Genomic DNA, 243,793 nt, shown 5'->3' on the forward strand with positions numbered 1-243,793 from the left:
GATGATAGACATTTATCAGGACATCTAAACTGGATACCACATTACATGCCAGCTTTGCTCCAGACTGATGGTTGCTGAAAAAACTATTTTAATAAAAAATTAATGATTTTTAAATGATTGTTTTTCACAAAATGTGGGAGAAACATTTCTTTATGAATTTAATGACATTTAAATTAAAGGCAAACATCTTTTTTCTTTAAAAAGTGTGGACATGTTTTAGTAACCACAGCTTTGAGCAGTGTTGAACGGGTACCTGCTGTGATTGGTAGATGAAAAATGATATGAAAACATAATTTAAAGTAAAATGAAGCTGCAATAGATAGAGCCCTAAACTATGATTATATTCCTATTCTTATACAGCACTGATGAAGCAGTGGGTCAAACTGATGCAGTTTGTAGAAATTGATGTTGCCTTCAAAAAAATCACTGCTCACAACAGTTCAACAGTTAACAAACACAATGAGTTGAGATCAGATAAACAAGATGTAAGATGCTAATTAGCGGGCTTTAACAGCACTGCTATGGCGAGAAGAAATTTAACATACTTTTCTGAAGCTCTGTTTAAAGTTGTCTGATAGGAAACCATAGAGAAACGGATTGGCACATGAGTTGGCATAAGACAAGATGACAGCAAAGAAGTAGATGCCAGCAGTGGCACTGGACTCTGGGATGATGACCACCAGATTGACCATATTGATGATGAAGAACGGCAGCCAGCAGAGCACAAACACCACCACAATCACCACCACCATTCGGGTCACTTTGCGCTCTGAGCGTCGGCGTTTAGAGAACCCAACCCGTGCCCCAGAGGACTTCACCTGCAAAATAACAATAAAAAGATTTGAATTATAATGACAAGGATGGAAATTGTGCCTTTCTGTTGACTGAGAAAAGAATATCAATTTAAAAATTTGCTTTTTAATCAGCTTCATGAAATATCTACCTTGATGACAATAAGAAGGTAACAGAGGCAAATGATGAGCAGTGGTCCAAAGAAACCCACTGTGGCAGTGTAGAGAATGAAGGCTGTTGACCACACATCCTTCGGCTCTGGCCAGATCATGTTGCAGGAGTTAAATGTATCCTAAAGAAAAATGAATATTGAACAAATAAAGTAAATTCAGAATTGAATCGGAATCTGTCAGACAGTCAACAACAAAATCTGGAAGTTAATCCACTGCTTTCCATCACATCCCTTAATTTTAAATGTCAACCATCATCTTCATCTTCTACTTCTTCTTGTTCATCCTCCTCCTCCTTTAGGGGTCACTACAGCAAATCACCTGCCCACATTTCACCCTATTCCTCTCACATCCTCTTCTGTTACGCCAACCCTCTGCATGTCCTCCTTCACTATATCCATGAATCTTGTCTGTGGTCTTCCTCTTTTCTTCCTGCCTGGCAGCTACCTGTTTAACATCCTTTGTCCGATATATCCACTATCCCTCCTTTGCACATACCAAGCAATTTCAGCTTTGCCTGTCTTTGAGCTTAATAATGTCTGCTCATTTAAATTGTTGTTGCAGAAACACTTTTCTTTTTCATATACTTTACACAAGTGCATCTTTGCAAATACACTTGTATTCATGTCTGTGGAATAAACAGCTTCCATGTCAGCTGGCATTTTGTTAGTGTTTTATTTCCCATTGTATCATCAAATGAAGGCACTTTTGACTGCCCGTTTCCAGCACTTAGACCTAGCATCACACTTTCGGTGTGGTGGTACCACTTGACTAGCATTTGACTTGGCTGTCTTGACTCACCGGATACTTTACCAGACCATAAACAAATGTTCTTTGTGCCTTCAGTCAATATTGATTTATGATTTTGAAGTAGGAAAAGATTCTCTCAGAAGGGAGGTTAAGTTGACACGTGGCTCTTTAGCTTGCATGGAACCAAATGTGCATTAGCCAGCTTCTCATGGCAGATAACACATGTAGGCTGTTGACACCACTGATTCAGCTGAAGCAGTAAGACATCTTACATTTGAGATATTATGTGGTGGTTTGGACCATACTGGAAAGGAATTAGTTTTCTTATTTGTTGACCTCCATGCTTTCAGGGCATACTTAGACTGTAATGCTTCTCATTATCTGGTAATCCATGCAAGGTGCACCGACAGACAAGTTTCTTCAAAGAATTTTTAGGATATTATATTTACCTCTCAGTGAGTGTACAGAAAAGATTGACATGATAATATAACAACTCATTCAACTTGAAGTGCAGTTGTATATTACATAATCATAACATATGGTTTTGAAAAAATATGATGGACTTGTCTCATGGTGCACTGGTCGCACTATTTGGGAACCACTTGATTTGAGTACCTCCATCAAATTCCTTCTTTTTTTGTTTGTTTTGTTATACTGCAATTAGAATCATTGCTAAAGCGAAATGCATTGCACTGCATTATGTGAATGAATATTTCACAGAATGAGGAATTATGTTTTAGCTTAGCTTAACACAAATACAGAAATACCAGGGAGGGAGCTAGAACGCCAAGAAGTCTCCAAAAGAACAGTCGAACATAATATTAAGTCAAATGTTTTTTTCCTTTAGCAAACAGTCGTGAAGGTCAAACACACTTTAAAAAAAAAATAAAAATAGTACCATTAACAGTGCTGAAAGTTCAGTGTTTTTAACACAAATTATTCCAGAGATTTCCCTCTTGTGACATTTAGCTTGGATTTTTTGTAACTATTATTATTTCTTTTTCCTATTATTATTATTTACAGTTTTTGTTTTACTGTTAACATTTGTCGTTTATAGTTGTTCCTTCTTTAAAAAAATACCTTTGTTCAAAGATTGTAGAGGAACGTAGTTATTAATCTGTAACAACTACCAATATGGCCATTAAATAAGTGCTTAATTCTCGCTTTAGGAGCGGTCATATTACCATGCTTCGGTGTCCTATCTGAAGTTTTCACTGGCACAGGACTGAATTGTATACCTGCACATCAGAGAAGATGACCACTGGCAGGACCACCACAAAGGAAACGGCCCACACAGCTGCGCTCACTACCTTCGCTATGCGGGGGTGTCTCCACTTGGTGCTGCGGATTGGATGAACCACAGCCAGGTAACGGTCGATGGACATTACTGTGAGACAGAAGATAGACGTAAACTGGTTCATGGAGTCTGCAGTCATGACCACGCGGCACAGGAAAGAGCCAAAGGGCCAATAGGAGAGTACATTCTGTGTGGTAAGAAAGGGGAGCCCGACGATGTACAGCTCATCAGCCACAGCCAGGTTCAGGATGTAGATATTGGTGACTGTTTTCATTTTGGCATAGCGCAGCACCACATAGATCGCCAAAGTATTGCCGGTCAGACCCACCACGAAGACTGTGAGGGATATGACTGCGGTCATCAGAGTGCTGCTGCCCTGAAAGGGGACACTCTGAGTGGAAATGTTGGAGGAGATGTTGAAAAGGCGAGGATAAGAGAAGAGGACAGGTGAGGATGTAGAGGAGTTGAGCTCGGATGAAAAGGGATACCAGAGGTTTTGGTCTTGTTGCTCCATTGTTCACAGTCCATATGGTGGCTTGATTCCAGTGATTTAGAAGAAACTCTTTCCTCCTTCTTCTTTTCCCATGCTTTCGAGACAGAAGCCGGAGCAGCCCCCACGCTTTAAAATGTGAAGTAAAGCGATGAAAAGGTGATTTTGAACTATAAAAAAGCAACAATCCAGTTTGCCTCAATCAACAGTCCGTGCACAAGAAAGACCAATAATCACTACATTAAACTCCTCCGATAATTCTAAAGCTTTGTGTGCGCACCGTGCGCCCTGAGCGAACTCCAGTGAGGCAGGTGTGCTTCCATTCCACATCCAAGCATATCATACACGTAGCTTCACAGTAGTGTAGTCGTATGAGGAATTAGACTGCAAGCAGTTGAGTCACAGATGATGATGTGCTGTATTTGTCAGCTCTATCTTTGCTTCTTTTCTTTTTTTTTTTTAAATAGATCTGACTGTTAACGTCTCTTTTGATCTGACTTTGGAACCACTCACAAGTCATCCGGCGTGTTGTGCGTCAAGCTGGGAATGGTGCCACCGCTTTTACGCACGGCACATCTTCTTGACTACACGCTCTATAATTATGAATGTGTCATTAATGAATGTGTGTGCTAAGGTTGAATATCTTGAGCCTTTGTTTAAAGGCTCGATGCGTTTAGAGGAGAACATTTTTAAATCGCGCAGAGTAAAGATTTATGCAGAGATCAAGAGAAGAACGGGCTTACTATGTCTAGAAGAGGAAAAGTCAGAGTCCTTCTGTAATCAGATTCAAATAATCAGTCCCCCGAACAAAGTCACGTTTGTTTTCCGATTCCCGAGTATTTGTCCAGTATTGATTGAAAGTTGTTTTCTAGCTCTCTTCGCTGTTCGCTGTCTGAGGTGCTGAGCAGAATGTACTGGCAAGCAGCTCCTTTTTCTTCAACTTTCTGCCCACACAGCTCTGCTGCTTCCTTGCTAGGATTTATAAAGAAAGAGAGAGAGAGAGACAGAGTGTGTGTGTGTGTGTGTGTGTGTGTGTGTGTGTGTGTGTGTGTGTGTGTGTGTGTGTGTGTGTGTGTGTAATATAATATAATATAATATAATATAATACTCACACTCACATATATGTATACATATATGCTTTTTATTTTTATTTTATTTATTTATTTGTTTTCCCCTTGTTGTATATTGTTTTCTCTTCTTACCTCTGCACCTTTGTGGTCCAGCTACCCAATTTCGCTGTGCAAGAAACTGCACAATGACAATAAAAAACTCTAAGTCTCTAAGTCTAAGTATCTAATATAATATAATATTTTGAGTTGAGGATGGTAAATGCAGGTCGTTTGTTTAGTTGCTAAAATGGATGAAAGTACTTCTTACACCACAGTTCAACATGTATGATCCTCCTGCACAGTGTGGAAGACTGTTGTCATTAAGTTACTCTTCATTGGTATTAATTTAGATCCTTGTTTATTCATTTATTATGAATCAACACACAAATAGGAACTAGTGAACTGCACTTTATCTTTGGAACAGCTTTTGCTGTCATTATTTCAGTCTAGAACACTATCCTGGTCTTTTGGGCATAAAATGAGTGATGAAAAGTTTTGTTTAATTTTGTTGGTCCAACATTGTCAACAGCCAAATGTCAAATCAAACTGAGGGGTACACACTTATAGCAGCCTGTTTGACAATGACCATCTGTTAGACGGCAGCTGAACCACATTCAGCTCACCGCAGTCCTCATTATGAGAAATGTACCACAGAGATGGTTAAAAAAAATGTTCCGTTTCAAAATCACTCAATTACACAACACAACAAAATTACAGATGTAATGTTCATGCAATGAAACAAAAAAACCAAAACAATTATATCTATTCATGATGAAAGTTTGAGTATAAGTTTAACAATCTCTAAACCTGAGAAAAGAAACATGCTCTGAGGTTTCCCCTCAGATTCAGCTGTGGAGAAACAGCAGATACTTGTCTGCAGATGACAGCAGGGTTCACAGACCACAGTGGGTATTTTCTTATAGTCCCCAGTGTTATTGATGCTCTGTAAATGGGTATCGGTGCCTTTCTGGGTGGTTTCAGTCAGTGTTGCAGAATCTTCCAGCTATCCACACCTCACACCAAATATGATGCTTCCAATTAGCACACACCTCTTAAGTTTCTTGTAAAAATAAATAAATGAAGTCTGTTGTATTAATCACATGTCAAATATAAAGAGTCTCTGCTCTCTGTAGTCCTTTTAAGGATGATTGCACCACAAAGAGACCAAAAACCTATCCACTGACTGCATTTGTTTTTGCCTTCTCTTCTTCTAACATACAGAGAGGTCAAAGGGTACACATTTTATGCAAGATTTTAAGTAACATGTCTTTTTGTTTTGTTTTCTTTTTTGCCTGTCCCGTTTGGTTCTTTAGCCGTCAGAATTGTTGACTGAACGCCAACAAAGATACCCAACGGATTTACTTTAACAAGTGGATCATCATGACCTTGCGGTATTGGTCCATTTGATTTACCTTTGTTGTTATTATTTATTTTATTTTATTTTATTTTATTTTATTTTCAGTTGTTGCAAACGGGACAGACATGGCTAGGGGATAGGAAAGGGAAAACAGAGGAAGGAAAAGAAAAACAGAGGGGAAGAGGGACAGTGAGAAAGGACACTTAAAAAAAAAAAAGACCTCCCGGATCACCTGTTGAGAGAAAAAAAAGCGAAAACAAGGAAAAAAGAGAGCAGCATAATAAGCACAACACCATCGCATTAATCTAGCTAAGTGTAAATAACAGTAAATACTAAATATTGAGTGTTGTTGTGCAGCACACAGGACCGACAGCGCACAATGTGCTTTGAGGTAGCAGCCAAGAAAGGTGTGGTTTGTGTCTATGAACAGTGAACTCCAGTGAACACCTGGGTGGATGAGCGCGCTTGTATTAAAGGTTTCTCCATGTAACGATCTGCTAGAGGGTGTAGGGAGCCATAGCCCTGTTCCCCAGGGCATGAAGCAGGCATGGAGGAGATGTCTGAGTAACGTGTTCGATGATAAGCTTTTGACTTCAAAACGTTGTGTTGAATATTAATTATTATTATAATTAATTATTATTAATCTTTTAGATGTCAGCACGACATAGTGCTGAGTGCAATTTAAAAACACACTGAAAGTGAAGCAGTAGATTGCCCACAAGGAAAATCTTGGTATCCCTCAGAAAGCTTCTAGGGTATAAGTGTGATTTTAAAAAATAATGAATGAAATCAGAATTTAGAGATTTCAGAAAATTGGAGATGTTCTCTTTCTCACAATTTCCTGAACATTTCACACTCAGCATGAACCTAGAAGTACCTGAAAGCTCTATAAGCATACAAGTAAATGCACATTAGAGACTGCTTTAGACTATTGTTACACAGTGAAAACGAAATGAAAAATGAAAACTACTCAATGGTACATCAGACAGTATTAACCTCTTAAGCCCCAAGGGGGTTTCTGAGCTTCCTGCTCGAAAATGTAATGCCCAAATTAAATTGATTATTTCTCTGCAATTACAAACTCTGTCCTTACAATCTTGGTATCAAAATAAAGCTAACACTTGGGAAATTTAATCAGAGGTGTAAATATTAAAGCAGATATTACTGTGTCAAAGTTACTGAGACTGGAACAGAGAAAAAGTAAGTAGATTTTATTCTCGCCTAATTTTTTTTTGTAATTTTTAGCATATAACCCTTTTAAAAAAATGCCTCAGATCACATTTGGTTCCAGAAATCCAGTAACCAACATATAAGCATCATCTGTGCAAAGATTTATGTTTCTAAAGTGAAACAGTGAAAAACTACAGCCCTGTCAATATATGAATATCCAGGCGTTGTACAAAAATGTCCAATTCTGGCACACAATTGGACACCATGCCAGTTTATTTTTTTAGGTATTAAAGAGCAGAAAGTAATAAATTTTATTAAAAGGCCTAAAAATGGTTTTAAAAAAAAATATTTTGGAAGAATTAACCACACATTTACATGGTAATGGCCCTTTAATGCCGTGCGCATAGAGCGCTTCATTGGCCTCTGGCCCTTTAAATTCCGAGGGGCTGTAACTTTGGTGTCTTTTGGTCAATTTGCATGATTGACACCTCTTTTTAATCGTTTTAGCCAATAGATTCAAAGTAACGATGCCACGTTCACGTCACTTCAACCAATCAGACATTGTAATGCCAAAACCCACGTGGGCCCAAATTTACTGCATGTGGCGTCTGTCCAGTCACGTGTCTGTAGGTGGGTCAAAAATGGAGGTTGTTGACGAAAAATGGCTCTGATGCAGCTAGGTAGGCATGGTAACTACCAGCAATCACATGGCTACCGGCTACCGGCAAAAATAACGGAGGAAATCGGGACGGTAAGCCAATTTCTGTCTTAGCGCATTTGCGCCGCTGTGTGTTTTTGTGGTCTTCTTTTGCGGCTCATTCAGTGAATTTTGGTCTGATCGTGGTGAAACTTGGTGTGTGCAGTCAGTGATACCTCTGGGAGCTAACCAGCCTATCTTTAACCGGTTACATGAAGTCTGAAGAATTTCTGGTTCGGTTTTGTTTGTTTAGCGGACTTTTGTGCATTTACGTAACTGCTCGTTTAATCGCGGCTTGTTTTCGGTGTGTTTGGTGGTTGTAGAAATAGTTTATATGACATTTTAGCTGAGATTCAGAGGTTTCTGTGGATACCACACATGTCTGGACTTATATTTCACCCCGTGTTATAACCGATTAAACGTGATCTCCTCCTTTTTGCCCCCGATACCGGGGGCGTGGGGCTTAAGTGGTTAAAGGTTATTAACAGTTCTACGGGAGTCACTATAGAATAGCATTAATAGGCATAATCACACCTGTACAAAATAGATTTTCCTCGGATTAGAAAAGATGAGATTTAAGATTTTCTGGAGCAGGCTGACTGAGCATAATAGTTTGAAAGCTCCACTAATGAATCTAGCTGCATGTAGAAGGTTAAGAATTATTCACTTCTGACAGCTAACAAAGCACAGATTTGTAGTGCTAAAATGACATGATTTCCTTTCATTTCTAATACACAGACATTAAAATAGACAGTACTGTGCAGTCCTGTACTGTTTTTTGCTATTTTGTTAGGACAATGGGAAATAGGTGAACTACAATATATAAGGCAAGAACAGAGTTTGTACAGTTTTAACGAACTTGAAAATAGTCAGATGCTTTCCAGATGGTACTGTATGGCTAATTGAGATTTGATGGTACTTTTCTGAGCTCCTCTGAACATACTGATGACAATCTGGAACAAAAATGTCAAGTTTGGAGCTGTTTTCACTGATTTTCAGTGCAGTTCTTGTGTAATTTGGTAATCCACAGCTTTTTCTCCCTGTTCCTCTCCTTAGAAAAGACTTATTGACAGTCACACTCCCACTGAGACCATTTCTGATGATGCTTTGGTGAACAGCAACTGGATTAACTGAAGGGTCAGATGCATCTCTCGGGTCCATTGTTAAGTTGGATGTTTTTTTTCTCTTCAGTTTTTAATGACATTACATACCTGTCATCTGCAACAGATAGTTTTAGGTTTGTCATCTCTTCGTTTGTCATCAATTGACTAGTTTCCTCAGAATTTTTAGGTACACACTGTTCATCATGTGAAGCTTTCAGCATTTTGAAGCATTTTCAGAAATAGGAACAGCGTTTGTATTTTGGGGACAAACTGTTGGCAACAAAGTCCCAAAAGATACAATTTAAAATTATTATTTTGCTAAGTTGTCTGCTATTTGTAGATACAACACTGGTTCATCCCTTGGGTTTGGTGTCTTTATTTATATTTAGATGGCTGATCAGTCACTGTGATGTGACAACAAAAAACAGAAAACAAGACATTCTTCTGAAAATGGTTGGGTATAAAAACTGGACTGAAAATGAGTGAAAAAGCAGGTAATGTCCAACAAAAAACTTTAGAAGACCTCCAGAAAGCCTGGAGAACAATTGCTTTAAACCACTTTAAGAAAATTACAAGAAAATCTGGCTCATTGGAAACGAAATATAAGAACTAAGGAGCAGCTCAAGACTTTGCACAGTACTGTATTTTAAACATGAAGTTACAGTCAGCTGTCAAGTTCATCTTAATTAAACATAAATAGTGGAAACCTAGCCTCTGTCTAAAGCACATGCAGTCCAGCTATCAAAACATTAGCTCATTGATTAATATATATGATGTATATTATTCAGCACAAAGGTAAGAGTAAAAGTGACAAGTTGTGATTTGATGGATTAGACCTTGCTAGTCCTTTCCTGGCTTGAGAGAGCTGAATAAGTTCTTACCCTTCAATGAGATTTTTAAAACATTTCAAGGTTTTGTGTAGAAAAAAATGGGACTCACAACTAATATGAATTATTTCCTGCCCGCAGACCCGCAGTACAATTTTACATCAGAATTTTCATAAATCTGTTTGGAGGTATTTTACATTTATTATGAAAAAGAAGCTGCATTCACATCATCAACATGTTTGAACTCTGGCATCTTTTATAGGTCAGTATAAAGCTGCTTGCTTTGTTTGCATTGTCTTTTTCTCTGTGCAGATTCTCCATTTTATTTTATCCCTCTCACATGCACGTTGCCCATAGGACATTAATGTCCTTTGACAGGCTGGTAAGGTCAGCCCTCGGGCTGTGTGAAAGCTTCACTCCAGGGGATTGTTGTGGAGAAGGACAGATATTCTCCCCTCTTTCCCTAGATACATTTATTAACTAAAAACTGCTACAGAATCTTTATGAGGTAGTCGGGGATAAGAAGCTCCTTATGTTCCCTGCAGAGAAGGAAAGAATACATAGAAAAAGAGGTAACAAAGTTAGAGAGTACTGGAAGCCACAGACAAACATTATCAGTCAGTCAGACATATAAAGCTTGTGGTATGTATGGCTAACAGCTTGTGTGTTAAATCATTTTCAGGTGACTGACATTTACAGATACACAGACAAAACAGAATGACAAAGCTTTTTCAGTTTATTTATACAGAGGCAGCTCTAACATCTTCTACATTACAGTTCTTTATAATGTTACACAATTAATGAAGTGATAATAATTCACTGACTCATACAAATTACTATGAACTTTAGAGTTATGATCTGTGACAATATAGCATCTAGATACAATGTATCTAGATGCTATAATTTCTAATGTCATTTGAAGAAGTGTCCAGGAAATGGTTGCATGGCTCCTTTGGAAATCTTTCTTGGTGAGCCATCTTACAAAGCTCACACCACACTCACGCTGCATCTTCAAAAAGGGCTTTGAAGTGCCTTGGGTGCAACCAGACAGCAACAGTGTTGCTGTTGCAGTGTTCTTTTTGCACATTTTTCTTGTATCATGTTAAAGGCATCTTTTGAAACTGCAACTCATTTCTACCCAATGGATACTCAGAAGACTTGCAGCCATGTTTCAGAAGCTGAAGGAGTCTAAATATAGAAAAAGAAATAAATAATTGTTTGTGTGCTTTATTTCTTTGGCCATGAACCTCAAAGCATTCTCAAAGGACTCCACAGTCTCATGCAACCACACAGAAAAACTCTTAGGGTCTCAAACAGTGACATTCAGAGTTTTATTGTGTAGTAGGACAGACTGCAGCACATTATTATATCAACAATAATATAGAGAGCATGTTCAAGCTAAAGTCTGAGCACTTATTGCTGCAATATTTTTGTGTTTACTTTAAGTAGAAATGCTGTAAGGGTGCCAGTTTGTCCATGAGCCTTACAATGGACACCGTAGAACAGACTCAAAAAACTTGCAGTTGTAAGAAATATTTTTGAGTCCTTGAAACATCTGTGTAGGTTCTCAGTCATCCAGGTCATATTACTCCAAGGAGCTTGGAAAGAAAAGCAATTGGAGTCCCTGAAACCAAAATATTGTGTAATCCACGGGCTTATTTTATTTATTTATTTATTTCCTATGTATTTTTAAGCAGCCATATTGTTCACTGTGACACAGACCAGTAGCCTCTTTTTCTCTTGACTTTAACTAACTTCTCTCACACGCATGAATGGTTCATCCAACTCTCACCTGTCTGCCATATCACGCTTGTTTTTTTCCAGGAGCAGGTGTAATGTGATAAAAGGGCCAGAACACATTAGACTGGGTGTTTTGATAGGCAATATCCCCGGTTTGATGACAGCCCACTTTTTGATATGTAATTACCTGTATGTCTCCACTGTGCTGCTTAATAAGAATAATTTATTCTTGATGGCAAAATGTCACAAATAAATTATTCTTAAAATGACTGAAAAAAACTACAAAATAGTTTCTTGTTTGCAAATAAACTTGTAGTCAGCCACACGTGTAATAAAAATCCTTTACCGTTTAGATAAGCCTGAATACACAAAAATGTCATGCAGCCCTTCTTCCATCTGATAACACCTCACTTAAAGATTTGTCTTCACACATGAAGAGGTTTGGTCGTCATGTTTACCATCAGTGATAAGGCTCATCAGGAAAATTAATCCTTTTCAGTGTGATGATCATGTGCTATATTTTTAACTTATCGTTCAGTAACACACTACAAGGTCTCCTTGGTTTTTCAGGTTTCCCTACACACAGTACTGTGCAAAAGCATTGAGCCACACCTTATGACCATATTTTGTTTTTAAGCCAGTCTCTCCTGCAAAATGTGGTCTTAAGCAAACATTTTTCAGGCTGTCAAAGTTTTTCTTTACATATTGGCTGCTTTTTCACTCATTTTCAGTCCAGTTGTTCAGAGGAATGCTTCATTATTTGTTAAACCACTTAACACTAACCAGTGAATCATTCAAGCATAAAAGAGGTACACAAGGGATGAACCAGTGTTATTACTACACATAACCGAAAACAATGGGCCAATTTTAAGTGGTATCTTTAGGCACTTTGTTACTAGCAACCTGTCACAAAAACATAAAATTTGTTCCCATTCCTTTTGTTGAATTGAAACAAAAGTGCCAAACATAAAACAGCTTGACAGGCATAAAACTGTATTTTTGGATGGACAAGGTTATTCTTAAAGATCTTTTATCCTAAAACTTGGCATATCTCAGCACGGTGTGCAGTGAAGCTTTCTTTCCAAGCTCCTGTTTTATGGCAGATCTGAAAGTTATATCGTTAACAAACAGACATGCACAGACATGCATCTGACCCTTCAGTTAATCCAATTGCTGTTCACCAAAGCATCATCAGAAATGGTGTCAGTGGGAATGTGACTGTCAATAAGTCTTTTCTAAGGAGAGGAACAGGGAGAAAAAGCTGTGGATTACCAAATTACACAAGAACTGCACTGAAAATCAGTGAAAACAGCTCCAAACGTGAAATGCTTGTTCCAGATTGTCATCAGTATGTTCAGAGGAGCTCAGAAAAGTACCATTAAATCTCAGTTAGCCATACAGTACCATCTGGAAAGCATCTGATTGGGAACAGCTTAATTTTTCAGCATGACAATGATCCCAAACACAATACCAATGTAGCAGAAGCATACCTGGATATAAAAACTCACAATGGACCACGATCAGTCCTGGAATGTCCTTCGAGAAGTCTGGAGAACTATTCCCGAAGGCGACTCAAAGAAATTACAAGAAAATTTGTCTAAGAGAGTTCAGACTGTGCTGCAGAATAAAGGTGGTCGCACTATTTTCAAGTTCATTATGATTGTACAAACTCTGTTCTTGCCTTATATATTGTAGTTCACCTATTTCCCATTGTCCTAACAAAATAGCAAAAAACAGTACAGGACTGCACAGTACTGTCTATTTTAATGTCTGTGTATTAGAAATGAAAGGAAATCATTCATTTTAGCACTACAAATCTGTGCTTTGTTAGCTGTCAGAAGTGAATAATTCTTAACCTTCTACATGCAGCTAGATTCATTAGTGGAGCTTTCAAACTATTATGCTCAGTCAGCCTGCTCCAGAAAATCTTAAATCTCATCCTTTCTAATCCGAGGAAAATCTATTTTGTACTGGTGTTACCTGTGTCTGTTAATAACCTTTAATACTGTCTGATGTACCACTGAGTAGTTTTAATTTTCCATTTCGTCTTGATGCTCTCGAAAACGAATACATTTGAAGATGGTGCAGTGTGGACAGCGAAAACGGAGACTTTCGAAAACAATGAGGCATTTTAGTCATGTGATGCAGTCATGTGACCAATTAAACAAAGATAGCGAAGGGCATTATACAGCAGTTGTTTTGTTTGCTCTCAATTTTGACAGCCCTATTAAAGATTAATATCAGTTTGTACATGCTCCAGATAGCTTTTCTTCAAATTCTTTAATTCTCACTCGCTTTTGCAACTTTGTACTTTTGTGTTACTCGTAGCAACAACTCCACCTTGTAATGTTCGAACTTTTATTTTGAAATCACCGGAAGTACCGATGTACGCCGGGTGTGTGTTCAGGTACTAGCTTAGCAGATGAGGGTTGTGTGGATGCGTTGTTATATATATATACGAAATAAAGGAATCTGTATGACAACTCCGAAGCGATTTCTTCATAAGCAGTGGAGACACAACATGGTGTCAGAGTGAGTAACTCCTCAGCGGACCCACTCGAAAAAAAAAAAGAAAGAAAGAAGAAAATGGAAGCCTACGGTGTACCAGCCCCGAGAATGGACTGGGACTCGTCCAACCTACCCGTCGCCTGGCACCGCTTCAAACAGCATGTGGAGCTAATGTTTTCTGGACCACTCAAAGACAAGTCAGAGGAACAAAAGTGCAGCTTCCTACTTTTGTGGATCGGAGACAAAGGACGAGATATAAGTAATACGTGGAACCTAACAGAAGACGAAGCTAAGATGCTACAAATGTATTACAACGGCTTCACAACGTACCTCACGCCGAAAGCTAACCCTATATTCGCCATATACAAATTCCACGAAAAAACACAAGACAGCGGTGAGTCCTTTGAGCACTTTGTCACAGAGCTAAAACTCCTTGTTAAAGACTGTGATTATGATAAGAGTGAAGAAATGGTCAGAGACAGAATAGTTTTTGGAACCAACTCTCCTCACGTCAGAGAGAAGCTACTTAGCCAAGGGTGGACTCTTACGCTAGAGAAAGCTATAGACATAGCCCGTTCCTATGAGCTACCACAGTCACAGCTAAAAGCTATGACTAACGACAACCATGAAGTACATGCCATACGTCGCAAAGGCGCAAAACCACAAAACTCACCGCAAACCAGCAAAGCAAGTGAAAGTTCCAGACACCAAAACAAAGCCTGCACGGCATGTGGGAGGAATCACGACAAACGAACTGATTGCCCAGCCAAAGGAAAGCAGTGTCTGAAATGCAAAAAATTCAATCACTTTGCAAAAGTATGCAGATCCAAGAGCAACGTGGAAAGAAAAACAGGACACAGAGAGGTGCACATTGTACAAGAGGCTAATGATTTAGAGCCAGAGCTGTTCATAGACACCATAGCCGCAGAGGATAATGGAGACAGTCCGTTTGCAGACATACTACTGGGACCAAATAAGATAAAACTCACCTTCAAGTTGGACACCGGAGCACAAGCGAACATCATACCAGCCAACACTTTCCAAATGCTACAAACTCCACTCAGGGAGGACAAGGACAAACTGTTTGGCTATGGGGGCCACCCACTCAAAGTCAACGGACACTGTGAGTTGATTAGCAGATACAAAGACCGAAAATCAGAACAAACATTTCATGTTGTTGACTGCAACGGCCCACCAATATTAGGCTTCAGAGCATGCAAAGCCCTCGGACTCATTAAGGTTGTGTACGCAGTAACGGAGAGCATGGAAGCAGGGCAGCCCAACAAAGCACCAAATATTACGAGCGAATATTCTGACCTTTTCAAAGGCATCGGGGAATTCCAAGGTGAGTGCAGTTTCACCGTGGACCTGACTGTCGCACCAGTTGTGTGCCCACCAAGAAGAGTGCCTTTTGCCCTCAGAGATCGGGTCAAATCAGAGCTGGACAATATGGAAAGAGACAAGATTATCCAAAAAGTCACAGAGCCCACCAAATGGGTCAACGCTCTTGTAATCTGTGAGAACCCGAAAAGACCCAAACTCCGGCTGTGCCTGGACCCAAGACCTCTAAACAAAGCCATAATGAGACCACACTATCCACTCCCCACTCTTGAGGATGTGACACACAAGCTTACAGGTGCAAAATTTTTCAGCATCCTCGACGCACGTTCCGGCTATTGGGCCATCAAGCTAAGTGAAGAGTCATCCCTTTTAACTACCTTCAATACAATCTTTGGCAGATACCGTTTCCTCAGACTCCCCTTTGGCATTGTGTCTGCTCAAGATGAGTTCCAGAGGAGGATTGACGAGACGTATGAAGGCCTGGAAGGAGTGGCAGGAATCGTGGACCACATCATTGTGTTCGGAAAAACAAAAGAGGAACACGACAAAAACCTCAAAGCCATGCTCAACCGCACCAGAGAGAGAGGTTTAAAACTCAATCCAGAAAAGTGCCGCATCTGTGTTACAGAGGTGAGCTTTTTCGGACACAAGCTCACAACCAACGGGCTGAAACCAGACCCACTCAAGGTAAAAGCTATAAAAAACATGAAACCTCCAGAAAACGCTGCAGAGCTGGAAACAATCCTCGGCATGGTGAATTATCTCGCCAGATTCGCCCCAAACCTGGCAGAAATGAGCGCACCACTCAGACTGCTGCTGCGCCATGACACGCTGTTCAAATGGGAAGAAGAACACGCGTGTGCTTTCCAGCAAATCAAAGACACCCTCACTGCTGAACCAGGGCCAGTGCTTGCATATTTCAACCCTCAAAAGGAAGTAACACTACAAGTAGACGCATCGAAAAATGGACTGGGTGCAACAATCATGCAAGAAGGAAGGCCGGTCACATACGCTTCAAAGCTGCTTAACAAAACAGAGCAAAACTACGCCCAAATAGAGAAAGAACTCTATGCCGTCCTCTATGGCTGTAAAAGATTTCATGACTACATTTACGGACGTCGTATTACAGTGGAGTCGGATCACAAGCCACTGGAAAGTATATTACGTAAACCGCTAGCCTTAGCACCGCCTCGGCTACAACGTATGCTGCTTGCTCTTCAGAAGTACAGCATAACACTTGTCCACAGGCCGGGAAAAGAGATCCCAGTAGCAGACATGCTATCGAGAAAGTCAATAGATGACAGTGACAGCTCACTAAGTAAAGGAAATGGAAACACAAGTACACACAATCATCCAGACAGCACCAGTGAGCACAGAGAAACTGGAATGTATCAAAACTGCCACAGCCCAAGACGAGCAACTCTCTACCCTCAAACGCATCATCCGGTCAGGCTGGCCAGAGACACGCAAAAAGTGCCCAGAACTTGTCAGTGAGTACTGGAACCATCGCGATGAAATCACTGAGGCAGATGTACTTCTCCTGAAAGGTGAAAGAATAATAATTCCGCACTCACTGAGAAAAGACATGCTGCAACGAATACACACGGGACATTTTGGAGTCGAAAAGAGCAAACACAGGGCACGAGACATAATGTTCTCGCCAGGCATGAGCAAACAGATTGAACAGACAGTTATGAAATGTGACATTTGCCAAACGCATCTCAGCTCGAACCAAAAAGAGCCCATGCTGTCTCAAGAAATCCCAGAGAACCCATGGCAAACTGTCGGGACCGATTTGTTCTCATGGAACTCTGAAAACTACATTGTCATTTGTGACTACTTAAGCAGATACTTTGAGCTCGAGCGCCTGCCAAACATCACCAGGACAGCTGTGATTCAAAAGATGAAAGCCACATTCTCCAGACACGGCATTCCAAAGAAAGTCATAAGCGACAACGGACCATGTTACAGCTCACAAGAGTTCAGACGTTTCACGGAGTACTGGGGATTCCAGCATATTACATCAAGCCCACGTTACCCCCAGAGCAACGGCTTAGCTGAAAAGACTGTCCAAACTGCAAAACGTATTCTGACAAAAGCAAAACAGGACAAGATGGATCCCTACTTGAGCTTGCTGGAGTACAGGAACACACCTGTTGATGGCCTTAAATCCCCAGCCCAAATCCTCATGAGCCGTAGATTGCGCTCCATTTTGCCCTCAACAACTACACAGCTCCGCCCTCAGGTCACCCCACAAAGCCTTGTGCGAGAAAGACGGGAGGAATGTCAACTCCGTCAGAAAAGACATTATGACACATCCGCCCGACTCCTGCCGACACCGCGGACTGGAGCACCAATACGCTACCAGCAAGAAGATGGGACATGGCAGTCAGCTACTGTTGTCAAACCAGCAGAGACCCCACGTAGCTATCACATCAAAACAGGTGATGGTCAACTCCTGAGACGCAATCGCCGACACCTCATCAGCGCCCAGGACACCTCGCCACACACTCCCACACAAACTGACATTTATGACGACACCCAAACCACTCAAGACATTGTTCCAGAGACCAGGTCTCCCCACCAATCTCCAACCACAATGACTGAACCGTGCCCTCGCACCAGATTCGGCCGTGCCATGAAGCCAAGGCAGGTCCTTGATTTGTAAAATGTATAAAACACATATATAGCATAGCATATTGAAACCTAGAAGCATACTGTTTACACCTTGTTATTATAGTCTCATTACCAGAGAAGTGTTTTGTTTGTTAAAGGGAGATGTAATGTTCGAACTTTTATTTTGAAATCACCGGAAGTACAGATGTATGCCGGGTGTGTGTTCAGGTACTAGCTTAGCAGATGAGGGTTGTGTGGATGCGTTGTTATATATATATACGAAATAAAGGAATCTGTATGACAACTCCGAAGCGATTTCTTCATAAGCAGTGGAGACACAACACACCTCATTGTTAATCCATTTAAAAAACACGGTGCTTTTCCTCAACATTTTGCCGCAACATTTCAAAGAGCCGGAAAGTAAATAAGCGGCAGACAGAAATGAGGCAGGCCGAATCTTCTTGCGTTTCACGCATGCGCAGTACTGGAACGTAAGCGTTTTCGGCCGTTTCAATGTGGATGGACAACTCTGTGAAAACGACTGAAAACGCCAGTGTTTTCAGATGAAAACGCGGTTTTCAAATCTATCCGGGCTAGTGTGGACGTAGCCTTAGAAACACTACATTTGCATAATGATGGCACAACACAGAAGAGCCACCTCGTCAGGCCAGGACTCCACAGTCTATTTACACCTACAGGACAGTGGACACTCTTTCAATGATGAGGATGTACACATCCTGGACAGGGAGGAACGCTGGTTTGAGCGCGGAGTCAAGGAGGCCATTTACGTGAAAAGGAAAAGACCATCTCTGAATCGAGGAGGGGCCCTAAGGGTACATCTTTCGTCATCTTACAATGCTGTGATTGCAGCCATTCCCCAACTCTCTGTGAATGGTACTCATGGCCATTGATCAGTGGGTTTTGATGAATGAGCTTTGATCAGTGGTTGTTGATCAATGGTCATGAAAATTTGCATAATTATGATGAAGGAACTGACCTCCCAGCCAATGTTCCCTCTAATTTTTCATGTGTCTGAGCGAACACACAAACTCCCTGAGAGGTCCCTTGGACCACTGTGAGCAACAGCAGACGTGTGCACTGTGGTCACGCCAGCATCGAATCCATCCAAGTTACATGGTTTATTAAAATAATCAAATTACAGCATTTACATTTATGTTAGACTACTTTTAATTAACTGCTTTAGCTCACTTACAATGAAAATTTAAAAAATCTTGTTCATGACCTGTGTAGTATGTTAACACTATTGGAAGTAAAAATAACTTGAACTCCAATTTTGAAAACACAACTTTATTTCTTTTTTTTTCTTTTTTTTTATAAAGCTCTGACTTGTATTATGAGTATGAGTCTGTGGTCTGGGAGAGAGTCCTGTAACTCTCTGTCTGCAAAATACAGCATATAATGACCAATGCTGGGCAATTAATTATATAGTTACGTCTTCAAAAAAGTAACTGAGTTATGCAAACAACAAAGTTTTTTGCAGCTGTTTACCTAAAAATGCAGCCAAGGCATTTTTTTAAATAAACATTTCAAACTATTTACAGAACAATCAGGTGTTCTGCATCAGATTTGATGCCACACAAATTATTTGTGCCACTCCAAAAAATAATTTCTGTCCACTATGAGATAAAGGAGAACAACAGCCTGATACCTGCAGGCCTGACAACAGGAGATGTATCACTCCTGTAACACCTGTAACATTCAGCAGTCGCCTCACTGTTCTGACACACAGAACAAAACTATTGACTACACTACACACTAACTACACAAGATTTGCGCTAAACGTCACAAATCTCTCACGTCTCAAAACACCGCTGTCACTCCTAAAACTTCACCTCTTCCTAAACAACTAAATGCCATGTTGCCATATCATTTTTTGATTGGTCGACATGGTACATTTTTCCACCATTAGGAAAGGGTGGGGGTTTTTTGGTTTTGGTTTTGCTCACAGGCGGAGAGTGCTGTCGAGCGTTTTCCTTATAAAACGCCGTTTTTACCGTTTCTTCCTGCAGTAAATATAAACAACGATAGTATTCAGGAAGAAAACCAAACATTGCATATAGTTTTTTATCGTAACTCTGGTTTTACGTGGCCTATCAACACAATTTAAAAACTGGTATAAAGTCCACACTTTCTCCGTCAATTGTTCCGTCTGTCCTGCTCACATCTCCAATGGTTGTACACGTTGTCATTAACGTGGCTTCACTCCACATCAGCCACGCCGCTTTGCTAGCTAAAACACCGGTGTCGGCACATAAGGACGCTGTCATAGCCTGTCAACGACGTTGATTAGCTGCGTATATACGAATGTGAATCGCATTATTGGCTGGACTATGGGATAAGGTGGCATCATTGTAATCCCATATGGGAGCAGCCAGACACTTACTGACTAACACTGCAAAACAGAATTGTTAAAGTATTAATTTTAATTTCAATTCAGGTTAGAGGTTTTTTTTTTTTGGGGGGGGGGGGGGGGGGGGTGCACAACGCAGATTTTCTGTGCGCAGAGACCGTGCCAGCAGTGCACAATTGCGCACGCGCGCAGCTTAGAGGGAACATTGCTCCCAGCCCATTGTTCCTTCAGTGGTGATAGTTTCAGTGATTATGCAAATATGATGTTTATGAGACTGGGGAAACCTGCAGTCAGCTGAGACTGAAGAAGTCACTTGGATGAGTGACGAAACGTTTCTCCCACTGAAAACACTACGTCCAGATGAACAGAATCAACTTTTGGGCATTTTTCATTTCGTTTTCACTGTGTAACAATAGTCTAAAGCAGTCTCTAATGTGCATTTACTTGTATGCTTATAGAGCTTTTAGGTACTTCTAGGTTCATGCTGAGTGTGAAATGCTCAGGAAATTATGAGAAAGAGAACATCTCCAATTTTCTGAAATCTCTGAATTCTGATTTCATTCATTATTTTTTAAAATCACACTTATACCCTAGAAGCTTTCTGAGGGATACCAAAATTGTCCTTGTGGGCAATCTACTGCTTCACTTTCAGTGTGTTTTTAAATTGCACTCAGCACTATGTCGTGCTGACATCTAAAAGATTAATAATAATTAATTATAATAATAATTAATATTCAACCCAACGTTTTGAAGTCAAAAGCTTATCATCAAACATGTTACTTAAAATCTTGCATAAAACGTGTACCCTTTGACCTCTCTGTGTGTTAGAAGAAGAGAAGGCAAAAACAAATGTAGTCAGTGGATAGGTTTTTGGTCTCTTTGTGGTGCAATCATCCTTAAAAGGACTACAGAGAGCAGAGGTTCCTTATATTTGACATGTGATTACAACAGACTTAAAATCAAGATCAATCTTAAGAGATTTGTGTTAATTGGAAGCATCATATTTGTTGTGAGGTGTGCATAGCTGGAAGATTCCGCAGCAGCTGACTGAAATCACCCAGATAGAAAGAAGAAGCCATGTAAAGAAGCCATTCCTAATGAAGGCAAAAGGAGGGAAGTTTGATGGAATTATAAACACAGAAAAGCACCATCAGATTTTGATCCAACATACAGAACCATCTGGAAAGGATCTTTTTGCCAAGACTTCATTTTTTACTAAGACAATAATCCCAAACACACTGCCAATGCAGTAAATGCATACCTGGATAGAAAAACACAGAACAGATTACTATTAGTCATGGATTGGCCTCCTCAGAGCCTGGACCTCAAAATTATCTATATTTGAGGTCCAGTCTATATTTCCATATGTGTTATATTATATATATTTCTCATATTCAATTCAATTTATTTATATTACTGTAAGTATTTCCCAAAATGCTTCTTGAACTCAGTCTTTTTCTGACCACTTGGGGGCAGTGGAAATTAGTTGTCAGCTTAAAGTTACTGTATAACATATTTAGCAACATTATCTTTTATTTAGAGTCTGGTTAATCGGAAGCTAATCGAAGTGTAGATGGTACAGGAAAAACTATACTTACGTGGTTTAAATCAGGATTAGGTGACCAAGTAGTTGGACCCAAACACTGCCAGCAAAAAGCCTTTCACAACATGTCAGATCCATACAGATCGCCTCATTATAAACATGTGGGTTCAGATGGTTATAATAAACCAGTTCTTATCAGTTGCCTTGAAATGCAAGAAAGATGAAATATGAACCACTGAGTCTTTTTAATTTGCTTGTTTTATATATGCTGCATCTAAAGTTGCATTATATATCAAATTATAGACATTTTGAAATCATGTGACCCATTAGGCTGGGTATGTTCGTGCAAAACAAGAATAAAAATACATAATCAGCTGGTACTATTACTAGAGTATTTAATTTCAATCTTTACATTCCTGGAGTTCAACGGGCTTTAAACGCACCCTTGAAACAGGAGAATTTCGGCATTGAACCAGCAACCCTGTAATTCAAGTCAAACATATTCAGCCACCTGAGCTACAGCTGCTCACTGGCACATGTGCTGACATTTTCACATTTAAGTATTGGCAGCCCACCACCAAGTTTCCTTAGCGCTTAGTCAAAGAGAACTGACAATTAGTTCATTGGATAGCAAAACCAGGGACGCGAGGAGGAAGCAGCTGATTCCTTGACAGAACAAAGAAGTGTGTCCTCATTAAAGCACACCACACTGTGGAGAACTGTACAGGGAGAGTCAGAGCTGGGTGTTAATTACTGTGGTGAAGGAGACAGTGTCTCGTGCTTCTTTCTGTTCTCTCACTTTCCTTGTCCTTCAGGTTCAATGTTTCTTCAAAAAAATAAATAAATAAGAAAAAAGTAAGACCAAAGAAATTGTGATATAATGGACTTTTCTTTTCCCTTTCTAATATGTCTTGATCAGACTGAACAGATTTCCTTTTTGACCTTGGACATCTATCATTTTGTGTCCTTTAAATACAGGAGCAGTGAAATTCCTTCAACAATTTCCCACAATTAAACTATATATCCAGTATGACATTAAAACATGCTCCTTTAGATTATTGGATGCCCTATGTGGCACTACAACCTCTCTGAGTTCTTGCCAAGTGAGTATTTATTTAAGTCTTGTTTGTCAATGCTGGACTGGAGTGGTGCGTGTTCACTGTTTTGATTGGGTCCAAAGTGGCCTTGCAGCTTGAGATTGAAGGTAAGGTACTTTCCTGTGGCAATAAAGTCTGTCAGAGAGCACTACTGCCTGTTATTTGACCTTGGTACACAATAACACCTATACATTATTACAAGCTGAATGAATTCATTTTTCTATATGTTCATTATTTTGCTTTGTAGAAGTGGTTTTCATCACTCTCACAAGAAAAAAACAAAACAAAAATGTCCTGGAAGAATGTTTGAGCGTACAAAAGTCCTGGAAGATTTTTTTTCCATCAGTTCATTGCTCAAATAATATTTTTTGTTAATATGTACTGAAATTGCTGACTATTTCCGCCCACGTGGTTTGACGACTTACAATTCTGACTGGCACCTCAGATAAAAGTCTTTTACAAACCCTGGGCTGTAACTCAGCTTTTCCTCTGCACGTGTTCCAAGTTGCTGGTTGGTGGGGTGGAGCTCATCAGTGTCAAGTGGGAACGCCTCAGCCCTGTGTACACAGACTTTAAAGCTTTTGCTGCCACTTCATTCTGCCTCTCTGCCATCAAATAGTCTGCTAACATGCTGTCAACTTAGTTTCTCTACTACTGTTTCCTCACTCATAGAAGTCATGCACACTCTACACCACTGATCGTAATGATTTCCACATCTGTTTAGCTTAAAGCTTAAATTACACATAAAGCACATCACAACAGAAATCTCTAAGACAATCGCATCCTTGCATAAAGCTAAGGAATTTGTAAATCGGGATTCTCATTATATACAGTACTGCTCACTCATAGTGATGTTGAAGTATGGGGAAATGTGTATTAAACAATTACTAAAGCAGTAATTTTGTTACAAGAAAAAACTAATAGTATAGTATGTAGAGCAAATTATTATGATGCAACAAACATATTATGTATTCTGCTGAATATATTAAAATCTCCCAAATAAAAAGATTTCAAATGATGCAGCTTATGGATCAAGTAAAACACTATTAATTACCTCCAGGTGTCCAGGATTTGTTCCAGCTGAGAAAACTGATTTATTAATTAAGATGACTATTTCTTTTTCAAAGATATAAGGTAAGTGTATCCAGTGTATCCACTATTTTGTCATGGTCTTACAAGCCAGGCTGAGATAGTGCAATAAGTATACAGTGCACTTAAATCTTAAGAAATAAAATACCCCCAGGACAAGTGTGGACAATGTAAAATTCCTGTTGCTGATGCAAAGCAGCAGTTGGCTCTTGGTCAATCCTAAATTTGATTGGCTTGGATTTTTATCAGATGCATTTATTAAATGACTTTACTAACTAAACAATTAAGGTCATGTCTATCCAGACCTGACCTTTGAACCTTTGAATATAAAATATTATGATTTACTCTGCATTTTTCAGAAAGTTAGTTTTAACATGAGTTCCTGAGTTACAGCTGAATTGTGCAGTCACGCTTACCTTTGACCACTAGACCCTATTTAGTTCATCATTAAGTCCAAGTGGATTGTCATTAACTTACACAAAAATTGGAAAGAGATAAGATCACAGGATCTTTCACCACAATATGTAATTTTTTATTCTTGAGTTTCTTTCCCTCAAAACATTAAAGAGATATTGCCTTGCAATTACAGTAATCCAAAGGGTTTTAGGGGTTTGACCTAAAATATTGTTTACTTTCTATTACACTGAAAAAAGGGCCATGTTGGATTTACTTAATTCAATAGTGGACATTGGTTGCACACAACTGCTTTGCTTTGGCAGAAACTTAAACAACTGAGTTAAATCAACACAACTTATTCATATTCAATAAACCTGTGCATTTTGTGTTGATAAAACGCGATTGAAACATGTTTAGATGAAATAAGGTGAGCTTTTGGAATATTTTAATCCTTCGCAATTTTGTCATTTTATCTCAACAGTATTCAATAACTTTTAGCCCAGTACTACTTGGTCACTTAAATACTACATGTTGTGTTCATATTACATAATGTTCAACAAAGTTTAGAGTATGGTTAACATAAGAATTGAATAGATCTATTGAACGACTACCATGCTCCTATCTTTATCCTGGTTGCAGGGGGGGCTGGGGCATAACCCAGAAGTGATAGGGTAAGAGGCAGGGTACACCCTGGACAGCTCACCATTCTATCACATAGAGACAAACAACCATTTGCACTCATATTCACAGGCAATTTAGAATCACCAATTAACCTAACCCTAATTCTAACAACTGCGTGACTTTTAACTGTGGGAGGAAACCAGAATACCCAGAGAGAAACCAGTGCAAACTAGGTGATGATTTAATTACGTTCAAGACAGAAACATGAAATTTTTGTGTTAAAATTACAAGGTAGACTTTTTTAACGTAACAACCACCCAATTTACTCGACTTGACTGAGATGGAAGCCTTCCTCAAACCACGATCCAAAGCATGTGACACTGAAATCCCGTGCGGTTTCGCAAGATTTAACATTGCTATATTATTGACTTACTTCACTCGAACATGATATGAACAATTTAATCTACCCTCTCTGCATATCATATAGTTTCTACACTATATGGTTACACTTAACTTTAAAGCATGAGGCAATTGTGTTAAATACACGCAAGACGGCTACATAAATTCAAGAGATGGCCAATCCCTTTTTTCAGTGTACATGTGCCTGTTATATATATATATATATATATTTGTGTATATATATATCTATATAGATATATATAGATATATATATATAGATATATATAAGTAGAATAGATAATAGTGTAGTGTTGTTCATTTGAAAAAAAAATCATTTATTGATACAGCAGGATTGGATACAAACTGAAACAATTTTAAACAACTTTTGTTTTTTGCCTTTTTCTGCCAGGTGTATCATCATGTCTCCAGTGAGTAATTATTAGTGTAAGTTGTCAGGAGAATTTAGGTAACTTTGTTAGGAATAAATGTAAATAAACCATTTAATATGTAGAATGAAATACATATTAAAAGTCACTCCTTCTCAAATCAAGTCATACATGTATTTATATTACATGTAATGAACATACAGTTGCTCAAATCTATTTTGCATCTATATCTCTTAAAAGACAAAGAAGACAAGCAACTTTTCATTGTTTTTTAGAGGGGGTTTGATGTCTTATATGAAATTTTGTCTTCATACCGCCTCTACTTTTCTATCACTTTCTTCTATCTTTTTTGTCAGCTTCCTCTACTTTGGGCTTTAAGAAAAACCTCTTCTGTTTCTCACTGTTATGTGCTTCCATCTCCATCACCATCTCCAGACCTCTCTCACTCTCTCCTTCTGTAACTCCCTACTTCCCCTCTCTTCCTGCAGACCTACAAAAACACAGACAGAGGCCTCAGTAAGTGCTGTTTTCCTGGCCAGGCTGGAGGACCCTCCCCATAACCAAACAGGAGCCAAGCTTATTTTACCTTCACACAGCCCAGACTGGACCAGTACGGGCCAGACAAACACAAAATACTTCATTTGATACATTTGGACCATCTGCTTCTGCGGGCTGTCTCCATGAGCCAATATAGTCAGCAGAGAGTGCAGATCAAGACCAACTATGTGGGTCCAAGGATTAAAATAGACAATGAATATTGTCATTATATTTTGTACAGAGTTTCTTGACGGCTAATTGGGAATTTGGCAGCCACTGAGGATTTTCTGTTTTCCTTTAGCTTCAGCATGGCATCGCTTTTGTGGAAATGTTTGAAAAACTAATTGGCTTGTTTCTGTGTGTTATTTAAAAAAATGCCACATATATCTATATCTCCCTCATTAGAAACTGTAATAATTTCTTCCATTCATTTTCTGTCTTGACATCAGATCAAGCTGGCAAAACTAGATAACACTAGTTCTAGTTTTCTAGAAAATAACTGAAATCTCTATTTGTAGATGTGTACAAGTTTACAGGAAAACAATGCTTAATTTTCTATTGTATAAAAGGGAGAAACTAAGAAACTGCCAGATAATTTGGAGATATTCATATCTAATAAATACAGAAAAACACTGTCTTTGTTTTGTCTGCTGCCAAGGATAAAATCCAGAAAAACTAAAAAGATATTTGGAGAGGGATAATAATATGAAATAGAGTAGATCTTAAATTTTTCAGGGATATCAAAAGTCAACAAGCACGCCAGCCAATGATGTTCAATACACTCTTCTATAATTAACTCACATTAAATCAATAAAAAAGAAACTCAGATGTTCTAAAGTAATGGCAACAAACTACAGTAAGAAACCGAATCTTCATTACGTATACATCAAAACCATTACATTACTGTTGAGTTCCTATGAGCTTAAAGCAGTCTGGCTGTTCTCCTCTGACCTCTGGCATCAACAAGACATTTTCACCCAAAGAGCTGGATATTTTGTGTTTATCAGACTTTTCTCTGTAAATCCCTCAAGTTGGTTGTGCTGGAAAATCCCAGTAGATCAGCAGTTTCTGAAATGCTCAGACCAGTCCGTCTGGCACCAACAACCATGCCACGTTCAACATCACTTAAATCCCTTTTTTCCCCATTCTGATGCTTACTTTGAACCTCAGCAGGTCATGCATAAATGCACTGAGCTGCTGTGAGATGACTGGGTGATTAGATACTGTGGTTAACAAGTTAAACACATATACCTAACAAAGTGGCTGGTGAATGTATAATAAGATATGCAGAACCGCTTACATTTAACCAAGGTTTATCAGCTTCAACATAATACCAATCCCTGGGTTTTATTCTTTTTTTTTGGGGGGGGGGGGGGGGGGGGGGGGGGGGGTTGTTTCTTATGTTCATTAACTGAAACATTATAAAAAATCTTTGTTTTGTTTTATTTTTTCCCAGGAAGTGCCTCGGTGGATCAGAAATTTCAGGTGGGGGGTTTCCTTGTTGCTTTGAAATAGTATTTTCAAGAAAGCTGTGAATCCCTCTGAGACTTGAACTGCAAACATATTTCATCAAGTTGAATTTGACATTGAAAGACTTGTTCTTTGTGTTCTAGCCCTGTACTCTTGTTTCTCTTTGTTTCAAAATATAAAATTGTCTGAAAAGCTTTTTTGTATTGCTCTCGTTCCAGCAAAGCCTAACTTGAGCTATGCCTGGGGATCAAGAACCTAGAGCCATGGCCTCAAGATAAAAATGATTCTCTGACGAGGAGGTATCTAAAGCGCTCTTAAACATCTGTCAGCAAAAAATAAGAAATAACAGTTCTTCTAAGGTTAAATGTTCAAGTCCACAAGACACAAACTGATTTAAAATTCTGATCTAAAATTTTTGGATATTGTGAAAATATTTGTTTTAAATGCAAGCTTTTATTACCTACTTCTTTGTAATGTTTTTAGAATAGAATAGCTCTTTATTTTCAATGCACATGTACAACAAAATCATTATTTTAATGTTCTATGTAAAGCTGTCATGCTTTGAAAGAATAGGACCTTTTAGGATCTTTCATTTATGCCAATATGCGTGCACTGTGAGGATATGAGTCAGACATTTTACTATTTAATGAAAAACAACTCATTTTGAATTTGATGGCAGAAAGACGTCTCAAAAGTTGGGATGTGTGCAACCAAAGACTGGAAATATAAGTGGTGCCAGAAAGAAACAGCTCAAGGAACATTTTGCATCTAATTTGGTTAATAAGCAACAGGTCAGTATCATGGTTCGATATAAAAAGACCATCTTAGAGAGGCAGAGTTTATCAGAGGTAAAGATGGGCAGAGGTTTGTCAACCTGCAAATTAATTGTGTCTATACACATCATTGTGGAATGACTTCAGAAGATTGTTCTCTGCCTTACAAGGGAAGACACGGGCACGATTCTGTCATACAAATCAATCCACGGGCTCGGGGACACTCCCAGAAATAACTGTCTGTAAACACAGTTCACTGTGCCATCCTCAAATATAAAAAGAAGAAGCCATATGTGAACATCTGCCATCTTCTCTTGGCCAAAGATTATTGGACTGAGACAATGTGGAAAACTGTTCTGTGGGCAGTCAAATCAAATTTTGAAATTCTTTCTGGATGTTGCTTTTCCTAAAGAGGAGAGGGATCCTCTGCCTTGTTCAACGGACCAAATTCAAAGGCCTACATCTCAGATGGTATGAGGGTGCATTAATCCCTATAGAAATGCATCATTAATGCTCAAAAGTATATACAGGATCAAAGCAGCATATGCTCATAAGCAGATGATGTCCTTTTTCAGAGAAGGCCTTTCATATTTCAGATAAAAAATGCTACACCTGGCTTAGTAACAGAGAAGTCTGGATGCTGAACTGGCCTGCATATAGATCACAAATTTCACCAACTGGATAAAATATGAGTTTAGAAAATCTGCACATCATTTTACACTGAGTCCCAACTTTTTGCACCTTTTGGGGTCGTACATACTCTGAAAAGTCACTACTCAGGTTTAGAAGTCAGCATCACATCACCCCATTCCTGACCTCTTTCCACCAGCTCCATGTCTTTGATTTTGAGATTCTGCTAATCACCTTCAAGGAATGCTTGGATCTGGCTTCAAGGTAAATAGAAAAACTGTTGACCCCCACATGAACCACCACCCTTAAATCCTCAGGATTGACTCCAGAGGAGATAAGGCTCTCAAAATCAGTGAATTCCTTCCAAAATCACTTCTGAAATCTTTTTTTTTTTATGTGATGCAGAGCATTTATTGCTTTTGTCCTCTTGTTTATTGTTACTGTACTGTTATTATCGCTTTTATTCTTTTCGGTATTTGTTATTTACCAATTTGTGCTTTGCTTTGTACATTCCTTTTTCTTTTTTAAAAACTCTGTCTCAACTTTCCCTTATCTTGTTTTCTTTGGCTTTAATATTTGGCTTTTTGTTTGAATTTACCTTCTGATTATTTTCCTTTGTACTTATCTGCCAAAGTGCATTGCAAACTATGTTTTGAAAGGCGTATGTATAGATTTGTACACATAACTCTTTATTTTTTAACTTCCCCTAAAATATTGAGTGCAGGCTGTCTTTCACTCACGCATATTTTTGTCTCTCAAATATAAGCTCTACAGTGAAGAACTGCCAAAGACTCATGAGAATAAGAAAGTATGCAAGTTATTGTGGAGCTCTTCTTTGTACGGAGCACCAGATGCCTGCAGGAAGGATGTGTGCGCTCTGGCCAAATACCCGAGAAACACTTCTAACACGTGCCATGCACTGCTTCAGGAAATACTGCAGGGAGAGTGTGAGAGACGAGAAATATGAAAAATAGAAAGTGATACATTTGTCATTTTACAATGGAATACCAGCAGAGCAGATTCATTCTTAAACTTCAGCAAGATGATAAATTTCAATCTCTGTGAGTGAAGAAGGCTTTGCAACAGTCATATCGCTACCTCAAGGTGAAAGAATACTCAGTGACTGCTTCATGGTTAACACTTTTCATCTGAACAAAATCACTTATTTCATCATGTGATTTTTCCTTTTATCTTTTCAGCAACTGTTTTTGTGCCCGCCTTCATCACAAGAACCATGAATATGTCTTCATTTCACTCCTTCTTGACTCATAGTAACAAAAAAGTCATGCTGTTTTAAGCTGTTTATTATTTATGATTTCAGCTTACGGGGTTTTTATGGCTCAAGTTCAATTACTGGCTGTTATCTCGACTTTGTTTTCATTCAAAGTACAATGTCATAAAGACAGAATTTAAATTGGAAATTGTTTAAACCTTACGTGTAATAAAATAACAGTACAAATGCAACAGATGTTTAAACTGAATGATTTGAATATTTGCATTAAAAAAATATTCAACCTCACTTTGAAGCTGATACCAGCAACGTGTTTCCTGGGAGATGGGCACGTTTACCAGTGTTTTACATCATCTGTTCTTTTAATAAGACGAGGTTGTGGTGTAGTGTAAGCAAGTGTTTTCCCATTTTTGTTCTATATAGGACTAATCTTCCTTTCAAAAAGCAGCAGATTTTCTCAATGTGCCCTGAACCTAGTCCTCAATGCTGCTGTAAAGCAGGTCGACTGTAATTTTGCACAGTGTTTCTGAAATAAATAAGGCTGTCATTGAAAAAAATGCCATCTGCATATCATGTTATGTTATGTTGCTTCTGAGCCTGCCTTATTTGGCAATAATCGGGCCTCCACAGAGGGGCAAGTTACCCATGCCAGGTGCACTAATGCACCCCCATACCAACTTACAGCAATTAAATAAATAACAGGACAATTTCTCACTTGGCCTCAGTCCTTCACATATATATCGCAGGCCCACAACAGCTTTCAGAAACATTTCTGAGCTGATATATTGATTGTGTCTGTTTATGAGTGTAAGGTGATTCAGTATTTCTTTAGGGCCTTGTCCTTTGCATGCACTTTTGTTCTGATACTTTTGATCTGTCAATGATATCATGTACTACAGGTGATGAAAACCGTTTTCAGCTTGTCCATGCAGTCTTTCACAGAGTGTAAACTGCTTCCGTGTTCACTTCTGAAGGACTCTCTAGAACAGGGCTGGACTGGGACAAAAAATCGGCCCAGGTATTTGAAGTAGAGACCGGCCCACCAGGTATTATAGGAAAAACCATAAAAAACTTTAAATGAAAACAAACGCTGTTCTGACAGTGATGTACACTGTCTTGTTGGTATATATGTATGATTTCTATACAGTTTACATCAGATGACCACTTAAGGACATCTCCTGGTTTCATCTTCACGTTTCCCCCTCACCAGATATCCAAAACGATATCATGACCAGCAGCTTTACGGCTGTGGCTCCAGCAAACATCAGCTGATACTAGAAAGTAATATTAAAATAATTCTAACAACAGCTTATCAAGCTTAAACGTGCTGCTGTTGTTTAGCGCGACATCCGCTGGTTTCCTCTTTCTGGGCGATAAATAAACAAGAGAGACGGGGCGAGACAGAAATCCGATCAGCTGATCATTGATCAGTTTCATGATTGAAGTGGCAACAGGGGAGAGAAGAAGAGAAGAAGAGGCAGCTGCGCAGCGTAAAGACAGAATAAGTCCAGCTTTGTGTCTTTTTTTCATTCTAGCTGAAGTAGGGGACAAATCGTTTCCTTTTCACCTCAGTACGAGTGTATTGTAAGCCCAGAGTCGATCACGACCAATTGGCCAATCCACCACCTTTCATTGTTTATACCGTTACAAAAGCAAACATAAAAACGAAAAATAACTATCGGCCCACCGGCCAAATGCCCGGTATGCCCGATGGCCAGTCCAGCTGTGCTCTAGAAGGTTCTTTTTTATACCCCTGACTTTTCATTTCTTTCTTTCTTTATTCATTAATTTACCTCTGTCTCAAATGTTTTAAAATGGCTTGATTGCATCAAAAACCGATCACAGAATCAATAACATTTCCTACTCTCAGCGTTTCCTACGCTTTCTTTCTACTAATTTTAACCAAATGTAAGCTTTAAAGTGGCTGCATTCTGCTTTTCTTTACCTTTTGCACAGCATCTCAACTTTTTTGCCAATGAAGGAAGCTGTGTTGCCAGTTGGGCAAGTGAAGAAGCAGTCGACTTTTTACTTTATCAGTAAAAACAAAAAAAGGATACCCATTAATCTTTTACCCAGGCCCTCTAACCAGGAGTAACCCTCAACAGAGAAAAATTACCAGAAATTTGAGGCCTGGTTACATATGAACTTCAAAACTGTGTTTATTTCAATCGATTATTTTGGCAACTTGAAAAAAACTGTATATGCCATTTTCTAGCTGTTTTATTCTGTAACTTTCACTTTAAATGTTTTCATTTTTTAAAGGGGTAATCAGTCTAACATTGTATTCATTCAACTGAGAAGGAAAAGTAGGCTATTCGCCAGGTCACAGTGGCGGCTCGGGGAACTGCATGATATGGAAAAAGGGGGAGGGAGGAAGTTCTCCAAAACTTTTTTCTCCTCAAAGAATTCTGGAAAAGCTCCGTTACATTTTCAGGGGAAGGGGATACGAGGAGAAGAAAAACAACGCTGGGAAAACAAAGACAGATAACGGTGTGAAAAAGTTAATGACTTCTTCTGTTTTTGTCTCTTTATATGAAAGCCGTGGAAAAAGGACGCGCGTGTTTTTGCTTTTGTTCCTTCCCAGACTGTGAGGACTTACACCATCAGAGGCGATGAGATGTGAGTGAGCTATGCCTTGTGGAAATGGACAGACTTTATCCAAGCGAAAACATGGCGTCTGCCTCCCGAGGTTTAGTTTCTTTTCCAGTCTGCTTGTGGCGCTCTGCTGCTTGGAAGTATGGGGCTCCGCGGCGCAGGCGGACGGCGGCAAGAGCTGCAGTCCCTGTCCCGTTAACTGCAGCTGTGCACTGGGGCCCCAGCAGTCCTGCGTCGTCAACTGCTCCAACATCGGGTTGGAAAGGGCCCCTGCGGCGGAAGAGATCCCGCTGGCCACCAATGTGTTGTAAGTAAAGAAACCAAAACAGGCTGCACAGGATATGAATGCACAGTGGAGAGTTTTTCACCCAATTTGACCAAAACTGGTCAAACTGGAAAACAAGCGTAACACATGTAAAAATTTAATTCATCTGGGGTTCTTGTCTATCAGCCCGCTTGTTATATCCCCATATGCGTGTACCCCATTATTCCAAACAGCTAATATGACGTGATTTTTTGATTTATTGTTTATGCTGCTGTTCTGTACTAATTAAAGGGGTCAAATATTTAATCAATTAGATCAGCTGATTGGAAAATAGTCAGACTTAATCGTGAGAGCCGCTTGTGAATCAAACGAGTAAAAAAGCTTTTAAAATGTGAGCGTTTGTGTCTCTTCTGCTTCTTAAACTCAGTAGAAATTTGTCATTTCTTTTGTTTTGGGCTGTTGGTGGAAAAAATCCTGTTAACTACCGCTTTTGGCTTTAAGTTTCTGTTCTTTGTTTGTTTTCCCCCTTGGTACGTCATGACAATATTTATGGTATTAGCATTTGTAATTATCCAAGTAATCGATACAGTAATTAGCAGATTAAACATGAATAAATTGTGGCGTCCTGAACGTATAAGCGCGCTGACAGATGTGGAGATTTCATTAAGTTGGCTTTGATGGTCTGCAGGGTGCACCAGTGTAGTAAAAACACAAACAAACCCAAAACTGACTGAAAAATAAATACTATGTGGAGGCAATCAGACAATAATGAGAATAATAATAATAATTAATATAATTTTTGTTTACTTTTTATGTCAAAAGAAGGACTGACTGCTGGTGACTGTGTGTGTGTTTGTGTGTGTGCGCGTGCGCGCGCATCTTTTTTTTCCCCGTTTGTTGGTATTAATAAGTTGGTGACCAGAAACCAAAGGTGGAGCAGATCAGACTTCAGCCTCTGGTGTAGCTGCAGCAGAACATTCTGTTCTGTGCGATGGAAGCCATATGTTATTCATTATTTATTTTTACTGAAACTACCTTTCTTTACAGTATTTAACTTAAGACTTTACTATAAATACCAGGCACATAATCAGTGCACACTGTATTGGGCAGGTCTTGCTTTAGGGCACAAAATGAGCGCTATAATTTTGTTTACCCAGAGTTTTATAAGTAAATAAAACTCTGCAGGTACACTGGTTGTATTTGTTGTATAGAGGGCTTCTACTTTCAATTGGATCCCCTATTATAACCTGACCTTTAGTGGTAGTGTTTGCATAAAAGAAGAAAAGTGGCTTGTTTAGAGACAGATAAATTAGAGACAGACTCTGCTGCACTGTCTGTCTGTGATTTATCTGAATGTTAATGTCTCATGTTGGAATTTGTTGGAGCGTTAATTGCATCAAAATAGATAAACCTCCTTAACCCTACTGTACCAGCGGAAGTCATACGTAAAGGCGGCTGGCTGTGAACTTAACTGTCCTTACTAATTTAGCTACTTGTGTCCTACTCAATAGGCAGACACATGTGGTTGATAGCAAATATTTTACTCAAAATTAAATCTGATTTCACAGAAGGCTGAGACATTCAGCTGGAGAACTTGGTAGTGTTCATTGCAGCGATTTCTGAATAATGGCCTTTGGTCTGTCTGAGGCAGAGAGATGACAGTTCAGGTCTGGATTGTTAGCCCTCTTAAAATCATCTTTGTCCTTTTAACATCTTTTAGTAGATGCAGAGAAGAGTCAGTAAGGCTACTGTGAATCTTTACAGCATGCAGAGCAGGTCTTATAGGTCTTTTTTATATTAGAAATAAATAGCTTTTCTATTTAAGAGACTATTACCAGACTTAAAAATGTAGCCTTGGAGCAAATAACCACCACAAAAATGAATAGGAGGTGAATGATTTGTCTGTCTTAAAGCGGTGTAAGGCTAGTTTATTGTCACTGTTGTATGTGAATTTGGTACCTTGGAGGAGCTGACTACATATTTGAGCTTGAATAGATGTGAACTCACAGTAAATGACTGTCCTTTAGTCATCCACAAGGAGCGATGCTGTAAATGATTAATAGATAACGGAGCAAGCGTGTTTTATTTATTTATTTTACTCTTTAGTAATATTGTCCTTAGTCCTCTTTGCATAACTGTGCATCCACTTTTCTGTCGGTGCACATTTATTAACATTATTTAGCTGTGGGAAAACTGGATAGGACCCAGTGTAATGCTGTAGTGTCTCACCATGAAATTTAATTTAACTGTGGCTGGCTTTAGAGAGCATTCACAACTTCTCTGCTTTGTGAGAGAGAGATGCAGGAAAAGTCTCTGTGATCAAGCTATAGGCGTAGTGATGCTACCGTGAACACATGCTGTGGGTCTAAATGGATTTTGTGCCTTTTCCCTGTTTAATTTCTACTTTTCTTTCAGTAAAAATACCACATTTCCATTTGAAGAAATTGCTAGGAAAGAGCTTTTTTGCCACCAATTCTTTTCCCATTGCCTTCTCCAGTCCTTTCTAATGTGCCACATTACTGCAAAATAACTGAATCAAGAATACGTCAGCTACACCGAGACTTTAATAAAACTAATTTCACATCCATTAAACACCAGCTCCTCTCCATTCTGTCTATGCCCCTATCTGGCCCCAAATCTAAATGTTCTAGACACACCCTTGGTGGAAAAAAGAAAAAAAACATCCAGTGGCTGTGAAATATTTTAACATACTGCAGAGTGCAGTTGGAGAAAAGCATTCCCGTTACACATGAGTCCATCTGCTCCAACCCACACACATAATAAAATCTCTTAACACTTCATACGGAGAGTTTTGCAGTTCTGGGACATACTTGTAAAATGAAACTCACTTTTTTTTAAGTGCTGTTGTTTTGTTTGAATATTCTTGGGACGCACATCATCACATTGCTGTACGAGTCCCGGGACATAAGGCAGAGAAAGTGAACTAGAAATGTTTTCAGTACTGTAAGTTTTTGTGTGTGTGTGTGTGTGTGTGTGTGTGTGTGTGTGTGTTGTTTATGTAAATAGCTTGATCAGACAGTAATATAAACTTGCCTTTGTTAAAAAAACTAACAAAAAAAACAGCAGTAGTTTTTAATAGTGTTTATAAAAATAAATAGTGTTACAGACACACGAGAGAAGACTAACGTTTGGCTCTTTTGACCACACTGTGTGGGTATGCAATACTTTTTGACATCGTTAGGTCGTACTTGCACTCCAGTGAGCACAAAATACTTTCCGTTAACTTTGCTTTTCAGTTTCAGCTGCAATAAATGCTGTGCACTGATGTTTGTAGCTATAGCTGTAGGCTCCACGCACTGGCATTGTCATTGAAGAACGGTACCACAGAGTACACCAAACAAAGAATGTAGTTATTATTCGGGCCATGTAACATGTAAAATAGCTCTTCAGTTCTTCAGCATCGTTACAGACTGTGTTTTAGGCAGTAGCATAGTTTGTTTGAAATTTAAACACACTTGTGGTCATGCATACCTTCTCCTATCTATTCTGCCAAGGAGGATTTTGTGGTGTTGCCATGACAGCAAGATGCACGTACACACACAGACCCACTGCAGGCAGGCCGATATGTTTTTGAAACTACTTTATTTTCTGGTTGTGTTGGCTGTGTATGGGTCTTGGGGCTTCGAGACAGCTTTTGAACAGGTGAGACTATAAAATCAAAAATTCTCTCACTGTCTCCTGCATTGCCTTTCTGCCCTCATCTCCACATCCAAAGGTGGTTATAAGTCTTACAACACACACACACTGAGTGACTTTAACAAAGTGGGAAAGATTGAATGTACTGACCATATGCAGGGGAGATTTTGTTGTGTTACCATGGCAAAAGTAACTGATGACATCACTCACAGAAGTGCAGACATTCCAGGCAGTTATAAATAAGAGAATGAGGAAAGAACCAGGGAGAGAAGAGGAGCCAGCTCCCATCCTTCCTTTCACTGTGTATGCCTGCCCATGCCTTTAGCAAAAAAAAAAAAAAATCCTCAGAATAAAGGTTGCTTAAGTCAAAGAAATGTATGATGGGTGCCAAATCCTTAACGGTTCTTAAATTGGCGAATGAAATTATCAGTGCTCACAATTAACGATACCTTGCTTTTAATGTTTCATAGCAGCAGAAAGAAACAAGTGTGTAGCTTGTCTCAGCCTTCATGCACTCAGTACTTTTCAACCAGGGGTGCCAGAAATGTCTTGGTTTATCATTAACTTAGTGGAGTGGCGGCAGGCTGGAGAAGAAAGTCATGCATCTGAATGTTAATGTTTTGGCAGTGAAGATTTTTTAGGGTGTTTTCTCAATTGTAAGTTTGCAATGTGCTCAGGTATGTTATATAGCTATGCACAGATTTATTTTTTATTATGGTAATCTAACCCTAGGTCTGTTTGGAAGAGGTGGACTTATACTCAGCAGAAATCAGAAATGAAAGCTTGTTGTGAACAAACAAAACAAAACATAATTTAACATAAAAAAGACTTCTTGGTACCATCTGACTCCTCAAAAATATCCTTGTCGATCTTTTATCTCACATCTGAATAACATGAGTTTTGCAAATGGGAAAGATTGTGTGGAGAGTCATATGTGCACCCAAAACAAAACAGCATTAGGAAAGTCTGCATAGTAAAAGTAGTTGTAAAAACTGTATCAGTGTGATTTAGTGAATAGGCTAGCATTTTTATGTACCTTTTCCAGAGTTATTGACCTCTCAAAGTGCTTTTACAGTACATACTTACCCACCCACACACATGCACACTTTATTGCATCAGGACAATTGAAGTTCCTTTTACTCCAAGGACACTTTGACATGCAAGATTGAAGAGCTCAAGATCAAACCACTAAGCTTTTGATTATTAAACGGCCCGCTCTTCTCCTAAGGCGACATTTTACTCTATACGACTTCAGTTCAAGTCACCTCAGTTGTTGATCAATGAAGCACCAATTCCCAGGAGCAGTCACCTCAAGGCGCTTTATATCGCAAAGTAAATACAATAATACAAATGTCCTGTGGATGATAATGAAAGTACTTGAGGAGGGAATGTTACTGCATGGACTGATTGCAACTAATCAAGAAACACCTTAAAACGTTAGTTTGTAGTACTGCAAGCCTTTTTTCTCTCACAAGTTCCCACCAAAATACACTGCTCTGTCATACTCAAAGGCTTATTTATACACATGTGGGCATCGTTCACATAGTTGACTGCAATTTATCCAGCAAAACGTCGGCCAGATGTGTTGTGTTCACAGAGAAAAAAGCCTGAAAAAGAATGCACACATGCAGACTAGGAAGTAACAGCGTAACACAAAGAACACAATACAGTTTTTACCTAAATAGTCACAATTTTCTTCTTTTGAGAAGATATAAGTTGTTCTTAATTTTTAAATACTTTTCAGTTATAAATAAATTCTATATTTTATTACACTACTCATAAATCAAGTTAATTGAGATATCTATTTTAACAGCAGTCTCACACCACAAACTGTTTCCTGAAAGAGTTCATTTTAATCTTCAAAATCCCTCTAAACAAGTAAATGAGATGTTCCGTCACATCAGTCACACCGATCATGGTTGTTAATATGCAGAGAGGGTTTGATAGAAATAACTATGCTAAAAAAAAAGGGAAAAAATGGCACTAGTGTTCTTTAAAGTTATACTGCACTCAGGATTTACAATGTTCCCAAGAAATATTTAAATACTAAAAAGCATTAAAGATGGTGGTGTTTATCGTAAAGAAACAATAGCAATAATATTCTAGAAAAATACATTTGTTGGTCTTAAATTATTAAAAAACAGAACAGATGTACAGTTAAAAACGGGCAAGAGAGAAAGTTCTTGTAAACACACTTGTGGCTTAATATGTAGTTTGTTATTAAATTGGACACCATCTGGGCATGGAATAATTTCTGCAATAGCTGTGGTAAAGCTTTCCTTTTCCCAAGCCTTCAGTGTATTCACGTAACCGTATCTGTGATCCTTCACAAGGATCAAAATGATTATTTCACTATCTTCTTAAGAGAATATTGTTTCAGTAGGTTGCTGGCATGCTTGGATCTTTATCCAGCACACTTTCTCCTTCTGTTAAAATTTTTTTTGGGTGATTTCTTTAAGTTGCATCCAGAATTGTGATTGCATCAGTGCATCCTTGCTCACCTATAAATTAAGAAAAGAAAAAAAAGCCAGAGTTTGATGTTCATACCTCTAGTCTTCCTGGAGTTCTCACACTTGCATTCTTCACACAAACTTCTATCACGCTTATCTAGACTTGAATGCACTCGAGTCATAATGACTCACTCTGAAGCTGCTTTTATTCCTTGCTACCAATTTTTCATCTTATTCATCGTTTCTGTCACATTACTCCCTCTCTGCACGTACAGTACACTCAGTGATTCTGTTTTGAATGGTAACTTAGTTGAATCTGGTAATTCCTATTTCCCAGAGTGATACGTGCTGCTGTGTCTCAAATCCAGTCTGTCTGGGTCTTCTTCTGCTCTTTATTTTCACAGCCCTCCTGTTTGTTTGTTTTTTAAACTGGCACACTTTTTTTTTTGCCAATCTAACAAATAGTGCAGAGAAAAGCTGTATGTGTGACCTTTTCTCTAAGGTCCTTTCACTTGTTTTTGCACTTTTGCAGTTGCTTCTAAATAGTGGAGTGGTGTTAGTAAATTACCTTCAATTTCACACTGGTGCCCTTAGCAGAGTGAGCACAGGTATAATTTGTACAGTTGTCTTATTTGGTTTGACTAGTTTATCAGAACTTGTCAAAGTATGCTTTTGTAACCATTTAGGAGCATGCATATTTTCACAGACCTCAGTCACACAGGCCTAGAGGAAAACGGTTACTCCCCAATTGGTTGATGAGTAGTTATGAAGGTTGCTGCCTGTTGCTTGGTGACAAAAGTTGCAAAGTGGGTGCTGTACCAGAAATCTCTTTGTTATTGCTTTGGTCACTAGCAGATTGCTGCAGTTGCCCATAGTTTACAGGGAGCATGTCAGCCTATCTGCAAAAACTCCTAAATAGTCTGTAAACAGTAGTGAAACTTAAAGAAGTGCAAAGCAAACTGAAAACAGTAAAATTTGTGCCTTTTGAAAAACCATAATTAAAAAGGCACAGCTTTTATTTTGAAGGCAAACATTTTCTGTTTATGGTTTGCATAGTAAACATTTAAAAAGCTAAACAAATGGAGTCTGTCATGTAAGCGTAGTTTGCATCTTCTGTGCATGACCATGGGAATCTGTTAGTGACCAGAGCAATTGTAAGGAGGTTTTCAGTCCAGTACTCTACACCTTTTTCATCTAGTAAGTGTGAGTATGTGTGTGTGTATGTATGTGTGTGTGTATGTGTGTATATATATATATATATATATATATATATATATATATATATATATATATATATATATATATATATATATATATATATATATATATATATATATATATATATATATATATATATATATATAAGTTAGGACTTGTGTAGCTTTGACTGTCTCAGAAAATGCAGAAATAAATGCACGTTTGATTTGTACAGATGGACAGAGGACAGTGTTCATGTAGAGCAAATGTTATTTATTTTTGATTTGCAGCATAATTAATACCAATCAATTAATACTTATCAAATCAGCAGGGGCATTCAAGATGTGTAAAATGCAGAAAAATGAAAATGTCTTGCTGCACAAAAGACACACACCTAGCTACTCTCAGCAACAATTGCACACAGAACAGAGACTGCATGTTAGAGATTACTGGGGGAAAGGGCAAAAAATGCATTAAGTGTTCCAATTCTCTAAAATACCCTTGATAATCAAAGCATGACTTCTTAATTAAAGTAATTTATCATAACATGCTGTATGCTCATGGTATGGCTAATGCATGTCTTATGAAGTCATGCTTCAAGTTTTTTTTTTACATTAGGGCTGCATTAGGGATTCATTCACTATTTTTCCAATCAGAGGAGACGGATGGATTCACTTTGGAAAAACCTTTCAGTTACAAAGACTGACTCATGTATTTTTTAAGAGAAGCACACTCTACCTCAGCAATATAGTATCTAACATCTGCATTGAATTTTAATGTGAAAATTGAAGGATGGAAAATGAATATAAAACGACTAAAGGGGTATGTGTATAGATTATATCTTTAATTTATAAACTAGGTGCCTTTTTTGAGTTACATTTCTAGAGTGAAAAATGCAGGTGTTGATCACATAGGAAACACGTATCTTTTACCCCAGTTAAAAATTAGACTTTTCTCCCTCCTGTTACCCCATTTAAAAAAAAGACAGCAGTAATTGGATTTTGTTCCCCGCTTTTAGATATAAACAGCCAAAACACGAGTGTTTACGTGTGTAGCTCGTGCATAATGATCGCTGTTGCTTGTGCATGTCTTTGTGTGTTTATGAGAGAATTGCAGAAACACATCCTGTTTGTGTAGCCTATGCTGCAGAGAGTCAAAGACTTCAAGACATCCCAGAATAACACGCTGCAATCCATGGGCTAAATGTTAATAAGGGCCTATGAGGCTGAAAATTGAAAAGTGAATTGTTAGCCTCTAAACTTGGGATTACAAACCTGCCAGAACTGTAATGAAATGCTAATCAGCACAGTGGTTCATTTACATTCAATCCAAGGACATGATTAAAATTCATAACAAGCCAATTTGCATTTTTTAGTTAAGAAATAGGAGTTGTCCTTGGAGTTGTTGTTTTTTTCAATGCAACCTCGTCAAAATTACTGAAGGAAAATGAAACTAAAACAGAGACATAAGAAAAATAAACCAAATGCACTGTGTCATTTGTGAGCACAGTGGATCCTCTGTTGATTTCACGCCAGTGAACCTGAAACTGACTCAACAAGCAGAGAGCACAGTAACAGAGACCAATCAGAAGATAAAAGATGAAGGGCTGCCAGATGATGGTGTGGAGGACTCAGCTGAAGTAGTCATCATCTTCACCACAGATTGTGCTGGCAGCCAGCCTCTGTTGTCAGGGCTGCTGAAGCTCTGCTTGTCTCTATGGTTTTGGAGGTGACAGACTTCATTTTTTGTGTTCTCTTTTGTTGCCACCATTCCTTTTTCACTTGTTGCATCAGTTTATGTGGTGCTTCCAGATTTTACAAACAAGATAAATTAAACAAAAATGCTGGTCTCTACAACTCCCTGTACGCACTTTGATAGCCTTACGCTATCAGTACATGAGAACTAAGCCCAGTGCTTGAAATATGTACACTCAGACATATGATCAAAATCTAAGTGCAACCTGCATGATGCATTAAAACTGCAACTAGGTAGGGAAAGTTTTATTATGGAACAAGAAAAATCTGATTCCCCTGTTTTAGATTAATTAGAGATTGTATATAAGACATGAATTTAGCTTCTGGGTCTGAAAAATGAAACCATTATGGAAGTGCCTAAATGTTTTGTAATAGCCAGAAATAGGTGACTACTCTGATCACAATAAGAAGTCTGATTTCCTCTACTCTGTGACCTCACTTAACACTTTTCTGATGAGTATGCATGGTTTTAGTAGTCTCATGTCTCATTAAATACAGTAGGATGTTTAATTTATGAATTATGGTTCCTATTAGAGTCAAGAGGAATGATAAAGCAGGGTCAATATACCTTGTGATTGGCAAGTTGTGGGCTTATGTCAGCATACAGTGTTCCTTTTTAGTCAAATCAACCCCTCACTCATCATCAGTTTCAAAACACCAACATAACAGACAACACGTTCAGCTCGTGGCTTAAAAATGCAAATTCATTAACCAGTCTGTGACATGATAGCGGCTGCATCCATCTTTTATATACAGTCTGTGGGTTACCTTTGCTTGGCACAGTTACAACAAACCAGCACATGTGTTTGTGTCATTTGCAGACAGGAATATAACTGAAAACACGTAGATTGTGGTCAAGTAAATGCTCTGCTTAGGTATATATACCACCACTAAAGATTGAGATTTGTCACCTCCAGTGTGCACTGGTGCAGTTTGTGCAGTTTGTGGATCGTTTTGGAGGTTTCATGGATTTGTTTATGAGTCACACATCTTCTTCACTTTAATGCTACAAATTCAACTTTAGTAGAATTGTATAAAAAAATCCACCATCTGAAAATATGCATGGAAAAATGCCTTATAGGTCAGCAACAAAACATTTTCAGCATCACAGCTTATATAACACAGACACCACACGTTTCTTAGAGTGAAGGGGACAAGCAGAAGTTCATTATGCTTTTATGTCTAGTTGTTGGGACCAGTTATTAGAAATGATGAATTGATGTTGCATGGTGCTGCATTTGAAAAATTATTTCACTGCATCATTAAATATGGATAAATATGAGATTAATATCATAATATGATTGAGGCTGACGTTGATGATGGAGAAATAATTGCTCATGATTACTCGATTAATCACACTTGTCACACATTACCTTTATTTGGCAGAAGCATTTGTTCAAAATGACTCTGTTGTGTGGCTGCTTTATGGAAATATAACAGGATGAGAAGTAGTAGAAGCAGTATGTGTTTGCATTTGTTGCAAAGTTTTCAGAGATCTTTACCAACTGTGTTTCAAAGCACAATCATCTCCAAACATCTTGTAAGATTTTGTATTTAAAAATCAACTGATGCAGAGGCCTGTTTTGGAGTGTAACTCGGTATTTTTTGTTAGCAACAATTCAAAGATGTCCCCCCCAAACTCATGACATTAAGGCAGCTGTAAAAGTTACAGTTTTGAAGAGGACAGCTCTAAGGATGCACTTGATAAATATATGTTTGATTGTGCCTACAACATGCAGAAGATGGAATTTTGGTTGTTACTGGAAATCTAAGAAAAAAATGTACTGTAACACGCAAAATCTCTGTCTGTGCTTTGTTTGTTTCTTTGACCAGGAACTCATCTCAGACCATCAGAAGTTCACTTTACTGAGTGAATGGGTTAAATGCAGAGAGGAATTTCCCCACGGGGATCAATAAACTATACATCATTATTATTATTATTATTATTATTATTATTATTATTATTATTGTTAAGTTGAGCAACCAAGCTTGGTACACCGGTAGATCTTATGTCCCTGAAGGTTCTTATCTATATCAGATTATACAATGTACTCTGTTGCATAGCAACCACCTGTGGTTACCTAGAACTTTTGCACCTATAACACATTTAAAAACAGTGTATCATTTTTAAGTTACTACAATAACCCCTAATATCATGCATAATTCAATTTCAAAAAAATTGAATTATGCATGATATGTTATGATGCCATCACTTTTTGTCAGGCAAACCTTGTAAGACTCTAAAATTACCTGTTTAAGCCTTAATGCACCCACTCCTTATAAAAGGATTATTTCATTTATGTGTATTGATTTATATCCACAAAAGTTAAAATGTGGTTGCCTAGCAACCACCTTGTAACGTACTAAAAGTCAATTTTTAGCTCATAAATAACATCAACCACCACAATTTCTTAGCTTTTCTCAGTGAGAATAAGTATACCAACTGGACAGACATGGCACACAATGCAGTAATAAATATGAGATGTCCAGCTAAAAATGTCCAGCTAATTTTGTTTAGAATCATCTGAGTTTTAACCATCAGGTTAATGAAATGTTGCAATTATGTTTTCAAGGAACTGTTTGAGAGTTACGGGTTAGTTGGGTTTATGTCTAAAGTTTGGATTAAGCTAGGGTATTTCTCACAGACGTTAAAAAAAATTAGTATACAAAGACAGCTAAACAAACAACAAACAGCCAACACACAGAGTGGAGCAGTCAGTAGTGGTAGAGAGCAACTTTTAGCCACAGTAAGAGAACAGCTCATCAAATTGAGTACTGCACTTGCACACAGCAGTACACCTGCCAAGCTTGAAGTGGACCGGATGAATGGTTGTAGAGACAGACAAAGAACAGTCAGACTCACAAACAGAGGTTTTTCAGCCTTTTGCAAGATGATGCATAATTTTCAGTGGTTCACTGGAAGCATTGATTGTTTTGTTTTTTTCCTTTTTATTGTCTCACCACAGTTGTATTAGATGCTCGAGAGACCCATTTTTGTTTTAAACCCACATTTAATGACTTGTAATATGTGGCACTGACTCACTTTCATTTACCAGGAAAAGAACAATTAGTTTTGTTTTTCCTGCATGGATTGGTAGTATGTCAAAGAGTTTGTTTGTATGTCAGTGTATCATTCTTTGAATAAGAGTGTTAAACTGCTGCACACAGCTGCCCTTAACTTGCCAGCTGGACACCAGACAACCCAGGCAGCAGCAGCTGGAAAAATGGACAGAATGTTCTAAAGAGGAAAGGCGAGCCAGTCTGTGAAGTAGAATGTCAGGCTTTTTAGACCAAACGTCCTCAGCCCCATTTTCCTGTTAATTTCATGCTCCCTTTTTTCTTGCAGTAGGGAAAGTACCCGACTACTCCGATCTCCCCCACCTCCTCACCCCTTGTCGCAGGCATGAGGTTCTGGCTGGCAGCTCTCAAACGAAGCAGCCCACAGTGGGGTGATTGTTCTCCACACCTGGCCCGTGTCACTCACTGCTACTACCTCCAACTTCCCCTTGGCTTCCACTTCACACCTGTCCTTTTCTCCAGCTCCATCGTTTTTTACTGCTTTCTCAGCTTTTGTCCTGTCCCCTTCCCATCTGACTCGTGCAGACTTCAGGAATAAACAAAGAAGCAGAATCAAAAAGGGGGGAGAAATCGGGGGGGGGCAGAGGAAAGGGAGGCTGAGGTGAGATGAAAGCAACCACAGAGGAGTCTATGTTTAGTGGGTTAGTGGAGCGTTGGCCTTCAATCATAGTAACTTGGACCACATTACCACCACAAGCCTGCAGAAACCAGTTTGTCTATGATCTGACTTAAACCCAGTTTTTATCACTATGCTTTAAAGACTTTTTTTTGTTCTCAATTCTCCACAGATGGAACAAAGACAGATTCAAACAGATTTCAGTTTTCTTTAGTAGAAAAAGAAAACCATCCCTTTCTGTTTCACTTCAGATCTTTCCTTTCTTGTATTCATATTGTCTGCAGAGCACATGCCCACTCCTCCTGTGTCATTCCCTCTGCCCAAGCACAGTGTAGTCTATGAGGGCTGTGTGTGTGTGTTTTTGTGTGCGCTCTCATCCTCCAACTCAGAATAAGTGGCACCAGACAGGCCTTATAAGGAGTTGTTAGATCACTGGCCACACCGTTAGTAAAACAGAACCATATGTGTGCTGTGTGTGTGTGTGTGTGTGCTTGTGCACAGGCCTATACCTAAAGTGTATGTGTGTGTTTGCGTATGTGTAAGTAAAACCATGTGTGTCCAGAGGTAGCTGAGAACGGGAGTCTGTTGCTAATAGACATGGTGAAGGTCACATTATATGGTCATGTTAAACACACATACAGACTGTCTCTATTTAACCTGCTCTTGTCTATGCGGTCTTACGCGTAAGGTGTGAAAGACAGTTTTCATATGTCGTACACACAGATTTTTACACACACATTCCTGCTGTGGCATGGATGTCGACCACATTACATAAGGTGAACCGTCAGTCTAATATGTGAATGATCAGCTAGTGGGCGGAGCTTATTTCTGCTGTCCTGTTCATCCTCTGATGGGTTTAGCAGAGGAGAGTGCTCTCTCTCTCTCTCTCTCTGTCTCCATCTTTCTTACACAGCTTGTCTGGAATGTACAGATGTTTCCTTTTGGGAACGGCGTCCTGGTCTGTTCACACACACACACACACACACACACACACACAGAGAAAAGAGTGTGAGAGAGTGGAGCGCAGTCCCGCACATATCAATTCAGATTTCCCTTGCGGCACATCGTCTTGTTTTTTATTTGTATTTACTGAATTCGTAGCAGCTGGGAATAGAAATATCGATCAGCACCCTGATTCAGCCTTTTGAGTTTTAATTTACAGCTTTCCTGCAGTCCAGCACCTTCTTCTTTTATCCCTATAGGCTACAGTGCTTTCTGTTCCCTTACAGCCTCTGGCTTTTTGTCTCCTGCTCCTTGGTCTTTTTCTCTCCCAATTGTCTCGCTGTTCTCACGTGCAGCTGTGGCTTTGCTTTGAAGGAATGCAAAGGAGACTGAAGCCACTTCACTGAGCCCATCTCCACTGCTTAACCAACCCAATTTTCTCATTTCCTTAGTAATTTATCCGATGGTTTCTCACTAATTTGAGCTCCAGTATAGAGAGTGTGGCATGCAGGGGTTTAGTTATAGAATGTATTGCTAGCAGTGTGTATTTAATGTATAGTAAATGTGAATTTGTACTATTATCATTGCAGTTTAATCAATAAATCATGCTTAGGATTTTAGAGAATCAGTGTTAAATAAGAAAAAATAAACAAATATTTTAGGTTACGTCTTTCAGTTGTGTTTTTTTTCCTTTAGAGCGCTATAACACATTTTAGCTGTAAAATGGGCTACTAATATTTTTTGATTGTAATTCATTAGTTGTTTATGTTATTAACCGGTATATTAGTTTCAGATTAACAAACACATTACTGGTTAGATTCTAGTGTGCATTTGTACCAGGGACTTACAAGGAAATCATAAAATAGTTAATACAGGAGAAAACTTTTGGCAAATTTGTATCTGTGCAATTATGAAATAGATGTCTTGATTTAGGAAATTTCACATTGCTACACTCAACTAGGCTTGCTGGCTCTGAAATTTTGGCTCCTCGTCAGCACTTGTTCCATTTTTTTCAGCAATAAAGGAGAAAAAATGTGTGAAAATGTGTGAGTGGTTTGCCTAATTTGTGGAAGGGGAGACCTGACAGACACAAAAAGATAATAAAGATAAAACCAGCATCACACACGCTGCTTTGAAGTGGTCTAAATTGCAATTCCTTCCTTATCAGTTACAATCTATAAATCTAAGAATGTAAGAGAGGTATGGTTTTAGCTTAAAAACAGGCTTTTATTTCACATTGCCGTATTTAAAACTTAATCCAATTAATTATGAAACTCCCAGATCTAACAGTCTCACATCAATAAGCATGTTCTCATTCTTACAGAAGGCCTAAAACCAGATCACTTTTCATATATTGTTTGATAATTGAAAACCTCTCTTGGCCCAAGGCATGATTCGGGCCTTGACTTGGGTTTAAAGAGGCACTCCAGTCATTGCACACATGCTTATTTTATTGATCATGCTTTCTGAAGTCAAATAAGTTGACCCCGCTGATGTCAACATCTTTGGCATCTGGGCTTCTGTCCGGACACCAGCGTTACAAAATAAGTACATGGAATTAGAAAAGAACACCATTTGTAAGGCAAGCGGGGAGATTTGGCAGATATTATTTTAGGGGCTCAGCGAGACCATTGAGCCATTGAAATATTTTGAATGACGACTTCGATGAGAAGTGATGACAAGGCCTGAGGGAGGAGCATTTGTCTTTAAAAAAGGGGAAAACATTTGCCAGTGGGAGGAGGCGTCACCTTAGATTAAGCAATAGTCTGATAAAGCATTTATGATTTTGAGTCATTAGTTGCTGATTAGATAATGAGGCCACAGAGAAAAAAAATATACTGGCATTAGGCAGACTTTATTCACCGTTTAAGATTGGCTTTTTTGCTTTGCATCAAGAATTATTCTGTTGCGTTTGTGTTGGTGGTGGGTATGCCCACCCGTTTTATACATCAAATCAAGGAGGACATCTGGCATGTGTGCTAGCTGAGACACAGTTTGGTGTGCAGACTCCTCCTACTCGTACTTACGTAAAACATAATGGTAATGGTGTGCAGCCAATCATAGGTCACTCATTGTGTGGTGGCTTACTGCAGAGCTAATGTTGGTTAGCTGGACTGTGGATTTGAGTCATCATTTACTGAAAGTAGCTGATTACTCAGTCACTTAGAAATTAACCCTTTTATGCAGCAGATATAATCTAAAAATACATGTAGGCATGAATTAATCTATAAAATGTGACATAAATATTTTGGGCTTTAGTTTCCTTTTTCCGTTAATTCCTTTATTTATTTGTTTTCTTATTAAATATCCATATTTTATTAACCAGTTTTCATATTTAATCTTCTTCTTTACTCATTTTTCTTTGACAGTTTCAGTTCTTCATACTGGACTTGGTCTCCACCTCTAGATAAGACTGGCCGCATGCACAGCGAAGGCGTTTTTCTTCTTTCTGATCGTTAGGCTTTTTCTAAATATATCCAAGTAGTTTTCTACCTTAAGTTATGACAAAAACCCAAGGTTTATCCTCTAAAGAACCTGTGTTCTGGAGCATCTTGTGTTATTCTTTAGTACCTCCAAATGTTTCTGGTTGTATTTATCTCCATCAGTGTATGTATGACCTAAGCATTTCCCTTCCTTTCCTTTTCTATTATTGCATTTCATTTCCAAGTCCTTGAGCAATCACATTGCATTGTAAATAGTTCTGTGTGTAGGCGTGTGCATTTAGTCAGCTTGCCCCCATTTTAAATATGGATATATTTGTTCCCACAGAGATCTGTCCAAGAACCACATCTCCTCCCTTGATACCAGTCTGCTACATCATCTCACTGGCCTCCAAGAACTGTAAGTAAACACTGCATTATGTGATTGTGTGTTTGTGTAATTCAACTTAAATCTAGTTAATCTTTTTATATAACTGCATCTCTGATACATGTTATAATTTATCAGGCTAAATAAATGTCAATTTTTCAGACATCTTCAAGGGAACAGGATCAATGTTCTCCCCGGAGGACTGTTCTGCTGCGGCCTGCTGTCAGTCCTGTGAGTAGAAAGTCCAGGAAAGATGTTGACCTGGCAAACGCAATGTTAAGAAGAGAGAAGTATGAGGAAGATGAAAAGAGAGCAGTAAAGACAAAAGCTTGGTTTAGTCTGGATTAAAGTAGGCAGAAATCCCAGGAGTAAGCTAAACGAGAGCAAGTTCACCAAAAGAAGTGTATACAGCGCGCGCACACACACATACACACACACATACACACACACACACACACACACACACAGTAATCACAGGACGATTAACTTCAATTACAGCTTACTGCTCCAGGCTCCCACTACCTCCCTCTCTCCATCTGTCGGTCTCCCCCTTCCTCCATCCATTACCTTACTTCTTCCACCCATTGAATGGGCGTTTAAGCACATGTTTGTGTGTATGTGTGTGTGTGATGAGAGAGGACTGATGGTTTCCATCAGTTCCTTCCAAAACCACCACACAACGGCTCCATTATGTAGCCTTCTGGATAGAGTACGGAGGGAGGGAGCGAAAAGGAGATCATGAGTAGAGAAGGAAACGAGAAGAAGGGAGAGAGGAGAAGAGGAGGAAGAGCGCATTTCCATGCAGACAAATGGAAATGAGACAAAGTAAAATAGCAAAAGTCAGTGTTCAGCACTTTTAGTTATTAATTTCTTTAATTAATTTAATGTAACGATGTAGGAGAAACAGGGTTTACAAACTCATTCATTATATGACCTTTTTGTTGGATTTTTAGTCAGGTCAAGTGATCGTTCAGTCTAGTCATTTTTAGTCAGATTTTTAGTCACATAAATCTTGCCAAAATGATAGTAATTGGTTTACATTAGTGAAAACGTGAAGGAAAAAGTCTTTTCTGGGTTTTTTTTCTTGTTTTAAGATATTGACATTTGATTTGTCTCTTTGTTTCCATCAGTGATTTGAGCAACAACCAAATCACCACCATTGAAGAAAGGATATGTGACGACCTATGTAATCTAACTCAGATGTAAGTAATTACACTTACTGTATACTGTAAGCTTTATGTCTGTGAATATTTGTCTGTCACACCTGATGGCACATTATGAAATAAGCAGGTGTCCCCTGTGCAGGGGACACGTACACTGTACATGAAACAAAGCTGGATGGAAGGTTTTGATTACATTATTAATTAAACTTCAACATATTAATCACATTAAACACAACACATTAAAAGAAAAGTTTTCTTCTTGTGCAGAGTCTTTGTAAATAGACTAATCAATAACAGGCTAATTTAAATGAGAGGCACATGTTACGTAACCTTTCTCCTCTTTCTGCTGTCCTCTTCTTTTCCTGCATTCATTTTTGCGCCATCTTTTCAGTTCCTTCTCCTTTTTGTCTCTTCAGTGTTTTTTTTTTTCTTTTCTGCCAGTATTGTTATTTTTATTCTTCTTCATTAATTCCCTTTCTCATGTGTCTTTAAAAAATACCCTTATTCTGTAGAAACTGAAGCATAAAAACACAGGTTGAATACCATTAAGCATGTGTTTCATGATCCTTTTATTATGCTCATTGTCGTGGCTTAAAGGAGCACAGTTACACAGTAACAGTTACACAGTTACAGTTACGCTTTGTCTCCCTCACAAAGACAGAGTGTCTCTTTAGGTAGAGAAAGTTTACCTGTGACCATCCAGCTCCTGCAAATATGTCATAATTACATGTTTTACTGTAAATCCCCCTTACTTATACACAGTGTATAAAAAATGCAAACAAAATAAATATATATGAATAATTATTATAAAATCTATTATAATGATAATAACAGTTCAAGTTTATCTCTTATAATTCTACCTGTGGGGTCATTGCCCACTTGAGCGCCATTTTCTGTTAAATCTCAATGAAATCATAAAATAGTTCACAAAAAACAAAAAGAATACAAAATGTATGGTTCTACCTGCACATGCTCACATGTAGTAATATCTAGTATGTGGATATAAATCCGTAAATATAATATAGAATACAAGAATTGTCTCTAATAGATCAACACTAAAGAAAAGCTGAGCTCCAGCTGTCCAGTTATTACTGGGCCGACATCTGATCTCAGCATTGGTTCTGTAAATTTATAGGTGTAACTATGTTAAATATGTCTTTGAAACTAGCATTAAGTCATATAAGAGATTAAAATATGATGTTTACTGAAAAGGAAATCAGTGGCTAAGTGTTGCTAAATAATCAAACTGAAATGTCACTTTTATTGGTTACTTGATAAAACCCTTGCTGTGATTAAAAAAAAAAGATAAAGAGATGGCTGATGATTCCTAAATTACAGAGTCCATAAGACATTCACATCAGGCAATAATTAGCAGTAAGGTGGTGCTATGATTTGAGCTGCTGAATACACACACACACACCACTCATACACATTATAAGCTAGCCTTTTTAAGGAGATGGCATATCATCTGTAGGTTTGCTGTTTCTCAACAATGAGGTTGAGAAAGGCTTTCAACAGACACAGACACACAAATATAAATGAGAGAGTTCTTAATTTATTAGAGAGAGGCTACTTGTTGGTTATGCACATATTAATGCAGCTTTAATGGTTTATAAATGTGTCATCCCCGCATGATGACAGTTTAGCAGTGGCAACCTTGTGACTGTTGAGATGTTTAACAGTTAATGATTCGGTCTCCTTGTCTGTCTCCGTCTCTTCTCCAGTGATCTAAGCAGTAACCCCTTTGAGTGTGACTGTAAGCTGTTCCGATTTGTCAGCTGTCTCCAGCAAAAAGGGGTGCAAGTTCGACGCTCAAATGAATTGCGCTGCAGCCACCCCCTTGACCTCCAAGATCAGCCTTTACTCAATGTCAGACTGCCCACCTGTGATATGAAAACAAATACAGGTAAATATACTCATCATCTTGTGAAGTTAAAAGAAAACATGCACATTATAGAATTCACCAGAAATCATTTCCTGCTCTTTTCAGTGCTTATACATCATACAATAAATAGTTCATGGACTTATATTTGAAAAGTAACTCGATGAACTGAAGATAAAACAAAGGTGAAATACTTAGTCCGTTTGGTTTTCTACCTCAGACAAAACAACAAACATTATTGTGTAGTATTTTGCAGACTTTATGCAGATTTATGATAAAACATCTCTGCCTTTATTTATGATAAAGGCAGAGCGTGCTCTCATATGTCTGGAAAGGCTTTGAGATTTAAACCTGTGTTGTCCACTTCAGGTCTGTATGCTGCGTGCCTTGAGGATAGCAACAGTGGAGGACTGGGACGAAGTGAACTTGTTATCTTCTCCTACTCCACATTCCGAAACTTGACACGGGAACAGTGTCACAGTGTGTGTTTCAATGAATCGCATCGGTATGGGGGCTTAGGAGAGAAGCACGAATGCCTCTGCAGCAAAAACTCGGACCCCAACTATATCAGCACGTCTCAGTGTTCTGCTGCCTGTACGAACCCCGATGTGATGAAGGTTTGTGTAAAGATTATTGCTCTGTCAGACTCGGTTTATAACCTCTGGTGCTCCGTTATGTACATTTTTATATTTTCTTTGTAAGTCAGCCGTCACTTGATTAAAAAGAAAGTTTTGGAGATCCAGTTTCCTTTTCTTTGCTGTTTCCTCATTTGATTATACAACATTCAGGATTTCCTGTAAAATTTCAATAGCTAAACAACAACTTCCCTCTGTGGTTTGAATGACTTCCCTATATCCTGAAGAGTGCTGTGCAGAGGAAATCTGGAATAGAAGTTAGTTAAAGCTCCAAATAACAATGTAATAATGGTTTATTTAAATTGGAACAGTTTATATATAATGTTCAGATTTTATTCAGAACTATGAAATAATAGGAAAACCACAGTTATCTTAACAATTAATGGGAAAAATTGTTTATTATTTTATTTAAATGCATATGTATTAACACCAAAACCAGCTCTTCTTCATATGGGTTCCTTTAATTCACAGAAATGTGGGTGGGCTCTGGCTCGCGAAGTCTTTGTGGTGGAGTTCTCGGTCTCGCTGACTCCTCTCCAGCCGCAAAGCGTTCACAACCACGTCACTTTCACCGCCAACTCCTCTGTCACACCTGTGACGCTGTCCTGGGACTTTGGTGACCTTTCACCCCGTGCCAACACCACAGGAACCGTTAGCACCACATCAGCTCACAAATATGGACTTCCAGGATCTTATACAGTCAGTCTGACGGCCTTGGCGGGACATAAGAAGGTGAGAGAAAAAAGAACAGGATTTTAAACCTTCTGTTTATCCAGGCTGAATTTTTTTATGTATGTTCAAAGAGTTTTTTTTAAGAAAGAAACTTTGTGTGTGTTTGGATTTTAAAATGTTACTTGTGTGTGTTCAGGTGTCTGCACGTGGGGAGGTGACTATAACGCTTCCTCCCAAACTAGAGCTGCATTGTCCACCTCTTGTTGTGGCCAATAGGAGTCTGAAACTCAAACTTGTCAGCTGGGGCTCAGTTGGCTTGAATGTAGACTGGAAGATTACGAAAGATGATGTCCAAGTTGCCAAAGGTAAAGTATACCAACACACAATCTCAGTTATTGAAATTTCACACACTTCGAGCTCCTCGTGATCATCAACATCCAATTAGTTTTTTCTCCCCTGCTGATTAAATCTGAACATTAGCTTAATGCTTCTCTGTGGGGGTTATCTGGAAAACTGGAAGGATAAATGTTTACAGGAGTTACCATCATCTGGTTGGAAGATTAAATTGTTTAATCTGCTAATATTTTGTAATTAGAAATTTGGCAGTAATAAAAGATCAACATTGCACGATCAAAATTATTACCAGAAAGCATTTCTTTTTGGGCACTTGGGAACAGCAAAAACCAGTTATGCACAGTTATGAATGAAGCGCTGACACTGTAGCTGAGCATTTGTATGGTACATCTGTGAGGAAATGGACACATCCAGCCAACAGGTCTAACAGTAGCACTTGTTCTGTATATTTGTAGCCATCTGATGGGAATCAGCTGTGGCAGGACCTACTAAGTTTTACAGCTAGTTGTTAACTTTGTCTTTGGATTTTGCCTTTTTGCACTGAGCATGTTAGTATTAAATGTATATATATGTATGTGTTTTTGTGTGTGCCAAAACAGCTGTATAAAATTGGTTATATTTGTCAGTTTAAACTTTGTAGCTTTGTGTCTGCACTCTACAATCTGAGCTCAAAGTTTTCTCATTCAAGTGATTGTTCAGTCTAGTCTTAGTTATGCACTTGTTATTCGCTCACCTTCCTTTTTCACACATGCACAGACATACCAACTTTTATATAAACTATAAACTTTATACACTCTACTGGACAAAAGTCTTGAGAAAGATCTCTTTTCTTATATTTTGTTTCCAAGGAGCCAGACATTCCTGTGCTTTAAAATGGTCATCAGAAATAGTTCTCCGGGATTTTTTAAAAGTCTAAAAGTCAACTTTTTCTTTGTAAATTTTCTGCTTTTTCACTCATTTTCATTCCAGGCACTTTGTTACCAGCAGCCTGTCACAAGAACAAATAATTTGTCCCCATTTCTTTGCTTGAAGTTATGAAAAATGCCAAAAATAACACAGTTTGGCAGACATAGGGTTGTATTTTTGCATCACCCAAAACCTCTTCATTTCTGTAAGGTGTGCAGTGTGGCCTTAAAAAATGAGAGGGAATTTGACAAATGGAGGCCAAAAGCAAGGCCAAAAAAATGTCCACTGTAGATTAACAGTATCTGAAAGTCACGCCCTTAAGAATTTATGAATTATGACAACATACTGACAAAGTATTTTGTCAGATATTGATCCAAAATCTTTGCTTAACTTTTGAGGCTGAATTCTGATTGGCTGGTTTAATTTTTCTGCATGATAATGATCCCAAACACACTGCATATTCAGTAATCGTATACCTGGATAGAAAAACATAATAAGGAACCCATTTCAATAAATTGCTGCACCTATCTCCCATTTCCTAGCAAATTATAAAGAAAAGCGCGGTAACGCAGGACTTTTGCACAGTACTGTCTCTCTCCTCCATTTTCCACCATTGTTATACTCGTTCTCTTCTTCTAAGACACTCCCTTACAATTTCTCACAATGTAATATTTAACTGTTATTTGCTCATTTCACTGGTTTGTTTCTTTGAGATATTATGGGAAAGAATTTTTACAAAGTGCCAAAGAGTCTATGAAACTAATGTGATTTACTGAAGGACAAATTCATTATGATAGGAAAGAAATGCCAGTACTCCTTTTTCTACTGTCTCAGCCAAGGAGTGTTTGTGTTTGCACATTAGAGATGTGAGTCAGGCCCCGCGTCTTTCATCTGTCTCCCCCTTCGTCCTTTACTTTGCACCCATATATCAACATCTCTTGTCTCTACATTTTTTGCCTGTTTGTCTGAGGCTTTTAGAAACTCTTCAGGTTGTTTTTTTTTTCACTATGAAGTCTCTAAACAAATTTTTTTACAGATTTTTGTAGCTCTTTTTATATCGTAAATAACGAAGACTTTGACTGAGAGACATATTCTGCATGTTCTACAACAAATATTAGAGGCCAGTAAAAAATAAAATAAATAAACACATTCCTAATGAGAAATATTATTTGATCACACTGATTTGCAATCATATGCAACTGACTAACTTTACTAACTTAACTGTTATTTTGTACTTCAGCATGTTTTAAGTTGGTTTCTTTAAGTTATGAAATAGTAGCTGCACTTTTTTTATTTCCAGAAAGAATACCTTCAGAGTATTTGTTAAACAACATTCATGTTTCTGTTCCCTTCCAGCCTCTCCTTTCTGTCCAGTAGATGCGACGCATGATCACGAGTCCTCGAGCTGTTTCCAGATCCTTCCAGGAGAGCTGAGCTGGACTGATGCTCGAAAACAGTGTTTGAACCGCGGTGGGGATCTGGCAATAGTCAGGAGTGACAAGCTGCGTAACCTGCTGGCAACCAAATTCACACAGTGAGTGTTTTCTCTTTCTATGGGCTGCAGAAATGCAAGTTTCACAAACTGAAACAGGAAAATAATTTCAGTTAATCTTTTTCCTCAAGAACTAATGCATCTGTGCATTTTTACCAAGGGAACCCTAAGAGCAGGTGTAGCAGTACAGCCTGGTCACATAAGAATTTGTTTTGTGAGCAGCAATAAATTTTTCTTCCTGTAGGGACTGTGATCAGCTGACCTGTGCAGCTACTCCAATACTCCCTGCTCTTTGTGGATTTAGCTAACTGAATACACATGAAGGTAAAAGGAGACTATAGACACTTTAGAGCTATTATAAAAGGTAGAATTTACAGTATACCTAAATTTGTTTTTAGATGTTTCACAGAAACATTATTTATCAGAACATCACCACTATCTGATTTAAAGACCTTAAAATAAAAGAGGATATTACATTTAAGATTTAAGTTTCCAGTCTACAAAATATTTGTGTAGGTTGTCATTCATCCAGGTCATGGTAATCTAAGGAGCTTGGAAAGAAAAGCAACTGGACTTCTTTAGGTTTCTTGAAGACGTTTCACCTCTCATCTTCAGCTCAGTCTATAAAATGTCACTCTCTGAGCAGTCCTTACTGTTGAAGATAATCTCCTCTTCTTCCACCTTCCTTTCCTTCTCTTTCATACATCTGTCTCCATCTATCAGTCTCAGACCTTATCAATTTTCCCACCATGGGAAATACGCATTTAGCTCACAGAGTTTTGTGACAGACTGCAATAAATTGTTGAGCTGTTTGAAAAGCTCCATTTTAAATTAAAGCTTCAATTTTAAAAAACAATACTAAATCTTTGCTTGTCCCTCTTCTGTAGCCAGCTTAAGTTCAGCGACTGAAACTTCATGTCTGCACCACGAACACATCACAGGAATGGGAAGGAAAAAGGGATGTGTTAAAGGTGTAAACGGCTCTTATTTCTGAGCAAGTATCTAAATCGTGTCACTGGAGGGACCGCCAGCTCACACAGTTCGTCTTCCCTATTTCGGTGACAAACTCAAACAAAGCTATGTTCCAGTCTGTTTGCTGAAACGACAGCCAAAAAGTATCAAAACAGACAAAAATACTGAAAACAGATGTTAAACTTTCGATCACTGACACTCACAGAATTACATGGTTTGGAAAAGGGTGCATGCAAAATGTGTTTGTCTTTTTTCTCCCCTCCTCTGTGTGTGTGTGTGTGTTTGTGTTTGTGTGTGAACTTATCCTTATTTGACTGAATGTGACCCCTGTCTCATTTTTTTTGTCTCATTCACATTGATAGGATACACTTTTTTGCTGCATGTACGTTTGTACATGTATATGAACAAAGCTCTGGATTTGGCTTTGCTTTGGTTTTGTAAAAGTATTCTGCTCTCGCACTGGTCTGAAGGCTTTCGGTGTTTTGTGTTTAAGTGTAAGAAGGTCACAAAAACACATCTGTAAAAGCACAGCTGCATTGTAACGTTAACACCGTAGGAATCTGAGTTTTTGTGTGTGTACATTTGTGTGCTAATTTGAGTGTAGGACTCGTATACCAAAGGGGATGAGAAGAAAAAAACTTGCTGCAGATGGAGCTTATCCCCGCCATCCTCTTCTGCTCATGTGTTCCTCCACCCCTCTCTTATATAAGGAACTTTCTTTCTTTCTTTTTTTAGAATCTGTCTTTGTTTTTTGCGACAAAGACGTTTTCTTGTTCTTTTTCTGCCTTTGTGTAACCGCTGGTCACTCGTTCTGATGTCATTATCAAAGGTGTTTTGAAAAATCCCAAAAAGTGGGGGGAAAAAAAGAAAAGGAAAGAAAGGGAAATTACTTTTATCCAGGTGATTTTTGGAAAATATCAGAAAATGGCTTAAACCTGCTTCAAACAAAATGCCTAAAATGTTTGATTTGTTTCCCCCTGTCCTTAGATCATGGTGAGTATCACGCTGACTTTTCTTTTAGAGGGAAGGCCATTTTGTTTTCAGTTAACTGTGCGTGGGAGGAAGGAAAATCAAAGTGAGGAGCGGCGAGGTCCATTAATGGACACATTGAGCCAAAATCCAATTTATCTAACATAGTATCTCCGTATTATCCCACCAGGGTTCAATCAAAACCACTTTTCAGTCTCTGTGCCCTGCAAACATTGATTATTGAGAGCACAATTGGCAGACTTCATTCTCACTTATTAAGAGTCAAACTCATTTACTTCTGAATGTTTTGTAAAGAGGTTTGTGTCGGGTTTTGTTCTTTGTCAGGCATCATCAAAGAAAATAAACTTTTCTGTTTTTTCCTGCATTTCATTTTTTCTCATCTTTGTTATGTGTGTCTTCCTGTGTGCATTCTGAAAAGATGGTGCGAGGTTCAAGTCACGTAGCTAAATGTCAATCATTCAGTGTTAATCTGTGCATTACCTATTTGTTTCTGCACCAGGGAGCGAGGTGTGTGGCTGGGCCTGAGTGATATAGACACCCCTGGCAAGCTGCACTGGGTGAACGGATCAGAGATGCAGGAGGGAGAGGAGATATTTCATCCTCGTTTGACGAGCTCTCGTGGCAATGTGTGCGTCTTCCTTGAAGCACGCGGTCAGACCAGTCCATACCAATGCAATGCCAAGCGGCCGTATATGTGCCAGTACACTGCCGAAGGTAAGCTCACTGACATGCTGTCTCATAATCCAAATATAAAGCAGTTCACATAACTAGATTAGAGAAATGAAATGAAAACTGAGGAACAGATTTAATGCAATTTTACCCACTGCGCCTAGAATTGTATGCAAATTAAGGTTAGCCAGACATCTCCTATTTAAATGATTTATTACCTCAGTAGAATAAAGTTACCATTTGTGTCTGGGCACTAAACTCAAGTGTCACTTATAGAAAGTGAAGAGCATTTAATACCCAACTCCCTCCTACCTACCTAAACACCCAGACAGCTTATTTTTTTAGGGGTCCATGTGGGCCCACAGTGGGCCAATGCCCATATGTGCCCTATGGTGCATTACTGCCTCTAACTGATATGGAGGTTGGAGCATACTGTCGATCAAAAATGTTGCTTATTCACAAGGTGTTTAAGAAGGGGTTACCAGAGCAGTGGCACACATTTGATTTGCAAGATATTCATTGTATTGTTTCCCTGACACAACCACAAAAGAAATATGTATCTCCTTCAAGGCTGGTTTACACGTTTACTTGGTATGCAAATGTGTAAACCACCAAAGTGTGGAGCTATCAACTCAAAAAAATTATCCCTCAAATTTTGTCAAATAATTTACTTGGTCTTTGGTTGCCCATAGTAACCCCAGGGGCCCACCTAGCTGTTCTATGGGCAGCACGCAGTGGGCTACCCTCCTTAGCTTCCCTCTTGGAGGCCCAAAGGGAGAAAGTGCAGTGGGCCCCTAGTTCCACATAGGAGCCCCAAGCGGCAAAACTGTTGTGGGCCCTGTGTGGGCACATCCACTTGGGGCCCACATGGGATAAGTATGGGTTTGCCCTGCCCGCACAGGTCCAAGTTCACCCACAGCTACCCACTATGGGCACACATGGACATGTTTGCTTGGTATGCCAATTTTCATTATGGTTATTTGTTAACGTCGAAGGTTTTTAGAGGGGTTTTTTTTTTTTGCGTAAACTACCAGACCCCTGCATTATGCACAGGAGATGGAGAACATGCAAGCAAACATACAGACATACACTATGGTGAATTATTATTATTATTTTATTTATTTTTTTAAGTAAGCAAAGTACCTGGAAATCTCAAAAAAATTGCCTGTTGAAATCTGTTACTTCCTCTATCCTCTGTGCTTTTTTTGTCACCTTGAATGCATCCTTCTTCTGCCTCTCCAGTCCGTGTTCCAGATGCCGGGATCTACATGGTTGGCATGGCTGTGTTTCCTTCCCATAATCCTTTCCACAGTGCTTCACCCACACTCCACTCTGTTTCACAACCTCCCAACGGTGTCATTGAGGTAAGGAGATATCTCAGCTTAATATCTTTCCTTTTTTTATGCGTCAGACTCATTCCAGAGTCTATTTCATTAAGCTGTTTCTGCTTTATTTCTCAGATGCTGTTGTTCCCTGCACTGAGCTTTGTTCAGGCAGGTCGTCTGTCCTCCCTGGAATTTGTCACTCAGAACCTCAGCTCACAAGTCAACGTCCGATTTCAGATATACAGACCTCGCTGTCATTATCACGGCACACACCTGCTGCTCCCCAGTGAGTCACACGAACAGAAACTCACTAATATACACTCGACAGGTGTTTAGAAACATATAAGCCACCTGAGCCCACACCTCTAGTCAAACACACTGACCAGCCTTGTCTTAAATTGTTAGGTAGGTGAATGTGAAAATAAAAATTTTCATGGAGACAGAAAATATAGTAAAACATGAAGGGAAGGAAATCAAACAAACAAGGTCACCTCAGTTTTGAGCACTTCCTGTCCTCGTTTACAATCAGCAGACTCACAGTGACGTGTGCATAGGTCCACTGAGACATAACTGCAGAGATGTAGAATAGAAAGACATGAGAATCAAAGAATCTGAGAGAGAGGCAGCTGGTTAAAGACATGTGAGCATGTTTTCCAAAAGCACTTTGATTTCAAGCCTGTGAGGCAGGGAACGAGATGGAGGAGATAATAGGATAATGTAGCTTGGTATTAATCACACTGATGGCAAATTTAGTCTACCCCAGACGTACATGCACACACATCTTTCACTTTCCTGTTCCACAAGTGCACAATTTTTGACTTGCTTTAACGAGATTTTCTTGTTTGATTTAATATCTCTCATTCAGTAATTCTTTGCTTTAATCTACATTTTTGCACCTTCATACTTATATGAGCAGCTAATGAAAAATCGTTATTGTTATGTAACTACCCATCTGCGTATTCAATAGCAATGAAGTTGAACAACACTGCTGCATGTACAAATTTCATTTTTAAGAAATAACACAAAGCTTCTTGTCTTAGGTTGCGGAGGCCCAGCATGTGCCCCGGTAGCTCTTTGTGTCTCAACTGACACCAAGAGCAGTGATCCATCCTCTTGCCCCCGACTACAGCAGTGGTGTCCCTTCCAGGGTCGGTGCCTGCCCCTCTCTAATCCCTGCCCACCATCTTCCTGTCCTAACTGCACCCTTGTTCAGCACCTGACAGCTGGGACATTTAGGCCCCGATACATCCTACAGTACGAGGTGGTTTTCGCTCTGCCGGCAGGATCAGCTTTACATGTGCTGGTGAGAGGATTCGCTTTTGCTTCTAATATCAGTGACTTCATTTGAGGATGTATACAATCAAAATAGATAAACAGTTAAATGATTGCTGCTGTTGTGCAATGCCTGTTAGGTCACTACTAAAACTGTGTTCAGTAAAGACACATATTTAAAGACAAATTGGTATCTAATTTTTATCTGCCTTTAACTTAAACCTTTCTGGTCCCTGTTTCTCACAGTTAAAAGACCGATTGGAGGACATTTTGGTTTCACGTGGTGATGTGATCGCTCTGCAGCATGATGCCGGTCCATCCTCCCTGCTTCACTGCCAGTCTTCCCCACAGTCACCATGGCGACAACCTGTTTTAGGTCTTAAACGATTGGAGTGGTTCTGGATCAATAACACCAGACTCCCAGCAGACAGTTCACCTGACCATGACCCTGACCTTCTGCCTGACCCGGAGCTCGACATAGAGACACTGGTGAAGACTGGCGAAGCAGGCTGGCTGGAGGAAGTGGTTTGCCCTGTCAGAGTGCTCTATATGGCACAGAGTACGACTCAGCTGCAGGGATCGCAGCTGTCTGCTGGGCTTCCTCAACCTGGAAACTACAGCCTGCTGGTAAGCCATCAACACAGCATGCATGTGAGAGATTTCTACACACAGGTGGAGGCCACTAAAGAAGATGGAACCTGTAGTGAGGAGTTTGAAGTGTTAGAATTAGTATTTTTTTTCCTATAACACCAATGTTGCAAGATACTTAAGTTTTAAACATTTAAGGAAGTTTTTGGCTGTTATCTTTTAGCAGATTTATTAGAGTGGTTAACCTATTTTTCATGTTTGTATTTAATAGTAATAATTTAAATAAAATGCATTTACATTTCAGGTGACTTCTGTTGAACCGTCGTACTCAGTCTCTGCATCGTGCGCATTGCGGGTGGTGGCTCCATTGGGCCTGACAATCCTCCATCCCCCTGTGCAGAATGGCACCCTCTACATTCAGTCCGATGACACCCGGCTTCTACTCCGTGTGCAGTCTCGCGACCCAACAACGGTATCTTGGCGTGGCAGTAATCATAGTGCCACTTTCAAGTCTGAATGTCCCCTGGATTTTTTGTCCAATCCAGCACTCTGTCAGCTGGGGCCAAACTCAGGATCTGGGGGTGTGGTTGCAGAGCCCAGCCAGTTTGCAGTGCTGGATCTGAGTCTGAAAATGGAGGAACACAAGGATCCAGTGCAGGTGGAGCTGGAAGCCCACAATAATGTAATAGAGGCCAGCCTGAAAGTGATTGTTCACCTGGAAAAGCCACTGAGAGGATTGGTGGTGCAGCCACATCCTGCACGCAGGGTACTGATGGAGTCAGTTGTGGTGAGTTATTTTGCTTATAGGTTTATTTGAATGGCAGTTTTATGAAGAGATCATAATTCGTGTTTATACCCTGCATTATGCTCTGTGTCTATTGTAGAGCTACACAGCATCAGTGCTTGAAGGCTCCAACCCCACATTTAAATGGACAGTGGATGACAAGCCCTACTTCACTTATTACAACACTGTCCTCAATGTCATCTACCAGAATGCTGCTATCTACAAACTTACAGTAAGTTTCTGTCTCATCTATTAAGTCAAACTGTTGTCACACCTGGGCTTAAATATGGACACATTATGCCCATTTTTAAAAAATAAATTAATATGTAAAACATCTGTTTTTGATACCACTTGCATCAGATAGGCTGTGTTCGCGCATGCACCTCTGTCATAAAGGTCTAGAAAAATTCAGAGGTGTAGTGTGTTGCAGTGAATGTGTGAAAATAGCTACAGAGAACGAAGACAGTCATCTTTTCGAATTTGGAGCCAATAAATGTCTGGGAAATGAATTTTAAACTGAGAAATGAACTGTGTGATTTGTTATCAGAATAACATAGCGGTTGTCGTTGTAACAGCTTATTATGCAGATGTGACACAAGCCTAATGTCATACTGACTATGCGCTATCTTCCCAGGTGACAGCCATGAACCATGTCAGCACGCTCACAGACCATTTCAACGTAACCGTAGACCGGCTCCAGCCCATGGTCAACCTCACAGTCAGGGGAGTGCCAAATGTGGTCCCCCAGGGCTCCACTCAGACTCTTACTGCCTCGGTGGTCATGGATATGTCAGTTTCTGCCACTTTCCGGTATGAACACCAGGGTGGATAGATGGACAGCGTTATGTACAGTGATCCCAAAACTGCCCATTTCTATCTCTATTACTTTTATTATATTTTTAAGGCTGAGTGAAAAACTGTTTGTTTGTTTTCTCTATTTCTCTTATGCTTTGCTCTTCTTTTCTGTTTTTCTCTTCTTGTGTGCCATAATAGCACTGCAGCAGTCAAGTCAAAGAGAAGCCTTGGATTTATAACTGTGCGGTTAGGGAAGATTGCTGACAAGAATTTTCCCCTCTGTGCGGCTGTTTCCCCTCTACTTTTTTTTTCTTCATTTTTTTTCTTCCACTCTTTGTATCCCACCAACTTTGGAGTACTCTCTCACTTAGTTTCTCTGCACTCTCACCATTTTTGGTTCTGAGAGGCCTCCTCAGTTCCAGTTTCCACTTCGCCTCATCCAAACCCTCTATTGCATCGTCAGAAAAGATTCCCACTTTCCATCTCTCCAGTTAGTGCGCCTGTGTTTGTGTGCATGTATTGGTATTACTCGTGTTATGTCTTTATAACCTTGTTTACACATTCACTTTGTTGGTACCGTAAACGACATAAAGAATGTTGCTTTTTTTTATTTGTAGATTTCTGATAATGTTTTTGCATTGTGTCATGTTGCAGATGGTCTTTTGGTGATGGAGGATATAAGGAATTTGAATACAAGCCTCCCTACTCTTCCTCCCTCTTTTGTCAAGACTCACCTAATCAAGTCCTCCTAAGCAACAATATTACCTATAATTACTCTCAGCCAGGTAACAATAACAGCTTTGAAATAAAAAAGCCTATTTTTGTGTGTTTTGTTTTTTTAAGCCTGAAAGTAGATAATAGCTTACAAGTTATGATAATCAGGTTGATATAAGTTGAAGCCTCTCTCCCCTTCAGGGCTGTCTCTTTATGCATATTGGACATTTCACAGCTGTTTTGAATACATCAAAAGAAGCATGTTCCTGATTATGCACCTGGACTGTTACACTGCTAGTTCTTCCACTGAAGACTGTTTTTTAATTCTCAACATCAAAGTCCAATCTGTTTTACACCAAAGTTATCAGACTGACTGGCAAAGTTTAGGTGCATGGTGAAATTTCAGACCTAAATGCAAGAGGTCAGATTGGGACCTCTGAGCCAGCTCAGTGGAGCAAAATCCAAAAATATAACTGAAGAGCTGGAAGAGGTGCAGAAGTTAAATTTAAGCTAAATTTAAATCATGCATGTTTTTTATTTGTTTGTGGACAGAGTCACAGAACTTTATGATCCAAACATGTACAGAAAATATCTTTTTTCATGATTTTCCCATTCCCACCTCTTTTTTTTTTTTTCAGGAATATACACCGCACTGGTGTCAGTTTCCAATCGTTATGAGAACGTCACTAAGAGCATCAACATGAGCGTCTACAGCATCCTCACTCATGTCAATATACAGACGGAGCCAGCACTTCTCCTCGCTGGCAAATCAGCTTTTTTTGAGGCTCACCCTTTGCCCACACCGTATGGAATTCACTATGAGTGGCACTTTGGAGATGGCTCTGTCACTCAAATAGGTCGCCGTGTGCCGCACACCTTTACAGAGTCGGGCAACTTCACTGTTTGTGTTTCAGTAAACAACACCATCAGCTCTAATAGTGCTTGTGCTGAGATGTTTGTCTATAAGGAGATTGAAGATCTAACAGCTAAAAGCACTTCTCCCACAGAGCTTCACAGTCCTACAAAGGTGTGGGCACACCTTCGTTCGGGTAACAACATCACATGGACATTCGCAATGGGTGATGGAAAAATTTATACTCAATCTGAGCCTAACGTGTCACATACCTATACGAAAGATGGTAACTATACAGTAAATGTGACTGCTATGAATGCTGTAAGCTCTGGATGGACAATCCTTCCAGTTCAGGTGTTTGTCTTCCAAGTTATAAGAATGGAGCCCTCCGGATGTGTCCGAGAACAGACCACTGTCAACTTTCAAGCCTGGGTGTCTGGTAACGCATCAGCTCACCTTTACGAATGGAGCTTTGGGGACGGAAGTCCCAATGAGACACACCGTGGCAACCCCAGAGTCTCTCACACTTATTTGGCAAGTGGGAATTACCACCTATCCTTGCTCCTTTCCACTGGTGTCAACAAGACCACCCAGGCCAATTTCTTTACCTGGGTATGTGTGCAGCCAGCTTTGATCAACATCAGCCTTACCACTGAGAAATCCCATTACGCTGTGGGAGAAGAAATACAATTCTGGGTTAGAGCTGAACCTCAATTTAACTACAGTTATCAGTGGGACTTTGGTAGAGAGGAAGACCCTGTGCTCATTCATGGTTCAGGGAGTATGGTGACAGCATTTAAGAACCCAGGTCTCTACATGGTGACGGTAAATGTTTTCAATAACATCTCCAGCATTAATGCTAGTGCTGTCATTGAGGTTCTGATGCCCATTGGACCAATTGTCATTCAGCATAATGGCACAAAGTGTAATAATTTGACACTTGGAGCACCATACTCTTTTTTCAGTTCTTCATTGGCCTCCAATGTCACTTACACCTGGAACTTTGGAGATGGAAATCAGCTTACAGGACAGAATATCCTTCATACCTACAACATCTCTGGAAAATACACTATCACGTTGAAAGCAGCCAACACAGTTAGCCAGAATGATACTACTTTAACAGTTATTGTGATTGCACCAATCAGTGGGTTGAGAGTCAATGCAAGCTTGGTAAAAGTCCCTCTCAACACCCGAGTCACCTTTGAAGCCCAAATGGAGGAGGGCGATCGGTCAAGTGCGCGGTACTCTTGGATACTGTGTGACCACTGTACCTCAATCCCAGGGATCTACACCATGTATTACACCTTTCATTCAGTTGGGACTTTCAACATCATTGTGACAGCAGAGAATGATGTAGGAACAGCACAAGCAAATATCTTCCTGTTTGTCCAAAGTGAGTTGGAGGGGCTGCAGATTTTGGCAGAGGAGACTGGCGGAGAGGGAGGCACCAGATTGGATGGTTGTTGCTTCCCTACAAACCGCGGTCTCCAACTTCAAGCTGGATTAAAGGAAGGCACCAACATGACCTTTACTTGGAACATCATCAGAGAGCAAGACCCTGACAGCTCATTCAACAAAACTGGGAAAACAGTTCAACTGAATTTTCCCAAGCCTGGTCCTTGTATCATCTTACTCTGGGCAGCCAACATTCTGGGCCAGCTGTCTGTCAACAGAACCATCCGCTTCCTAGAACCAGCTGGAGATGTGCACCTTCAGATCAGCAAAAACCCAGTGGCAGTCAATGTTTTAGTAAATCTGACAGTACTGACTACAGAAGGCTCAGACCTACGGTATCGTTGGTCTGTAGATGGGCATGCTCTGCAGTGGAATATGCCCTGGAAGACCCACACCTTCAACACTATTGGGGAAAAACAAGTAACTGTGGAGGTCTTTAATGAAGTTAGCTCAAAGACTGTGTCAAAGCATGTCAGTGTCCAGGAAGTAATTTCTGGCCTAAACTTCTCAGTCACTAATGGGACTCAGGACAGTTACATAGCAACGGGTGACATCATCTTTCTACAGGGGAAGGTAGTGACAGGAACCAATGTGACATGGACATGGCTGCTGGATGGAAAAACAGAAACGGGAAAGAAAACGTCTGTAATTTTTCAGGAGCCAAAGATAGCAAATGTTACTTTGAATGCCACCAATGGTGTCAGCTCGCAAGTGTTTTCAAAGGAATTCTTTGTTCAGGAAAGGATTTATAAGTTGGACTTTAAGGCAAGTAAGACGCTTGTAGCAGTGAATGAAAAGGTGGACTTCAATATTTCCATGGCAGCAGGTTCGGACGTTGAACTGATTCTCAGCATCAGCGGCGATGCAACTGTTTACGCTAAGCCTAATACGATCTACAGCCACGTATTCAGCAGGGTGGGAACATACAATGCGAACCTCACTGCTCACAACCAGGTAACGTAAAGGAAAAAGGTAGATAAGGTACATTGTAAGAACAAGTCAGTTTTACTCAAGATATGAGATAAAACATATATTAAAAACAGATACTACATAAAATACTGTCACTTGAAATTCAGTCTCCATCATCACCTTTCTTAGTGTCCCACTTGTGTTCATCTAGGAAGTACATCACATAGGTTCTCGACATAGTGCCCTTTATAGAATCAGTGACAGCATTTTTCTGTTTTCTCATGTTTATCAGGAAATTTTTTGCGCTTCACTATAAGGGGCAAAGTAGAATAATCAAAATGACTTATGCTAACTGGACTGTAGAAACATATATCATACCAGCATTATGTTAAACCTAATGCCATGTATTGATTTCATGCAGAAATTAGAATAAATTATTTATAGTGCTGTCAGCGTTAATTTAGTTAAAATGACGTTAACGCCATAACTGCATTAACGGGCAAATCTCCCTTAGCAAGTTAGCGCGGATCACCCCACGCACAGGGCCATCCACGCTAACTCGCTAATGGAGATGCAGTTATGGCATTTTAACGAGATTAACGCTGACGCCACTAAATATTTATTAAATATGTTAATCAAATCAGCACAATTCCCACATTTGTTTGCCTTGTCTATATGTCCAGGTCAGTTCTAAGAGAATCAATCTCCATGTTGAGGTGATGGAGCTGGTACATGGGCTCTCCATTGAAGGAATCTCAGATGCAATCGCAGTTGGTGAAAATAAAATGTTTGTGGCCAAAATATTGGCGGGCAGTTCTGTTAGTTATGTGTGGAATTTTGATCTGCTCCATCACAAGTCATCACTTCTCGGCAAAGAGGTAAACTCGGTTGTATATTAAAAATTTCATTATATCAACATAAATATCACAGTATAACAGACAGTGGTTTGCTGTATCTCACTGAATCACATCATTCCAGGCACACTACACTCCAGAAGAACCAGGTAATTTGACCATTCGCTTGAAGGTTTTCAACAATCTGCAAAGTCAGGAAGTCACCAAGTGGATATTGGTACAGAATGTGCTGAAGTCTGCAGATCTGAACGCTGTGCCACGGAATACTCTCATTAATAAGACGGTGAAACTTAGAGCCTACATCCTCCCAGTATCTAATCCTGTAGTGTGCTTGTGGCACTTTGGCGATGGCTCTGCTCCCGTTCGCACAAACACCACAACTGTGGGCTATGAGTACAGACACAAAGGACACTATCTGGTGCAAGTACGTTTCATCTGTATCTGTTAGGTTTATTTCTTTTAAAAAAATGCTGTATCTTCTAAGTACTGTCATTTTATGAGCTTGTTTCTGTTCCTTGGTAGGTAAACTGCAGTAACATGGTGAGCTGGGTGTTGGCGCAGGTGGAAGTAAACATCAGTGTGTTAGAGTGTGAGGAGCCAGAAGTCCATGTGGTTCAAGCTCCACGCTTGTCCATCTGGCGCTCCCAACCCGCTTTGGTAGAGGCCAATGTGGATCTGAAAGGCTGCATACGCTACGGAGCTCAGTACCTCTGGCAGATATTCTCAGGATCCTCTTGCGATAGTGAAATCATGAAAGACCAATCAGTGACTCCCGGGGCTACGATTCGTCTGCCGGTGGAGGTGGACATGCGGCGGCTGCAGCTGTCGTTGCCTAAGATGGCTTTGGCAGCAGGGAACTACACATTAGTGTTTTCTCTGTCGTATGAAGGTGTGCCTCTGAGGAAGGCTGCCTGTCTGCATTTAAGTATCGTCTCCACTAGGTCAGTAGAAAAAATAGTAACCAAGCATTCATATAAGTTTTTTCTGTGATGTCGATCCTTTTTTCATTATTTACCTTTCAGCATGTAACATGTTTTCCAAACATATTATTATAATAGATTCTGGCTGTTAGCACAGTTGCCCCATGTACCTGCTGTGCAAATCTGTTGTTCTGAACTGTGAATCATGCAAAGCTACTCTGGTAGAGTCCAAGAATAAATAATTACAACAGTCTATCTCAAATCAAATTTAATAACCAAATTTAAGGAAATGACTCCATTAATATTTCCTTGAATGTCTTTGTGACATTCACTGAAAACGAGTCTGTTTCCTCCCTTCACAGCATGATTGGAGAGAGGTGCTGTTGGTGTTCTGCTCACGTCGTTTCTAATGCGTTATTGATCCTACACGTTCAAATATGTGAATTTCTTTCCAATTTATCCTTGAAAAGTGCAGCGATATGGTCCCTGGACATAAAATAAAAATGTTTTTGGAGGGTTTTTTTTTTACCCTCTTAAATTTCCCATTTTCTTCTTTCGTTCTTCTGTCTTCTAAATCAAATATGGGGATCTATTCACTGTGTTGGAGATAGGTTGGGGATAGTAGCTGGTATAAAGGAGTTTAGATGCTGTTGATGGTAGAACAGACTAAGCTGATATTTAAATGAAATAATTTGCACATCCCAGAGGAGGTTAAGAACAGAAGGGTGAGAGATGGATGGCAGAGTGATATAAAAAAAAGGACTTGGGACTAGAGGCTTGGAGAGCAGAGGACATTGACTATTTCACAAGAGTACTGATATTGAAATTTTAAGATGTGACTTAAACATCACAGGAAGTGACAAAGAAATGAGAACAGCAGGAAAACCTGTGACTAAGAAGAAGTAAGCTAACAGTGCAGAAATGTAAACCTAAACTGCGAAAGAAAAACTTACAGTAGAAAAAAGTACGTGCTTTACATGTAGTTCCGCACAATAGCTCTAACTCTACTGTGTCAATGAAATGCAGAATCAGTTCAGTTCTGCATAAGAGATTACAAGGAATTTCTTGCTTAATTTGAACCCTTTTTCTTTTTAGGCTGGTGCCGATTATAGAAGGAGGCACCTACAGGGTGTGGTCAAGAACACAAGACCTGCAGCTCAGTGCAGAAAAGTCGTATGACCCCAACATGGACCAAAGCAGACAATCACTACTCCACTACCACTGGGAATGTCAAAACACCTCAAAGGTAAGGACAGGGAGTAAATAGGTTGCTTTGGCCTGTTGTTGGTCATTCTGTTGATATCAATTGACATGTCGTGGAGCAACCTTATTGTAGCAGATAAGGTATTAGTGTCATGCATTACAGTTGTGTCTAAAACACAATTGTCTTTGCTCTGCTGGTCAGACAACAGTGTCCCGTCATGTCTCTTGGGTTTCATTGTTTTGTTTTGCCTTTTTTTTTTTTTTGGTCTAATAAGTAAGAGTATTACATTTTCAAAACAAACTTTGCTCTCAGAAATTTTTATTGCAGTTTTTAAGAGTGAATTCATAAAACAGGGGTTGGAGGACAGATTCGATTGTGTAAAAGAGGCTAGGGGGGGAAAAAAGAATTACATAACAGTCCCAAACACTGCAACTGCCTTCAGGATTGGTGTGAAAAAGAGAAATTTGCTTAATACAGTTTGTGTGCGTTGTGTTAAATTGAGTTGAGTGTATGCTGATGTGTGTGTCCATTTAGTGTTTTTCACACTTAGTGCTTTCTTGGCTGGGCGGGAACACGTTCTGCCGGAGCAGCAAAAAAACCCGCAATATAAGACCCAGTGGGATGGGAGTGTCCAGAAGAGTTTGTGTGCATAGTTGTATTTCCATTTTCATGAGGACCAGTTTTAGTGGAGAACTTTTGAATGAGACAATTGAAGGTGAGGATATTTGGGCCAGGCCAGACTTGATTTCAGGTTAGAAGCAGGTTGAAGTTGTCATTATGACAAATGTTAGAGAAGTACAGGGCCAACAAGGTGATCGCAAAGATAGTTGTGCAGAGATGTACGGGTGTCCATCTTTGCACATAGGCATTTAAAGGGTTATGTAAGTGTTTAGAGATAAACTCTGCATTCCACAGCTGGTGCTTTGCTCCCCACCCTGACAATTACACAGTCCACATAAACACATACACACACTCACACACAGTTGTGCAGTACTATTGATTAAAAAAAGACACTCAGTTCAAAGACTGAAAGAGGAATTAACAAGATCCCAGGTCTTGAAGTGTTCAACACAACATTCCTGACCTTGAATACAAACACAATTGAACATGATGACAGAGGTGGTTAATAAAAGATGAAATAACTGACAAATCATCTTATAAACTACATTTTACAGGGCAGTGGATCTTTGCTTTGTTTCTTAAATACAGCGCACAAAATCAAATATAACGTCTGTGACCATTTTTACTTGGCTATTTACTTGGTGACTATTTAAGTTGTGTTACAAAATTTACCATACAACTACAGTTGTGAAAATTAGGAGTTTGTGCTGCTTACATGATGGGAAATAAACTTGGCGCACACACAGTATTACAGTCATCAAAAAGATGTTGTGTTTTCAGCTGTGGAGGAGAACTTGTGTGGGTCTACTAAACACTAAACTTGAACTGCTCTACTGCTCTTCTATAGGAATACATTTGTATCGTTGTTATCCACACTTTGTCTTTATATTGGCAAGCGATGAGTGGTATACAACGAATGAAGTGCAACACAGGCCATTCTGCTTCAGGCTCTGTGCACGCTTACATAAAAACTAGGGGTGGGTTTTGATAATCAATTTATCGATTAAAATCGATTCTGGCTTGGATAACGTGATATCGATTCATTAAAATCCTGAATCGATTTTTTAATATTAATTTATTTTGCCCGAAACGCCAGAATCTCAGGTTAAACCTCACAAAATTTCAAGAACCACCAAACAGCTAAAACAGTAAATGAGAGCAGGTACACAGATTCTGCACAAAGACGTGAACACACAGTGCGGACCCGCCGACGGATCAGAATCAGTGAGATGTCGCCTTTCTCCCCCGACGGCACGGACACGGTCGGGGCTGAAAGCCGATAGCTCACTGATTCTGATCCGTCGGCCGGTCCGCGCTTTGTGTTTACGCCCTTTTTGCGCTGATTCTAAAGCTGTTAGTTTCATCTCTCTCCAAATATTATTGACCGAACCAGCAGCAAAAGAAGATCCAAACTACGCTTCACAAAAACATCATGAATTCCCTCTGACTTTTACTGTTTTGCTTCCACCACACTTCATGCGCAGCTCTCTCTCTCTCTCTCTCTCTCTCTCTCTCTCTCTGTATACTTCAAGAACAGTTTCCCGTCTAAAAATCTGTGTTCTTCATTATTCGCCTGCTTGTTACGCACAAGTCTACCGTTGTTTACAGCGCTGTCGGCCGCTGTTTTTTTTTTTTCCTTTTACTTACTTCCGAAAAGAAAGCCTCATTTCTGCCGTTCAATAGGCTTCTGAACAAATGTAAACTTTTTAAAATTCTGCAAAATGCAAAACGCTTAGCCGTGTCTGTAATAAAACTGCTGTTTTATTAGAGGTATTGTTCATAAGTTGATTAATGGTTTTCTTTCGTTTTTGATGTACTGCAGAACATTTTTATAAAATCCCAGGCCAGAAAAATCACCTTCATGTTTTTCTGTGTTTTATCTTCAGCTACTTTGACACAAAGGCATCTGCTGTGATGCTTACACCTTTGATAAAGTCTTGCGAGTGTCAGCTTCCGTTTTATAGATACAAAAATATGTAAATGTACTGATCTGAATTATAATATTTCTGACTGTCTGAGGCTAAATTTCCCAGATTTAAATCGAATTGAATCGAATCGATTCGGGACCTTGTGAATCGGAATCGAATCGATTCTAGAAATCAGTGACGATACCCAGCCCTAATAAAAACGGATGTTTTTCAGGTCATGCGATTGTTCGGGCACACAAAATGATCTTTATGAGCGCTGCCTGCTCCAATCAGAGATGTTATCAGATAATGATGACGATAAAATGGCGAGAAGGTGTAAAGAATATAAAAAATAACCATAAAGTAAAATCCAACACTGTTGCAAATAAGATTCACGTCAGTTATTTCCATGCTGACTATGCTCACAGTGCTGCTATTTACGTGTGTTTCTAAAGTATGGGTGCGCATCAAACTCTGAAACGTTTAACTGGATGCATTTAAAAATTAAATGTAACTCCCCCCCCCCCCCCCCCCCCCCCCAATAAAAGAGATGTGGAAATTGCTTTAGTGTGTCAATAGATCAAAGTAAAAATTTTATGATAGAACAGGTGTTCTTAGTGTGTGATCTATGATCTTGGAGCTTCAGTTGCCGCAGTGTAAAAGAGATTTTGTACTTAGAATTCAAACATTTTCTCCATCACCAAATTAATGCAGGCACATTCCTGTGACAATGCAGTGCTTCATTTAGTGGTTTTAGTAAGGTGTGGCTAAACAACTTGCACATATAAAATGTATTAACTCAGGAGAGAATTTATACTGCATGTAAAACCTGCTGTAAATAAAAGAATCATTGAAAATATGATGCTTCCCGAAGGTTTTAAACTGAAACTCTGAACCTGCTACTGACCATGTTATATGTTCACCATAAGTTACTGTGTTGATTTATTCATGTAAAAACACAGAGACTTTCATGACGCAGAAAACGCTTTTTAGTACACATCTCTGGCCTGAAGTTGTTCTTATCCTCGTTCTGTTTACGGTTACCTATTTACTTTTCCCCCATGTTTGTCTCTAGATAAAATAATGAAATATTTTTAAACTCTTATCAAATATGTTTTTTAGCCTACTCTGGGACTTAAAAGTTGGATAAGCAATTTTATACATATCAAATATATGAAAGTGCAAGATTAGCTTGTACTTTAAAAAACAGAGGGACTCATCTTAATGTTAACAGGAAGTGTATTTATTGAGTATTTAATTGATTTTATCCTTGTGGTAATGGCCTGTGGTTTTTAGCTCAGCTGCAGGAGAACAGGTTGGGCAGAATGGTACGGGAGCAGTGCCAGGTGACTGACTCACCTGTTGCAAGCTGGCTAATCAACCTCTCCTTTTATGCAGTAGCATGCTGAGACCAGATGACACACATGCTGAGACTCATAGCTGATGGTGGGCTTTTCTCCAAACTTAGGAGAAGATATTCCTTTAGCTTTGCTTAGAGTTGAGTGTGCCTCACCATGCCAGGCAAGCTCCAGTGGAGTACACAGGGTTTTAGTTTATGCAGTATGTGTGAACACTCGCCAATAAAAGTCTGTTTGCTGCTCTACCCGATCTCTGTCTGTGCCTGTGCTGATGAGAACCCACGGGCAGCAGAAACCTCTGATACAGCCTCTTTTAGTACTACTGAAAAATCCAAGCCTCAGCCTTAAACTTCTTAACACTCTCCACCAATTAATAATTGACCACATTGGTGTGTTTCTTACCCTTATCCCAGCCATTATTATTGTAACTTGCTTTTCACATGTATCTATCAGAGCTCTAGTCACCAATTGGTGCACAACACAGCAACAAGGCTGCTAAAAAAAAAACAAGGCAGCACTCTCATATCACACGTATTCTCTCTTCCCGTCACTGGCTTCTAATGAGCTTAAGAATCCACTTTAACATCCCATTATTAACAACTGACAACATGGACAGGCCCCTGCTTATTTATTAGAGCTACTGAGACCTCAACTGCAACTAAATTTTCAGATCATCTGGTCGAGATCTCTTAATAGTTCCTTGCGCCATGTTCTGCTACAACCCCAAAAGTGATCAGACTTTTGTTGCTGTAGCACCCAAACTTTGGAACAGCCTTCTGATGCTGTCGGGTCGGCGATTTATTTGAAACAAGTACTGGAAACTTATTTTTGTAGGTCGGCTTTCCCTTAATCTCTCCCCAATTATTTTGGGCCATAGTTTACAAATGCAAGTGTGTTTGTTGGAATGAATTTGAGACTGTGTGGAACAGGATTTTGTACAACTTGACAGACAACATAAATAAAAAACTGCTACAAATTCTCTTTTCAGGGTCCAGAGCACTGCTCCACCCTGAACTTCGGCCTGGGCTCCAGCGGCCCTGTGCTGGGCATCTCTGGCTCAGAGCTGGAGGCTGAGGTTGAATACACTTTCAAACTGACCATAAGCAAAGACGGCCTGGCACCAGAGTCCACCACACAGACTGTAAGTCTCCTTTTATATACATATTATATACACATTAATAGCATCAGAAGAATCAATCTCGTCATTATTTTGATTCAGTAAAAGGACTAGATGTTACATTCCCTGATAATGCATTGCTTTAAATGGAGAGGATCTTGAGGGATGGCTGTTATGAGGAAAGGCAGCCCAGATACTTTACCAGCGGCACACATCTTTGTGTACCTTAACTTTTGGTCTTTTGTCCTAGCTAATCTGCCATTTTTTCTTCTTTGGTTAGGTTTAGGGATTAGAGATCTGATCTAGATTATCATATTAAAATTTGGGACACATCGTCAGTAGTGGACCTTTGATTCATCGGGTGTTTCGTCCATTATCACTAAACACCCTCATCCAAGGAGGCCCTGCCAGGGTTGATCAGGCCCCGGAGTGTGTCACTGGTTTATGTTAAATTTTTATTTCTTTTCTTCTTTCTTCTGTTTAGTTTTCTACAGTTTATTTTCTATCTATTCACTGCAACTGAGAAATAATACTTATCTCTTTAGCATTTATGGAGCCTCACTTCTTCAAAGGGATAGAAAAGATGATAGAGAGAAGTAAGATAGGAGAGAGCAGAGAGGAGAGCCGGAAGGAGGGCACCCGATCTGGCTTCCCACACCTCTCTGCCGGATCTGGCTGTACACAGATGTTTCTCAGTCTTTATATTTTCAGCTTTCTCAGTTTCTTTCTATTTATACTTAAGAATAATGCTTCTTCTAAAGAAATTTTTCACATCCTTTGGTTAATTGATCACCAGTGAAAGATATTAATTAGTTTTATTAGATAAATCATTTATTTTATTCCATATGTACTGTTGAAGTGGTTGATTCACATATTAGACATGGCCAAAGCTTGCAGGTAATCCCTATAATCCTTATAATACTTCTGAATATTCTGAATTTATTCTACTCACTGTGTGCCTGAGATGGCCTAATATGGTCACCTCAGGTGGCCGTCCACCTGAGAGATATACAAAGGAAGTTCAACAAAGTGAGGTCTTCTCTGCATGAGATGGCTCAACAATATCTAAAACCCTAGTTAAAGATGATGAGTATCAAAACAGCAGTTATCAACAGCTGTGTTAATCCAGGATTTCTGCTTCCAATTCTGTGCACACTCATATAAATGTGGGGTTTCACGGGTCACACAAAATGATCCCTATGAGTGTTGCCTACTCAGAGACATTATCAGATAATGGTAAAGTAGTGATAAAAATCTATAAATAACATAAAGATTTAGCAATAAAATACAACAGTGTTGCAAATTAAACAAGAGATTAATGCTCAGAAAATCATTAATCTTTTAGAGATTTAGTGTATAGAACGGTAAACTAAACATTTTAATTACAGTTAATTGTTTTAATGCTGAATAAGATCTTGGCTCTTTATTTTAACAGCTTATTTAAATTGATGACAGCAGATGGGAGCTCTGAGATTTTTACTGGATACGTTTAAACATTAACATTTACACACGTTCTGCATTATCAAATGGATACATGCATGTTTCAGTGGCATTGGCATACACCGCTTCCACAGCTGTAACTTTACAAGTGGGCTTGATTTGTGATGTTAGTAAGGTACAGCTTAACAAGTTGCACATATAATATGCACTCGCCCAGCAGAGACTCTATGTTGCATTTAAAACATGTTGTAAACAAGAAGCAATTAGAGAGTGCAAACATTCGCCAAGACAGCTCAGTGTCTGGCCAATATTTACTTTAAAGTGTATTTTATTTTATATATTCATTATATTATGTTCATTTTCTTTACTTTGTTCTTTTTAAACATACTTTAAGATGTTTGTAGTGCAGTTAAAACAAGTGCAAGCGGCAGGCTTTTGTTATTTACAATGCTGAAACCCATTTTAATATACTTGACATAATTTTGAATATGGGATTTTATTTTTTATTAATGTGGATATAAATAGTTTCTTTGAAGATACAAAACATTTTGGGGTCAGCTTGAAAGAAAGGCACTTCAAAGGCTGGATGCAAACTATAATGTGATGTTTAGAATCCACATATACCTGCATTATTTCCTAAATGTTTCCAATACAAACAAAGGCAGTAGCATTTTAAGTACAATTTTAAAGATAAAAGACATTTTATATAAGTTTGAAGTGCGAGGTCCAACGAGGTCCAACGTAATATGGTATTAAGAATTCCTATATATCACTCCCCATATGCCTATATGTTATTAATACAAACAATGGAAGTGTGAAATATAGTTTTAATAGTAAATAGTTCTTCATTATTATCACTTTCACCTTGAGATCAGTCTGTTTACCTTGAATGAGAGGTCAGATGGGACATGATATTTTAAATCTTTATATAGTACTTTCTTAAAATCTTTTGAGCTATTGTGTTTACAGACAGTAAGAATGACACAGCTGCAAACACACCTCAAAAACACAATCTTCTCGGTGGATATAATAAAAGAAACAACAAAACGCTACTAGCCAATTTTAAACTCTGAACATTAACTGTTTCCAGTTTATGTGCTTGGCACAAGTTACCACAGTGATTTAGCCAGATAAAAATAGGGCTACTTTTAGGACATTTAAGCTCAACATTTCTCTGTAAGAAAGTCATCTCACTTTGTCGTACAGCCCTCTGCTTTTCTACTTTGGGGCAGCCAATCAGAAGAAAAGGTTTAAAGAGAGGGGAAAGGGAGCTTAAAGTGTGAGGCAGAGCAAGAAGAAAAGAAATGTGAACAAAAAAGCTATTGTGATCCAGCCATAACATGGCATGACACAAATGTTTCCTATTGTAATAATGAACCATGGCAAATATTTTGAGGGTTCCAGTGCAGGCTGCAGATTTGTGGTCCAAGACTTCTTGTTCTGTGTGCTGATCACTGTTTAGAAATGCAAGTAAATAAAAAAGGATTAAACATGAATTTTTCTTTAAATAATAGTTCAATAATAATTGGGGGAAACAGTATTGCTTTTTTTCCTTAAAGATTGTGCATATTCATATACGTACATCTGATTTAAGTCAAATGTGCACATATATAACGTTTTCTTTTCAGGTGGTTAAACGTTCTCTTTTCAGATCTTGGTGACTGCATCTCTGCATGTCTGTTTTTGTAACAGGTGCTTGTCCAAAGCGGCCACATTCCCATTGTGTATCTTGAGTGTGTGTCCTGTAAGGCCCAGTCGATTTACGAGGTCAGCCAGAACTCGTATGTCTACCTCCGAGGAACCTGCACCAACTGCAAGGGCGTTCTTCGTGTGGTAAAAACTCACACAAACACTGACATCAAGCTTTAAGGGCAGAATCTGGCTAAAAATGTCTTTCTATGTCTCAGCAAAATGAGGTCACTGCACCATAGAAGCAACAGTGAAGTCAACGTTTCCACGTCCCTTTCTTCTCTTTCTTCTTCTGCTGCCCCACCTCTCTACTTAATTCAGACTTTCCCTGGGATTCGTGATGCAGGCAGTAGTGTGTGGGCGTGAGAATGAGGTCATCCCTTAAGCTGAGCCAGAGAGAATATGTTGTGTTGAACTTACATAAGGAAACAATTTGAAAGACAAAACAATCATTGAGTTTCTGGAGTTCGAACTGCACCTACCAGCTGACATTGCTCAGCTGCAGTATAACCAAACATTATCACTCAGCTTAACTCAACTACCTCAAAGCATTGAGACTGGACTGACTAATCAACACAAGCGCAAACACACTGACCTACACCACCAAACTATCGTATACACCAACCTGTAAATGCTCTTTTGCACAATATTATTACTGGATTTTTTGCACTAATTTCTTCACTTCCTAGTCTTCCTTAGATAGTTAGTTAGTTTTTGTTAATTTATGTTGTAATTTATGTTAGGTCAGTCTGTCTTGTCTCTGCTAGCCAGCTAACTAGGCCTCTTAGTTAGCTAGTTCAGCGTTTTCTGTTAACTTATGTTGTAAATTATGTTGCATGTAGCACCTTGGTCCTGGAGGAACGTTGTTTTCGTTTCACTGTGAACTAATTGTACATGGTTGAAGTGACAATAAAGCCAACTTGACATGCATGAACTTGACTTGAACTTGACTTGACCAATGTCACTTTGTTAGGATTACACTATACTTTCCATACTGACTGGAGTATATTTGAATTTGGGACTCTCTACACATATCTGAGTCAATATATGTAGTCATTACATACTAATGTCTTTAGTAAAGGGAAAGATATCCATCAGCTTGAAAAGAAAAAACTTTAGCAAGCTTTGTCTCACTTACACATCATCAGTTTTAACGTTTAATCATTTATACAGTATGATTAAAGTATAAGTAACTTTAAGTTACAGTATAAGTAACTTAGGAGACAGACAAGATTAACTTGTCTGTCTCCTAAGAAAACTGTCAGGTTTGTCATGCATGTGTGAACATGGATATGGACGCTTTAGAAATATTGCACACATAAATTGTAGGAAAAAAGTTTCTCAAGAGGAACTAAATTATTAATAAGGAAAAAGCTAAAATTATAGGTCAAAGGTTACCGCCTCTTTTGAGCACTTTAAGAATACTTATTTTATTATCATGATGATTTAAAAGCTATCCATCTTTAAAGGGCATAGTTTGACATTTTAAGGAATACACTTATTGCTGAGAGTTACATCAGAATGCCTCCCTCATGTCTAGTAACACTACCCTAGATGTAACCAGTCCAACAAAGCGTGTCCCTGTAAACTTTTATCGGAGTACAGTGGTCCCTCGCTATAACGCGGTTCACCTTTTGCGGTCTCGCTGTTTCCTGGATTTTTTTGTGCAATTTTGCGTGTTTTTTTGTTTTTGGATTGTTGTTTTTTACACCGCATTGTTTTCTGCATTCTGATTGGCTGTAGACCATTGTCAATCAGTCTTGTGCCGTGTCTCCTGTACAGTATAGAATGCGTTCAGCTTATCAAATTATCTAAATCTTCTATTGCTAGCAGTGTGACTCTGCAGTGCTGTACTCTATGTTTGTAAGTTTTCTCCAACAAACACAAAAATGTCAGTGAAACATTTTGCACTGTCAACTGCACCTACGAGTGCCTTTGGTTTCATTCTATAATACTGGACTTATTTTTCTACAAAGGTTTGAACTTTGAGAGTCTTTAAACAAGAGAGAAAAGTGTGAAAATGTTCATGCCTATCTGAGAAAAGTGTATAAAGTTTGTAGTGAGGGGTTTTACAGCCATAAAACATCTATAATAATTGTAAAAAAATAAAGTTGGCTACTTCACAGATTTCACCTATCGCGGGTTATTTTTAGAACGTAACTCCCGCGATAAATGAGGGAACACTGTACTCCAAACTTCTCAGTTTTAGCCTGCACTAAACCTCCTGGTATTTTCACACCAAACGATATTGTCACAAAAACATAATTCATCAAAGCATTATGTCTGGATACAGTATCTAAAATAAATGTGGACATTCTAGTCTATAAAGTTTCCACTCGCTGAGCAGTTCCTACCTTTGAAAATGATCTCTTATCTCAGTCTCCTGTCCACTCTTTCTTACATATTTCTCCATCTCTGTTACATTTTTTTTCCTCTCGCAGATTTACATTTAGCTCCTCAGTTTTGAGAAGAACTACACCGAAACAGTTTGTTTGTGTGGTGGTTGAGCTGTTTGAAAAGTTGTTTTGAAATGACCTGCCCCTTGAAAATGTTCATCTGATTATCCGGCCAACTGTCAAACTGTTTTATAATGGTGTGCCTTTTATTCCCAACTCATCTTTTCAACTGGAACTCAAGCAGGAAAAAGCACACTGGTGTCACTGATATCACTGATGTCAGTAATATCAAGAACAGAGAGTTACAGGCTGTTTTCCTTCTCTGTCTTAGCGCTGGAGTGCCATGACGCTAAAGAATGAGACTCTGGTCCTAGACTCCTCCTCCACCACGACAGGAAGCGACGGTATGAATCTGGTGCTACGGCAGGGGGTCCTGCGGCATAATGATTCCTATGTCTTCACCCTGCATGTGACCGACAGCAGCTTAAATGGCGAGGGCGCTGCTTCTATCACACTGCATCACAACAAGGCCCCAGCTGGTGGGGAATGTCACCTGAGAGCTGGAGGGGAGGCAGGAGTGGTCTACGCGGATCTTGATGGTGAAGGCAGGAGGATACGCACACTGCTGGACCGCGTACACTTCAACTGCTCTGGTAGGAAGAAGGAAATGTGACTCAAGTCTTTTTAATTATCATATCCTTTTATAGTGATTATTGTCTTTTGACCCTGCATTAATTTTACCCCTTTAGGTTACAGTGATCTGGGGGACTCTGAAACTACATTGCTGTACAGTCTGCTAGTGACACGCTGCAAAGAAGAATACTGTGAGGACTTTTGCGTGTACAAAGGAAGCAGTCCAGAGCACTCGGCCTTCCTGCCTCCAGGTTTCAGCATAGCCCAACATCATGTATACGTGTACATCACAGTGGAGGACCACCAGGGAGCTGCCATCATGCCACTTAACAAGTAACTCTACTTTACTCGGTTTAGTTCACTTATGATGAGACTTCAGTCTTAATCTTTTTGAGTCACTTTTAGCTACCATGGTGTTATATTACTGAAATGTTTCAAGGAATCACTACAATCCCCAAAGTATTTGCTCAGTTGTTGAGTTTCATGGCATCTAGAAGCAACATTGCTGTTATTGTTGCTCTTCTTGTTCACCAGTGACTGCTGTTCCACATGCATATAGTGAAGTTTCAGATTTTATATTCAGTTGTTTTTTTTCCTGTTTGTGTCCAGGACCATTGAGGTTGTACTGCCAGATCCACCTCCTGAATACAGCAGTCTTCCCCACTGGCTTTCTGATCTGACAGACAGCAAACTCAAAAAGCTGCTGGAGCAGGGAGATTCCCAGAGGGTCAGAGAGTTATCATTGGCTCTTATTACAGTCCTAAATGAGGTAAGAGAGGCCTAGCCATAAAACAGCGATTAATGCAATCATTTGTCAAGTCACACAACAGCTGATAACACATGAGGAGTAATTGTATCCGCATTTACTTTCTTCCAGTATGAGCAGACCAGTCAGTCGTCACGCGTATCCCGAGATGAGCGCAATTATAGAGTCAGAGTCCGCAGCAACATCACAAGAGCTCTGACTGCTCTGGATCTGACAACTGTGAGCGATATCCAGCAGACCTCCGCTGCTCTTGCACAGTGCACGGTGAGCAGGATGAGAGAAAACGGGGTCATTTTTAAAGGAAATTATTAAGGCTGCAACAGAAGAGGAGAGCCAAGAATACAAACAAATCAGTTACGAGTGAATGTGCATGCGTCTTTTTTCCAGGCGGTAAGTCGAGAGTTCATCTGTGAGGAGTGTCAGAACAGCACTCTGAACAAGCTGGAGTCCATGCTGGACATTCTGCAGACAGACACCAAGCAGGGCGTCGTCACTCCGACTGAAATAGCTGACAACATCCTGAACATCATGGGTAAGAACGAAACTGCTGTGTGTCTGTAAATGCATTTTTAGGACAGTGTTGCTCATTTCTACATGAGGCTCTAACTGCAACACTAATTAGGAACTTCTACCCAGTCAAATATTTTTGTGTATTTTTTGCTAAGTTGAGGATATTGCTTTGTAACTGCTCTTACTTATGACTAAATAACATAGCTGATCTATAAAGGAATTAAAAATTGGTTTATTTATTGGTCTAAAAGCTTGGGCTTTTAGACAAGTGCATTTGTGTAAATTCAGCCAAACTAGAGCCGTGTAAGGCTCACTAATACAACGCTTCCAAATTCTAGTAAGTGGTGTTGTTGAGTAGATTACATAACTGAATGAATCTGCTCTCAAAGATCTATTTATGATTTAATGTTTTCTTAAATAAATGAGCAGTCACCAATACTGCGTGCACCAACAGTTCAAGAACACACTAGTTAAGTTTTGTCTTTTTTTTTTTTTTTTGAAATTTGCCTTTATCTGATGTCATATTTTCTCCTTTTTTTACAAGGTGATCTGATCCATCAAGTCAGTCAGTCAGCTTCCTACTCGTACCTCCAGGCTGCTTATTTGGATTCCTCCTCACCCCCGTCCATCTCAACCCCTTCTTCCTCTGGTGAAGAGTATGGAAACGCCGTGTTAGACACACTGGAGCCACACCCTCTGCGTGTGGCAGCAAAGGCTTACAGTCTGTCCTCGGTGCTCATGTTGATCCTCATGCACGGCCGCGTACTCAATGAGGAGCCACTCGTTCTGAGGGGAGCTGAGATAGCTGCTACGGGAAAACTGGCAGACCCCCAGAGTCTCCTCTGCTACCATGGCAACAACAGTCCAGGTTTGTTTGTGCATTTAGTGTCTCAGGTTGGAATTTTTCACTATAAACTGCAGAAAGTTGGACATTATAAACTGTAACTGTGAAGAATCATGTGCATGATGACAGTGTTTAATTTCCTCTCTCTTCATATTACCAGAGTGCCAGCTGTTCTCCATCCCCCGAGCTTTCAATAAAAGTCTGGGCAGAGCTGCTGCTGGAAAAAGCATCATGCAGCTACTTTTTCAGGTTTGTTCATGTTATTGTCAACCAGACACTCGAGTAGAATAAAACTGAAACCAAGCAGCTTTCTGAGGTCCGAGCTTTTGGCCCTACAGGGATTACTTGTACATACACTGACATCATTCTTTGAACATCAGAAAACACTTAAAAGAGCAGAAACTTCTAAGTCAAGTACAAAATTCTTCTTTTGAACCTTCTCCTAAGATGGCTGTCAAAGGACTTGGCAGCATGAAAGCTGTTTGTGCCGAAGTCTGTCATTAGCACATTCACTGAAAGAGTTTGCCTGAACTGTGTCCTTCTTTTTGTTTTGTTTTTTCAAATTCTGTTTTCAGATAAAAGATCCTCATGTTTATTTTTACTGACTTTATTAACTTTTTCTATCCAGGTGGAGTCCAACCCGTTCCCCTTCAACTATGTGGCCAACTACACCATCTCTACCGAGGTGGCATCCATGGAGTTTCGCACTGAAAATGGAACCCAGATCCCAATCTCTGGTCTTGATGATAGTCTGGCCATCACAGTTGCCATTAACAATAGTAGCATTGGAGAAGTGGGTTCTGAAGGTTCTGGTACTGGAGGAGTACCCACAGTGGGGGCCGTTAACATCAGCCACTGTGACTCTGTCATCGTTAGGGTCAGCGCAGGAAACGGCAACAGACAAGCAGGGCTGTTTGTGCAGCTCAACTTCACCATCCAAGGTGAGCACTCACATTTATCACAAACATTAATAGGTAGAACTGAGCAAATTAATTTCTTTAATACAAAAATATGCTTGATCTCTTTGTTTTGTTCTTTTGGTTCCTCCCCTTATTTGATGCCACAGCAGATCATCTGCCTCCACCTCACCCTGTCCCTAGCATCCTCCTCTGTCACATCAATCCTCTGCATGTCCTCCTTCACTATAACCATGAATCTTTTCTGTGGTCTTCCTCCTTTCCTCCTGATTTGTCCAATACATTGACTATCCTCCTTTGTGCATGTTCAGACCGTGTCAGCCTTGCCTCTCTGACTTTGTCTCCACACTGCTCAGTCTGAGCTGCTTGATGATTAAGCTAATAATCATTTGGAGGTGTTTTAAATGTATATTAATCATCCAAGTAACTGGAATTTATCAATTTTTCTTTAGGAATGAATGAAAAAAGGGATTTAGTGTTGTTTTTAGCATCTATTATAGTTCAAATTAAAAGATACATATGTTATTATATTGCCAGAAATATATAATTGTGACTCTGTGCAGTACTTAACTGCAGCATATGAATGCCTCGGTATGGATTCTGAATGGGCTTGCGAACATACAGCTATGGCAATTGCCAGACAATAACATTATGTACTTTATATAGTATAGATGAAATAACAGGGCGAGTGAACTTGAGTTCATTTTGTATATTGTAAAGCTGTCTGGTCTTGTCATTTGGTGACTAAGTCTGTACTTCTAAATGTAAATTGTGTCTTTGTTTGCTTCTTTACTGACTGTGTATTTTTGTGTTGGCGTTACTGTCATTATTTTCATTCCTTTTCTAGATGTAAAAGAAAAGTATAAAAGAGAAAAGAATGACAAAGAGGAGCCATTCATCACCGCCTACCTCCATTCCCACGAACAACCCAATGAGTTCAACTGCACAGACAGAAAACGTATCACTCTCAATATGACCAGAGGGCAAGATCTTGACCACAGGGACTACACCTTCTTCCTGTCACCAGAGTAAGAACTCTGTTCATTTGCGCCGTTATAATACAGTGCGCATTAAATATGCAGTAACTTTGCTATGGCTGGCATCTCTTGTTCTTATCTCCTGTTTATCTCCAAAAATGTCACTGTTGCTAAATAGGACCTACGACACCACTCTGGACTACTTTATCAACGTGAGTACGCCCTGCAGCTCTGACTCTCTGCCCGTGGATGTTCGTCTGGAGGTCGGGGTGTTTGCTTCTCTGTGTCAGTACTTCAGTGAGAGTGAAAAGCAGTGGCGGACAGATGGCATGGTGCCATTAGCAGAGACCAACGCCAGCAGAGCGGTTTGTCGTACCAAGCACCTCACATCCTTCGCCGCAGGCCTGTTTGTGCCAACCAATGCCATCAGCTTTAAAGTGCCAGTCAGTATCTCACTAAATACCAGTCACTATTTGTGGATGTGCACTAAATAAACAAAACCACTCAAACCGTTTCCCCCCTCCTTCAGGAGCGTTCAGGGGCACCAAGCCTGGTCGTGCTGTTGGTGTGTCTATTGGGCTTAATATGCTATGTTGTAGCAGCGGCTATCTTACACAAGTTGGACCAGCTGGATCTACGGCGGGCTGGTGTGGTTCCACTCTGTGGCCGAGATGGACTCTTTAAGTATGAGGTCCAGGTAAAAACTGGCTGGAACCAAGGGGCAGGTGAGATAAAACAACGTAACAGGTAGATGTCGTTTTGACGTCATTTTTGAAACTTTGCCCATGTTCAATATGAGCGTCGTGTCACTGTAACAGTGTATGTATGACAGAAAATAAGGCAAATCCTAACAGTTCAACTTCAAATTTTAAACTCAATAAGATCAATTCCTACATCAAGAAACTGCCTATCTCTTCCATCTAGGCACCACGGCTCACGTGGGAATCAGTTTATATGGGCGTGAAAGCCGTAGCGGACATCGCCATCTCGACAGCAGAGGGGCTTTTGCCCGCAATGCACTCGACATCTTTCATATTGCGACGGACACCAGCTTGGGCAATGTCTGGAAAATCCGTATTTGGCATGACAATAAAGGTAAAGACACACACAACAGAAGGAGCCCAAGCAGAGTCTGTATATTAATGTTTATCCATCATTTAACCATTATTTGCTGCCCCTTCTTCAGGTCTGTCTCCAGCATGGAAGCTACAGTATGTCTTGGTAAAAGACTTGCAGACAGGAAGCAGCTACTATTTTCTGGTGGAAGACTGGCTGTCAGTGGACAACGAGAGAACTCATGGACAGGTGGAGATGGAGGTGGAGGCTTCAGGTAAGGAACTGCGATTAGGTGGCGTGTAATTAAATAATTAAAGACTGAGTGTAGTAAAACAACTGCTTGATGGATAATGTTAGCTTGTTCACTCCAGTGTATCGCTTTCTATTTTTTCCTCTCAGAGGAGGCTGTGCTTCTTCAGCTGCCTCGCCTCCTGCGGTATGAGCTGCAGAGGGCACTGTGTGAGAGTCACCTGTGGGTTTCGCTGTGGGAGAGGCCCACCCGGAGCCCGTTCACCCGCCTGCAGAGAGCCACGTGCTGTGCTTTGTTAATCCAGCTCTTCCTGTTGGCCAACACTCTGTGGTACAGCATTGTGGTGGACAAGCGATACGGGTACATGAATGGGTGTGACGGGGTTTTTTGTCTTGTCTGTCTCTCTTTGTAAATTCCCACCATGCAACTTCTAATGAATGCAATCATGTTCTTCAGCCCGAGGGCTGTGTCAAGGTCTTCATCATTAAACGGCGAGACAGTGGCAGCAGGTGTGGTCACCTGTCTGATCGTCTACCCTCTCTACTTGCTTGTTTTCACGCTGTTCAGAATGAGCCGCAGCAAGGTAACCCAAACCTTACCAGATGTGATATATGATCAAGCTTTCTTGTCTTTCAAAGGCCCTGGATAAAGCAGAATATTTCCTCTGTCATTGTGTATCTGTAAACAATAGTGTGTGACCGTGGAGCAGGTGCCACAACAAGTGGACCAGGAGTCAGTGGAGATCGATGACTTCCTGGACAACTCCATGGCAGGAAGTTCCTTCCTCTTTTTTAATGGCGAGGTAAAGTCTGTCATGAAAACACGGGGTTTAAAAGTCAGATTTGGGAAAGATTATACTTTCACCTTTTCAGGTCATTAATGTTTGTCTCTGCCTCTCTCCATCCACCATCTCTGTTTCCTCAGACCAACTCAGAGGAGACCAACGTGGACTTGCCCACTCCATCAACTAAAAGGTAAGCATATTTATTTCAGGTAACGACCTATTTGTTGGAAAACGGATGTAGTGGAATAGCAAGCTGTGAGAATCAATTAATAAAGTGGAAATGGCTCATCTTATTGTGATCTACAAGAGATGGGAAAGTTTAAAAAATAGTTTTTTAAAGTTTTTTAAAATAACTATCTTTTGAATGTGAAGTGAGCGAAACATTTTCTTCACCAAACAACTCTAAATTCGAAAGCAACAATTTTATCAGAATAATGACAACAACATTATTCTTCTCTGACAAACTTGTTTTGTTGGAATGACCTTCAGAGCAAATGAATTATTTGCTGAAGTTAGTCTGAGTCACAAACATTTCTCATTGTGCATTTTAGTGAGGAGAGCTGGGACATGGTAGAGGAGGAGACAGAGGAGAGGGACTGGCCAGAGCTGCTGAGTGACACTTCGGTGGTTGGAGGCGCTGGGCACGGGGCAGGAATGCCCAGGCTGAAGAGGGGTCAGGGCAGCAGGCACCTCGGTGTTGACATGGCCTTTAACCCTGATGATGAAGAAGGCGCCGAGCAACGCAACAAATATTTCACCTCTTCAGGTAACTGAAGCAAACAGGCTGCAGTATTAAATCAAACGTTCTGTGAGCAAAAGTGGGATATTTGTGAAAACACTTCAGAAACACTGAATTTAGTTTTCTTAAAAAGGCCATAAATGGACAACAGATGGTTAGAAGTTGTATGCAGTGTCTCATAATGGCCTAAGCTAAATGTAATGAAAGCAGATTTTCACTTGATGAATGTTGTGGAATTAAATGTACAGCAATATCTGCAGAGAATTGAAAGAAAGACAAACAATAAGGCTATAAAAGCAAATATTGCATTAAAAACTATAGTAGTAATGTCAGATTCATCTTTTTTGTTTTTCATTTCTTTTTAGGAAAATAAACTACACACAAAATGCACAATAAATAATCATTCAGTTATTTATTTTCATATAGTCTAACTGTTTTTGGACAGTAAGGTATTTTGGTGGTTTGTCTTTGTATCACACCACAGTGGATTTTATGCCAAAAAATTAAGATGTGATTGAACTGCGGACTTTCAGTTTGAATTCAAGGAATTTAGGAAAAGTAATGCAATAGGTTTTTTTTAAGAAATTAGAACATAATTTTAAAACACAAGGAGTGTTTTTGATTGTTGAATTAAAGCACTTTAGTTGACATCAAGAATCAGTGGACAACACCAAATGCTGTACAGTGGTTCCTCATTTATCGCGGGAGTTACGCTCTAAAAATAACCCGTGATAGGTGAAATTAAAGTAGCCAACTTAATTTTTTACAATTATTACAGATGTTTTAAGGCTGTAAAATCCCTCACTACACACTTTAGACAGTTTTCTCAGACAGGCATGAACATTTTCACACTTTTCTCTCTTGTTTAAAAACTCTCAAAGTTCAAACCTTCATAGAAAAATAAGTCCAGTATTATAGAATGAAAACAAAGATCAAACCCTGTTTTCAGGTCCAGAACATGGGAATAGAGCAGCTGCCAGAGAATGCAACATTAATGAATCAATGGTACAGAAGTAGAGGAAGCAAGAAGAATGAGTTCAGTAAAGTTTGACTTATCTGACTGTTTTGTTTCTCTTAATGCGCTTTATGGTCCGAAAAATACGGTAACTTCTACCTTCCTTTAGCATGTCCAGAAGTCCAACTTTTTGTGTGATGGTTAGCATCTTCCTCTGCCTTTTGGGTGCTACAACAGGTGCCTTTGATGGTGCAAAATGTTTCGTCGACATTGTTGTTTGTTGGGGAGAAAACTTACAAACATACAGTGCAGCACTTCAGAAGTCACACTGCTAAGGATGGAAGATTTATGTAAATTTGACAAGCTGAACACATTCTGTACTGTACAGGTGACACGGCACGGAGGAGATTAATTGACAATGGTCTACAGCCAAACAGGATGCAGAACACAATGCGCTGTTAAAAAAACAACAACCCCAAAACATGCAAAATTCCACAAAAAAAAATCTGCGAAACAGCGAGGCCACGAAAAGTGAACCGCGTTATAGTGAGGGACTGTACTTCCTCCACTGTGATGCTCTGCTGGGGTTTTACTGCAGCCACCTAGACAAAATTAGAGAAGCAAGGCTAAGATTTGGACATGTACAGAGGAGGGACAGTGGATATACTAGAAAAATGTGTGTGTATGATGTATGAATATGGAGCTGCCAAACAAGGGGAAAAGAGGCCTCAGGAGAAGCATATGAAGAGGTTTGGTGCAACAAAGGAGGATCATACAGACCCTAAAGGAAGTAGAAACATTACATTTAAACATTACACTGAAAAACTACAAAATACCAATTCAATGCTTTGAATCAGCTTCAGATATTGATATTCTGCTTGATTTGTCATGAAATGACAAGAAAACAGGCCGTGAAACTGCTTCTTTTTGACTCTTTAAAAATGGGGTTCAGTTTGTAAAAATTGCTGTAATTCCTGAATAGTTCATGCAGATTTTCTTTAAAGCCCCTTGAATTAAAGATTAAAGTCACTTCAATCACAAATTGATTGTTTGGTTTAAAATGCTCTGAGGTAGTGCAGAGAGGCAGAATTACACAAATTGTGTCTGTAATCATAGAGCGCATCTTCAGTAGTGGTTTTCTGTCATAGCTGAGTAGTTGGATCGGTTATGACCATGTTAATAACTGAGAAAAGTTAACACGTTACATTTCAGAAACCCCAGAAAGACATGGCAGCGAGTTCATTTAGTGAATTAATTTTATGAATGTATATGATAATCTAGTTTCACACTGTCTTCTTATAGATGAAGATCTGATCAAGCACATACTGGCAGACGGACAGAACTTCTTTCCTCAGGCAGATGAAAGCGAGATGGCTGACCTGTAAGTTATATTCTGGACAAGGAATTCCCCAGAATCATTTGAGACCTGTGTAGATTCGCTCGATTTTGTGTTGCCACTGTTTGTGTTGCAGGTCGAGCATTTTTGAAGATAAGACTGAAGTGATTCTCCTGACAAAGCTGAATGACCCTCTTCTTCTGGAATCTGTGAGGCGGGACCCACCAAAGACAGCCTTCACCTCAAACACAGGTGTGTGTGCAGGCAGTTTGAATTATCTAGTAAAATTCAAATTCGAGGCCCGTACTGATTAAACTTTGAAGAATTACAATTAAGAATGCACTAAAGAGTCTCATCACATTTTAAAGATTCATAGTTTATTCAGAAAATTATTCTCAAAAATAAATATTTTATTTGTGAAACACTGACTTGTAAAATAGAAATTAAGAGAAGGCAGACTTATAATAAATAGTACTACAGCCCAGGGGAAAAATATGCAGATTTGATTTTTACATTTTGATTTGAACTGTCCCTTTAAAAGACCATCCAGATGTTATTTGTCCCCGTAGATTTTCTATTTTTAAAGTGTCCTGCTGTCTCTTTGTTTAGATTAGTGAGAGAGGACACATAAATCACCTATCCAAGGGTTTTAGAAGGCTTATAACTCTCATTAGGTAAAGCAAAGTTTGGTGATTACTCTTAAAAAGAAAAAAGGCTGTTACTTTCACAGAGTAATCAGTCTTGTACTGCCAGATGTGTGACTGAGCCTTTATAGTTGTGCTTTGATGTGAAACCAGCATATGTGCATTGTGCTTTCATTTTGCAGTCTGAATGTTTAATAAGTGACACATGTCCTTGGTTGCGATAGAAAAGGTAAATTGAAAGGCACATTTTTACAGCTCCAAACTTACAACGTCATTTGTTCTTCCTCTGGAAACTTGATATATTTACTAATAACGTTATTAATCGAAAAGACTTTGAAGTCCTTGAAGACTCAAAGTCTCCAAGAACTCTGCTTTCTTTTGCAAAGTGCGAAATAACCTTCAAAGAGTCTAAAAGGATCATTAAAATGCTAAAAAAAAATTCAGTTAAATAGTTTTACGCGTAAATACTCCCTGAAGTCTCTTTATTTCTAAGTTTTCAGTGCCTGATGATTTGTATTTGTTTTGTCTTTGGCACCCTATTCTTCTTTTCACAGTTGTAACAGATGTGTGTCGTCCAAGACGGTTTCCACCTTGGTGTGGACGTGCTGCCATGTGGGGCAGCTGGGCAGGAATCGCTCTGGCCAATGGTGTTTCAGTTTGGGCTGGCTATGGGTTCAGTCAGAATGTTGCCATGATGTGGTTAATCTCCTGCTTTGCTAGTTTCTTCTGCTCATTTCTACTGTTGGAGCCAATTAAGGTAAAGACACGTGGTTTTGCAAAGATTTCATAGTGTGTCTTTTGTCCTGTCTCAGCTCCCTTACCCCCAACACAGCCTCTCCCTGGTTTTTCCAGAGGTTTCTTCCTGTTAAAAGGGAGTTTTTTCTTCCCATTGTTGACAAGTGCATGCCAAGTCACTGGAGTTGTTTGATTGTTGGGGTTTTCTTTAACTTACAATATAAACCTCCTGTTGTCATTTGGGCCTATATCAATTGAATTAAAGTGAAGTGACAAGATACAGTGCCCCCAAATGAAGACAGCAGCTCATACACTGTATAAAAGACAGATGTAGTCACCATGACATCAGTCGTTATTTTGAAGAGTCCTTTGTGAAATCTCATTTTTAGTGTTTTGCTCACTGCTGTCTTGGTTTTTTTCTTGATCCAGAAGTGCTTTATTTGGACGTGTTAGTCAAAGCACTCATGTCCTTAACTTTAAAACATCTTTAAATACTCTAAACATTTTTTCTTGCTTCAGTAATGTTGGGGATTTTAACATGGACGTCTATGGGGATTGATTCGCTTTTAGAGCCACTTTGGCTGCTTTATTCAGACCCTTGAGGCTGTTTCATATATTTGCTGTGAATCTAAAAAGGCATACATTCACCACACCATCTTTAGAAGCTGATAATGTTATGTTGTTACAGTACCATTAAGTGTCAAAAACACACTTAAAGCAGGTTTAGAGAATGTATAATTGCACCACTTTGGACCCTTAAAACGTTTGAGATGAGTTCAGAAAGGACAAGTTGATTGTTCCCACAAGATTTTTCTATATTTTCAATGTCTCAGACACTCATTTTCACTAAATTGCCATCTGGCCGTGGTTGTGTTAATAGTAGGTTGTCCAATTTTCCTTAGAGTGGATCGATTTGGACCACACGTTTGACTTTCGGTTGAGTAAATGCAACATCAAAATTCTGGACTTTGAAATTGGTTGCCTAGCATAACAAGTTATCTGCCCTCTGCCCCACAGGTGCTGTGTGAAGCAGTTTACTATGCACTGTGTGTGCGCCGGCTGCGTCCTGAGGACCAGGATGTGCTGGTGGAGTTCCCCAGGGTGGAGAGAGTGGTCCAGCGGGTACCGAGGGTGAGACCTCCACAGGGCTTTGCTCTGTCTCAGGCCCGACACCAGGCCCGCAAGGTCCACATGCTGCACACGATGCTGAAGGTCAGTGAAGAAGAGAATATAGTGGGTTAGAGAGAGATGATGCTGGAGTCTCCTTTCAATATTTAAATCTTAAAATGGTGCTCAATAACAGAATTCTTTTCTCTTATTTTCAGAATTTTCTGGTATATATGTTTTTCCTGTTGGTCGTTGTGCTTCTCAACTATTCCGACTCAGCCAAAGACACTCACAGTCTCAGGCTGCGCACTCAGCTGCAGCGAGCCCTACACACACCCGAGTACCACAACATCAGCAGGTATGAATGTACATGAACAGAGCTGGAATATTTTCGTGGTTTAATGTTTCCGAAACATTGTTGCTGCTCTCATTTGTAAAGGCTGACTTGCTCATAAGACTTTCAGAAACTGTGAGAAGTCTTAGGAAGGATTTTATGGCAGCAGATGATTTTCTCTCAGGATTTCACCTTTCACCTATTTCTTTAAAATAAAAGAGATCAGTTGTGAAATTCTATCACAAACTACCTGTGCTCAGCTCTAGAGTGTCTTCTATTATAGTGTTAAGTCTTACTGAGTGGGCACGACCATCCTGTGTGTTCCTCTTCAGCCTGTTTGACAGCAGTCCACGTGTGACAAATAACCTTCCTTTGTGTTTTTTTTTTTTTTTTTAGCCGAGAAGATGTTCTAGCGTGGCTGCATGACTCCATGTTGCCACGGCTCCTGGATGAGTCTGCCCTCTTGAGAGACACAGGAAGCGTGTTACTCGGCACGCTGAGGCTCCGACAAATCCGTGACGCACAGGGTGAGATTTCTTTGTGGCCACTATCTTTACCTTTACTGAGATGTGAACTTGTTTGGAGCTACATCAGAGCTCTTTGACAGAGCATATCTCAGACTTATTGAATTATCTATTTTTTGCTGAAGTACATTTCTTTGCTTCTTTGTGTAGCTTTCTTCAGTAGTACTACTGAGTCAGATACATAATATGTTTAATATTTCAGGATCCTGACTGTTATCCGAATTGCATTTTATGTTTGCATTCTTTTTTCTGGGTAAACTGATTAAATAAATGCAGATGGACGTCATTGTAATCTTTTCAAAACTTTTCCATTAGCAGATTCTCTTAGGTCAGAAAACACATCATCTTTCTGGGGAAAGAACTTGGTCATATCTCCAAGTAAAGAAGAGGATAATAGTACAGTTTTTGGTGCCATGGATTCAGATTGGTAAGGAAATTATTGAAAACCTGCTTGTGTCTGTGTGGCTATTAAAAGTTATTAACTATTGTTAATTTGCAGGTCATTGGTAACCTGTTTAGCGTTAGAGGTAGACTAAGAGAAAACAGAAGATATTACTTTTCAGATAAAGTATCATACATGCATTTTGGACTTGCAGATTTCTTTTATGAGCTTTTCCATTTGGCTATGCCAAATAGGCAAAAATCCATAAAAGGTGTAGATATGAACTCAAAATCTAATTCTAAATGGGTTGACGACAAGCTGGTGGATGTTAATGTTCTGTTTAGTTTTGTTTTTAACATCTGGCTTTCTTTGATGTCCCCTGTTCACTTTTTTCTCTTTTGTAATTTCTCCCACACGTTTTCCTAGGGTGTGGCGTTTGGATCGGATGGGGGTGTATAACAGCAGAGATGTGGTTCACCAGCTGAACAGAAGCCTGGAAGAAGCCTCCTCCTACTTAAAGCAGCTGCAACAGCTGCACTGGCTCGACTCTAGGTAGTGATCATGTGAAGACATGACTACAGCAGTAGGACATGTAAAGTTTGAGTTACAGCAAAATAATTAAAACACATTTTCCTTTGTATTGTTCAAGACAACACAGTGTTTTGCATTTTTTAAACATGTACTCACACCAGTGGCTGTGGACTGAGCTGAGCCAGTTTGACCTGCAAAGTCCAGTTGGTTCAGTCCAGTAAACAGTTAAACATGCCATATTCTGGCCCACGTGGAGTTCAGTTGGATGTTGGCATGCTGCACATCTGATGTGTATGCTAACCTTGCCCAAGAACAAAAACAAATGCTTTCTGGTCCTGCGAAGTGTGAGATCATCTGGCCAGTGAGGGAGTGAGGATATGACCTGAAAGAGGTCATGCTTATTGATTTCATTGACCAGGTTGTTCCAAAATTTAGGGGCAATTTGCGAGGGAGTAGAAACTGGGTACATGTTATTGTGCTAATAATTTCACAATGTTTGGAATCAAACACAGCTGTGGCCTTGGCTTTAAAAATCTTGAGCAGAGGTTTACTGTCAGTTCATGAGCTGTTTTCTCAATTTGCCCCGGAGCCTGCAGTAATTAAAGCACTGCACAATCAATTAACGTATGGCAGTAAAACATGAAACATCAAATTAAGACAGAAAAAAATCCAGTGCTGAATGCACTGAGAATGTTGGCTAACATTTAACAACTGTTTCTAAGAATGATAACTCGTGGTATAAACAACTCTTTAATCCCAGCACATTTTGTGTTAGGGTACAGATATACACAGGGGAGAGCGCCAGTAAAATTGGATCAAATCATTTTTGTTTGTACCCTTTATTTCTCATTTGAAATAAAACTTCCTGCCATAAATAAAATACAAGAGCAGTCTGCATACCTCCTCCAAGGCTGAAAATCCCTTCAACATGCATGATTTCAGGCCCTGGTTCTGGTCTGCTTTGATATATTGATGATATTTTCTCAAAGACATTAAAATGTCCCTAAGTACTCACCCTTGGAAAACAAATCGTTCCAAAGAAAATTATGGTCCCAGATCAATTCCAGAAGTTAATCACTTCTAAGTTGGGCCAAGACCCACATCTGGAAGAATTTTTATGTAAATCTGTCAATAATTGTTAGTGTCATTCTTCTAACAAACAAACTAAACCTATAACATAATCAGCTCAAGTATCAAAGTATCAAAACAGATACCTGACCAAAACTATGTGAAATATTTTGATTCCTGGTTAGAGCCCGATATATCAGTGGGGCCAGTAAATCAGAAATTTAAATTACCAAATATTGGTATCAGCTTAAATGTGGGCTCCTGATCTTCTCATGTGCACTAACTGTGTGTTTTGTTGTTTTCATGTTCATAGGACTCGTGCCGTGTTTGTGGAATTCTCTCTCTATAACGTAAACACAAACCTGCTGGCCGTCTTTTCCTTCCTGTTTGAGTTCCCAGTCTCTGAGCGTGCCCAGTCCAGCTTCGACCTCATTGTCATCACATTGTGGCCAATCACAGGGCTGGACCTGCAGCTTCTTCTAATGGTAAACATTCCCATAACCATGAATCCTTGAACTACAGCTGTTTCATTTTCCCTTTAGTATCATATTTAAAATGGCAAATTGTGGTTCCAGATCATCCTCCTCGCCTTGGTGTTGTATTTCCTCGTTCGGGGCGTATTGGGCTTCCTCAGAGAAGGCTATAGGTACCTGCTGTCAGCCTGGAGACTCCTGGGTATCTGTAAACTGTCTCTAGCAGCATCTGTATTCGGAATACACCTGTGCCGCTGCATAATAGCTAAACAGCAATGGACATCATACCTGAAGCACCCTCGGGATACCTTCACAGATTTCTACCCCCTGGCCAGACAGACTCAGATGTACACCGTCATGTCTGCCTTGCTGTTGTTCATACTGGTACTCAAGGTAAGAAAGAAAGAAAGAGGAATCCAGGGTAATTTTACAGAAATATGTTGCATGTTGTTTATGACATTTTTGCTTGTATAACGATCTGGGAATGCCGTGAAGAGGAAAAAAAGATAAACATTATTCACGATTTAGAAAACAATTGAAATGATTTTTACTTCTTATTATTGACAACAAATCCAATCTAAGACCAAAAAGCAGCAATGAAATGAATCTAATATCAAGAATTGTCTGTGGAAGCAATTATCACTACCGCTGTAGCACTCCTTTGTTATCTCTGAAATAATTAAAAACAGCATCAGTGTGTCGTTAAGTTGCTCTGGCTGACAGAGTCATTCTCACAGACACAATGCTGCTGTTGTAAATCTTCACTAATCAACTAAATCTGTGTTAATTCACAGCTAAAATAGTCCCAAACAAGCACACTGTTGATTATTAAAGATGAAGTGATGTTTGCTGAAAGCTGCAGAGCTCAGTTATTTAGGGAAAATAAAGAGCGTATATATTTAACATTTGCGACGTCTTCATTACCAATCGAGGAGGTGATCTGAGCTAAACTGGTAAACTACTGTTACAGAGATCAACGTCATTGTAGGTAAAGGTTTTTTTTAAATGAGAAAAAATAAATAAATTTCTGCTCATAAATCTAACCAAAATAAAATAACCTATAATGGAAATACAGGAATTGTCTTAGTGTGTTTTAACCTCTGACAGTTTGTTCAGATTTATCAGCACAGGTAACTTAAAGCCTGTTTTATACTCATTCGACAGTAGTGACATCACTGTCACCGGGGCGCACCACGATTTGGTGTCATTTTGGTTTCAGCTCTTGTTTTTGTGACGTGGTTTGCCAGAGTAAAGACATTTCACTGACGGGTCAGCAGACATTTTCAGATTATCGAAAGTTTCTGAGAGACTGCAGAGAAGACGGTGTTCCCTCAAGTAGCAGTGGCGAGGCTATAGTGACATCACAACCAATGTGACGACCATACACTAGGCTTATGAGAAGAACTGATGCTTAGGTTTGAGACTGTGATTTCTACATGACTTGCAAGTTTGCCTTCATACAGTGGTTTTTTTTGCATTGTGATGCCTACTCTGAGCATCTCAAGTCTTACCTCTAACAAATGAACCCAGTATTATCCATTTTCTGCCGCTTATTCTTATCAGGGTTGGAGGGGGGTGGAGCCTATCCCAGTGTCATAGGGCATATGGGCCTGGGACTGGCAAGAGTCATAGGGCAAGAGTTGGAGTACAGCCTGGATAAAAAATGTATCTAACTCAATTTTTCAATTGTTTTGTGTCAACGATAGTTTAAATAATCTTTAAATGTATAATACAGATCAAAGTGTGTGACAGATAAGATGCCTCACAAAGCGAAATAAGAAGGAACAAAAAGCATAACTAACAATATGCAATAATAAGCATATTCTTTTGCCCTTTTTATTTTTAAAGAGGCAAAACATGAATGAACAAAATTGTTAAAGTAAACAACTAAATGGAAGTAAGCAGAAGTAGTTAAGCTTAATTGCAAGTTTTTGTTGTTGCTTTGTGATGGCTGTTTAAATCCATTAATTAGGTTGTTTTTGATTGGCAGTGATCAATCCAGCGGGCCACATTCATAAACACAACATGTACACAAAACTGTGCTTAAACCACAAATCAAAGTTTTACATAAACCCAGAATCTGTATTTTCTTACAGTACAAATGTAGAACTACCTCTGACCGTGTGTACGCACTAAAAATGAGGCTGGCTTAGAAAATGTAAACATATCTTTTAAAAGAAATGCGTATTATTTTCAGTTTTCCAGACTAAAAGAAACAAAAAGAGTGCTTATAGAACTGCATAAGTAAACAAAAAGCTTTTAAATTAAATGTAAAGAACACAAAATATTGTCTGATAAACTGTAGGCTGAAGCCTGAGCTCAATATGGAAACACTTCTTACATAACATATTTTATTAGGAAGCTCTTTTTCTCCATATTTTATTAATTTGCTGGTACTTTTGCATGTGCACTTATTTTGTGAGAAAGGTACGACTGTTTCTACACACATATTATTATATTACAAACTCAAAATGGCTCCAAATTTGTTTGTGATGGAGAAACATTTGTGTCCTTTGGCTAAATTAGATTTAATTACAAGATAACTTTTTTTTCCAAACACATATTTTTGCTTTCTGTTTCCCCGCTCTCCCTCACTCTGTGTCCTTGCTCATGCAGGCGTCCCACCAGTTGCGGTTTCTCCGTGAGTGGGCCGTATTTGGCAGAGCTCTGCGGCGCTCAGTCTGGGAGCTGCTGGGAGTTGCTCTGGCGTTACTGCTGTTGGTGCTGGCTTACTCACACACCGGACACCTGGTCAGTTTTTTCTCTTCTCTGTTCATTCTGTTTTCCTCTGGCTCAGCTTCTCTCCCGCACACACATGTGCACACACCAAATAAACTGTAAATTCAGTCCACATTGTCTCAGCACATAACCTTGTCAAAGTGTGTCCGCCCACGAGGTTGTTCAGTTTACTTGTTTTTGGTCTGTTCACTTTCACTGTCATGGCTACAGTTCACTTTCTTTAGAGAATTTCAAATAAACCTGCTCTTTTGCACAGATTGCATAATACAGCTTTGCTTTTATTGTTACAGCATGAAAGCATCCGTGCTTCCTTGCTGCCAAACAGCTTTACTGAACGAGAACATTATGACAATAGCATTTATTCAATATTTTAATCATTTATTCAAACCAGCACGGAATAAATAATGACCTGCAGAATGTCTCTGTTGTGTAAATGGCACCGCTTCATCCAAGAGACTTTTAACTGTTCTTTATTTAGACATTATGTTCCCTTCAATTCTCTTTTTTTAGAGAGCCCTTCAGAACTGGAGTATAATTGTGTTTCATGACATTTCCAGATGATAGAAGAGTAAGATGATTAATAATATTTAAGAAAAGAGCCAAAAACTGCCAAACTATTAAGCTCTTTTGTGGATGAGCGACAGCACAGCTATACAAATTAACATTTACACTCTTGCCAAACAAACTTGCAACTACTGATGAAGTCTGTCAACATCAGGTAAATGCTTTGTACTTCACAGTTTAACAGTCTCTGGCCACATTCCTACTAGGTGTGGCAGTAGTTTTACATCAACCAGCAATCACTGCTTTGGCAGATGAGAAGAGGGCCACAGCAATACAAATAGACTAAGACAGTTCACAACAAGCCATCCAAGAGTATTTGTGTAATTACTCATGCTGCTAGAAGCATAGACTGTATATAAAAGATCGATTAGCTTAAGGGTCTGAAAAGTGAAGCCACTGCAGAAGTACCGTATGCCTACATTCTTCTTAATGAAGTCTGTGTTAAAATAACCGTTTGGCTCAAAAATGTGGTTGGATGCCATGGCATGACCATAGTTATTGAAAAGGTGTGCAGTTATCTTGCACTCTTGTTGCTTTTGAAAGAGTGACTGTGGGTACAGACCAGATCTGCGACCACTCACAGTTGGGTTCACAGGGCCTTTGGTGTGTCAAGACTGTTAAAACAGCAGTAAGATGGAGTCGGTTTGCTATCAGTTTGTGTTTGATTGAGGTCATAATAATTACATGGAATCTGTTTGTGATGATGTGGCAGTTCACTGAATAGTACAAATCTGCCCCCCAAAAAAATCACTGGCTGCCTTCTTCCACCCCTGGAGGCCATTGCCAGCTCCTCCTGCCCAGGGACATCACAGGTGACCCCTTGCATCCCATCCGCTGCCCCCCGGTTGGTGCCTGAGGTCAATCAGGTGCCAGACCTCCAGACTCACAACTAGCTTCTTCCCCTGGGCCATTCGGACACACACGCACACACACACCCTACCAATCTGAGCCATAGTCCGAGTAACCCTCATCACTCAGACACAGCCTCTATTCACATCAAGTCGTTTGCACTACTTCTAAGCACTTTGCAACCCCTCCTCTATTATGTGCCTTGCTCTTGTTTTGTATATATTTCTCCTGTTTGTTATTTGTTCCTGCCATCTTACTATTTCAGTTTTATTCTTGCACAACTAGTGTGGAGCACCCACAATTTCATTGTACATGTGACAATAAAGGGCTATTCTATTCTATTGTCATCTTAAATTCATATTGAATATTTACATTCAGAATCAGCCAGAACCTCATAGATTTGAAATAAAAAAATTTATATAGGGATATAACCGGAATACAACCAACTGGTAACCAGTTGGTTTGAGTTCCCTATTCCAAAAAGATGCATTGCCTACCAGTCACCATGTGCCCATCACATGTAAATGATCAATAGTTTTTCCTCATACTGCATCAGTAATGTTTACATTTCTTATTATTTTTCAAATATTGTCTTAGAATTGATAAAAAGGAAACTTTTTTTTTTCCATTCCAGCTCTTCCACTCTGTGTTGGACGGCTACAGCAATGTGATCTCAGCCAGTCTGTCCTTACTGGGTTCCGGTTGGTGTGGCTTGTTGTCATGGCGTCCTGCCTGGATAATTACTGGTCCCAGCACTTTCTCTGCACTGCTGTTCCACATAAGCTTTGCTATATTTCGCCTGGTGTTGCTGTGGTTGGTCACTTCTGTTTTACTGAGGAACTACCGGCGTGCACGGGCAGAACTATACCGCCCAGCAGTGGATCTCCAAGACTACGAGATGGTCGAACTGTTCCTCAGAAGACTCAAAATGTGGATGGGACTCAGTCGGGCCAAAGAGGTACAAATTCTAATTCATATCTACAGCTGTTAAGGACAATTCTTGTTGATTTATTTATGGATTAACTTTTTCATATATACTATTGGAACAAAACAAAATCTGAATGCTTTACCCAAAATCGTATCCTGTTTTTTTTCTCCTTAGTTTCGCCACAAAGTGCGTTTCGAAGGTATGGAGCTCCCACCGTCCCGTTCATCCTCCACCAGCGACTGCAAGTCCCTGTGCTTGCCTCCTCTGGACAGTCCAGACTCCCCACCTACCCCAGACAGTGTTGATGCTGGCTCTGAGGCCTCGTGGCGTCCAGCGTCTTCCAGCCCCTGCAGCCTCACAGAAGCCCCGGGTATCGGCCTGGGACTTGGCTTGGGGCTTGGATTGGGCCTTGGCCCAGGAGTGGTGGTGGGAGGTAACAGCTGGAGAGAGAGAGCAGAGACGGAAGCTTCTCTGAGGAGACTCCTCCCCACCCTGGATGCTCTGCTGCAACAGCTTGACCGTGTCACTGTGACGACAGAGGATCTGTACCACATTGAGTGTAAACTGGAGCGAGCCCAGAGGAAAAGGAGGCGTAGAGGGAGGGAGAGAGACGATGGAGTTCAGGGATGTAGGAGCGAAGGGGGACAGAGAGGGGAAGGGGAAGCCTGGAAAGAACAAAAGCGTGGCAAGGAAAAGAACAAAGGGAGCAGGAAGGGGAAAAAGGTAGATAAAAGTGAACTTCCAAAAGAATGTGGGAGCAGTGCTGCCATCCCCAAAAAGACTCCTGTAGCTACACCCGTTCCCTTTTTGAAGCCCCGACCGTCCTCTGCTTCTACAAACCCCCCTGTTCCCCAGTTGTCTGCCAAACCTTCAATCAGTGTGCCTCCACCCACACCAGTCACAGATAAGTCCTCCGATTCTTCCTCTCTCCCCCTGTCATCAGCAAACACATCATCTTCCCATGTCCCGCCACCAAAAACACCTACAGCTCTTCCATCCACCCGTGCACCCACCCCTTCCCTGCCATCTACGCCCATTACACGCAACTGGGATCTTCCTGCAGAGAGAGAGACCGTCCCTTCCTCAAGCCTGTTCAACCACCCAGCTCACACAACCACGATCCCTACACGCAAACGGAAACGCAAACCCCCATCCCTCAAAAACAAAGTGCACCCAACTTAGATAAATACGAGCAGATCAGATGAAAAGAAGTGAAAGGTGGAGAAAAAGGATGTGCACTTAAAATGATGGGTTAAGGACGAGAGGAGGCGCTCATGGGCAGCAGGTTTTGTCTTCAGATGCCACTCTCTAAACCCAAGGAAAGGACAGAAACTAATAGATGTGAAAGTACAAGGATGAGCTACAGGAAAGAATCAAGAAGGATCAAACAAGGAGTTTGGGGTACTGAAAGACAAAAAGAGCAATAAAATAAGACTTTGCAGGTTTATAAGCAGTGATCCGTCTCAATCCCGACTCAGTTCTCAAGGTGCAGGTCACCAGATGCTAGCTGAGCTGGTTAAGGGGACATAAAGTCAGCAGTGAAACCAAGAAGTTCTTTTCATTGTTTTCCCCGGACCAAAACTGCCCCCTGATCCCATGTGACCCTGGAGGTTACCTGGGGTCGTTGACAGGAGCGCAGAAAAGTGCTCACCATAAGACTCAATGAACTGAAAGCATTCTATGCAGTCAGACTTTTGTGTATCTCAGAAAGAACGTGTGATTTCTCAATTATGTTATCTGTCTACATACTGTTACGTTTTCTATTTTTGGTCACCATGGGTACCTGTGGCCTGTCCCAAATTTGCATGCAGGCGCACACAGATATACGCACATGCAGGTGTACACATGTGTAGAAATAACACTGTAGACAACATATCAGCAAATAGGAACGTGTGGTACACTTCAGCCCACTGGGTTACAGGTGAAAACACACACACACACACACACACACACACGCACGCATGCACGCACACACACACAGACAGACATAATGCTGTTGGGATTCCAGCAGCCAGTTATTCAGGGCGCAAATATATCCGTCCTCTCCGGAGATGATTGGAGAGACTGAAGATAAGAGAGATGAAGTCAGAGGAGCCAATGACAAGGAGGTGTAGCAAGTGAAAAGCAAGGTTAGTGTGAAGAAAATGATACTGAACAGATAAGTCTAATTGTAGACAAGGAAACAGACAATACTGAGTATTTACACAAGTTCTCCCATTATAAAGCTATAATGACTCCCAGTCTGATTATCTTTCCTAATTGTTTATTTTTTGTTGTGTTTTGTTCCATATGGAAGCAATTTAAAAGCACTTTTGTTCTGAAGTATTGGTTTTTTTTTTAATGAGGTGTGGTTTAAATAATAAGCTTGGTATCCAAACCAATAGAGAAAGCTTCACTCATACTGTATCTTAATTATAAACATTGCCAAAGCTTTTGTATCATTTATGCATCCTGAGATTTTAACCACACCAGTTAAATAATTCATTCATTCTTGTACTTGCACTTTATTCTTTAATGGAGCTGATATCAAACCCCATATTTAACTCTCGTGTGTCAAGTCATGCCTTTACAGCAACATTATAGAAACGTCCTAGTAAGTATTATCAAAGTAATCAAGCAGTAGCTTGCAGTTGTTTGTACTTTTGTTTGCTCTTTGTGGTGATGATGTTTTTGCCTTATTTTGTTCAACATGCGCACTTCTTGTGTCCAGCGGGCAGATCTCAGGGAACCCACCCTTTTCTTAAAACCTGTAAGGAAGTCCAGGAAAAACAAAAACTGATATGTAGTAGTTAAAATATGCAACTATGGTCAACATGACCCCTGCTCCCTCCCTCCCTTTTCTCAGCAAGGCTCTAGAAGTTGTACATCATCGAATTTGCCTTGGATTAAATTAAAATAGAAAACGTTAAAAAGGTACTTATGGCCATGTCAGTTTAATTTAGCCTACATCTTTTCCCCTCTGTTTTCATACAAAACACCACGGTTAAAGAGCATAAAGCAAACTTACAGGTGCTCTTAAAAAGAAATTAAAAAGGGAACTTTTCTTCTTCTGTGTGTGTACATTTCTGTATATATTAGCGCTTTGTGATGTATATTTTTGCTTTTCATGATCAGTCATTTTTGTGCTGCAGCAACGTACACATAGGTCGAGCACTGGTGTTGCAAACTTCAGAGTTTTATGTTCCACTGGTGTAATCGAAGTACTACAGCCAAAGCTTTTAATCAGTTTACTCTTTGACGGCGAATAGAAAACCCCAAACAGCACAGCAGTCGGCAGTTCCCACCTCCACCAGCATTATATTCCTGCTCTGCGTGTAACAGTTTAGTGCCAAAGCTCACCGTTGTGTGCTGTTGTAAAATGCATTTTGTTTAAAGCAGCGTTAAAGATTTGTCTATATGCTCTCGTTTGTATTTTGCAGTTGTCGCACTTCTCATGCTTTTGCACTTGACAAAGTCAAATAAAGAATTTGACAGCTGAACTTCTTGCAAAATGAATTTTTTTTAAAAAAATGTCAAATGCTAGCTTAAGTACTTGGTTTCCAACCTGTAGCTAGTGCAGTACGTTCAGATTTGCTGAAAAATTTGCCGCAATGTTTGGTACTTGTCGATGCCAATCCTATAATCAGTGTAGGTTGAAAAGTTGAAGAAGAGAAAAAAACAGTTTCTTATTTACAAATCCAGGAGTTACATAAACAACAGTAACAGTTTGTCGTGTTCATAGTGTCTAGTGTCTAAAATTCACTCCGTCCCTGGCCTTCACTAACTCCTGGGAAAGTTTTCTGGAACAAATTTCTCCCTTTGTCTTTTGTGTACAAAGGATTTTTCTGTTCTCACTGAAAACAGCTCCCCGCTGTTGCTGAAAACAACTCCCTTAGAGAAGTGAGACTGACCCAAAGCAGTAAAACAGCTGGACAGTCATCTAAACAATGGGCAGAAACTCACTACAGAGTACTCCAACGCTAAGGGGGGACAGCTGATTCATGAGTAAACTCTTTTACATTACTATTAGGTATATTGTTAGAAAAATAATTATACCTGCTTTGACTCAGACTTACGAATGCTCAAAGGTGCACTTGGGCTTTCATTCCTTCTTTGTGGATCAAAAATGAGCACAATGCCACGTTTTAAGTTTTTAGTTTGTTTTATTCACTTCATATACTTTTGTCTCGTCTTTTGTTTAATTTCTTGTCGAGAAATTAAACAAAATCTGTGAAATCGTCTACAGTGGACACCAGTCTTTTTCGTTGTCCAGTGGCTTCCACATTTGTTGGAGCACTGCTCTGTGACAAAGGTTTGCTCTGCCCTTGGGTCAGTGAAATCCCGGGAGTTGAGCGAGACTGGATGGCTTCTTGAGCCTAGGTTATAGCAATAAGGTAAAACAGGTTGAAATGAGAGAAATTAAGTGCAAGTAGTGGTGATGAGGAAGACTTTGTATGTTGGTCTTACCCTGGTCCTGATCCTCTTGATGTGTCGTAACCTTGCTAACCACTTAGAGGCGTATGCGTCAGAGGGGTTAGCTCTGTACTGATGCACCAAAGAGGCCATCTGAGGAGAGAGAGAAGAGTCGAGAATGTGTGTCACCTCTGCAAAGTGTGTTTGACTAGATGTAAGAAGATAAAAGACTTACATTTGCATGCAGAGCCATCTGCCTGACTAACAGGGGAAGGTTTCGATCTGAAACAATTTTTGCCACCGTTGTGTCTACTAATCCCTCGAGGTCTGAAAGAGGGTATAAAGAAGAACTCATTAAAGTTAAACAAAACTGACAAAAATGAAGAACAGGATCAGAAAAAGAAATGATTAGCTCACCTTTGCGGCACTGGAGGGTAACGAGGTTACATTCATAATCCAGTGGTTTTATAATGACTTCGACAAAATTAAACTGACCCTAAAGGAAGGGAAATGGGCATTAAAAGACAGAATATCAACAGCAAATTTCAGATTCTTTTACTGTGCTCGTGTGTGTGTCTACCTTGATTGTGCCCAGTTTGTACTCCTCTCCAGAGTCATTGTACACCACCATGACAAAATCATTGCCAATGTGTCGCTTTTTGTTGCAGCAACCCTTGTCGCTCTCCCTGTTTGGCATCAGTGTGGCTATGTGAAAGATAGCTGCAAGGACATAATTTCATTTATAATATGCAAATTACAGACTGGCTGTAGAGAAAAAAATAAATAAATACTGTATGTGTGTTTTTCCTGACACACACACACACACACACACTAACCCTGCATGATGTCGTCATGCCAGCAGTAGGTGAACTCTCCATCATCTCCATACTGGTCAAGCCCTCCAAGGAAAATCTGGTCTGGATCGCAGTCTTTCAGATGGATTAATTTGCCAAGACCTGTGAGGAAAGAGGCGTAGCGGTTCGAACCGTACTCGTTCGACAAGATGGCGACTTCATTGTTAACCTAAAGAAAGTGAAGAGGATCAAGACATTGAGCCAGAAAATATAGAAATTATACGGCAGTGATAAGCAAAACTACAGTCAGCACATCCTCACCTGACCAGCTCCTACAAACACCACCCCAATTTTATGGGTGTCATAAGGGGGCATTTGGTCCAGAACCTTTACTGCACGGTCAATCACCTACGACAGAAAACACACAATGTAAACCACGCCGTATGATCCAGAAGAAGGTGTAGGAGAGAATTCAGGTTACCTGAGTTTTGGGCAGCAGAAGTGGCTTGTTGGCTTCATTCCCAAAGAAAGGAGAGTGGTAGAGCTGCAGAAACACAAAGCTAGAAGATATAAGAAGAAAGAAAGTCAGTTTAGACACATGGATATGTAAATTCAAGGCAATCTACCTTCATTGAACCTCATATGTTACTGGTCAACAAAACCTGGACTACAAACACAATTTAAGGAACCAAATAAAAGCAACACAGATGTTTGAATAGAAATGTCTAGATATCTCTTGGCATGGAAACAAGATATTTGGTACCAGAAGCTGTTTATATGGATTATGTATTACATTACAATTATAAGCACCACCCCAGTTCCAAAAAAGTTGGGATGCTGTGTAAAATGCAAATAACATGACTCAGTAACATGACTGCATGTAAAAAGAGCCTCACAAAAGTAAAGATGAGGTTCAACAATCAAAAACAAGAAAAGAAAAAAAAAAAGAAAAAAAAAAGTGTGACGAGGTTGCAGAACAATTTCAAAATAATGTTCCTCGGCATAAAATACCAAAGACTTTGTGCACAGAGGTTTCTCCAGATTTTCTGAATTTGTGATATTATATGCTGCAGATAACAAGATATCCAAAGGACAAGGCATGAAGGCCACATTGGATGCCCGTGATCTTCAGGCCCTACAGGTGGCACTGAAATAAAAACAGGTGTGATTCTGTCATGGAAATCATTGCATGGGCCCAGGAACACTTCCAGAAATCACTGTGAATACAGTGCCTTCCACAAAGAAGAAACCACATGTGTACATGGTCCAAAAACACCACAATCTTTTCTGGGCCAAAGCTTATTTAAAATGGGTTGAGGCAAAGGGGAAAACTGTTCTGTGGTCAGACAAATGGAAATTTGAAATTCTTTTTGGAAAACGTGGACAAGGCATCATCCAGACTAAAGAGAAGGACCATCCGGCTTGTTAGCAGCACTCACTTCAAAAACCTTAATATCTGATTAGGGTATTGATGGTGCATTAATGTGTATGTAATTAGGAGTGTGAACATCTGGAAAGGGACCGTCAATGCTGAAAGGTATACACACAGGTTTCAGCCTTTTTCCAGAGAAGGCCTTGAATATTTTAGCTAGACAATGAGAAACCCCATACTGAATCAATTAAAAAGCATGGCTTCATAGTACAAGAGTCCAGATGCTGAACTGGCCTGCAGTCCAGATCTTTTGCCAACTGAAAACATTTTGGTGCATCAAAAAAGAGCAGCTAAAATCCTCAGAAAAGAATGGGACAGCATTCCTCTCCCCAAAGTCTAGATCCCTGACCTTTACAGACTTTTGTTAAAAAAACAAAAACAAAGGGGGGGGGGGGGTGCTGTACAGTGATAAACATGGCCTTCTCCAAACTTTGAGGCCTGTTGTTGCCATAAAATTCGAAATGACCGTTTAAACATTTGACATGCTTTCTGTTCCAAATAAAATATGGGTTAATGAGATTTTCAAATCCTTAAATTTTTTTGTATTTATATTTTAAACAGTGTCCCAAATTATTTGGAACTGGGGTTGGAAATACACCTCTATGCATGGTCTCTGTTCTTAGAAGGTATTCATAACTATTTCCAAATGCTGCATTGCACAGTTTCTGTCCACGTTCTGATGTTTCATCACCTTAAAATTTTTTTTATTTAAAAACACAGTTGCAGGACATAATTAAAATTTACTCACTAACAGGGTGACACTTTTGATCTTGCAAGTCAAAATGAGCTTACTGACTTTACTTGATACATTGCATCATTAATTTGGCAGAAACACATCACAGAAGCTGCAGCAGTTTCTTGTATAAATCGTGCAATACCTGGGGCTCAGTCCAGAGATTTTCTCAGTGTTGCTGGGACCAGGTCGACTGTGGTAAGCGTCCCTCTCCGTCCGCCTCTCCCTCCTGGAGGAGGGGGCTGAGACTGAGATTGTGTGACCTCTGGGCCGGTGGCCTCCACTGGGGGAGATGGGTGCAGATTGTACTGGTGCTGGTGGAAAAGACAACCTCATTCCCGCTCCTCCACTCTGAGATGACGATACAGCTTGGCCTTCACCTGCTGGGCTTGGACCTCCCGCTACATTAGTGTCCACTCCAGTGTTTCCCTCTACCTTTTCTTTCACAAACTGGGGCTGCTGGGGTTGAGGCATGCCGTCTGAGGGTGCTCTAGGCCGTGACGTGTCAACCATTGCACTTTCTGACTCCATAGCAGCCTTGGCAAAAGCTTCAGGTAATGTCTGGAGCTCAGGAGAGGAGCTGGACTTGTTGAGTCCATGACCCTGGGACTGAGTGTGTGTCTGGAAGGGAAGGTCAGGCCCCTGGCTTCCTGGAGTGGATGGTCCAAAAGGGGGCTGATCGATTGGAATTGCTCCCTCACTTACTTCTTCCAGGGTTGACTTTTCATCATCCTGACTTGAGGTGGAGGAGGACTGAAAGTGGGAACAAAAGCTGTTTATTTAAAGTACTGCAATGAAAGTATGCAAGTTTTAACCACAGACCCCACTGTGACATCACCCACCAGTTTAACTCCTGATTAGCATTTACAGAGAGGGAGGGTGTGAGCTAAATAGCCATGTCAATCACAAATTAGCCATACCCTAACTCATCTCTTTTTTGTCATCTTTTTGACATTAAATGAGACACAAAATTCCTCCCTGAAATAATCTGGAAAATGAAGGTCATGCTGTTTTGAATCATTAAACACTGAAGTCCTTTCTGAGGTCACAGAAGTGAGCAGTAGGATGACACAATCAGACTTCCTTTTGCAACAAGAACCTGCAAGCTGTTTCCATCTTTTATATACAGTCTATGGTTTTAACATGCTGCCAAAGCACAGCATGGGTTGTTAAAGGCGCTGCTAAGTGAGTCATCAGAACTGCACTCCACTTGGCTGCCACCCATTACAGCAGTGGCAAGGGAAAGCCACTTTAAAAAAAAAAAGCTGACAGTTTATAATCAAATAGCACAGGTGACGCAAATGATGGAATAAACAGCCTGTAGGTGCAGGCACTGACAGTAAAGCCACAACAAGTGTTTTAATGAATGTGCACATGGTGATTTGTTTAATGCTGCACAAGACATCATTAAGTCTGCGTGTGTGGTTTGGTGAACATGGTCCTACCCTGCTGAGTGTTTCAGGGGGAGTCTTTGTAAACTTATCAGCAGCTATGAAGATTGGATCAGACAACATTGGCTCAAACTCTGCACTCCCCAACCATTCAGGCGGCGTGTTTGCTGTAGCAATTCCTGATCCCTCCTCCAGCACCACGACAGAGTCTACAGGAGGATACAGCCACAACCATGTGGGTTATAAGTCAATGGAGGTATATGAAAGCAATGCACGCACACAGACACACAAATCAGTCTTGTCCACTGTTAGTCACACAATCAGAGACACACAAATATGCAGGTGGTAAGACTAAAGATTTTATCAGCTGTCAGTAGTAATCATGACAACAACACCTCACAAACATTCTAAAATCTCAATTCAGGTTAAACACACAATAATTCAAATAAGTCATTGTAACAGAATCATATACATCTACACTGATGACCAATCTCAGGCAAAAAAAAAGAAACAAAGCCATGTGCAAGATCATGACCTACAGTGACATCAACATAAAATCACTGAGATCAGAGGCAGATTTATCAGTGCGGCAGGCAGCATCACTAGTTCATTTACTCATTTTCTATCAAGTTGCATGCATCGTTTTGGTTGCTGGTTATCTCATCCCAAACGCACTGCAGCTACTGCAACAGCAGCCCAGACCAGTCGTGCATCTCCCAAACAACACATTCAAAGAAGAAGAGAAACACAATCACAAACAGGCACATTTGATTTTTTTAAGATCCCCCAAACTGCAGCTCAGAAAAAGTCTTCATCACCCTACTGGTTAACCAGTAAAGCAAGGAAGTGCATCATGTTGCTTAGATGAGGTCTGGGCTTTTCTGTTGACAACATCAGAGGGTCAGAGGTTAAAGGTCAAAACCTGGGAGTATATTTCAGAAACAGAAGGGTTAGAAAACTTATTCGGGAAGAAAAAAATATAATGAAGAAGATGTCCAAAAAAACCCCAAAAAAACCCCAAAAGAAACCAAAAACTGAATCACGATTCATCTTTAGGTGTCATTTGGCTGACTGATTCCAGCGCAGACATGTTATCATTAGCAGTAAGAGAAACCCCCGCCCCGTGTTAATAGAAGACTAACGGTAAAGCAGAAATGCTGAGTATCTATACTTGCACAATCTTTAAGGAAGCAACAGCAGTTCTTTCGCATAACACAATGTGATTGGTGTGCTTGAGAATCCATGGAAAATGATGGTCCTTCCCATTATTTCTTAAAATTAAAAGGAGACCTTTTGGAAAACATGGGAATTTTCTTGTCTAAACTTAGATGAGAAAACCAATTTCACTCTCATATCTGTTAAATGCGAAAACTACTGCCAAAAGCTTTATACCGCAGCATTTTCTTTTAAAAATGGAAGACTTTATTAGTTGTCTCACAACTTTACAGAAATGACTTTCAGAAGAAAAAAAAAAACTGTACAACTGTCAATTGTTAAATATGAAAGCAACAACTCAAAGTTGCTCAACAACACAGGTGTTGTGTGACAAAAGCCTATGTCCTAGGAATCCCCAAAAGACTGGATTTTCCTGAAGATAGCAAAAGAAAACTGTCACCAGTTGAGGGCATCTTTCAATTTCATTTTTACATAGAGACAGGCTAAATAAATAAATAAATAAATAAATAAATAAATAAATGGGAGAGAAGAACACCAAGTTCTGAAAATGGTACAGTGAATTTATTTCAGCTAGTGGTTGTATTTTTTATAGAAAGTAGTTGTAGGGGGAAATATTTCTGGGTTGGAAAATGGTCCAAAAGTACTCTAGTTACTGTGTTAGCATGAGTAATGCTTTGCATTTGGTAAACACAAGGCTCTGTGTTTAACAGGCATGTTATAGTTTCCGCGAGTGCACTCTAAGGTTGTGAGACAAATTCATCACTGGTGTGAGGCTCTGCGTGGATATTCTGCCAGTAATTTTGTAACTGTTCAGACTCATCTGGACTAGGGCTGGGCTATATCATACCGTTCACGGTAATACCGGTGTAATTTTGGGCAACAATAGGAAAATGAAATATCGCGATAGAATATGGGTAAAACGCGCATGCGCAGTGCCTATGTTTACATACGCACATGGCGACGACGCAGAATGAGAAGAGCGAAAGTGGATCGTTAAATGAAACGGATGAACCCGAATTGGTTTGTAAAAATGCTGCAACTTCAGTGGTGTGGAACTGGTTTAGCTTTCGTCCGTCAGATACACAACAAAGCACTATTTTTGGTAGAGCATGCTAGCGGGCCGTCGTTATTACCGTGTTGTTTGGAAAATACGGCACACTTAAAATCAATCCTTTGATTTTTCTGAAAATCGACAGTGCCCCTTATAATCCCGTGTGCCTTATGTATGAATTCTGGTTGTGTTTACTGACCTCGAAACGATTTTATGTGGTACACGGCGCTCGAAAATCTGTCAAATGTTTTAGTACGACTTTGCTAAGCTACGAACCCGCACCGCTTGATGGATTGTCGGAGCATTACGGCTATCGTAGGCAGGTGCCTCGCAGAGTGATACGTACTGTGCTTCAACATATAACACAGGTATTGTGTGTTTATAACCTCTTTTTAAGTTTTGTGGATATTATACATGGTTATGCTGAGGATATGTCGGCCAATTTCCACTGGAAATGCCTTTTGGTTAAACTGTCAGCAAGGAATTTGCATTTGCACTGTTAAATTTTTATATAACTTTAATGCAGATAAAAAACAGCTGCTTGTTTAAGTGAAAATACATTGATGGGGTTTTTTGCACTAATAAAGTTGTGGAGTTGTAAAGTATTTTGTCTAGTGTCAATTATATCGTCAGTTATATCGTTATCGCAAATTTTCAAATGTATATCGTGATAAATATTTTTGGTCATATCGCCCTGCTCTAATCTGGACACACAAAACTACAATGGACTAACTACACACACTCTTACAGGGGACTGTAAGCTGATGAATATAATAACAGTGACTATTCGTTTGTGGTGTCTGCTGCAGTCTCCGTCTGCTGCAGAGTACAATTGCTGCTTAAATTGCTCTGACACTACAAAAAGAGCAAAAACTATGCAGCCATCCTGCAAGTATGGATGCTCAATTGCATCCATAAGGTCCGCATCATCAGGGCGTATAATCACAGCCCAATTCAACTGAATAAAGAAAATTCTGACACTTAATTTCCATAAAGCCACAAAAAAATTGTTTTACATTTCAGCTTTTGTAATGATCTAATATCTTCACTCTGCATAGCTCCAATGCTTCTGGTCTTAAAAGCAGGATTAACAGCATTCCCTTCTTTTTGCTAACAGTCGCCTCACTAGAAACAATAGACAGATATGAGATTGGTATGAAGCTTCTCATCTAACTCAAATGAATTAGGGAATATAATTAAAGAAAGATTCCTAATCTGTGCTTGCAGACTGCTGTGTTGTGCAAGTGAGAAGAAATATACTGCACCAGGAGTTTTTTTGGAGGGGGTTTTTTTGGAGGGGGGGGGGGGGGGGGGGGGGTGTAGATGTGGGGTCACACACGTGGTGGACGGTACCTGCCCAGGAAATGCTCCTGTGCAACCTGCCAGGGGCTGGTGGGCCTGGGGGGGCAGTGCCCATACCCAGAGAGCAGAGAGAGCCACCCACTGCAGGCGAAGTGCCAGAGGACAGGTCAGTGGCACATGAAGCCACATAACACACCGCAGCCAATCACAAACCAGCATGGGTGATGAGGATGAAGAAACATGTAAAGAAACCAATCAGAACAACGGAGGAAATCTTAAGTGCAGTTAAAAATAAAATGAAAAGAAGGATGAAAGAAAGAAAGGGGGGGGGGGGGGGGGGGGGGGGGGGCTGATGTCCTGAAGAAACTTGAAATGGATCCCCAAAACAAATAAAATGACTAAAATAACGCCACACTGAAACAGAGGCACCTGCAAAAAAAAGAACATGTGATTTAAGGCAGTGATATCTGACAACCAATAACCTGAGTGAATCCAAGCTGGGCTACTGAACACCTTCAGGCTCAAATCCAACACTTACAGGCAATTTAGCATTCCATTAAAAGGGTATCAAGGACAAGCAGTCACGCAGATAGAGGGGATGCATTCAAGCGTAACATTACATCATACTGTAGCTTCCTAATCTGGATATGCTGTTTTTAATTTCATCGATAACAGCAGGATCCAAATTTTTCGGGACCAATAACGCATCAGCACTTATACAACCTCTTATTCAACACGAGAAAAACGTCACAAACTTTCTGATATTTCTTGCTTTCTATGCCAGACAAACCATTTCTCACCTGTGTTGGAGCGCTGAATCAGGTTTGCCTTTCCTCCAACACTGCTGTGTGTTTGGGTTAGGGGCTCAGAGACAGGAGCTGGAGCAGGGACAGCTGTGCTAGCAGGAGCACTGGCTGTCTGAGTGGGAGGTTCCTTCACTCCCTCCATTGCCATCAGAACACTGGAGAGCTCTTGCAGCGGCATGTTGCCAAGCTCAGATGAGAAAGGGCTAGGTGGGTTCTCCAAACACATTAGCCAGCTTGTGTTACCTGTGATGACAGTATTAGAGCCCAGCACAGAAAGCAAGTGTGTCAGGGAGCACATAACACAAACAGCAGAAAATTAAGTATCTTTAAAATGAATGCCAATCATTTACCAAAGTGCACTGAAAGGTATGTGGATGATTCTTTTTTTTTTTTGTTCCCCAACAGTCACCTTCTGGCAATACTCGCATAATAACGAAACACAGAAAGTTTTTACAATAACTGTAGAGGGGATATTCTTAATGGTGACATACCTGACGGTCTGCGTATGAAGATCTCTGCCCAGCCTTGTGTGAGCATTGGGGCAAACTCAGCCAAGGTGGGGTTGTCTTTCAGAGTAGGAGGCGCAGATGGAGTGGCAGAGGTGGAAGAGGATGGACCTAAACTATCCAGAGCAGGACCAGAGGAGGGAGAGAGTGGAGCAGTCAACTCACCCTCAGAGGGAGACACCAGAGGACTGAGACTCTGAGCTGGACCGGCACGTAGAGCATGACCACCTGTAAGTCAAAGTCAGATTTCTTTATTGTAAAGTCAGACAATCAGAGAAAGCACAACATCATTATTATTTCCCAAAAACATATTTGTTTTTTTATTTCTACCTGACATGGAGCGAACTCGTATGCGTGCAGCTCTGTTGTGCTGCTGGCTTGACTGTGACTCCAATTTGGCTGGAGCCTCTTTGGTCATTCGGGTGTGTAGTGATGGGTCTGACCTGCGGGAACAGGAGAGCAACATTATTGCTAACAATCCAAAGTGGTTGCAGGCATGCTAGCTGCTCTGTGACACTGTTGATCACCAACTTAGTTTATCATTTTGGAATTTGTTAATTTTGTAATTGTTAAATATTTAAGTTGACACTTTAAAGTCAACAGTTTTGCTATTTTTCTTAATTGTAGGTTGCAAAAATGTTTTGTTTCTTTATTAGACATTTTGTCTTTAAGAATTAAGCTAAAATGATTGCAATTTATCCTAAAGGGGTGGGGTCTAGATCAATATTTCATGGCTATTCATCCACTAAATGTCAAAATATTTTACTCAGAAGGATAAATGTCAAACCCATGGTGGCACTACAGGGTAAATGCCATGTGGTAGGTGGTTTATTGTGTTTATTTCCAGCTCCATCGTTTCATTCTTAGACTTCTTGGACTAATAGAGTAGCTTTGTATGATTCCCATTTCAAAACAATCCTTATTCATCTTCTTCTGGGCCTCTAGGCAGCTAATCAGTTCAACCTCTGGGGTTGGTCACTCTCCTTTTAAATGGCTTTCCTTCTGAAACAAATCGTCTCAGCAACAGGTGCGTGGGGCTTCTATGCTGACAGTTTTGTGCTAGCCATTTAATGTTCAATGTTATTGACATTACACAGAGCCAAGAGTAGGAAAAAATCTGTGTTTAGAGCAGCATAATGCTCTCATAATTAACTTTTGGCTCACCGGGAAGAAAAAAAAAAAAAAAAAGGGAAGAAAGTTAAAGAGGAGCACCTCTTTGATTAAGTAAGGGGTGATAGATAGAGTGAGGTCTGGCAGTTGAAAGCAGACAAATTCCTTTTAGTATGTGTGCAAGCATGCATCACCTGGTCATTTCCCCTCCTCCTCCTCCCAGGCGATCAGCCATGTCCAGGCCCAGCAGCGCTTGTGTTCTGACCCCTCCGCTGGTTGTTATGGTGACCAACTTGTTGCCCACCAACCAGGTCATACTGCGGCCTCCTGCTAACAGGAACTCTGCGATGGGAGACCTAAGAGAACAGAGGCCAAAATCATCACTCTTGCTGCTTATTCCAACTCTTTTTACAAAATATGAGCATTAAAAAAATAAATAAATAAATTCTTCCAACCTCTTGGGAAGTGCAGAGAAGTTGGAAAACACATATCGGGCCATCATGTCAAGACAAGTCTCTGTGAGCTCTAGGTGGACAGTTTTCAGCCCCTCATCGGCCTGAGTTACTGCATTTTCATCGGCAGAGCCCAGACTGCATGTGGTGGTTGAGGTGTGCATCCTAAAAGGTGAAAACAAAGAGACAAATAAAGAACAGCAAAAGGTGGAGAAGAGCGAGATGAAGGTACAAGCTCCTCGCATATTTAATATGTAAAGTGCACAGAAACATGCAGGTTCTGATTTATTGGTGCAGAGAAAACTGCAAGAAGAATCACACAATCACCCGTGCTCATGTCCGTGCCTAGATCACATTCAACACAAGCACACATGGAAACGTGCATTCATTTGTATACAGTTGGGTTCATAAGTATTTGGAAAGGATTACAAATTTTGCATTTTTGCCTCTGTATACCATCACATCGGTACTAAAAGAAAGCAATCAAGATGTTACTCTAGTATCTCAAAATATTGCACCGTTTAGGAACTACAGCCATTGGCTCAGAAGTAAACTTTGGTATCTATTGCTGGGAACTCAGTATGTGGCAAGTTTAGTGATTTTAATGCATTCCCAAGCCTTCTACCCAAAGGTTAACAATAAAACATAAGCGTCAAGCCTTACCATAGCCCTAACCAAATCCTAACTTCAACCCTTAAGTTTCAATTAATTATAAGGCCTTACAACATAAAAAACCCAGAGATAACTATTGTTATGCTAGGTAAATACAACTGAGTTATTCCACACTCTCCACTCTTTAACAAGATTATGTGGACATATGAAACTAAAGACAGAGGCAGAATTTATTGATCCAAAGCATTTCACATCATTTATCAAACACCGTGAAGAAATTTTTGATAGTGCAAGCATGTAAATATCCCAGTGGAACAGGGTCACTAGTGTTTATACAGTTTTAACCGTTGATAATAGTAGCAGAAATACGTCTGATGTGCAGAGTTACATAGTTAGTTATAGTATAGAGAGTATGCAAAAAAACAGTTGATTGAAAGAAAGCTGAAAGTCTACACGTCTATCACCTCCTGACAGCTTCACTGCAAGTTGACTGTATTGATAGCGTAAAGAGGCAAAATTGTGTACACTCACTGTCTAAATATTTACGGACCCAACTTCTTATGCTCAACCACCATATGATGATTACATTTTCTCTAAGTGCACACGCAGAGACACATGCTGGGACAAGTAATACATGGCTTTGCATGCTCTGATACCACACTGATTCTCCTTCTAAATGTAAGAAAAGCTCTCTCTGCGAGGGTAAAAGGATCTGTAATATTTTGATGCAGAAAAACCAGCAGGTAGAAGCTACGTGTGACTCGATGTTTAACGTATGTTAATGTTTCCACTGAAGTCAAATCTTTCAATTAGCATTCACTGTGCAGCAGCTTTTTGTATTCACAAGAAGCATTTCTCCATGCTCTACACAAGAATCAGTTTGGAAGCAAATTTACAGATGTGAACATCAGCTCAAGGGAGATAATGGACGTGTTTTAAAAGCTTGCTGCTTAGAAGTAAACATGCTCAAAATAAGCAATTTACAGCAACACTCCAGCCCATCTGAGATGTTACTTCTCATCACAGCGGGGAGTATTAAAGACATGCAGACTGTTTTTCAAAGCCAAATCATAAAGAAATGCAAAAATGAAAGAAAACATCAAATATTAAAACAAGAAAGTAGTGACGCAAAGGATTAAAAAAAGAGAGCAAGAGGTCCTTAGTTTTTTGTTTTGTTTTGTTTTTGTTTAAGGCCTCCATTCTTCTTACCTACAGGTCAAATATAAATACTCTATAAAGGTTAGGGAAGGTCTGGGCTGGCAGGAATACAACTATATTTTCAGAATTTCAAAGATTTACGTATAAATAATGTTTTCACTTTAAATGTTTTGAGCATGAAAATATAGGCACACATAGCGGCACTATACTGGTGCGTAGATCTTTTGTATGAGGCTCAAAGAAATCTCTCAAGTCCCAGAATGTGTATCAGCAACTATTCAATCACATTTCATAACTACTATTCTTCTACTGACAATGACTTATTTTTCATTTCAGTGTTTAATGGACACATACTCCAAAAACATGACCATGACAGACTCACGACTGAAACAGTTCGGGTTTTGCTGCTTTGTCATACCATCACATGCTATTGCATTATCCAATTTAAAGTAAAGAAAAACAAATGTAAGCTTATCTAATCCCATACAGTTTTTCCAATGAAAATGTCGCCTTGAAGACTGAAAGCTTTGAATGCGGTCACGTTATGCTAGATGGAGTAAGTGTCCACATGGAGGTGAATTTTAAACCCAGTTCACAAAAAAAAAAAAAATCAGCTCTGAGAGCAAAAGCAGATTATCAGCCAGTCAACAGTTAAAGCAGGTTAAAGAGAGCAACATTGCAGTTGTTTAGTCCCACTAATTTTGAGTTTGTCTTTGAACATTAAACAGTACTTTTAAGCATATTAAGTACTGAGCTGGTGCTGCCATCTGGTGGCAATACTAGTATGACCTATGACAATCAATTGGCATGGGCACCCTCATCTAACAACTGCAATGTTGCAGTGTACTTCTTCCAGATGCCTAAGAAAGTCAGCCAAGGACAGATAAGCATATGACGATTAGTGAGGAAGAGTGTTTGTGTGGATGTGCGTGTGGTGATGTGAATGATGTGTTGATCAAACTGTTAAAAGTTCATCTCAACCCAGCTAGTTCTGAAATCCCACACTAGGAGATTGCCATGGTCATAGCAGTACAGTGGATGTTTCAGTGGAACAAAACAAAACAAGCAAGCAAACAAAAGCTGTTGTGTTGCTGTTGCCACAGTCACTGGTCGAAGAAGCAGATGTGCTCCCACACCAAACAGAGGGAGCCAAAGTAGGGGGTTGCAGTTTTTTTACAGTGAAGTTTATAAAGATCCCACCACTGTGAATAGACATGCTTTGCACCAGTCCCTTCTGCCATTCACTTGTTGTTAGGCCAATCAAAATCAGTCAGCAATACACCCAGCACATAAAAGACACATACAAATAAAATCAAAGCAAAATGTAAAAAAAAAAAAAAGAAAAAAAAAAGAAAAATCTGTGTTAGAGCAAAGTGAAAAACATCAATAATGTGAAAAGATGCTTTCCCATACCTTCAACAAACACTGCATGCAAAAGCAAATCAGACAAAACAACAACATTTAAACCAGCACAAATATAAACACAGCCCAAAACAAACCAAAAAGGTCGACACATAAACCTTCCTCCAGCATGCACCACCCACTTCAGGTGCCCCTGGCAACAAATCTCCCCAACAACACCCCCCCCTCCCCAAAGACAGACAATGACCCTAGACCCCATCAATCCCATGAAGAAAGCAGTAAGTGTTTGGGTTGTTATTGGTTTTTGTTTTGTTACCCAGAAGGCTCTTGTCTAACCTGCGGACCGCATGTTCGGAGACGCTGATGCTGCGGGAGCGGAAAGCGTCCATGGCTGAAAGGTCCCTCAGCTCTTTAACTGGAGAGCTGCTGCTATTGGCTACCGCTGCTGCTGCCTTTGCCACTTTTGCTGCCCGCAAGCTGAGTGGTGAGGAGTGTCCATGGCAAAGGGCGAGGGGGATTGGGCCCAAGATGGAGTAACGGTGGCGTTGGGGCAGTGAGAGGACGGGGGTCATCGTGAGGGTGGTGGTTTGGGAGTGTGGAGGAAGTGTGGTGTAAAAGTATACCAGGAGACAGCAGGAATCATCACCAGAGAACCAGAGCAACATGAGCAGGTGGATCAGGAGCGCACGCCACACATGGAAAGGGGCAGGGTACAAAGGAGAGGGCCACAAAGGTCAAAGGGCAGCGTCACATGAGGAGGGAGGGATCAGGAGCAATGTAGAAAGGATCCAGGATGACACAACCACCCCCAAAACCACAACCACACCAAACACAGGGGGCAGTGGAGAGGGGGAAGGGTCAAATAAAGGAAAAACAAAACATGGTGAAAATTAACAGCAGTGAACATTATGAATCAGATTACAGGAGAGTGGAGAAAGAAAAAAAGAGGGTTAAAAAAAATAAAAGGATACACGCCAACTAAACAGAAAACAGAGAAGCTACAGCAGAGGGGAAAACAGCGTCTGCTATTCAGAAAAGAAAATACACAGAAAGTATTCAGGAGAGCAACAAAATAAACATTACTTCACACAGCAGGTTTGTAGAGAAGCCAAGGACTAGTACAGAAGTATAACCGTAGGGATGAACTCAGCACAGGCTTTATGATAGAAGTTAAAACACAACTGAAACATAAAGCTGGATGAAACCAGAGGGTTGAAGCACAGCAGCCTCAGACAATACTAGTTTAGTATCATCACCAAATAATGTATGCATTTTTTATGTATGCAAGGGTAATTGTTTAGACACAGTGGAACGTTTGCCAAGAACATTTTAAGAATTAAATTAATAAATTTAAACTTGACATTCTGACCATCATCCTGGTGGAAACTGAGCTGAGGAACTCCAACCTCATTATGGGCAATGAGCAGCACAAGAACTGTGATACCAGAATATGGAAAACTGAAACCATTATGGAAGAATTAATGTTAGCAGAAGCATTTTGGATTACTGTGGAGAGCTGCAACAGGGATTTGCTGTTTTATTTTGTTTTGTTTTTTAATTACCAAGTTAAAAATACTGGAAGGGCTTCATAAAAATGTAAAACAATTTGTTAACCCAAATCTAAGAAAAGATGGAAAATTAATAAAAATGCCACAATAAACGTGAGCGTAAAAGTAGAGATCACATTAGGAAAAGAGGAAGATGAATATTATAGTGTCTCTGAAATTCACTGGGTAAATTCTGGTTTAACTGGGATTTCTACACCAAGTACATGTATTTTTTTGTGTATTAAAATGACAACATTGGTGTCTCTATTTTGTTAAGACGTCGTCCACAATCAAACACCTGATTAATCAGAAAAAGATTAAATAATTACAATTTTGTAATACGCAATTTTAGTTGCTGACTCAAAGAGACAACCACTGGTGTGCCTGAATATTTACCTAGTTGGATATTCACTATTTGAGCTGGATTTTGATTTTTGAAGTGCACATTTCAAATTTTTTTTTTTTTTTTTAATAAATCAGAGTGTGCAATCACACTTCAGTCTCTCCCTCTGATGCCGCCTTAGCAACCTTTCATAGCTTTCTAACAGCATATTTATTTATTGCACTTAGAAAAACATCTATAGACAGAATTGTCTCGCCTGCAAATGTCTTGCTCTCCTGCTACTGCCTCCACACTCTCTCCTCCTGCTTTGTTCAGCGTGTGAGAAAACAGCAAGCTACAGCACTCATACCAAACAAAATAATAGACCTATCACTTCTAACTTTCTCACAAAGGAGAGCTGCAGACAAAGTGTAGTTAAGACACAGAGTAGTCAAGTTTGAGCTTCAGTTCTGCGATGACTCCTTGCAGAATCTACACAGCAGTTGCACTTGTACTTGTGTGCATGTGTGATCTGAATTGCTCTACCCTCACAAGCGAAACTGAGCTGATTAGTTTGGACTTGGCGATAATTACTGAACAAAAGTTACTTTTAAGGAAACTCGGGAAAGAGAACATTTTAGTAGCAACTGACTTGGGGATTATGACAGCTTTGGAAATAAGAAAAAATAACTTATGCCTACATTGACAGAATACTGGCTATTACATTAGCATAGTGAGCAAAGTAAAAACTATCACAGCCTAATGCATTTTGTTAATGGTTTACCATCTTTACATGGTAAAACACTTTACAAGCCGAATGACAACAATCTGTGTCTTTGTAGTTACATTTCTTGGTGGGTACTACAGCATAGCGTATGCGGTGGCACAATTTAAAGCAATATTATTAATTAATGCAAATATACCCCTGTTAAGTACCCTTCTCTCTGTGTTACAGTCTAGAGTGTTTTAAAAAGTTACTTTGTACATGTTTTTAAATGTACACTGTTTAACTAATCCAGGTGTGGACAACCAAACATTCACACTTTGTACGAATGAGAATGGCACCTTGCTGAGAAAAGCTTCTTTATCCCTCTGTGTGAAAGATGGTGTGTATTTCTCTTTGTGTACATGTTCTGTGGTCACAAACAGCAGTCAGACGGCACATTGTGACAGGGGGAGGGACACCCTGTACCTCTTACTCATGCTATTACTAGGGATGTACTTTTGTGAGATACAGGTGGTGAAAGCAGTACACAAACACCCGAATAATGATATATAATAATCCACAACAAATATAAACTAAATAAAGGCATAACATTATACAGGTGTTTATGCCATTTTGTCCACCCTCTGTATGTCAAATGAGGTGACTCTTGGAAAAATACAAAATAAAAATAAGTGGTGGTATAAGAACACATTTTAAAAAATAAAAAAGCATAAACAGATAAAATGAACTAATGATCACCATGGCAACCTGAGAGGTGTCACTGCAACCATCACGCCACAGTACGAATCATGCTGAGTCCCCTGTTACCTTGGCTACCCCCAACCCTTTACCACAACAGCAGCCACGTGGGCAGCGTGCGGTGCTGCTGGTTTGTACATTACTGCTGGCGACTGACAGTGAAAGTACAGTTTACCTCTTGGGTCTCTCATTGAGGCTGGTGCTTCGGGCACGAAACGGACTCTGCTCGTGACTGTCATCGAATGGCAGAAGGGCGTTGGAACGCAAACCCTGAAGGAACACAAAGATATGAACCAGATATGCAAAACAAAAATGGCGATCCAGATTTACAGATGATTACCAGTTGTGCCCCCTCTACTACAAGTTTCTCAAACTTCACAAACATCCAGATGCACCTAACTGGACATGTTTCTCCTGAACAGTACAAAAGTTCAATGAAACATCTCTCTGCAGACATTTGAGGTTAAAAGTGTGTTGTGCAGTTACTTAAGCCACCATTGCCAGAGCAAATAAATCCAAGTGCATTAAGAAGCTGAGACCTCAACTTTTTGCAAAAGAGAAGGGAACAACTATGTGCAATGCAATTCAACACTATCAGAATGCAATGAATAAAAAGCATAAATTAATAAGTAGAACTGACAAATCCAGTGGAAATATCCAAGGACAATTTAAAAGAATGTTTCAGAAATATGCTAATTTGCCTTTTTGTCAAGAGTTCAATTCTCTGTCCAATATAAAGCTGCAGTCTGAAGCTGTTAGCTCAGCATAAACACAAAGAGCTGGTCTGTTCTAATCTGAGGGTTATATCTCTGTTGTTTTCCATCTCTTTCTGGAGAAAATACACCAGGGTCACTTTAACATTTTCTCATCTGAGTTTTTATGCTAAGCATAAAAAACAAGTGGAAATGAGGGAGGTGAAAACATTCCAAGCCCACTACTGACAAGAAAGCAATCAAACAAACGTGTTATCTGATAATTACTGGACAACAAGTTATTCTCAAGAACTGAAGGAAGTCCAGAGAGCCTTGTTTCAGATTGCATAAGAGTTTGTAAAAGTTGTTGCCTTTTAATTAAAACTATCGTTAAAAGTCTCTGAAAGGAAGACACTTTCTTTTATAAATGTGTGAGCAAGGACAAGGTCCTTTTCAGCAACATTGATTTCAGTGTAGGAGCTACGCATCTGTACTCTCTCTTAGTACTGCATTATTTCTTTTCCTTATATTGTTCATGTGTATGGGCAGGTCTGTAACAGTAAATTCAGCTTTAGGTTTGAAGGCTCTTTTTTGTCATTCACTGTGGTGTACCTTTGTGATATATTGAACAAAGTCCTTGCGGAAGGGTAGTCTGCAGCGTATGAACCACATGGCAATCACATGGTGGGCCAGGGACACAATGTACTGGTTGAACCTGATGGGATTTGAAGAAATACTCAGATCAGAGTGAGTCTCTGCATCAGGGACTACAAAATGTCACATGTGCTAGGACTTACTTTGAGGGGTTAGTGTAAGGTAGTGAGATGGCAAACACGCTGACATACTGCTCAGCTACAAAGTTGGCATACAGATGGGGAAGGCGCACGAGGGCTGTGAAACACAGTCAAAAAAAACAGTCTAAGAAATTAAGACTTTGGCCTTCAACAATGTAAAAGAATACAGGAAAAGAGAAAAGTACTCACTGGAGAGAAACTCGAGCATAGGAGATGCCATGGCAACAGTAGCAGAGATGTGAGTGAGCTTGACGATAAGAGCAGGAAGAAGCTTGATCATGATATCAGGCATCTCCACCGTGCACATTGTAAGGGCCACCACACACTGCTTGGCACAGCGGTAAATGAGCCCAGTCTCGAGGCACTGAACCAGTTCTCTCTGCATGGATCAATGAAAGGATGAATGTAATTCCACTTGTATGTTTCCATATACACTCACCAGTCACTACATTTGGTACACCTTGAGGGTGGTACTGGGTTGGACTCTACTTCACATTCAGAACTGCTTTAATGTGTGGCATATATTCAACAAGGTGCTGGAAAGATTTTGGTTGTTAACATGACAAAATGACAGAAATGCTGCAGATTCGTTGCCTGCACATCCATCACTGTTCTACCACCACCACCAAAAGTGCTTTATTGGATTGAGGTCCAGTAACTGAGAACCCCATCTGACACCATTGACAGAGTACAGGATGGATCCATGCTTTCATGTTCTTTATGCAAAAGTCTCACCCTACCATTCAAATGTGTCAGCAAAAATCAAGACTCATCAGACCAGGTGACATTTGTCAGTCTTCTGTTGTCCGATCTTGATGAACCTGTGCGAATTGTAGGTTCAGTTTCCTGTTATTAGCTAAGTATTGACATCTGTTGCTGTAGACGGCTGTTTCAAGTTTCAACATGCTTTGTAAAACATGGATGTAAGAACTGATATTTAAGTTACTGTTGCCTTCCTATCAAAGCAGTCTCACCATTTTTCTCTGACTTCTTATTTGGACCATTCTCTGTTGATCAGCACTAGCAACAACACCATGTTCAGAGACATTTAAATCGACTGTCTTCCCCACTGTGATGCTCATTTTGAATTTCAGCTGTCATCTTGACCAGGACTACAAGCCTAAGCGCATTGAGTTGCTGCCATGTGAGTGGCTGATTAGACATTTACATTCGCAAGCAGTTGAATGGGTGTCACTAACACTCCATGGACTCCACGTACACACCAGGGAGACTTTGTCCATATTGTGTACGTGCGTGAATTGTGTTTAAATATGAGTAATAATAGTAATAGAATGCAAATGTACAACATAGTCAGGCTGCACATTTAATTTGCCAGTTCTGTAATGCAAAGTGTCTGGTATATGATTAAGCTAATCTGATCATTCACAGCAAGAAAGTGGGTTTCATGTCCTGCCTCTTCCAGTACTCTCAACAAAACCATGTTATTTCTATCTAAAGCAGAGTACATCCTGTTGTTTGCTGCATGTGAAGACAAGCAACCTGGTTCCAACCTACTTTTCTCAACATAGCCTAAAGTTGTTTTGTAGATGCTAGCATAAAACTTCTCATAGAATCCTGTGAGAAATAGCACAGAAGGTGTTTGATTTCTGCAGACTAGTTTTTGTACCTGTCTTGACTGCTCCAAGTAGTTGTGGTAGGAGGTAATTGCTGTAAGAACGGGAATCACTGCCAGCTGAACATCTGTGCGAGAAAACCCCTCTGGAGTCTTTTTCAATCGCTCTGAGATGAGACGATCTGTCACCTACACATGCAGAAGAGATCAATAACGATTGAATTCACTCACAACATAATATCCAGTGTATGGATCTGTATTTATGTGCATAAAGTCAGGCTACCATGCAGCAGAGTGTAGAACACAGCTGATCTAAGTTGCATGGTGATGTGAGCAGCAACACTTTGTACTGCAGCATCCATGGCAGCTTGTCAAGAACCAGCTTCAGCACCTTCCAATCCGTCTCCTGTAAGAGAGATATAAATCATATCCGAAACCTTTACAGATAAAAGGGAAGTCACTGCAGTTACCTGTCACTGCTTCTGCATTCTAACAGCTGCAATGCCCATGATTTAATTCTGATTTGAATTTAATACTGTCTGCCAATCAGAAAATAAACCTGGCTTAAAAAGAGGAGCTAAATGGGCTTGTTCCAGAAAAACCAAGGGGGTGCATCTAGCCCCAGTGTAAGATATGTAAGGATTACTCTGAACTTAAAATGTATAGCAACTCTAGTTGAGTCTAAGAATAAAGATACAAAACTAGGCATGAGGCCAACTGTTTAACCACAGAACGTATATATGCACTGTGCAATGCTGTTTGATACAATAATTATTGTGTGTACCATCTTGAGGCACTGCAGGAGGACACTGAAGGCAGGCGAATAGGGAAGGTAGGCTGAGCGTGTTGAGGCTGCTGAAGTGGGAGGAGCAGCAGGAGGAGCAGGGCTGCCAGCAGGAGGAGAGGTTGAACCTGCTGGCTTCTTTTCACCAACACGTTTCTCTGGTTCCCTGAAAAACAACAAGAACAAAAACAAGTGACACAATGTTAGAGAGCTGTCAGTAAGCTTAATACCTTTAGTAAAGGAAATGTTTGTGTTCTCACCCTATATCACAGTAGCAATAAGGGCTGAATCTCATGACACCATCTTTGTTTGGGACCCCAAGACGGTGAAGAGAGTCTGCACGCATCATGAGGAAGAAGTCAAACACCTGAGAAAAAAAAGGAGGAGTCAACAAAGACATGATGTAATAAGAGGTAAAAACATTTGAGTAGTGACAGATCACCTACCTGTAGTCTAATAGTGGAGGCGATAGTTGAACAGTACTTATTCTTGTAATGAAGCTGCAGGTGGCTGATAAGCAACTCATAAACACGACTCGCATGGCTGGCTGGCAGACTGTAAAGTTTGCTCTGTGAGAATAAAACGGATAACATGTTATCACCAGGTAAAATATAAAAAATGTTTAGTTTATTTTATAAACCTTGATAATCTTAGTTTTGCTAGCTTAATGAAAGGCAGCATTTCATATCAATTTAACACACTATACACACTGTATTTTACTTTTTTTTTTTTTTTTTTGCATCTCCTGAACCTTAGCATGTACCTAACAGTTGGCTAAGTATCATGAAATGCAAGCACATGACACCACACTGGCAAAAATTACAACATTACAACATTATAAAACAGTAATTACAGACACAACATAATTACAGAATTTGCAGAGTGGTCACCAAGAAGGCTGAAATCTATCGTCATCAACAGTTTAATGATTAGAGCTTAATTATGGGATTAATAACTGCCGGGCAGCGTTAACATGATGCAACACTTGCTTCATTCTAGAAGCAAGTCTTGAGTCTGAGCGATTATGTTGAAGATTTTATAAACTTCACACATTGTTCCAAGGATCAATTTTTATTGTAAATCAACTTTGTTTAAGAAAATAAAACATTTGTATTAGTCCGTAGATAAATCATGTTTATCTGTCCAGGTATATACATCAATTTACATTCGATTTATATTAATAAAATTGGATGACACCTGAGAAGCTGGCAGGCAGGTCTGTTAAGCTTGCAACATTAAGCATTAGTTTAGTCATTCCATCACTAAAAGTTTTAGCTGCTGACTCATTTCATTAAGGGGATTTTTTTTAAGTTACGTAAGCAGCAGCTAGCACTAGTTGGGGGAAAAAAGTTTTCCTTTAATACATTTTTAGGCCGGAGAGGGCAGTCAGTGTTCTGATAGGTATGTGTCAGATAACCAGGTCAGAGTACAGTAACTGCAGCATGACAGCAATGCAAAGATGCAGTGAGGCAACATAACAAAAAACTGCTTTTGGGTCTGGTTAATTTGGTTTGGACAAATTAATTGTCCAATTGTTTGTTTGTGAATTACATTTTTTTTTCTTGTTATATTCTCAGCCTTTTGTGCCATGAAGAGATCTTTGACCCCTTAATGGTAAAATATCGTCAAATAAAATGACATTTGCAGTCTGACAGCAGTCAACAAAGCCAATTTTAGTCCATTTTAATGTGTATTGAACTGTTCTGGGGGGAGGGGGATTTCTCCATTGATTGATGTCATTTGATGCCCTACATTGTGATAAGTCACTGTGGAAGAAACTATGTCTTAATATTCTATTTTAACTCACCCACAACTCTTCACATCTACTATTTTTATGTACCTGCAGGATTTCAAGCAGGCCCAGAATAGCAGTCCTGACGTCCTCCATAGGAGACTCTGCTGTGGGGTCTCTCTCAGGAACCTCTAGGGGCCCTGAACACACCAGAGAGCGGCTAGACACCTAAAAAATAATTATAAAATGGAGAGAAGTAATGACATTGTGACAGAAATGGGGCGGTTTTGTGTGACTGCATGTACTCTTTTTGTACCCGTTCAATGATGTCCAGCAGGCTGGTGAAGTGGTGCGTGTTGCAGCCCTCAGCGAGGTCCACTAATAGCTGAGTAGCCTGTTTTCTAACTGCCAAATCCCGGTCTTCAGCAATCCCATTGAGCTGGGGAATCACCACCATTTCAATCAACTCATCCTGGAGAAAAAATAGAAAATAAGCAAAGAACACAAAAAGGAAAGGTATGATTTTTTGAAACGGAGCTTGTACAAATGTGTTAAACATTTATACAAGCTCCGTTTCAAAAATAAATTGCATGTAAATAAATTTTGGGAGGCTCAGAAGTATGTCAGCATCTGAGTGGTGCTTGCAACTATCGAAATATCTTCTTCAGTAAAAACTGGAACTATGGCAAGAGAAATGCACCAGAAGCTTTTCAGTCTGGACAGCGGACTGGAATTACACAGGATTCTGATGTGAGCGTGTATGAGAGAGCACAGACCTCATAGAGCTGCCGGTTGGTACTGAGAACGAAGGACAGGATATGAAGCACTTTGATTCTTATCACACTGCGAGTCTCGTTCCTTTCACAGAGCGAAAGGGTGAGATAACAGAAAGGGACAGCGGAGATTAAGATACTTCAGAGATGGAACAAGAACGAGATCGAACATCACAAGGATAATACTATAACCTCCCTGACATATATATGTGTTTGAGTGTGTGTGTCCTACCTGAAAAATTTCTCCATGAGCCGGTGAAGGCTCTGAATCCAGCCTTCTTTAGCAGGCTGGATAGACTGAGCCCTGTAGGAGATAAGTGTCAGCACTGATGCATCCTGCAAAAGATAAGATTCAGATTAGGGAAAGAAAAGAAAAAAAGCAGTGCAGTGTAAGAGATCTAAATTACAACAAAAGTTGGAGGAGGACAGAAGATATTCAAAGCACTAACTGGTCTTTTATCAGCACATTTCTCCACCAGGCTGAAAAACTTCTCAGTGGAGCCGTGGTAACCATTTTGTTCATAAAGCTCTTCCACGGTGGTCAACAGTTCATAAACAATGGCCTTTAGTTCCGCACTGCCTATTGTCTGTGAAAACAAGAGGCACACCACTTGGTCAAGCTAGAACCATTACTTTTTATTATGTATTTTATAAAAATTAAAAACTACAGCTCCGCATATTTAATTTGGCAGATCTCCTTCCTAAAACAATCCCAAATGGGATTTGGGTCTCCAGCTGGAATCAAACAAAAACACCTTACCTAACAAAGGTGTTAACAACTACACTATGAAGCATGGTCAATCACAAGTGAACAATATATTCAAGTACCTGAATCTGTTGTAACAGTCGCTCTATGATGCTGAGTAGGATGTCCCATGTGACCACCTGTAGCTCTTTACCGTACTTTTTGATGAGTCTTGTTATTGAAAGAACAATTTCATAGGAGACCACCTCATTGGCACATGACATGGCCTGAGGGACAGAAATAAAAGTCACTTATTCAGCACAGTCATCATATCAAGTGCAGTCATTTTACCCCCATATAATTTTTCAACCTCAGGTTTGATCTAAACACATGGCAACAACTTACAGTTTGACTACATCCTGCGTGAAAGAAAATATCTGTATGACTTTGAACACAAAAGTGAAAATCTATGCCACGGGTTTGGAAGTCAGACAGTCTGTTCTTTTCACCCTATTGTGCAGATTTCCAGCTCCATATTTTTGATGCAAAGCAAAGCTATTCTATATTAGAGCATCTTTGTGTCAAAATAATCCTCATTTATCTTACAATGGACCTTTTTGCAGCTCCTCTTTCATCCGCTGTCTAAAACAAGCAATTTTAGGCCTCATTCAATCCAGAAGCACAAAAAAGTTTCATAATTCTTTCATTTTTTTAATGAATTGTTAACAATAATAAAGCCACAAAGTGGAATATTGTCCTGAATTTAAAACCACTTCTTTAAGCCAATTTTCTACTTACTGGCTTCTCCTTGCAATCAAAAACATTTGAACACCATGTGAGTGGGGTTGCTGTGCTCACAGACAGAGCCCTGTGCTTGAAATGACCACAACAACGACTAGAGATGGGAATCGAGAACAAGTTCTTGTACACAACAAGTTCCGAGTAGTCCAGTTCCCTGGAACTGTTAGTCTGCTTGCTTATCGAGCCTGCTTATCGGTTCCACTTGCACTACAATCAGCAAATTTGTTTCCGGGTCGGAGGTGGAAGATGGTGGCACAGTCTACAGCATGGATATGAACATTAGTTTTATTGCACAAAATGACGAGGGCATGATAGTAAAGTGGAAACTGCATCCAAGACAGAAACTGCTGTATTACGCTGGTAGCACAATTTTGGCTCATTGCAAGCATCTACAGAGACCGCAGCATGCTAACACTAAGCTAGCCAAACAGCATGCTAACACCAAGTTAGATACCTAATTAGTAAGAGAAAGATCAAATGTGAGTCCTTATTAGGAAAGGGATTTGTGTTGGTGTATGGGGCTGAAGCCTCAGGTTTATATAGTTAAATAGTAATTATGAGAGTGTGTTTCAGCTATTTTACAGAGTAACATGAAAGTAATATAGGAGTATAATGAATTGCCTTCTCTTTGGAGTAATTAAGTACCATACTGCATTACAAAAAAGTGTTCTGTGAAATATATTTCTTTTTAGTAATGATCCAACCTTGATCACAACAAAAATGGGAAATACCTCCAACATGAGCATGCATTTGACTCACAGCATGCAATTAATTTGCATGAATGTAATGTCTTTGATACGCTGCACAGCAATGGTGGTGACTCTCAAAGTGGGCCCAGTGAGAACCCAATGAGCATCGATAAGAGAAGTGAACTGATAAATGATATCGATAATAGAATCATAATGACTAAATTCTTATAAATTCCCATCCTTTTTAAGGAAATTTGCTCTGAATGACACTGCACAGATTTAAGACCAGGGGAGCAGAAAATAAGTAAAAGTATAATAAGTCCTTATGAAACATTAAGAACTCCAGTGTGCAAGAGAGGTTTACCACCATAAAATCCTATCAGTTAAATTTTTGATTATGAGATGTGGACTTGACCCTCAGTATTATAATCTCATTGCAAAACTGCATGTATATTTATGTGAGTTACCTTGTAGAAAGATGGCAGAACAAGCGTCGGTGTATTTTTGAGTGCTGGCAGTCTGTGTGCGCCCCAAAGCGCCATTCCAACAAAGAAAACTGCTCCTCTTAACAACGGCGCATCCTCCATATACACCCTGGTGGAGGGACAGATCAAAGAAGAACTGCACCATACCTCCAAAGTTATATATGCTCATTCACACAAAGTCAGAAACATTGTATATTTAATCAATGATACCTTTCCTCCATAATGCGACACATGGTGTAAATTGCACTATGGCCGAGGTGAGTCCCCAAAACCTTTCTCATTAACTGAAGAACCAGAGAGCAAAACAAAGTGTAGGGACAACAAACGACACAGAGGAGGACACAGTTATGAATTATGTCCCTTCAAATCAAAGACTTCAAACAAGAGGCAGAATTGTATATATGCAGGTGTGTTCTTCCCTCACCTTCCAACAGGACTCGCAAAACTCTTTGACGTTGACCGTACGGCAGAGTGTGATTATGAAGACGGTTAAAGAGTCGGAGGGCAGGCAGTTGTAACACACAACTGCATCGAGCACTTGCAGAGCCACCTGGAAAAATACAAAGGTTGGAAATACTGGTGACCACCAGTGCTACAAAACAGTCTGAGGTTCACAAATCAAAAAATATGGTAGGGTTTGTCTAACTGAAGCTAATAATTGTGATTCACTCAAAAACATTTACTTTAATACATCAGATTAAAACCATCCCTAGCTTTGGAGTACAGAGTTTTCACATATAAATATATGGACACTGGACAGTTATTCAATAATTCAATTTTTCTTAAACCTGCAGGTTCGTGAAGGGCATGTTATGTATTTGCTAAACAAAAACCGCACCTTCTTTTGAAGAGGAATCATAAGCATGCCGTACAAAGGCCATTACACACTGAGGGTGCTGCGGAAAAAAAAAAACTGTTGCAAAGTTTTTGTGTTTTTTGTGAAAAAAACTGCAAAAAAAAACTGCAAAAAAAAAAAAAAAAAACTGATGAAAAAATAAATAAAGTGAAATTAGCATCAATGTTGATCCTAATGTTTCTAAACCAGAAAAAGAAGAAACTGAGCAGCAGCAGGGAAATTTGAATGTTTTGCTCCAGAGATTAAAACAGTATCACGACCACTTTTCTACATATATCAGGATGTCAGTGGGGCAGTTTGAGCTTTGTTGACACACTTGGAAACACGTCTGAGGAGGCAGAGAAATAATTTCAGGAGCAAATTGATCTTGAGTAGCATCTAACTGTGTCTCTTAGGTAAAACAGTACTCTTTCACCATTTCCATGCTACAAGTGTCCATCTTGCCAAATGCAGTGGTTTAAGCGGTCAGATGTGTTTATTTGCAACTGGGAAAAAAAAAGTCCCAAAAATATTTTTAACATGCAAAATGTTTGCTCGAATTTTCACCATCCAGTGTGTAAAAGCCTTTAACTGTAAAGTAAATTGAAATACCAACCTCAATATCAGTCGAAGACGTCGTTCTGTTGCACAGCAGGCAAATTTTCCTGCAGAGAGCACAGAAGAACGAGTAGGAAAAAGAGACACTGAGAACAATTGCTGAGTAAGAGAGAATCATTGTGTGTGTGTGTGTGTGTGTGTGTGTGTGTGTGTGTGTGTGTGTGTGTGTGTGTGTGTGTGTGTGTGTGTGTGGATTTCTCTGACTCACTGGACCATGATGGAAACATTTTGGTCCAAGTAGCAGCTATTGAATTTCACCAGATTAACAAGAACATGGAGAAAGTCAGATGTAAGGCCTATATCCATCCACAGGAGGACAAAGCGTGCTGAGAGAGGAAAGCAAATAACATAGAAAGAAAAACAATGCATGTGAAAAGTATTAATGCAGGTTAATACACTATGGCAAATAAAACTATTCACAGTATTTCTATGAACACAACAGTTAAAAATACTACTAAAAAAGTAGCTCAAATAAGGCTGAATATATGATGTCACATTTCTCAGATAATACTGGGGTCAAACTATCTTGGATGTGGGTATTTGTCCTGTGGAAGGTTTCCCTACCACCTTCTGGAAAAAAAAAATCCTGAAAGAAACAGTTCAGGGTATTGTGTGCGGGAAAAAAAAGAGCTACTTATTAGAATTAAAAAAAAAAACCCACTGTCATCATTGTGCCCGAAATGAAAAACAAGTGATTAAAAAAGAAAGCAAACTGTTGTATTACATAATATCAACAGAGTCAATGCACAAAAAGGGAACAGTGAACACGAGTTGAACCTAATCAGCTGAGGTGTGACACAGCCAGCAATTTATCAGCGATTAATAGTGGTTACTTCAAAGCTGAAGTTATGCTCTTTTCAGAATTTCTTATATTTATTTTCCTGTTTGTTTGTTTTTTTAAATGCACAATCCAAACACAAATATTGCAACTGATAAAGAAAGAGGATTAGTCTTGTTTTACCTATGTCCTCTTCCAGGTATGTGATATCCTTTCCATTCTCTGTTAAAGCCTTAAACACCTCCAGTCTGTCAGAAAGGTCTTCATTGCACGGTTGGTAGTCTCTGATTACCTTGAAAAAGTAGGCTCTTAGAGGGCCGAGTCGCTCACCCTTCACACAAACAGTGGGCAAGACTTTTTAAAAAAAACAAAAAACATACAGAAGCTTTTTGCATTTGTCTGCGTGTATGTTGTGTGTTTATACCTGCCCCTGTATAATGGCCCTGAGCAGCTGCAGGACAGCATGTCTGGCCTCTGGTGGCTGCTCTGGAGTCAGCATGTCTTCCACATTTTTCCATACAGCCTCCACTGCATGCTGAACAACATATACACTCAGATTTTAACAAATAAAGAAGACTGCGTACTGTTCACCAAACAACAACAAAAATGGACCGCAGCCAGCAGACTCACCTCCTCAAACTTTTTCATTTTGGCAAGCTCACAGATGTGGTTCATAGTGCGAACACGGTTGCTCAGACCGCAATCTGGGTGGAGCTCCTGAAACACACCAAAGCAAAAAATACGTCAAATAGTGGAAGATGTGCTGGGAAAGGAACAAGAGACATTCAGTGAACATGCACAGACAATCAGTCGCTTCTGCAGACCTTGATGATGTCAGCCGTAATGATAAACTCAGAGGGTTTAGTGTCGCTCTGTTTGTTCGGAGGACGCTGTGTACCGAGCCCAAAGATCCCCTTCACCTTGTCCTTGAGACTCTCCTTGCTTGGTTGTTTATTCATGGCCCAGCCTGGAAGGGTGATGCACAACACAGGCGAGGGACTGGCAGCTGCCTGTCACAGAACCAGACACAAAGCGAGTCACACCTTTTTTTCCCCCCTTTAAGCTTATTAGTTAATCATTTCCTGTGGATTCTAAATGTGGATTCATATGTCATTCAATTCAATTCAATTTTATTTATATAGCGCCAAATCACAACAACAGTCGCCTCAAGGCGCTTAAATTCACTGCTGATAACATAAATGCCGCCCCCCCAACTAATATTATTATGGAAATGTGTAAACCTTGCTTCAATGGATTTAATGTATTGCCAGGTATTTGAAAATATGAGAAATTACAGTTGGAGTAGACAATATGCGTGGGACAAAAAAAAAAAAAAAAAAGCATTATTGCAATCCTGTGCAAACTTAAGTACACCATTACTGCTCCTACAGCAATTAAGAGGGCAATCAGCAGCCAGGTGCTGGTAATCATATGTATTGATTAATGGGTAAGCACCTCTATAAAAGTAGTTTGGGCAATTTGCTAATCTGGCACATTCAGGTCTGTTTTAACACAACGCCACCATCTTCCCAGCATATTCATCCCAAGGTTAGATCATGTAACACTCAGAGAAACCAAAGAAACCCAAAAGCCATATCTCAGACTCTATAAGCCTCAGTAAGTATGTCAAATGCTAAAGTTCATGAGAGGTGGATAGCTGGTAGAAAAGTAAGCCTCTTCTCTCTAAAAAGAACATGGCAGCACAGTTTAGCTTTGCAACGTAGCATCAGTACAAATCATAGCATTTCTTGAACAGATGAGACCAAAGTGGAGCTGTTTGGCCATAATGTACACCCATGCACATGTTGGAAAAAAAACAAACAAAACAAACATAGCATATTAGTACTTAACACCACCTGTCAGCACAGTGGTGGACAGCTGATGATTTGGGCTTGTTTTGCAGCTATGAGACCTGGACACCTGTCACTCTTTGGTGTACAGAGAAGTTCATGGCTCAAAGTATTCTAGAGGCAATCTTGAGGCCATCTAACTGACAGCAGAAGCTTGGCCCAAATTGGGTCATGCAAAAAGACAATGAGCCCAAATACACCTGTAAATCTACCAAACAAAAAATGGCTGAAAAAGAAAAGAATTAAAGTGCTGCAAGTCCAGACCTCAGCCCAGTTGAAATGCTGTAGAAGGACTTTAAGAGTGGTTTTACTAGCTACTGAAAAATTATGTATACTTACTACTCACATGAGTCTGTAGAGTCGTGTGATAACCCTTTCATGTGACTGTATATACATTGAGAATTAGTACAGATTTACACATGGCACTGTCCATCTGTCCTATCAACTTTGTGCCGGCTAACTGTTCTACAGTCCTCTGATGAAGACCTAAAAAATAAGCTTAAACATTTCAGTTATTCCCTATTAATAACTTCTTTTTGCTTCCTCGCCACAAAAATGGTAACACCAAAAATACATATAACAAATAGTTATTTTAAAAATCAGCACTGGGCCATAACTTCATAACCAGTAGATTACCAACAGTATCCTGTCAGCATATTGTTATGTTGTCTAAGCTGGAGCTGGGCTCTGGAAACTGTTCAGACCAGAGATAATGAGGTGTATTAAGTCAGGTCATATTTCAAGTGAAAAAGTCCATCTTGGAAAGTAAAATGAAGGTTAACACATGGGTTAAACAGCAGATTTTCACCTGTTAGCATAAGGTTAAACACACGTGAGGTCAAAAGGCCAAAAAGACTTATTTTTAGCTTATATGAAGTCTGTGCTTAACAGGTGGAGAGATTATAAGAGATTGCTAAATGACTCCAGTTTGTCCTTGTCCATGTCTGTAATGAAGTGTGTTTTATATTTCTTTAAAGGGTTGCATATTATCGTACTGTGCATGTGAGCTTAGACCATACAGCAGCAAAATAAACTTGAGCAACAAGTTTATGACATTACAGGTGGGTCCACACAGCACTACAAGCCACTGTTTAAGCAGGAGTAAAGTTTGACACTGCAGCCTGTAAATATGTAAACCCGTGGGGCACGTTTAAAGAATTTGCTGTCATGTGGACTTGACAGAGATAGAGGGGAGGGGAGGTGAGCAGACGGACAACGGCTGGTCTGTTTCAGTCCAGCACCAGCAGCAGCAGCAGCAGCAGCAGCAGCAGCAGCAGCAGCAGCAGCAGCAGCAGCAGCAGCAGCAGCAGCAACAGCAACAACAGCAACAACAACAACAACAGCAACGGTGCAAGGTAGGCTCGAACCAGAGTTGATATATCTGCGGACACAAGTCAACCTAAACACTTCATATCAGCACAAACGTAGTGTGGCGTTGCTAAACCCTCTCAGCTTCGGTTCACAGTGGTTGTTATAAGCTAGCATTTCTCTGTTGTGGCACTGAAGGTCTAGTAGCATAAAACAACAGCGCCTGCCCCTCCTACCTCCGGCCACCGTCTCCCCCTCTCATCTCACCTCAGTGAAGTTGAGTCGGTTTTGGTTTCATTCAGTCGCTGCTTCGTCAGATTGCAGCCAGCCGAGCCGTCCGCTTCTGTGCATTGATATAACTCTGTCTTTGCAGCCGAAGGCTCGCTCCCAGCACCCCTACTCCTCAACCGGATGACACACTAATGCTCTGACAGTGGGACTTCCTACAAAAACACGTTTGCCGCACTGCCTCGCGGGAAATGTATTTTTTAAGGGCAGACTAAATACGAAGTATGCTAATCCGTTTGTTAGCAGTATGAGTTTTTGTGTTGTGGCACAGACGGGAAAGCATAACATCTACAAAGAAGTAAAGCGCAGGTAAAGTTTCCTATAGACTATATAAAAGTGTTTAGCCGTCAAAATTTAGCATAAAGTAAGACGGTTTTAGCTGTTAAGCTAGCAGCTAGCTTACCGTGCTGCTGTTAGTGAAGTTGGTTCCTTTTTGAAGCTACAAGCTGCAATGTGGCCAGGGGTCCTGTGAGTGGCGCTTATGGACAAGGTAATACAAATATTTTTATTTTTGGGCTCTATAGAAACCCTGGACAAAAACAAAACAAAACACAAAAAAGAACCTGGCTATGTTTCTAGGACAGAAGTTGGACTACCACAAGAAATTCTCCAATATTTGGCAAATACAACTAGCAGCTTCCATTAACCCTACCTACTGTGATAATCGGTTCTCAAACTTATCAAAATGTAGACACCATGACAGGATCGGCTTCACACTGATGGTAAAGTGGTACCTTTGGGTCAAAGGCACTGCTCTAAACACTCTCTTTCAGTCCATCCAGCTGTTCAAACCTTCTGTTTGTGAGGGGCAGCCAATCAGAGGAAGGTTGGCTTAAAAGAGAGTAAAGGAAGATTATCAAGGCCCAGTATAAGATAAATAAGGATTATGTTTCATTTGTCACTCATCTAAAGCCACATAAAGCTTAGTATGGTCTAAGAATAAAAACATGGATTTGGAAATGAGCAGATTTTGTAAGTTATCATTATTATTATTGTTATTATTATTATTATTATTATGCAGTCCTGAATAAAATGTAATTATTTAGTGACTCTCTTACGACATCATTGTCGACTTCTATTTATAAGACAGTTATATTGGGGGGGTGTTTCAGTACGTCTACAGTTAAACTAATAATATCACCCTGACCCGTTTTCAGTCGTAATTGAGTATCGTGCAGGTTTTTGTTTATTGTTTTTTAGATTTTAAAAGTAAATTGGCACTTCCACCAGGACGTGTAATCTTATATATCAAAACAATATTGTTTTATTAACAGAGCGGAAGATTTTTTTTTTTTTTTTTAAGCAAAATAAAATCGAGTCTTTGTGTTTATGTCATTCTTCCTCTTGCAGGCGAATTCAGCTCGTCAGCTCCACCCGCGACCCAAAAACTACGAATGAGAAACTAACTTCAGCAACAGTTCAATGCTTCACGTCCGCTGCAGCTCGCGGGTCTGTTATGTACTCCGAGGTGTTATAATGACTTCTCCTTACTTCATGGAGAACAGGTCTGTTATGACTCGGAGTGCGAGTCAAACTGCTGGCTGCACACCTGCAGCCTCTCTCAGGACCAAACTCACCAACAGACGGAGGAACGAGGACCCGGTCTGCGCTGTGCCAGTGAAGGTGGAGGTGGAGGAGAAGAGCGTGTCAGAGCTAAGAGCTTCGTCTACTCCTTTATCAGCCGGTAACGCTAACCACACAAACTGACCACGTACGTTGGTACACGTGCATACAAATTAATTAACTTGAGCTGGTTTTGGTGGCAGAAGGCTATTGCGCTTGCGCATATTCTGGAGCAGGTTGATTTGCTTTGCTTACCAATTCTACAGTTACACCTTTACATCTTAAAAAAGCGACTGGCAGGTGAAAACCAGGCTTTGTCGTCACCTTTCTCGCCCAGTGTGCAGGAGTCATCAATGAGCACTACAGGGCACAGAGTGAAAGATGTTGTTTCTTTTGTTCTGTGAATGTGAAATAGAAATAGGTGAAACAGGTGAAATAGAATTATGAACGTGCAGGATATAAGGTTTTGTGCATCCATAAGACAAAACTGACCTTTACACTCAAGAGACAGATTTTGTACTTGCGACTGAGTCTGTGCTAATAAACAGGGAGTTCAGTTTATCATGCACAAAACCCTGTTTACACTAACAAAGGTCGCTCTACAGCAAGGATGTCAGTCTCATTTTACATCTTGGGCCACACACAACCCACTTTGATCTTAAATGGGCCAGAGCAGTAAAAAATACCCTTTCTGTCAGTGTAAAAATATTTAACTATGCATTTATAGAAAAAGAAGAGTAATTTCAACACTACACTTTGGTAGCTCATTGCCCAGACTACCCTTAATCATAATAAAGTGGAAACATATGGTTATTTCACAGGAAATGTCCTATTTTTATCATTTTTTTTATTTATTACTGTGCATACAGTGTAACAAAAAAAAGTACAGCCATCAACAGCGAACCAGTGGGCTGGATTGTAGTGTTTGCTGGGCCAATTTTGGCCCAAGGACCTTATGTTTGGCACTCCTGCTCTGAAGCATCTCTCTTTTTTTCATTTGCCCTACTATATGAACATTTTGAGCCTCTTTGTTGCACCTCTTTGAAGGCTGAAACAAATAACTCTGTTCGAGAAGATTTGTTTCCACAAGATGAAATTCAAAAAATGTACTTTTTTGTGCAGACACGTTTTTGTTTTTGTATTCCGAATTGGAAATTGTTGTTCATGCCTTTATTTCATCAGGTCTGATTTTTTTTTTAGTTAATTATTGAATTAGAATTAGAATTCATTGTTGTTTATTACTCACATCTGTTGGTAGTTCAGAACTCCACCCCAAGGCTTCTGACTAAGGCTACTAAATACTCAACTATCACATCGTTACTAATTCAGTTGCACTGGCTGTCTGCGAAAATCGTTCCACTTTAAGATTCTGGTTTTGACTTTTAGAGCTCTGCATAGTTGAGCACCAGTGTTCATCAGGTCCCTGAGGTCATGTGATCAGGCCCTGCTGGCTGTGGATCATATAAGCATGTGAACTAAAGGAGATTGTGTTTGCAACATTGGCCCCAAGATTCTGGAAGTCTCTTACTCTGAGCTTGAGATCTGTTAACTCTGTGATTCATTAAAAAAAGACAGAGTTTTTCTTGTGCAGAAATAAGTGTAAATTTTACAAATCAGCACTGGACATAGACACAGTGGGCTCAGTATTTCAAGTCTCTTTCTTTAAAGGGTTTTTAGACAGTCTTAATGAGTTTATACAAAAACATGAAGCTAATCTGCTCGTCTGATTAGTTATTAGAGAACCTGCATTCTTTGTGATGACCAGCAGGGGGTGACTCCTAACTGCAAAAAAAAAAAAAAAAGAGTCTGGTTATATAAAAGTCTGTGAGAGAGCCGCTTTACTTCTATCTTGATTTATGGCCTAAATAAACTTTTTTCCTAATAAACATTTGTTCCTAATTGTTAAGTTTCAAAATGTATTAAATACAACTTGATTTTAACTTTGTAAATAATTTTTCATTGCAACCATATGACTCATGATATGAACATTGACCCAATTAAGGTGAATGGGACTGAAAATGTTTTGCTTCTATAAAATAATGATAAAAAGACAGTGTGCAAAGATTATAGGAGTTTTTTGTTTGTTTTTTTAAACCAAGATGGTGAAATTATTCCAACATTCAGCATCTTTAGATGTTGAACTGGTTGGAGAAATATCTTATACTGATTTTTTTTTTTTTTTTTTTTTTTTTACATCAAAACTAGTATTTGATTAATTAGATTATATTAGATATCATTTGTGTTTTAATTTTTAGCTATGGTGCTTACTGTGGTGCCACGCTTCCTCTTGTTTAGGTCGTGAACTCCTCCACGAGGCACCGGTGCAACCAAAAACCGAAGCTTTACCGGAGTATCCACACAGCCGCAGGAGGAGACAGTTAAAGGTGGAATACGAGAAGGATGAACGTGTTTCTCCCATGAAAACTGAGCACTGGGAACCTGCCGACTGGAGGAAACAGTTAGGATTCATTCATGAGATGAGGAGCGGCCGTGATGCGCCTGTAGATAACATGGGAGCAGAGAAATGCTATGACATGGAGGCTCCTGCGCATGTAGGTGTGGGTTGGATATTTTAAAAGTCCCCTTAAATAGAACCTGTTAATTCCTCTGTTCCATCTGCAGGTGAGACGTTTCCAGGTGCTGGTGTCACTCATGCTGTCCAGTCAGACAAAGGACCAGGTGACAGCAGCAGCTATGCAGAAGCTCAGAGCACATGGCTGCACTGTAGAAAACATACTCGCTACAGATGATGAAAAACTGGGAAAACTCATCTTTCCTGTCGGCTTCTGGAGGGTAAAACAGATGGTGTCCATAGCTGTTAGCATGTTTAATCAAATTTCAGTAAATAAAAGTTAAATATTAGATGAACCTGGTTTCTCAGCTGTGTTCTTTGTTGTGTCCTCTTGATTTCTCTCACCTGTTCTTCTTTAGAATAAGGTGAAGTATCTGAAGCTGACTTCAGCCATGTTGCAAAAGGAGTTTGGAGGGGATATCCCAAGCAGTGTTGAGGGGCTGGTCCGTCTGCCGGGAGTTGGACCCAAAATGGCTCACCTGGCTATGGACATCGCCTGGGACCAGGTGTCTGGCATTGGTAGGGACTTCCATCTGTTAAACATGCAGACACAATTGGCTAACCTCCCAGAAACTGATTAAGCAAAATTCTAGATCAGTGATTCCTAAAGTGTAGGCTGAAGCCCCCTGGTGGGCCGCAAAGGTAGTGCAGCTGAGTCACAGTAATAAGACAAATTCAGTTTCAAATTACTGACAACTATGTACAGTTACATAGTTGTATAAATGTATTTATTCATAAAATCTTACTTAAAAATGGTAATAGGAGGCGGTTAGTTTGTGATGTTACTCTCACCTAAATTTACTGCTCTTGAAAGTTGGGGCAGGTGGGTCACACTTTGGCCACACATTAACACTTTGCATATGACTGGGTAGCATTAACAATTTATAACCAACAACCTGTGTTGTGTCTTTTAAAATACAGGTTTCCAGGAAATATATCAATTTCTGTTGTATTTTGATTAGATTTAAGATGGTTTGGGCCGCGTGGGATTTTATCTTTGTTTTTTTAATCCAGCCTGTCTATCTGATTTTGGGGACTACTTCACATTTTGAAGCCAGATACATGTTAATTTATAACAGAAACATAGAATATAACCACCTTTGTTTGGTCTCTGAGACACTTACAGGATGAATTCATAATTTTAATTTATGGTATTATAGTAAAATGTTTAGCATTTTGTCTGACCAGCCATCTTAAAACTTAATTGTGGACAGTTTGAGTTGCATAAAAGAAGGAAGCGCACAAAGTGCAGGTTGTGTTTGCTGGTTTGTCTCAATAAATTACCTTGTAAGATTACACATATATGTTGTATGATGTATAGTCATAATAATTTCTCTTGATTGACCAGTCTACTAATTCCCTTATTTTTACCTGTATTAACAAGTGATTACACATCAGTGGTTTTGATGTGTCGTCATATTTGACGTTTCTGCAGCATTGAGAAATCATTGGTTTGTAAAATCATGTATGCAGTACATTTGAGAAACTTCAGAAATTACATCCTTTGGTATCACACAGCTTTAAAAAAATGAGCCTTACATTCATCGTGTAGTTACGACGTGTTGCAGGGTTCTTCTGTTTGATTGCATTAGATTTATTCAGGTGCACCGAATAAACTGGCAACTTAGAAGTTTTGTGATGAGACTAGGCTTTCATTTGTATTGATCATTTTTGTCTAGGTGTGGACACACATGTGCATCGTATATCTAATAGGCTGGGCTGGCTCAGGAAGGCGACCAAAAACCCGGAGGAAACACGCAAGGCCCTTGAGGAGTGGTTACCCAGGTAACAGCATGACAACTCACTGCTGATCCGCGAAACCTGATTAACTTGTGATCAACAAACCTATAAAGATGTCCAGGATTGATTTAGATACGTACCATACATCAGCGCTGCCAGTGGTTAATGTTGACTCTTTAACGTTTGACTGACAGTGGGAAGCAATGAAAATCAAAATGTGGAAATCTGGGAATTTATTTTTAGAATGCAAAATAATAATCAGTGCTCAACAACAGGCAGATCTCACTATATTCTTCTGATGTCACGATATACCAGAAATGATAATACTACACTTCTTTGGTCATAGATTATACATCTGATATTGTGAGAGACCTACTCCCAACAAATAATAAACAGGAAATTATATTTTTTCATTTAATTAGAATTTGACAGCATTTCTTGATTAAAAGCTACTTTATCTTCTTTTAATAAAAAAAAACAGCAGCTTTAATTAGCAAATGTGAGAGCAGTCACTTATAAAGTAAAGAGATCCTCAGGCCAGAGAGCAGTAGATGTCACGGTGACCCATTTTCAATCCATGAAATTTGACACTTTTATAAAAATGTATTGATATGGTGATATTAACACCAGCACCAGTGTGTTTTTCTTAGAGTGCAGTGATATCATTTAATTTACTACAAAAATATGTTTCAAAGTGCAGTACTTCTGTAAAGTCATCAGGTGATGTTTCTCTGTTGCAGGGAGCTGTGGAGTGAGCTCAACTGGCTGCTTGTGGGTTTTGGACAGCAGGTTTGTCTGCCCGTCAACCCTCTCTGCTCTGTGTGTCTGAACCAGCACAGCTGTCCATCTGCCCACAAGAACTCCCCAGCAAAGAGACCTAAATCGGGATCACCACGGTCTCCAAGTCCAACCTCCTCTTCAACAATAAAAACTGAACCTAAACAGGAAGCAGCTCTTAAAGATGAGATGATAAATAAGGAGTTACTACCCACATCTGTTTCCCACACCACAAAGAGAAGGCTAAAAACCAAGGTTAATGTTTAAATTTTACCCATGTTTGTGATTTCAGCAGACAGTGAGCACAAGAAGACATATTATGTGTTTATTTATACAGATAGATTTAAAAACATGTATATAAGTATATATTTGACACTATAACAGCACCTTTAAAGGGTAAATATTTTTAATACTTTTCTCTTTTTTTTTACCAAATAAAAAACATGTTACTAATATTTTGTGTAAAGTTTTGTCTAAGAAGAAGAAAATAAAATACAAAAAATTATGTAGTTTTATTTGTGTGGTGTCATAAACTAAATTTTCTTAGGCGTGCAGTTTATAGCATTTTAATATTAATTAAAATGCTATAAACTGTACTTAAAAATATTGTACCTAGTATGTACAGGATTTATAGTTAGCATACAGTATAAATTGTTTTTAAAACTGTCACATTTTGAGTCTAATATGAACAGGATATAAATTACGACTAAGAAACCTAAGCAAATACCTGAAAATTCGTACTCAATTTATCCTGCACAGAAAATAAAATAAACTGGCATTTACAATCTTGTTAGAAAGTAAGCTTCTGTTTGAGGGGATAAGTAGGAGCCAGGTGTTACTAATTAAATACACAAGATGTTTTAACATATGGCTAATCAGGCACATTCAGGTGTGCTTTAGCCTTGTCACTCTATAAATGTGGCAGTGTGGCTTAGGTATGTTGCAACATAAAGAACCTAAAGACTTTTGGAACAATGTCCTTTGGACAGATGAGACCCAAGTGGAAATATTTGGCCATAATGTACACTTTTGTAGAAAACCAAATAACAGCATAGTGGTGGAGAGAAGGTGATCTGAGCTGCTTTTGCAGCCACAGGACCTGGGCACTTGTCAGTCAGTGAGTTGAGTATAAACATATCTGTATATCAAAGTGGGCTGTTCCAGAGTCTAATGTGAGGACATCTGTCCAACAGCTAAAGCTTGACCCAAATTGGGTCATGCAACAGGACAATGGTACCAAGCAAAGCAGCAAATCTATGAATGGCTGAAAAACAAAAGAAGATGTTGTAATTGCCCTGTCAACGTCCAAACTTTGAAGCCTAATTGAAATGCTAGGATGCCCAGAAACCTCAATGAATTGCAGGAATGTTGTAAAGAGAGAGTGCGCCATAATTTCTCCACAAGAAGAAGAAAGAAACCGATACATTTATACAGAAAACACTTCCTTCATGTTATTCTTTCTAAAGGCAGATCTACACACTATTGAAGCATGGGGTGTACTTTGTTTTTCACATGAATGCGGAGAGTCCTATGAAAGCTTTATTTCTAACTATATAGGCTAAACTTTATTTAAGCAGGAAGTGAAACTCTTATATGCAACATTTTTCTGAGAAACCAAATAAAAAAATAAAAAAGTCCCTTATGGATTTGAGCACAGGACCATTTTGCTGTAAAGTAACAGTATTAATCACTGCACTACCAGACTGCTCATAGATGACCTAACCAGAGCACCCAGATAAAACTCACCAGGTAGGGGTGGAACATGCAAGCAGAAGGGCCCAGAGACATGCAAACCCAGGTTGTTCTTGCTGTGCAATAACAGCCCAAATTACCTTTATATTACTCAGATGTCCTCCTCAAAGGTCACTTTCACAATTTCAAAATTTAATCACTGCTTTATATTAACATGATTATTAATTTGAAATAATGAGTTTATTCAGTTAATTAGCTGAAGCAAGCAAAGCCCCACTGCTACTTAATATTGGTCATTTAAACATCAAATCTTATTGAATTTCCAATGTGACTAAAATACATACCCTCCTTTTACGACTATTTAAACCTGGTTCTTGTGACCTGTAACTTGGGACCTGTAATAGGTGTGGTATAACAAGAAATGTACAGGTAACAACAAAACATCCTATCAGGTGTGCCTGCTACAGGGCTCATTGTGTTGTGTATGTTTGCTGCATGCCATAACTCACCACTTAAAGTGAAAAGACTTCCTTGTTAGTTACACCTGTGTAACAATATTTCTTCTGCAGAAGGTTTAAAACATTTAAGAACTTAACACTATGTAAGTCTTAAACATGCACTTGCCTCGAAGCTACTTTGAAGTCTGTTTTAGTGATTTAGTTGATGTCTTTAACTAGAGTTGGCTGAGCATTTGCTTAAGGGTCAGTTATATTATTAGTCAGGTGTGTTTACAGAAGCCTCCCTACAGTTCACTTGTCCACTTATTGTGCCTGTTTGATCGTTACTGTGCAGAAATATTTGCTTTCTTGGGGCTTTTTTTTTTTTTTTTGAGAAAGTTAAACGTTTTAATTCTAAGTTTAAGATGTGCACTTGTGACGAGAATCTGCTTCTAGTTCATAAAACGGTAATGTGGAAGTTTGTATCCATCAAAGCTTTTAAAAATGTGCATATGCATAAATTGTGGGGTTTATTTGTGGGAGATGAGAGAAAACACACACAAAAACACCAGAAAAAACTACTATTAAAAGCAGTTTATTTTTATGCATCCATCACACGACATGTCTATCTTCAGACATGTCGCGTGAGGGATTTAATAATGCTCTATTCCTTGATTGCTCAGGGGAAGATCTGCTTTAGCGACCTATGTCTGTCACGGACGATTTTATATGCAAACCTACACGATTAGTATATATAAACTGTTGCCTACGCAAATATTTACCATGTCAGTGTCTCATATTTACGGATCAGGTTCTCAGTCCTTGAACGTCAGCTGTCCTTAATTTCTTTAAAGACTCACTTTGAAAGAGATAAATGCGCGTGCACCAGCTATCACGTCACACAAGGACAGCTTATATTTCACGAAACATTTTTACCCAACTTTCTTTTTATAGATCTCCGGCAAAGATAAGGCTAAAGGACGGATAAGGCAGATTTCCTTTCTCAGTCACAGTTTATTCGTGTTTCAACTCCACCTACTTGGAAAAGATTCTGTCTCTCTGGGGAGGCTGTAAAAGACAAAAATGCCCTCAGAAGAACTCTTTCAGTACTTGTTGAGCATGTTTCAAACGCCTGATCTCACTGATTAAACAAGGTTTCCTCTCAGGCTATTTTTTTTTTTTTTTTTTGCTTGGAGAGCGCGGCGTCAGGTGTGCGCTGGAGAGTCCGTGTGCCGTTGACACCTCCTCACTCTCACCGGGTCGGACAGGAGGACACACGCCCAGCTGACGATGAGAATTAAGTTTTGCGTGCCAGGAGCAGCTTTCTAATCTCTGATCTCTTGGATTATTCCTTTCACGGACGGGACTTAGTCCTTGTCCGTGGTTTTTTGTTGGGTTTTTTTTTTTTTTTACCACAATTTTAAGCGCACTGTGCACAGTTTTGTGCGCTCATATTTGCAGCTCTAGATATTTCACGATGGATTAAGCACTCATTACTTTTAGCCTACATTTTAATATGTTTCAGCGGAGCAATTGTGGATTAGTTAAAGACTCACAGGATGCCAAGCGATGCTGATCTTTTGGTCACTGAAGCGCATAACCACTTTGGATTAAAAGCCAGTGCGTTTCCACAGCTCTTAGGCAAAGCACCTGCTTATTCTCCCGAGACCTTCTAACCTGTTTCCCTCCTTTACTGACGCACTGGGATGGAAATCGAGCTGAGACCAAGGCTTTGTTTTTTGGTCAAAGGAGAGCGTGGCTATGGATTTCATCTGCATGGCGAGCGGAATAGAGGAGGACAATTTATCCGCAAAGTCGAGCCCGGGTCTTCGGCTGACCTGGCCGGGCTGCGACCAGGTGACCGGGTGGTGGAGGTGAACGGAGAGAATGTAGAGAATGAAACTCATCATCAAGTGAGTGATGGTTCGGTAATTTATAGTTATTTTCATGTGTTTGCTTGGTTGAAATGATCCAGGAATGCCCATGAACCCTTACATATACAAGAGGACCTGTTAGACCACTTTCTCTTGCCTGAGGAGTAGGAGAGAGTGGGGTTGTAAAATGGGTCAGTGTGAGCCTTTTGTGATGGGAATGACTTGTTGCCTTTGTCATAACAAAAATATGTAATGAGCTGATCAGTTCATTGCAAACAGCTTAGACAGAATGACACATCTAACCATTTTAATATATATGAAACTCCTTGCTGTCACTCCTTTCTCCTCTGTGTAGGTAGTGAACAGGATCCGTGAGGTGCCCCACCGCACCAGACTGTTGGTGGTGGATAGAGAAACAGAAGACTACCTCCGCAGCCATGACCTGGCCTGCACAGAGAACCTGGCCATTGAGATGGGAACCCTCTCCCCACGCCCCTCTCCTGGGCAGACACCCTGCATCTCTCCCAGAGCTAATTCACCCATGACGCCCAGCTACACTCCTGTGTTTCATTATCCAGCTGCAGAGTCACCCACTCGCATGATCACACAAGGCAAGGTCAAGAGCTCCTCAGTGACTTCAAGTATAGTGACAGACCCGGAGGTAAGAGTGAGCATCACTTTTTATGAGCACCAGAGGAACAGTTAAGTCTTCAAAATAATTCTATGTGATTACTGTGAACCAATGTGTTAATGTGCTAAGAGTGTGTAAGACCTGATGTATCTCATGCACTAATCTGTACTTGGTTGGCATGCTGCCTGGATTCAGTCTCAGACAAGTACTTTTAGAAAGCCTGTTGACTTGTCTTAACAGGTGAGACTGAAAAATCCTCCAATAACAAATCACAAGGCTGCCCTCCAGAAACTCGCTTAAACAGGGTCAAAACATTAAGATGAAGGTACATGAATTTCTTCATAAAATGTAAAATTGTATGTGGGAGTTTAAATAATTATTATTAATTATGAGGTAGGTGTCTTGGACAGAGATGATACCCACTAGCAGTGTTGGTCAAGTTACTTGAAAAAGTAACTTAGCAGGAGTGGGGCAGGCGGTTTGCCCTGGTGCAGGTGTGCCGCAGCGGTCAGTGGAAGGATCTGGGAGTTTCACATTCCCGTGGCAGCGTATTTGGTGCTTGCTCGGAAGTTTAGGGGTTTTTTTCTCTGTAAAAAGAAGTTTTCTTCCCACTTTTTACGGAATCAAACTCAAAGTAAGGTCAGTACTTCCACGCTTTAAACGCTGCACGGTCATACTCTCTCCCGCACTCGTTATATTATCCATTTTTGATCTGCACACAGCTGTTGCCACGAACGCCGCACTCGCTTACGTCATTGTCATGAGACACTCTCCCAAAAAAAATCACGGTTTTAGAAACGCAGCGTGCTTACGGGAAAGTAACAGTAATCTAATTACCTTTTTTGCAATAGTAATCCCTTACTTTACTCGTTACTTGAAAAAAATAATCGGATTACAGTAACGCGTTACTTGTAATGCGTTACTTGTAACGCGTTTCTGCCCACTAGAATACTGAATCTTACAGTGGCACAGTGGTTAGCACTGTTGCCACACAGCAAGAAGGTGCTGGGTTCAAATCCATCAAAAGTGTTTCTGTGGGTTATATCCAGAGGCTCTGGCTTCCTCCCACAGTCCAAAGACATGCACTTGGTTAGGTTAACTGGTGATTCTAAATTGTCCATAAGGTTGGATGTGAGTGCAATGGTTGTCTGTCTTGCCCCTGTGACAGACTGGTGATCTGTCCAGGGTGTACCCTGCTTCTCACCTTTTGGCAGTTGGGATAAGCTCCACCCCCACAGAACCCTGAACTGGATAAGCCTAAAAGGATGGGGGGACTATTTGGGAGGTTAAATTACTTTCTGTTTCACTGAGCTAGCTGTCTTGGACAGAGATGATATCCACAAGAAGTGAAAATGCTCCACCCCATGGTTTCGGTTCATTGCTTGTTTTTTTTCTATGCAAGGGATCAATGTAAAAAATAGGGAGACCGCATGCCTGAAAACTTGATCATAATTAGATTTTTGTTAATGAAAAACTATTATTTTGATGCATTTTATGCATGCTTTGCCTAGGCAGTAATAGGGCCATATGGGTAGCGTGATATGGGAATATACTGTGATGCAACATGTATTGAAATTTCAGTCTGCATTACAGAAGTCTTACACCCATACAGGTTTGCAGAAACACACTTGTTACTTTCCTCTCTTGTCAAAATGCATTGTCAAATATTACTGCTCTATTTTTAGCTTTTCCTGTGATTCAGGAATCTGCTTAAATATGATGAAAGGTCATTGTTACATCAGTTTTAAGCCACTGTTGTGTCAGACAGGTGTGAACATTTAGAATACAGAATTTAGCTGTAATCAAAGAGTGCTGTCCCTTTGAGCATTGTCACCTCTCATTAATGTAATCTGGTTGTTTCCACCTGACTGAACACCAGTGACAAAGCCCTGCTTACATAACAGTTTCCTGCACAATACAATAGTTATTGTTTAGACTGACTTTTAGTTTGAGAATATAGTGTGAAGTTGTAGTTGAAATAGTCTTAAAACTTTGTTCTGTTTTATATACAGAGAATAATGAGGTGAAGCACAGCAGGACTACAGGCTACATTAAAACAGTCGAAAAATGTGAGCCTTCTAGCAAAGTTCTTATTTTGCTTCAGTGAGGGTCTGTACTGCATCTGCCTGCAAAAAACTCTTGTTGTAAATTCTTTGTTAACAAAATAAACACAAAATCATTTAAATTCCTAAATTTCAGTGTGTGTGATGGAGAAAAAACAAAATTTCCAAAAGTGCTCACCAGACCTCAGCAAGACTGACATTGTAATGTCAGTCTTGCTGCAGAAATAAACGGCAACTGGCTGTCAGAGATTTAGCTGACTGTTCGGGATATAAACAAAGAGGACCAGGATCTTTAAGGCCAGTGGCTCACGTCAGACTGCCATCTGTTTAGCTCAAGGCAGAGTAAATAGCGGCTGTCGCTTTGATGGCCATTACAGTGGCTTATTTTCAAGAAAAGGTTTGCATAAAGAATAAAATGAAATATAAGAAATCTCTCTACATTAATGTTACACCACAGCCAACAGCTGCTCAAACTAAAAGTTAACTAAGCTTTACATTACATTGTGCAGGTGTTACTGTGGCCACCCCCTCTGCAGGGAACAATGTGAGTCTCTAACACATCATTTGCAAGGGTAGCCTTTTCTTTTAGATTCTGATGTTTTAAAGTTACTTTGTAGGCACATAATTAATGTGAAAATATAATACAAGACGAAATAAAATATGACGCAGTGCAGGAAGTGGACCCAAATCCAGGACTCATAGATAAACCAGGTAAACATAAAAATGAACATTTTACTAGGAAGCCAAACTCCACAAGGTGCAAAAATATAAAAAAGAAAACAACTTCAATCCACTTAATTCTAAAACATAAACTGAGAGCCATGAGGGACTTTAAACAGAGGCATTCACAAAAGACAAAAGGAGCCCGCGAATATATATACACAGAAGGGTAATTACTGAAGAGTACAGACAACTGAGAAACACCTGCGGAACAAAATATTCACAGCATAAAACCATACGAGATTAATGGTAACATAAGTAAGGGGAACCCAGACTCTAAAGTAACGACTCTAAGCAACAAAGCACAACAACTAAAACTAAAGATACAAGATAGTTACTAATTAATTCAAAGTCTAAAAACTCAAAACTGAAAGTGCAAAATCCAGGACCCTGAAATCTGTAATAAATATGCTGATAATTAATTTACTCTGCAGCTGCTAGTGAGTCTTCATAAATGGAATTTATTTTTTCTAAAATTACTAGACTTAGATTTTCGAGTTATGAGGTTGAGATTGGAAGTGTGGATTATCAAAGTAAGAATTGCCAACTTTCACAGGATCTTTCAAAAAGCACAATAGAGTTGTAAGTAGCTGAAAAGGGCTACATAAAGCTTTTTAAAGATCAGGACAAACTGGGACAAATTATTGCTACTGTCCATAGGAGTGGACCTCCTGTGGAGACCTAAAAGAAGTGAGCAACCCCACAGCAACACAGCTGCAAAAATCAATACAGCTTCGTACTGTCTTTGTTGTCAAGTCTTCCAGTCGAACAAAATCTCTAAAAGTTGTGTTATAAAGACATCACACACACACACAAGCATTGTCAATATCAGAACTTTATCCCAACTGTTCCCAAGGTTTGCTACCTCAGCTCGTAAATGTTTTGAAATAATGAAGCAACCATGAAATCTAAATTTTACAGGAGAATGTCAGGGATGATTTAAAAAGTACTTATTACCCAAGTGGTACCACAGCACAGACTTATCTGGGCACTAGCTTGTGACCACCAGACGCTTAGTTTGTGTCTCCCACTGGTCTCAGAGGCGATGCCACGGGAAAAATAAACCTGGATTGACCATGTTACAGTCCTGACCTTAACCAAACACATTGTGTGGCAGGACCAGAAGATGCGTATTCAATCCAGGCATCCTAGAAATATTGATGAAGTTTTGTTGGGAGGAATGCTCCAGAATTCTTACTTGTTGCTGTAATAGTCTCATGAGCAGCTACAGGAAACATATGATGGAGGATGCTGCTGCTAAAGGATTTTCTATATTATAGTTACATCTGGGATTTTTTTCAGCGTGGACCTGAACGCTTTTTTTTTGCAGCTGCATGTATCACTTACACAGAAGGGTAATTCTGTGTATATGATACATATACTTTTTTGCAGATGTGCACGAGAGATGACATTTTCATGCCCTTGACAAGCACATCACATACACAGACACAGTTGCTCTAATTTCTCCACTTCTGTGTCATTTGTCTTGTGACTGACATTCACATCATGGTACGTGTAAATACAGACACATTTTCATTGCTCCGTGGTGTTATTATGGAAGGAGATGCCCATATACAACAGTCTAACATAACTACAGTGTTAGCTGGTATTACAGTTGCACATTGATCTGGCTCAGTCACAGAAATGCTACCTGCACACAGACACACTTCACTTCTACTTGCTGTGTTCAATTACTCAGACTTCCTTAATTTAAAAAAAACAATGTATCATTTGTTATTGCTTAGATGTTATAGGATGGATATAGGAAAAAAGCATCTGTTAGTGTGCAGATTTCTGCGTTTACCATTCAGTTAATTGTTTTTATTGTCAGATAATTATCAAAATGTGGTTTTCAAGAGCCCAAAAAGGACTTTTTGTCTGACAAATAGAGCAAAAATCCAAAGATATTTTAAACCTGAAGCAAGACTCTAAAACAGTGTTTTCCATTGCAGGCAATTAATTCTGTCTGTTGAACTGCCTATTTGATTATCATTAATATAATATGCAAATATTTTATCTACAGAGGAAAAGTTTTAGATCCTCAAATGGATCAGTTGAGATATTTCCAGATAAGCATGTCCTGCAGTTTTGATGTGTCGGTTATTTTGGGTCAACATGACAAATACAGCTAATCCGTCTATAATATAACAGAGATCTTTAAAAGCAGTTGCTGTGTTGTTCCTTAACTAAAGCTGACAGTCAGGGATGAATCTTTCCGCACTGTAGTTGTTCATATATGTTTGCTACTCTTGGAGTTGTGAGTGCTTTGCATTCAGTTTTTGTTTGAGCAGAAAGCACAGCGATCTGTCACAATGCCCTCAGGCCAGCTTACCCATGAAGGTGTAGTCACAACTGCGTCACTCAACAGTCAATATTAAATGCTACCCTCAGGACAAGGACTAATACAAGGCACTGGTGCAAAACGCACAGAGACACACACACACACAAAGCCAGCATGTACCTAGTACTATAAGCCAAAGTCAAGGTCCGGGCAGCAGCTGAGTCATACACTGTGCCAATTCTTGTCACTGGAGATTAGGCCCTTCATTGGGCTTAATGTGTTTTAGCCAGATTCACTTAGACTACTAATTCAACCTGGCAACCACTACCTTCTGATCAATTTTTAGTGCAGCCGCAATATTATGCAAGGTAAACATCCACCTTATTCTTTTATCCAACCGAAAGGTGGAGGCAACTGTAGCTGATCCCTCAAATCCATCAAAGAGCTAACCCAGAGAAACAGACAGCCTAACACTCTCACCTCCACACCTGTGGAAGTTTGCACACAAAATGTAAAACTGCATATAGCAAAATATCTTAAGTGTGCAAAACAACTTCTGTTCTGTTCATTTTGACTCGTAATGTACTTGTGAAACTTATTAGAACTGAATTATGTCAAAAAATAATTTGATATGATCATATTGTCATTACACCATTGTACTGAAAGCTGATATACCACAATGAATGAATGCCCAGAACAATCTGTTGCAACCTGAACAATCTGTTGCAATCCATCACTAGAGCCTTGTTATAAATCATATCTTGGGGCAGCCATACTGTGACGTTTTTGCTTGTTTCTTGTTAGAAAAAATAATTTTTGACATCAAACTAGATTAGGATTGGATAAAAACAAAATAACAACCTAACCAACAATTTCTACATATTGCACATTTAAAGGATCGCCTCTGTGTCAAGAACTCGGAGCTGCTGCTTACTGTATAACAGCGTGAAACGTTACATATTTGATAAATATGTAAAGAATAGTGAGTTCTTCCCACAGTTAATTCTTACAGGACACTAGTATGTTCTTTTGAATTAAATACTAAACCCACCTCCCACTTTATTAGACAACCAGTTTCAATGTTGTGGCTAATTGTTGTAAACTGAGAGTCACCATTTTATAAGGTGGAGTAAATTCAGATAAAGGATCTTTATGAACCTTATATTGTATTAAGTGTTTATCACATAATTTACTATAAAATATAATGTCTTTACAGTATACTTCATATCACAGCAAACTATGCTGACATAGTTGACGTTTTCTTTTCCAGGCATTGAGTCTCATATGATTATAAACCCCTTAAGTCTATTACATCCAATCTGCATTCATGTACTTAATCAAAGGTTCATCATCAATGTCTCTTCATGCATTTTAGATGGGAGCTATTATGTTTGTGTCATGTTAAACATGGACAAAGTCTGAAACAGTGATATCAGCACATGTAAAAGTAACCCATATGAGCCAAAGTCTCAGGTTTCTGACTGACAAGAGTAGGCTGTTTTTTTCCCACTCTTGGCTCTGTATGATGTCATAAAGAGGAGGTATCCCAAATACGGCTCCTGAGTAGTTTTTGCTTCATGGTAGAGCTCATTTCTGCTCTTTTTTTTTTCTTTTAACAAGTAAAAATAATAACAACCAGGCAACAACTGCCACAAAAACAAACAGCATCCATGCTAAATACTGCATGGTTTCTATTGACAACTATTTTGTAAAATCCAAATCCTTTGTAAAGTTCATAAAGAGTCCTCAGACCTTTTCAAAATTTTTGCTTGCCCTTCATTATTGGTGTTATTCTTTCTAATGGAAGTTTTTAGGTTGTACATTATTCATCTTATTCATGTTACAACGTTATAAATGTTAAGCCTTATCAGTATATCAAACATTATTGAGTTAAATGTTAAGGATTATACTGCATTAATACATACACACACAAACTCAGGGGAAATAGATTTAATTTGGTTGACCTCACCTCTCATTAGTTTTAAGTTACTGGCCAGTGTTGTGGTAATTTGTATCTTCTCCATCGCTGTCGAAAACATTTAAACATTACTTTTTGTTAAAAGTAAAAGTAATCTTTGCTTTTCTCTTTCATTCTTTTATAGCTGCAGGTCGAGCCTTCACCAGAGCCAGCCGTTGAGCTCCTTCCCCGTCTGTGTCACATGGTAAAAGGACAGCAAGGCTATGGCTTTAATCTGCACAGCGATAAGAAAAAGCGTGGACAGTTTGTACGTGCCGTGGATCCCGACTCACCTGCTGAGAGTTCAGGCATGCGTCCTGGAGACAGAATATTGGAGGTAAACTGAAATGCAGTCATTTTTTAAAATTCCTGGTGATTATTGGAAGTCTTCATTTATTTGTCGTTAATTTTGGGATAAAAACACCAGCTCCTGTCAGTCTGTGTGGGAAAGTGATGTTTTTTACTGGCAAAAAGAAAGTGAAATTTCATGGGATACTCATGGACAGAGATTTTTAGTCCGTGTTGAGTAAAGGAAGTGTGAGGAGGCAGGAAGGGAATTCATGCAAATCATGCTGGATTTGATCTTTTCATACCTTTTGATTGTCACGTAGTTTTAAAGCCACTCCCTATTCTTTGTCCTGTGTCGTGCCTTTAGGCTCTTTAATTGTCCTGTTTTTGTCTCCAATGCTGTTCTGTTTTTGTTTTCTGTCTCAGGTGAATGGAGTGACCACAGAGGGCCTGAGGCACTCAGAAGTCGTAGGCCTCATCAGAGCAGCAGGGGATGAAGTACGCCTCCTAGTGGTGGACCAGGAGACAGATGAGCTCTTTAACAGACTGGGAATCATACCTACTATCACCCACATTAAAGGTTAAATAGTGCCTGTGCTATTAGACACAGTTATTTTTGTTCTGGAAAGGAAATGCTTATTGTTGTTTCTGTTTTCACAGAAGTGTGTGTGGATGACCCAGCCCCTGAGAGTGAGCCACCTACGCCCTCTCCAACCACTGAATTCTCTGCCACAGATGCACCGATAATAAACGTCACCATGACAAACTCCCTGATTACAAAACTGTCTCCCAAGTCCCGTACCAATGGCAGCTCAGCGTCCCAGTCCTCCAGAAGTTCCACCACCCAGTCAGAGATCAGCAGCTCAGACATGAGCTTTCAGGTGAGAGAGGAATTATTTATGAGACCCATCTTAGGGCTTGAAAAGAAGGTGACTGGACTTCTTTGAACAGAGGGCGTGGCTTACGACACCAACTCTCAGGCACCTATAATCCACTCTTGAGATCCCTTTCCAGGTGCCTCAACCCCTACTCACACCTGATGAGGATCCACACCGTGCATCTGGTGACCTAATAGGCCTCACCTTGGTTTCAACCAAAACCTCTGGTGGTAATGACCCCACAGCTTTATACACAGCCTGGCTCATTTGATGACATACCTGATTGCTAGTGGGTCAACAACCACCTCCCAGGGACTCTCAGCCTTTTGGTTTTTAGGCACAGTCACCTTCTTTTCAAGCTCCTAAGACTACCGTGACCTGTATGACTCAGAACCTGCACAGAAATGATGTGCGAGATCAACAATACGATCTGAAAATGATAGTGTAATTAAAGAAAGTGTGTTTGTGTGTACTGTAGATCCCTGATGAGGATGACAGTCATATTCCAGACCCTTTTATGGACAGTGGTCTGCGTCTTAGCCCAACAGCTGCCGAGGCTAAGCAAAAGGTCCTGGGCAGCCGCAACAGGAAAAGAGCACCCCCTATGGACTGGAGCAAGAAACAAGAGATCTTCAGCAACTTCTGACCCCAGTAAGGGGTAAAATAAGAGACTGAAACAAAGTGGGGATTGATATCATGATTGCTGTAGGAGCATAGCTTCACTTTGCAAAGGCATGTGAAAGGAAAGAGGTGCAAGAATATAAACGGTATAAGGAAAGGAACATTTGTGGTAATATTCTTAAATTTTATTCTGTGTACAAATTCATTTTAAGATATTGCATAATATTTTCTGTATGTCTACTTTCCAGTGTCTTTAAGGACCAAGACATGCCCTGTGGATGTGTCAGGAATCTGGCTGTATTAAACAATGACATTTGATGACTGGCAGACCATTTACTGTTTTTATGGTGCCCAGACCACAGAGAGTATATTAAATCATAGCAATTTCAGAGCCATGAGCACCGTGCTCTCATGTCTCTATGATATTATCGGTACCTGCTGTATTTGCTGTAGATAAATGTTTCTTTTTTTCCTCTGTATATATCTATGTCTATATATATCTATAGATAAAGCTTTTTTTTATTATTATTATTTTTTTCAATTATAAATGAAGCCATCAGACTGGCATCCTGGAGTAGGTAGTCACCATATGTGTGCAATATCTCAGCTTAGGTACCATGTGACTTTTAAATGTGAATTCAGGGCAATGTTATATATGATGTTTAATCACTTCAGCACTTTTCTTAAATGGTCCACAGTGATTTCTACACCGGAAAATATTTAAAAGATAGACTAAGTAGCCTCTGATTACTTGTTTTAGCTTTGTAAATTATTTTCTTGTCAGTGTGCCCATTTATTTCTCGCTGTGTGAAATAAACTTTCATAATATGAGCAAAATGCGACAGTAGTGTTGTAATATCCAGGTCTGATAAGCATTTATGCGCAAGGCCAATCCTAACCTTCATCCAGCTGGTCCTGTTTGGGGTCACCTCAGCAGATCATCCATTTCCAACACTTCCTGTTGTCATATTCCTCTGTCGCACATGTCGCCATCTCTCATCATCTCCACAAGCCTCGTATTTGCCCTTTTCCTTTTGCCTGGCAGCTACAACTATCATTGCTGTGGAGGAATGTTGACAATGATCCAAAACACACCAGCAAGTCAAACTCTGCACGACTCTGAAAAAAAATGAAGGTTTTGGAGTGACATAGTCAAAGTGTGGGCTTAAATCCAACTGAGGTGCTTTGGTGTGACCTTAAACGGGCCATTTATGCTCACAAACCCTCCACTGTTGTTGAATTAGAACAAATCTGCAAAGAAGAACCTAAATTCTTCCACATCGATGTCTAATATTAAAGTTTGTTTGATGATCTGAAACATTTAGGTTGCTCAACTGGCAGTTTCTCATGAATGCCATGACCCATTCAGCTGTCCAACCACCATCGCTTTGCATCTTTTTCCATTAATCCTACCAAAAGTTGTTAGTTAGCAGAACTGCTGGTATGAGAAACTTTAAAAATCAAGTGCTTTAGCTTAGTGAAAGAAACAACTACATGATTTCAGTATGAAGGTGTGTATACATGTGCAATTCTAAAGGTCAACAATCCTTTGGATTTTATTTTAAAAAATAAAATCCAAAAGATCTTGTTAGATATTATTTAGTGCAGAAAACAACCAAAACATTCTGTTCAGGTGAAATTATATTTGTAGGTTTGTTCTTCAAGCATTGTAGCAAAAACCAGACCAGAGTGAACTGACACTAAAGTCTTCATGAGGTCATGGCAAAAATATCTGGCTCTGTGGGACCAGCAGCTCTTCCTTTCTTCTTTGTGAACTTTGTAAATTGTATCCTTTTTTATGACACCTACATTACAACTACTGGGACACGAACAAAAGGCTGAATAAGGACACCAACAGAAGATGAAAGCCTGTTCGTATCAGTTTACAGCTGAAACAAACACATATAGAAACAACTGAGCCTACATTTTTATCTGTCAAAGTGAGCGAGCCAGCTTTCTCACAGTTTTTGCATTGGATGCAGATTTTGTGTGCTGATCTACGTGTATGGTGTCTCAGTACAGAGACAAAAAAGGAACAGATAAGGAAGGAAACACTGGGAGAGAAGTGATCAGACAGAAAAGAGCTTAACTCGGGGGTTTCCCTGAACTTTCTCTGCCCAAACGTCACCTCAAGCTTCAGGCTAAATATTGAGGTGGAGCTCTGCTGCATAGCAGAAATCTGAAATCGCATGTAATATGGTCCTGGAGATTTCTCACAGATCTTCAGTTGTTTACATAATAAATATGGCCTTTAATTATAAACTGCAACATTTGGGCTGGTGTGTTAACATTTACAAATACTGTATCTTTACACTATTTTCAGAAAGCAGCATATTCTGTATTGTATTCTGAAATTGTATTTTCATGTTAATGCAACCATAAGGAGATCATCATCTTTGTGAAAAACAGTCTTGTTTTCCTCGTTACATCACTGTAAAAATGGATTCCCTCTCATGTACCTCGACTAGTTTGCAAACTGTAAACAAAGCTTTATGATGCAGTGTAATTCAACTCTAACACTCTGTATAAATTAAAAGTATTTACTATTATACTATATTTTATTGGCTCTATTACCTCATCCTTAAATCTTGTGATTGAGTGCAGCTGCTTTAAATTACTGTATATGAGTTTATATGAAAGCTGGATGTTCGTGCACGTTATAAGTCATTAAAAGTAACTGAATTCTACTTTTTAAGCTTTTTTCATTTTTTAAATTTATTTATTTATTTATTTTTTATTGCTGATAGAATTTTTTAATTTCCCACAAACCTCTTCAACTGGCTGAGAGATCTCCATTAAATATCCTGGAAACGGTTCTGAGCTGTGTCTCAATTTTTAATTGAATTATCTGACAAATTATACGCCCCAGATGTTTGTGCTTCAGTCTTGGTGAGTGAAATTCTTGTATTTTATCAATGTAATTAGAAAGTAGCCTATGTGTGTCTGTGCATTGTAGCTGTACAATTTAGGGAGTCACTTCCTACTTTAAAAGTATAACATGGCTGTGGCCAAAATGCTAATATGGAGGCTTCAAAATGCAGAATCCATGAACTAAAGGCTGTTATTATATACACTCATATATGATCTTTTAGTTCACAGTTAAAAGTAGCTGAGAAAGTAATGTTATGCATGTACCATGTTATTTTATGTTGAATGTGTTTTATCGCTGACCCAGTCTGCAGTCTGAGGAGTCTGCGGTGGACTAATCACATTACTCATTATAACATTTTATAAATGCATTTCCATAGATGTGCCCAAAATGCACTACAATGACCAAAACACTACATCTTTCATGTAATTTTGAAAATGAAATTGGTATTTTAAAAAAAAACTACACTGAGCAGAGAAAATGTGTGAAATATATACAAAGTCCATATTTGAAATTAAGTAAAGAAACTGCAGATACAAGATACAAACATGTGAATATGCCACATTTTCTCTCTGTGAACACCTACACATTAAAGTAACTGTTCTAAGATCTGTAAGTGACCCTTGCAGATTAAGAGAAACTGCTGATTTGAAGTAATGTTTTTTGGGATAAAGGTAACAGTTTAGCGGGACTGCTGGGACATTTGCATCATTACTTTTCAGTACAAGAGCCAGGTCTGCTGTGAAAACTAAACAGAGCAAGGGATGCTACTTTTATTTCCTGAGACTCCTGCAGTGTGCTTTTGGAAAACATCCACCTTTGTGCCACGTAGAGTTCCTGACGAGGTGACCTGAGGAAATTCTGGTAACATTAATATTTCCAGAGATAACTCATGGCTGAACATGATGGAGTTTGCGGGTCAGTTTTGCATGAACAGAAAATACAGCATAAAAAACAAACAAACTATTAAGCCCTAAGGATTTTTAAGAATTAAGAATTCACGCCAAACCGTCATCCTTTGATAAAAGACACTGGACTGGCAACTGTAACAATCATCCTTCAGCATGCACGTGATTTATTTCAAGACTCCACTATCCATCTGGACTTTTGAGATTACACACAAACTATAAATCATATAATAGACTGAAAGCATTTTTATTTCTATTCCCATCTTCCAAAAAAGGGAACACGACTGGCGAGAGGAATTCACAGAAAAACAAAAAGTACCAAAGTCTTTCTGCCAAACTGCAACATTATCATGCTTTTTATTATATAAAAAGAACGGACACATAAACTGCTTCTTCTCCTCTTAAAGAAGCCGTGACGCCCCCACTTTCACTTCAAATTCATCATAATCTTGACTGGCACTGAAGCAGACAAAGAAACAAAATACACCGACCTTGCCAATACAAAAACTGCTCATGAAGATTTAAAAAAATAGCAGTAAAGCAAAAAACAAGCAACCACAAACATTTTTTGTGTGTGTTCAAGCTTTGAACTAAGAGAAAGTGGCGAGAGAATTAAACTGGGGTTGAGATTGTCTCATATTTGAAATAACTAAGGATCGGTTTGATTATCTCTATGGTCACAGTCTAGGTCAAACCAAGTACCACTGCGTGTTTCCAAATGTCAACATGCTGCAAAACACTGGCAGATTATCAAATGGAAAAAAAAATCCCTGTAGTCAATTTTGCTGGAAAAACCTTAACAATCATTATCCATAAAAGCCCCACTGTGCGTCTAACTCTACAGCAGCATGACAAACAAGGTGACTAGTGGAAATAGCAGCTCACCTCTAATCACTGTCTGCTTTTAAAATTTCAGTGGCTATTGCTCTTTGGCAGTGTCCTAGCTTTTATTATGTGTACTGTGCTCTTGTCTTATTGTGATTTGAGGTGGTGTGTTGGTGTGTAAAGGGCAATCATTTTATTCTAAAATATCCATCAAACTGCACACACACACACACACTTTCACACATACACGCACGCAAAGTGAAAACATCGACACTGAGCATGCACACAAAGTATGCTGGGGCAGGTTACAACCCTTCCAAATACAGAAAGAAAATATCATTTGCATCCCTACTGTGCACACATCATAACTAGACTATCAAAAACATGCTCATAGGTAAAAAAAGGTACTCATGCGCACCTACACATGCAGGATCACACACACACACACACACACACATTCACACGCACCACTCAGCAATATGGCAAGGTTAGTCATTGTAAAAGTGCGGATTAGTCGCAGTTTCACAAAGTTATTTTTATTTGCCATTTAGTATTGGGATATTTTTGCCAGTCACAGACACTTAATTTCACAGTGCAACACAGTATGACAAACACTGACATTAGGGTCAAGACATATCATATGGGTGAGGTTAAAAAAAAAATCCATACAAAAACGAAATATAGGTAAAATAAAATAAAAAAAAGTGCAAAAAACAACTTAACAGTCACTGAAAATAGCATTAATTCATTTTTTGTGTTAAGTGTGCGAATTTAAATCCACAATATAAAAAAAAAAAAAAAAAAAAAAAAACAAGAATCATCAGTAGCAGCAAAAAAAAGGACCAGTTTTAAAACATTATAAAGATCACAATGACACTGCCAATCACTGTTTTACTTAAGATATTGATATGGCATCAAATGGATATCAGTACGAATGTAGACAAACACATACACACTCACACACATACAAAAAAAACCCAAACACACACACACACACTTGGTCACAGTTAACAGGTGCCAAAGGACATCGCGGTGGGAGTCAAGTTTTAGCTCGGTACCATATCAAAAACAATACACATTTCACGGACTGTTAACACAGAATGCCGAAGGATTTATAAACTACACATGCACACACACGCGCGCGCGTGCACATTCACACGCACAAAACTGCACAGAGACAACTAAAAATGTGATTTTCTTGGTAATATTTCCTCCCCCTCTGGTGAGAAAACAAATGTGTTAGCCCTAATCCTCCCTTCCTAGAGGAATGGTTGCTGTGAAGCCAAGAGGAAAAGATGCTTAGTTTTTTTCCCTCCTGCTCTCTTACTCGAGTTTGATCAGGTAGAAAATGTGACAGGAATACATCTGATAGATAGAAAGCTCTGTGAAGCAGCACTCTGGTCAAAAATGAAGGTAGGAAACACAGATGAAGAGAGCTAGATTATCTTACAGTTAAGTATTGTTTCAGTGACTATGGATGAAGTAATTTATATTGAATCCTATTCCCCGGAAAAGAAATGTATCACCCAGAAAATGAACAGAGTTTAGACACCTGTTGGTCCCTAACTACATGTAGTAGGTCTTAAAAAGTCTAAATTATAGTGCCACCCACAGTCTGTTACATGTACTGAATGTACAGCATGTGCAAGTTAAAGTGTGAGAGTCTGTGTTCATTGGTCTGTCTCTGTCAGTCAAGAAATCTATTACTCTTAAGTTTAAGAATCCCATTAAAATCTCAGCTGTCCCTGTCCTCAAAGCCAAGTAACAGACCTTTCTGTGGCTCTTTTTTCCCTTCCTTATTACTGAATTCCCTCCCTTTCTTTCCCTGAACTCACTCTATGCTGGTATCTTTCCCTGCCTCTCCTCTTTGCCATCCTGTCTCTCCCTCCATCTCTCCTCCGTCTCCTTCTCTCTGTCCCTCTCTATCTGTCCCTACCAGTTAGTTTTTCTGTGTCGGGTCCCTGCCTAGTTAATCTAGAGGTGTCCTCCCTGTCCCTCCCTCCCACCCGCCTACCCTCCCTCTATGGACAAACACATAGGGCGTGGGGGCCGTCCATCAGGGGGAGCGGCCAATAGCATCCCTCTCCCTCCCCCCAGATCAGGGCAGTGCAATACACAGATGGATGAGTTTCCCATTCACCCTCCTCCTGCTGGCTCACCTGGAAGGAGCGAAAAAGTGAGAGAGAGATGGATAATAAGTTAATATTAATCAAATGCAGTTTGTGCCTAAAAATGCAGTTTAAATGAAGCTGGATGTGGCATTACCTCTTAGGTGGGTGTAGAGAATCTAAACCCCATAGCAGGCTGCCAGTCTCTCCTTCAGCAGTGGTGGGAACTGCTCTGAAAACTGTTGCCAGTTCTCCTCCCCAACCTGCTCCTTAAAACCATGCAAGATCTTTGGAAACAGAAAAATGGCATCTCTTCAATATCTCAAACAGGCAGGAGAAGTGGACTGATCGAGAAACAGTCCAGTGAATCCAGGATCTTCTGTTATTATCTGCTCTAACATTTCCACTTTGTCTTTATATGTTATGCTGCAACCACTGCTTACTGCATTACAGACCCACTGAATGTGTCACTTGTGGTCATATTTTAACCACCACAACTACAACCGAGCCAGCAATCCAGCTGAAGGTAGCCGGTTAGCAGTTATTCAACTTTCAAAATAATGCAATAGTTCTCTTAGAGAAACATAAAAAATAAAAACTTAAATAAATAGCCATATATAGCTGAGAGCCCCACCTAAGTAAAGTATGTGTGTGCAAAACAGTGTCCAGTAAGTGGTTACTTCCTTCAGGGACATGGAGTGAAACTAATAAGCATCACCCAATATTTTCTGGAGACCTACGCCATATAGCATATAGTATCAAAATACTATAAATGAGGCCAAAATCAGTTTAGATCAATATAGTATAAAATAGGGCTGTTTGATATAACGATATATATCGGATGACAATATGAAAACGTCTATCGTTTCATATTACGCTATCGTTTGTTTCGTGGTGTCGCAAAATAAACTGTTTACGCAAATATTTTTTCATCGTTTTGATGGTCACTGTAGAATTTCTTAAAGTTCTCTCTTTCTTTTATTTAATATAACCACACCACGGACAGACAAGTGACTGTTTTTATGCGTTGTCGTTAGCAACAACGACGGTAAAACCATCGCATGGCTCCACCGTCCGCTTGTTTGTTTTCCACATAAACCTTTCAAAAATAAAGCTGAAGATCCTGGTGAGATTTTTCAAAATAAACTGAATTACGTGAAATAGGATGCAGAGTGTTTACGGACAAGAAGCTAAAAAGAGCCGTCAGGTGCTAAAAAATAAACCTTAGACACGCCATGTAATAAATACTCACAAAGAAAATTGCGGCCGTTTCAACTTATGTAACACTCGACTCCAGGTACACGATGCCCAGCTGAAAACACTTCACGCAAGTCGAGTTGCCCGAGATTCACAGAATTTACAGAAAATGTAACATTTTTGTGATACATACCGTTGTTGGGACGATAAATGTCTTATATCAGGATATGAAATTTTGGTCATATCGCACAGCCCTAGTATAAAAGGTAAATATACAGACCAGGCAGATTTACCGATTTCATTTTGTTCGCCATAGAGGAACGGGGTATTATGAAACAGGCCAGTAATAAAATGCATCAAAGGAAGGGTCCTACACAAGTTCTGTTGCAATGCAATCAGTTTGATCCAAATCCATATTAAGGGTTTCTTTTATAATGCACACTGATACATTAGACTGAATTAAACATTACTGAATGGATCATTGTGTTTTGATGTTTGTCTGTCTAGTCTTAGATCACACTTTATGTGATGGACCCTGAGGGGAATGTGTGCAGTCAGTTTTTCTGACTGGGAGAGGAGACAGAAGGATGGTACTATTTGGATGGTACTAGCTGTGGAAACAAAAACCCGCCTCTTAAAATGAGGTGGACCCTCACCTTGTAGAACATGTCTCTCAGGTCATCTTTAGGATTAACCCAGGAGGCCACAGCGTCACAGAAGAAGATGAAGTCCTGAACAAACAGAGAAAGAGATCAACTCTGAAGATCAACCTCAACACTCTTTTGATTTAATTTACAGCCAAATACGCACACTGTGAATCCTAATGACTGCAATGAGCAGTGTCTCACCTGCACCACACCTCCAGGGTTCACGCCAATCATAATGCAAATCCCACGGAAGGCGGAGTCTTTCTCCTCGTTGTCTCGGATGTTTCGGAGAGACGTACACCTGCATTGTGCAATTATTAACCAGTTAGTGATCGCTAAGCATGATGCTGCCAGAATTGTGAGTTCACAAGTCCCATTTAATAAGAGATAAACCAAATCAAAAATTAATGGGAAACATGCAAACTGTTGTGTCACTGTGAAAGACGACTTATTTTTCTATTGGGCTTGAAGAAAAGAACTCTTATTCCTCAAGGAATTCAGTAACAATTCTGGAAATCATTTAAAGAATGAAGTTATGTAAATGATAATGCATCCATTAGAAGAAAGTATCTTAAGGCTGCATTTTCACTTCGACCTCACTTTTCAGACTCAGAATCAAACCATCTCTCACCAGGGTCGGATGAACTGCGGCAACATGGGCGCGACCTCCTGAGGACACACATAGCCCAGCCGGCCAATGGTGATTGCTGGAAGAGAACAGAGATGAGTCAAACCTGCTCTTAGATAAATGCTTATCTGTATCTATACAAGTCCCTTCCCTTCCTCTTGAAAGCATGTATAAAATGATCTGTGAAATCATATACCGGTGTTCTCCAACAGGGTCTTGGGAGTATTGGGTCGATTAATAATCTCCACCAGCTGGTTCAGAACCATAGCAATGTATGGCTGCATCTCCACTCCTGACAGAGAAATAAAAATAAAATGAGTCACACGACATCTCACACCGTACAGCCGTACATCAAAAAGTTAGCATAAATACATAGAACAAAAACTGGGCTTCTTCCACGTACCCATCTGCATGCAGATCTCTCCTATGGCCCAGGTAGCGTTGTTGCAGACGGAGATGAACTCTGGGTTCAGATTTGTTCCGAGGATTGGCATGAATTCAGCTAAGAGAGAGACAAAATGTTAAAAAGCAGAATTATGGGACACGTATATGTATGTACAGGTGTGTAAGGGTAACAGACAGCTAAATGTTTACCGATACAGGGTTTGACATGAGGAAAGCAAGCCTTGGTCAAGTCACCCAGCAGAGCAAATGAACTCTGTCTTACTTCGGGCATCGTATCCTGGGACAAAAGAGACAGAAAGACAAGGAGTAATGTGAATATACACCATCAAATGACTGAAAGAATTTGGCACATCTAACACGTCGTGGCAGTTGTCCTCCTTCTTCTGCGATTTTGAAAAAATAAAACATTGCAAAACATGAGCAGTCTAAAACAAAAAAAAGTGTTTCTTTCCAGATAAACCTTTTGTGATCAAATGGCTGCAAGCGCTGAGCACTCTGCTACAAATATAGCACAATTCCTCTGGCTACTTCACATTAAAATTAAATGCAGAGTGAAAAGTAGGAGTAGTGGAAAATATCCTGTTTACATGAGCATTTCTAAATACAACTGATACAAAGAACCAGGGATTTTAAAAAAAAAATCCATTACATGAAATTACACTAATACCGATGTACATGCATGCAGCTAATTTGATTCAGAGAGAGACTTAGAGATTCATACACCAACATTAAAAATGAAAACTTAAACATATACAGCATTGACTCTGAATGATCTCTGGAAAGGCATTCACACAAACATAGGCTCTCCTCACCTGCATGCATTGGAAAAGCAGGGTCATGATATTACTGCGAGCCACGAGTGTGTCCACATGGCCTCCAAGTCCCTCTGCCAAGCCACTTAAAAGATCCAAGGCCACAATCATGAAGTCTTTGTCGGGTGCTTCATACTGATCTGGCTGCTGACTGTACATCTGAGACGTACGCAAAACGAGTGTCATTTATGTAAAGCAGCAAAAGCATAAATTGTGAGTAATTAAATATGCATGTTTGGTTCACCATGGCCTGAGCAAGGGTCTTCTGGACCAGGGTAACACAGCGCTGATAGACGGGCTCACAATAGGGAAGGAAGCCGCTCTGCAGCGCTGTGGCAACAGATGACAGACACTCGAGCAGAGGGAAGAGATCTTTGTCCTCATCCTTCAACTCATTCCACTTGGCTATCAGTGGAGGCATCAGCTTTTGTATGTACTCCTAAACAAAACAAGAGGGAGATTTTTGTCTTTGTTTTTTGTGATTTTTGTGTAAATGCATGCAGTTGTGTCTAAAACGTTCAGGCTCACAGGCTGGTTGAGATGGTGTCCCACAGAGTCTGCCAGTGTTCCTATGGCATCATAGAGGATGAGGAGGTTTTTGTGCTGGTACTTCCCAAAAGCAAAAACCAGGGTGTCCAGGATAAAGCTCAGGTATGGTACCAGCTCTGTGCATGCTTCTTCTTCCAGAGTGGCAAATGCACTTTGAGGAAGGACGCGATTTGTTTAACCACTTATTAGTAAGAAATTAGAAAGCACACAGAAAACAAAGAAAAGGGAAGATCTGTACCTGCATGCAGCCTCTTGTACTCTCTTGTTGCCATCCAGGATCCGTTTGAGCAGCTCCGTCATGAGGGGTTTGAGGTGAGCATCAGGGGGCTGGCTGACCACCCAGTGGGCATAGCGACTGAGGGTCCAGCAGGCAATGGAGCGCACCAAGGCCTTCTTGTCACATAAACACTGGATGAGGTGAGGGATAAGCTCAGGCAAGTAAGGTACCATACCCTGCATACATCCTGGAAGGATAAACATAATTTATTTATCACTATTGTGGAAATGAGAAAACAATTTGTTTTGATATTTCTAAAATTAAAAAAAGAATTTTGAAAAAATGTTTTATAAAAGATTACACAATATGTGGGGGGTCTCCCCATAGTTACAGTCTTAAACTTATCATCTATGATCAGTTTTCTTTAGAGGGGACCCAGGTAAACCCATACCCATTTTCTGTCATATACAAAAGTAATCCCTAGGAGCCAAAGGTTCAGTTTTCAGATTGCTCTAAGTGCTTTGTTTCAGGCAGTTTTTGTACTCTTGGTTCTGGTCAGTGAGAGCAGATATCCTTAATGTGATCTCAGATAGGGCTGGGCCATATCATACCCTTCACGGTAATACCGGTATAATGTTGGGTAACGATAAGAAAATGAAATATCGCGATAGAATATGGTTAAAACGCGCATGCGCAGTGCCTTTGTTTTCATACACACATGGTGGAAAAAGCATGGCGGTGATGGAGAATGAGAAGGGTGAAAGTGGATCATTGAATGAAACAGATGAACCAGAATTGGTTTGTAAAAATGCTGCAACTTCAGTGGTGTGGAACTGGTTTAGCTTTCGTCCCTCAGATACACAACAAAGCACTATTTTTGGTAGAGCATGCTAGCGGACCGTCGTTATTACCGTGTTTTTTGGAAAATACGGCACACTTAAAATTAATCCTTTGATTTTTCTGAAAATCGACAGTGCCCCTTATAATCCCGTGTGCCTTATGTTTGAATTCTGGTTGTGTTTACTGACCTCGAAACGATTTTATGTGGTACACGGCGCTCGAAAATCTGTCAAATGTTTTAGTACGACTTTGCTAAGCTACGAACCTGCACCGCTTGATGGATTGTGGGAGCATTACGGCTATCGTAGGCAGGAGCCTGGCGGAGTGATACGTACTGTGCTTCAACATAATATTACCGTATTGTGTGTGTATAACCTCTTTTTAAGTTTTGTGGATATTATACATGGTTATGCTGAGGATCTGTCGGCCAATTTCCACTGGAAATGCCTTTTGGTTAAACCGTCAGCAAGGAATTTGCATTTGCACAGTTAAATTTTTATATAACTTTAATGCACATAAAAAACAGCTGCTTGTTTAAGTGAAAATACATTGATGGTTTTTTGCACTAATAAAGTTGTGGAGTTATAAAGTATTTTGTCTAGTGTCAATTATATCGTCAGTTATATCGTTATCGCAAATTTTCAAATGTATATCGTGATAAATATTTTTGGTCATATTGCCCTGTTCTAATCTCAGATACACAGCTCTGGCTATAGCAAAAAAAATCCATCCACCTTCTGTTCAAGCAATAGGCAAGTTAGCTTAAAAGCAGGGGCCAAGAAAACTAACATGGCTTGTTTCAGTAGTGGATGAACCACAATAAGCCCAGATTAAAACTAGAAATTTATTTTTTCTCAGGTAAAATAGATAAACATATTAAGTCCCCTTTACTGTGCTTCTGCCCTATCTTACCTTCAGCAATAGCCCCAAGCACCAGGATGCCGGACTCCTTGATGACCCAATCAGGATGGAAAAGCAGGCCTTTGAGCAAGGGGAGGAGATGAGGCAGCAACTCCTCACGAAACACGTTGGCAAGAACATCCAGAGCGGCAGCAGAGCACTTCCCTGAAAAGAGGAAAATCCAGGATCAGTGTTGGATAACGATGATATAATAAAAACTACCACAACAGGGTTATACAGGTTATAATAAAGAGGATAAGTAGGTGGTTTTTTTTGGTAAATGCTCCCCAGAGAAATCAGTGCCTTTCTATTCATATCTCTCACATACCTGCGCGTGCACACACTGTTGCAAACACACACGGGGCGCTTAACAAATTTGTTACACCACCACCCAATGAAGGTTAATAATTAAACAGTAACAATTAACAGTATTGGTAATTGCTAAAATCATTTTTATGTTTCTGTAATGAGTAATTCACCAGTATGTGCAGACTCTTAAATCAAAAACCGTTTTGAATGCTAACCCTAAACCTTGTCCATGAATTTTCAAATGTACTGTTTTGAAGAAAAAATAGAAGAAAAAAAAGTGAAGCACTTTTTTAATAATAATACTACATAACAAAAAAGTATATAAAAGGTTTTAGGGTGAAAGACGTTTTTGACATCATGCAGTTTCCACACAGGTTCAAAAAACCTACAGGATCCCTTTTCAATCAAACATCCTTGTATTCTATTCTATTCTACTTTAACCTTAATTTTAAAATAACGTTCAAAAGATCACCCAGTCCTACCTCTTTCCTTCTAATGCTTAGATTATTTTATGTCACAAAAGATTTCACAAGAATCTTTTCTTTATTAATAATTTAGCTCTACGTTTAATTTTTTGTGCCATTCTGCTCTATTTTAATTGTTTTGGTAAGGAAATCTAATCTAACTTTAATTCTAACTTTGCATGCGAAACTCACGTAGGTTCCAATCAGACAGCGTGTCATCATCATCGTCCTCATCTTCATCGATGTCCTCCCCTTCCTCGCCCTCCCCTCCTTCATGCTGCAGGGTGACAGTGCGGGACTTGTGGAAGCGAGGCTTGATGTCCTGCTCGCTGTCTGGAATCGTCTCGTCCTCTTCAACATCACCCTGGAGGAGATCAGAGCTCAAGGTGAATGCAGAACACAGGTAAACAGCAAAACACAGGAAGAGTTGCCAGATTTGTCCAGAGGATGCTAACCTTTAGTAGAATGATATCTATCTCAGAATACTTCATCCCATTCACCAGTATAGGTATCAGTCTGAAAAGGAAAAAAAAAGATAGGGAAACACATTACTACTCAGATTATCTCATCATTAACCCAGTCCTTGCTATGTGAGAAAGTGAGCACTTACTGGACCAAGTGGCCAGAAAGGGCCTCTTTACAGATGGGCTGTTCAGCCAGTGTCAGCCAGAACTCACAGGCCTCCAGGGCCACGTTCTCATCTGGGTCCTGCGTCCGCTGGAGCATATACTGGAAAAAAACAACAACAAGTGATTAAGAAGATGAGAAAGCGACAGCCAAACATAGTTTAAAGTCGAGAAGAGTCAGGCCTTTACCTGGATGATGCTGTGCATGTGTGGGATGAGACGGTCAATTCGGACTTCTAGGAGCATGACCAGAGCCCTGCACACATTCTTCCTCACTTCACTGTCCTCGTCCCCGGCCAGAGCAAACAGACTCTGGATAGAAAATAAACAAAGAACAGAAAGAAAACAAATTAAAAACGGGAAGGAAAGACAGGTAGGATGAACAAAGGTGAAGGAACAAAAACAATTTATTATTAATTTATTATTCTACAGGTTTTAAGAGGCTTGACACCTTTACTATAAAACGTGTGCAGGTCTGTTTAATTATTTTACATGTGCTGGCAATCTACCCACATCCACAAACTAACTAGAGTCTAGGAACATTTTGGCCCGTCACTGACACAGCAGATATGTCGCTCAACAGGAATAAATATACAACCTTTTCTTTTTTGTTTTGCAGAACACAGGGCAAAAAAAAAGGTTTGGAATATTTTAGAAATTATGTCATCACATAGTTTGTCCAGCAGAGCAGCTCAGACTTCATTGTTTACAAAACTGTCAGCACTGTCTGCAACACATGTGGCAGAGTATATCACAGCTGAGCAGATGGTGGTGCGGCGCCAAATGGTGTTTTCACAGTAAGCTGAAAAAGTGCCGTGTTCATGCAGCTTCTGTTTGAAGTCAAAAAGAGGCTTCCACAAACTAAAATACTTTTGCTTAAAAAAAACAAAAAAAAAACAACAACAAAAATACCTTCATGGAGCAAAATTTTGCGATCCTAGTAAAAACGTAAGTAAAAGTAAAAAATGTTGAATTGCTCACTTCAATAAAGGTGTCGATGTTATCCATCAGAGCCTGAGCTCGGCCAATGATAAACTGGTTCACACAAGCTATAGCATGGGACCTTGGCAAAAAAGAAAAAGAAGAAACAAGAGATAATTTTAACAAGGAGATTTTAGATGAGGAGGAAAGGAAAACTGCTAATTCTGCAAGATTCAGACACTGAGACTTGGATTTCACTGACCTGATCTTGGGGCTGCAATGTTTGAAAAACTGGAGGAATTTGGGGATCATGATGTTAAGAGGTCTATTCAAAGCATCGCTATCCAACAACTCTGATGAATCCTCACAGATCTTTTGCAGTGCTCCAAAAGAACCCTGCCAAAAAAAACCAAATCAGAAACAAATTACAAAAGAAACAGACACAAACCTTATCACCAACATAGTACCAAATTATCATTGCAAGGCTGTGCATGTGTTTAAGGTATGTAACCCTAACCTCGCAGGTGTTATAGTCCTCCGAGTTGAGCAAGTTACAGAGCTGAGGCAGCAGCTCTGGCCAGGTCTGCAGCTCTCCTTTGGAGGCGATGGTCGTGATCAGAATGCCTTTATGATAAAGAGTTAAAAAGTTACACACTAGTACATTAGGCTTTAAAACCCAGCCTGATAACTCACCCATCTTGAAAATACAACGCTTGCTCCCACACAACCATATTACCTGCAAAAATTCACCCACCTCCATAATAATCTGACTCACGCTGCTGAAAAACTCCATCTAACTAAACCTTTTATTTCTCAAGCTTCCCTCTCGGACTGAAACACCCACCGATTGTAGCTCTGATAAGCGGTGAAGGGTCTCCGATGTTGTTGAGGCATTCTCGTTTGATGAAGTCTGCCACATTGGGAGGGAAGTTCTGGTAGTGAGCTTTCACATTGTTCTTCAGAATCAGACCGCTCAGAGAGCGAGTGGGCTCATCTTGAGAAGGAAGACAGCAGAGAGGCAGCATGAAAACCCAAAAGGAGGTGGTGAGATACAGAGAGGTAAGCAAAGATAAAACAATGTAGTACGCTTTTTTTTTTTTAATAAATTTGACGTGCACAAACTCACCTTCAGATTTTAGGCTTGTGAGAACAAAGATGAGATAGTTGTTGAAATCTGGAAACTGGTTAAGCTGTTCCAGTTTCTGCAGAGTCTGTTAAGGAGTTGAATCATCTATAAATACAGAGCAAGAATTCACACATCCTCACAGACCTTCATTTCACAGACACTTGATGCAAGCTGAACAAACAGTATCTTCTCATTGTCCTCCAAACTGACACACCAGCTCTCATGGGGGAGGCAACATTTCACACCTTCTCCTCTCACCCTAACTGTCAAACACACACATACAGAGCCAGATGTAAGGATACTTCTTGCACAGCTCTCTGTGTTGCTGTGTCTGGGGACTGGGAATCCTTGAGTAACTGAAGCACTTGCTGCAGACCTTGTTCATCCGGCTGCCACTCCATCCTACAACAGAACACACACACACGTTACCCGTTTAGGGGCTCACTGCAGCACCTGTAATCTTACAAATCAAAACGCCATGTAATGACTACAGAACAAATGAATTATGCCGACTTATTAAAAGCATCAAATTCTAAAACAGCCTCAAAACCGGCTCTTTGAATCGTAATTTGAGACAAAATGCTGGAGTCAGTGTAAATATGTATAGCGTAGCAAAACAGTGCTGCGGAAGCAGGGGCGTTTATGAACATTTGACATTTCTGGCGAGCACCACCCACAACCAGTGGTCATTAAAGGCTTCACGAATAAGTAGCCAAACATCAACAACTATCAACCGTGACCCTAAGAACCTTTTCTACGTGAGGCCCAGACGGTAAAGGCGCAAATGTCTCGCTCCATCAGCTAGCAAGCTAGCCTGGCGTCGCAGTAACAGGTAAACGATTCACTGATTGCCGAAACGCTTTCTCACATCAGCTACCCGGCTGCCACAGTTATGTTTTAATCCAAGCCACAAAAGCCGCTAAAGGGGTTCAATTAATATGCATAACAAGGCAGCCGCACACCAACCCCCCTTTCCCCCCGGCAGCTATCAGTAGCACGGCTAGCTAACAGCATCCTGAAAGTACCGCGAAAGGTTTTACCTGGTTTCTCCGATGTGGTAGATCTATATTCCTACAGACAACCGCGCAGATACAATGTACCAACTAACATTAAATAATATATATATCCGCGGTCTGTGTAGGTAAATACAAACTTCTAATCGCAGTAGATCTACGTGGTTGCTATGCTAGTTGGTATGTGACAGAGATTGCATGCCTTGCAATCAAGCCGGGTGATCTGTATGATCACGTTCGGCTTCCGTATTCGAGCGAGGTGAAAGAGACGTAAACAACTTTAAGTATTACTGTTATTTCAATCTGTGTTCAGCATTTATGAGCATTTACCGCTTAATTAATAATGCATGTATGATTATAAAATTATGATAACATTTTATTCCGTGAACAGAGCAGATTATACAATACACCTACGTCGGTTTGTGCGGTTTCATTTTTCTCCACTAGATGGAGCCATATTCAACGCCTCTAGCCTGTTAGCTATGTGTATGAAGTGAGACAGGGCGTTGACAGAAAAACTCTGTCACCAGAGATGATGGCCCAGCAACAATCACAATCATGAGCGTCTCCGTGATTTTTGTCACCGGTGTGGCACAGAGGAGATATGAGCAAGGTAAATACAGTGTTAAAACTGGCACTGAAAACACTGTGTATACATTCAAGGGCTCCTGTGCCTTCAGACATATGTATTGTTTGAAGAGTGGCACTACACTCAAATTAAGTAATTTGTAAAGTGCTTAGACAAGTATTTAGACGATTTTACTTAAGTAAAAGTTATAATTCCATAAGTAATAGTACTAAAGTTTTCAAAACATGTCTAAAATATATAAAGTATCCACTATTGCAGCATCATATGATATGTGTGATATTATTGGATGATAAATATTAATTAATCAATATGTACACTTTCATGCTTCACATATTACTGCTTAATTAAATGACTAATTTTAGCTTTATCTATAGTAATACACGGTAGTAAGATGGAACAGTGGTTAGCACTGTTGCCACACAGGTCCTGGGTTCGAGAAAGAACCCCCCCCCCAAAAGAAAAAAAACCCCTCTAGCATCATAAGCCTAATATGCTGCAGAGCTGTCACATTGTAGGCCCTTGCAGAATCACAATAAGCAACTATAATCAGATACATTTTAAGGAAGGAAAATGACTTCGGTATAATTCAGTTAATCGCAGGCCACTCCATGTACTCATAGTCATCACCACTTCCTTAATTTTGAAATACTTACCAAAACTGTGAAACAGTCCTTTGGAAAATGGGAAGTGCTCTAACAGCATGAAGTATCTTCATTATAACTTTCTTCTTTTTAAAGAAGCAGAACATTTGATAATCAACTAAGCAAAGCTTTATTAAACAACCACATCAACCAGAGCAAACAAATATCAAGAAGACATTCACATTATGGACAGGTAGTTGAACGAAAGTGGACATTTAAGAAATTGTGTGTGGGAGTAAAGTTCTTCATTTTGAACAGAACAGGTTGTATATTTAGAAAAATCGAAGTTCAGCAGAGAGAGCTGATTTCACTCTTGCTGCAGCCCCACTTGCAGCAAGCATTGGACAGTCCAACCACTACGTCCCGTCCTTTCCTGTCTGCGCTCCGTAGAGCCTCCAGCACCTCTTCTGTGATCGGTGAGCGAGCTGAGCGGCTGAATCCTGCTGCTACAGATGCCACATCTAATGCTGGATTTTTCCATGGTTCGGACTCTGCAGGATCTTGCTCGCTCATAAGTTGAGGGATGGGATTTGCCTTCCATGGATCATAGGTCTCTTCTCCAATAAATGCTGACAAAAAGAATAAAAAGTAAATCTGTCAATATTGCAGTTTAATTCTTTGAAAACAAAGCACATCATAGAAAATCAGCACACAAAATCACACCGTCTTACCCGAGTCTTCTGCGCTTCTCCTCCAGCGAGAACCACCACAGGTAAAGATGACAGCTCGTATGAACTCTCTTCCACACAGTTTCACCCCATAAAAAGAGGGATGACCGTCATTGGGCCGGACCCTGTCTACCAGAGCCACCAACAAGCCCAGGGTCAAGAGCGCTGCCTTCCACATGATGCTGAACAAATACTGAAGGTATCTCAAAGGTATGTTTAAGTGTCTCTGTGGTTTGTGTTTCTTTTTGGATGTTCTTTCCACCTTTTATAGGGCCTAGCATCAGCGAGGAGGACCTGAACTCACCTCCAGTGTTCGTCATACCTCGAGATAAGGCTGGAGACCTTTACAGGCAACAATGCACTCAGAGAAAAAGAAAAGTTGTGATTAAAATGCTGAACGATACCAGAGGTGATGTCAACAGTGCCACTGGGAATCTCATCACCTGTGACCTTTAAGTGGCCTTTCTGTCCCTCACATCATTTTGATTGGGCTGTCTGACACCAGCACAGTATCACCATTAACTCTGCCTACCATGGGACTAAGAGCACTATCTTTGCACCCCAAGGAAGGGTGCTGTTCGCTGCTGACACACACACACTACACTAAAGAGACATTTCAGTGGACCTTACGGTGACTAATCAGTTGTGAACGTCCTATTATCATCATCCGAATCTAATTATTTATAAGAGAGACACACGGGGGACAGAGATAACCACCGCTTTCTGTGAATAAGAATGAATTTACATCCCATCATTTCCAATCTGTGTGACATTTTGGGCAATCAAAAAAAGTAACATTTCAAGCGTTCATTTGACGTTAGAATTTAGCGAAAGTGATAGACAGGTGTAACCAGCCAATCAACGGTCGAGTTTTCCAACCGATGCTTCGACCACCTCCTTATAGAGCCAATCAACATTTAGCAGAGGGAGGGGTAACGACAAGAGGGTAGCAACAGTTGCCCCGGTGAAGGCTCGGCGCCATAGTCACGGTAGTCCTGGCGACAAGAACTAAGCAACGGGAGTCAACAACAACAACCTAAATCTAAGAGGAAAAAACTTTAACGCCTAAAAAGGACAAAACCGGAACAAACAGGTGAAAAGTAAACTATCTCTGAATTCCCATTTAATTTTAGGTGAACTGTGTGTGTGTGTGTGTGTGTGTGTGTGCGCGTGTGTGCGTGTGTTTGTGCAGTCGCGAACACTCGCGCAAAATCGCTCGAGCGTTTCGGTGATGAAAGTGGTTGCTAGCTTCTTTCCAAACGTAGACCGTTGTTATGGCGATGTCAGATCTTTGATAAGAGCACAAGATGGCGGGTGTGTTGTGGTGCCTGTCGTACTTTTTTGTGCTAATTTGTCATAATGTTCAGGTTGTTTGTCACAGTTTCGATTACTGAGAAACTCACGAGGCAAGATTTGTAACGTGGTCGTAGATTTATTCGCCATCGACGTGACTAGCTAGCAGTTGGCTAGCTTGCGTTAACGTCATAACTCAACGTGAGCGAGCTCCTAGCTGGCGAGGGGGGAGCTATCACTTTCTCAACTCACATTTCAAACAAAAGCTGACTAAAGAGATTAAATACTGAAACGCACACCAAACTACACACGCACCAATGGGTATTAATGAGTTTTAAACGCACACAAGATGATTGCAGTATGTTTCATAATCATTTAGTGACTTTGAAAAAGTTTCTTGCGCTGACATTGAATCCAGTGGAAGTGATTGTCGTGAGGACGGTGTGCCTCATGCTTGTGTTTTGTGGCATGTTGGTTCACGCAGGAGTGGCTTCTCGCGCAGTAGGATGGCCTGACGGTGCCTCTAGTAATTTTTTCTTCAGGTTATGCAATCACGGGACTGTCCACAATCCGTAAATTTAATTGCTTTTTTGCTCAGCGGTTTTGATTGTTTTATTTGAGATGGAATGTCATGGCCATGGTCAGTCAGTGTTATTTTGAAAATTTGATTAATTGCGTTATCTGTTATGCTGTAAGATCATACTGGTTCTTTCCGTTTTGAACAAACAGGAAAGGCTTTAGACTACTGCTTAGTCTCAGACAAAAGCCCTACTTCCTCATAAGGTTTATGTTACAGGCACACAAGGACAAACACACACACACACACACACACTCAGTCACTCTGTGTGGTCAAAGCATGGTGAGATAATAGGACAACAAAGTGTATTTCTGTGTATGTCCATAGCACTTTCATTAATGAATGGTATTTTTTCTGTATCCATAAAACCAGTGCCTCAAAGCATTGGTTGCCATGGCAACTTCTGGATACTCCGAAGACCTTCAGCCTCAGCAGGCCAACGCAGTAACCATAGCAACACCTGCTTCCACCACACCCTCATCCGCAAAGACTGCACACTTCCTGTCCGAGATCCCACCAGCCTCTGGAACCGTTTCGTCGGCTAACCAGTCAACTGCAGCTTCTAAAACTGGACAGGATGCACTTTGTTCTCAGGCTCCGCCCACCCAAGCCCAGAGCCAGAAGGCGGTGGTTCTGACTACTCCCACACAGCACTACGTGAACCCTAATCTTCAGCCTTCTCCAGTCCAGAAGAGTAATGGTCAAAGCAGCTCACCTCAGTACATCATAGTAACTATTCCAGGTGAGAGAATACCTTAGGAGTGACTGATACACACACACATACACACACCAGGATTCAACATTACCAATGAACTGTTAGCCCAGGCATGTTGACTGGTCAGCTGCCAATGTTTGGATAACTGGCTGGAATGAACCTTCACTAATGAGTATTTTTTTCTCACAGTCAGTATCTTTATGTTAAAATGCCAACAAAAGTCTTGTTTAAAATGAATATAAAATTGTTTAAATACAAAGGAAAGTGATCTGTTGCTCTACTTCCATCCACTGGCAGTTAGTTTTACACAGTCAAACCACTGTTGAATTAAGAAGTGAAGAAATGAAATGAAAATGAGAACTGTCTGTGTGCAGACACTGTTTACTATATAGTTGTGAAATGTATAAATTTCACAGATTTCTTGTAAACTTTGTTGAAGGCTGACAGCAGTGTTCCATCTCTCTCTGGCAATGATTAGCGCAGCATGCAGGGTTGAGTGTTATTTAGATTAAACTAGTAGAATTTCTTTTTGCCACGTGTCTGTTGGATAAAGTCTCTAGACAGCTGTGTTACATAGTTTATGTACCAGAAACTGGATTAATATGCTTATGTGGAAGCAAATGGGTGATAAATTTCTTGCAGCAGCCCCTTCTGTACCTACTGGCATCTCTACTTCAGACTCTGGGTGCAGCTGTTTTTTTGTTTTGTAGAAATGTGTGGAACCAATTCTAGATTGAGCACTAGGCTGTATGATCAGAGGAGAGGTATTTATCCCATAAATCTGTCCCTAATGTTTCAGATGAATACTGGCTTGGATTCAAGCTTTTTGATTTTGACAAGACAATTAGACCCTCAAAACATATTTTATTAACAGAAAAAAACTACTCCCTGAAAAAACACTGAAAATCACTAGATTTTGTATCACACACTTAATGGTTTTTTTACAACTACAGTGACTCTTTGCTTGTTTTTAAATGCGCTCTCCCAGATGCCGTTTGTGGGGAAGACGCATCACTTTGTCACTCTGTGAATGAACTGTGTTGTTGTACTTGAAAGAAAGAGGGAATTTCCTCCACAGAAATGAATAGCTGGGTGAGGCATGTAAAACACAAGGCCTTGTTCACCTTTTTTTGCATTTCAAATCAATGTTTTAAGCTCATTATATTCACAAATTTCATGCTCACGATCTGGTATTTATGCAGTGCTTTCCTAGTCCCACTGTCTCCTCAAAGACTCGTTACACTTTTAGCCAGATTGAGTCATTCACACGCATTCATACAGCACTATATTCTATGCACTTTGAGCATCTTTACCTAACACACACTCACACACTACTAATGGATGCATCTTTGGGATTTTACTATCTTGGCCAAGGACACTTTGATATGTGAAGCTGAGGAGCCGGGGATCAAACCACTAACCTCCTGGGCTAGAGCCGCCCAGATATGTGGCAAACTTTGGCTTGCTCATGGGCATTTGAATAACAGAACTTCTATGAAGGGATGTCAGTGCATGTGTGTTGTACAAACACTAAAAACATAATGCTTGGATATCCAAGCATTATGTTTTTACACAGAAAATGTGATTTCAATCTCAATGAGAATACCTAGAGCATAATATCAGTAGTAATAATAATTATTCTATTAATAATAAATAATAATAATAATAATTTTGCATTGATGTTTCCTGATCACCCATCAGTCTTATTACAGAGGATTTCTGTCATCTCTTGCCATCTCTTTAAGAAAGAAGAAGTCAAACGGATATCTAATACCTTTTTTCCAATGAAGCAGCACTGGTGCCTACTGTAGAACCGGTTCCACACATTTCCCCTGTGGGGAAAAAAAATAAAATAAAAAGGTGTTAGAGCCAAAAAGCTAGTACTGGCAAGACATTACATAATTCCTGTTCCCAAAAGTTGAATCCACTGGCTACTGGAGGGACTACCATAAGAACTTTACTGATGATTCACAGATGCAGTCTACAGATTGTGTCGGCAATGGAAGCTTTCGCCAGTGACACTAAGTAACATTCAGTCTTCAAAAATGTCCAAATGTGGGATGGTTCTCAAAAAGGCACCAAGGTAAACCTATCTCAGCACAGGCAGTCTGTTGGTGGAAAGTCCCACCAAAAAGAAAAAAAACCCACAGATGTAGAATGAACCTGTGCGGTGTGATGGTGATGCGTTATGATGACAATCTATATGCACTGGATTGTTTGCCTTAATAGTCGGAAACTAGGGACTATGGGTAGCCAATGAATGAAACTTCACTGAACCTCTTTTCTGCTGCTTTTACTGTTATACATAGATCTTCATATGGGGATTTTAAGAATAATTATTTTACATCAACATGCCTTTAAATTTCTGCCTAGCAGAAAAAAAAAAAACAAAATCAGAAATTTTTGGGTTGGGATGCCACAAAAGTTGTAAATCATAGTAGCAAATGTACAAAATTAGACATTAGAAATGAAGGTAGCTGACGTAAGATGGATTTATAACACTTTTGAACTTTGAACTTTTCCTAGATAAGAAGTACTATCAGCCATGGCTTATTTTAAAATGTATTCTATTAAATAAATACAAAAGCTTAGTCAAAAAAAACTAATCAGTATTTTAAAATATTATGCTAACTAGAGGAAATGAAAAGAGACCCCAGTGTCAGTGCCTATCTGTATGTTTATTTTAGGGCCTTCTATTTGTAGATCTTTTTTCCTGCCAGTATCAAGTGACGCTGTGCCCTCTCACCCAGAGTGAGAGCCTCACAGGCCTGTTGCCTGGGGCTTGTCTCTGCCTCATAAAGTAGGAATACAAAGTGCACAATGTAACACATGGACTACAGTAAAAAGAACAGACTTTGTGCATGTTTGTTTTCTGTATTTCAATTTTTTGATAGCTTGTTGGAAATATAGTTTAAGATTTCTATAACATGAATAATATTATGCAGTTAGGGGCATAAGTATTTAGTGACTGACACATTTTTTTGTAATTTAACAAAAAAACAAAACAAAAATAGTATTAACTCTTTGAGAATTATAGCCATTTTTTCACACAGCCCCACATCTTCAGAGGCTTAAAAGTAATTGGAGAAACTAAGACAGTTTTAAAAATAAGGACTGTTTTCTAATACTTGGATGAGATCCTATCCTGCCAATGGCTGCCTGAAGTCTGGAACTGCAGCTGCCTTCAGCTGTTTGTGGATCTCCCTGCATTCATTATTTAATAACAGAAAGGTTGCTCTGTTTGGGTCGAGGTCAGGTGACTTGATCATTGAAGAATAACCCATTTCTTTGCCTTGAGAAATTCATACTGTTTTTGCAGTATGCTTTCAGAATCAGAATCAGAATACTTTATTGATCCCTAGGGGAAATTATTTTTCGTTATTTTTCGTTACAGTGCTCCATTATAAACAAACATTAACAAAGACAGACAATACACTAACTAAGAATAGCACAATATATACAGGCATATATATATATATATATATATATACATAAAAGTCACTATATATACATAAAAGTCACTATTAATAAATAGCTGAAAAAGAACATGTGCAAGAAGGGTGTAGCTGTTGCAGTAAACAGTGTGTTAAGTGGATGAGTTGTACAGGGAGATGGCCACAGGCTGGAATGATTTCCTGTGTCGTTCAGTGGTGCTTTTCGGTAATCTGTCTTTCACTGAACGTGCTCCTGTGACTGACTAGCATGTCATGGAGTGGGTGGGAGGTGTTATCCAACATTGTCTTTATCTTGGACAACATCCGCCTCTCCGACACCACCTTGAGGGAGTCCAGCTCCATCCCCACAACATTACTGGCCTTACGGATCAGTTTATCGAGTCTGTTGGCATCTGCGACCCTCAGCCTGCTCCCCCAGCATGCAACAGCATAGAGGATCGCACTGGCCACAACAGACTCATAGAAAATCCTGAGCATTTTCTGGCAGATGTTGAAGGACCTCAGTCGCCTCAAAAAATAGAGACGACTCTGGCCCTTTCTGTAAAGTGCTGTGGTGTTTGTAGCCCAGTCCAGTTTATTGTCAATGTGTACTCCAAGGTATTTATAGTCCTCCACAATGTCAACACTGACCCCTTGGATTGAAACAGGGGTCAAGTGTTTCCTGGTCTTGGTCCTTGCTTTGGGTCATAATCCACAGCACTATGGTCATTTGCACTGCGAAACCCTGTCTGATTAGTTTTGCAACATTTGGCTGAATCCGAGCAGAGACTATAGCCCCGTATGCATCGTTATTTATCCTGATACTTTTCTCAGCAGTCACGTCATCACTAAACACTAATGACTGGGTTCCACTGTTTGATATGATCCCCATTCCATAACATTATCTTCACCATATTTAACATATAATGTCGTAAGCTGCCGAACATGAGCTATTTCTCCATTCCTCCAGACTTTTTTCTTCACATCATTCTGGCACACATTAATCTTGGTCTCATCTGTCCAAAGAACTGTGTAGGCGCTTGCTTTCTGTCAAAGTTTAATGTGGACGTCTTGTTCTTGAATGTATTTTTTGGTGTGCACTTGTTGTAAGCTCTCTTAAATGTAGACGTTTACTCTTTGAGAGTGCTCTTGAGTTAGATATTTTGAAGCTGGAACCAAGGTATGAATTCTGTGATCATCCACTGTAGTGGTCTTTCAGGTCCTTTGTTGCTGCTGACCTGGCAAAAGCAGTCCTCCTTTCTAAGAATGCACCAGATTGTTGATTTGATGACTTCTAAAGTTTTTGCTGTCTCTCAGATAGATTTATTGTGGTTTTTCAGGTTAAGGATGGCTTCCCATCCTTAGATTGACAAGTAGACCTCATGTTGAAAGTTCCAGTAAACAGTTGCCTAAGCAGTTTCAGCACAGTTAATGAATTTGTCATGCAATAACAAGGAACTGTCTTCACCTTTCCATTAAATTGCTTCCAAGTTGTCCAATTACTTTTCTTTTTTAGGTGTTGAAAATGATTGACTGTCATGGCTGTAATTCCTAAACAGTTAATACAGTACTTTTTTTAAATCAACTGAAAATCCGCACCTCAGTCATAGCTTGATTGTTTGATGTCATATCCATTGGGGTGGTGTACAGAGGCAAATTTACAAAACTTTTGGCATTGTCCAAATAATTATGAGTCATAATATACGACTAGATGTTGTTTTGCACTGTAAGGTTTAGATGGTGTTTCTTAAATGTTACTTCAGTCTGGTCTAGAACATAACATTTACATTTTCATTATTCAATAGTTAACAATATAGCTGTAAAATGAGAAAAAAAAATTCTTTATGGTCCTTGTAACCTTCAGGTTGTATAGGCTTGGATTATTGGTAGGTGACTGAAAAAATAAAAGCAAAGTTCTCTAACAAATAACTGACTTATCAACTGTACTAATTATACCAATTGATGAAAACAATAGAATTCTAAAGTGGTGTATTTGGGCTGGGGTTACAAACAAGCCCTAAACCAGGTTAAACAATGCAAGCCATCCTTTTTACACAGGATTGACAAATCTTGTATAAATGTATCCACCAAACCACAGACAGACTGGATTTATACTGTTGCACCAAACACAGGTGACTAGTTAGCTGTCAGACTGATGTTGTTGCCTGAATAAAAAACTTTTTCTTGTAAAATGGGAGGTGAAATTGTGATCATAGTTATCATTTACAAGCACCTAGGCCAGAGCGTTTAGCTATAATAATGTAAAATTCAACTGAGTGGTACACTGTGCATTAGTCAGCTATGACTTGACCAAAGTGTAGTTACTGGTAGTCTATTTCCACAGTGTTCAACCTTGGTTGGAATAAGAGCATCACAGCAGGAGTAACAGTACAGGTGGTTAAAGTAAAATGTTTTCTCACCTGAAAAATAAAAACAAGTGAATATTGCCCTCTCCTCCACCCAACCTCCGTTCTCTATTTTCTCCCGCTGTTGTCAACCCACACGTATCTCTCTTTTTTCCCCTCTCATCTGATCTGCATGTTTACAAGATGGAGGGATTTCTCTCTCCATCTGGGGAGATTAGCTGTCCAAGGCTGTCCCTTCTGCATACAAGATATAAGGATGAAATGAGAATTGGACAGACACACTTCTCCTCCTCCTCACTGTCCATCTTTCTTCAGTAGAGCAAAAAAAGAAACTTGATTGCGAGATGTTCTGTGGTGGCTGTTATTACGATTTGGAACCAATCTGTCGTGAGTGCTTTGCTTGAAGAGATGCTGGATGGGTTTTCAGTTAAATTTGCCTGATCGTCAAATGAAACCTTTCTCCTTTACCTCTTGTGTTTCATCCACAGATGACTCTGTGCCCTCCAGTGACAGTTTGTCAGACTCCAGCCCGCCCGCCCCTGGTGTACCTACTCAGGTGGTCCAATCAGTGCAGACCACCCCACAGGTAAGATGCACACATATGAACAAACCCCATGAATTTGCCATGACTATGTCGGCGCAAGCGTAACATTGTATTTGGTTGTATCTGACGCTCTGGCTTAATACATCAACAGAGGTCAGTGTTGCAAGCCGTGTCTCAGGCAGCCAAGAGGAATCAGACAAGCCACGTCAACAATCTACAGTCTGTGCATATAACCCCAGAGGTAAGGAAGATAATTCCTCTCATCACTTCATCAGCATGTCTGTCATGCCACACCACGTACATTGATCTGCAACAGCACACCACTGCCAGTTGTGTTTCATTAGTTGTATTCCTTAATAGCCTGCTATCATGCAATTAAGTTAACAAATTGGGTTTAATTAATGTGTAATCAACATGTTGAGTGCACAGTATGATATTAATGAAGACCGGGAGAACCTCGTGGGCAGTCAAAGAGACAGTTACTTTTCAGGACTCGATGAAAAAAAAAAATATTGAACTTGGTGAACGAATACTTGCTCTGCTTGTCTTCTTCATAATGCCTGATGATGATTAAGACATTGCTTTTGTATAAATGTTTTAAGGAATGTTTTTGCAACCAATTTGAAATTGCCAGAAAGATAACTTCACGCCAAGTGGATGTGTAGAAAGAGAACAGTTTTGCAGCTTTTTACCTAGTAGTCACACCAGCATAGCATGTGTTAAGCTTGCATTTCATTGAGTTGAAACGTACTATGAAAAGTGCATCTTGTATAGTAACTCCTTGGAATTTAAAAAAAAAAGAATATAGCTTTTCAGTCACAAATGTGAAATCAAAAGGTTTAGCAGTCTTGCTCACACTGTGCCCACTCATATTTTATGTTCCGGTTAAAGAGCCGATTTGTCTTTCCTTCATTACAATATTTACTATCTGCTTTAATAAGTAAAATACGAACAATTATTGAGAGCATAACTGATGCACGCTAAGTTTCACTGCACCCTTCTCTTCAATTTGGTCATTTTAATTAGATTAGTTATCTTTAGTTATAGAGTGCTTTTCACAGTTGTTCATGCAACACCATCATAAGGAGCAGATTTTAATAAAGTGGGACATTCAAAATATATCTGCATGTTGCTGAGTTATGTCATTAGGTGCAACTGTTAGTCATGTTGAGCACAGTCTGTTAGTGTGTCACTTTAAATTGTGAGATGTGGGGTGCCATCTCCTTTCCTTTAGGAGGATGGTCCAATATATTCTATGCTAAAGGAGGACTTCATTCAGTTCTTGCAACCCTTTAATTGTGTTAATCTCCTTTTTGCTAATTGTTCAGGTAGAGCATGTGTACTCTGGCCAGGTCCAATATGTGGATGGAGCAGGAGATGCAACTTTCACCACACCCACCATGTAAGTAGTAAAGCACCTGATCTGTCTGTCTGTTTGTTCTATGCTCACACGTTCAGTTACACACACTCTGAAACTTTTCTTGTCACAGAGCCATTGATATATTTCAGTGTCTGTGTCTTTTCTTGTCCAGTCGACCGAACAATTACCCCTTCTCCGAGTCGCCCCTGTATTCCCAGACACCTCCTACGTCCGCCTCCACCTTTTACGAGGCCACGCCCAGCTCTGAGTCAGACATCACTGGATCTGTGACTTCACAGCCAGTTTCTGTGGCAACAGCAGGAGCCAGCAGCACAGCAGCTGCTGCAGGTGGAGGTGGTTACGTTATTCAAGGAGGTTATGTCTTAGGAGCAGGAGGAACTCCAACAGCAGGTGGAGGAGGACAGAGTTACTCCAGCCCCAACTCTCGTGCCCCACCTGCTACCGTGAGTCGAAAAGTTGAAAGTGAAGCACATCTATGATCCGTGACAGCCTACCACCCAAAGGTTCAAATACTGTGAAATCCTTTTTCCCCAGGTGCAGTGGCTCTGTGATAATTACGAGGGGGCTGAGGGGGTGAGTTTACCTCGCTGCACCCTCTACTACCACTACCTGCTTCACTGCCAGGAGCAGAAACTAGAACCTGTTAATGCTGCATCTTTTGGAAAACTCATCAGGTCTGTCTTCATGGGGCTGCGTACACGGAGATTAGGAACCAGGTACACAAAAACACGCATACAGACACACATACACGAACTGTGCAAGACCAGTCTCTCAAGGGTTTATCATAACTTTTTCCTGTGTATGTTTCAGAGGGAACTCTAAGTACCACTACTATGGTCTGAGGATCAAATCCGGGTCACCTCTGCTCAGACTGATGGATGAACAACAGCACATGGCGATGAGGCAGCAGCCTTTCTCACAGAAAAACAGGTAGCCACCCATGCACTCTAAAATTTGTCCTTGAGCCATTACAGGTACTGAGCTTCTAAATATAGTATGAAATACTAGTAGAGTACATCATTGCTGAAAAATATTCCTCCTGTGGTTTATGATTTAATTCTATGCATGGATGGCATTTCGTTCTTATCCACAACTGGTCCTCCTGTCGAGTTTTACGTTATTTTGTCAAAACTGAACATCTTGTGTGGAAAGATCCACTCAAACAAAAATATGTAAAAATACAACAATAAACTGTCCCGATAACTCCGGCTCTGTTTCTATGTGAATGGTGTGACAAATAGGGTAAAGCCAGTTCAGAAGTCACAGGGGATCACCAACGGCACAGTAGGCGGGATAGGTCAACAACAGGGCTCGACACTTTGTGACATTTCGGCCCAGGTGCAACAGTACCAGCAGTTCCTAGGTGAGGAACACCTGCACATTGTTCATCATTGTTTCTTTTTTAGTTTATTGGATAAGCAGTTTAAAAAATGGATGGATATGATTTTATTTCAAATGATACTGAATCAACTCTCCATGTTTCCTGTTTCCTGTGCATTATCATGTCCAGAGGCATCAAAGCAATTGCCAGACTTTGTGGAAATTGATCTTGAAGATCGAACCCTGCCCGAAGGGATCCTTTTAGAGCACCTCAAGGCCTTTCAGACTCTGTACAGAGAACACTGTGAGGTATGCAGCTTAGACAAAAGAAATGACACGGAGACTGAATATAATAGACATGCTTTCCATGTGTGTGTACTTATTTCTCTTGCCATTATTTACTTATTTCTCTTGCCATTTCATTTTGTCATTGAAAAAAGCAAGGTTCTTGTAGTTGTTGTAAAGCACAGTAACATCAGCTTCCAAAGAAATTCAAACAGAAACACTGAAGTGAAGTTGTGCTCATTTACAAAGTAGTTTTGGTTGATTCACACAGTTCAAAATAATCTTTATTTTATGTTGGACATTGATGCAGCCCCTAAGTTTATCCAGCCCAGTTTCTTCTAATTTTCTATCCTGTGTAAATTAGCATCGGGTTTCACTCGCTGAGCCTATTACTTGAAATTTTTAACATAAATACAAGCATCCAGCAGCGCAGTGTTATACATACAGGTCCCATCAACACCTCTGTGATGCTAAGTGTGATCCTCGCAGGCTATTCTGGATGTGATGGTCAATCTTCAGTTCACTCTCGTTGAGACCTTGTGGAAATCATTCTGGAGGTTTAGCCAGAGCAATGATGCAGAATCGCTCAACCTGTAAGTATTGCAAACACACTCAAATGTGTGCACCCAAGCATCCCCTGCTGAAACTGAAGCTGATCAGCTGTTTCACATGCCCACCCAGACACAACGAGTCTGAGAAGCGACTGCCCAAATCGTGCCTGGTGGTGCTGTGTAAGTTTGAGCCAGTGCTACGCTGGACGAGAGAGTGCGACAACCTGCTGTACCAGACTCTGGTGGAGATCCTCATCCCTGATGTACTGAGACCCATTCCAAGTAAGTTAATAAGTATAAGTATAAACGTTTTAATTTTCTGCGAAACCCACCTGAATACGTTTCAGTGCTGTTTTAGTGATGTATACTGTATGTAAGAATTATACACTGCGGCTCATTTAAAATGGAGAGAAGTGTTCCTGTGTTTTTGTATATCCCTGTAAATTGCGTCTTTCCTCTTTGCATCACCGCCATCAGGTGCCTTAACTCAGGCCATCCGTAACTTTGCCAAAAGTCTGGAAAACTGGTTGACAGGTGCCATGATGAACATCCCAGAGGAGATGGTTCGCATAAAGGTGTTTGTATTTTTTTTTTTTTTACACTGAGCTCTGTATCTGTGCTTTAATTTAGAGCTTTTTATTTAATACACGGGTGCATCCCTTAGCACTTAGCTCACCTTAGCTCACCAAATGTAAGCTGATAAGTGGGATTTGTGATGTATTTTTTGACTTGATGGTTTTTAGTGCTGCCATATTGTGATGGAAAAATGTGACTTGTCCTCTTTATGGCTCTTTTTGACAAGGGTGCTTTATTTCTCCTCGCTTTTACTTTCAGGTGGTGTGCATTGGCTCTTTCTCCCAGACGCTGCGTCGTTACACCAGTCTGAACCACCTGGCTCAGGCTGCCCGGGCCGTCCTCCAGAACTCAGCTCAGATCAACCAGATGCTCTCCGACCTCAATCGGGTTGATTTCAATAACGTACAGGTCTGCCAGTACTGCCGTCTGTGTCTCCTGCGCTTACCTGCTGCTGTACATCAGTGTTTTTTTAAATAAAACAGCAGAGTGCTCACTGTGCTTGCCTGCGTCCCCCTCAGGAACAAGCATCCTGGGTTTGTCAGTGTGAAGACCGTGTGATCCAGAGGCTGGAGCAAGACTTTAAAGCGACTCTGCAGCAGCAGAACTCTCTGGAACAGTGGGCTACCTGGCTAGATAGTGTTGTGTCCCAGGCCCTAAAGCCCTATGAGCACAACCCTATGGCCCTGCCAAAGGCTGCAAAGGTTTTCCTGCTCAACTGGTCTTTCTACAGGTGAGGGGAAGTGGGGAAAAAATGTGCTCTGTAAAGATGCAGTTTTATGTTAAAGAAACATTTTCTGAATCTTTTCTTTTTTTCACCAGTTCTATGGTAATCCGGGACTTGACTCTGCGCAGTGCTGCAAGTTTTGGGTCCTTTCATCTGATCCGCTTGCTGTATGATGAGTACATGTACTACCTAATCGAGCACAGAGTGGCTCAGGCTAGAGGAGAAACTCCCATAGCAGTCATGGCAGAAGTATGTACCTGAACACACACTCATACTTGTATTCCACTTTTGAATTAAGTTTATAAATATGTCTATAAATGAGAACCTTCACAGACATTTATAAATGTGCTTTCTTTGCTGTGGACACAGTTTGCCAGTACTGTCAAGAGCCGGACCTCTCAAGATATTGAAAAAGGTAAATGAGCATGGTTTTCCTTAAATACTCTTTTATTAGGATTCCCCATAAGCACCAGCCTCAGCCTTAGCCGTTTTGCTACTTTGTAACCACAGCAGTTGCCCCCTGCTGGCCATTACAAAGAATGCTGGATTAATGCACTTCTACATTGGCTTCACTTTTCAGACACGTCCATCTTTTATAAAACTCTTTGCGGTACAGATTTAGAGTTCTCACCTTCCCCACTGAGGGGAAGTTTTTATTACAATATGATGACATCAGCAGTTTTTAGATTTCATTTATGGTGATATCAGTATTGTTAATATGGAAATGTAGCAAAGATATTTTGCATCATTGTGAAGTCATGAAATCATGTTTTAAAGAGTTCAAGCAAAGAAAGTGCTGAACTTTTGCCTTATTTGTGTTACCCTGACCTTTGACCTTACATACTAAAATGGCATACTTTAGTATGTAATGTTTAGTATATTGTTGTGAAGTTTGAAGATCATCCATAAGAAACTGTGGGTAATATAAAGTTTTTGTTTTGTTTTGCTTTTTCTACTGATTTTTAAATTTGGTGATTTGACCCAGTTTAAATCAAAATAAAATCAGCTTGAGGCACTATCACATAGAGATGGTGGGGAGGAAGAACTCATGTTTAGGGGGAGAAAAGAAAAAGATGGTGAGACAAGGGTAAAACACAAACTATGGGAGAGAAGACAAATGAAATATGTATGCATTAGAGATTCAAACAAAAAACAAAACAAAAGTGCACAGTAGCTGCTGCAACAGGCCAACACTCAGCATGGCACCGTGGTATTTACTTATCGTCTTTCTTGTCTCAGAAGAAGAGGAGGAGGATGACGATGAAGATAGTGAGGAGGACACCGGAGATTTGGTGCTGCAGTCCAGCTCTCTGAGCGCGGTTGATGATGAGAAGGAGATGATGGAGCCGCCAGTCAAGCAGCCCAGGACAAACTTAAGTCTGCACACGCTCAATGAGACCCACAGCACACCACCTTAGCTAATCACCTGTACGGTTAGCACAATGCTTGACACATGCCTTTGCTTTAAGTTTCAAATCATGTCATCTTGTTCTGTCGCACCATGTGAGCTCCTGGTTTGCATGTTTGGTCGTCTGTGGTGAGAAAGTGGGAGGGCCTTTTGCCAAATTTTCTCTGCTGTACTGTTTGTGCTGCAGCCTTTATGTTTACCTTCACTTGACCATTTCACAGTCCCCCCCCTCGTTCCCTGTGCCTTCCCTGCCTTTTCAGTGGCTGCTCCTGCCCAGCCTGAATTATATATACGCATATTCTTGATTCCCTCCCATCCCGCCTTAACCACTGACCTGATTGCTGTGGAGAGATTCATTGTCCTCTAAACTCAAATATCACTTTAATTACCTTTAACACAATGACTATGCAGGGGAGCTGGACTTGTGAATGAATGGTATTGTCTGAAAAATATATTTGTTTAAGAGTAGCATCTAGAATGATACTGCATCATGAATTTTTGTTGGCACATGGACGTTGAGTGAAAGGTATTTGGCTTTATAAATGTGACTTCTTATTCATTTGGCCAACTAACTGATACGCTGTGCCTTTTGAGAGATTTCTAGGCTTAACAAAAAAAGGTTGTGCTCTATATATTCTGTATCGGTGGTTTAATAAATGAAGGTCCTGTGAAGTAGTCGTGGTGTTGTCCTGAACTTTTTGTAGCTGTTAAAAGAAAAAAAAAAAGGTGATCGTCTAGTTTTGTGATGATTCTGCCTGGTTTGTTGTTCTTCATCCATTCGTCATCCATCCTTTCTTTCATCATCAACATCTTTCTTTCACACACAAACATACAGATGACTCGAGTGCAAACCTCCCCCCACACACACACGCATTTCATAGATACTGTTCAACGCATGTGTGGGCAACAAAAGGCCAAAGCTTTTCCCACCTGATCAGCTCCACATATTTTGCAATCTTTCTACCAGCTAGATGTACCAGCTATCTCAAAGTTTTTGTAGTGTAAGAGTAGATGTTTATTTTCAGAAAGTGTGTATGCTGGACGTTTGTAGATAACTTATATTATGTACCTTTTTGTGAACGCCGTAATATATCCAAAATATTTGTATGTTGTTTAACCATTATTGCCTTAATAAGTATGTCGTGGTATGTCCACCAGCCAGAGTCTTGAGCTATATTTTTATTGTGATGATGGACCAAGCATGTGAGTATGGTGACTTAAGATTAACCCCCTCAAAGAGCACACGCTCAACCAGCAGCAATGTGTGAGTGTGGGACTGAGGGGAAAAGAAATAAAAATATTATAATGGTAGTGGGATGTCCCTCAGGACCACCTGATTACAAAGATGTCACCAAAGAACATTACAAAGGAGAAAAAAAGTATGTTTACATTTATATATAAATATATATGTGAGAACAGGCTACAAAATCTGACTCAAATTAAAATTAACCGCCAACTGCAATGTCATACAAACTGTGCCGTGGATTCTGTCCCTTGCTTCTGAACGAGGTTCTTGCTGTTATTCTGAAGACCTTTGTACTTAAACCTGTGATCAACGTTTGTAGCTTTATTCTCACTGTTATAACTAAAGAGATGTGATTGCTATCAAAACTTGTGCCAGACTGTTTTTCCTTCATTCCCTGTGTTGTTCTTGGAATTTCTTTCTTAACCACATTTTCCAACTGGAGGTCTACGGCAAAACATCAGTTTGGTTTGGGAGTCCTCAAAATGAAACAAAGGCTGTAATGGAATTGTCCCAAAAAATGACCACCTTTGTTTTCATAATATTTTTTTCTTTGACTTATTTAAACGTAACGGAGACTCAGGAAAAGAGAACCTGAGGGCTCAGAGAAGACCTGCTCTAGATGTTGTGGGGCTGTTGCCACTGATGCACCTCTGCAAGATCGGATGTCAGGGGCAGTTCCTCTGGATTGGCAAACTAAGGCAACAGACCTTTGATCATATAGCCATTTCAGGGGGATCACGATCCTCAACCTGCCTGGGAAAGTTTATGCCACGGAGGATGGGAGTTCATCCATTAGTTAAACCTCAGATTCAGGAAGAATACTTTGGTGGGAGTTTGCAGAACTGATCGTGTCCCTCATTCATTCTTTGGTTCTTATACAAATTAATGCTGAGGTTGTACAAGTCAGACCTGATGGATGGCCCGGGGGTCTACTTCAGCTAAAAGACAGGAGATCAGGGACCATTTAATGAACAGTAAAAGGTAAACCTAAATTTAAGTTTCTCTGTACTTAAATTATATATTATCTGGGACATTGTAGTATTAAAATTGATTAGACTACAAAATTGTTCTATTAATACATTCAACTAGTGAAATTTAAAAAAAAAAAAAAGTATAAATGTCAAATTATACAGATCTGTTTTATGGCTGTAGAAGGAGATGAACAAAATCTGATAAATAGTCCAAAAGGTCTTTAGGCTTCAGACGACCAAACTGAAAATGTAACAAAGAATAAAAATTCTGAGGGTTAGGAGCTCATGGCACCTTTTTAGCTTCACTGCAAATACCCAGTACTACCCTAACAGACCCAAAACTCAGTTGCTTTATTGATAGTGCAGATCTCACACGTTGACAAGACTGTACGATGTTTAAAGAAAAACAAAACACGTTTGTGTTTGATTTGTATGTTAATCGGTTAAACATGTGGAGTACTTTTACCTCTTCTCTGTGCATGTTTTCCTTGAGCCAAACCAGCTCTTTGTGTCTTTATAATGTAACTTTAGTACCAGACAGTGTGATGTCTGTTCCAATGTTGGGCCTGTTCTGTTTTGTATATAAATGGTTCTAGTTAGGGAACCAGCACTGCTTCAGCTGAAGTCACATGACAACTTTTGTGGTAATTATTTCCCCTCCAGGCAAGATCTTCTCTGGAGACTGTTGGATATTTTCATGTATCCAGTTATCATCACAGCACACTCATAAGGCTTTTGAACATTTTATTTAAACAAAAGATCCCAGCAGAATACAGTCTGTATTCCATGCTGTCACTCATACAGCACGACAGCAGCCAGCTAAGCAGGTGACTCTTGCTTCCACTGACGAGGGTTTTAAAAAAACAAAAAACAAAAACGGAAATCAAGTGAAGCAGTAGAGTTTTTCAAATTTCAAATACTGCAGCCTTACACACAGCTGGACAGAGCTGGTCCACACTGGATGAGAAACGAGTTAAGAAGCAGCAAAATCTGTTAAATTTCTCACACGCCCACCTTGTGCACATCACACAGGTACAGATATCACATACATTCATTTACTCACACACACAGACAATAAAACTGCCTTAATGTATCAAAACAAAAGTAAAAATAAAGTCTTTGTTCAGTCCAGCTCTTGGTTTTGGTTGTTACAACAATTCAGTACACAATTACAAAAAACTCACAAAAACCTTTACAGTATTTCATCTGGTTCTTTGTTCGGCTTTAGCGACATGTGCTACAAACGGAGCCTCTGATTAAGATCGATACTGCAGGTGAGCTCATGTCAACGTGTACTTCTGTGTGCTTTTCTTTATGTTGTTTCGACACATGTGGATCTCTTCTTCCTTCATAATACAATCCAGGTACACCGGTCACTATCTGCCAACACTTGCAGAGATGAGCCTGCAGGTGAGAAAAGAGCAGGACTCTCTCTTTTTTTTCTTTTTAATTTATTGATACAAAAGATGCAAACTAAAAATAAAAACTTACGTTTTTAAGGAAGAGGAGTCAGATCTCTATTTCTCTTTCAGTATAAGGAAGTAACATTAGTTTGGATTAAAGCTGCACAGGGGATCAGTCTTTACTTTTTTCTCAGTTGACTTCTAGTATTAAGCTTAGTAATTTAATAGATGAAGTGGAATGTGATTTCATCATTGGTAACATAAAAACTCATCCCATATATTTAAAAAATGAAGCAATCAATTCATTTTTTCAGTCAGAAATATTAGTCCAAATACACAAGTCCTTAACATCCGAGAAGTCTCATCTTTTAATGTTTTTGATGTGCTTTTGGTCTCTAAACAGCAAATGGGGCACAGAAAGCCTATTGCTGTCAAATGATTGGTCCTAAACACAGAAACAAAGTGCAGTATTTTTTTGCACTAGAAAGTCAAAGACACTTTTGTTTATTCTGATCTTCTATCTTACACTCACTAAGGCCTCATTTCTCCAAAAAGGACTTAACATTCGGCAGTTTTTATTTTTGACAGATTTATTTGGGAGGATTTATGTTCATCTGTTTCTGTGTCTATATACTCACCCTTGTGGAGAGCTTCATTGGTCATGCGGTTGATGTAGCGGGAGCTGCTCTCGGGGACAAGCCACTTCATCACCGTGTTCACACAGGACTTCCTGTACGAACTCCAGACGGTCCCACTGACGGACAGACAAAACCTTTCAACACAACTGAACTAACGAGAAACAGGAGGCAGAGAGAACCTGTGTATGTGGTACAAGCTTGCAGGGCTCACCTTGTCTGACCCTTGACTTCTGTGAGGTCGCCAACACCCACAGTGCGACACACACCCGTGTTGAGGTCCCAGCTAACCTGCAGGTTGGAATGGTATGTGTTTGGCCTGAAAACAAAAAGCCACCGGGTCAAAAATCCAAGGCGGGTGAAACAGGTGAGGGTCGAGGTGGCTTTAGGGTAAAAGAGCAGGCGAAGTACCTGCAGTGCTCCTCGTCAGAGTTGGAGAATGCTAGTAACAGCAGACCAATGTTGATCATCACAATGTTGGTGTCTGGACACACCTGATACACATCAAAAACATGTTACCCACATGCAAAGTGTTCTTCCATGGTTCATGCACTAAATGTATGAAATTAAAATTAAGGAAATCAGAAATTTCCTAGTTGGAGAAAACTAGTGGACTAGAAAAAAAAAAAAAAAAACCCAGCAAAAAATTCATACAATCTAATGAACAGGCTTAAACACTGACTGTGTGTATTTAAGCCCTGCTTTTTTATTTTTAATTTAACCAGAAAGTCCCTTGAGATTAATATCTCTTTTCTTTTTTCAAGGGAAGCATAACCAAGGAAACAAAAGCCTGCAAAAATGATAAAGCTGCATTTTCCATAAACAGACAGCAACACATAATCTAAAATCCACCTCTGGAGCAACAGTTGCACTCTTCAGTTACAGAATCATTTATAAGCTCTTTAAACCCACCAGCGAAACAAAAACATTAACCTTTAGTTCTTGTTGTTATGAAGGTTACTCTGTGACCAAGGTGCAAAAAAAAAAAGAGAACACTATGCCTCCAAGTTGTGCAAAAATACAAGTATCCTTAAGAGAAGAGGTCTAAAGGAGGGAAAAATCTTAAGTGTAGGTTTGTGACAAATCAGGAAGACTTTACTCCATTTGGCTTTGTAGTTAAAAATATACCAATAATATTAATAATAATAATAATGTGTATGTGTTAGTCCCCGTAGGGAAATTACTCCTCTGCATTTAACCCATTCACCTAGTGAAGCAGTGTGCAGGGACGGTACCTTGCTCGGGTACCTCAGGGTAGGCGTTCATTGGGGTCGAACCCACAACCTTCCGATCATGTGGCAACCACTCTACCTACTGAGCTATCCCTGCCGATACTAGTCAAACTGTGTACTGGACAATAAATTAGATGCAAAAGTGAGTCTAGACAATGATCTGTAGAGGCAGCAGCATGCCAGTAATTAAGTGTAACCATAACTAAGCTCTTTTAGGAATGAAGCATGTGCAAGTGTCTTCCTAACTCCAAAATTAAATTATTACAGGCCATATTTCAATAATAAAAACCGAATTTAACCTTCAATTACTTCATTTAGGGCTCAATATCTTCTCTAAATGTGAGTTTAAGATTCACAAGGACAGGTATTTGTAGGATGACACTTTTTCAATTAAGTCCCAAGATATAAATACCAACATGATCTGAGATCAGTTACAATTTGGAAAGTAACAAACACATTATTAGAATCAACTTTAAACAATCTAATACACCAGCCTGACTCAGAGGAGAGAAAGCTGAGGACTGTTTAAAACTAAGATTCACATTCTTTAAAAATCAAATCATATTTTAAATGTCACTGATATGTACACTTTGAGCTGTGCATAATATTGCTCACACTTAATATCAGATTAGTTGTTTTGCAGGCCACTGTCTCCATGTTGTAGCTGTGTCCTGTCACTAGCAACCAGTATTTACAAAAAAAAAAAAAAAAAAAAAAAAAGGTCGAGCAACTAGTCTATGGACTTCTCTTGCTTTTGTTTGCAGTTGCAGATGATGATGTAACATTTTGGAACAAACAGTCACCATACCTTACTAAAACTACCAACTAGTGGCTGCAGCGTCAGCTGACTGATAAGTTACACAGCTTAGTTTTTAAGACCCAAAGGTTTAATGAGAACTGGCATTTGCAGTCCACGCCGTGATGCAACATGAAAGTACTGTTTTAATACCCTAAGACTTTATAATAAACTCAATAAAAACAGTCTACATATATGACAAGTTTCATAAAAGCTACAGCAACCTTGAGTCAGGTGTAAATTAGACAATGCGAGTGTCCTGAGCTCCGTGTGTGTGTGTGTGCTGACCTCTAATATCACAACATCATAGTCACTAAAGGAGCAGAACTGTGTGGCCCAGGCAGCATCACTCCTGATCACCTCATTGATTAGATATTCAAAATCCAGAGTCAGCTGCTCAACACAAACACTCTGCAAAACAAAAAGTACAGATTCATGATCAACAACACACACAAAAATACTCTGTACGTGTCCAAACTATCTCAGCTTTGCCTCTCTACTTTTGTCTTCAAAGTATCTAATTCATGTCCATTCTGGTTACTCGGCCCTGTAACTCCAACATCCCCAGGACAGTTCTTACTCATTCCTTACTGCTACTTCCATACATGTTCTCCATTGACTTTACAGTCACATGCACCAACACCTACCTGTCCGTTGTGTGGCCCTGTAACCAGCTGGAGGTTACGTCCTTTCAGATCTGTGACTGTGAAAGGCAGCTGGACTTTATCATCTTCATAACCTAGAAAAACAAATGAGGAAGAAATGCCAGTCAGCATCTTTGGATCTGACCCGACACATTCTTTGACTCTCTCTTTTATCATCTCTCACCTCCTGCACTCTGCTCTGCTGCCCCTGGCTGTTGTAAGCGGTAGTGTAGGCGTGAGTAGTTTACATATCCAGGCTCACTGGGGCTGGCTTCCTGGCACGAAGATATAGTTGGAGTGGCTGACGGGGATGAGGAAGAAGAGGCGGGAGACATCACCTGTTCCGATACCTGTGGCAGACTATGGCTAACACCTGAGGTTAATGGTTGTAGTAAATTAGTCCTTCTCTCTTCTACCCTCAACCCTTTACAACCACCCTCCTCTCTCACAGTCTCTGCAATGGTCCCTTTGTCTCCAGTTGTCTGTACTGCCTCTTTTTCACCACCATCAGACGTTCTCCTCTCCCCCTGGCCTTCACCATCTTTCCCTCCTCCCTGGGCTCGCCTGAAAAGGTCGGCAGCAAACTCCCGGGCTCGCATCGCTGCTTGTGAATGGCTAGGAGATGAGGGAACTGGAGTGGGGACTGGAGTGGGTCTGCTAGGTGGAAGTCGATGTTCAGGAGATTCTTGAGGTAGTGAGGAAGAAGAGACCAAAGAAGAGGAGGAAAAAGATGTCGAAGCTTGACTTGACAGGGCTGCTCTCTTTGTGTAAAGGATTTGCGATGACTGACCCTGTTTACCTGAAGCAAACACAAATAAAGATAAAAGAATGAAAAAAAACAAAACCAATGATAAAATCAGACAGCAAAACATCACTGTGATGGTTTTTTACTCTTGAAGACAAGCATTTTTAGGCCTCTACTCGGTGTAGCACTGTTCCTTCTAATCCTATCTGGAGATAAGAGTGAGTTGCTGTTTAATGTATGTCTATGAACAACCGTGTTTCTGGATATGATCAACATATATAAGATAAGATAAGATAACCTTTATTAGTCCCACACGTGGGAAATTTGTTTTGTCACAGCAGGAAGTGGACAGTGCAAAAGTTATGAAGCAAAAATTAGAATAAAATAAAATAAGAATAAATACAGTACACAACTGTACAGAATAGAATAAAATAGAATACTATATACACTAGAATAAAATAGAATAAAATATACAATAAGATAAAAATGCTATATACAACTGAGTAAAAATACAACGATGCCAGAAAAGATTATTGCACTTAGTGTTATTGTACATGTGTGGATGTGTGTGTTTGATCAGTTAAAGTCTTTGTTGTGGAGTCTGACAGCAGTGGGGAGGAAAGACCTGCGAAATCCCACACACAAAACAAACAAAAAAAGAAGATATTTGTACATGGACACACCATGCACCTATGCATTAAAAAAAGCAAAAACAATTGATGTTAACATCCTCACAGCAAAAATAAAATATTCTTTTTGTTCTATTTACCTGGATAGAATTTAAAGACGGGGGGATATAGCCAGCATGATATGACCCTCTGGTTGTTCTGGTGCTCTGGTTGCAAAACCTCTAGGTGAGTCTTTTCACTGTCACCATCTCGGTGTTTTGCAATAAGATGTGATGAGCAAGGTGTACTTTTGAGAAACCGAGCACTACCACACATTCACAGGCTTTTACCCACTTACCGACTCAAAAACAGACCAAAATCTACAAACTCAACATCACGGTTTATAGAACTTGAAACTTGTGACTCATAACCTAAGTGTCTACTGAAGTCACAGATTAGGGGAGATGAGAGCAATTTCCCTATAGACTTATTTGCAATCGTAAGTGATTTTGCAACCAGTGCAGTCACGTCCTGCTGGCAAACAGAAAGAATGCAGAATTGAGGCGCTTCCAACACTGTCTTTCTCTTTTATGCTCAGAAACTGCATCCATTATATTACCAGTCTGTGTATGTGCACAGTCTGTAGAGTCTGGGTGGTCTGAAATTTTCAGCTGCGTAAACCCTCGTGGACTCACTGATAAGGAAATTCATAATGTGGTGATCTTAAATCCATAAAAAACCTTATCTGAGGCATTATAAAGAGACAAGAAATGTGGCAATTCTACTATTTGTGTGTGTCTTACCTGGGCAGAGTGAGATGCCACAGGCTACAAGAGAGTAGCTAGTGTTTAACAGAATGACCTGGTCCTTCTTAAGCTGGAAAGCTGGCTGAAAAGTGGGGAACGGATATACCACCTGGTACCTGCTGTTGAGCACATATCCGTGTTCAAGACACTCACCACTTCCTGTGGAAAAAAGTGATAATGTCTGATGAGAGCGAGAGAGGCAGGCGTAATGAGAGCGGTGAAGTAGTAGCTCTGTATGTGTTTTTGTTAACCTGTGCGTATAGTAGTGACTGAAGGAACAGGACAGCACTGAGCGCAAGGTTTAGGAGGCGGCATGGAGGCGATGGTGATGTAGATGTCTCTATTGTTCTCATCACTCATCATTAGATTCATCAGGACTGAGTTGGAGCTGCGTGTACTTAGCAGAAACATACACACCAACACATAATTTAGCCATCACTACCTGTGGCTTGCAATAAGGTTATTCTTGCCATTCATAAATATATTTATCATTCCTTACTTGAAGCCGAAGATGACAATTTTGGAGTGATCATTTGGCCACTCACATACTGTAAGGTACAGGTCACTGTAGATTTCCTCTCCTGCAAACAGTCGCACATGATGGACCTAAAGAGAAACCAAAGGAGTTAAAGAAAATAAAAATAAATTCTACAATTATATTTATATATTACAATTAGAATTAATTTTTTTTACCTGCTTGAGTCTGCTGTGCAGGTTAAACTCCCACCAATAAAGATGATAAGTATAGAAAGAGAAATCATCATCTTCTCCACAGTCACTGGTGTAAGACAGAACGTAGCGTCCACATTTGGTGAAGCCAAGAAAGATGTGCCTGAAAACAAAAAGATAAAGTACTGGTGTCATATATGCTCCAGAATGAACAATACTAAATAACAACAATTACCCACCAGACATCCTCAGAATCTGCTAATTCTTTTTTATCATATTCAAAGAACACATGGAAAATTTTATTTTCATACTATGAATATTTTCTGAGTACCAGGTACTGAAAGTACACCAGAGGCGGGTGGAAACTTGGTGCTTTTAACAAATTTTTTCCAGCATCTTTGAACCCTCATAACTTCAAGAGACAGCCATGTGTCACAAGTGTCAACAGCTCTGATTCAGTCACCAATAATCCCAGTCTATTTGAGATGCAGCCAGTGTGGTATACATGCATGTAATGAAGCATACTGTGCCAGTCAAGGTTCTTTAATCACAGTAAAGCCATCCAGTAAACACATACGTACCCTGCTCTCAGGAACTCCTCGCTTACAATGTTCTTCAATGGTACACACACTCGAGGTGGCAGCTTCCTGAACAGGCGCTGAGAAAACTGCCCTGACAGCTGCAGGACAGAAACCACAGTGGAGGTAGATATAGCTAATTAGCACACGGTGTAACATAAAGCCCGAAATACTTTGCAATTTTGCTGTGCTTTTGTTCATCTTCGTGTAATGTCCAGCACTGTAAGACGACACGAACAGTACATGAATTACGCTTGATGCACAAAGACTGCCATTAAATCTGAGGTGTGCTGCTGCGGTTGAATAAACGCTAAAGCTGACTGGTAAAGTTAAAACTCAGATCAAATAGACCTTTACAAATGTGGCTTAAGTGGCTAGCACTTTAACACGGTTCGGTTGCATTAAAATGTGTATGGGCCATCTGCAAACCAACCTGGGAAGTAAAATGGATAAATATCATAACATAGAGCAGGTAAGCTGCATTGTTTTACATTTTGAAGCATTAGCCAATTAGCCACCTGCCAGCCGTTGGCTGTTATTAAGTTAGCCGCGGTGCTAGTTAGCAGCTAGCTCCTAGCTGGCCTCAGAAGCTCCTGAAACCGTAGAGGCCTTCTTTTTGACGGCTCATTTTAAACCTCTCTCTTTAGGTCCTGCGGATGCATGCCTACCTTTCCGCGCATAAGAAGCTTCACGACATGGTCTTTGTGTTTTCTTTGGCTTTTCTGTTTGCTGTCGTCCTTTTCAGATTTCGAGCTGGGCGCCATCTCCCCCTGAACTGTTGTTTCCCGTTGCCCGTCAGAGGCCCGTCCCGATTGGCTCACGGGCTGCACGGGGCGGCCCTCACTCGCCAGCACTCGCATCCATCAAAACCCCAAACAGAAGTAAGGCACGACAAGGGGAACATCCCGAGGGAAGCAACCACAAAGGAAGACATGCATGCTTTTGTGTTTTTTGACGTGCCCAGGATTTTAGTTACAAATAGGCAGGTGTGAAAATTCTTCTTAGTGATCTGATATAAAAATAACCTAGCCAAATTTGTCAAGACATTAAGAATGAGATGATATATATGAAGCTGTTTAGTGAGATTGTGATGTCCACTTGGCTTTTTTATTGTAATATCTGATCTTATCTTACTTGTCAGGGGTAATATTTTGTATCCCCTACAATATTATGAAAGAGGCTATAGTTTTTATTTCAGTGTTGAAAACTTTCAAATATGAATAAAAAACATTAAACTTGAAAGAATAACTTTCATTTTAGGCATATTACCTAATATGGCATTACAAACAGCACAGGGGATTATCACACAAGACTCTGGTAATTGAATGTTTTTATTTAAGTATTTAAAAACAAGCTGTAAAAAACACAACAAACGAAAAGAAAAAAAAAATCAGCATACAATAAGAGAACTTACTGGAAAAGAGACTATTCTTTTCATTGTAAAGATGTAGAAATGAAACCAAGGGCAGTCAAGCACACAAACACATACGTGCACAAACAACCAGCCTACATAACTGCAGGACAGTTAGTGCCTTATTACAGCCAACTTACACACAGTCTTCTGTTCAGTAGCATACACTGTATACAGACACACAAGACTCGCCCCTTGAGGAAAATCACAAAGAATGTAATTAAAAATAAGAAATTATGACAGCAGGGAGAAGTTCACCTGCAACTTAAACACTGGAATCTTTTTTTGTAAAAAACTGAAGTTTAAAAAAGTACCAAGAACAAGAAGAAGAAGAAGAAAAAAAAACAAGACCAACAACTTCTGCCATACAAACATAATTTTTTGAATATATTCAAAATACTGCTAGACAGTTTTTACCTTCAGCAAACAGAAGGGGAAAACTACTGACATGTGAGTCATTGTTGAGATGCTGTTGTGCTAGCTTGCAAGCAAAGATGCTTATTATTTCACATTTAAGAAAAAAAACTCCAAACCATCTGACGTATTACAAGGTGAAGGTGAGGTGAAGGGGTAAGTTAGTGCTTTTTTTCAATACATCTGCAAAACACATTCCCTTTTGAATTTCATTTAAAAAAAGAAAAATTAAACAAACAAACAGGAAGGTTTGAATACAAAATGTCTGAGAGGATGAGTTAACCACAGGCTTATTGTCCTATTAGAGCCAAAAAAAACTGTGAATTAAAAAAACAAACAAAAAAAAAAAAAACAAGCCCGCAGATTCAACACATCCGCCCAACAGAACAAGTCACACGTTTACTGGGCCTGAAAAGAAGAGAAAAGATGTCATAGAGAAGCACTGATCAAGTCACACTAATAAAAGACAAAAATCTTCTTACGATCAACATCAACAGTTGATGTAGTCGATTTCCTGGTATCAACCTTTTTTCTTTTTTTTTTAATGCTTTTTCTGTTTTCTTTAACCATTTTCTTTTAGTATTAAGTTTTACCGTATTTTCTAGTTCTTCTCAAATTCGGTTGATATACCCTTATGGTACTTAAGAGTCATTTTAAGTTTTGATTTATAAATGTTTATTTGCTTTGTTCCATCTTCTTGTCAGTTATCTGTAAAATACTTTGAACTGAAGGTAACTTGCATGAAAGGTGCCAAATAAATAATTCAAAGTAAATGTCATTTCCATCTTTAGACAGAAGAATATGGAAAGTACTGATGTAGTTGATTCAAGTTACAGGTTGAGAAGCTTAACCCAAGATACAACATCCCTGGTTTATAAAAAAAAAAATATATCATGAGACAGCACTCTACAGCTCCTGAAGAGTTACAAGGTTACATTACTTTAGTTTTAATATACTAATGTGTTAAGCAGTTAAGTTACCTAGGCTACTTTTGTGCTCACATTTGACTTTGAAAGTGTTTGAAAACGTTAAGCATTTGTTTAAATTTTTTCCTCATCTAAAATATATTCTGCTTTCGGATGCTGCCCTTTTTCGGGTCGTCACATCTCCTCTATCTCACCCCATCCCCACCATCCTCCTCTGTCACACTAATCCTCTGCATGTCCTCATTCACTACATGAATGCCATATTTAACATCCTTTGTTTGATATATCCACTAACCCTCCTCTCCATATCTCCAAACAATCTCAGCCACAGATAGTCAGAAATGTCATTATTGCAAATTCTCTAAAAATATTGTGATATAATTTGAGGCTCTCACCCACTAAATATACCTTACAGTTTGCACACATCTAAGTGCAAGTTTTTTTCCTTAACCTCAAAGACTTTCATTAATGTGAAAACACCGACAGGAAGGGGAAAGAAAAAGGGGGGAAAAAAATCCTACATGTAATTGAGGTTAACTTCATCGGTGAACTCATACCTGTGATGGTTGGAAACATCATCGCTGGCCTTTTGACCAACCCACTTGCCCAACGTACTCTGACATAGATGCATATACATTTTTGCATGTTACCATTCCAACTGAACTACAAATCACATATAGCCAGATCTTGCTTTTTACTCCATCTTTACACAAGGCGGTGTCCTTGGATTATTCCCAAATTAATTTTTTAAAATTAATTAAATATATAGGTAATTAATTAATTTAGTTTACCCCCTTCCAAGCAGCCATGAGGTCAGTTTTAAACATCAGCTATACCTGTTGTCCCTGCTGTGGAGCAGCTGCCTGTCCAGGAGCCTGGCCTGTCTGTCCAAAGTAGGCAGCTTGCTGTCTGTAGTACTCAGCCCAGGCTGCACTGTAGTCCTGCTGGCCACCAGGTGCAGCTCCTCCTGCTGCAGCTGCTGTGGGGGCTGCTGCTGTGCCTGGAGCAGCTGCTGCCCCTCCTGCTGGCTGAGCTGGAAAAGAAAAACAAGTGCAAACATACATTATATATATGTACAGTTACATGCTACAAGCACAAATGGATGAATGAATAATATATTAGCATTAAAGTCACTTGTGAGATGGCAGCACATTTGACGGTTTGACTTTTTAAATTCTTTAAGAATTAAATATTTGAAGTTGTTAAAGGCTGTCAGTTACAGACTGTAATACACATTATTTACTCAAAATTAGTTCCAACTTACTCATGCCCATCTTCTTATAATACTCTTCCCAAGCCTTAGTGTAGTCTGGCTGACCCCCAGCAGTCTGGGCTGCCTGGCTCTGGTCCCCTGGTGCTCCTGGTGCCGCTGCTGCTGCTGCAGGAGCTCCTGGATTCTGAGCTGGCATTGTGCCCCCTGGCTGCTGCCCGTAATATTGTGCATAGTAGGCTGCCCATGCTGCATTTGGGTCTGCTGCAGCCTTATCTAATTCGGAAAGATGAAATCCAGTTGAGGAATAAATCAAGTAATGAAACCAACAAAAGAGAAATAAATAAAGGACTTACTGGGGTCATATGGATTTGGGGCTTGCCACTGCTGATAGGCATTTCCCCAACCCTGAGAATACTGGGGACCACCTGGTGCAGCTCCACTGCAGAGAGACGGGACAGTTAAAGCATAAACCACCTACTTATATGAGTTTCCCCTGAAAGAAAACACACTGGCACAACTATTTACACACTGTACTTACTGAGGAGCTCCACCAGGAGGCCCTGCATTATAAGGGTTCGGATTATAGGGACCCATTGGACCAGGTGGCCCTCCTGGACCAGGACCACCACCCACAGGACACAATGGAGCCTGGAAAAACAGGGAATAAAAATCATTATACCAATAACTTCAGAGTGCATGGGATCTTTAGGCAGCTGCTTAAAGTCATTCTCTACTTTGTAAGTAATGTGAACCTACCTCAATCTTCTCTTCTATAAGCTGCTTTGCATGATCAATCTGTTGTGGAGACCCTCTGATGGTGAACAGTTTGAAATTCGGGTCACCGTTTGGAGGTGGCTGACGAGATATCTCCACAAATGCACCAGTTTGCTGGTTGATGGACTTGACATTCTCTCCTCCTCTGCCAATAACAAGCCCACATTTGTGAGCAGGGATGGAGAAAGTCATCTCACCTCCTGGTGGACCCCAGTTCCCTTGGCCTCTACCCTGCCCTCGGCCACCAGGTGGCATACCAGCACCAGGACCCGGTGGACCCTGTGAAAGAAACATGCCACATTCTTTTTAATTAACACAAAATTCAACATTAAAATCTTAAAGAGTCCCTTATTAAACATGTGTAACATTTCAAATAATGAGGTCAGTGTATATAACAGTTATCCCTGGGTGCCAAAAGTTCAGGCTGAAGACTGACTTAATAGTCATCTCAGCCACACAGCTTTGGCCCCGCCTACTTTGTGTTTGCACTTTCTCTGTTTAATGGCTAGCCTATCTAGAGAGGAAAAGAGGAGCTAAAATGAGGGGCTGCATAAACACCCAGTATGCAATAAATAGGGATTATTTTGAATCATGCAAAGCTACTCTAGCATAATCCAAGAAGAAAAAATATGGAGTTGAAATTGAGCATTTTAAATTACATCCCCTGCCCGTGTCTTCAGCGTGTACTTACCCCTTGCCCACCCTCCTCTCTGGCACGGATGCTCTGTAGCAGGTCAGTGATGATCGAGGCAGCGTGCTGACACTGGTCTGGTGGACCCATAATATGAGCAATCTTTTCAGGACCTGTACCATCATCTGTAAAGAGTAGGAAAATGACAATCGGGTTTACTGATGAGAGTCCACACTGAGACACAAACAAACAAACAAACAAACAAAACAAAAAAATTGCAAGGTCAAAGTCACGATTCAAACTCATCCAAGATTTGTAGCAGATGCACCTATGGTATGAATTTCAAAACTCTATGTCATCTCATTTTCAAGTTATCGCATTCCCAAACTTGAGTGTCCACGTCGCCCACCTGCCCAGTGGGGTGAAGATATTTTTCAATTTTATTACATGCAGTGAAAGTAGAGTGAGAGTGTACCTGGTTTAAACTGTATTTTCACGCCAGCATCACTCTGGATCTTCTTGATCATCTCTCCACTGCGACCAATCACAACTCCCACAGAGTGCCGCGGGACAGCTATCTGTAACATTAAATAAATACTTAACCATTCAGAGTTGATGTGTCTCACTTATAGAACTATGAAACACATGCAGTAGTCTGAACGTTTAGCTGTAACTGTGCTGGTCAAATTCAAACACACTGTCTTTACTCACTTCTATGCCCCCTCCTCCCATCCTTGATCCATATTCGTTCCTCTCTCCAAAACCCTGATGATCCCTCTCCCGTAGGATCTCATTAACCATCTCCTTAGCTTGCTAGAAAGGCAACACAACGAAAAATTTTAACCAACAGCAGCTTAACATATTTCCCGCACAAATGAAACCACTCAACCCAAAAAGGTACCTGGACTTTGTATGGGTCTCCAATGATACGAAGAGGTTTATCTATGTTGGGTGGCTGCGACGCATCTTGGATAAGAATCATTTTGACTCCAGCTCGCTCCTAAGAATTAAGGAAGAGGTATATTACAGACACGTGGCAGATTAACCAAACTTCGGCACATTAGATTTGTTGCACTGGGATTTCGTACTATGTATGTGATATGTCAGGTGTTATTTGTAATAATAATTTTCTTCCAAATATTTTTATGCATTAATTTCTACAGCTCCCTCATCTTGGAATTAAAAACAACCTTCAGGAGATGGTCTAAATGTTTAAAGTCACTTTATATGACCTTGAGTTACCTCAGGTTCTAAATGTTACTCCTGATTATTAAGGCCTTTCTTGGCACAAATCAAAACAATTAACTGTTCTGCTGTTTTAGTTTTCCCCAGCTTCAAGTTTGCAACTTTGATTGTTACTTTAATTATATACTTAATTTTGTGCATTTTACGCGCACATTTGTTTGCGTTACTAGTTTATGCAACCACTGATCTCTGCACTCTTACAAAAGCAGTGTTGCTGGCTGTCTTTTCATGGTTAAATAAATAATCATCACCATCTGTATAACTGAATGCTGCATGTGTCACCTGCAGCTGTTTGATAGTCTCTCCTCCTTTGCCGATAATAAGGCCAGCCTTTCCAGCAGGGATTATCATCTCTTGCATGGAACTTGACTGACCGTTGGTTGACTCGTGACCTCTGGACACAATGTCATCTAGAAGCGCCCTGGCTCTCCTGCAAGCAAATTCATATCAAGGTCATGAAATGATTGAAGAACACAAGGTTAATGTGGCACAGACGCAATCTAGTTAACATTTCACACCATTACTGCAGAAAGTCCAAGCAACTTTTACAGCACACAGTATGGCATTGCCTCAGAAAGCTGCAAGGATTTGAACAGGTAACCCTGCCAAATGTTTATAATAAGTACTATCTCCCAATGTGACTGTAGGTACGACCTAGGACCAACCAACAGGAATGCTGCATGAAATAACACGCTGATCCAAAAAAAAAAAAAAAAAAAATGGAATTCCACCAAAGGAAGTTTAGCCAAGTTGAGGCAGAAGTAGTTTTTTTTGTATGCCGTGTCTTCAAGCTGTTATCACGATTGCCTCAAGGAGGACAAAGAATGGGAACAAACAACAGCAGAGTCACCGCCCATGATTCAATGTTTTTTAAATCACCTTAGATGCCTTAGAACTGATAAAGCTTCTGACATCTTATAGTATCCAAGCAGTTACACAACATGTCCAAATCCCTGAGAGGATGCCAACTTTCTCCAGTCACCTAAAGATTCATGGCATACATACAATAGCAAACAAACAATGATTAGTTTAAGGACCATATTTATGGTTTAAGCTTAATAAAGGACACACACAACACAGAGTCATGTCTTAGTGGCCAAACTCACCCCAATAGTGCAAACCACTGAAACTTAACAAGTACACAGGAAATAAAGGAAATAAAGATTTCACACAATCTAAAGCTGTACCAGGAGGTTTGTCTATCATTTAACTAGGCTGGCCATCAATCTCTTGTTACTACTTCTCCCTACAGATATTAATAATGAAATAAAATTTACCACAAACCAAACTTCTTGACAGCTTTTCCCAATATTTAAAAGACTTAAAGGACCAACTTACTGTATGGCATCGGGTGATCCTGTGAGGGAAATGCTTCTTTCTGGCAGACCAACACTGTCTGTGGATTGATATGATAACAATTATAAATCAAAAGGGACGATGGTATATCGACGAGGCACCGTTTACTTAACTAATCACTGCTCACCGTGTGCAATTTGGACTTTGCAGCCAGATTCTTGCTGAATTTTGTTAATCTGTTCGCCTCCTCGCCCAATGACTTTAAGGAAAACAGAAGAATGTTGAGTTTAGTCTGAACATGTGTAACATAGCAACACAGGAATAATTTGTACAGTTTATGAAGGGTTTGTCTACTCACTGAGCCCAACCATGCTATCAGGCACTCTGCACTCTTCTGTCATTGTGGAGGGCCTTACACTGCAGACACATGATCATGAATAATTAATGACATACAGTGTTTCAACAATAAACAGCAAAAGGTGTTTACATAAAGAAAAATAAAAGTCAAACCTTTGCTGGGACAGAGCAGCTAGCTGAGCTCCAATAGCTGTAAGAGATTCAAAACTGGTGAGCAGGTGGAAACTGAGCAAAAAGGAGTTATTGTAACTAGAGAATTATTTAACGTACACATTGCAGAATCTCTTTCACTCTGTGACGCTACCTTCTTGGCATCGGGTTCATCTGGAAACAAAAATAATAGTAAGCCTTCAAAGTGGAGTAAAGGAAACTGTAGACAGAGTCCAAGTTTGATCAGATTTTCTACCTCCTTCTTCCAGGGATCGTTTCTGTGATGTGAATGGGTAGCTCTCAGCTCCTCCGTTGTTTGTTGTCGGGGGCACACCGTCACCACCAATTTTAGCTGCAATCTGGAAAGAGGTGAATACTGGATTAAACCAGAAACCTTTGCAAAGACACCACTAAGACATCTGAAATGTGTCTATTTTGGTAAGAAATCATTGACATTGCTTGGAGCTTTCAGACATGTTCAGCTCATGTCATATAAATAAAAGATCTTCACATTTAAAACTGCAAATCAACAGACACATGAATATATGTTTAATTATGAGGAGATAATGTAGTGCTAATAAATGATGCTCCCACAGCATTCAGGGGTTTGGGTTGTTTGTTACAAAGAAAGAGTAGAAATTTCGAGAGATGTGAGCATGTGCCAGGTTGGGAAGAATAAACTAATGATAATATTGCAGTGCATTGAATCCCTCCAAAACTGATCATCATTCTCTTATTCCGTTTGGAATAAATTATCTTTAAATGTCCATTTTATCACTGTTTTAAACAAGCTTTGTTTTTGACTTATTATGTTTTCAGTAAGTCTATTTGTTTCTATTTCTATGTCTATTCAGTATGTTCATTTATTTCTTCTCTAACTGAATAACTTAATATGAGCTTTTGTATGAAGGTGTAGTTTAATTTGCTTTTTATTATTGGTTATTGTTGGTTTGTCTTCGTTGTGTTATGCATTATATGCACGACAGTCAGACAACCCCACACTAATTTAAATCTAATAAATCAAAGAAACTATAATCCAATGCTAGCAGTCCCTTCAAGTATCACAAATAACCTTCAACGATCTTAATTTATCAAAAAATATTAATCTAATATTATCTATATTAAACATCTCAAAATATAACTATCACCAGATAAAATATACGATGTGTTTTTTTATTTTGTTGAAATAAACAACTATACTTGTTAATGAAAGTAGTCATTAGCTGAAAAATAACCCTTTACAGTGAAAAAAAGTAAACGATGGCTCCTGAACTCTTTTCAGTCAATGAGCTACATGAATCAAAACAGCCATAATGCTATAATACAGTTACCTAATAAATGCCTCATAAATGAATGGAGATGATCCCCATATAACAGCTAACCGTTAACTAACGGGTAATAAGTAAATGTTGCTTACTTAGCACAAGTTCACTAAATTTACCTCAGGGATCGCGGTAGGGACAAACATTTCATTTATGTAACAGAGCCATGCTAACACAGACAATTCAATTGCCTCGATCTGAACAGAAAGTAGGGCAAATGAATGGCTTTGCTATTAGCTAGTGTGCTACCTCGCTAACTAAAGCTAACGTTACTGCTCGTTATGCTAGCTGCGGTTTCAAGCAGCTAATTAGCTCGCCGGCTGACTCCTCTCGTAGTCGAGCGCTTGGATTACCTGTCTGGCTCGCTGAACGGCATCTGCGAAAGCGTCGTTTTTCATTCCTGCTCCGACTCCATTTGATGGCAGAGAGCTGTAATCAGACATGCTGCTCCCAGAGGGCTACACACACACACACGCGCGCGCGCGCACACACACACACACACACACAGGGGGGGCAGGCAGGCTGGACAGCTTTCGCCGGGTCGAGCTGCGCAGAAGCGGGAAGGTTAACAGGAGCGTACAGGGAGACACCGATGTGTGTGAGATCTCCTACCACGCCGGCAAACTTCCCTGCTTGAAATAACCAATCAATGCATGTTCGACCCCGGGTTTTCTTCTTCCTCTTCCTTGTACCTTTGAGGGTTAAATTGTTAAAAATTTCAAACACAATAAAAAATGTCGCCTCCATCTGGACTGGAGCGTAGTTGCACTGAAATTGCACAGAAACCGATGTCTAGTCATCTCAATGGTTTTTCTTTCAATGTGTTCAAGTAATTGTAGGCTTTTTAAGTGTATTTTTAGCTTAATAACATTATATCAGATATGTAATTTCCTTATGTAGAGATACACCATGAAGACATTGCAATGGATGCTTAAATTGATGTTTATGTAATTGCTGATACAGACAGTGTTTGGGAATGCAAAATATGAGTAACTGTATTCCGTTATAGTAACCTTTTAAAAGGGTGGTATTCAGAATACAGTTACTTTTTTGAAATAAATGGATTACACGGCGGTCTTTTCCTGTTTCATATGTTAGGCTATGACATCTCTATTTTTGGTAATTCTACGCCAGGGAAACCCAAACAAAACACGCATTAAGAGGCTCTAATGCCTCTTAATGCATTAGGTAATAGTAATAAATCACACAGCAATAGTACATTCATGTAGTTGTAAAAAGCATGATAATATATTAAGTAATCCAAAGTATTCAGAATACATTACTCTCATTGTGTAACGTAACGGAATACGTTACAAAATACATTTTGGGGCATGTATTCTGTAATCTGTAGTGGAATACATTTTAAAAGTAACCTTCCCAACACTGGATACAGATAATAAGATACTTGTGCTTTACATGAGCCATTGCCCTGTTAAAATGTGTTCATGTGGCAATAAATCTGGGGAGAAATTATTCTGCAAAAAAACATCTGCTAGAGAAATTATGGCGTCAGAATATTACTCCCACTCAGCGATTATATGCTCTGTCCCTTTGTGGCTTTCACTGCTGGCTCTTTAGTGAAGTCTGAAGTGGCTTTGGCCATTTGTGGCTACCCTTTGGCTCTGGTCCTGACAACCACAACGCCAAATCATTCAACTTAAGAAACTTGGCAAAGAGTATAAGGTCATATTTTGACTTATCAGTAGGTCAGAAGTTTACATACATTCATAATGGTCATGAATGTTGTGGTAACTTTGTTTTTGATGATTTCTTTAAATCTTCCAAGGTGACATGATTGTGCAGCATATGACTTTAAAAAATAAAAACTGGATGTACAAGTTTTAATTTTTTTTATATCACCAATAATATTTGGCTCAGTGCTAAGTGCCTTAGCAAGATGCACCTCAACCAAACACTTTTGGTAGCCATCAACAAGCTTCTAGTACAATTATTGTTGGATATTTGACCACTCTTCTTGGCAGAATTGTAGTTCATTTAAACTGGTTGGTTTCCTGGCACAGATCCATTTTCAACAGTGTTGAGAACTTTGGGAAGGCCATTCAAGGAGCTTTAGAATAGAATAGAATAGGATAGATTTTTATTGTCACTGCTACAAGAACAATGAAACACAGTTTGGCATCTTTCCATTGTGTGTAATACACAATAACGTAACATTTACACAAGAAAGATATGTATAAGTTATACATACAAATGCATACATACGGATACACCCACCCATGCATAGATACACACACAAGCTTCTGTTGAGTCTGTTTTTTGCCTTTATGTGTATTGCCTGCTTTATCCATTCCTGCACCAGTTTCGATGTGTGTTTGGGATCAGTGTCCAGTTGTAACACCCAACTGTGTGCGAGTTTGAACTGTGTAGCTATTGATCTGAGTGAAATTGAAGAATTTGGAGGTATTCCTCTTCCTTCATTATTATCAACTAGTGTCCCAATTGAACAGTCTTGACCTTTAGAAGAACTAAATTATATATATATAAGGGCCACATTTCTGATAAAAAAAAATCCTCATATTGTATTGCAAATTAAGAAAAATCTGACAATTTCAAAGGTTTGGAAACATTTAAAAACTCAGTCTTCACTGGCGTTCGACAGCTTTTAGACTGCAATGAAGTGCTCTCCTGGATAACCGCAGGAAATTATTTGGAAATTCACAAAAGAATTACTTCTCATAGGAAACGGTAAGAACAAACCCCACAAACAATTTTTCATTCATTAAATTTGAATTTAATTGCGTAATTGCTGTATATCAGGTAAAAATAACAAGCTGGGGTTTAGTAGGAGTGTTCTTAAAGTCTGACTTTCATCTTTTAACACACTGTCACCAAATACAAGGAGCATTCAATAAACACAAATTACACAGTTTATTTAGTTCACTGCTTTCTTTTTATTTTTCATTCATACATATTTTGATATTGAGAAAAAATGTTCACTTGCATTAAATACTATTATTGTTTCATGATACAGACAAAGATAAGTCTTAGTATAGTGTTTATGAAAATACTGTACATGGCACTGGCCCATGTGGTAAGAAAGCATTCAAATACTTCTCTGCATAAGAACAGTGACATTACCCATGAGCATTTAGCCAAAGAAGTTATCTGAAACAATCTGTGCTCCTTGATATGGCTTTGGCAGTTCATCTTCTGTAAAACATAAAGTCTTTGGGTGTGCTTTATTCAGTAGTAACTCTTCTAGAAAATGTATGGCAGAGTGCCTCTTCAGTAGTTTTTTTCAATACCTATTGCTTTGATTTACTAATGGTGGCCCCTTTAAGTCAGGAGTGTACCTCCACCCTACATATTCCACATGTACAAGGACTGATCCCCCAAGCTCAGTTACTGTGTATACTGTTTAAGACACATCACCTGTGGTGTACACACAATGGTTGGCAATACTGCAGTGTAGGTGCAATGTGTACAGGGCTTTTTAATAACTTGATTTCCATGGAGTCCAGAAAACATGAGTATGGTGGCGGGGTGCGGTTTGTGGCGCAGCGGCAGGGGAGGAGTGGAGCAGGGGCTTCCGGGGCAGTGCCAGGGGAGCCTGACTGGCACTGTTGCCAGTCATCAGCTAATCGTGACCTCCCTTATTTACACAGTAGGACGTTGGGACCGGCAGTGTGAAGCAGAGAGAGATATCAGAGCGACGCAGACGGAGGAAAGGGCACTGTAAAGTGTGACCACTAAATCACTAATTGTGAGAATAAACAGGGCTTGCACAGTTGAAACTGAGAGACTGGAGTCGTGTGGTGTGTTTCCCATGACCACTGTGTTACAGTTTGTTCAACTTGCATTGAGTGTTTGTGTCTATTGTTTGTGTAATTGTGATTAGCAGAAGTTTCCACTTGCTGGTAAGAAAAGATGTGAAGACAGGTCTGTCTGTCCAAAGGATTGTACAACCGGCTTTGTTCAAGTCAAATGGAACCTTGATGTTACCGCAGGCTCAAGAGGAAGTGTCAACAATGCACCCACAAGGCTGTGAAGAATGTATCCTAAAGACACCACAGGCTACACCAGCCCAGCCAGTTTCCGAGGACTCAGGTGACGTGAGCTTTGTGTCGCTGGGTTGTGTTTTCAGTCACCTATCTGCACAGTGGCACATCCGTGGCCTTAGGGGCCTTCTATTTGACCTGCCTCCCTTTACTCGCCTCCGTATCCTCCTGCAAAGAGTTTAGGTTGAGTGACCCTCATCATTGTGGTCATCAGGTCTGTATCTTAGCAACCTTTATCATCCCTTTTCACAGAGGCTGAGGCTTTAGGCCTGGCCTCTGAGTTTCCAGCCACAGCGTTGCCGAAGGCTCTAGATCAAACAGGGTGGTGTGTTCTTATGACTACGTAGTAGTTCAAGCAAAGTTGAAACAGAGAGTTCAATGTGAGTCAGGTGGATTCCCTCATCTGCACAGCCCCTGACATTCTCCAGTTTCTACAAGTCCCTCTTAGCTATGAGGGGACTGATTGCAGCCATGAAAACAACCTTTGCTGGTCCTCATAAACTAGCACCTGTATTGCCTGGTTGCCAAAAGTGCTCGTAGTGTTATGCTGTGCTGTCCTGCCATGGGATTTGGAGGTAATGGTTTTGTGTTCATGCTGGTTGTGGTTTCAGCTGAAAGACTGTGAGAACGTCAGACCTTTCAGCACACAGGTAGTGTTGCAGCTGGCTGCCAGATTCTGCAGGCGGTGCTTTACACAAACCCTCCATTTCACTTTAAGGCCTTGTTTTCAAGATGTATCTTTTTCAGACTTGTGCTCAGAGATCAGTAGGTGAACTACTCGTCGGTAACAGACCAGACTGCCTGGGGAAACCTGTCACTGGATTGTGGCGGTGATCTAGTATTCATTTAAATGGGCAGGCCAGGACCTGCAGAATGCATGTCTTTCCTCGAGGAGTTCTCCCACCTCATGGGCTTTATTGCAGGATGTGTTTCTCACAGAAATTTTTTACAGGAGCCTTTTGGACGAACCTGTCCACTTTTACCAGATTTGACTGCTAAAAGTGACTTAATTGAAAAATGCATGCTAGACTCTGTAGCACATGGCTCACATATGGTTGAGAATGATGTTTTTTCACTGTAGCCAAGTGGCTTTCCTTAAATTTGCAAGTAGCCGTAGTACTTGGGAGAGGCAGCTAACCTTTGGTAGCATCTTGGATCACAACCATGAGCATATGCTTATGTGTAGAAGAACTCTACAATCACACTAGTATTCAGCTGCCATTTTGTGCTACATTTGCTTCGTTTCCTAACTGTGTTTGTTACAGAGTCCTCATATACATGGAAAATGGGTGGAGAGAGAGCCTTGATACATAAGAGAACAGTTGGTTACTTTGTAACCTAGGTTCTCTGACTCTGTAGCCATCAGTTATGTCTCTTAAAGAGTATCCCCATGGAGATCAGACCCCTTACATGTAAAATATGTGGGACTGGGAGACCCTGTAAGTCTCTCTACTTAGAGAAAATTGGTTACGATGTAACCAATCATTCCTCTCACTTACAAATGAGGAAATTGGATCAGCCCTCCATCTTCTCTAAGTACCACCTGGAAGAAAAAAAATAATGTTGTAGCAATATAATATGGTTTCTAAGATCGGCTATACCTTTTACCTTTTCTCAGTCAAGTTCATGCAAATCCTCATATGTCCAGGTCACTCCAGCAGCAAAATGTCAGTCTGTTAGCTTTCACACATCTGCTGGCATGCATTGCAAAGCAATTACAGATCACATGTCACCTAAATGTCAGAATTTCAAACAGATTACTGTATATATAACATACAGTATATATGTCGATTTCTCTCATCCTTATCTTCAAAATTCAAGACTTACATTCTCTTGTATCATTCAAAAGCCTGTCTACCCATGCACTTCCAACAGCTTGCAGGTAAAAAGCACCACCGTTTCTCCTTTTGCTACCCCTTTCCTTTTGCTACCCTCCTACCCTCTATATCCACTCCAAGGAATATCCTTGTGTATTCATAGACGACATAGGACACGCTCACAGCAGGGATGACTTTGAGCATGTTGGGAGAAATTCCTCGATAAAGTCCAGTGATGCCCTCCTGGCTCAAAATGGTTTGAAGCAATGTCAGCATGGAGACTTTAGGGGCTCCCTTCACTGAAGCTGTTGGGAGAGTAAAGAGATGAGCCGCATCAAGATCATTTTAACACAAGGGGCACAATATGGTCTTCATCTGATGGAGCTGAACATGTCAATCCTACATATTTCTGAACTTGCTATAAACACTAAGCAAACTCTGTTGAAAGAAAACTGAGCTAAAGACTCTGGAAAAAAGTTAAGAAATATACCTTGGACTAAGATGTTCTTTGTTTCCTTTTTTTGGTCAAGCTACTGTTTAAAAGCCCTGTGGTGGCTCGACATCTTGCTTACAGGCGATTTATGATTCTGTTTTAAATTTATGTTTTAAATTTATGCCATAAGTACACTGTAACCTGATTTGCATCTCCCTGGGAATCTAATGACATAGATGCATAGATGCAACCTGCGACTATTGTGATTGGCCTTTTCAGTACTGTTAATTTTTCCTGTGGATTTCCAAACAAATGGAAATAATTTGTTTGCCTATGACCAGAACAAATACAAGGGACACAGGACACAGGAACAAGGACCCAACACTTTATTTCTTTCTATTATGGCCGAAAGCATGAATTCTGCTAAAGGATTCGGCCAGGTTGCATCGTCGGCTTTAGATAGATTTACAGCAGAAGTCTAAATCAGCCGTAAGACAGTTATTCGACGAAAGTGCACAACCCCTCAGAACTGTAATTGTGAATAACCAAAGCATATGACAATATTTCTTCGAGACGGCATCAGATTATATTGTAGTACTTGTCCATTTCAGCTGTATTAGCACAATAAAAACAGTTGCCCTCATTACTTTATGTGATTATGTGCAGTTGATGCTTTGAATGATGCTTTACCATATATATCGCCTGGAGAGTCACATCAAAGACTTATAAATATAAAATTCATATATGAAGGAATTTCTTTGCACACCAGCATATGTTGAAATTCCTCTCACTTGTCACTTATTTGTAACTGTGAGTACAAGCACGCGTATCCTCACCTTGCGCTTGCATTCGGGTACGGATCAGCGCCAAAGGGTAACTTGCCAGCTGTCCACAAGTGCTGGACACGGCACCACATCCGACCAGCACCGTGACCCCTGGGTCCACTAAACCTCTGTTCCTGTTCAGCCAAGCAAACTTCAGAGTCTGTTGAATAAAAGGCATGAAAAGAAGGTCAAGACTAAGGAAAACACAGCGGGAGCCGTGTGTTTTCATGTCTCTCTGACCTCGTAGACAGCCAGATCGATGCCAGCGTAAGGGATAATACCCAGCAAGTTAGGTATATAGCCCTTGTAGAAGGCTGCGACGCCTTCTCTCTGTAGGATCTGTTTGGCACAGTCTGCTATTCCTGAGTATTGACCTGTTTTTCTCAGTGTGAGACGGGTCTTTAACACCTGAGGGGAAGAAAGAGAGAAGGAAAAGAAACAGGAGCAGACAAAAGGAGAGAACTTGTTCATTTTCATTAAGTCTATAAAATGTGTTTTCTCAGTAATATAAAAATATTCTTTATGTCTGCTACCTCCATTGGATAGATGGCTGTCTGAGCTGTTGCTCCAGCTAAAGAACCGGCAACGAATCTCTCATGTACTTTTAAAGTCCTAGATTCATTACTGCCACGCATCATTTTCTTGATCTATGCAGAAATACATAATTTTTAAGTTAATAATGAGAAATGGTTGTACAATCAGAGAAGAAAGACAAATTATTTGGGCAATTATTGTTAATGTATCATTAAAAAGTAAACTGAACAATAAGAATAACATGACTGTCAGCTTTTACATCTGTTCCATGCAAGCTTTGCTTTTAAGATGTCACCAAGCACAAAATGTCCTAGAAATTCAAGCCTTGAGTTGTGAAATTAAAAAAAAAAGATGACTGGTAGCTATCTGCAGCTTTCCCCAGGTAGCGGAAATATTGGATGCTGGAACAACTAAAAACTTGTAGAAAATCTACCTGTTAAAAAAACAAAAAACAAAAACTGAAGCCCTGATAATGGAAACAGCAAGTAAAGAGAGTAATAGAATCCAAAAATAGCACAGAGTGAGCCTCAGATTGGGTCAGTGGTGAGCACTCCAGGATTTGGAGGGTTTGTGGTTCTCAGAATTTCTAGTAGATCAGTAGGTAACGGAAGCTGAATGCCTGTTAGTCTAATACTGGAGTCCCAACATTGTTTTAGATCAGGTGCAACATTTACAGACCAGTAAAGCCACTGCGTAACACCCCGTAAAAACACTTCCTTTCTTTTGAGGCAAAGAAAAAAAATCTTTGCCTTCATAAACAAAAGCGATAATTTTAAATTTAAAATGCAACAGGATTATACAAAATCAGATGTTTATTTATTCATATAATTAATGATTAAGGACAGTATAAACTGAATGTATATCAATCAAGTAAATTTCATTTGAGCAAATTCCATTAAATGTAACATTTTACATTGCAGTTATGAAACAAAATTAGACGTAAAATTTACACGCAAAAAACTGGTGCACGAGCGAGGGGAAAGCATTTATTGTGTATAATAATACACAATGAGGAAGTCAACATTTTGGGTGACTTGCTTAATGAGGAAACAACACTGTCATGTTTTAGAATTTAATAAGCATTTTCAGGAAAGCATCTCTCATTAGTTAAATCTTTTTTTTATTTGTACCACAGAAGGTTAAAAACATTGTGACTTTCTGCAGTCTTGTTGCCATGCAACCAGAGGACAGTGAAGGAAATAATAGCCTGAGAAGTCCTGCATCTGTTTCTCACTTCCGCGATATCTTGACCTAACTAGCTGCTGCTGGTTTGGATTCATATTCGATACAGAGAGAATAAATAAGAGAATATGTTTATTTTTCACAATGATCTAAATAGATCATTTAGAAAGATTTAAATATCTGGACAAAGGAAAATAATAATAATAAGAGAATGATGAATCACGGTAAAGCCTTGAAAGAGTTAGGAGTGTAAGGTGAAAAATTGAATGTGTGTTCATAGTTTTCTCCACCTGTTCGTAAGCTGCAAACTTGATAGCAGTCTCCGGGGCAATTTTTAGGACATTGATTCCATTTCCCCTCCACAGAGACCAGATTCCTCCTTCTTTCACCATCGTCTGAAAATTGCTTAGCACATTCCCTTTAAAATCAGAGGAGCCGTGTACCTGGCAGAGTAAAGCAAGAAAGTCAATATTAAAGCATCAGAGCTCAAAAAAGACTTTTTATACATAAACAGTAACACATGGATGAATTCAGAGTGATCAGAGAGATAAGGCTGTAAGTGCACCAGTCTGACCTGTCGGAAGACTTTGAGCCTGTCTAAAGGGGCCGTTCCAGTCCGGGATACAGATCCGGCCATGGCTCCAGCCATCAGCTGCCGCCAGACAAACCCAGACTTCTTTTCCTCTTCTGAAAATTCATCTGGGACTGTCAGCTGCTCACCGATGTCCACCATCTACTGAAGCCATGCAGGTCAGAAGATGTATAAAAAAAATAAGTAACAAGGAGTGGGGAATAAAAAAATATTTTGAATTCTTAACAGTGGTGTCAAACACACTGCATACTGTATGATAAATTTTGTTTCCGACTTTACCAATGAGCGTTTCCAATGGCACGCCACTTCCTCCATGTTAGTGATAGGGTTAAACAGGAAGTGGTCCCGCCACTCATTCCAGTTAATGGTCATTGTACCATCCTTATCTATACTGTGGAAACACATATATAAATAAATATTAAAAAAATATAATATAAATAGATAAAAAGGTTATAAAATTCATATAAAGAAAAACACCAGAGACTGTACAACAAAGATGGACACAGCCACAGTGACATCACCCTCTGGTTAGAATGTCTGCAGGGTTCAGACACCTTACGTCTTTTATATACAGTCAATGTTTTACATTGAAATAGAAGACACAAATATTCCTTTGTGTCTCTTGACTAACTGAAACCAATTTGATACATTAAGGCAGCAGTTCATAAACTGTGGGGCACCCCCTGGTGGAGCACAAATTCACTGCAGATGGGAGGACTGAAACCACAGTAAGTTCATGTAAATCGATAAAAGTTAATCTTATTATTAACTACTACTACTACTATTAGTAGTTCAGCGGCTGCACTTCCTCTATGTCCTGAGGCAGAATAACCTGGACCAGAACCTGCTGCTGGCATTCTACCGCTCCTCAGTGAAGAGTGTGCTCTAGTACTGCCTGGGTGTTTGGTATGCAGGGGTCACAGCTGAGAACAGGAAGGCTGCACAGAGGGTAATTAACACTGCCCAAAAAATCATTGGCTGCCCTCTGCCACCCCTTGAGGCCATCACCAGCTCCTCAGGAAAACCAGGCCCATCACAGGTGACCCCTTGCACCCCACCCACCCCCTGTTTGACCTGCTGCCCTCTGGCCGGCGCCTCAGGTCAATCAGGTCTCACACCTCCAGACTCACAAGCAGCTTCCTCCCCTGGGCAATTCAGACTATCAACAAACACTATACACCCTGCCCACCAATCCTGCCTCCCTAGTCTGAGCCATGGTCGGCGTAACCTTCATCACTATGGCCTTTCACACATGGACTCTTTTCAGACCAAGTCTTTTCTTTGCACTACTACTGAGCACTTTGCAACGATTTTGTTGTCCAATGTTTCAATCGTTCTCTTATTTTTGTATATTTTTCTCTTGTTTTCTATTTATTCCTGCTGTCTACTATTTATATTTTATCCCAGGACAGTTGGTGTAGAGCACCTACAATTTTGTTGTAAATGTACAATTACAATAAAGGGCTATTCTAATCTATTCTAAAGACTCAGTTTCATTAGTGTGGAGAACTCTTCATATTCAAATTTTCAACTCTCTGAATGTTCTTCAGATCTTGTTTTCAATATCCCCTTAAAATAATCCACTGATTCAATCAGTTTAGTTTTTTAAAATATGAGGCTAAAATCAAGGTTTTATGGATAAAAGACAGCTTTTGTAAATACTACAAATCTCACTCCTCTCCATCACTGGGCCAGAGTGAGGATTGACTCCAGCAAAAATTGACATTATATCTTCCACCAAACTAAATCTCTAGGTTAGAGAGTAACTAACAAACCTGTAACAATGGGTCACTGTGACTGAGGTGATTGAACAGCTTCTAAAGATTCTCCCCAGTTTGGTTATAGAGCATAGTCAGTGGCTTAATATTGAAAGTGTCGCGCTGCTCAACCTATTAGAAATGGTGGCAGGTAGTATTTTTGATGATAGACAGGGATCGTAGGAATTATTAATGTGATATGCATTACTGATTGATAACATACCTTAACAAAATCCTGTTGGCATCCTCCAAGCTAATATTCACACCAATGTTGCGAAGACAGACCTGAATCTCTGTTGCATCTATGCGACCTGCAGATATCCACAAGTCACAGGGGTTGAGTGAGAGACGACGAGTGAGATAATTACAAAAACTATCATGTTGTGATCTGATACAGACCATCGTTGTTATTGTCCAGGCTGCGAAACATGTCTTTAAGCTGCTTTTCATGGCTACGAAGATACTGAGTGAACTCTTCTAAGTCCAGCACTCCATCACGGTTGGTGTCTCCGGCCTCCACGATCTGACAGCAAGGACATGTGATGTAAAACAACATTTGGTCAAGAATAAAAAACAGGTCTTTATTAGGCTTTAAACAAGTGTAATACCTGCTTTATATTACACAGTGCTGCTTGGTCCTTAAAAGTATACTTTTACTTTTACTTGAAAGTATCCGGACCAAAAATGGACTTTAGCCTGTCTACGCATTACTACAAAGACAGTGTGTTTGTAGTTCTCTACAACAGCATAAGGTTGCTTCCGCTTATCAGAGCACACAGAGCTGAGGTGACCTTGACAGCAAAGAAATATCTCCTCACAAAAGTCCAGCAGCCTCTGGGATTTGAGACTTTACATAAACTTTGCGATCTGTTGGAAAAATATGGCTGATAGGTGTTGTGCAGTCAAGGAAATATGTGTTAAATGAAATGCATTTCTCCCAAGAAGGATCGGTTCATCTGTTTTAAAAAGTCAAAAAGGCTGTTTTATAAACTAAAACTATTAATCGAACTTTACACATCCAGCTAATAGTTAATTTAAGGTGTGAACAGAATCATTTTTAAGGTATTCACCATACTCGAAGATTTAATGGGCCACTTTAATGTTTATTTCTATTAGTGTAGCTTGCATGATTCACAGTTTACATTTTTTCCCCATTAGAAGCACATGTAAAGGGTCCAAAAGACGTACACTGAGAATCCCAGCTGCACAAAAACAGCCAAGCAATGACGCGATCAAGACCAGTCGGATTTTCCAATATTTCCAGTGTTTGTTAACTTCACTGTCTACTAATATCTCTCAAAACTGTGTTCAAAATGTAGTTTAATAAACAGTTTCTAATGAATGAACTGCAGATAAACAACGCATCGATTTGCCTTAAATCTATTAGTGGATATTACCTCCTTAGTGATGCTGGCAACTTTTTCATCTTTAGCCTGTGGCGATGACACTGTGTGGATTGTAATCAATCAACGGTTTCATGTAAATGTAAAGGAGTTGAATTTTAATTGATTATAAACAATCATTTATCTGCTGAGTATTTATGTTTGTCAGAACTGACACAGTTTCATATCTTATCAAGTTAAAAAAATGATAGAAAAATTTGTTGTTTGCAATCGAGAAGTTTTGAAATTTTAGAAAACATAAAAAGAAAAAAGAATGTTTGGACTTTAGTTTTCACATACTGTATGACATTTATCTGTGTGCAGCTCCTCAGTCTAAAACAAGCCATTTCATTCTGATTGGCTGCCCCTCATGAAGAGAAAACAGTAGTCGGGCAGAGCTTATATGTTCACTGTAAGAGCTGTATGACTTACAGTGATTACATTTATGTATGCTGACTTTACCATGATATTATCATTTGAAATTTTGGCCATGTGTGTTATGAATGTCCACATTTGTAAAGGCATACATGAAAGAAAAAGAAGGAAGGGCAAAATAGATTTTGTTTAAACAAAAGGTTTGGATGACTAGTATGCCACTCTGCAACCCTTACTCTCCTTACAGTTTGAGTGCAGGAGTCCTTGGCTGTTGCCTCAGCTTAACTGCTGATTGGCTACACCCCATTTTTCCAAAACTTTGGTGTCCACCTCTGTTTTATGTAGTGGCTCAAATAACAATAAGAATCCCTGTCTAGTTACCTAAAAAGTAACTCTGTCGCATCACAGGAAGATTCTTGGAAAAACAGGGGCCAAAACACTGAAAGTAGAGAGTGAATTACACAGAAGCAGTGATAAATGTTACAGGAGAAAAAGAAACTGGACAATTATCAATGTGTAGAGAGATCAAGCATATGACAGAGCAAAAGGTTACTAATCTCAGTTTACAAAGTCCTGCTCCTTCGACCAAAATAGCATCCCGCTGCCCTTTACATGTGTGCAAAGACAGACAGACACTCACACATTAAATCTTACCCTAACATAAGCCTTAAACTCTGAAATAAACCATATTATGCTTTCAGACCTCTTAATTCACAAAGAGGAGCAAGGCTCAGCTTACAGTTTTCACACAGTCCAGACGAGAGAAGAACCAGAACTAGAAGAACTGATGAGTTCTCTTGGTGACCCAGACACTTTTTACTAAAACAAACACTCAAAGACAGACTGAGAGGAGAGAGACAGCCTGTGTGCTTTCTCAATACAAATCCATGCTGTTGATGTTCTCTGCTGCTGCTGCTGCTGCATAAATAGTAAGGATGCAGATAAGATGGAACTAGAAGGTAAAGGGAGAAGGGCAGAGATTTTGCCTTTCCTGGTTGTTTAATGTAAAGGGAAGAGGAAAGATGAACGGGTGCTGTTCTTTATGAATAGAAAGTGTGCGGGAAGGTGAAATTTAGACACAGTTTCTCCTTCCCACAAAAACCCATGCATAAGCAGGTTAAACCACTGAGTTAAACAATGGCCTTCCAACGGTAGAGCAACAAGTGATGGCAAAAAAAAGCACTTTGAGATGAATTACTGAGGTTTTATCTGAAACCAGCATCTGGTTTAAAAATATTTCTTTACAACTAAACTGACTTGATGTGACCTTTAATGTGAAGTGGCTGCTGGTAATACAGAGTGCCCTCTACTTATGTTTGCCATTTACAGAGACCAGCCCTCATGAGTCCTCTAATGCACCTTGACTTCAATATACAAAAATGGCAAATGGCAAAGCCCAAAAGTAGAAACCTGCTGGAGGATTTTGGTGGATATATTCTCTCTCGAGTGTGATCTGCTGTAGAGACAGTAGGCCAGCTGGGGACCAAAGTTATCATCTAAAACTAAAATTAGATGTGGAAAAACAAAAGAAATAACAAAAGCATAATTGCAGGCTTACAAAACTACCTAAAATAAAAGAAATACAGAGCTGAAATGTCTTCACTTTCATTCTTGTCTACTTGTTTAAAATCTTCGCTATAACCACCCTGAATAAATGTATTGCACGCTCAGTCATAAAGGTAAGGAAAGTTGAGTTCCCAGAACGTTGATCCTGTTTACCTGGAGATTGCATTTCTCAACATCTGGTTAAACAGAATCAACTTTCTGGGAACTCAACTTTCCTTTTTCCAGGATTCAGCTGGGTGGAAATGTGTAATGAGACTGGGAAGACAACAGCACTGTCCCACTGTGCTAGGAACCATTTTGTGCTTAAATTATGCTTCAGCGGGAAATCTGCTTCATAATTTATGATGTAACTGGAAACTCCTTTTAACCCTATGGTGTAACATTCCACGTAATCTGATGTGCACCTCCCAAGAAATGTAGCTACATTTAGGGTCAACGCAGCTCGCAACGACTGAATGACGTGGAAGGTTGCAGTGTAGGGTAGTTTATCAAAATGGCCCACTATTCATGTGCATGTTAGGTAACAAGATTTTTAAAGAGCATAGAGCAGATAAGGAATGATTTATTGACTGTTTAATGGTAAAACTGTGTCAGATGATAAATGGACTGGTTCTTATATAGCGCTTTTCTGTTTTATCTGAGCACTCAAAGCACTTTACACATCATTCACCTTAGCACTTTTTTCTAAGCGCTTACTATCTAACAGTCACTTATTCGCAGCAACATGGGGTTAACGTCTTGCTCAAGGATATTTGGCATGCAAACTGCAGCAGACTGGGATCGAACCACAATCCTTCCAGTTAGTAGGTGAGCTATTCTACCACCTGAGCTACAGCCACCCAGACAGCCAGCTCCTAAAGACCAAGACAGTCTGATCACTGACAGTGGGAGGTGTCTAATGTGAACTAGCAAATATCTGTAGAAAATGAACCCATTTGTAATGCACAGTATCACTGTATGCTGCTGTATTACCTTCTCTACTGAGCCTTTGGAAAGCCCCTGGTCTGCCAGCCCTCTCCGCAGTTCAAGGATGTCAATGTGTCCATCTTTGTTGATGTCCAGCTGTTCAAAGAGTTCAGCCCAGCGCTGCTCCCGCTCCTCATCTGGACTAGAGGATTCACTCTCCTGGCAGTGCACCCAGGGGAACCAAGTCCGCTGGGGTCCCATGACTGGTCACCAGTCAGAGTTAGCTGATAAGATACAGGGGCACCAGTTCAGTATCCACAGCCTGACACAGAACAGTATGTCTGTTTATCTGTGAATGCCTCAAACTTTCATTTGTACAACAAACTATTCAGTTATCAAAATTAAGTTTTGTTAATGAGAGCATTGCAACCCATTAAGGTCAGTAAACGGAAGCTTATGGGCTGAAAAGAAAGAGACCAAAAACAATCGAGAAAATTATTAAAACTGACTGCAAACAGTTGTTATCTGGTTGGCGGGTTTTACAGAGGCAGCAAATGTAATATTAAGCAGAAACGGGCACAGTGCAGGACCCTGGACCCCAATCATAACCAGTCTCTGTGGGCCCCCTTCCTTTCTTGATCTGTATCTTTCAGTGTAGCTAATAATTAACTGTTCATATTCTGCATTTGATTAAAAAAAAACAAAAAAAAAAACAAAACTATGATATGTCCAATAGTCTGCCCACCTTAAAATCTCCCCATGTCTGGATCCTCATCTCGTAACATACTGTAGCCTGTATAAGCCTCTTAACCTTCTTACAGCCTAACACTGTTTTCAGCCTGTTTAGTGCTAAGGTACATTAGAGGTCTACCCAGATCACTGAGACACACTATAAGTTGTAACAATGTGATTATCTTGATAATTGTGAAAGTTTAAATAAGTCTCCAAACTTCCGCTAAGGAGCTCTTTTGGAAGACAGCGAAAATACCTCGTGTGGGGCCAGTGACTGTAATAAAGGGGGGCCTCATGTCCTACAGTGATTGGTCTGTTGGATAGATGTGGTAGTGGTGGAGCTTCTGTGATTAGTCACACCAGAGGGGGCTTCCCCATAGTGAGATACTGAATAAGGTCTGAAAAATAACTACAATTACAGTCCTTTGGTTGTGTAGGCTGAATAACAGAATAATGAAATCCACTCAATTTAATTAATTTTACGATATGTGTGATAAAATAATATATAACAGCCACTTTCTTTTAAACTCATGTTTAAAGCAGAAGTTAAATATATCATATAATTGTATATTGTTTTTGCAGATATATATCGGGTGGTTTTGGAACACATGACAATCTTTGTGGGTGTACAAAGAGGTGCTGGTGTACAGCAAACAGCAAAAGCTAAATAAACACACCCATAAAAGTGACTGCATAATTTTCTTTTTTAAATAAGAAGCAGTGTCATTGTGGTATTTTAAAAATGCTGTTTCATCAGCCTGAAAATCTCACCGTCTAATTGCTGAGAGTCACTGGTCCAGCATATCATGAAGACACTTGGCATTAGTGTGCCTAAGCTTTCAGCTGAAACTATTCTGGATAGAAATGATTGTTTGGAATAACTCTGAGTTGCTGTGATGTGACCTCAGTTTGTGTTACTTTTTGCGGATCATTTGGAGAGGGGCCTGGGGCTGCTTCACTCTCTCTGACTGTTTCTGAAATGAAATGTGTTTCATACTGTTAGTTGTAGGTTGTCCTTGGTCATTTTGGTAGATGCAGTGTCACATCTGAAACTGGCTCACTGTCTTTAACGATTGCTAAACCATTCTAAGCCTGTTATCTGTGCTCTGCTAACCTTTGTCTTTAAATTTGTTAACAGCTGACTCCCCTCACTTTGCCTTCCCTCCTTTGTTGATGCATGCCATTAGCTGTCACTTAGATACAATAAGTTAGTGGTGTAAAAGCGAGGCCAAGGGTGGGTTCGGCTTCATTTGTATAAGGTGAATGTAGCACCTCTACACCTCTAGCAGAGCCTCCGCTATTTTTGTGAAATCAAAATTCAGTCACCAAGCTGATGTATTCGGGCAATTTAATTATGGCTAATTTACTTACGGATGAAACACAGCAAAGGAAAAACAAACATTTCATTCCAAGCTAGAAAAGGCTCCTCCTGCCACCGAGGAGCTTTTACCCAAAACTAGATGCCCCTGAGCAGAGATAAGATGAGGAGGAAGCTTCAGATGTAAACTCACTATTTGCAGTTTTAAACCTCAAATTTTTTTTGCCCTCAGATCCAAGTGATGCTTTTCAGACAAACCCCTTCTGAAACTGCAAGGCTTTATACGCATTTTACACTATGTAGTCTCATCCCCCAACACCTGTAGACAGGTTTTGAGGAGTAACCTGTCTACAGGTGTTGTGTGTGTGTGTGTGTGTGTGTGTGTGTGTGTGTGTGTGTGTGTGTGTGTGTGTGTGTGTGTATTGTATCTGTTGATAACAGGCAGCAGTCACAGTTTTGTTTACAAAGCCTTGATGATAGGTAGAGATTACATCTGGCAGGGTTAAACTGGGTGTACTGTAGCTGTTGCATGGTGTTCCTGTTATAAAACACCATTTGAAATGACTACAGTTGAACGCTATTATTCATAGTGGATGTGTAGTCGATTCAGAGTGTGTATTGTAGTTGAGTTTGCAGCACAGGACGCAGTGTGAGTTGTGTAAGGCGCTGTTATTGTGCCCACCCTGTTAATCTGATAGGCTACGATTAGCCTATTTTGAAAAATGAATGCAAGCAGCAGGGCATGTGGGCATCCAGTGGAACGTTTAGTAAATTTGTAACCTAATACTGATGTGTTCGAACACTCTCCAGTAACTGAGTTACTGGTTATTACCGGTAAACTGGGAATGCCATGAAATACCCCGGCTCACAGGTTCATCCACATACACAACAGCATTTTATCCTTTAAATACATGACAATCCCTTTCACTTGATCCTCACAGCGTTACGCACGCTGTTACGGTCTAATTATAACATCTACGAGACCATTTTGAGGCGCACTCACAGTGTGTTTATCTGCAGACCGACTCGCCGCCCATGCTCGGGTGGATGCGGAGGATCAGGACGCAGGAGAAACCGGCAGGTCCGCTCAGTCCGGAGCCGAGCGTGTCCTAAAACAGCACTGGAAACCACACAAGCGGGCTCCCTTTGGCTTCAGCGGGTCTCCGTGTTCTGCGGTGCTTGGCGCTGCGTCTTGCAGATTTCTCAGACACTCTCTTGTTGAGGAAGCAGGAAGCGACAGAAACACGCAGTCGTCCTCCTCCTGCTGCTGAAGCCTTCTGGTGGAGAAGTCCGATCCGTGTGTGTCCGCAGTGTACTCAGAGTGTGAAGCCGGCAATTTATTTTGCGTCAATAAAAAGAATTATTAATTGTTTACGACACGGACTTCTCACATGACATCAGCTAGAGCCCTTGGGCCAGATTCATAAATACTAAGATCATCAGTCCATGGTTCCCTAATGCTTGTAATAGGCTAATACATTTAGGTCCATAAGTATTTGGACAGTGACAGTGTTCTTAGTTTTGTCTCTGTTCACCACCAGTGGCCTTTCAAACAGCCACGCTGTAATTAAAGTACAAATTCCTTATATTTAAAGTTATTTAGTTTGTCCCTTTACTATTGAGCAATATGATTAAAAATGGCGGCACTTCCTAAACAGTTAATGCAGTACTTTTGTGAAATCCCTTGACTTAAAGCTGAAAGCCTGCACAGACGCAAAATTGTATATATATCACTGAAAGACACGATTCCGCTAAATGAGCTTCTTTTACCTTCAATCAATGTACTTTGCGAACGGTTTTTAAAGGCTGGACACTTTCGTGCATGCAGGATTTTAACTATACTAGTTTGACTTTTTAAAATACTTTGAGTATTCACTTGCATAACCACTCTCTGTGTATTGTAACACAGTATATTACCTAAAACTATTCAAGGTATTTCAACAATTCCGCTGTTGGGCACAAGGTGTCCCCTTCTTCGTTATTTTCAGTGTGTTTGGAGGTTTCAAGTTTCCAAATCACACGTGACTGGCTTCCACACTAGTTATGTCACAAAATTCCTGCTCCTTCCCTGCACCTCTTGAAGATGAGCACGGAGAAACCTTTCTCCTCCAGCAGATGAGTGCGCATAGTTTACCACAGTGAGGCTCAAGCATCCACGTGTATACATTTGTGAGTGGCAGTAAAAGGTTTCTCTCACACTGTAAATGCAAACAGTGTTCTTATTTTAACAAATCTTCAACCTTTCTGTTGCTCCAGCAGTGCTGTGATTGTGTTGAGCTCCTCTTTTTCTGCTCTCCGAAAATAGATTAAAATAAATGACATTTCATAAAAAAAAAAATCAGCAGATGATGGGAAATAATCTAAAAAGTAATCTAGTTGTAGTTGCACAAATAGTCTCCCTGGAAAATCCCCAGTGTTTGCGAAACTTGTAGTCTACTTAGAGATTGGTTTCCGATGTAAGAACCTGCCAGACTTGAGTCGTTTGTAGGTCTTAATTAATTTAAGGAAGGCAAAAATTACCATCTTAAATTTGGTTTACTTCATTTTTCAGAGGCCATGAGTTTCTGTGATGTTTTAAAGTAAAGCCAGTCTGTTAGATTTTATAACCTATCACAGCTGGCAATAGCATATGGTCGAAGGAAAAAAGGAATCACTAACATGTAGAGAGGATATTCGTGCATTTTCAAGTCATTAATATTAAACAGTGAAGATAACCGAATGCACTGATATGTATTCATAAATGATATTGAGACAGGAACATCAATGAACAAGAACACAGCTGGGGATCTTTCTCAGTATCTCAGATAATTTGGGATTTTCCTCACAGCGTCTAATGAAACACCAGTATTTAAAAATTAGGTGACTCATGTGTGCAAATGTTTAACCAATCAGTGTCATCTTTTCATTCAGGAGGAGCATGACGTAATCTGCAGGCCTTCCATACGTCACATTATTCAAACAATGGAAGTTATGATTCAACAGCAGCATTTTTGTCTCTATGTGTCTCTGATTTGATTTTTACAAATTTACAGTAATATGGAGTTGATCCGAATTTGGCACAAAGTTTTAGCTCTCTTTTTAACATTATTTGCAGTGCCATACAGATAAGCACTGTCTGCAGAGAGCCGCATAAGAGTGTTATAAAACAGCCAACTAACAAATTAGAAATGGAGAAGAAAAGCTGAAGCTTATTTAATGATTTTGCCAGATGTTCCTCTAATTTTGTCCACCAGCTTGTCCATCATCATCTCCGGCCTGCAGATCTCAGACGTTCTCCAGCGATGAGTGGTTGTGCCTGTCCACCTGCTCCTCCCTCATCACTTTATTCTTCTGTGATATAACTCTGCAGCCCACTCTGTGTTTTGTTTATGACACACTTTTAAGATGACAAGTGTACCCTGACCACTCAGATTTTCCTATTATATTATATATTGACTGTGTTTGTATCTCTTGTTGACAGGACTACATGGCCTTTGAGCACATATACAGCCTCTCATTCAACGGTTTTAATCTCTATTCACTTCCCATCTCCACACCTGCTGTTCTAATCGAAGCAGATTGACAGATCAGATAGCACACAGGCGGACTGCTGTATATAAGAGCAGCACGCTTTAGTCCAGGAGACTGGCTCGGAATAATTCACCAAATACAGCTCGGTTAATTTTCCCTTTGCAGATCATTTAATACTAGCAGCTTCAATGTGTAAGGGGCTCTCCTACCTGCCTTCCTCATGTCTGGAGAAGTAAGTGTTTATTTTTGATATTATGTTTTACATTAATAAATGAAACCCTGAGGTTTTTTATTACATCTTCTTTTGTCTGTGTTTCAGGGCAAAAGAGATGCGGGTGAAGCTAAGCCACCTGGCTGAGACCCACCACAAGAACAAGTAAGTTCACTGAAACCTGTATTTTGAATAAGGAGTAAATCAGAGGAGCTGAAGCTACATTTCTGACTCCCTGTGCCCCTTTTATCAGGACTCAGGATGGAAGAATTCTGCAAGACTTGGAAACTCTGCTGAACAGCAAAAGTAAGATTCACTTTATTTTGCTTCTGAAGTCAAATCGCCACTTTAACAATAAAACATGAAAAGCAGATCAATGTTACTCTGTTGTTAAGTGACTAGTCAATATCTTAAGGCTAAGGAGATTTGACCCTTTTTTCTGGTTAATTCTAGAACATCTTTACTGAGAAAGGTTAATCAGTCGTTTGCACAGGCAGCAAAGTGCTTTTATTTTGTACATAAGAACGCACACTGATATTTCAGCTAAAAATCTGAAGACATTAGGCATTATTATCAATAACATATAGTGCTCTTCCTTTTTAAAAATGTGACATGGTAATGTTTATTCAGGGTGCATCCTAACTGAACTGCTTTTTACTGAGTTAATTCTTATAGAATTAATTGTAAAGTAAGAGTACCTTTACTTTTATGCACATCTCCTGTATTTTTAACACTCTAGATGGTGGAAAAACATCATATTACTGTTGGCTAAATTATTTTTTAGTGTTGCTAATGCTAACTTACTATTTAAAACAGTATGTATCAAAGGAAAGGCAGTCAGCTGTGTTTGACAACTGCATATTTTGTACTATTTAAGCCTGAATAAGGAGAATTAAGGTGAAATAACTCAGTGTTAATTCCAGTGGCACAGTTTATAATAGGAACTGTGTAAAAATGGCTTTTAGAACAGTATTTTTGATTTTTTGTACCCAAGTAAAAACTTGGGTACAAAAATTTGTAAATTTGTGTTAAACCTGAACTGTTCTTCTAGCTCATCTTTTCTTCTTCCTCTCAGGTGGTTTGCAGGCCTTTCGGGCGTTCCTGCGCTCCGAGTTCAGTGAGGAGAACCTTCAGTTCTGGCTGGCTTGCAAGGACTACAGGGTTTCCCCTTCAAACCTGCAGAAGACCAAGGCCTGCAGCATCTACAGCCAGTTTATCAACCCTGATGCCCCACTTGAGGTTGGTAGAGAGGAGCACACATCACTAAACAGCAAATGATGAAAAACAAAACTTTTTTAAATAACTTTTCCCTTGTTAGGTAAACCTGGATGCTGAGACCCGGGAGGCTCTGCTGAATGTGATGGACTCTCCATGTCCCAACACATTCAACAAAGCACAGCAGAGGATCTACAGTCTGATGGCCAAGGACTCCTTCCCTCGTTTCCTGCGCTCACATCACTGCATGGAGGCTGTTAAGGCTTTTTAAACATGCTCAGATTAGTACTAGAGACCTGCTTTAGAAATAAGTGCTGGTGAATCTGTACTGCTTCAATTGTTGATTGTATTTTAGCAATTAATCTAACATATGTGATCATGTTAACCATAAGGTAGTGCTGTCCTTATATGCACAGTATACTATCAGTAAGCTTTAAGTCTAACGTTGTAACCTCATAATTATCAAACTTAAATGTAGATGTTGCACCTCTGCATGGCTACAAATTAAATCCAGCAAAAGGATTTAAATAAATACCTCATAACAGAGAACTCTTGTTCCTTCTCTGCGGTCTTCCTCAGCATCCTTTGTCCATCCCTCCTCTGCACACATCCAAACCATTTCAGTCTTGCCTGTCTACTTTGTCTCCAATCATTACAACACATGTGCTTACGTTAGAAAAGCACCAGTAAACTTGCAACCATGTCCGATCATGCAGCTATTGTCAGCATGGCTGGAGTCTGACTGGGCCAAGGCATTTAAAAATGATTTTGCTGCTTTTATTTAACCTGTTTATATTTTCACTGTGATTTGGAAAAGGGTGTGGGGACCTGCCAATCATATTTAAAGTCGTCAGCGTGAACATGAGCAGGACAGATTATTTTATCCTTGTAAAATTCTCATACTGCTTACAAAGCATGGATCAAGTACCATCAAAGTAAAGAAAAAAAGTGACACCCAAAAAATGTTCGTATTATTAAAATTTATATATATATATATAGTGATAGTTTCATAGTTATTGACAGTGTGTAAACATTCTCACAACAGATTAGAGAGAGACAGTGAACTGATGATCTTTAGTTTTATAAAACAAGCTGACAAAACACTTTATCAACACGAAAGATCAAACAAATCAAGCCCATTTATACATTTTACAATACAATTTTTCTGTACAGTGATAACTACAGAATAATCTGACAGAATACCAAAAATCTGTCTCCTTTGTTGATTTTATCTTTGCAGGAAAAGACAAAATCCTGTGATAGCCTGATGTAACCTCCATGGTCCAGTGAGTGTAATCGCTAAATGTTTTGGATTAACTTCTTAAAAATATGGAAGTCAGCTTGCAGTCAAAAAAAAACAACAACAAAAAAACAAAATAGGACACGTAACATTTGATATTAATTTCAACCCATTAAAACTTAATTTTAATCAATTTGTAATATAAAACCAGAAGACTCAGGTCTCGAGCGAGCTGGTTTTATTTGGAGCTGGTTCCAGGACGGGCTGATCCAGGGTTTCCTTTAGCCTCGGGAGTTTTAATCACACTCAGCGGCTTGTGGAGGGAGGAGCTGGCCTTCTGGGTCACCTCCTGCTCAATCTTGTTCCTGATGGCAACCTCTAGACCCTTCAAGGAGCAGCAGAGGAGTTGGAGACAAGTTAAAGCGGGTCAAGCTCAGACCTGTACTCACTGTTAAATTCCTCTGATTTCCTGTCACTTGTCCTCCTCACCTTCTTCAGCTTCTGCTGCTGAACCACTTGAGCCTTCTTCGGTGCTATGATCCTCCCTTTATAACAGAAAGCGTCACAAACATCAACTTTCCTTTTTCAGATACTCTGAAGGTTTGTCCATCAGATGGAGCTCAAGCGCTTTTTGGTATACCCTGCAAAAACTATAGTCTGTATATGAAAGATGGATGTAGCCACCATGACATCACAGCGGTTAATGAATTTAGTGAATTTTGAGCTGAGTGTTTGTTATCACCATCTTTTGAAATCATTTGTGACATTTGTTCACTCACGTGTCATTCAAAAGGTCGGCAAACATACAGCATACTGTGTTTTATCTTCATTTGTGACTCTAATTGAGGTCATATTTTAAAATTTTCATGATGTATTAGTTAAGACTTTAATAAAGACACGTCAGAAAACAGTTTAAGCTTCCTCAGAAAGTTCACTTCAAGCTGCTCCAAGCATGGTTTACAGTTTTCCTTAATATCAAATTTAAGTCTGTAAGTTTACATTTCTCTCGCTTCGAAGTGTGTCACATTTTCATAAAAAAACAGTAAACTTGGGAGACTTTTTTTAACAAGATTAATTCTGATTGGATCACTTCCAAACTCCTCCCGCCTTTCTGCACAAGTTCATTAGTTCTCAGTTTCTGTGACAACTAAATACTCCTTAAGACGCACATGTTTCCGAGTTATGCCTTCTTGCAGCTATATATATATATATATATATATATATATATATATATATATATATATATATATATATATATATATATATATATATATATATACATACACACATACACACACACATACATACATATACACACACACATACATACATACACACACACACGGCTCGCAAAATCGCTAGCCCGACGTCCCGGAGCTAGCGATATCTCCGGTCCGGCGACCAAAATCTATCTCAGCCCCGCCCGGGGAGTAACGGAATACATGTACCGCCGTTACGTATTTAACATACACAATATGAGTAACTGTATTCCGTTACAGTTACCGTTTAAAAAGGTGGTATTTAGAATACAGTTACTTTGTTGAAATAAATGGATTACACGGCGGTACTTTCCTGTTTCATATTGTCGCGGGTCAGGACTGTTTGGGTTTTGTTTGACAGCTACGCTCTGTTGTTCCAGGCGGCAGCGTTACGGTTGCCATGGTTACAGGGTGACGTGCGTTCTCTGTGTGACTGTTTCCTGGGTGAGTGAGCGGCTTTTTGTTGTTGTTGTTGTGCTAAGCTAATAGGCAGAATGCTACAGGCATAGCCCTAAAGAATGTAGCCTCATGGGCAGTGTAGTCCTTGCTGCAGGAAGAATGGACTGCCATGCCCGTTATGTGTCTGTGAGCGCGAGGAGGGAGAAAAGGGAAAAGTCCGAGCTGTCACCGAGCAGAAACGGGAGCTGGAAGCATGTAAATATAATAATAACCACTGCAGCCAAGAAGAGTGCCCGACGAGCCCAGTTGTAAGTAAGCTATTAAGACTCGACTGTACACCTTGTTCGTGTTTTCCTCCGAAACAATAAGTTCCGTTGGAGCAGCCTTTAAACGCCTCTCTCTGTCTCTCGCAAGCAAACTTGACCCAGGCAACAAAGTAAAGCTATTTTTAGGCTACGAGCCCGACACAGAACCGACATATTAGCCAGAGGTCCCTTTACTATGGTTCGGAGCAGCGGACCTTCAGTAATAGTAATAAATCACTTTCATGTAGCTGTAAACAGCATGATAATATATTAAGTAATCCAAAGTATTCAGAATACGTTACTCTCATTGAGTAAAGTAACGGAATACATTACAAAATACATTTTGGGGCATGTATTCTGTAATCTGTAGTGGAATACATTTTAAAAGTAACCTTCCCAACACTGTATGTATGTGTGTGTATATACACAATCCACATATATTAATGATTAATGTGATGTGCACTACTCTCTTTTTTCACTCTTCTATAACGTTTTAGCCACTGTTCTATATATCATTACTTGCACTGTGTACTATGCACCTGTGGCATTTTAACTATGCTGTTTATTTATTTTAGACTGTACCATTTCTATTCTTTATTCTGCTGCTGTAACACAATCATTCCCCTTGTGGCATCAATACCGTATATATCTGTCACTAGCTTGTTTACAAAGGCATGAAGCTAATTTGATGTTTCTGTTTTACTCGCAACCCCCTTATTTTTTATTTGTACTTATTTATTTTTGTATGCCTTTGAAAGGCTTTATTGGGTTACTGGTTTCAGTGCTGTTTAAATATTTGTGCTGGACAGACTGTCCACATGTTTGAGGTAAATAAGCTGAAGCGTGCTCAACTGTTTACAGACGGGTCACATGGTGGAGCTGCTGACCGACTAAAAATACTTCACACGTTATTGTTATTATTTTTAATCGTCGGGCTTCATAAGAGTAAGGAATCCGAGCCATACCTCCTTTCTTCGGGCCTTTCTGTTTGCTCTGTTGTTGTTTTTTGGATCCTGGACGCTGAGCTTTAAACTTCTGCGAACCCTGAGCCATTTTTGCTTCCTTCCGTTTCTTCTTCTTCGCACAAAAAGGTGGTTTATAGCCTTCTACTTGTCATTAGCGCCACCTGCTGGTTAATCAGCTTTCAGCTGTTTAGTACAGCTTTGGAAATGAAGTTCAGTGCTGCATTAGAATCACACGATCACTTCCATAAATTTAAGTCTAAACCTACTTTGTCCCATTTAAACTTTAAGTTTTATAATTTAGTTGATGTTCGAGTGTCTTCTTGCAAATGACTGCAGAGTCTGTGCTGTCCGGCTGGCAGTGCCAAAGCTGTAGGGCAACTTAAACCTTGATTGAGGTGGATTTCTATGTAATAATGTGATATTTTCATTGCAACCTCTAACAATGTTTTAATTCAGCTGTGCTCACCTTATTTAAGCGATTCCATGACCAACTATTTCTTCTTTTTAAATCACTCCTTAGTGGTTTCATGTCATTAGCATTGTTATCCTTTTTAAAGGTCCAGTACTTTAGGGACAGGTGGAACCAGTCTTATTTTACATCTCTGACATCTGTTATCGCTATTCCAAGTTCAAAAGAGTCCTTGAAGGCATAAACGGTTGTGGATGCCCACTGAGCCTGGCAAGAGATTTAAAAAATAAACCTAGCACAAAAACTAAGGATATTTGTGTTTGGTTGATGATTTCTTTGTTTTGGCAGAAGGAACCAACACAACCACAGTGACTGACTTGTGACAAATGCTGGTTGAACAGTGTGTGGCTGGCTGGCCATACACTCATCCACTTATTCCATTTCAAGGTTGTGGTGGAGATGGAGCTTATCCCAGGTGACACTGTGAGGAAAAAAAGGTAGCACATACTGGACAGGTTGCCGGGCCCTCACAGCTAACACAAAGAAAAGAGGACCATCTACAGATGGTTTAGAATCACCAGTTAACTTAAACACTTGAAGGAAAACCAGAGTTTGAACATAGACGTCTTGCTGTGAGGTGGAATTGTTAACTCCTGTCCCTCTAGGACTGCCATCCCAGCAATTTTATCCCATGTCCCCAGTCTGCCAAATTTCACAAAACAATCTGCAGAAAAATCCTGCAGCCACTGGTGTCACTGGTGGTGGCAGGCAGAGGGTGTACACATTTGACCTGCATAGGACGCCTGCTAACAAAAAGGCCTCAGTTTCCCAGTGAGCATATGACAAAGACCAAGTATTTGGGAATGAAATGCTCTGGAGAGAGAAATCAAACCCACACAGGTTCAAAACAGGAACCTTGTTGTGAGGTGACAGTAGCCCGCTCATCGGCGCCTCTGAGGCCAAAGACTTGGTTACTTTTTATGTCATGTGTCACATGTATTCACAATTTTGCTCAATAAATGACAAAAAGGTAAATTCTCTTTGTGCATTTTTGCTGTGGTTTACTTCTTTCCTTTATTGATGTGAAAGAGAAATCTCTTAATTTATGACTGCACTTTACAGCATTATATTCATATACGTAAATATATAAAAAAAAAAAATTAAAAATAAAACCCAGTTCAGAACACTTTCCACATGTTACAAAATCAAACCCAGACCAGGTGATTATCAAGAACAACAACAACAACATACTTGCACTTAAAGAGGCCATCTGAACAACACTCCTTCCATGGTAAATGCAGACTGCACCAATCGCTTTATAATGCATACACATCTGCTATGATTAATCGAATCAACTTGGAAAGTACGAGACAGGCGGCGATTTTGGCACCTCATTATTATCCATGTTTTGGCGTTTTTGGAAGGAGAGGACTGCGTTATATCTTTATAAAATACGGCACTATATTGCTGCTGCTTCAAAAGCATTAATCCATAATACAGAAATACAGTACTGTGCAAAAGTCACCCCTCATTTCTTTATATCTTGCTAAGAAATTGGAAATAACTGCACCAATTTATGGAAACATGGTAACAAATATGTAAGTATATAAGACAAAAAAAACTTTCTGCTGTAGACACTTCTACAGACCGACCTTTTCTTTTGTCCACTTTCCTCAAATTTTTTAAGAACTCAGAGCACTCCATGCTGAGATATGTAAAATTTTTGGCTAATAGCTATTCGGGAATCACATTGCTGGGGCAAATATACCATTTTACTATTTTATGTAGCAGCCAATGTCCAAAGAAGAACTTTGAAAGACCTTTAGAAAGCCTACAGAACGATTACTCAAGACCACTTGAAATAAAATTTAAAAAAAAATAAATAACAGGAAAATGTGGCTTATTAGAATTGAAATATAAAAAAATGAGGGAGAACTTGAGACATCTGCAAGGTATTGTAATTCAACTGCAACCTAAAATAACAGACGAGCCTGAATCTAGGCTACTTTGGCAAACTAAAAGCACCGCCACAAATTATTTGTCACTTAGCGTTCAAGATACAAACATGAGTGAAAATTTTAATCCATATTTCTTTTTATCAACCTTGTCAATCTGCTCTGCTGCAGGCTGGCGCATTAAGTGCTTGTGTTCATGCATTTCAGTGTTCGAGTCCGTGCAGGCAGACGGAGAGGTAGTGCGTATGGTTGAGGAGGCCTCCCCAGTGTGGTGCTCTAATGGCCTAGTCACTAGGAATCACAATGAAATCATGAAATAAACCAACAAACCACAGCAGAACAGTTATAATCATGACCTACAGACAAACAAAAATCTTGTACCTCTTAAACAGAAATGACAGGCGGCGCATCTAACGGGCCATAAAATTGCTACATATGTCAGGAAAATTGTCTAAAATCCCCCCCCAAAAAAGCATGAAGTGTTTAACTTTACAAAACGAAAGTAATTTTTTTAACACTTGCGTGTGACCTACCAGCATCTTTGTGAGTTGAGGTTTGATGAGTGAGAGAGGTGATGATTGATGAGGAAGAAAGTGAAGAAATGAGCTTACATTACAGCATTTTTTTTAAAGATATAGACAACAGACACTGTCGTAATTATTGACGTTAAGCTTTTTTTTTTTTTTTTAAATGATGTTTTCTCAGAACCTCCCTGTGGTCCTGTAGAGTAGTGAAGTTGTGTAGCAGGCAGTCATTGTGTGAGGTGCGCTAATATTTGTGAGTAGCTAATATCCGCCGAAGGGATGTTCGACTAATGCCACTCTCCAGTGACATGCGGCGAGTGCTACGCTGTGGGCTCTTGCTGAATGAAGCTAGGACAGCCACTGATGTTTCTTCATTAGTGTCAGTTTTCTTGCGTCCACATTTTGGCAAATCCAACACTGAACCAGTTTCACGAAACTTAGCAAGCAGTTTGCTAACTGTAGCATGGGAGATGGGTGGTCTTGTAGGGTGTCTTTCATTGAAATCTGCTGCAATGACCCGGTTACTGCGTTCACCAGATATCAACGCAATTTCGATCCGCTCCTCACGTGTTAACCTCTTCGACATGTCAATGGCTGTGAACAAAGAGAAACTTGTAAATAACTCATGAAAGAATAAAGTTACGTTGAAACCAACCACACCATTGTTTTTCTTGTGACATTACCAATAAGTTTGATGTGTCACATGGCCCTCTTCCTATTGAAAAAACAAAAGTTGTATCCAAGATGGCCGACTTCTAAATGGCCACCATGATCACCTCCCATCTTGAGGAGTTTGCCCCCTCACATATACTAATGTGCCACAAACAGGACTTTAATATTGTTGTATTGTTTATAATGTTTGCACTCCGTGCTTACTGTCCCTTGTGGTTTGCCGTAGTGGCAACGGGGAGTGTTTTGTTTAGGGAAGTGGGTGTGTGTTATGTGGTTGGACTGCACGAGCGGCAATAAAGTAAATGGTGGCTCACGAAGCAGATTAAGAATACTTTATTCAT

At 39.8% G+C, this 243,793-nt stretch overlaps 13 protein-coding genes across 22 annotated transcripts in view; 5 read left to right on the forward strand and 8 right to left on the reverse strand.

Moving 5' to 3' along the window:
* The window catches only part of LOC134629787 (somatostatin-like receptor F_48D10.1), a 6,716-nt gene extending 3,193 nt beyond the window's left edge, over positions 1-3,523 (reverse strand). Inside the window, exons 1-3 of the mRNA XM_063477303.1 lie at positions 2,951-3,523; positions 944-1,084; positions 546-818 (exon numbers count right to left, since the gene is read on the reverse strand). Of these exons, the coding sequence (XP_063333373.1) occupies positions 546-818; positions 944-1,084; positions 2,951-3,523 (987 nt within the window). The remainder of the gene's footprint in view (positions 1-545; positions 819-943; positions 1,085-2,950) is intronic.
* A 29,484-nt stretch (positions 3,524-33,007) lies between these two features.
* On the forward strand, positions 33,008-105,898 carry pkd1a (polycystic kidney disease 1a). The gene is made up of 56 exons (XM_063476696.1): positions 33,008-33,412; positions 49,834-49,905; positions 50,035-50,103; positions 51,003-51,074; positions 52,760-52,941; positions 53,287-53,534; positions 54,024-54,284; positions 54,421-54,589; positions 56,841-57,018; positions 59,438-59,652; positions 60,850-60,971; positions 61,068-61,218; positions 61,973-62,235; positions 62,451-62,831; positions 63,097-63,579; positions 63,677-63,808; positions 64,211-64,386; positions 65,026-65,156; positions 65,724-68,347; positions 68,986-69,180; positions 69,281-69,580; positions 69,679-70,097; positions 71,172-71,322; positions 76,155-76,307; positions 79,416-79,556; positions 82,140-82,461; positions 82,558-82,774; positions 83,051-83,210; positions 83,319-83,471; positions 83,595-83,739; positions 84,262-84,585; positions 84,722-84,810; positions 85,190-85,502; positions 86,326-86,506; positions 86,634-86,898; positions 86,985-87,180; positions 87,380-87,550; positions 87,642-87,785; positions 87,911-88,121; positions 88,218-88,344; positions 88,453-88,563; positions 88,686-88,735; positions 89,097-89,311; positions 91,542-91,620; positions 91,712-91,827; positions 92,774-92,976; positions 93,972-94,166; positions 94,280-94,419; positions 94,792-94,922; positions 95,235-95,346; positions 95,728-95,853; positions 97,214-97,385; positions 97,476-97,766; positions 99,990-100,124; positions 102,160-102,483; positions 102,628-105,898. Exons 1-56 carry the CDS (start codon positions 33,141-33,143, stop codon positions 103,633-103,635), a joined length of 13,986 nt encoding a protein of 4,661 aa, XP_063332766.1. The 5' UTR covers positions 33,008-33,140; the 3' UTR covers positions 103,636-105,898.
* A 677-nt stretch (positions 105,899-106,575) lies between these two features.
* tsc2 (TSC complex subunit 2) lies at positions 106,576-140,418 on the reverse strand. Of its 6 annotated transcripts, none has more exons than XM_063476699.1 (42): positions 140,327-140,418; positions 136,128-136,313; positions 135,934-136,020; positions 135,728-135,838; positions 135,487-135,634; positions 134,734-134,851; positions 134,524-134,572; positions 133,497-133,622; positions 133,283-133,356; positions 133,055-133,208; positions 131,241-131,384; positions 130,862-130,999; positions 130,645-130,748; positions 130,416-130,497; positions 129,956-130,111; positions 129,748-129,867; positions 128,354-128,476; positions 128,168-128,274; positions 127,908-128,073; positions 127,407-127,529; positions 127,178-127,312; positions 125,740-125,929; positions 125,554-125,647; positions 125,369-125,471; positions 124,240-124,334; positions 121,067-121,207; positions 117,602-117,763; positions 117,341-117,502; positions 116,367-116,479; positions 116,022-116,264; positions 115,525-115,773; positions 114,776-114,865; positions 111,250-111,404; positions 109,950-110,557; positions 108,121-108,199; positions 107,961-108,047; positions 107,682-107,868; positions 107,426-107,565; positions 107,263-107,341; positions 107,081-107,172; positions 106,900-106,998; positions 106,576-106,808 (listed from the first exon to the last, which is right to left on the reverse strand). In XM_063476699.1, the coding sequence occupies exons 2-42, from the start codon at positions 136,260-136,262 to the stop codon at positions 106,650-106,652; spliced, it is 5,727 nt and encodes a 1,908-aa protein (XP_063332769.1). In that variant the 5' UTR covers positions 136,263-136,313; positions 140,327-140,418; the 3' UTR covers positions 106,576-106,649. The 6 variants fall into 6 exon arrangements, with proteins under 6 accessions (XP_063332769.1, XP_063332770.1, XP_063332768.1 ...); XM_063476700.1 differs by lacking the exon at positions 140,327-140,418 and adding an exon at positions 138,729-138,859 and having other exon boundaries at positions 133,055-133,181; XM_063476698.1 differs by lacking the exon at positions 140,327-140,418 and adding an exon at positions 138,729-138,859.
* nthl1 (nth-like DNA glycosylase 1) lies at positions 138,453-145,838 on the forward strand. Of its 3 annotated transcripts, none has more exons than XM_063476704.1 (7): positions 138,453-138,508; positions 140,100-140,433; positions 142,608-142,864; positions 142,935-143,105; positions 143,244-143,403; positions 144,564-144,669; positions 145,365-145,838. In XM_063476704.1, exons 2-7 carry the CDS (start codon positions 140,172-140,174, stop codon positions 145,666-145,668), a joined length of 1,260 nt encoding a protein of 419 aa, XP_063332774.1. In that variant the 5' UTR covers positions 138,453-138,508; positions 140,100-140,171; the 3' UTR covers positions 145,669-145,838. The 3 variants fall into 3 exon arrangements, with proteins under 3 accessions (XP_063332774.1, XP_063332776.1, XP_063332775.1); XM_063476706.1 differs by lacking the exon at positions 138,453-138,508 and adding an exon at positions 138,961-139,058; XM_063476705.1 differs by lacking the exon at positions 138,453-138,508 and adding an exon at positions 139,130-139,239.
* Positions 145,839-148,787: 2,949 nt separating this feature from the next.
* LOC134629400 (Na(+)/H(+) exchange regulatory cofactor NHE-RF2) lies at positions 148,788-160,393 on the forward strand. The gene is made up of 6 exons (XM_063476707.1): positions 148,788-149,443; positions 149,760-150,065; positions 157,202-157,393; positions 157,771-157,924; positions 158,005-158,225; positions 158,701-160,393. Exons 1-6 carry the CDS (start codon positions 149,237-149,239, stop codon positions 158,866-158,868), a joined length of 1,248 nt encoding a protein of 415 aa, XP_063332777.1. The 5' UTR covers positions 148,788-149,236; the 3' UTR covers positions 158,869-160,393.
* Positions 160,394-165,456: 5,063 nt separating this feature from the next.
* Positions 165,457-176,416, reverse strand: tnpo2b (transportin 2b). The gene is made up of 24 exons (XM_063476708.1): positions 176,235-176,416; positions 175,497-175,596; positions 175,195-175,270; positions 174,913-175,062; positions 174,586-174,692; positions 174,331-174,464; positions 174,129-174,210; positions 173,337-173,459; positions 173,132-173,250; positions 172,977-173,037; positions 172,714-172,885; positions 171,761-171,913; positions 170,030-170,255; positions 169,771-169,942; positions 169,487-169,681; positions 169,243-169,401; positions 168,620-168,707; positions 168,429-168,527; positions 168,222-168,317; positions 168,029-168,104; positions 167,599-167,698; positions 167,407-167,481; positions 165,711-165,840; positions 165,457-165,604 (listed from the first exon to the last, which is right to left on the reverse strand). Exons 2-23 carry the CDS (start codon positions 175,593-175,595, stop codon positions 165,733-165,735), a joined length of 2,670 nt encoding a protein of 889 aa, XP_063332778.1. The 5' UTR covers position 175,596; positions 176,235-176,416; the 3' UTR covers positions 165,457-165,604; positions 165,711-165,732.
* A 1,309-nt stretch (positions 176,417-177,725) lies between these two features.
* rln3b (relaxin 3b) lies at positions 177,726-178,297 on the reverse strand. The gene is made up of 2 exons (XM_063475455.1): positions 178,109-178,297; positions 177,726-178,006 (listed from the first exon to the last, which is right to left on the reverse strand). The coding sequence occupies exons 1-2, from the start codon at positions 178,281-178,283 to the stop codon at positions 177,726-177,728; spliced, it is 456 nt and encodes a 151-aa protein (XP_063331525.1). The 5' UTR covers positions 178,284-178,297.
* A 763-nt stretch (positions 178,298-179,060) lies between these two features.
* Positions 179,061-193,954, forward strand: rfx1b (regulatory factor X, 1b (influences HLA class II expression)). 2 transcript variants are annotated; one of them, XM_063476709.1, is made up of 18 exons: positions 179,061-179,198; positions 180,348-180,717; positions 186,979-187,076; positions 187,186-187,275; positions 188,363-188,436; positions 188,567-188,858; positions 188,950-189,131; positions 189,226-189,345; positions 189,657-189,778; positions 189,926-190,044; positions 190,510-190,613; positions 190,702-190,853; positions 191,049-191,146; positions 191,406-191,555; positions 191,666-191,877; positions 191,967-192,120; positions 192,241-192,286; positions 193,111-193,954. In XM_063476709.1, exons 2-18 carry the CDS (start codon positions 180,369-180,371, stop codon positions 193,287-193,289), a joined length of 2,541 nt encoding a protein of 846 aa, XP_063332779.1. In that variant the 5' UTR covers positions 179,061-179,198; positions 180,348-180,368; the 3' UTR covers positions 193,290-193,954. The 2 variants fall into 2 exon arrangements, with proteins under 2 accessions (XP_063332779.1, XP_063332780.1); XM_063476710.1 differs by having other exon boundaries at positions 193,114-193,954.
* A 2,272-nt stretch (positions 193,955-196,226) lies between these two features.
* dcaf15 (DDB1 and CUL4 associated factor 15) lies at positions 196,227-204,492 on the reverse strand. Its single transcript, XM_063476712.1, has 13 exons — positions 204,281-204,492; positions 203,616-203,713; positions 203,059-203,197; positions 202,865-202,971; positions 202,617-202,762; positions 202,363-202,524; positions 200,391-201,005; positions 200,210-200,301; positions 199,851-199,973; positions 197,946-198,028; positions 197,749-197,853; positions 197,538-197,653; positions 196,227-196,900 (listed from the first exon to the last, which is right to left on the reverse strand). The coding sequence occupies exons 1-13, from the start codon at positions 204,470-204,472 to the stop codon at positions 196,845-196,847; spliced, it is 2,034 nt and encodes a 677-aa protein (XP_063332782.1). The 5' UTR covers positions 204,473-204,492; the 3' UTR covers positions 196,227-196,844.
* A 432-nt stretch (positions 204,493-204,924) lies between these two features.
* Positions 204,925-214,027, reverse strand: khsrp (KH-type splicing regulatory protein). The gene is made up of 18 exons (XM_063476713.1): positions 213,705-214,027; positions 212,286-212,388; positions 212,150-212,203; positions 212,033-212,069; positions 211,881-211,939; positions 211,710-211,781; positions 211,565-211,622; positions 210,509-210,656; positions 209,883-209,981; positions 209,693-209,794; positions 209,457-209,559; positions 209,042-209,166; positions 208,333-208,629; positions 208,115-208,224; positions 207,930-208,015; positions 207,628-207,849; positions 207,200-207,396; positions 204,925-205,845 (listed from the first exon to the last, which is right to left on the reverse strand). Exons 1-18 carry the CDS (start codon positions 213,792-213,794, stop codon positions 205,837-205,839), a joined length of 1,971 nt encoding a protein of 656 aa, XP_063332783.1. The 5' UTR covers positions 213,795-214,027; the 3' UTR covers positions 204,925-205,836.
* Positions 214,028-216,256: 2,229 nt separating this feature from the next.
* Positions 216,257-232,425, reverse strand: LOC134629406 (mitochondrial adenyl nucleotide antiporter SLC25A24-like). Of its 2 annotated transcripts, XM_063476714.1 has the most exons (11): positions 231,792-232,420; positions 228,805-229,022; positions 224,909-225,032; positions 224,733-224,820; positions 223,032-223,143; positions 222,735-222,893; positions 222,451-222,603; positions 220,978-221,091; positions 220,685-220,852; positions 220,457-220,604; positions 216,257-219,492 (listed from the first exon to the last, which is right to left on the reverse strand). In XM_063476714.1, exons 2-11 carry the CDS (start codon positions 228,997-228,999, stop codon positions 219,281-219,283), a joined length of 1,473 nt encoding a protein of 490 aa, XP_063332784.1. In that variant the 5' UTR covers positions 229,000-229,022; positions 231,792-232,420; the 3' UTR covers positions 216,257-219,280. The 2 variants fall into 2 exon arrangements, with proteins under 2 accessions (XP_063332784.1, XP_063332785.1); XM_063476715.1 differs by lacking the exon at positions 220,978-221,091 and having other exon boundaries at positions 231,792-232,425.
* Positions 232,426-233,380: 955 nt separating this feature from the next.
* si:ch211-196h16.12 (regulator of G-protein signaling 5) lies at positions 233,381-236,205 on the forward strand. The gene is made up of 5 exons (XM_063475456.1): positions 233,381-234,530; positions 234,618-234,674; positions 234,763-234,815; positions 235,585-235,748; positions 235,828-236,205. Exons 1-5 carry the CDS (start codon positions 234,487-234,489, stop codon positions 235,993-235,995), a joined length of 486 nt encoding a protein of 161 aa, XP_063331526.1. The 5' UTR covers positions 233,381-234,486; the 3' UTR covers positions 235,996-236,205.
* A 584-nt stretch (positions 236,206-236,789) lies between these two features.
* lg6h19orf53 (linkage group 6 C19orf53 homolog) lies at positions 236,790-240,022 on the reverse strand. The gene is made up of 3 exons (XM_063475457.1): positions 239,893-240,022; positions 237,454-237,509; positions 236,790-237,349 (listed from the first exon to the last, which is right to left on the reverse strand). The coding sequence occupies exons 1-3, from the start codon at positions 239,978-239,980 to the stop codon at positions 237,203-237,205; spliced, it is 291 nt and encodes a 96-aa protein (XP_063331527.1). The 5' UTR covers positions 239,981-240,022; the 3' UTR covers positions 236,790-237,202.
* Between the last annotated feature and the right edge of the window lie 3,771 nt (positions 240,023-243,793).

The sequence above is a fragment of the Pelmatolapia mariae genome, linkage group LG6 (genome assembly GCF_036321145.2).
Source record: "Pelmatolapia mariae isolate MD_Pm_ZW linkage group LG6, Pm_UMD_F_2, whole genome shotgun sequence".
Taxonomy (NCBI): Eukaryota; Metazoa; Chordata; class Actinopteri; order Cichliformes; family Cichlidae; genus Pelmatolapia; species Pelmatolapia mariae.

Excerpts from the sequence above, each read along its gene's own strand:
- pkd1a (XM_063476696.1), top strand. The coding sequence starts at position 33,141 with ATGCCTTGTGGAAATGGACAGACTTTATCCAAGCGAAAACATGGCGTC. Across the intron at positions 63,580-63,676 it reads TACTGATGGAGTCAGTTGTG|AGCTACACAGCATCAGTGCT; the intron begins GTGAGTTATTTT and ends TGTCTATTGTAG. Across the intron at positions 89,312-91,541 it reads CAAATATTTCACCTCTTCAG|ATGAAGATCTGATCAAGCAC; the intron begins GTAACTGAAGCA and ends GTCTTCTTATAG.
- tsc2 (XM_063476699.1), bottom strand. The coding sequence starts at position 136,262 with ATGAATAAACAACCAAGCAAGGAGAGTCTCAAGGACAAGGTGAAGGGG. Across the intron at positions 128,074-128,167 it reads TATTGCTACTGTGATATAGG|GGAACCAGAGAAACGTGTTG; the intron begins GTGAGAACACAA and ends GTTGTTTTTCAG. Across the intron at positions 127,313-127,406 it reads GTTCTACACTCTGCTGCATG|GTGACAGATCGTCTCATCTC; the intron begins GTAGCCTGACTT and ends CTGCATGTGTAG.
- nthl1 (XM_063476704.1), top strand. The coding sequence starts at position 140,172 with ATGCTTCACGTCCGCTGCAGCTCGCGGGTCTGTTATGTACTCCGAGGT. Across the intron at positions 143,106-143,243 it reads TTCCTGTCGGCTTCTGGAGG|AATAAGGTGAAGTATCTGAA; the intron begins GTAAAACAGATG and ends GTTCTTCTTTAG. Across the intron at positions 143,404-144,563 it reads GGACCAGGTGTCTGGCATTG|GTGTGGACACACATGTGCAT; the intron begins GTAGGGACTTCC and ends ATTTTTGTCTAG.
- LOC134629400 (XM_063476707.1), top strand. The coding sequence starts at position 149,237 with ATGGAAATCGAGCTGAGACCAAGGCTTTGTTTTTTGGTCAAAGGAGAG. Across the intron at positions 149,444-149,759 it reads AGAATGAAACTCATCATCAA|GTAGTGAACAGGATCCGTGA; the intron begins GTGAGTGATGGT and ends TCCTCTGTGTAG. Across the intron at positions 158,226-158,700 it reads GCTCAGACATGAGCTTTCAG|ATCCCTGATGAGGATGACAG; the intron begins GTGAGAGAGGAA and ends TGTGTACTGTAG.
- tnpo2b (XM_063476708.1), bottom strand. The coding sequence starts at position 175,595 with ATGGAGTGGCAGCCGGATGAACAAGGTCTGCAGCAAGTGCTTCAGTTA. Across the intron at positions 174,465-174,585 it reads AGGACTATAACACCTGCGAG|GGTTCTTTTGGAGCACTGCA; the intron begins GTTAGGGTTACA and ends TTTTTTTGGCAG. Across the intron at positions 169,943-170,029 it reads GTACAAGAGGCTGCATGCAG|TGCATTTGCCACTCTGGAAG; the intron begins GTACAGATCTTC and ends CCTTCCTCAAAG.
- rln3b (XM_063475455.1), bottom strand. The coding sequence starts at position 178,283 with ATGTGGAAGGCAGCGCTCTTGACCCTGGGCTTGTTGGTGGCTCTGGTA. Across the intron at positions 178,007-178,108 it reads GAGAAGCGCAGAAGACTCGG|CATTTATTGGAGAAGAGACC; the intron begins GTAAGACGGTGT and ends TCTTTTTGTCAG.
- rfx1b (XM_063476709.1), top strand. The coding sequence starts at position 180,369 with ATGGCAACTTCTGGATACTCCGAAGACCTTCAGCCTCAGCAGGCCAAC. Across the intron at positions 187,077-187,185 it reads CAGTGCAGACCACCCCACAG|AGGTCAGTGTTGCAAGCCGT; the intron begins GTAAGATGCACA and ends ATACATCAACAG. Across the intron at positions 187,276-188,362 it reads CTGTGCATATAACCCCAGAG|GTAGAGCATGTGTACTCTGG; the intron begins GTAAGGAAGATA and ends CTAATTGTTCAG.
- dcaf15 (XM_063476712.1), bottom strand. The coding sequence starts at position 204,472 with ATGCGAGTGCTGGCGAGTGAGGGCCGCCCCGTGCAGCCCGTGAGCCAA. Across the intron at positions 202,972-203,058 it reads TGCACAGCAGACTCAAGCAG|GTCCATCATGTGCGACTGTT; the intron begins GTAAAAAAAATT and ends GTTTCTCTTTAG. Across the intron at positions 200,302-200,390 it reads AGCAGAGCAGAGTGCAGGAG|GTTATGAAGATGATAAAGTC; the intron begins GTGAGAGATGAT and ends TTGTTTTTCTAG.
- khsrp (XM_063476713.1), bottom strand. The coding sequence starts at position 213,794 with ATGTCTGATTACAGCTCTCTGCCATCAAATGGAGTCGGAGCAGGAATG. Across the intron at positions 212,204-212,285 it reads ACGATCCCTGGAAGAAGGAG|ATGAACCCGATGCCAAGAAG; the intron begins GTAGAAAATCTG and ends TTTTGTTTCCAG. Across the intron at positions 208,016-208,114 it reads CCTCCTGGTGGAGCTCCTCA|TGGAGCTGCACCAGGTGGTC; the intron begins GTAAGTACAGTG and ends GTCTCTCTGCAG.
- LOC134629406 (XM_063476714.1), bottom strand. The coding sequence starts at position 228,999 with ATGGGACCCCAGCGGACTTGGTTCCCCTGGGTGCACTGCCAGGAGAGT. Across the intron at positions 223,144-224,732 it reads GCCAACAGGATTTTGTTAAG|TATAGATAAGGATGGTACAA; the intron begins GTATGTTATCAA and ends GTGTTTCCACAG. Across the intron at positions 222,604-222,734 it reads GGCTCAAAGTCTTCCGACAG|GTACACGGCTCCTCTGATTT; the intron begins GTCAGACTGGTG and ends TTACTCTGCCAG.
- si:ch211-196h16.12 (XM_063475456.1), top strand. The coding sequence starts at position 234,487 with ATGTGTAAGGGGCTCTCCTACCTGCCTTCCTCATGTCTGGAGAA. Across the intron at positions 234,531-234,617 it reads CCTTCCTCATGTCTGGAGAA|GGCAAAAGAGATGCGGGTGA; the intron begins GTAAGTGTTTAT and ends TCTGTGTTTCAG. Across the intron at positions 234,675-234,762 it reads GAGACCCACCACAAGAACAA|GACTCAGGATGGAAGAATTC; the intron begins GTAAGTTCACTG and ends CCCTTTTATCAG.
- lg6h19orf53 (XM_063475457.1), bottom strand. The coding sequence starts at position 239,980 with ATGGCTCAGGGTTCGCAGAAGTTTAAAGCTCAGCGTCCAGGATCCAAA. Across the intron at positions 237,510-239,892 it reads GAAAGGCCCGAAGAAAGGAG|GGAGGATCATAGCACCGAAG; the intron begins GTATGGCTCGGA and ends TCTGTTATAAAG. Across the intron at positions 237,350-237,453 it reads AGCAGCAGAAGCTGAAGAAG|GGTCTAGAGGTTGCCATCAG; the intron begins GTGAGGAGGACA and ends TGCTCCTTGAAG.